General features: G+C 41.9%; 2 protein-coding genes across 3 annotated transcripts; one reads left to right on the top strand and one right to left on the bottom strand.

Annotated features, from left to right (window-relative positions):
• The first annotated feature begins 58,274 nt into the window (after positions 1 to 58,274).
• Veph1 (ventricular zone expressed PH domain containing 1) lies at positions 58,275 to 276,008 on the top strand. 2 transcript variants are annotated; one of them, XM_076868483.2, is made up of 13 exons: positions 58,275 to 58,412; positions 88,795 to 89,010; positions 98,477 to 98,651; positions 125,842 to 126,008; positions 134,880 to 135,089; positions 162,696 to 162,916; positions 182,032 to 182,241; positions 188,704 to 189,101; positions 219,171 to 219,310; positions 222,291 to 222,425; positions 253,913 to 254,030; positions 270,296 to 270,432; positions 275,772 to 276,008. In XM_076868483.2, the coding sequence occupies exons 1-13, from the start codon at positions 58,275 to 58,277 to the stop codon at positions 276,006 to 276,008; spliced, it is 2,502 nt and encodes an 833-aa protein (XP_076724598.2). The 2 variants fall into 2 exon arrangements, with proteins under 2 accessions (XP_076724598.2, XP_076724599.2); XM_076868484.2 differs by lacking the exon at positions 222,291 to 222,425.
• On the bottom strand, positions 113,151 to 118,169 carry Ptx3 (pentraxin 3). The gene is made up of 3 exons (XM_076868761.2): positions 118,040 to 118,169; positions 117,256 to 117,618; positions 113,151 to 113,761 (listed from the first exon to the last, which is right to left on the bottom strand). Exons 1-3 carry the CDS (start codon positions 118,167 to 118,169, stop codon positions 113,151 to 113,153), a joined length of 1,104 nt encoding a protein of 367 aa, XP_076724876.2.
• Positions 276,009 to 288,358: the final 12,350 nt, after the last annotated feature.

Below are 288,358 nucleotides of genomic sequence, written 5' to 3'. Positions count from 1 at the left end.
AACTTCCACTGGAACAGTGCTGTGGAAGTGCCTGCTGTGGTCTGACCGCTTGTCTGCCAACTGTGCTCACCTGTGATTAGGCCCAGCCTCAGCTCCCAGGAGGGAAGGGAGAGATGTCACCCAAGGGCCCCACAGCAGGCTCAGCTACCTCCAGGCAAAACTGATTAAAACCAGAGGAAGATGAGAAATTAAAGGTGGATATGGGTTTATAAAAATTAATGCCTGAGAGCAGACAGGCTCTATTCTACTCTGAGCAAGCTGCTCCATGATGACAGTTGCCAGGAAAAGATAGAAAACCCGGGCAATATTTACAGCTCGCTCTTATTGAACAATTTTTGGCATTTACCTGAAATCCACATTTAACTGGGTGTCCTGAGCTTTATTTGCTAAAATTTGGCACTGACACATGAAGGCTTCCACCCACAGGTAGCACCCAACTTTCACTCTTTGGAAGATGAAGACTCAGAAAGGATTAACCACATAAGCAGCCTGTGAAATTCCTCAGGCCACCTACCCAGCCCAGCAGGGAGACAGGAGAGGTGGCTCCATCCTCTCCTACATGTTTGTAGGCCTCGGACAGCTGCGCAGAGAGGGCCAGCTGACAAACGCCTGCGGCACAGCACTTGGAGAGGCAACTCGGGGCCAAATATAAACCTGATGGTGTCAGTAGTAAGATATCTTGCTGACTTCCCGCCAAGACTCTAGGGCACTCCAGCCTTCATTCACAGCAAACATGGCCAAGAGCTAAAAGAACCTCACAGCAGACCTAAAAATTAGCCTGCCTCTCTCCCTGCCCTTTATTGATATCATGGAGGTTTACATGTGTGTCCTGAGAACATGTTTCCTTGACCTCCTAATGGAGGATGATATTAAACCAGATAATTAGAGAGACTAAATGGATTCATCTCCCATGTTTTAGCTAACATAAATAAGACTAGAGGTTCAAAATTGTTACCAGGTTTATTAGGTCCTAAGCCAGCATTCCTTCCTTTACATTTACTTCTAATCAAATTGCCATCTCCTGGTACAGAGAGTCAAATGAGTGTGAAAGTCTGTTTGACATCCTGTCAAGGCCACCTCTTACATGGAACAGCAGAAGGGGCTTGGGCTCTGGGATCCAAAAGACCTGGACATGTGGTTTGTCATTGTGGAATGGCAGAACCTACCCTGAACCTATTACTGAAGCTCCTGGGATCTCAGTTTCTACACCCATGGAGCAAGTTTTAATCATTATGGTCATGAGACTGTGGTAGAACTGGACATCAACTAAGGCCCCAAAGTCCAAGTGTGTGACCTTGGGCACCACATACACTGCCTAAAAGGTCGTTTTCCAAGAGTTCACACCTCAACCATAAACTCACATCAGTGCTGAGTTGCTCCCCCATTAAGGCTGGGAAGTGTTGGATCATTGTAACTCTCAAAAGGCTTTTCAACATATTTTGAATTTCCAATGCATCTGAGGACCGACTGTATTCTTTATCTTTCTGTAATATTTTATAACCAGATGACCTATCTAAGCATGCATAATATTTTGCAATTTTCCACTGAATCAGTTTTTTCTTCCTTGAATTATTTTCTTGCTATAACTATTCTACAATAGTTATAGTTAGTATTGGACTAGTAATTACGAATAAACTTAGCAAGCATGGAAAATTTTTTCTTTGCAAAACTAAACTGCTTAGACTCCTTTGAAAATTAGCCCCAGGCTCAGAGAAAAGAATGGCCTAATGCAATTATTTCACAAAGATTAAATTTAAATGTTTTCTCTTACCAAAGAAATTCAACATAGGATAGTGAAGAGGTAAGGCACGTATAAACTTTACTGCTATATTTCAAAATGTTTTAGAATGATGCTTCTTTATCACCTTTGTTATAGACATACAGATAGAACATTTGTTCACTATCAAACCAATAATATATAAAGAGAGAGACCCAATCTCTATATTATCCTGAATAACTGGAGTGACTAGAAATGGCACTGCTCTTCCAGTCTTTACTAATATGCAATAATAAAGGAGAGTGAAGTGAGAACAAAGAGACACTTCAGGTGAAATCAACAGTATTGGAGGCCTGTCCTCTTGGTACCTCCTGTACCCCCAATGCCCTTCTCAGCTGGGTAGGAGGTGTGGTGGGCAGGGGTGATGGGTCCTTGCCTCCACACAGCTTGCAGTCTGCTTAGGAGAGTGGACAAGGGAGGTAACAGGGTGCTGCCAGAGCCATCAACATGAGGAATTCATTACTCTGGACTCAGGGTGAGATAAGGGAAGGAGATGTGTGCATGCACTCGTGTGTACACACACACACACACACACACACACACACACACACACTCAGGAAAGCTTCTTCAGCTCTTGACTCCAAACCATACAAATGTAATTCCAGAAACATCACCCAAGTGCCAGGTAAGTGCAAAACTTCTTGCTAGGCCCAGTGAGGGACACACGGATGAATTGGATACATAAATGAAACACCCACTAAATTTAAAATAGGATATACTGAGGCTAAGGCTCTTAGAAAACACAAATGAAGGACATCTCAAGTTGGTGGAGGCCCAAACCATCTCGCCCCCATGAATACACAGCTTCAACAATATGCAGGGCAAGTCTCTTTGCAAGAAATCTGGAGACCAGTGAGCAGTCTTTGTACCCCAGGCAAGTGTAAAACCAGTTACACCAAAACCAGTAGGCAAATCCATGGTGCCCACTGGCCAGAGGCCCTCTCCCTAGCACCATGTCATGTGTAAGAGGAAACTCCCACTCCAGCTTCTCCCCTGGAAAGGAAAGAGAAGACTAAAACAAGTGTCTACCATTCAGAATTCCCGGGCTCTATCTGAGAGACCGAATCCCAGTGCTGACCAGAAAGCACATGGGGTGAGGGCTGCTGAGAACAAAGGTGACCTTTCAAACTAGCATGCACTCACCGTCATTGTCCCTCCTCCACACTCAGCATGAGCAAGAGAAAACTTCAGCTCCTGGTTCTTCCCTGGGAAGAGAAAGAGTTGCAATGTGTGTCTAGTGTTACAGATTTTCAGGGGCTGCCAGGGAGACTAGTTTCTGTCTTGTCTGACTCAGATGTTTGATGGATCCCAGTGTACTCCAGATGACTGAGCCACTGAGAGGGACAAAAGAGCTGGGTGGCTTGTTGTCACTCTAGAAAATCCATGATTCAACAGACAGAGGTCAGAGGTCAAGACAGCTTGCTGGCTACTCCCTTGGCAGGCGAAGAGAAAAGTGGAGCATGTATTCAACGTCCCATCTTTCCCAAGGTCTCCCCAAGAGAGTGCTTTCTGTCTCGCCTGACATGGAGCTCTGATTGGTGATGCTGTGTACGGACGAGAGCTGGGCAGCGTATGGCACTTCTAGACAACCTGCAGAACTGCAGACGAGCAGAAGGAGCATGACATTAGGAGCTCATGATAAAAGAAATTGGAAAGTCCTTTTTAATTGGAAATTTACAAGCCTTGAAATAATCTGATTTTCAAACAGAGTAACTGCTTGTCCCAACAAACACATATGCTTTTTGAAGTCTTAAAGGAACTGTCACATGGCTGAGCATCATGGACAGCATCTAAACAAATATTAAAGAAACACAAAGAGGAAAAGTGACTCCTAATGAGAAAAATAAATCACTCTCTACAGACACTAAAATGGCAGAGACATTGAAATTAATACCTACCCTCCTTTACAGATATCTTCCTATGTTCGAGAAGCTACAAGAAAACATGAATACGGTAAAAGATAAAATAGGAGATTTTTTTAAAGAGATTCAGGTAGAATGTCTATAGATAAAAGAAATTACTGTTTGAACTTAACACCAGATGAGCTATTACAGAGGAGACACTATGGGCTATATAAATTAAAGTACAGAAAGAAAAAAAGGATAAAGCCAAAATGAACAGTGGTTCAGTGTCCTATGGAATAATACTGAGTGGTCCAACATAGGTATAAGAGGGGCGGGGAAGGAGGAGTAGCTGAGGAAAAATGGCTAGAGGTATATTATAATTGATTAAAACTTTGTTCCACACATTCAAGAAGAACATGAAACCTTTACATATGATAAATAAGAAGAAACCATACGTAGCATATTCAGCTCACAGTTTTTTGAAAATGGTAAAAATGACAAAGAGAAAATATTAAAAGCTGTCAGGCAAAAATGAAAGGAAAAGAATACACACTTCACATAGAGAGGAACATTTATAAGAATAACAAGTGACATTATCAGAAACTATGTCAAGTAGAGCCAGGGGAACAATTCTTTTAAGACAAAGGATGATAAAAACCATAAAACAAAAAAGTCCCTTGTCGTCATATAGTTTGATATTAAGTTAAAGCATCAATTAAAAATGGTGAAATGAAGGCATCTAGACCAATGAAAACTGAAATAAATCTTGGCTGGCACAGCTGCTCTACCAGACATGTTAAAGAAGTGCTTTAAGTTATTGTTTCATTAAAAACTATTTAAATATTACTGGCTGTTTAAATAAAAAGACAAACGAGGTAGAGTATAAGCCACATATAGAAATAAAATGTATGACCAATAGTGGCAGAAAGGACAGGGGAGGGGGACAGCTGTGTTCAGTTTACCAAAAAGTGATGCACGTATTATCTGCAAGTAGACCACTGTGATTAACTGGTAACTCTCAGACCCTTGAGCCGGGTTTCTCTGCCTCTCCTCTACCGACATTTCCACTGTGTGAGCCCCACAGTGGAGCCACCTGGGCACTGCAGGTGTTCAGCTCTCACCTGGCTTCTGCCCACTTGCCGCCAATGACACCCTCCCCAAGCTGCGTGTGGTAACTAAGTACGTCTATGGATATTGCGAATGCCCAGAGCAAATGGCCGTGAATCTCCCCACTCAGAACCACTAAGAGCACTGAAAAGATTAAATTCCAGAATGAGCACTGAAAAAAAAAAAAATTAAATACAGCTAATCAACTAATCAGAGGTAACGGTGGAACACCTGACCAACTAATGGACTAGCTAAGGAGCAAGTTGAGGACTGAGAAGAAAACCAAAAATAACAACAAAACTCAATCTAAAAGAAGTCAAAGAAAAGAAAAAACTAAGTAAGATAAAGAGAAAACAATTAGCAAGATGGCGGGCTTGACCCTGACCAGTCCCGGATTCAGGACCCGACCCTCCTCACTCAGTAACTAATGGAACAACTCTGTAGATTCACTCCTCGTGAACTAAGGAGCGCTTTGTGTTCCAGATGAACAGCAGGGAACAGAAGGCACAGACCCCCCTGGAAGTGGAGGGGAAGGAAGAGAGGGGGACAGCTGGTCCATGGGACCAAGTCACAGTTAGACAGGAGAAGTAAGTTCTGTGTGCCATTGCCCAGCAGGGCGACTGCAGCTAGTGATGATGTACTTTTTGTTTTTAAAAGCTAGGAAGGAAGGATTTTGAATGTTTTTACAACACAACAAAAGATAAATGTCGACGAAGGTAGATGTTCTTACCCTAATTTGGACCTTATGCAATTTGTATGTGTGTTGATGCATCGCACGGTAGTCCGTAAATAATAACAAGTTTATGTCTCAGTTTGAAAACCAAGAGGAAAGAAAGAAGGCATGGAGAGTACCATCAGGCAGCTTAACCCTGTTGGTATGTAGACCCTACACCTAACCACAGGGGATACACGCTTTCCAAGTAAACAGACCATTCACCAGAAACCCCGCATTTAATAGGGCATAAACATCTTTTTTTTTTTTTTCTTTTTGCAAATTTTAAAGTACCAAAATAATTCAGGATATGTTTTCTGGTCACAACAAAAATAAATTAGAAAAAAATTACAAAAGATATCTGGGATGTTTCTGGAGACGATGGAGTTGGGAATTACATTTACCATGATGCTGGAAACTACAAAAATGGACACAATGTGTGAAATGATGTCTTTAGGGGCACTGGGCATCAGGCAAGGAAGAAGAGAAACCGTGAGACCAAGAGGGCAAAGCCTGTGACCTCCCAGTGTGACCCCTGGAGGGACAAGGACAGGATAGAGAGAAATCTCCCCAGGAGAAGACATGAGGCTGGGAGATCCAACCTCCAGCCGTACCCCATACTCTGCACAAGAATTAACTCCAAATGGCTCACAGGCCAGTGTATAATATAAAACCACAGAAGACCAGAAAAACATAGGAGAAAATCTTTGTGGCATTGTACTAGGCAAAGGTTTCTTAAGTTATCAAAAACATGATACATAATAGAAAAAATAAGATACGGATAAGTTGGATTTTATTAAAACCAAGAAAACAGACCCTTTGAAAGACTTTCAAGAGAATAAGTTATTGACTGGGAGAAAACATTTGAAAATAGCTTTTACTTAATAAAGGGCTATGGCAAGAATACAAGTCAATAATCATAATTCTAAAACCCAGTTGGAAAACAAGCCAAAAATGTGGACATTTCACTAAAGAAAATACATAAATGGTAAATGAATGTAAAAGGATGTTCAACATCATTCATTACAGAATTGCACATGAAAACTATGCCTATTAGGTTGTCCCAAATTAAAAGGACTGATTAGAGCCAGACTTGGCGTGTTGTGGAGCAGCTGATACTCAGATACTACAAATGGGAGTGAAAAATAGCTCAAACTCTGCAAATAACATGAAGCTTTAAAATATATATAAAGTTAAGCATACACTTACTTTATTGCCTGACAATTCCATTTGTGGCTATTTAGCCATGAAATGAAAATATGAACACGTCAGGAGTTTGACACAGATGTTCATAGCAGCTGTATTCATAATTGTCAAAATTCAGGAATAAAAATTCAATGGACAACTGGGTAAAAAAAAAGAAAAAAGAAAAAGAAAATCGTGGCTGGGTCATACCAGGAAATCTGTTCAGCATGTAAAAAGGAGAAAATCACTGAACAAAATGGACAAACCTCAAAAGCATGTTGAGTAAAAGAAGTCAGCCACAAAAGAACTCATTTGACACATAAGGAGTTCTCAAACAGGGAACACCAATTTATGGAGTGAGAAAGCAGATCGGTGGTCAGTGGGGTGGGTGCTATAGCTGGTGGCGCGTCTGGGAAGGAGCATCGAGGAAATTTGTGGGTGATGGGAGTGCTCTACATCTTGACTGAAGTGGTCATTATGTGGCTGTGCATAAATATCAAATCCTGGATGAATTTTATTGCATGAAAATCATACCTTGGTAAAGTATACATTTTTTTAAAAAATGAGGTGAAACTCACATAACATAAAAGTAACCGTTTTAAAGTCACTGACTTTCAGAATGTTCGTGATGATTGGCAACCACATCCTTTATCAAGTTCCAAAATATTTTCATCTCTCTAAAAAGAAACTCCACGAGCATCAACCAGTTATCTCCTTTCCACACCCTGGCCCCCGATTCTGGCCACTACAGTCTGCTTTCTGTCTCAGTGGATTTGCTTATTCTGGACACTTTATAGAATTGAAGCCATGTTCTGCATGACCTCTGTGTTTGGCCTTTTCCACCTGGTGGCCTTCCAGGCTCCTGCCCCATGTAGCCTGCTTCAGGGTGCCATCCCTTTCAATGGGGGGAAGATGCCCATTAGCTGCATGCACCACACTGCGCTCAGCCTTTCTTCTGCTGATGGACATTCGGATTGTCTCCACATTTGGGGTGTCGCGAATAGAGCTGCTGTGAACCCGTGTGCACAGGGAGTGTTGAAAAAAACTCTTCGGAGCAGTTCTTCAGCATCTACACCCCAGACGGGAATTGCTCAGACCTAACGGTAAGTCTGTTCATTTGTTGGAGGAACCACTGAACTTTTACCAGCGACTAAACCATTTTTTATTCCCTCAGAAATACACAAGTTTCAATTCTCCTAACATCCATGTCAACACTTGTTTTCTTTCTTGCTTGCTATCCTGGTTGCTGTGAAATGCTCTCTCACTGTGATTTTGATTTACATTTCCCTAATGATTAAAGCTGAATATGTTTCCATGTGCTTATTGAACATTAGTATGTTTTCTTTGGAGAAATGTCTGTGACTGGCAAAAAATTTTTCTCCCCATCTGTGGGTTGTCTTTTTTCTTTTTTGATAAAGTCCTTGGATACACAAAGGTCTTTAGTTTTTATAAAGTCCTATTTATTTATTTCTCTCTTCAGTTGCTCGAGTTTCAGGTGTCATATCTAACACTCCATTGCCAACCCAAGGTCCTAAAGTGTGTCCTGGTATTTCCTCCTGAGAAGGTCAAGTCTCTTAGCACTTTCATGGAGGTAACTGGACCATTCTGAACTGCTTTTTGAAGTAGGCCTCCAATTTCATTTTTGCATGTGGTTATCCCAGCACCACTGTTGAAAACACCGTTCTTTCCCCATTAAATGGTCTTGGCCTCCTTGTCAAAAATCAATTAGCCATAGGTGTACTGGTTTAATTCCATTTACCTATATGTCTATCCTTATACCTCTACCATGACACCAATAAAGAAAATTGGTGTCAATTTTCTTTAAACATTTGGTAGAATTCACCAGTGAGGCCATTTGGTACTTGACTGTACCATTTACCTGTATGTCTATCCTTATACCTCTACCATGCCATTTTGAAGACCATAGCTTTGAGGTAAGTTTGGAAGTCAGAAAGATGAGTTATCCCAGTTTATTCTTTTTCAATACTGTCTTGGCTATATGAAGCCCCTTGCAATTCCCTGTGACTTGGAGGATTATCCTTTCCATTTCTGCAAGAAAAGCTGTTGGAATTTTTATAGGACTGTGTTGAATCTGTAGATCACCGTAGGTAGCATTGCCTCTTAACAGTATTAAGTTTTCCAATCCACAAATGGATGTCTTACCATTTATTTAGGTCTTCAGTTTGTTTCATCAGTGCTTTGTAGTTTCACGGCTCTGGTTACATTTATTCCTAAGTCTTTTATTCTTTTAGAATGCTATTGTAAATGAAATTGCTTTATGACTTCCTATTCAGAGTATTCATTGCTAATGTGTAAAAACCCAACTGATTTCTGTGGGTTGATCTTTTATCCCCAAACTTTGAGATTCATTGATGAGCTTTGGTTGTTAGATTCTGTAGGATTTTCTTTATCTAGGATGTGTCATCTGAAAATAGAGGTAGTTTGACTTCTTCCTTTTCAATTTGGATGCTTTTGATTTTTTTTTCTTGCCTAATTGTCCTGGTCAGGGCTCCCAGTACAATTTGAATAATAGTAGGAAACTGGGCATCTTTGCCTTTTTCCTGATCACAGGGGGAAAATTTTCAGTCTTTGCCACTGGGTATGCTAGCTGAGAGTTTATCATAAATTCCCTTCATCAGGTCAGGGAAGTTCCCTCCTGTTTGTAGTTGCCCAAGTCTTTTCATCATGAAACTGTGTTGGATTATGTCAAATCACTTTTATTTTTCATCATTGCAACTGAGATGATTATGTGGCTTTTTTCCTCTGTTCTATTAATATGGTCTAATACATGATTGATTTTCTTATGTGGACTTGCCCTTGCATTCCTATGACAAATCCCCTCGTTACGGTACATAATCCTGTTAATTTGCCTTGGTTACATTTTGCTAGTGTTTTGTGAATGACTGTTGCATTCATATTAAGGATATTGGACTCTGATTTTTTTTCTTGTAGTTTTTTGCCTAGCCTTGGTATCAGAGTAATATAGTCCTCACAGGATAAGTTAATTCCTTCCCCTCTTCCTCCTCCTTGAAAAAATGGTGTCAATTTTCTTTAAACATTTGGTAGAATTCACCAGTGAGGCCATTTGGTACTTGACTGTACTTTACTGGGAGGTTTTTTTAATTTCTAACTCAATTTCTGATCTTTTATAGATCTATTCAAATTTTCCATTTTTTTTCTGAGTCTGTTTTGGTGGACTACATGTTTCCAGGAGTCTGTCCATTTCCTGTAGGTCATCCACTTTGGTAACTTATGATTGTCTACACCTGCCCATATAACCCTTTGTATTTAGTAATGTCTCACTTTCATGTATGATTTTATTTGCCTCATTTTGCCTTTCACTAAAGTTTTGTCCATTTGTAGGATTTTTCAAAGAATTAACGTTTGATTTGGTTGATTCTATTTTTTTCTATTCTGTATTTTTAATGTTATGAATGGCATGAGGGACAGAAAAATTAATTCTATGTCAGGACGTGAGCAGTTATTTTCAAAAGGAATGGGACAGAACTTGGTAAAGAAATCCTTAAAAAAGCTTTAGTTAAAAATTCTCATTTAGACAGATTTGAACTTTCTAGACACTTTGGAATTGTTCTGGAGTAGTATAAAAGCTCACACATCTCACACTGCAGGTGCCAATGTCAGTCCAAAACAACCATAAATGTTGTTAGCCAACGAAGCAAATATCTCCAGCATGTATTGGGTGCTAATGTTTCATTTATGTGGCTCTAACACCATTCTGTTGTTAGAAATTCAAGATGCAAATGTGACATCTGTCTGATGTCACTCATATGTGGGTCGGTCCAGTTTTTTAAATGACATCATCATCTACAAAATTCCAGGTAGGTGCCCCACAGGTTGTGTTACGCTGTTGATGCTTTAGGTTACCTTCTAAAAACACTGCTGGCAGCTGAAGTGCTAAATAGGTTTCTATAAAGAACCCTGAGTCCCCTCCAGAGTACGTGAAGCCACGACATCAAAACTTTCTCAGAGATTTGAAATGAAATCCAGTCTCCACAGATGTCAATCATCCTAGATTGATCAAAGAGCAATGCAAACACCAGTAAATTTACTGAAGTCACCAAAACTTACCAGAGTCATCACTGGAAATTCTGTACCAATTCTCTCTCGTGCTTGAAGAACACAATTTCACTACTCCAGAGCATATGAGGGCAGTGGATTAAACAGGGCCCCTTGAATAAAAGACCCCTGTCAGAAATAACTGCTCACAGTTATTTCTGTGACACTTTCACCCTTGGCTCAGCTTGGGGGATCTATGGGATCAGAATTAGGATGGAGCCCTTAACCGCATCCTTGACCCCTGATAGTGAACTGCAGATGGGGCAGGCTGTTGAGAACACCTCATGCCCACTCTCACCACAGCCTGTATCCACATGGTCAAGCCTCTCCCCACTGCACTCTCTTTTCTCTCTCCTGTTCAATTTCTCTCATTACATCTCTTCCTTGAGAAATTTCATTAACCTAACTTTCTCTGCCTGGCTCGTGAGAGGCAGAGCTGAGTGCAGGCAGGAACCTTGGACCCAGAAGACACTCCTCACACCACTCTGCCACCTTGCTCTCAGCATGCTCTGTCACATGGGGACACCTCTAGCTTTGGATGGAACAATTCTTTTACAGTAAGACTTACCTTAGCTGTTAAAGGACATTTAGCAACCCTGCCCTTGATCACTAAATTCAGGTAGCAAACTGGTACTTGTGACAATCAAGATAACCAAGGTACACAGGGACAGATGATTCCTGTTCTCCTTCCATACGGTAGTAGAGCTGTTCTGTGAAGAGGCTGCCTGGCCAGGCACTGCATTTCCCAGCCCCTGCTGCCTCTGTCGGGTGGGTGGTTATTCACCATGAGCAGGTGTGGTGCATGCAACTTTTTGTTAAAGTGGTTTTAAACTTCCATACCTGCTCATGTCTCCTTTGCTAGCTGGATGTCCGTGCCCAGAACATTCCAGGAAGCCGCACACTGCAAATGAAGGAGCGAGGAGTGGATCCTGGGTCTCCATTAGGGAGAACTGCCTAAAAGAACTTTTCCTACTGGACTGGGATCAACAAAAAGTTCCACTGCACTTGAGCCATTGTATGTTATTGAGTTTGTTAGGACGTTGCCTGAGCTAAACAAGTATGACTCTTGTAACTGAATAATGTCAAGCACCAAGGAAATACCTGGTACACAGTGAACAGTCATTAGACACTGGCTATAATTATAATAATAATTATCATCACATCCCTACATGATTTGGCTTCTGTGGCTCTTGTAGTCAGCATCACATTTGACAATTACTATACAAGATACTATCACTCATACTTTACTTGTTTGGTATACATAGCTTTATTCAGTCAAAAATTATTATCTAGCACCCATTCTATGCCAGGCACTGGAAAAACAGATGAGCAGGGCCTGATCCTTTCCTCCAAGTTTTCATTGAGGGGAAAATTCCACACCTGAGTTGTGTCTGGTGTCATCCACGTTGATCTGCTCAGAACCATTCAAAACTCTACCTGTAAGAATGTAAAGACAGAGGCTTTGGGAAAACAGGGTCACCAGGACAGGAATTCCACTGGCACCGTGCTTGCCCTGGTGTCTCCGTCCTTACTCTTAAATTCAGAAACTGCCCCAAGAGGAAATGTCACTGCTCTAGGTGCATCGAGAATTTCAAAGACTCAGTTCCCAGCAGGTGGAGGCACTCCCTGTCCTCTGGATATCAGGTGCAATCGTGTGTCCTTCCCCAGAAGAACATGCCACCACTGGTCTCTTCTGCAAAAGGATCCAGGGCATTAAACCACAAAGGAGGGAGCAGGCAGGAGGAAGCATGGGTGCAGAAAGTCACCTAGTAGTTGCCTGAGGACTTAGCACATGGACTACACAAGACAAAATGAAGTGGAGACACTGTCACTTCTAATTGTCCCCTGGAAAAGCCTCATCCCCAAATGTCCTTCATCCTTTGTGCTATTTGTTGAAGGTTTGCAAAGCTGACTAAGAGTGTTTTATGCTAATTGGCTTTATCTGACATCCTTTATCATTCGAAATTAATAGACAGCCTTGTAGATCTGAGGTTAATGGAATATCTTCTCCACCTCAGATTTGCAGCTTGGCATTTTCCCCAAAACACCACTTTCATCTTTGCCTAAGTGGCCGTGTGCCTTCTGAGAAAGGCATGCTGTCTAATCCCATCAACCCGTCTGTGAGGCCTTCCAGGAGAAAGCGCTCACTGTCATTGCAGAAGGTCTGCTGGCGAGGCTCCTGAATGCCCAATGGCTCTCACATCCTCTTAGCATGGTAGAGACAGCAGCGATGGGCAAGCACCCACGGCTGGCGAGCAGAGAGCTCCTGTTTCTGCAGCCCTCTGCTGCAAAGCCACCATGCCCAGCACAGGAAGCTCCCTGTGGGCAGAGCCACATTCCACCTGAGGAGCAGAGGCAAAGAGATCTGGGTCCTCTCCTCCTGCCTCCGTCTTCCTGGGAAAACCGGCTGAGGTGACACTCAGGAAGGAGGTGGGAGCCTGTCCGAGGCCGCAGCGGAAGAGAGGTCTCTCAGTACTTCTGGATACCTGTGAGGGACAAGAGCAGCAGAAGAAGGGGGAGCAGAAGGGTGGCTGTTTGGGCCTTCGGGGGAGAGTCCAGAGAACCAAAAAGTTTCTTTATGCTTGCTCCTAAGTCATGGGGAAAGAAGGCACGAGAGAGTGGCAGACGGAAGGCAGGGTCCTTTAGCCAGGCTGGGCAGCTTAGTAAGACCCTGTCTCAAAATAAAAAAATGTAAAGGGTTGGGATGTAGCTCAGTGGTAGCGCACCTGTCTGGTATATGTGAGCCCCTGGGTTCAATCCCGAGACCACAAAGAAGAAAAAGAAGGAGGAGGAAGAAGAGAGAGAGAAAAAAAAAAAAACAGAATAAAATGCAATGCGTATGCAATGCACATGTCTTCCCTGTGTCCTGGTTCACAAGCATTGTCGTCTCCCATCTGCTGCCGACCGCTGCAGGCTTTCTGTGCCTCTGCTACCCCACCACAGCTTGCACATTTTTAGATCTTATTTACCTCTGTATATTATGTACATCTGCATCAAATGTAAACAGAAACAAATAGCTATAACAGAAAGTTACCAAGTGACAGGTTAAACCAGTGCATTCCTCTGTCACACAAAAGAAACCTGGAGGTGGCCCATCCAGAGCTCCCAGGGTGGTTCTGCAGAACCCAGCTCCTATTTTCTCCTCCAGCAATGGAGGCAGGTGGCTTCCCCTTCCATCACCTCCTGGTCTAAAGTCAGCTGCTGAGTTTCAATCATTATGTCCCCACTGTGGGCTGGAAGAAGGGAAAGAGGAAGAAGGGCTGACAATGGTCCTCAGAAGCTGAGTGCAGCTCCTGGAAGGAGCTCTGAAAACTCCCGGTGGTGGCTTCCTCCTGCAGCTGTCTAGCACTACGTCCCATGGCCACACCATGCTGAAAGGTGCCTTCAATTCTGGGAGGCAACTTAGTAGTACTGCAACCTACTTCAAAGAAGTGGCGAATGGCTATAACAACTGACGCCTCGGCAGAGATTCAGACCCCACATGTGCCTGCGAGTGCCCGAGGTCATCCGTGAGAGCAACCATCATGGGCATTGAAACTGCTTCCACGACCGCGTATTATTTTGTCGTGTGACTACTCCACAATTCATTTTCCCAGGCTCCTGTGTGGTTTCCTCTTTGGCTGAGAGGTAGAGTCCACAGAAACAAAGCTTGAACATTCTTGCAAGTCTCCTGGTTCCCAGGAGGTGTTTCTCCAGGGCTCCTAGGAGGAGGGACTTTGGGACACGGTATGCCCTCTCCAGCGCTGCAAGATGTTCCAGCATTTTCTGGGGCGATCACCCCTTGGGCTCTGCTTCCTCATCCACGTCAGGTGTTTGCCTTTGGTGAGTGTGAACTGGCTTCCCCTTGACCTTCTTTGGCACTTTGACTATCAGCATGGGTATTTTGCGGCTGTCTATGTTTCCTCTTCTGTAAACTATCTTTTTGCCCTGACTTGCTTTCCCGTTTGGTCTCTTTTTATATCCTGGATGCAAGTCCTTTGTCACTTGCATGTGTTGAAGACACCCCCTCAGCTGGACCATGGTATCCTCTGGTTAACAGCAATTGAAATCACAGCACCATTAAATGGACCAATCGTATTTACAGTTCATGGTTTTTGTTGTAAAGAACACTTTTTAGCCCCAATTCAAAAGGATGGTATCTTCTAAAGATGTTGAAGTTTTCTTTTCTATTCTAATGTTTAACCTACCTACACATAAATTTTGTTTATTATGTGAGGTGAGGTCACAGTTTCTTTTCATCTGCCTAATCCCAGCACCATGTGCTGGTTTTGACTTTCCCCCTTGGTCTGCAATGCCAGCTGTAAAAATGTACTTTTTCCAAATAGTAACAGAACCTTTTCTGGTTCTTTTTTCTCTCTTTCACTGATTCCTTTGTCTTGCTTGCCCCAATTATTACAGCTTTAAAATAAATTTTGAAGTGGGTGTATTATTAACAGAAGAATAGCCAAGAAAGAAATGGTGGAGGAACCAAAGTTTTCCTGCTTTTCTCTGTGTACCTGACTTTCCATTACGTACCAGACATTTTGAATTTTACCTTTTTGGGTGCTGGATATTTTGGTTTTCCTATAAATATTCTCCAACTTTATTTGAGGCCGTTCAGTCACATTTAAGTAGTTTGAGCTCTCTAATTTCTTTTTTCCCCCTGCCGGGGGCAGAGGGTACCCAAGATTGAACTCAGGGACACTCGACCACTGAGCCACATCCCCAGCCCTACTTTGTATTTTATTTAGAGACAGGGTCTCACTGAATTGCTTAGTGCCTCATTTTTGCTGAGGCTGGCTTTGAACTCAGGATCCTCCGGCCTTGGACTCCCAAGCTGCTGGGACATTGTGCACCACCACGCCCTACCTCTCCTGTTTTTGCTTTTCCAGTTTGTCTGATGGGAGTGGAGCAGTGCTCAGGCAAGGGCTACTTATTTCCTGCTTCTGAGAGAAGACCTCCCAGGTGCTTCTCCAGTGACCAAGGGATCTGGGGTTTTCTCCCTAGTGGTGTGCGCCACCAGGCTTTCTTACCTGCAGTTGTCTCAGGCCTCTCTTTCCTCCATCCAGGCATTTCCTGCAACCTGCATCTGCAGGTGGGTGCTCACCTGGGCACTCCAGGGGCTCTCTGAAGATCTTCCAGGGTACCATCTCTGGGAAGCTCCCTGCTCTCTAGTACATTATCCTGAATGTCCTAGCCTCCCGGTCTCTGGGGACTAGCAGACCCATGTCCTGCATCCACCTGACTCCCCCATGCACCTCTACACCCTAGTGCAGAAACTCTGGCAGCCAGTCTGGGTGAGCACAGGGCTCACCTCCTTTACTGTGTCTCTCAGGGACTACAATCCTCAGCTGTCTTATATCCACTATCATAAATACCAGCATTCCATATTCTTTGTGCATAGTTCTGTTACTTCAGGTATAAGATAAATCTGGTCCCTACTATGCAAGCTGGGCTGGAAGGAATAATCTAGTCAATTCCCATTTTGTCACCATCTATGGAAACTCCAGTGAAGATTTTAATTAGAATTACATTGGATTCATACAATTGACAATATTGTGACATTTAGTCTTCTATTCATAAACATGATACATCTTCAACTTTTCAGGATTTATAGTCTTATATAACTTAATCCATTAAATTAGTCCACACTTTGCTAGATTTGCCATTACTTACATTTATCTGTCCCTACTATTGTAAAAGCTGTTTCTTAAAAATAAATTTAAAAATATATCTCTATTTTTTTTATAATTAGTGTTTTGAAATGTAATTGACTTGTATATGTTGATTTTAAATTTAGCAACCTTGCTAACTCTTTTACAAGCTCTCTATAGAGTTTTTCACTTTTTGGATATAGGTAATTACATCGTCTCTGTACAATTATACTTTCCCCCTTCTTTCCAATCTTTATATTTTCTCTTCCTCCCTTCCTTCTCCCTCCCTCTCTCCCTCCAAATTGACTTTAATCTCCAGTTTAAGGATCAATACTGAATACAAGTGGAGATATTAAGTCCTTGTAAGCTGATTTATAATGTTTTTTTCTAACATCTCTCCACTTTGAAGTTTGCTCTAAGTTTTTGTGATATGCTTTATGGGGCTTTCTTTCCCTTAACTTAAATGTTTATTGAACATTCACAACAAGAAAGGCCTTGTGCTAGGTGCCTTAAAGCAGACAAAGTACAGACATGGTGCCTTCTTCAGGAAGCCAGCAGGATTATCAGGATTATCAGGGCTTTGGGATGTGAACAAGTACCTGTAACACAAAGCAGATTGAAAGGTGCCAAGTAAAATCTACACTCAAGAGTTTAGATGTTGCATCATTTCCCTGAAGGGTACATCTTAAGTAATATCAAGCATCTAAGGTTAAAAAAAAAAAAAAAAAAAAAGCATAGGGGGCTGGGGATGTGGCTCAAGCCGTAGCACGCTCACCTGGCATGCGTGGGGACCGAGTTCGATCCTCAGCACCACATACAAACAAAGATGTTGTGTCTGCCAAAAACTGAAAAATAAATATTAAAAAATTCTCTCTCTCTCTCTCAAAAAAAAAAAAACAAACATATATATACACAACCATATGTATACTTTATATATGCTTAGTATTTCATGTATGCATGTGCATATGGGTATACACTCAGATACACACATACATACTCCTGTATACATATATACCACAACATACATACACATCTATATCTATGCATACACACACACAGGCCAGAGTCAATGAAATCTCTAAAACTGAACACAAAATGGAAAGTGTAGAAGAACACAACTGTAGTTAAGACCTAGACTCAAGAGGACCTGCTGCCCCATGTAAGTTTGGGAAGGGGCGAGGGTAGATGTTGGGGTTTTGGTCGTTGCGCTTGTGTTAGGGCCATCCCAGACCCTGAGGAAACCACACCGTGGGAGGTGTCCGTGCGCTGTCCGTTCTGACCATGGGTTTTCGCGGGGGAGCTGGGAGGCAGGGGCAGGAGGGTCTGGAAGAGGTAGGTGTGAGAGCCATCAGGCTGCAGGGGCCTTGGGGAGAGTGGGACGTGAAGGACCCTACTTAGAAGGGTAAGGCTTGGGCTTCCTTCCTCGCGCACCCTGCCCTTCTGTGAGGCTGCCTGGCGCCCAGCAGCCTGCGGGGACCCAGCCGCAGCGCTGGGCCTCAGTCCCCCTCGTGTAGCCTCTGATGGCCTCTCACGTGTTAGTTCTCGACTGCACAAAAAGGCCACTGTGGTGGGCGCCTCTCCCCTCCTTCAGGGTTTGGTGAGAAGTGTCAAGATGGAATTAAACGCAGGCAGGAAGATTTACATCCGAGGGCCAGCCATTCCCCAGTCCTCGGGAATAGTCCAGACTTTGTATTTGGGGCCCTGAGACATAGCAATAACGCAAGCGGAATCCAAATCATCATTCATATTATTAGCAAACGTTTTTCAGTAATGTTTTGAGTAAGTGCCTAATAAAGTTTAAGAAATAAAAGTAACTCACGTTTATTAAAGAGGAATTACTAGGTTTCCATCCATAAGCTTCAATATCCTGCCTAATGGGTTCCATACCATCTCGCGGAGAAGTCCAGGGAATGAATTACGGCCCAGCGGACCACAGACAATATATGGTTTCCTTTTCGATGTCGTTTCCCCTCCGAGTAACAATGAGCGCCGTCTACACAAGGTCACTTCTGAGCCCAGCCCTGGGTGGTTTCCGCCGCTGCAAGGACCGCAGAGCGCGCGGTCGGACGGTGCCCCCTCGTGGCGGCGCGGGGAAGCGCGCTCCTCGCCCCGCAGACCAGGCGGCCGGCCGGGACAGCGACCTTCAGGAGGAGCGCTGCAGGGAAGGGCACGCCGGGCTCATGGTGCGAGGTTCCAGACCCCTGGTTCATTCAGACACGCAGAAGCCACCCAGCGAGCTTGCGGACGGTGGAGGAGCCTGCCCCAGAGCTGGGCCCGCCAGCTGTTAGTGGCTGCCTGACCCCAGGGGGTCTTGCTACTCTCTCTAGCTGCGACAGGTGCCCAATCCAGCGATGGTCGACATCCATCAGAGGGCGCAGAGCAAAAGAAACAACCTGCGGGAAGTGACGCAGTGCGGTGCCTGCTAAAACGCACTGGGATGGGGCACCTGGCCTTCCAACTTCAAAACTGGTTTCCAGAGGAGATGCGCACACCCCTGAGGTCACCTGGCGAGGTCGTGAGGCTGGACATGCTGAGCCTGGCCAAGGGGCTGGGCTGGAGGAGGAAGCCAGGTTCCATGCGACCCATGGAGGTGTGTGTGTGTGTGTGTGTGTGTGTGTGTGTGTGTACATATTCAGGCACATTCGGATCCACATGACCGACTTGTGTTTCATACTGCTGGGGTGAGGGCAGTCAGGGCAGCAGCTGGGCTGGGGTGGTGAGCTGCAGGGACCCACTCTCTAAGTGACAGGTTATGGCAGAAAGGGCTCAGGGTCCCTGGGACTCAAGAGTTGCTCTCCAGGAGGACAGGAGAGAGCACCCTCAGGGGTCACCTCTTGCCCTTGAGCAGGCGCTCCCAGTAGGTAAACTAGAGACGCAGGGTAATTATGGCAAGTTCTCTCAAATGATTAAAAAAAAAAAATAGTGTTTACCTTCTAATTTCCTCAAATGTGCTGCCAAAAATTCAGGTACTTGAACATTTCAGGAAGCACTGGTATGACCAAGGACCTCAAGCTATCAGGGAGGGAGGTGAGGCCCCTTGTGCCTCTGGTCCCGGGCTTCAGACAGGCCTGCAGTGACGGCTCCCCTCAGAAGGAGGCCTCAAGGACACAGGAGTGTCCAGCTCTGCCCACGCCCCGTTCAGTGGAAGTTGCCCAAAGTGGATTTTAAATGCCACTTTTGTGAAATAGTTATCAGATAAGGAATTCCATTCCAATTAACTAGCACTTGAAGTTAGTTACCTTCCTCTCTCTTTAATCACCCTAAGGAATAAGTTTCTTGACTTTTCTCAAATCACAAAATGACAGCCCAGTGGGCTTTGAAAATGGCAACAAAGTCAGTGTGAAGACTCTAATAGACAAACTTGGGCAGCCCTGGGCTTTCCCACCTACAGGCTGTCCTCTGGCTTCACTGGCTGACTTCTTGCCTGGGCTTCAGGGTCCCTCTCTTCCCAGTCTTCCTGCAAGCCCCACCTCTGGGCCTCCCACACAATCTGTTTTGATAATTTTAATTATCAGGATGATAAACTAATTGTGCTAAGCAATCCAATAATAACTAATAGTGATACAATTAGCTGACACTTCCACAGCCCTTGCCCTGCACAAGTCCTGGTTTTAAAGTATGTGGGTACAACACACCCCACTCACTAGTTTCCTTCTGATGTCCTCCCAAAGTAGTTACTATCCAGTTTTCCTTTCCACAGAAGAGCTAGTTTTAGGATGGTAGAATAATATTCTGCACCAAGGTAAACAAATGACTGTCCTTGGTGGAATTCAGCAGATGCCTGATTTTGTGAATATTTTTGTTAAACAGCTGTGCCCGCTATTTATGGCATCTCTATACTGGAACAGTTGAGTAGCTGTGACAGAGGACACATGGCCAAAGTAGAGTCAATGTTTATTGCTGGCTCTTTGCAAACTCATATAGACAACCTGCCCCAAAGTCTTTGAGAAACACTGAAAAGTCATGTTTAGTGATGCCTCTAATAAAGCAATCCAACTACTCTCAAATGCCACTTTAGCTGGGGATATAGCTCAGTTGATAGAGTGCTTGCCTAGCATGCACAAGACCCTGGGTTCAATCCCTAGCACCACACACACAAAAAAAAATTCAAATGCCACTTTAATTCCTCCTCCTCCTTATTATTATTATTATTAGTAGTAGTAGTAGTAGTAGTAGTTGTTAAAATAATAAAGCAAAATCTGTCTATAATATAAAATCATTTTCCTTGGTAGAGATATTTTAAACCCATCATCTGGCTATTCCCATTTTATAGACTCTAGAGTGAGGTATCTATGGTCATTCCCACCTTTTAAATTACTTTTTTAACATATTCAGAAAATGAGTTCTGGAGTCCCTGGTTTATTTTCCAAGAGTCTCCTGAGCAGGTCAAGTGTGGGGCCTAGACAGGAGCCTGCAACCTGGACCTTCTGTGGACGCCCTGGAGGCCCAGCATTCTGCCTCCGCAATGGTGAGGCCCAGGGAGCTTCTCAATCTGAGGCGTCATTTGGGAGTCACCGTCTTGTGGTCAGGTAATTTATTTTCCAAAGGCACATTTCCTAAGCCCTCAATATCAACAGGATCCAGAAAAGATGGCCAAGTATTGCCAGTACCTTTCCGTCTGGGTGAGGCTGGACTCCCTCCTTGGCTTCTTTGTTTATCTCATTCATGCCTGGTATGTGCACATGCGTATGTGTGCATGCAAGTGTGTATGTATGCACATGTATGGAGTACTCAGTTTTCATGACTCAACCTTAAGCAAATGAGAAGAATGTCTTAAAGTCTAACTAGGACGAATGCTACTCTAATAAATATTGGTTTTGATAATATCCAAGCCCTGGGGTGTAGAATATGAAATTTCCAAATGGTTATTATTCAGATCAATCAGCAAAGAGCACCTCAGCGCCTTGGTGGAGTCACACAGCTCAATTAGCACACATAACATCTACTCCGCAATTGGTGAATGCAACTCACACAGCCCAGGACCCTGCACGAGCAATGCTGTAGTTAAGGATATGTCACCACGGATCAGCAAAATATGCAGTTTGATCAGCTCATCCTGAGAGCAGATCATTAAAATATGCAACCAGATCCCCCAAGTGCATGAAAAATTAACTAACAAGTTTTGTATCTTGATCAGTTTAATGAGCAAGAAGTCGCTGAACAAGAGTGTCAAATTGTACAGTCTGGCAAGGGGGCAGACGACTGTCTGACAGCAGCAGGGAGGGCCAGAGCTAATACTCGTGGTTTTCAAAATACCAATCCTTAAATCAGCGGCAGGAAAAGCTGATTAGTATTAAGATGTCGTCCAGCCTGTGTCCAGCAGGAGTGGCGTGATGCAGAGCCTTCTGATGCAAATGCGACATTGATTCTGCATTTCAGGCTTCACTGGGTCTTAATGGGCTCAGCCATGCGCTGGAAGGCCCTGCCAACGGCGTCACACACATGCGTGGAACTAAGAGGCAGTGGCAGCCTTCTGGAAATATCCAAACCAGCTGACCTTGAAAAATGGGGGTGGGGGGAACTTCTTTCATCAAACTGTATCAGAGATGCCCCATGCCGCTGAGAAAGAAGCTGGACTTTAATAAACAGAGAATGTCCAAGCCCGAGAGTTGGTGGAGAATTTGACTCAAGTAAGTCCAAGTGGCAGATGATCGCCAGGGAGATGTGTGAATTGGATTGTCACAGAAGACTATGGGGCCGGCTGTCTCCCTGCGATTGGCAGGAGGCTGATGGGGAGGGGACCTCTCTCTCTTAACACAGCCACACACGCCCCAGTGACTTGGCCCGTGTATAAACAGGGCCTGAGCACCAGAACATGGATTCTGCTCTGCTACTTTATCTTGGCCGACCGGCTGGCCTTGCAGCTGCAGGAATGCTGGTTTCCCAGGGCATAAATTTACCCCTCTTTGATAGGGAGCTGGGCAACGGAAAGATGGCAGTCCCAAATGAAAGAGAGAAAGCAAATTCAAATAGCAAACCTTCTGCAGACAAAGAGGGAGATTGGCAGTCTGGCAAGTGCTGGGCCAGAACTGTCTGCGGGTTGCCCTTTCACTGAGCATGTTCTTCTAGAACAACCGGAGAGGGAAGGGGAACAGACTTTGTCTTTCTAAAATTGATTAGACTTTTCAGAAGTGTAGCACATGAACCTAACCAGGACAGGTTGGAGCCCAATGTGGTACCTGAACAGCTTGTAAAGATGATGTGATGAATGAATTGACATTCAAAACTGAGGTGAGAGAAGATTTTACACTCACCAAAGTAACAAAAATAAAAGAGTCACACAATATTGTAGCCCAACGATGCTTCACCTGCTGCAGAAGAGACTGCAAAACACTTAGGAAAACAAGCAAGCATTTCCCGGTCAGGTGGAGATGCAGGAATCCTGCCTCACAACTCCATAGCCAGGCCCCCCAGAGACAGGACGGGCAAAGCAGGCTCCATCTAGAACAGCCCAAGAGCAGGCCAGACAGGGACAGAGAAAGGGAAGATGAGGTGGGGGGAAGATATAGAGGAACACTAGCAACTCTAGCCAGCTAGCCACCCCAGTTCTGCATAAGCCACAAAACAGTGCCACAGAGAAACACAAAGTCTCAGAACAATCTGTGCCACATGATCACATTAATGTCAATATTTTTAAAACATATGAATGATTCAGATTAATTATGGGTTATGCAACTATAAAAATAAGCAAGGGAATAGTGATAGGCAAGTAAACTGCATTGTCTGGAAAGGGAGGGAAATTGAACAGGGGAACCTGTAACTGCTGTTAATGTCTCTCTTCAGCTAAGTAGTACATACACAAGTTTTGATTTTATTATTATCCCTTAAATTAAGTGTATATACACACATATTACAAATACACACATATATACATTATAGAACTCACAATTTTAAGAATCAATCCAAGCCAGGCATGGTGATGCACGCCTGTAATTTCAGTGACTCAGGAAGCTGAGGCAGGAAGATCACAAGTTTGAGGTCAGCCTTAGCAACTTAGTGAGGCCCTAAGCAACTTAGTGAGATCCTGTCTCTAAATAAAATATAAAAAGGGCTGGGAATGTGGCTCAGTGGTTAAGCACCCCTGGGTTCAATCCCTGATAACCCCCCAAAAAATAGTCATTAAACAAGTAACAAATATGCAAATGTTGTGCAGGTGCTGTTTGATTGGCAGACTAAGGGCCATTCTGTGCCAGAGTGGCTACAGCATATGCACTGCCCAAGGCTCTGTTAATTCTGTGGGTCACCAGTGCATGCATGAACATGTGGCAGCTGGCACATAATAGCTGTTTATCAAAGTTGGTGAATGAATGGAGGGACGGAGGGAGGGGCAAGAAGAAGCTGGAAGGAAGTAGGAAGAAAGATGAGAAAGAGTGGGGAGGGAAGGAGCCAGCTGCCCTGCATTTGTGAATAATTGATCCTACACCCGAAATAGAGGCCTTGTTGTTTGGAAAGAGTCCAGTGCTGTCTGGAGGAGGGAAAGCTCCATTCTCGTGTAGATTTTTGCCTACTGCCTCTTCATGTCACTAAAGGCCACACTGACAGCTACGGTACACCGCAGAGACCTGCTTGTCAAACATTCACTAGTACGTATTATAGAATTTTTTTTTCTGATAATTACCACCATTTATGTGGAATGACAGAAGCTGTCTGATAGTATTTAATCAAATCCAAAAGTGTAAGAAATGGCCCAGCTCTCTAGGACATAGAAAGGACCCAAAGGGAATGTTTTTGAAAAGTCAGGACTGGAAGAGACGCACAGCTCACAGCCCCTCTCTACCAGTCAGGACCTCGGCTTTGCCTCCTTGGATTTGGGTTGCAGGTAAATGACACGATACGCTGATGCAAACCCGGATCTGCATTTTTTTAAGGTTAATTTTTTAAAAGTCAAATAGAAACAAAATAATCTTCACAAGATAGTTTTACAATAAGAAATGGTGGCTAAAAACAAAAACATGTTTACACATTGCACAGCTTTAAAAAAGTAGAACGTAATGCCATTTTAGGAGCCTTTCCTATATCATCCATTGTCCCGAGGAAATAATCTTGTTTGATCAGTGCCTAGTTTTTATCTATAGTGTTCCATATTTGTGTGTGCTTGTACACAAAATTCTTTTTTGGACACTTTTGAAGTTCATATAAATGCCATCGTTCTGCATGTTCCCACGATGTCTTGGTTTGTTTCACCTGGGGCTGTTTTTGAGATTCGTCCACCTTGAGAATATTCGGACAGGTCTCTCGTTCTTTCATTTTGTCGCTCTGCAGAGTCCTGACGTATGAACATCACATCTCACTGCTTTCTCCTGCAGATGAGTATTGAGTGGTTTCTAGGTGCTGTTATTATGACAGTAACATTTTCTGTATGTGTCTCCTTCAGGACTCCACATGAGAGTGAAAGATTGAGCCAGGGAGCATGCACCTCTGCCATTTCACCAGGTAATGAAGGTGTGTTGCTAGAGCGGTGTTTTAACGTGAATGCCCATCAGCCCTGGCTGAAGGGCCCCACTGCCCCACACTTTCCCAAGTCACTTCTGCGGTGAGCAGTCCTTCTGTCCTCTGAGGTGTGTCCCTCGCCTGGTACTGGGGCTTGAACCCAGGGGTCCTCTGCTACTGAGCTACACCCCAGCCTATTTGTTTCATCAGGAGATAGGGTCTTGCTGAGTTGCCCAGGCTGGCCTCCACTCGGCCTCCCCCCCGGGAAACTAAGATGACTCCCACTCAGTGCCGTGTCCTCTCATGTCAGACTGTGAAGTCACTGTAGCTATCTATGATTGAGTCACGATACAAGCCACACACTTGGATTCACACTCACAGTCAGAGGTTCGTGGCCCATTTGAATTGGGTCATGATTCCCCTGGGTATCTATCAAAAAGTGGGGCTTATAAAGGCAGATAACTATTTTTTCCAATGAGGTGCTGATTGGTAACTGTAAGGGAAAAACCCTGATGTTAGTAGAGGTGAATACTGTGGTGGTCATGATGGGAAATCACCCACGTTATGCAGGGCTCTGCTTTTAACTCTAAGGTACTTGGATAAAAGTGTACTTTCTTTAGGTGACATTTGAATTCAACATCCAAGGGGAAAAGCCTCATAAAAATAACTTACCATTAAATACATCTTACAAAAGAACCATTTAACTTTGCAAAGTATTAATGAAATAAAACACATGGGTTAGATTTCCCCTAAAATACACATTAGAATAAAATGTGCTCCACAAAATGTGCCTTTGCTTTTGCCAAACTAGAACCATCTGAGAATAACCTAAGAGAATTCCTTAAACCATAGCATGTTTCTGGCTTTGTCTACACTTAATTAAGTGCTGCTTTAATAATGAAGCACATTAGGGATGAAGTTGTATCCAGCCCACAAACCATTCTTTAAAACAAAGATAATAATATCAACATGAAAAAAATATTTAATTTCACGGTGTTACCTCCTTACCACATGTTTCTTGTCAACCTTATTAGTCGTTTCCCAAATCCCCATTAGTTAGGAAAGTTACTCATTATTTGTCCTTGAACTTTTTAGGTAGCGATCTTCAGGGGTGGTTCAAGGACAGAGGAGCCAGGTATGATGTTTCCCTGGAAACCCTAAGATGACTCTAAGGAAGGACCACGGTAATGAACGCTGGCAAAACAGAACTAGAAATCAGACATCCTTCAAGGCAAGTTAGGCTTCATTCAGAGTCTTCACAATGTAAACTCTCCAACTTTTACAACCAAGGTTGTATAAGTGGTACCAAAATATTCATAAATTCCACTGGACAGCAAGTGTCATAAAATTCAGTTCAATCATATCAAAAAAACAATGTGCTTTTGAAATAAAAACTTCCCGACTTTAGAATTCCACTTCCAGTAAAAGTGGTCCTGGTTAAAATAGAATGAATGGTTTTGCTGAGGACAATAAAAAGTTATTTTAAGTGTTTTGGGGAAATTGCTTCAAGGTTTCGAAAATGCAAAAAAGATTGTAAGGTATCAGCAAGTCAGATGTGGAGGAAAGAGAGGCCCCGGACGTGAGCCCAGAGAGCTCTGCTGACTCAAAGGGAGCTGACATTCCAAGAAGCTGAGAAGCTAAGCCTCGCCTTCATTTGAGTTCAGGACCTACCAAGAACCCTGCAGGGCTGTATCCCAGAGACAGGGCAAACTGGAGATGGAGCACCTGAGCTCAGCCTCAGTGTATATCAACACCTGAAACTGGGTAGAGACAGCACCAACATCAGTGCCTCCAGGTATCTGCATGAGCAAATTCAGATTCTCCTTCAAGGACATAGCATCCCTAGTCTTAGATTATTCCTACAACACACATTGCAAATACAATGTCCATTTATACACACACACACACACACATATACACACACACACACAAGCAGACAGAAAGACAATAAAATATGAATAAAAGTCAGAAAAAAATAATCAAACCATCAAACAGAAATGAATTCACTGAGTCTCCAGACATGGGAGTTATTAGGCACAGACCTTAAAATAATTGTGCTTACTGTGTTCAAGGAGATGGAAATAGATGCAATTAAATATGTGGCAGAGAATGGGATATATATATATATATATATATATATATATATATATATATATACATATATATACATATATATATTCTTTCTAGAATTTATATAAATATATAAATTTTTTTTCTTTCTAGAATTTACCACATGTTTCTCATCAACCTTATTAGTCCTTTCCCAAATCCCCACTAGTTAGGAAAGCTACTCATTGTAACTTTCAATATATATATATATATATATATATATATATATATATATATAAATTAAAATTCTAGAAAGAAAAAAATAAGACTGAATTTAAAAATTTTAGTGAATGAGATAGTATATTAGTCACAGCTGAAGAGAGAATTAATGAACTAGAAAGCAGATTAGGAAAAAAAATACCCAGATTGAAGCATAGAGAGTTAAGTAATGGAAATTATAAGTGAAATTAACATACACAAATAGTACAATTAAGATTCAATTACAGCACATGTAATTAACCCACAAGGAAAATGAGAAGAGGGAATGGACAAGAATAATAACTAAAGAGATTCGATTCCAAAACTGATCTCAAACCACAAATTTAAGAAGCTTTATTTATCCTGAGCAGTATAAATTAAAATAAATCCATATCTAAGCATCTCATAATATCATTGCTAAAATATCCTGTGGAGGAATACTTTCATTCATACACACACACACACACACACACACACACATATATTCCTACATACACACACACACACACATATATAACACATTATATATATTACACATTATATCCCTCTACACATACACACATACACACATATAACACATTATATATATATATATATATATATACAAAAACATGATATACAGATATATATGTCACATTCTTTGAAAAGTGCTATAAGAATAGTAAAAGAGTATACAATTACTAAACTTATTGAGAAAAAAATTCTAATCAAAATAAAAGCATAAAAGCTGAGAAAAAGAATCCTAAAATAAATGAAACAATGTTGAAACAAATACAAAGATGGTAAACTTAAGCCCAAATATGTAAGTAATGTCATTAAATGAAAATGGTCTGAATTTTCTAAAAGACAACAATGATCAGATTGAGAGAGGGAAAAAAAACCCAACAAACTTCATGATGTAAAAAAGGATCATCTAAAACAACAATTGAAGTTGAAATTAAAAGGATGGAATGAGATAGAATGTGCAAATATTAACCAAAAGAAAGATTGGTGACATCAGGAGGAATAGATACAGCTGGGAGGATAGGGAGACGGGCCCTGGGTCACTTCCTGGGCAGTAGAGCACAAAGAGCACCTGCAGACATTTGCTAAGAAACTTCCAAAAAGGCCATTTTAAGGTCAGGACACACATGACTGGGGTCCATGCCTCTCCAAAGGAGGAAAAATGCCTGATTGATATTTTGATAGGACTGAAGGCGGCATGAACACCGCGTGGACCTGAATGCCTTCCCCAGGGTTGGGCTGGGGCTGATTTCCTTACGCCTCAAGACTATATAAACCCCCAGACAATAGCCACTTTCAGCATCTCTCTCTTGGCACCCCTCGTCTCTTGGCACCCCTCCCTCTCTTGGGACCCTTCCCTCTTTGGGAGCTCTGCCTTCTTTCTATGACTGTAGTAAATCCTTTTGCTTTGCTCTCACCCTGTGTCCATGGATTTCATTCTTCAAATTCATGAGACAAAGAACGCAACCCTACACTCCATGCTATAGTTGTATCATCAAACAATGTTGATTTTAAAAGAAAAACACTGTCATAGGTAAAGGATGTTTCACAGTAATACAACCTTCCAATTCAATTAACTATCTCCAGTTTACCTCAGTACATGATCTGGGTTGAGACAGTCGCATGGCGCAGGGAACTGCCTGAGCAAATACAGATCCTCCTTCTTGGTATTCCTAGCCTTAGATTATGTCTACAATGCACATTGCAAATACAAAGTCCATTCACACACAGAGAACCAAGCAGAGACTCAAGAAAAACTGATTCACAATACATATAATTATGAAATAGGATTTCAAAAATTGACAAAGAGAAATGGCCAATTCTTTTTTGTTGTTTGCTATTTGGCGGTACTGGGGATTGAACTCAGGGGCACTCAACCACTGAGCCACTTCCCCAGCCCTATATTGTATTTTATTTAGAGACAGGGTCTTCCTGAGTTGCTTAGCACCTCACTTTTGCTGAGGCTGGCTGATCTTTCTTTCTTTTTTTTTTTTTTTTTTACGTCAGCCTCCCTGCTGCTGGGATTACAGGCATGAGCAACCACGCCCAGCAGAAATGGCCAATTCTAAAACATCAGGAAATGCCCACAATGAAAGATCAGGACTTAACTTTAAAAATCTCCAAATATTTGGAAATCAAACAACAGACTTCTAGGTCAAAAAGGAAGCCACATGAAAAGAGAAGATATTTTAAACTTAATAATAATGAAAATATATCTGAATTTATGAAGGACAGATAAAGTCATGCCTGTAAGGAATTTGGAGTTTTAAATTCCTGTTCTTACAGCTCTTTCTACTACGAGGAAAGAAGAATGGCTGATAGTCAATAGCCTCCATTTCACACTCAGGAAAGTGGAAGAAGAACCGCAGAGTACATCTAAAGAAAGGAGAAGGGAGTTTTCAAGATGGCGGGCCAGAGGGAGGCAGCTTTCTGTGTTGCTCTGTGATCCAGATCTCACCTAGTCGGAATCCTGGATCTCTGAGAGTGTTAGAGGACCCCTATCCAGCTACTCTCTGGAGAAATCACCAGCATTGTGGCCCCATGTAGCGCTCTGGGCCTCAGTGTTCGAACAGGACCTAAAACCCGAAGTTCTAGCCCACATAAGATTCCATACGTAAGTGCCTTAGCAGAATCACCTCTCAACACATCTGCAGACCGTCAAGACTTTGCTCTGCTCCCATGCAGTTTACTCAGTTGCTACCTACCCACAGCACAAGCCATCGCCCAGCTCCCCCCACATCATCAGACACCCTGGAGATGGAAGCAGACCGACTCCATCTTGGAAAACCTTTCTTGCCATTTTGTGGTGGGCATGGCTATCAGGTGGGATTGCCATTTGAACAGGTACCCGATTTCCAATTCTTCTCCCCTCCCCAATGGCATTAACTCAGCTCAGTGCCCCCCGCCAACACAAGAACAGCTCTGAGGTGGACAAGACTGTAGTGTGAACAGCGGGCCACCCACCTGGTGTAAGCCTGGGGGTGAGAGGTCCCACAGTTGGGAACTGATAAGTGAAAGAGGGAGGGGACTAAAGTCTGGAGCATAACATAGAGAACAGGATCTGGGAAATCTCCAGGCAAGAGAGGGAGATGATACCTGGGGCTCAAGTCAGACGAGTGGTCACAAAAATAGACCCGTGAGGCGCTATTTCCCTGCTGGGACTGGTGGAGCGTCTGGAAGTGAGGAGTGTCACCCATCAGTACAATTTAAACACAGTTGCCTCACAGGTAGCAGACAAAGCCCACTATAGATGTAGAACCCTCCTTTAAGTCAGTAAGAAGAACTCCATATAAATCCATGAAAAGAATATGAATTTGAGCTGGGATTTAAGAGAAGTAATAAATAGCTGGGTATGGTGGCAATACCTATAATCCCATTGACTCAGGAGGATGAGGCAGAAGGATGGCAAGTTCAAGGCTAGCCTCAGCAACATAGTGTGGCCCTTAGCAACTTAGTGAGACCCCGTCTCAAAATAAAAAAAATAAAAAGGGGTGGGGATGTGGCTTGGTTGTGAAGCACCATGGATTCAGTCCCCAGTACCAGAAGAAAAGATAGATAAGATAGATAGATAGGTAGGTAGATAGATAGATAGATAGATAGATAGATAGATAGATAGATAATAAATATATTGAGAATTTAAAATGTTTAATCTCATCACCCATAAGAAAAAGAAAAATTATCACAAAAAAAGATGCCATTTTCATTCGTCAATAGGTCAAAATAAGGTATCTTTTTTAAGGTTGCCAGATATTTTGCAAATATACTCACAAAAGTACTGCTGGGAGCCATCAGCCAAGTAGGTATGACAAATTCCTTGCCAGCTTACTCCCATGCTGTCTAGTGGAAGGACTTCTGAAAGGTGACCTTGCTCAAGGACCAGGGCAGGATCCCTGTTTAGGGTGTTCCCCCTTTAGAATAGGGCGGTTTAGCATAATAGGAGATTAGGGTGTTCCCCCTTTAGAATAGGGCAGTTTAGCATAATAGGAGATTAGGGTGTTCCCCTTTAGAATAGGGCGTATCCTGCTGCTGAGTTCCTCTTGAGTGCTTAGGGTCAGACAGTATATTTTGGGAGACAGAAGCCCATGAGGAGTGAATTTGGGCAGACAGTGGATTTGAGCAGAGAACGTGGATTCCCCCAGAGCGTGTTTGTAGGCGGCCGGTGTGAGTTCGGGAATAAAGAATTGCTGTTTGAATCTACAAGCTGTGTGGAGACTCGTGATTTGTGCCCAGCCAGAGACTGCAGCAAGTACTTTGGTCAGTACTGTCATTTTGAAGTATAAGATGTCAGTATTTAATAAAATCAGAAGCTTGCACAGCCCTCCCTTCTAAGAATGGATCTGGGTAAATTTCTGCCTCTGTGCTCATGGAAGCACTCAGGGATGTGCCTACTGGTGAGTGTTCTACAAACACCCATGTGGCTGTAGCTACATTCCAGCTATGGTTCCAAGCACTTTATAACTACTGCCTCATAGAATACTCTTAGCAACTTCAGTGGGTAGACATCATTAATATCTTCACTTTACAGGTTAAAAAAAATCTAACTAAAAAAAAAAAGGTTGAGAACTTTGCCCAAGGTATGTGACTAGTAAATGATAGATGTGAATCCAGGCAGTCAGCCCCACCCCAGTGTGCTCTTGCCACCCCATCTCATAATGTCTCAGTAAATTCTTCAAACCACTTATTGCTTCATCCATAGTGAAATGGATGAGTAGACTATGCTATGTCCTTAGGATGAAGTGCTATCAGCCATTGAAAGGATATTCATCCATCCTCCACCATTCATCCATCAATCCATCCATCCACACACCATCCATTCATATATAGACATATTATTTGTTTATATATAAGTACTCAAAGCACAGTAACCGTGAATAGAAAAGTAAGATATAGATAGTTGTTATGTACCACATGATGCAATTTATATAAGTTACAAAAACACACACAAAAAAACATGTTTTCATGCACACATGAGTGTAAAACTGAACATTTGATGTTACACACCAGAGCTGGGGATACAGCTCAGTTGGTAGAGTGCTTGCCTTGCATGCACAAGGCCCTGGGTTCAATCCCCAGCACCACAATATGTGTGTGTGTGTGTGTGTGTGTGTGTGTGTGTGTGTTCCCGAACTCATTATGATGTTTGCTTTGGGGTATGTGAATATTGAGTATATTTGTAATTTATTTATTAGAACTGAAGCTGATGTGACAAAGTATTCAGTTATTAACTATAGATTGTGAAAATATTTACATTTCTTAAAAGACTTTCAGATATTTAAAAATGTTTCTTCTTCACCTGGTTGGAATATTCTAATGCTCTAATTGCTCTTCAGGGAAATGTGTTCCAAATCTAAATACATTGGTAGAAATCTAATTTCATGGTGTTTTCAAATCAATTTAACCTTTTTTTTCCATGACTATATTGGGAAGACAAAAATTCAAATCATTTCAGAATTGTTTTCTGTAGCTGAGTATGTCCTAGTAATTACTATATAATTTAGTTTCAGGTTTATTGAGGTTAACATAATTTTTCTATTTAAAAATAAAATATCAGTATAGAAAAATCCATAGGTTGAAGGGAAATTAAAATAGAAGAAGGCACTCCTGTGACCTCATAAGAGTGGTTATCTACCATTAACACCTGGTGATTAGTTGTCTATTTATCTATCATCTATCTATCTATTATCTTTCTGGGTATGGTGGCAATACCTATAATCCCATTGACTCAGGAGGATGAGGCATAAGGATGGCAATCTACCATCTATCTACCATCTGTCAATCTATTATCTGTCATCTATCTGCTTATCAATCTTTCTATCATCTGTTATCTTTCATCTCTATCTATCTATCCATCTATCTATGTATCCATCATTGACCTATTTGGATATTTATCCTTTGAAAATTTTCCCTGTTGCTCATGCATATATAAACATAAATACTATAGAGCTGATCTCCTTTTTTCAGGTAAGAGTTACTTGATTCTCTCTCTTAGTTATGCAGTAAAGAATGAAGAGCTTCCTTAGTCCTTGAGAAATTTATTGTGGAAATTTTTCTGATCTTGCAGAAGCCGCTCTTCACAATATCCCTTGGTGTGCACTCCCACCTGGCAGGAGATGGCTTAGTTTGTATAAAGAACCAAAATATTCAAGTGATGGAGCATGGTTAAAATGAGAGAACTATGGTATGTTTATAAAGTAGAATGTTTTTATTTATTAAAATGATGACATAGATGAATATTATTGATCTGAAAAGGTGTTTGCAATGCAGCTGAAAACAGAAAGCTATAAAATAATGTATACAGTAGGATCCAATTTTGCTTTTTTAAAGCAGATGTAACTAGTAACCTATAAGACCCACTTCACTGTTTGGAGAAACAAATGTGATTGTCTCAGTTTCACTTTTCTAATCAGTGTTCACATCCTCACTGTCCTTAGTAGCAGGAAACACAGTACTTCCCTTTGACATAAAGCACATCCCTACCTGTCCCCAAATTCTCAGCTTAGGAAATGTCAGTGGGAGCAAAAGCTGACCCTCCCACTGCTATCAGCAGTCCCTGAGGCCTGGTCAGCAGCATGCTCTTGTCCAGGCTGCCCTGAGGCTTCTGCCCTCAAGATGCTGCCCCTGCTGTGGGTGATTTGCTGGATCACAAGGTCTCAGCAACTCGGGTCATGGCCACATACTCAGTTGCAGTGGTCATGTCCTGAGGGATGGCATTGTTGGCCAGAGCTGGACCTGAGTTCTTAGGACATGGCCACTGAGCCATCAGGCTAGACTCCTCCGCTGCTCAGGTGACCCTTATTGAAGCCGTTTTGGGCGCTGACCCTAGACTTGTTCCCTTCCTCTGACTTTGGTCTGGGTAGCAGGATTGAGCCTCAGAACCTTTTCAGTTTTCATTATGGTGAGACATTCATGACACCATAATGAACATCCCTATGATCAAGTGCTGGAAGTAGGGTGTCTGGATCAAATGATACGTATTTTTTAAGATTTTGATGAATACACCAAATTGACCTTCAGAGAGGATGTTCTTATACCACTTAGACCAGTGGTATAAGAACATGCCTTTTCTCCATCTTTGCCTCTGCTGGGCATAATTTCTTAACCACTTTGTTAAGGGATATTAAAGTGCACCCTTTGCCAGGTTTTGACATGTGAAGTCACCCCAATCACAGGAATGAGCATGCCCTCACCTTCAAACCCTCAACAGTTTCTTCAGGCCCCTGCACTCTGCTTCATAACGCCAAACACCAGCACCCCAGCACATACAAGTGACCGCTGCTGCTCTGTCTATAACTACAGATTAGTTTGCACTTTTCGTAAGTCTATTTAAACAGGAACATGCAGCAGGACTCTTCTTTTCTTGGCTACTGCCATATTTCCAGATTCATCAGTGTTGATGGATCTGAATACTTCAGTCCTTCACATGACTGGATATTGTGCCATCGTAGAGATAAGCACAAGTTATCTGTTTGTCTGCTCATAGGAAACCGAATCTTCTCTTGTTCTGGATATCACAAATGCAGCTTCTCACATGCACTTGTATGGATACATGTGTTCACTTCTCCTGGCTAAAGAGCTGCGTGTAGGAAGCCTGGATCTGGGTGCATAATTTTTTTAAGAAACGGCGAGGGGGATTCTGAGAGGATGGCAGAGAAGAGAAGGCGACTTGCTCTGTGGCCTGAGACCAAGGTAGCAGATACACAGCTTCTCCGTGAGGTGTGGAAGAGATTTCACTGGGATTTAATAGTAGACACTCAGAGTAGCTTGGAGACTCACTCAGAAGGTTGGATACAAAAAATAAATAAATAAATAAAATAAAGAAGAAAGCTGTGGCCAGTGGCTGCCAGAGCTCCCCTACCACCAGGAGCAAAGGGCGGTGCTTCCGTGCAGAGAAATCTGTGCTCAAAAAGGCCACCTGAACTTCCCTGAGCCAAGAGGTGCAAACTGTGCGGGTCCTTGACATCCACACTTGGGTGGTAAATAAGCACGCACTGTATCCTGACAGGCAGAAGAGAGCTGAGGTGGGAGCCACCATGGGGCAAGTGTGTCCGCCAGGACTTGGAGACCAGAAAACACACACACACACACACACACACACACACACACACAATACCCCAGCAGTGACCTAGCCAGGGACCTGGGCACTCTCTGGCCTAATGTGAGAGAAACAGGCACGCAGTAGACTGTGGAGTGGACTGTAGTGTCACTCAAGTTGCAAGGGAGAAGGGGAGCCTCTGTGCCTGGTGGCCCAAGTGACCAGCCCAGCTGAAGCCAGGATTAGAGCTGGAGGGATGAAAACTCCCAGGAAGGCCGAGCTCGTAGGCTAGAGTGATCTCAGGATCAGCCCCTGCCCCACCACTAGATTTTCTGGGAGGCACCTGAGAACCAAACCCATGGAAGCAATGGGCCACATTGCTTAGGCCTAGGGGCAGGTCAACCAAGTCTCTCTAAAGAAGGCACCTTTCAACCTAGCTTGATTAGATCCGAGGCCTGGATGGACCTCAGCACCACCTGCAGCATCCCCTCTCACAGAAGGCTGCCTAAATGGTACCCCAAGAGTGCAAGCATCTGGTATGAAGGGTCAAAAGGCAAACCGACTGGACATCTTAACATGTCCCACTTCATTAGTGGCTAGAAGGGAAACTGAGTCTTATATCAAACAGCTTCAATCTTAGCCCATTTCAGCAGGTTAACTCGGATGGCACACAATACCAGGAAGGGGTTAGCTTCCTCACCCCTCCCTCTCTCTCTCAGTACTTTGCCCCAGAATAACTGGTCAGAAAGGCGTTGCACAGGGACATTGACCACCCATTGTGGTCGGGTATTTTGACCACTTCAGTGGAGAAGGGCTGTTCAGTCTCACAAAGATGTTGGATTTTTTTTCTTTTTACTTTTTAAAACATTTTTTTAAAACACACACAAACACACAGAGATTTTTTTTAATTATTCTTTTTCTTATTCATTCCATGTGTGTATGAGAGAGTGTGTATGTGAGCATGTGAATTCTGGCTGTCCCAACCCTCTTAGGGACATATATACATACACTTATTTTTCTTGTTTTCTCTTATATTCAGCACTTTTTTTTCAATGTAACTAATTTCCCTGGCATTGTCTAGTGAGGATGAGGGTTCATTGGATTGTATGTCTGAGTTTGATTTTGCGTTACTTTCATGTGTTTGTTTTACTTATTTATCCTTCTCCTGCTATGGGCCTAGTTCTACTGTTCTTTCCCCCTCTCTCCCAGCACTGTGCTTCTTCTGTTTTCCCCTCCCTCTGTATAAACATCCCCTGCTACTGCTTTTCTATTATTTCTGTTCACTTTCCGAAATTGTAAAGTCTTTTCTAACTTCCTAACACATTTCCTTTTCCCCTAATTAACTGTATTTTTACCATCATTTAGAACTAATGGGCCTCCCCCACCATTAAGGCTAATACAGTCATTACTGCTGTGGAGGACATAGCTGACACCTGCCATTTGCTTTAAAGCCAGAGCTAGTTAATGATTAATGTTTCCACTGCTGGCAATTGCTGAACCCACCATTCCTGTTTATTGGTGACAATTAATGTTGAAGATGTCATAGTAGGATCTGGGTATTGACTTTAACACTGTGTACTGTTTGTTGTTTGCAATAGCTGTCACTATTGTTTATTTTTCTCCATTCTTTGAGGTACTTGGAACCTACAGGGTCACTAAAAGTTTACAGGCAGAGATTCTGCTGCAGACCCCAACATTCCCTCCCATTAGTCCTACCCAAGGAAGGAGGAGTCAAAAAAGTCCCAAACCATGAACAAGAATCCAAGGAGGAACAACCAGAGGTTCTACCCATTGGCATTTACTTCAACATCAAAAACAGAGAAGTCCCAAAACAAACAAGATAACTACACACCAAAGGATATGTACAAAAAAAGAGGCAGAGGCATCCACTTCAATTGATGCACAAGACCAAAACCTCTGAAACACGAAAAAACAGGCAAACAAATCTCCCCTAAAATATATGATTCCAACAAAGGAACCCCATGATAGTGAGGTGGATGAAAACCAAAATATTATTAAAAAAACTGATTGTCAAAATGCTCAGTGAACTAAAAGATCTAAGGAAGGAATTAAGAGAGCAATTATAGGAGATGAAATATCATTTTAATAAAGAAATAGAAATAGTGAAAAGAAACCAAGCAGAACTCCTAGAAATGAATAATAAGATCAATCAAATTACAAACTCAATTGAAGACATCAATAATAGACTAGATAGTGTAGAAAATGATACCTCAGCCCTTGAAGACAGAGCTTCAGGCATTGAAGAGGCAATACAATCTTGAATACATAGAAGGCAGTTAAGGGAAAAAAATTATAGAATGTGACCAGAATATACAAGAACTCTGGGACAACTTTAAAAGACTAAACCTGAGAGTCATTGGGATAGAAGAGAACTTGCAGATACAAACTAAAGGCATGAAGAATATTTTCAATGAGATGGTTACAGAAAATTTCTCCCATGTCAAAAAATGAAATAGACATCCACATACAGGATGCTTACAGGACCCCAAATAGACCCAGCCAAATGAGAAGCTTGCTGAGATATATCATAATCAAAATACCTAACATGGAAAACATGGAAAGAATATTAAAATCTGCAAGAGGCAAACATCAGACATTTAGAGGCAAAACAATTAGGCTCACTTTGGATTCCTCTGCCCAGACCCCCAAATCAAGAAGGGCCTGGAATAAGATATTTCAAACACTAAAATAAAACAACTGTCAGACAAGGTTACTATACCCAGCAAAGCTCAGTTTCAAATACAAGGGGGGAAATAAAAATATTCCACAACAAGAATAAACTAAAAAAATTCATGAGCACCAAACCAGCACTATAAAGAATACTCTAGGATAAACTTCCCACAAATGAATTTAAAAAAAAAATTCCAAACCCCACAAACAGAAGAAGTTCAATAGAAGAACAATCCACTAAATGAGAATCAATACAGGATAAAAATATTACAAAAATAAAAAAGAAGAGGAGGAAGAAGAGGAGGAGGAGGAGGAGAAGGAGGGCTGGGTATGGTAGCAAACACCCCTAATCCCAGCAGCTCGAGAATGAGGAAGGAGAATTGTGAGTTCAAGGTCAGCCTCAGCAACTTAGCAAGGACCTAGGCAACTCAGCAAGACCTTGTTCTAAATAAAATATTAAAAAGGGTTGGGGTTGTGGCTCAGAAGTTAAGTACCCCTGGGATCAATCCCCAGTATTAAAAAAAAAAAAGGAAACTAAAACAATACACATACTAATGCTGAATGTTAAAGGTCTCAACTCCCCAATTAAAAGACACAGATTAGCAGAATGGATCAATAAACAAAATCCAACTATATGGTGTTTATAAGAGACCCATCTTACCGGCAAAGACACCCAAAGGCTGAAGGTAAAAGGATGACAAAATATATTTCAGGAATATAGTTGAAGAAAGCATGCAGGAGCAGCTGTTCTCATAGCTGACAAAGCAGGTTTCAAGGAAAAATTAGTCAAAAAAAAAAGTCATTACATCCTATTAAAGGGAAAAATCCAACAAGAAGATGTATCAGTAGTAAACATTTATGCCTCAAATGGTCAATGCATCCAATTACATGGAAAAAATACTCCATGACATTAAATCCCATATAGAGCCCAACACAAGAACAGTGGGGGATTTCAATACACTCTTATCACCAAGAGACAGGTCATTCAAACAAACAAAAACCAACAAAGATATCTCCAACTTAAATGACACCATAAATCAAATGAAACCACAGAATATTCCACTCCCAAACAGCTGATTTTACCTGATTCTCAGCTGTATATGCAATTTTTTTCCAAAATAGATCATATTCTAGGCCACAAAGCAAATCTTAGCAAATATAAAAAAACTGATGTAATCTCATCTATCCTATCAGATCATAATGGAATAAAAGTAAAAATCAACAAGAAAAATAATAAAAAACACATAAATGTATGGATATTGAACAATACTTTCTTAGATGAATAGTGGATCAAATAATAAATGAGAACAGACATTAAGAAATTCATAGAAACAAATGAGAGCAAAGACACAGCATATCACTGTGCTGTTCTAAGAGGGAAATCTATAGCACTTAGTGTCTACATTAAAAAATCAGAGGGCTAGGGCTGTAGCTCAGTGGTAGAGCACTTGCCTAGCATGTGTGAGGCACTGGGTTTGATTCTCAGCACCATATGTAAATAAATAAATGAAATAAAGGTCCATCAACAACTAAAAATATATTAAAAAAACTTAAACGATCCTAAATAAATAAGCTTATGCTATACCTCAAGGCCTTAGAAAAAGATGAACAAATTAACTCCAAAACCATCAGAGGCAATAATTAAGATCAGAAGTAAAATCAATTAAATTGACAGTAAGAAAACAATACACAGGATCAATGTAACAAAGTTGGTTCTTTGAAAAGATAAATAAAATTGGAAAACCTTTATCTAAACTAGCCAAAAAAAAGAGTGAAAAGAAGAAAATCAATAGATCAGAGATGAAAAGGAAGATATCACCAAAGACCCCTCTGAAATCCAGAGGATCATGAGATCCTATTAGATCCTAAAAATTTTGAAAATTTGTACTCCAATAAACTGGAAAATCTAAAACACGTGGACAAATTTCTAGACACATGTGGGCTGCCCAAGTTGAACCAGGAAGATATAAAAATTCTAAATAGACTAATATCAAGTAGTGAAGTTGAAAGAGCAATTAAAAGCCCTTCCCCCAAAAGAAGAAGAAAAGCCCTGGATCCTCAACATAGTCTTTCTCAAACTATTCCACAAAATTGAAGAAGAGAGAACACTCCCAAATACTTTTTATGAAGCTAGTATAACCCTGATACTAAAACTAGACAAAGACCCATCAAGAAAAGAAAAGTACAGACCAATATCTCTGATGAACATAGATGCAAAAATCCTAAATACAATATCAGCAAAAACATTCAAAAGCACATCAAGAAGATAAAACACCATGATCAAGTGGATTTTATTCCAGGCATGCCAGGTTGACTCAACATATGCAAATCAATAAATGTGATTCATCACTTAAACAAAATTAAGAACAAAAAATCACATGATCATCTCTGTAGAGGCAGAAAAGGCCTTTGATAAAATCCAACACCTATTCACGTTAAAAACATTGGAGAAGCTAGGGATTGAAAGAACTTACCTCAGCATCATGAAAGCCAATTATGACAAATCCAAAGCCAATATCATATTAAACGTAGAAAAACTAAAAGCATTTCCCCTAAGTTCAGGAAGAAAACCTTTGACAGCCATCTGTCGGGGGTATGTGGACTACATTGACATTGTAGCCAGCAAGCAGGTAGATCTGGCGTTGGGAACTTCCCATGACAGTCCCACTGGAATAAATTGCCCAAATGCAAGTGAACTCCTCCTCAGCTCTGCTAAGAAGTCCCACATGCACTGAAAATGCTGCAGCCACACAGCCTCTCAGAGATGGGTATGACCTGCCAAGATGCCTATCAACCTGCTGACTGCAAGACACCATGAAGCAAGACTCCACCCCTAAAACCTTATTTCTGCCTTTGATGTATCCCCTTAAATAAGCCACGGGAGCCATTTTTTAATTGTCCAGCTCCAGCTCCTGTGTAGGCTGGGTCCATCAGGATCTCCAAGCTTCCTTTAAAACTATACTTTCTGATTCTGTGTCTTTTGTTCAACACTAATTATTTCTGATTTATCTTCTTTGGTGGCTTATACCCTCCACTGGCAGGAAGAAGGACTTCTTAGCAAGGCTCTGGCTGCCTCCCCATACAAGACAAGGCTGTCCACTCTCACTACTCCTATTTAATATCATACTTGAAACATTAGCCAGAGCAATCAGGGAAGAAAAGAAAATCAAAGAGATACAAAAGGAAAAGAAGTCAAACTATTTCTGCTGACAACATGTTCCTGTATCTAGAAGATTAAAACAAGATAACAAACAAACCAAACCCCCAGAAGACTTCTAGAGCTTATAAATGAATTTAGTGAACTAGCATGATACAAGAGCAACACCCACAAATCAATATCTTTCCTATACTCCAACAGTGATTCAGTTGAGGAAGAAATCAGGAAAACCAACCCATTCACAATAACCTTAAAAAAAAAAAATACTTGGTAATTAATCAAACCAAGGAGGTAAAAGAGCTCTACCATGAAAATATAGAACACTGAAGAAATAAATTGAAGAATTGAAGACCTTAGAAGATGGAAAGACATCTTATGTTCTTGAATAGGCAGAATCAAATATTGTCAAAATGGCCATACTACCAGAAGCAATATACAGATTTGATGAAATCCTCGTCAAAATACCAGTGATATTCTTCACAGAACTAGAAACAACAATTCTTAAATTCATTTTGGAAGAATAAGAAACCCAGAATAGCAAAAGCTATACTAAGAAAAAAAAAAAAGTGAAACAGAAGGCATCCTACTACCTGATCTGAAATTATATTACAGAGCTGTAGTAACAAAAATAGCATGGTATTGGCACCAAAATAGACATGAAGAACAATGGAATAGAATAAAAGACACAAAGAAAATCCACAAACCTATACCTATCTGATATCTGACAAGGGTGCCAAAAATATATCTTGGAGAAATGACAGGCTTTTAAACAATCCATATGTAGAAAAATGAAACTAGACCCCTATTTTCACCCTACACAAAGCTCAAATTGAAGTGGATCAAAGACTTTGGAATTAGACCAGAAATATTACAACTTCTAGAAGAAATCATAGAGTCAACAATCCATCATGTATGTGCTGGCACAGAATTCCTTAACGAGACCCCCAAAACATAATAAATAAAACCAATAATCAATAAGAGGGAGGCTGTTAAACTAAAAGCTTCTGCACAGCTAAGAAAATGATTAAGAGCATGAAGAGAGAGCCTACAGAAGGGGAGAAAATCTTGGCCAGCTACTGCTCCTACAGAGGATCAATATCCAGAATATACAGAGAACTCAAAAAACTTAGCACCCAACACCAAATAACTCAATCAATATTGGGAAAAAGAACTAAAGAGAAACTTCTTAATAGAAAAAACACAAAAGGCCAACAAATGGATTTAAAAATATTTCACATCTCTAGCAATCTGGGAAACGCAAATAAAAACTACACTAAGATTTTATCTCACCCAGTCAGAATGGCAATGATCAAGAATACAAACAACAATAAATGCTGGTGAGGTCGTGGGGGGAAAGAAACACTTGTACATTGTTGGTGGGGCAGCAGACTAGTACAACCTACCTGGAAAGCAGTTTGAAGGTTCCTCAAAAACCTAGGGATAAAACCACCATATGACCCAATTATCCAACGCCTGGGTGTTTTTCCAAAATATCTAAAATCAGCATACTACAGAGACACAACCACATCAATGTTTATAGCAGCACACTTCACAATAGCTAATTTATGGAATCAACCCAGATGCCTGTCAATAAATAAATGGATTAAGAAAATGTGATATATAATCATTGTATATATATATCATTGTATATATATATATATATATATATATATATATATACACACACACACACACACACACACACACACACACACACACAATGAAATAGATGGATGTATTAAGAAAATGTAATATATATATATATATACACACACACACACACACACACACACACACACACCCACAATGGAGTTCTACTCAGCCATTAAAAAGAAAGAAATTAAGGCATTTGCCAGTAAATGGATGGAACTGGAGAACACCAGGCTACATGAAATTAGCCAAATTCAGAAACTCCCGGTTAAAATGTTTTCTCATGTGAGAAAGCTAGAGTAAAATATATAAAATACATAAAGAACCAATCAAATACAAATTAATAGACAAGTGGAAGGAAATCTAGTAGACCAGAGGAAGGAGAAGGGGAGAGGTGTGGGTGGGAAGGAGAAGGAGGTAATGAACCGATATTGATTTCCATGCATATATGAGTTTGTTGGGACGAACCCAACTACTAGGTATAACCACAAAGCTCTAATTTTTTAAAAAAAGGAAACTGCTGAGTAGCTTCTCCAAAGTGCTTGTCCCACTGTGTACCCCAAGGTCTGTGAACAGGGTCCCAGCTGCTCCACAATCTTACCAAGATGCAGTGTGGGCAGCTCGCTTGTTTGTTTAACTTCAAATGTCTTAGTAGGTTTTTGGAGTAGTAGCTCATTCTGATTGTAATTTTTTCCCCAAATGGCTAATGATGTGGAGTACATTTTCCTGTGCTTCCTTTCCATTCATATGTCTTCCATGGTGAAGTGAGAGTTCAGGCGTGTTGCCCACTTTCTGTTAGGTGCTTGTTTTCCTTGTGAGTCGCTGCATTCCTCCTATCCTCTAGCCCAAGTCCCTCTCCCGCTACATGTTCTGCGACTACATTTACGGCGTCTGCACCTTCCTTGCCTTTTCGTGCTCTTCACAGTGTCGAAAGATAGTGTTCACAAACTGTTGGACAAAAGTCATTTTTGATGAAGCTCAATTTATCAACTTTTTAATTTTATGGATCATGTTTTTGGCACCACACATGAAAAACTTTCATTTTACCTAAGAGTAAGAAAATTTTGTGCTTTTTTTTTTTTTTTAAGAAAATTTAGTTTTAGCTTTTATTGTTAGGTCTATGTGGTCTATTTTGAATGAATGGTTGTATCCAGTATGAAATATGAATCCAAGTTCTTTTTTTAGCATCTGGGCATCCAGTTGTCCCAGCACTGTGCCCAAGGGACCATCTTTCTCCACCAAAACATTTTGACACAGACCAGCTATATGTGCAGTGTGGGTCTCTTTCTGGGTCCCATCCTCCTGACACTGGCACTATATGGTCTCATTCTGGTGTCAAGTTAGTGGTATCCTCCAGTGAGTTGTGAACAGTAGACTTCCCAAGTGACTCAGTGCACAGTTCATATCCCTCTTTCTGTAGTATTTGTAGAATTTATCAGTGAAGCCATCTGGGCCTGAAGTTTTCCTCATGAAAATGTTTTAAACTATAATTTAAATTTTCAAATAAATAAATGTGGAGATATCCTATATCCTATATGGTTTCTCCTGACAAATTTTGTCCTTCAAGGAACTTGCCCATTTCAGTTAAGATGTCAAGTTTCATTAACATGACATTTCCATAATATTCCTTATCAACATGCTAATCATACATATTAATGAGGTGCATGCGCTGTGTGTGCATGCACCTCATTAATATGTGTGTGCCGTGTGCATTGGTCATATCCAGCCACCCATGTCCCCTCCCACCAGCACCCTTCTTGGTCCTCAGGAATCACTACTTTATTTTCAGGTTGAGTCCTTCCCCTTCCCCTTTTTACTCCTTCTTTTTTACACATGGAATATTTCTGGGAGCCACAGAACCAAAGAGTTTCCCCCATATTATTAGTTTACTTCCCCATCCTCCAGTCCTTTGTTGTGGTGGTAGTGATGCTGAAGATTGAACCCAGGGCCTTGGGCATGTGAGGCAAGCACTCTACCAACTGAGCTATATCCCCAGCACCCCCTTTCTCCAATTCTGAGGGTTGCCTTCCGTTCCTCTGTGTTGCAACCTGGGCCCTCTACAGGGAGCATTCTCAATGGGTTGGAGCAGCCCCTCAACTGAGCCAAGTTTGGTTCATGAGGCAGCCATGTGCAGAGCCAGTACAGAGCCATGTCTGTGGGGTCCCAGGATGGGAATATGCATGGGGTTCTGATCCTCAGAGCAGTCCAGGTTCAGACTGGATTTGTGAAATCCTTTTCCAAAGCCAGGCTACTGTTCAGATTTCAGCTACTTATCTAGCAGGCCGTAAGAGCTGTGAAACGTTCCAGTCACTAGCATTGCCAGTTCTATACTGATAGAGTTTGCCTGAGCTCTCCTTCACACTTCCCTGCAGAGGGGAAGACAATGCCTTCCCCAGCCGTGGAGCCAGGGTGGCAGGTGCTGGGATATTTTGTTTCTCTTACTGTGCTGTTGTTCCAGGTCTCTGGGTCTTACAAGGTGTCTGTTTTCTCCTGTCGCTGTCCTGTGTTCTCCTATGACTGTCACCTCAAGATGCAGCTGTGCACCTGTTGCTTTGGCCTCTTATTCATTAGAGAAGCAGGTGAGTGTGGGGTGCCTCTGTTTCACCTTCTTGCAGAACCCCCTTTTCTTTTTTTCCTCTCTATTGAATCTTTAGAATCTTTTATTCCTAATATTGGTAATTCGTGTCTCATCTGTGTTTTTCTTATTGGTTTGCTTAGCATTTTTTTCAGTAAAGGGATATGCCGCCTTTCTTCCTCTTTGCTAGTAATGAAAAGACTAGAAATTTTATGTTTTCACCAATTGGACAAGAAAAAAATTGTCTCTCAGCCCAAGGGCTTCTTTGCTATCCATCTCTCTTTCTACATGAGAATTAATTTAATCATAGAATTATTTCCATTGATGTTTTTATAAAGGAATTTCTTCATTAGTGTGTGATTTTTTTAAAAAAACTGAATTCTTCCCTTGTGCCAATAGCGCTTTAGAATTCCTCTGATGAATCAAATCCTGGCTCCTCTGCTTGAGGGTTTGTAAGTGAGTGGGAGTGAATGAGAATCATATAGTAGATGTCCACACGATTACCCTGTGGAGACAAAAGGAGAAATGGCAGCCTGACCTTTCCAGAGAGGAAGGAGAAGAACTTTGGTTGGGGTATGTGTTGGCATGTACAGACAGACCAGGATGCTTCAGAGTGAGGTGCCAGCAGGCGTGATGTGCTTGCAGAAGTGGAGGGAGAATGGGCGGACCCCAGTGTCTGCAGCAGAGGGGTCCAAAGCAAGTGTGTAAGGAGAGGAAGCTGAGGAGGAGAAGGGAAACTGTTCCCTAGAGGGCTCTGCTGATCCCCGAGTGGACTTTGGCTCTGCACCAGGGTGAGACCAAGGGCCATTCCACTTCCGTGGATAGTCAGTTCTGACTTGTATTTTAACAGGATCCTTGGGATGCTCTCTTCAGTCCAGGAGTCATTGTAGTAAGCCAAGCTCTACGCGAGATCATGTTCTGATCGCAGCAAGGGCAGTAAAGAAGGTAAAGGCGTAGGCCCTTGAACGTATCTGAAGGTGGTGACCTCACTGCAGGTTGTAAGTGCTGAGACAAAGATGGAGAGCCACGAAAACCAATTACAAAGATCTTTATGTGCTGAGCAAAGGACTTTAGATTTCATCTTGAGGCCCTGGGGTGCCAGGTATGAATTTTAAGTAAAAGAGGCACACATCAAGTTTTATTTTAAAAAGCTGATTTAGTGGCAGGGTTGAGAATAATGTTGAAGGGGCATGTTGGAGGCAGAGGGAACTGTTGGGAGACTGCTGTCAATATCCAGACAAGAAGAAATGACAAATTAACAGAAAACAGCTATGGCAGTGTGTGGCTTAAAAGAGCACACAGCATTCAATGGATTTCTGAGAGTTACTTTAGGATCTATTGATCCCCAGTCATAAGGAATGTTAAGGACACAGGATGGATAGTTGAACCTGAGAGACTCCCTGCTGTGGATGGGAGAGGGGCAGAGAGGAAGATAGTATGCCCTGGGCTTTCTTGTTGGTGGATGGTGCAGGCCCTTTGCACAGAAGAAGAAGCTAATTCAAGAAAATATAATGAGTTCTAACTTAGGAGTAAAAGATATTACTTCTATTATAAGGCTTTTAATCAAAATATCTCTATTATAATTAAAAAACTTGATAAACCTTAGCTATCCATACCTATCCACTTGTTCTTAAAAAGCTTGACTCTTACAGTTCAAGCCACATGCTGTTTTGCAGAGTTAAAAGGGATGTGTCTGGGTTTCTATGCTGTTATAGGACCGTCTCAGAATTGAGAGTCTGACCACAGCCACTGTGCACCTGAAAGAGCACTATTCATAGATATTATTCATAGAAAATGAGATCTCTCAGAAGTTCTCAATGCCTGTTTGTAATTCGCCCATTTACAGTTACTTAGTATGCACATATTTTTGGTAAAGGAAATACCTTACGCTGAGAGATGATGTTTTTATTTCAAATCCCCCTGAGGGGATAAGGAGTGGGAATTGTGCTGGAGCAGAGTAGGAAAAAAAAAATTAAAAAAAAAAAAAAAACAGAGCATAGCTCTCTAAAACTCATACCAAAAGAAATGGGCTTGTGTATGGAGGGCTGGATTCCAGGACCAGGTTTCTGGAGGCCAAGCAGCACGCCCTCAGGTGTCGGAGATGAAAGGCAGATGTAGGATAGCCACTCGGGCTGGAGGGAAGAACCTGGAGTCCACGCTCAGGCCCTGGGTGACAACCTTGCTTGCCAAGATTGTCCTGCTTCTGCTGGTTGATTGGGGAAGACTGTGGTGGTCAATGAAGTCACCGATGTCACCAATGGTCCAGTGAGTGTCTTGGTCCCCTTGTTCTTGAAGGCATGCTCCCAGGAGGGTCTTCCCCAAACACGGGTTGGACTGATTCTGTCAGGCAAAACCTTTTCAATGGTGAACAGCAGAAAACCCAACCCCAAATCACTTAAATCACTAGGAAATCTATCAGGGTACATGGAAGGGTGGATCTTGCCAGCTTGAGGGGCAGCTGGTTTTAAGGGACTTAAATGAAGTCACCAGGTTTCTTGGAGGTGAAATGGCAGGAGCAGCCTGTGTTCCCCTGTCATAAGGCCAGCAGCAAAGGCTTCCCCAACCTCCGTCCAAGGCCAAATATTCATTTTTATCCTGAGCCTGGAAGGGGACCACACAGCTCCCCTAAATGAGTCACTATTATCAGGGGAATGCAAATCACTCAGATTGTCTAAGACCAATTGAGGCCCCTCCTGTATAGATAGATGTCAACTCTCCCCCAAAGAACATGATCACCTCAGGGGGACTTGGGTACAGTTTTGATTAGCAGCATAAGTGACTGGTGGGTGGTAAGCAGAGGAGAGGGCAGCCCTTGCCGCGTCATCCTGGCCTGTAATTCAGCCAGCAGGTCGTTCCCACAGCAGCAGGCTGCCAGCCACCAGGGCTTACGGATCTTTCTAGTTTTACACCTCATATCTTCCTCTCCCACACTGCGCAGCCCTGATGCACTCGCACGGTCTGACTGGAAGCTCTGGGAGGTGGAGGCTGAGAAATATTTTATTATTTTATGTGCAGGCAAAACCTCAGATCAATAAAGGGAAAAAGTTTGCATCATACCCTTAAGGGGGAGAAGAGCCTCCAGAAGTAACAGCCCTCTGGGCACTGCGATTAATTTACACATCCTGAGGTTTCCAAGGGCATCCATTCCCCTTTAGAGAGAGCTGGAAGGCCTGTTGGGGGTGAGGGTGGGAGTGGGGGGCTGCTTGAAGGAATCCTTGGCAGAGGAGGCCAGCCGGAGGAGCCAGTTCGATAATTGCAAGGTAAAAGCAAGTGAGTTAGCAATTTGGGTGGATGCAGGAAGGAGCTGTGCAGGCTTGGAAAAGTCCCTCTGCTTCTAGAAATGCTTGGCCAGTGTATTCAGGGTCTCACTAGCTGTAGCTGCACCCCGGCCGCTTGGCTTGTCTTATGGTATTTTTTTTTCTATCATATTTGACCTAAACATCTTCTCATTCCACTTTTTCTGTCCCCCCAAACCTTTTCCCTGATGCCCATGAAAAAGTCCCACATCTGATATTAACCTAAAACTTCCTCCATTCCTTAAAGTGAGTTATTTATTAACAGAACCTAAATTACTGGTTGGTAGGCAAATCTTCCAATTCTTTCAAACTGCAAATCTGCTCAGAGAAGCTGCTGCAAATCTACTATAGAAGTGAGTGAAGCTTTGGGCCAGTCATAGGATCTAAACAGAAATTTGGGAGAGGGAGGAGAAGTTGCTTATTCAACCGATTCTGCACGGTGAACCTGTGGGGAGTCAAGGCCTCTGCAGGCTTGACCAGTGCTCAGGGAGGAGCTGGAGGCCAACAGCAGGGCAGGAGGACAGGACAGGACAGCACCCCTCTCAGCTTGGTTCTGGGTCCCAGCTGAAGCGCTTAGCAAGCATTTTGGCTTCTATTTCCAATGGTGGCCAGCATCCTGTGCTGAGAGGTATGGCTGTCTTCTTTCTTGTCCTTTTGTTAGGCAAAAACAAATACTAATTAAGTGACAGAAGCCAGGGAGACAAGGAGTTGGGTTGGGGGAGTGGGGCCAGGGACTTCCAAGGGCAGGCTAATTGTGCAGATAGTACACGTCTGGAAGCTGTGTGTCCAGTCTGTAAGCCAGGCTTCCAGATGCACAGGCTGTGCAGTGTTGTCTTACTGGACAATAGTCTAGCTGCATTTCCACAGTACTTTTGTTTACCTCAAGACACATTTTGTAGTGGACGAAAAGCTGTCTCTGCCCGTGATTTTCTTAGAAAACTAAGTGACTTCATTGCAGTCAGGGGGCTTGATGGAGTCACCATGGCTCATGCTGTTGACATTGGTTTTGCTTTGGTATCACAACTATCTTACAAAGCATAACTGAATATAACCATTGTTTGGTTCTTTTGGATATATATTTAAATTAGTATGATAATCAGCCATGAGTTCAATGTCATTTTACATATATTTTAAAATAAAGAGTAGAAAATACTTAGGATATTATATGAATTGGTCATAAAGTTGTAGACTGCATGACTACATTTAAGGGTAAATAAAGATACATTTTAACATTGAGTATTCCTCATACTTTGAGAGTTTGGCCATGTTTTCTGGAAAAATCAACCCATGGAATTTGAACTAGGATTTTTTTTTTTAAAGCAAGCTTTGTATGTTTCAGAGTAAATATGACCTATCATGTTAACATTTAGAGGTGAAAATGGACATATCATGAAATCATTATGAGAGATCATGGGAATCTTGATTTCAGAAAATTTGTTAGGCTTGAAGATAAATTATTCTCTGTGAAGGAAAATGTTTCCTATTTGTGTCAAAAGTTGCAACATGCATTCAAAATTAAATATAAAATTTTAAGCTCTTGCCTAAATGAATCTCAACTTTCTTTTTGTATGTGCTTGTAATAGTCCTGCTAAAATGTAGACTGCATGTGTTGTAGCAAAGAGGGCTGGGCCCTTCCACACCATTTGCAGTAACCCAGGGTCAGAGGCTTGGGCAGATATGAGGGGTAGCAACCTGCCAGGGCAGAGGAACCCAGGATCCAGGGAACAATGGCCATCTGTAGGGAAATTGAAATATGTGTAGCCCGTTGCCATGGAAACGCCTGTGTTCTCACACTGTGTGAAAAAGATGCTCCTTGTAAAGAATCTGTAATCCTATCTTTCAAGGGAAAATCTAAGAACTTTATCCAAAGTTTCTAGAACTCAAATGGGTCTAAGTTAGTCAATGAGTGTTTTTAATTCCAGTGAATAAAATGAAAATGTTTTGATGCAGAGTGGTTTTGTCCAAAACATAATGTAAACAAATATTGCTATTTTAGAATTTTCTGAAGTGAGAAAACCAGACATATCCTAGTGTGAGTTGGCAGTTAGAGGCTGAATTCCTCAGAATAAATGGGTTTCCTGAGTTAATTATGTTTCTCAAGATCCACTCCCATGCCCCTAGTAAAGCTTTAATTTTTCTACCAGCACTATTGCAACTTGGAGGTATGAAGTCCTCCTGCTCACGTATATTTTCGTACAGGAAGATCTACAGATGCATAACAAACTGTTAATGCATTTATTAGTGCATACTGAGCAGCAGGACACCTTGAGAAGTCATAAGGAAACTGCCGGATGCCCCACCATTCCCTTCTGTCTAACAATCGTGGGGCAAGTGCTAGCTTACATGTAAAGTGGGCATTTGCTTCTCTCAGTTACAAAGAGCCTGAGCTATGTTGTACTCTAGTCTGTTTAGGCTCTGTAAAAGCATTCACTGTTTTGTTCACTATCCTGGGGTAGAATCACAGTAAGACTATCTCTCCAGGGAATGAGATAAAGTTGTCAAAAAATCAACAGGGACACATTCCAGATAATGAGATGTACAGGTGACAAATGAACTATCCCCCCCCACCCCGTTTAAGATTGAGGAATGTACAACTGAAATATAAAAATATCAGAAATGAAAAAGACCTACGCAAAGTACACTGAGAACCCAATTTAGTTAGCAGTGCAGTGGTTCATTAGCTTTTAAAAGCTAGGACATGAGGATGTTTTAACAGATGATGCTATTAAGGACATGGCTGGGGGGTGCTCTATGCCAGGCTCTGGGTTAAACATTCAACACAATCTCATTAAATTCCCAACCACCCAGATCACAATCCTCAAGTGCAAGTAAGGAAGCTGAGGCTCAGAGAGGTTAATTAACCTGTTCAGTGCATGCTGCAGGTAATGGCACAGCTGAGACTAGGGCCCAGGACTGTCCAGCTTTCCACATTCTCATCTCTCTGCTCTTCCTACTGGAGTCTACAGTGTCCCATTCTAGACCCCACACCCTTTAGAAAGTGTATGAACATTAGATGGATAAAACCTAGGGTGTGTGTGTGTGGGGGGGGACTAGTAATCATGAAGAGAAGATGAAGAAGAAAAATCTAAAAAAATCTATAGTCTGTTCCCTTAGAAGAGGAGACTTCAGTAGCACTTGTAAGTTGGAAAATGGCTAAGAAAGAACACACCTTCTTTTGAATGACTAGGTTCTCCTTTTCATAAAGGAATTCTTCATAGGCACTGTACCCTACCTGAGAATTGATCACCAGGTGTCTAGGAAGGTTCATGAGGTTACTGTCCTGGAGCATGTGACCTGGTTCACCTCTGTGGGGTGGCTTTTCTGGGGCACAGTGTCCCACAGTGTGTGATAGGGAAGGTGGATTCACCTAAAGGACACCTGCCTCTATGTTTTGCCACCAGCAATTGATCTGATGGGCAACAGACCTACTCAGGAACAGACAAATAAGAACAGGGAAGAATACGGTTTAAAAATGTGGTTTTGTAATTTGGCTATTGTGGATTGTGCCACGATAAACATGGGCATGCAGGTAGCGCTGTGGCATTCCAATTTCCTCAGGTATATACGGAGGGGCAACGGATAGCTGAGTCATACAGTGGTTCTGTTTTCAAAGAATAAGGGAGGGTTTCGGTGCCCTCTTCTTCTTTGAAGTGCCAATAGATTAGGCAAGATAAACTTTTTTTTTCCCCCTGAGTGTTGCTGCAATGTTCAAGAACGTTAAGTCCAGCATATCTGGTCCGTGTAGATTTTTCACAAAAAACTTCCCAGCAAATGAAGTTGGAATAGTCAGATGCGTGTCTGTGGAGTAAGAATGTTCGCTGCACTAGCAGTTTCCTGCAGCTCAAACTTTCAACAGCCCTGATCTAGAGGCAGAGCGGGACAGTTTCTCCGAGAACTGTGACTCCCGACGAGCACTTGTTTCAGGCACAGCGCGCAGTCTCGGGGGCTCCCTGGGCCGCATGTCCCGGGCGTGGGGCTCTGCGCAGCCACCCACCTGCGCAGGCCGCCTGGCCCTGGCCCCTGCGCTCCCCGCCCCTCTTCCAGGCCAAGGGCAGGTTTTCAGGAACACAGGCGGTTCTGTCTCTGTGAACAACAGCTCTCCTTACAGGGCAGGCTTGAGTCGCCCCTGCGGCGCTCCGCAGGTCCCGCTGGGAGGTGTGGGTCACCTGATCGCTTCGCGTTCCTCGCATTCCTCCGCCTGCTGTGCCCGTCCGCCCGCGGAGCCGCCACGCAGGTGCAGGTGCGCCCCGAGCTGCAGGTAAACCGAGTCCGTGCGACCGTGGGACTCCTGGGGGAGGGTCCCACCAGGCGCAGTCATTCCTCTTTGTCCTGTAGGCTCCTTTCTTCCTAGGGAAAGCTGACTCCAACCAACACCTGCTTAAAAAGGAGCCAGGAACCCAAACTAAATAGTGAACGGTGGGCCTCAGATCAGAATCGCTTAAAGTTTAGGGGGAGAAATTATGCATCAGAGAAATGAAAGATGCAGATTAAAAAGGAACTTTATAAGCCCTCCTCCTTTTCTGTAGCAAGTATGCGACTTGGACACTGACCCACCTAGACTACAGTGTTGGCTGTGTGTGTCTCCTGGGGCACAGGGGCCCTCTCTCCTCATCAGTAATAATACCTCCCTGAACGGCTGATAGGAGAACTAGGAGGAAAGTGTGTAGTGAAGGGTTTGATATTTGAGTGTGCACGCGCAGGTGTGTTTGCATGTGTATATACACGGTGTGTACACGCACGAGAGTCTGTGTCTGCATGCCTCTGGATGATGACATTCATAGGGTTAAGGAGTTTCTCAAAAAATGGGCAGAATTTGATATGGGTCTGCCCACCCTGCTGTTGCTAGAAAGACCCGCAGAAGCAGCCAGACATCTGAGCAAAACATTGGCCAGAACTGCTGAAAAATAAATATCGTGACTCCCAACTCCTCTTTCAGATAAGGGAAGCATGTGGAGTGTTTCTTAAATGAGGGCTGCTGGGAGGGGGACACAGCTCATAACAACCATTGCACATGGTTGTTTATGTGTCTTTACAATTCAGGAGAGGGCTTTGTCCTGGGAGACAAGTGCCTTCAGCCCTAACTCTGCCACTTACTCTCCCCGTGTCTTCAGGCTGTTGGTTGTTTTTCTCTCTGAACTTCAGTTTTCCATCCCATGGAATCTTCAGAATAATTCAGTGACTCAGTACTTGGGAAGCACTCAGAGTAGTGGGGGACACAAGGTAAACATCCTCTGGATATTGGTTGTTGATTGTGTAGGGGCAAAAATGGATCTCTCCAGCCCATAATAAGGGGTCACAGTGGACTCTCTTACACTAAAAGGTTAATAAGGAAAAGCATAGTGAATTGACTTGATCAATTTTATGTGACACAAAAGGCTTTAAATAGAAGATCCAAAGACCCAAGGGTGAGATGTTCATTTTTTAAGCTTAGGTTCAATGAAGTATGGGCAGCCACGTGGAAATCTGATTGGACAGAGGTGTGTGTGATCTAATTTTAATGGACTGAGTGGTGAGACCCAGCAAGGCCTGTCTGTTCATATCCTTCCTGGCCTCTCTATGCAGCATTCCTTCCTCCTGGGTGCCAGGCAGCACCCCTCTGAAATGGGGGTCTTTTTCCCCACATTTTCTATTGAGTGCATTATAGTTGTACATACTGGTGGGATTTGTTATTACATATTCATACATGCACACAATTTAGCAATATAATTTGACCAATATCACTCCCCAGCACGTTACCCCTTTCTCCCTCCTTCCCATCCCTTGGTCCCTTTCCTCTATTGACCTCCCTTTGATTTTTAGGAGATCTACCCCCACCTTTGTTTTCCTTTTCCTCCCTAAATTCTGCATATGAGACAAAACATATGACCCTTAATTTTCTGAGTTTGACTTATTTTGCTTAACATGAAGGTCTCTAGTTTCAACCATTTTCCTGCAAATGCCATAATTTCATTTTGTCTTATGGCTGAATAAAATCCCATTGTGTGTATACATATACCACATTTTCTTTATCCATTTATCCATTGATGAACGCCTAGGCTGGTTTCTAGTTTGACTATTGTGAATTGTGCTGCTATAAACATAAGTATCCATGTATCACTGTAATGTAATTACTTTAATTCTTTAGGATAAATACTGATGAGTGGGATAGCTTGGTCCTATGGTGGTTCCATGCCTAGTCTTTTGAGGAGCCTCCATGCTGATTTCCATAGTGGTTGTACTAATTTACAATCCCACCAACAGTGTAAAGGTGTTCCTTTTTCTCCACATCCTCTCCAGCATTTGTTATTACTTGTATTCTTGATGACTCCATTCTGGCTGATATGAAATGAAATCTCAGTGTAGTTTTGATTTGCATTTCCTTAATTGCTAATGATATTGAACATTTTTTCATTTATTTGTTGGCCATTTGTATTTGTTGTTTTAAGAAGTGTCTGTTGAATTGATTTGCCCACTTATAAACTGCCTACTTAATAACAAAAAAAGTTATTGATTTTTTTTGGTGTTGAGATTTTTTTTTTTTTAGTTCTTGACATATTCTGCATATTAATCCTCTATCAGAAGATTAGCTAGCAAAGAGTTTCTCCCTGGAATGGAGGTCTTTATGATCTACTGTCAGACAGGGTAGGTCAGAGAATTTCTTTATGGCTGATTCCAAGACAGAAAGGCAGAGGAAGATTCAGATTTGTAGGCTTTATGGCTTTGTTTAGAGAAAGGGGTTATAGTTCCTATGTCCAGCCTTGGGCAAGGGAAATGCTAGTTTCTATGCCGTGCTTTGGGGGAGAAAATGGAGAACATGAGAGAGGAGTGCAGGATAAGATCAGAGAGAAACTTTGCTTCTGAGGCTTTCACTAGGGCCTCCACCTTGGTGTATAGTTTTCTGAGCCCCAAGAGTGTCATTATTTTGCAAAGGACTCGTTTGCACTTGATTAGTTCTGATCTTCAAGAAACTGGTGAGAGAGATTAGACATGCATTAGCATCTTGCATATGAGAAAACTGAGACTCATTGAAGGAAAAGCATGTACCACAGGCCCCACAGCCACCGAGTGGCCAAGCGGGACCTGGAATCTCAGTCCTCAGACAAGCTTTGATTTAGTGTGTGCTCAGCACATGGGCATTGAACAGAATCTGAGAAAATCTTACTTAACCTAAAATGTGCTGCTCCATAAAGCCCTTCCTTATCATCTTCCCCTAAAACTGACCTCTCTCTCCCTTGTACTTCTCCAAACTTCTTTCTCTAGTGCCCAGATGGCTTTTCTCTCAGTCATTGCATTTTGTAGAATATGTGGTACTGGCCTCATCCCTCCCAAGCTCCTAGATCTGCGAGTGACTTCAAGCGCAGATCTGCTGGACAGCTTCGTGTTTCTGCTAAGGGTTTTGCATACGGTGGTCACTCCAGAGTAACAGCTGACACAGAAAGCATGAACGTGGCATGCCACTCCTGTGTCACCTAAGTATGGAGAGTGAAGGGTCCTGGGAGAGCTGATGGGTGCCCATCTCCACCAGCATATAAATCTGCTCCTTGTCAGAGCTGCTTCCCCTATACGTGTGGGGCAGCTGGCTCTGCTTCCTGAAATGCCCAATGTGGTCCAACAGGCTGACTGGTTGAGGGAGCTCATTTCCATCTAGTCTATTTTCCTGGATGTCATTTCAGTGAGATTGTCTCTGCAAATGTCTGAGACTGGAAGAAGAATGTGTTCAGGGGAAATCTAGGAAACACTGTCCTGTTTCTCCTCCTCCTCCTCCTCCTCCTCCTCCTCCTCCTCCTCCTCCTCCTTCTTCTTTTGTAGATATTGTAATTCAATTTTCCACATCTGTCAGGTTGCAGGCTACTTTGTGGTACCTTCACTGTGCCCCTCCCCATCCAGAAACCCTCTCCACACCCCCACCCCTTTTCTTCTTCCTGGACCTCCTTTTCTCGCTCTCCAATTGGCCTAAATCCCAGATGGGCAAGGATACAGGAGAGAAGAGGTATTAATTTTCTTGCTTTATGACCCCGCCCTCATTCCTAAATGTAAATGTTGCTCTGAGGACCTTTACTCCCAATAGTGGCCTCACATCTACACGGAGTCAATATATCTTAGTGGTTATGAGGTTGGAGTGGGTACTGGAGTCTGTGGGTCTAAATCCTCATTTGCCACCTTACTATCTGTATGGCCAGAGCAAGTTATTTAACTGCTTTGGGTTCCTCACCAGCAAGCAAGGATGACAAGATATAGGTATCTTGAGGGTTAAATAAGTCAGTATTTGCAAAGCATCTGTACCTGGCATATCAACAAAGGCAGGTGAGCCTTTGGCCTCGTATTTCTAAAGCTGGCAGATAGAGCAAAAATTGCATATAGGCAATAATGCCCCTGAAAGCTCTTAAAAGATGGTCTCAAAAGACCATCAATCAGTTGCACTGTGTGAAATACTGCAGAGAACTTACAGAGTTAAGTATCTCATGGAAGTCTGGCTTATATTTAGAGAACACATTGTATGGAGAGTATGTATCTTGAAACTTGAAAGTTGCCTCCAGTACAGGGATGTGCTCCTACAGTGCCAGCTTGGAGGGAAATCTGAGTCAGCACCTGGGAACCAGGCTTCCTTCTCCCTTTCCACCTACATTCACAGGAACACACTCAGAGTAAAACGCTGGGCAGAATCTTCTATTGCTTTTATTAAGTAACTTATTCCAGACACTTACTATCTGGGCATGTGCCTGCAAGTATGGGTGATTCCACTTTACCCTAGATCCTAGGGAAGACTCCTGTCTTCCCCAACTACTTGGGGACATTGTCCTTCCTCCAAGGTCATTAAAGGATTGCTGAGGTCTCTACCAGTGCAAATGATCTGGGATTTTGTTTGACCTGGAATGAAGCTGGTGAGAAAAGTAAGGTATCTAATGTGTCATTGGCCTCCTCTCTGTGGACTGGCGCTGGGGTGAGAAGTACAGTGGGACTTGATTATTCCAACTGTGGGAACAGAGGGAGGTTGTCTGACCTCTGAGCACCCCCTCTTTGGCCTGCACTGCATTTGCTCCCCGTCGGGCAGTTTTCTGGTTCAGGGTCATGGTAATGCGCAGTGCAGAGTGACCCCACCCTGTCCTTGCAGGCAGAGCCCTTCATCTCACAGGTCTTTGACTGGGGGATGCTCAGGGGTAGTGGGAATCTTGAGGCCACCTTGGAGCAGAGCCTAAGGAGGGCTTCTGTTGCCACAGTCACCAGGCACTCCAGGAAGGAGGACCGCAGGGTGTCTGTGGCCAGGCTCTAGAGGAACAAGCACCCAGCAGCAGGTCTCAAACTCTCTTTCCTTCCACTTCCCCTCTGTTTGATTTCCATGGAAATCTATTTGGGAAACAGCTGGCAAGTGCTGGGCATGCGCACTGTTTCCTTGAGGCATAGAGAGAAGTAGAAGGCTGTAGAAGGGAGAAAAGTGGAGAAAAACGAGTGTGGGTTTTGTGCAACTTTTTAAGATTCAAAGTAAGTTCTGGAGAAACGTAATGATTTCTGACAACTTTCTAAGACAAAAATAAGGAGAAAATGCATTTGAAGACCATTAACCCAGGGTCTGCAACTCTGCCCGTGTCCGAGTTTCTCTCTGCTATGAGTTCTCTGTCTGAGCTCTTGTCATTCTGCCCGTGGTTACGTTGTGTCATTTGTTTTCCTTGCAGAGTGTCCACGAAGACCCCAAAGTCTGGAGTGACATGCCCTCGTGTGGATTATGAAGTCCCTCGGGCCACGTGTTTTCTCTTGCTGACCTCTGCGAGCTGAGTGTATGGCTCAGGGTCTACGGAGGGTCCACTGATCAAACTCCTCATCATGCATCAACTGTTCAGATTGGTTTTGGGACAAAAAGATCTTTCACGAGCCGGGGACCTCTTCTCCTTAGATGACTCTGAGATTGAAGACAGCCTGACAGAAGCTTTGGAGCAGATTAAAATAATTAGCTCATCTTCAGTAAGTAAATTGGCTTGTCGATCAGCTGCCTAAAACGGCCTGTCCTAGAGCCTGGGGACTGGGTATTTCCTTGGGGAAGGAGCTTTGCTGGAGGGAGGTGAAGGACAGTAGCCTTGGTCTCTCTGAACTTTTCCCTATAGTGTCTAAGAAATAGCACTTGGTCCACCTTTGGTCCACTCATGGAGACCAGAGTGGGCATTCTCACAAATGCATTATTTAGGGGCTATTTTTGCATTCTTGAATTGACATGGAGAGGAGAGGTAGCAAGTTCAAGGAAAAAGCAAACAAAGTGGGGTACGTCGTGGGGGCTGGACGATGGGAGGAGGCAGATGACACTTCCTGCCTCCCAGGAGACAAGGATGAATATCCTCTGCTGTCAAGCACGGCTACCCAGAGCTTGATAACTCTGTGTGCCCTGTTGCCTCTATTTTGAATTCTTCCTCTGCTCCATTTTCTACCTTCCACCACCACTTAATTCAGCTCCCCTGCTCCTGATCCCAGGTGTGATCTGACAGATTTAAAACCTCCGTGGAACGTCCCCTTCCCTCTGTATGCCACTCTGCTGTGTCAAGGGTCACCTATTCTGAAAACACTTTCCAGAGAAGGCAGAGGGCAAGTGCCCAGTGCAGTTTGAGGTTGACCTTCTCAGTTGAGCTTGGTCCTCTGTAACACTGATCCCACTCAGAGGCCTGGGCCACCAAGCCTCCAGTCATATCCCCGCAGTGCATAGAGTCCCCAGTTGGCAGATGTGTGTGTGTTTCAGAGATGACAGCTGGTTTCTGTGCAGTAATAAGGAGAAGTGTAACAGGCACACTGGCAGCTAGCATGCACCCTCGGAGCTTGTCAGCGTGTCCTCTTGCTGGCTGCCAGTGGCATGCCAAGGTTCCCCCAGGCCAGTGAAGTCACTTCCCTAAACACTCTTCTTTTCTCAGGTCATGTCTTTGTCAGCAATTTCCTGTCCACATTTTTTTTTTTCCAGGACGTTAATCAATTTAGTCTGACTCAAAACATAAAGTGGTCCTGGTTATATTCCCATTTCTGTGCTGTTCCTGGCCACCCCTCTTCACTCCTCTGGAAACAAGTTGAATGCATAGGCCACTCATTTTTGTCTTTCTAATAAGAAAAGAAACAAAACTCAAAAAGCATCTGAGGTCCCTAAAGCCCATTTCCACCAGAGGTCACTAGTGGCCAATGATTTCTTCTGTTTCTGTCACTAAGTGCTTGGTCTCACAGACATCAAATGCAGGAGTTGAGGACTGGAGAAGTCTGTTATGTGTCCTCACTAGTTCACTGTTAAGCCTGGCAGATCCCTTGTCACCAGGAGCATTATGGGGACATCAAGCCTTCTAGTTAGCATTGCACCCAACCAGCAGGTCTGAGGGCAAGGTGACCACATGTCTTCCTCATCCGCTACCCTCTTTCACATTTGTCTTCTGTTTAGCTGTAGCCATGGCAGGGAGAGCAGAAGAATGGTGACTTCTAGTTTACATACATTAAGTGTGGGGTGACAAATACCACTTGCTCCTATCTTCCTATCCCAATTAATCCACTGAGCCCTCATGCCCACTCTGTAACTACCTACCCCATGAACTGCTTGTATCCTCCCTCCTGACCAGGCCAGGGTCTTTCTTACTGACCTTTCCTAATGACCCTGGATCTCAGTAGTCATGTCTCAGTTCCTCTTCAGAAATGTGGAACAAGAAGGCACCTCCTAGCTTGCCTTCTCTATCTTCCTTCCAGGGCAAAAATTCTTCCTTGGGATTCCTGACAAGCAGATGGCTTCTCCTGCATGTGCAATGGTGAGGACACTGCAGGTTTCTGAAACTTCCTCCTGCCTGGGTTTTCCTCTGGTAAAACAGTCTCTTTCCATTGCATGGAGCCTTGATGGGCCTTCCTCACTGATGGTCCCCTGCCCTGTCCCGACCCACACTTGTCAATCAGAATTAGTTCCCATAATTCTAGGGAAGATGTCAGCAGAGGGTGATTTGTCATGGTGGTGCCCCAAGAGGCAGTCCTGGGTTTTCTGCTCCCTGTGGCTGTGGTCACCTTGCTGCCTGCCTCTTCCCAGGCCAGACACTCCACCTGTTTTATCAGATCTTGGTCTGCCTCTTGTCTTTATTATTATTGTTATTATTACTATTATCATTGTCATTTGTTGAATCTGTCCACACTTTTCCTGTTGCTTTTGATCAAAGAATTCTAACTGGTAAAGACATTGCTCTTCCGCTGTTGAAAGCTCCAACGGCTGGCTGTGCCCATTTCAGCTGGATGAAATCTTGCTCTTTGAAATTTCTACTCATTGTTCTTTATTCTGTTCTCTGCCCCCAACAATTGAGAGTCTAACTCTGTTCCTACAAGGAAACATTTGAACCTTTGAAAATAAGCATCAGGTATCACCTCTGGCTTCTCTCTTTCCAACTTGACATTCTCAGTGACCTCATGTTTTCTGTGACAAAGGAGAGGCCTGTGTCCAGGAAGCTGTGCCACCTGACCCCATAGACCTTGACCCTCAGGTCTGCAGGTTTAAGTTTGTCAGGATACGTGAAATGTAATCCCACTCATTCTCTGCAGATGCAAGACTTGGAAGTCAAATGAGATGCCAATTTGTTCATTGAACTATGAAAATTGTTACTCATATGGGTCAGAATTCTTATCCCAAAAAAAAGAATTCTTATCCAAGACTGCTGCTCAGCCTTTCTCTAGAGAAGGAGCAAAGTTACTAATTATGTTTCTTCCTCCTCTGTTACTTCCACATTCCAACATCTGTCCCTGAGACACACCCCTTCACCTATACAGACACCATGTGCAGGGGGTATCTCAAGCTAGGCTGGTAGCGAGCTAGTTCCACTGTGAAGACTGGACCTTGTTAGTTTAATCCTCCCAGGGTGGTCTTGTGCCAAGCCCATGGAGCACACCCCAAGGTAGCTTCCAGTGCTACTAGGTCCTCCACATCTGGTCACCTCCTTGGAGTGTCCTGATTTGTTGTCATTATTGATCACTATCAGTACTCACTCGGACCAATTGCTTGGAGTACTGGCTGATAAAGTAACATCACACATTGTCTGCATTTATCCTGTAATATGCTAAGATTTTGTGGTTGAATCAAATCTTATAATTAGATAACTTGAAAAAATTTTAAGTGGATTATGTGACCTTTTAAACCTTTACAAACATCTTCCTGTCTGTTGGTCCTCATTCCAACATGTCTGGACTCTTTAAATATCATGATTCTTTCTCCTTAATCCAAGCCTCCTCCTTATGTTCCCAAGTTAACCAGTATCCTGATTGTAATACTCATTCATGCTTGGTTTTATCTCTTTGTTACATATGCATTGTATTTCACGTTTTTAAACTTTATATAAACAGTGCCATAACGCTTAATACAATGCTTTTGAGATTATGCATTCTGGTTCACATAGTTCCATTTGTTTAATGGGCAGAGTATTCCATTGTATGGACATACCACAATTTATATATCCCTCTTTCTTTTGTTTGGCATTTATTATTTAAACAGTGCAGTAAGAAATATTCTTACATTTGTCAATTTTGGCAAATGTGTATTTCTAAGGTACACAGTCCAAAGTGCAGTAACTGGTTCTAGAATTCTGTGTGTTTCCAACTTTACCATTTACACCAAATTGCTTTCCCACATGATTTATACCCCCCCCACCAGCAGTGTATGAGAGTATTGTGGCTTTGAACACTCACCAATGCTCTCTTTTACCAGATTTTGAAATTTCTTTTCAATCTCAGTGAAGCAGCATGGAACTATTGTCTAAGCATTTACCTCCCTTGTTATTAGTGAGGTCTACCATTTTTTCAAACTTTCATTTGTGATTTGCCACTTGGGTTTCCTCTTCAAAGGAGTGGTGTTTATGCTTTTTTGCTTCTTCTGTTGTGGTTTTAAAACATTTTTTTTTATTAACTTGGAGCATCTGGCATATTCTTGCATTAATCCCTTGACCCTTAGGCATCTCTCAGTATACATTTCTTGTTCTAATGTGTAAGCTTGTCTCTTAACTTTGTAATTCATATTTATATCTGGTGGACAATATCCACAAACTTCTGCTTAAAATCAGCTTTAATTTGTTTTTGTTCTTTAATAGTTTTATACTAAGCTTCTCAAGTGTTAGGAATAATCCTGTTGGTATGTTCGTGGAATTTCATTTGTCAGTTGATTAACTTAAAGAAAATCCTTATCCTTGTCAACTGTCTTCTTATCTATAGACATTATATTCCATTCATTTTTCTAAATCTTAAATATCATTAATGATGTTTTACAATTTTTAAGGATCTTAAAAATGTTGTAATCCTTTGTTAAAAGCATTTTATAGTTTTTTTGAAATGATAATTGATAATCTTTTTTAAATTATATTTTTCAACAGTTTTTTCAGGTGATTATTGCTAAGAGCCACAGCCAATTAATATGATGCATGGCATTTTTGATTGAAAGGTGATGCCAGCTAGCCATTGAGATGATATGATTATGTTAAAAATTACATTCATATGGATACCGGACTCCTGCTGTTTACCTCCGCCTGCTGCGGGACTCCTGGAGAGTTCCCATTGGTTGGGAAAGTGCAGTAGGAGGGAATTCCGGGGGAGGAACTTGCTCTGGGGTTCCGGGAGGAGACCGGGGAACGCCGCGTGTGTGGATCGGGAATCTTCCTGGGTGCATACGTGGTATTGGCGGCTATTTCAAAAATAAAGTTTGTTCTTGTTTGAGTGGCTCGTGATCTTGTGCCCAGACAGACTGCGGCAGATTATAACATAAATTCTTGTATAGTGATACAGCAAACTCACCAACTCTCCTGTTAATGCTAACAATTTGTGTACCTACACTCTTCCATTTTTTTTTCAGCCAGTATTTATTAGGTGCCAACTATGTGCCAGATGCTAATACTGGATGTCAGAATGCAAACAAGGAAAATAGACCAAAACAAACAAACAAACAAAAAAACTTTGACATAACCCATAAACCAGGATAGACAGAAAATAAAATCAATAAGAAAAATAGGTAATATATTAGCAGGTGATAATTAAGTGTTGCATAAGAACATTATCTATTTGGTCCTGGGTTTTTCTTGGTTGGTAGGCTTCTAAAGGTGTCTTCTATTTCATTGCTTGAAATTGATCTGTTTAACTTGTGTATATCATCCTGATTCACTTTGTGCAAATCTTATTACTCTAGAAATTTGTCAATGCCTTCAATATTTTCTATTTTATTGGAGTATAAATTTTCAAAATAGTTTCTAATTATCTTCCGTATTTCTGTAGTGTCTGTCATGATATTTCCTTTTTCATCATAAATGTCAGTAATTTGAGTTTTCTCTCTCCTTCTCTTCATTAGCATGGCTGAGGGTTTAACAATTTTTTTCAAAGAACCAACTTTTTGTTTTGTCAATTTTTTCAATTGTTTTTTTTTTGTTTCAATTTCACTGATTTCATTTTGATTTTAATTATTTCCTATATTCTACTGCTTTTGGTGTGAATTTGCTATTCTTTTTCTAGGGCTTTGAGATATAATGTTAGGTCATTTATTTGTTGACTTTTTCTTCTTTTAAGGAATGGATTCCATGTGATGAACTTTCTTCTTAGTATCACCTTCATAGTGTCCCAGAGATTTTGATATGTTGTATCAGTGTTCTCATTCACCTCTAAGAATTTTTTAGTCTCCTCTTTGATGTCTTTTGCAACCCATTGTTTATTCAATAGCATATTATTTAATCTCCAGGTGTTAAAGTAGCTACTATTTTTCATTTTATCACTGATTTTAAATTTCATTTCATTATTATCTGATAGAATACAGAGTAGTATCTCTACTTTTTTGTATTTACTAAGAGTTGCTTTGTGTCATAAGATATTTTAGAGAAGGATCCGTGTGCTGCTGAGAAGAAAGTATATTCACTCATTGATGGATGAAATATTCTATATATGTCTGTTAAGTCTAAGTTATTGATTATATTATTGTGTTCTAGAGTTTCTTTGTTTAGCTTTTGTTTGGAAGATCTGTCCAGTGGTGAAAGAGGTGTGTTAAAAGTCACCCAGAATGATTGTGTTGTGGTCTATTTGACTCTTGAACCAGAAGAGTTTGTTTGATGAATGTAGATGCTCCATTGTTTGGGGCATATATATTTATAATTGTTATGTCTTGTTGGTGAATGGTTCCCTTAGGCAGTATGAAATGTCCTTCTTTATCCCTTTTGATTAACTTTGGCTTAAAGTTTACTTTATTTGATATGAGGATAGAAACACCTGCTTGTTTCTGTGGTCCATGTGAGTGGTATGTTTTTTCCTAACCTTGCACCTTCAGTTTGTAGATGTCTTTTCCTAAGAGATGAGTCTTTAAAGGCAGCATATCGTTGAGTCTTTTTTAAAATCCAGTCTGCCAGTCTATGTCTTTTGATTGGTCAGTTTAGGCCATTAACATTCAGGGTTACTATTGAAACATGATTTGTATTCCCAGTAATTTTTGTTTCTTTGGGGTATTTAACTTGAATTTGTTTCTCTTTTGATTGGTTTCTCCTTTAGTGTAATACCTCCCTTTCCTGATTTTCATTGTTATTTTTCGATTCTCCTCATAGAACTTTTTGCCGAGGATGTTCTATAGTACAGGCTTTCTAGTTGTAAATTCTTTTAACTTTTGTTTATCGTGGAAGGTTTTTGTTTTGTCATCAAATATAAAGCTTAATTTTGCTGGATATAAGATTCTTGGTTGGCATCCATTTTCTTTCAGAGGTTGGTATATGTTGTTCCAGGATCTTCTGGCTTTCAGGGTCTGGATTAAAAAATCTGCAGAGGTCCTAATTAGTTTCTCTCTATATGTAATCTGATTCCTGTCTTGTGGCTTTTAAAATTCTATCCTTATTGTATATGCTAGACATTTTCATTATAATGTGTCTTGGTGTAGATCTATTGTAATTTTATACATTTGCTGTCCTGTGAGCCTCGTGAACTTGATTTTCCAATTCATTCTTCATGCTTGGTAAATTTTCTGATAGTATTTCATTGACAAGATTGTGCATTCCTTTTGTTTGAATCTCTGTGCCTTCCTCTATCCCAATAAATCTTAGATTTGGCCTTTTGATGTTGTCCCATAATTCTTGGATGCTCTGTTCATGGTTTCTTACTATCTTCACTGTGTGATCAACTTTGTTTTCAAGATTGTATATTTTGCCTTCATTATCTGATGTTCTGTCTTCCAAGGGATCTAGTCTGTTTCTATTGCGTTTTTAATTTCGTTTACTGTTTTCTTCATTTCAAGGATTTCTCATTGTGTTTTTTTTCTCCAGAGTCTCAATCTCTTTCTTGAAGTAGTTTTTTGCTACCTATATTTGTTTCCTTATCTCTTTGTTGGAGGGATCAATTTTGCCTACATTTGCTCATTTAGATCATTCTTTAATTCACAGATCTTTTTAATTATGTACATTCTGAACTCCTTCTCTGACATTTCATCAACTTCGCTGTCCGTGGATTCTGTTATTTTTGTAGTATCCTGCTTTGTTTGGGGCACTTTCCTCCCTTGTTTTTTCATGTTGTCTATATGTCTTCCTTTCTTGCAGTGCAAATCTGAGGTATTATAGTTTCTACCGTATAATCTTATAGTGTCCCTGCAGATTACCTGTACCTTACTTGGTGTTGGGCTTTTAGTACCCAGCTGGTATCCCACAATAAATGCTACTGCAACTAAAGGTGGTGGTGGTAATAGTGCAGATAACTCAAGTCAGCAAAGAGCTGTCCCAAGATGGATGCAACCATTTTCAGAGATGAGGATGAAAGGGTGGGCCTTACAATGGCTTGGGGCTGCCTGTTCTGAGATGCAGCTGCCTCTAGGCCCTATCTGTTGTCTCAAGCTGGAGGCTACTTTGTGGGGAGGGCTATAGCAACGGCTATAGGTTCCCAAGATGGAGTTGGGGTAGGCCTGGGTTCCAGTGTGGGTCTGCTGGTAGGCTGGGCAGTCCTGGGACTAACCTTGTCCTTGGTTCTTGTATGGGTCGGCGTGCAGTCCTGGGCTAGGGCCTGGGCCTTGGCTACTGTGCAGGTCAGTGGGGTGGTCCCTTAACATTCTAAATTGTCACCTTTGTTATGTAGAATCTTTTAAATTTGATGCCACCCCATTTATTAATTGTTGGCATTATTTTCTGAGCTTTAGGTGTTCCATTGAGTAAATCATTGCTTGTGACTATTTGTTGAAGTGTTGACCCTATATTTTCTTCTAAGAGTTGCATAGATCCTAACTCTTAAGTCTTTGATCCATTTGGAGTGGACTTTAATGCAGACAAGAGATAAGGATCTAGTCTCATTCTTCTACATGTTAATGAGCCAGTTTTGCCTGCACTATTTATTAAAAGGCCATCTTTGGTCCAGTTTATGTTTCTTGGAGCCTTTGTTAAGGATCAGATGACTGATTTTAGCTGGGCTGGTTTGTCCTTGTGGCTTCTATTCTGTGTATTGGTCCACATGTCTGTTTTTATGCCAGCACCATGAAGGTTTTGTTACTATCCGCTCTGGGGTATAATTTGAAGTCAGGTATTATGATGCCTCCAGCATTGCTTTTGGGGGGTTAGAATTACTCTGGTTTTCTGGATCTTTTATTCTTTCAAATGAGTTGTATGACCATTTTTCCTAACTCTGTGAAGAATGTCATTGCTATTTTAAAGGTGTGCATTTTGCTTTTGGTAGTATAGCCATTTTAACAATTTTAATTCTGCCAATCCATGAACATGGCAGGTCTTTCCATCTTCCTGTTTTTTCTTCAATTTCTATCTTCAGTGTTCTATAGATTTCACTGTAGAAGTCATTCATATCATTGGTTAAATTTATTCCTAGGTATTTTATATCTTTTTCTTTTTTTATATTTTTATAACTTTATTTATTTATTTTGTATGTGATGCTGAGAATCGAACGCAGTGCCTCACCCATGCTAGACAAGTACTCTATCACTGAACTACAGTCCCAGCCCCTATTTTATTTCTTTTTGAGGCTAGTGTAAATGGAATTGTTTTCCTGATTTCTTTCTCTTCAGAGACACATTATTAATGCATAGGAAAAGTATTTATTTTTGTATGTTGATTTTATAATGAGCTTCTTTACAGAAGTTATTAGCTCTAGTAGTCTTTTAGTGGAGCCTTTTGGATATTCTAATTATGAGATCATATTTCTGCAAACACTGATAACTGACTTATTCTGTTCCTATTTTAATCCATTTTATTTCCTTCTCTTGCCTCATTATTCTGGCTAGAATTTCTGGCACTGTATTAAATAGGAGTGGTAAGAATGGATTTCCTTGTCTTGTTTCATATTTTAAAGGAAATGCTTTCAGTTTTTCCTCATTTAGTATAATGTTGGCTTTGGGTTTTTTTAAAATATATAACCTTTATGATATTGAAGTAGGTTCCTTCTATCTCATGAATGTGTATCAAATTTTGTTGAAGACTTTCTCTGTATCTATTGAGATGACTGTGATTTCCATCCTTAATTATATTTGTGTGATGAATTACATTTATTAATTTGCATAGATTAAACCATCCTTACATCCCTGGGATAATACCAACTTGTTCATGATGTACAATGTTCTTAAAATGTTTCTGAATACAATTTGCTAATATTTCATTAAGAATTTTTGCATGTAAGTTCATCAGGGATACTGATGTGCAATTTTATTTCTTTGAGTGTCCTTATCTGTTCTTAGTAAGAGTGTGATATTGGCTTCAAATAATAAATTTGGAAATGTTTCATCACTTTCTATTTCATGAATAATTTGAGCAGTATTTTGGAATTAGTTCTTTAAAAGTATGGTAGAATTTGGCTGAGAATCCATCTGGTCCTAGACTTTTTTCTTTATAGGAATTGGCTTTTTATTTCTGTGTCTATCTCATTGCTAGTTACTGGTTTTTGTAGTGATTTTCTATATTCTTTTGATTCAATTTTAGCAGGTCATATATGTCTAGAAGTGTATCCATTTCTACAAGGCTTTCCCACTTATTGGAATATAAGTTTTCAAAATAGTCCCTTCTAATTCTCTGAATTTCTGTGATGTCTGTGTGATTTCTTCCTTTTCACCAACTTTTTTTTTAAAAAAAAAATCTGGGTCTTCTTTCTTTTTTCTTTTGGTTAGTTTGTCTAAGGGTTTATTAATCTTCTTACCTTTTCAAAGAATGAACTCTTAGTTTCATTGATTCTTTATATTTTAAAAATTCTCCATTTTATTCATTATGGCTCTGATCTTAATTATTTACTTGTATCTACTAGATTTGTAATAGGTTTCTTCTTGATTTTTAAGGATCTTATGAGGCATCACTAGGTTGTTTATTTGGGGTCTTTCTGATTTTCTTAATAGTCACTCATAGCTATTGAAGTTTCCTCTTAATACTGTCTTAATACTGCCTTTATACTGTCCTAGATGTTCTGGTATCACTATTCTCATTTGATGCTGTTATTTTAAAGTTTTCCCCTTATTTAGTCTATCATCCACTCATCATTCAAAAGGGTATTGTTCAATTTCCATGTGTTTATATAATTTCTGTATGTATTTTTGTTGTTGATTTCTAATTTAATTCCATCAGATAAGATACAAGGAATTATATCAATTCTTTTTTGTATTTGCTAAGAGTTGTTTTGTGCCCTAAAATATAATCTATTTCACTGAAGGTTCAATCAACAGCTAAGAGGAAAATGTATTCAGCTGTTTTTGGATTAAACATTCCATATATATCTGTTAAGTCCATTTGATTTATAGTATTTTTCAGGTCTGAAAAGACTTTACTGAGTTGATGTCTGACTTATCTATTGGTGAGAGAGGTTTGCATTATTGTACTGGGGTCTCTCTGCGTCTTTAAGTCCAGTAGTGTCTGCTTTATGTAATTAAGTACACTAATGTTTGGGGCATGTATATTACTACCATTATGTCTTTTGTTGGAATTTTTTTTTTACCACATGAAGGACCTTCTTTGTCTATCTGTTAATTTTGTCTTAAAGTCTGCGTCTTTGGCAATGAGAGTAGCTACTCCTGCTTGTTTTGGGGCTCTATTTACAAAGTATATTCATTTCATCCTTTCAATTTCAGCCTGTGGCTGTTTCATCTGTAAGATGAGTCTCTTGCAAACAACATATAGTAAGGTTTTGTTTTTTAATCCATTCTGCCAGCCTATGTCATTTAATTGAGGAATTGGAACCATTTACATTTAATATTATTATTGAGAGATGTTTGTTTATTTATTTATGCTATTTTTATTTACTTTTAATGTTTAATTTGGTCCCATTTCTCATTTGCTTAGCTCCTCTTCAAATGAGATTTGTCCATTTGTGAACTTTGGGGTTTGTTGTTTAGTTCTTCTTTGCGTAGTATATCTTCAAGTATTTTATGTAGTACTGGCTTAGTGATCATGAATTCTTTTAGTTTCTTCTTGTCTTTGAAGGTTTTAGTTCTTTGATTCTCAAGGATAGCTTTGCTAGATATAGCAATCTTGGTTGATGGTTATTTTCTTCAGGACTTGGAATACATCATTCCAAGCCCTCCTGGAGTTTACTTTGTGCTGAAAACTCAGAAGATACTTTGATGGGCTTGCCTCTAAATGTGGTGGGACATATTTTTATTGAGGATTTTAAAATTCTATTCTGATTTTTCATTATAATGGTTTATCGAGAGGGTTTTTTTTTTTTAATCTTGTTGATACTGGGTTGTGAATGTCTCTTGTATCTTGATGTCCATCTATTCTCAAGGTTTAGAAATTTTTATATTATTTTCCTGAAGAGGTTATCCATTCCATTAGGCTGTGTCTCAAAACTCTCTTATAATGCCAACAATTCTTAAATTTGTTCTCTTAATGTTGTCCTAGAGTTCTTATATATTCTGGTCATGATTATTTATTTTTCTGTATTTAAAACTGTCTTAATGTTCAAGTCTGGCCATTTTTTCCCCCAAGCTCTGACTTTTTGTCTTCAGCACAGTCTACTTTACTGGAGAAACTTTCAGCTAAACATTTTATTTGATTTATTGTGTCTTTCATTTTAAAGTTTTCTGTTAATTTTTTTCAGTGTTTCTGATGATTTCTATTTGGTTCTTTTTCAATATTTTTATCTCCTTAGTGAATTTCTGTATTGGCTTTCTTACTTAATTCAGTTATTTTTCTGTGTTCTCTTAGGATACATTGATCACTTTTATAATGATTCTTTGAATTGAATTTTTTATCTGATATTTCATCCATTTTAATATCTTTGAAGTCAGTTGTTGATCAATTATGAATTTTAGCATATGTTGTATTCTTTTTTTTCATATTTCTTGTATTCCTGTGTTGGGTTTTAAGCATTTGTTGGGTGACTATCTCTTCTACTCTTATAGTGGGTTTTTTAAAGGTGCAGCCTTCTCATACCAAAGTCTCCTAGAGCCATCCAGATTGAGACCCCTTGTAGGTGTGGTATGCCCCATCTTTTTGTTAATTCTGTTTTTGCTGTAGGAGTAGATTTCCATGAGTAGGACCTGTATTCTCTTCCCCCAGATATTTCTACTTGGGGCTTGATCATTAGTTTGAGGTTTTTTCTCTTCTCTTTTTTGTATAAAATTATAGTTGAAGTTTGAATATGGTGAGTTTTTGTGTGAAGTAAGGTGCAAACAATATACAGCATTGAAATAAATGCCTTGTGTCTACTATGATGTCCGCAGTACTAATTACCACAAAAAAACTCCCAGGAATTGTGGGGTCAACAATTGCCAACAACAAAAACAATAAATAGCCATAAACTAGATCTGGCATTTTAAAAATAGCATGTATCAACTATTCCATCCACAGTATAACAACTACAACAACATGAATGGTGTGGCAGGCATCCTATAAACCAAATATTTCTAAAAATGGTAAAAATACACTTCTTTAAGAGAAATGAAAATGTGATATGAAGATAGAAGCAAGTTTGCACTGTTTCAATTGTGAACAAAGAGAGTACAGAAGAGATGTAGCAAGTGATGTTTATAAGCAAGGAGGAGACAAGAGCAGGAGGAAAAGATTAACATTAAACAGAGACATGAGGTGGGAGGGAAAGGGAGAGAAAAGGGAAATTGCATGGAAATAGAAGGAGACCCTCATTGTTATACAAAATTACATATAAGAGGTTGTGAGGGGAATGGGAAAAAAACAAGGAGAGAAATGAATTACAGAGAGGGGATCCAACATGGCGGCCGGCGAGGAAGCAGCACTTTCAATATCTCCACATTAACAGGATCAGAAACACCCATTAAAACAGCTACATTCTACCTACTGAGGATCTTCTAGCAAAATTCCGTTGAAAGGAGACCTGCCGAGAATTAGTAAGTTTATTAGACGTGACAGTTTGCCCCAGACAAGTGAAACTTGACCGGCAGCGCGGGCTCAGAGTCCAATCCCGCGGCCACCGGCCGCTTCTGCAAGCGGCAGGCGGCCCAGAGCAGCGCGGCAGAAGGGTCCCCGCCCGGCCAGCAGACAGCTCCCGCCATCCCGGCTACCCTGGCGGCCCTGCTCTCGCTCGGCGAACAGCCACCCCGCCCGCCTGGTTCTTAGCCACGCGGCTGCAGTCACCCGGCTTTACAAGCGGCCCCCGGCGGCCCTGCTGGGCGAGAAGGGTCCCCGCCCGGCCGGCAGACAGCTCCCGCCATTCCGCTCTTGTTCTGCAAATAGCCACCCTGCTCGCCTGGTTCTTAGACACGAGGCTGCAGCCGCCCGGCTTTACAAGCGCCCCCGGCGGCCCTGCTCGGCGAGAAGGGTCCCTGCCCGGCCGACAGACAGCTTCCGCCATCCCGGCTACCCTGGCGGCCCCGCTCTTGCCCTGCAAACAGCCACCCCGCCCGCCTGGTTCTTAGCCACGAGGCTGCAGCCGCCCGGCTTTACAAGCGCCCCCGGCGGCCCTGCTCAGTGAGAAGGGTCCCTGCCCCGCCGACAGACAGTTTCCGCCATCCCGGCTACCCTGGCGGCCCCGCTCTTGCCCTGCAAACAGCCACCCCGCCCGCCTGGGTCTTAGCCACGCGGCTGCAGCCACCCGGCTTTACAAGCGCCCCCGGCGACCCTACTCGGCGAGAAGGGTCCCCGCCAGGCCGGCAGACAGCTCCAGCCATCCTGCTCTTGCTCTGCAAACAGCCACCCCGCCCGCCTGATTCTTAGCCACGAGGCTGCAGCCGCCCGGCTTTACAAGCGCCCCCGGCGGCCCTGCTCGTCGAGAAGGGTCCCTGCCCGGCCGGCAGACAGCTCCCACCATTCCGGCACTCCTGGCGACCCGCCCGGCTCTTAGCCACGCGGGCGCCGTCTGCCTGGCTCTGTGGGCGCCCCCGGCGGCCCAGCGCAGCCAGAAGGGTCCCCGCCTGGCCCGACAGAAGGCCCGTGCCCTTCCGGCTCTGCTAACGGCCCTGCCCACCCGGGAAAGGGCTCCCCCCCTTGAGAGGACGGGAAGGAAATCTAACCAAGCCTCTATGAATTAGCGAACTGGGATCTAAAACCAGAGATTGTGTCAGACAAGAGACAAGCCAGTTCCACCTCTCCCTTCGGTCACTCCTGCAAGGAGCCAGGGGCCCGCCATAGCAGAGAGGGGAAGTCACCAAAGATCGGCCAAAGAGATTCCTTCGCAGCGGATTCTAAATTAGCAGGAGCGGCGCGGGAGCCGGCCGGAGCTGGCGGGAACCGCGGCAGCGGCACGGGAACCGGCGGGAGCCGAGGCGGCGCTGACGCAGGAGCCGGCCGGAGCCGCGTGGCGCAGGTCTCCCAGCTACCGCTCCCACCAGTGCTGACAACTGAGGTCTCTTGCACCAGATACGGGGGCGTGGCTACCAGAAGGTAAGCAAATTTGCTGGGGGTTCTCAGCCCCAAGCTCTACAAACTTAGGGCCTGAGGGAGGCAAACAAGGAGAGTGTGCCCAGGCACTAATGAAACAGCTGCTCCACGCGTGTGCAAGGTAGGCGGAACTGTGACCACCGACAAAACAGGCCCAGTGGACCGCCAGACACATCGCTCCAGTTGGGGGAGGGGCAGAGCCGCCGGGCGCCTGCAAGGTAGGCAGACCCACTACCCACCAGCAGAACAGGCACAGCAATACACAGAGCGGCAGAGCCACCCCCCGAGCCTACAAGGTAGGCAGACCTGCGACCCACCGGCAGGTCAAGCCCAAAAACCTGCGGAGGGGCACAGCTGCCCCACGTGCCTGCTAGGTAGGCTGAACTGTGACCACCAACAGAACAGGCCCAGCGGCCGGCCAGACACATCGCCCCGCCCCGGTTGGGGGAGGGGCAGAGCCACCGGGCACCTGCAAGGTAGGCAGACCTGCGACTCACCAGCAGATCAGCCCCAGTGACCCGCGGAACGGCAGAGCCACCCCCGCGCCTGCAAGGTAGGCGCACTTGCCACCCACCGGCAGGTCAGGCCCAGCAACTCTCGGAGGGACATAGCTGCTCCACGCGCGTGCAAGGTAGGCGGAACCGTGACCACCGACAAAACAGGCCCAGTGGCCCGCCAGATACATCGCCCCGGTTGGGGGAGGGGCAGAGCCGCCACCAGCGCCTTTTAGGTAGACAGACCTGCAACCGACAGACAGAACAGGCCTAGTGGCCAGCGGAGGGGCAAAGCCGCTGCTCACGCCTGCAAGGTAGGCGGACCTGTGACCACCGAAAGAACAGGCCCATCGAAAGTACAGGTACAGCGGCCTCCTGGCGTGGTAGGCACATTGCCTCAATTGGAGGAGGGGCAGAGCCACCGCCAAAGCCTGCGAGGGAGACTTTGCAGCTATACAAGAGCAATATAAATATATAGGGGGAAAAATCAATAACACAACAGTTTCACCAAGCAGAAAGAAACGCGATCAGTATGAAAAGACAAGGAAAGAAAGGACCACAAGCAATGCAGGTCAACTCAACTTTAGAAGAGGTAATATCTGCAGCAGATGGAATGTCAGATAAAGAATTCAGGATATACATGCTTCAGATGATCTGGAGTCTCAAGGAAGACAGTAGACAGCAAAATCAAACAATGAAAGACCACTTCGACCACTTTGACAATCAATTACATAAACAAATCCAAGAAGCTAAAGATCAATTATACAGGGAGATAGAGGTTATAAAAAACAAACAAACAGAAATCCTGGAAATGCAGGAAACAATAAACCAACTTAAAAACTCAATTGAGAATACTACCAGCAGAGTAGAACACTTAGAAGATAGAACATCAGACAATGAAGACAAAGTATTTCAACTGGAGAAGAACATAGACAGCTCAGCAAAGCTGTTAAGAAACCATGAGCAGAACATTCAAGAAATATGGGATAACATAAAGAGACCCAACTTAAGAGTCATGGGGATACAGGAAGGTATTGAGGTCCAAACCAAAGGAATGAGCAATCTATTCAACGAAATAATACGAGAAAACTTCCCAGACTTGAAGAATGAGACAGAATCCCAAATCCTAGAAGCCTACAGGACGCCGAATGTGCAAAATCATAAGAGATCCACACCTAGACACATTATAATGAAGATGCCCAACATACAGAATAAGGAGAGAATTTTAAAAGCTACAAGAGAAAGGAAGCAGATTACATTTAGGGGTAAACCAATCAGGATAACAGCTGATCTTTCAACACAGACTCTGAAAGCTAGAAGATCCTGGAATAACATATTTCAAACACTGAAAGAAAATGGGTTCCAACCAAGAATTGTGTATCCCGCGAAATTAAGCTTCAGGATGGAAGATGAAATTAAAACCTTCCATGATAAACAAAAGTTAAAAGAATTTGCAGCTAGAAAACCATCTCTTCAAAACATCCTCGGCAAAATATTACAGGAAGAGGAAATGGAAAATATTAATGAAAACCAACAGCGGGAGGTAGTACAGTAAAGGTGGGGGGGAATAATCAAAGAGGAAAACAAACCATGTTTAGTAACATAAATAAACAAATATGGCTGGAAGAACAACCCATATCTCAATAATAACTCTGAATGTTAATGGCTTAAACTCACCAATTAAGAGACACAGGCTAGCAGAATGGATCACTAAACAAGACCCAACAATATGCTGCCTTCAGGAGACGCATTTGATAGGAAAAGACATACATAGACTGAAGGTGAAAGGTTGGGAAAAATCATATCACTCATATGGACTTCGGAAACAAGCAGGAGTGTCCATACTCATATCAAATAAAATAGATTTCAAGCCAAAGTTAATCAAAAGGGATGAAGAGGGACACTACATACTTCTCAAGGGAACCATACACCAACAAGACATAACAATGATAAATATATATGCCCCAAACAATGGTGCAGCTATGTTCATCAAACAAACTCTTCTCAAGTTCAAGAGTCTAATAGACCACCATACAATAATCATGGGAGACTTCAACACACCTCTCTCACCACTGGACAGATCTTCCAAACAAAAGTTGAATAAGGAAACTATAGAGCTCAATAACACAATTAATAACCTAGACTTAATTGACATATATAGAATATACCACCCAACATCAAGCAGTTACACTTTTTTCTCAGCAGCACATGGATCCTTCTCAAAAATAGATCATATATTATGTCACAGGGCAACTCTTAGACAATATAAAGGAGTAGAGATAATACCATGCATCTTATCTGATCATAATGGAATGAAATTGAAAATTAACGATAAAAGAAGTAAGGAAAAATCATGCATCACTTGGAGAATGAACAATAGGTTACTGAATGATCAATGGGTTATAGAAGACATCAAGGAGGAAATTAAAAAATTCTTAGAGATAAATGAAAACACAGACACAACATATCGGAATCTATGGGACACATTGAAAGCAGTTCTAAGAGGAAAATTTATTGCTTGGAGTTCATTCCTTAAAAAAAGAAAAAACCAACAAATAAATGATCTAATACTTCAACTCAAAATCCTAGAAAAAGAAGAGCAAAACAACAGCAAAAGAAGTAGAAGACAAGAAATAATTAAAATCAGAGCTGAAATTAATGAAATCGAAACGAAAGAAACAATTGAAAAAATTGACAAAACTAAAAGTTGGTTCTTTGAAAAAATAAATAAAATCGACAGACCCTTAGCCACGCTAACAAAGAGAAGAAGAGAGAGAACTCAAATTACCAGCATACGGGATGAAAAAGGCAATATCACAACAGACACTTCAGAAATACAGAAGATTATCAGAAATTATTTTGAATCCTTATACTCCAATAAAATAGAAGATAGTGAAGGCATCGATAAATTTCTTAAGTCATATGATTGGCCCAGATTGAGTCAGGAAGATATTGACAACCTAAACAGACCAATATCAATTGAGGAAATAGAAGATACCATCAAAAGACTACCAACTAAGAAAAGCCCAGGACCGGATGGGTATACAGCAGAGTTTTTCAAAACCTTTAAAGAGGAACTAATACCAATACTTTTCAAGCTATTTCAGGAAATAGAAAAAGAGGGAGAACTTCCAAATTCATTCTATGAGGCCAACATCACCCTGATTCCTAAACCAGACAAAGACACTTCAAAGAAAGAAAACTACAGACCAATATCTCTAATGAACCTAGATGCAAAAATCCTCAATAAACTTCTGGCGAACCGGATACAAAAACATATCAAAAAAATTGTGCACCATGATCAGGTAGGATTTATCCCTGGGATGCAAGGTTGGTTCAATATACGGAAATCAATAAATGTTATTCACCACATCAACAGGCTTAAAAATAAGAACCATATGGTCATCTCGATAGATGCGGAAAAAGCATTCGACAAAGTACAGCATCCCTTTATGTTCAAAACTCTAGAAAAACTAGGGATAACAGGAACATACCTCAACATTGTAAAAGCAATCTATGCTAAGCCTCAGGCTAGCATCATTCTGAATGGAGAAAAACTGAAGGCATTCCCTCTAAAATCTGGAACAAGACAGGGATGCCCTCTCTCACCACTTCTGTTCAACATAGTTCTCGAATCACTGGCCAGAGCAATTAGACAGACGAAAGAAATTAAAGGCATAAAAATAGGAAAAGAAGAACTCAAATTATCACTATTTGCAGATGACATGATTCTATACCTAGCAGACCCAAAAGGGTCTACAAAGAAACTATTAGAGCTAATAAATGAATTCAGCAAAGTGGCAGGCTATAAAATCAACACGCATAAATCAAAGGCATTCCTGTATATCAGCGACAAATCCTCTGAAATGGAAATGAGGACAACCACCCCATTCACAATATCCTCAAAGAAAATAAAATACTTGGGAATCAACCTAACAAAAGAGGTGAAAGACTTATACAATGAAAACTACAGAACCCTAAAGAGAGAAATAGAAGAAGATCTTAGAAGATGGAAAAATATACCCTGTTCATGGATAGGTAGAAGTAACATCATCAAAATGGCGATATTACCAAAAGTTCTCTATAGGTTTAATGCAATGCCAATCAAAATCCCAACGGCATTTCTTGTAGAAATAGAGAAAGCAATCATGAAATTCATATGGAAAAATAAAAGACCCAGAATAGCAAAAACAATTCTAAGCAGGAAATGTGAATCAGGCGGTATAGCTATACCAGACTTCAAACTATACTACAGAGCAATAGTAACAAAAACAGCATGGTACTGGTACCAAAACAGGCAGGTGGACCAATGGTACAGAATAGAGGACACAGAAACCAATCCACAAAACTACAACTATCTTATATTTGATAAAGGGGCTAAAAGCATGCAATGGAAGAAGGATAGCATCTTCAACAAATGGTGTTGGGAAAACTGGAAATCCATATGCAACAAAATGAAACTGAATCCCTTTCTCTCGCCATGCACAAAAGTTAACTCAAAGTGGATCAAGGATCTTGATATCAAATCAGAGACATGGCGTCTGATAGAAGAAAAAGTTGGCTATGATCTACATACTGTGGGGTCGGGCTCCAAATTCCTCAATAGGACACCCATAGCACAACAGTTAATAACTAGAATCAACAAATGGGACTTACTCAAACTAAAAAGTTTTTTCTCAGCAAAAGAAACAATAAGAGAGGTAAATAGGGAGCCTACGTCCTGGGAACAAATCTTTACTCCTCACACTTCAGACAGAGCCCTAATATCCAGAATATACAAAGAACTCAAAAAATTAGACAATGAGATAACGAATAACCCAATCAACAAATGGGCCAAGGACCTGAACAGAAATTTCTCAGAGGAGGACATACAATCAATCAACAAGTATATGAAAAAATGCTCACCATCTCTAGCAGTCAGAGAAATGCAAATCAAAACCACCCTAAGATACCATCTCACTCCAGTAAGATTGGCAGCCATTAGGAAGTCAAACAGCAACAAGTGCTGGCGAGGATGTGGGGAAAAGGGTACTCTTGTACATTGCTGGTGGGACTGCAAATTGGTGCGGCCAATTTGGAAAGCAGTATGGAGATTTCTTGGAAAGCTCGGAATGGAACCACCATTTGATCCAGCTATTCCACTACTCGGTCTATTCCCCAAAGACCTAAAAAGAGCACACTATAGGGACACTGCTACATCCATGTTCATAGCAGCACAATTCACAATAGCAAGACTGTGGAACCAACCTAGATGCCCTTCAATAGACGAATGGATAAAAAAAATGTGGCATTTATACACAATGGAGTATTACTCTGCATTAAGAAATGACAAAATCATAGAATTTGGAGGGAAATGGATGGCATTAGAGCAGATTATGCTAAGTGAAGCTAGCCAATCCCTTAAAAACAAATGCCAAATGTCTTCTTTGATATAAGGAGAGTAACTAAGAACAGAGTAGGGACGAAGAGCATGAGAAGAAGATTAACATTAAACAGGGATGAGGGGTGGGAGGGAAAGGGAGAGAGAAGGGAAATTGCATGTAAATGGAAGGAGACCCTCAGGGGTATACAAAATTACATACAAGAGGAAGTGAGGGGAAAGGAGGGAAAATATAAGGGGGAGAAATGAATTACAGTAGAGGGGGTAGAGAGAGAAGAGGGGAGGGGATGGGGGAGGGGGGATAGTAGAGGATAGGAAAGGCACAGAATACAACAAACTCCAGAATGGCAATATGTAAATCAATGGTTGTGCAACTGAAGTGATTCTGCAATCTGTATATGGGGTAAAAATGGGAGCTCATATCCCACTTGAATCAAAGTGTGAAATATGATATATAAAGAACTATGTAATGTTTTGAACAACCTACAATAAAAATTAATTTTAAAAAAAAGTAAATAAAAAAAAAAAAAGAAATGAATTACAGTAGATGGGGTAGAGAGAGAAGATGGGAGGGAGGGGAGGGGGCATAGTAGAGGATAGGAAAGGTAGCAGAATACAACAGTTACTAATATGGCATTATGTAAAAATGTGGATGTGTAACCGATGTGATTCTGCAATCTGTATTTGGGGTAAAAATGGGAGTTCATGACCCACTTGAATCAAATGTATGAAATATGATATAACAAGAGCTTTGTAATGTTTTGAACAACCAATAAAAAAAAGGAAAAAAAAGAAAAAAGAAGTAAAGGGAGAGAAAACAAGAGAATTCGGATTTTGGTGGGAGAATGAACTTGAGAAAGAGAAACAAACAAAAACAAAACAAAATCAAAAAAGACCAAACCCCTAACCCTCAAAAGATAAGGAAAGATAGATATCATTTAAAAATGCTAAAAATTAGAAAAAAACAATTATGTATGTGCATATATCCATGAACCAATCAGCACAGAAATAAACCTCAGAAAATGAAAAAGAAGGAGGAGGAGGAGGAGGAGGAGGAGGAGGAGAAGAAAGATTGAAGATTGTTAATAAAAAATGAAAGAATTATCTCCACTAAGGTGGTCAAAACAATCACTAGGATGGTCATTGCCTATGTCCATCTGTCCTTCTTTCCATTTCTGCTTGAGAGAACAAGTGCTGGTAGGTGTTATCCCCTTACTTTTTATGTTGCTCACATAGCTGCCAGTTGAAGTGGCCCCAAACTGCAGCTGGTGGAAATAGCTCTCAGCTTCTCTTCTCACCTATATAAGGTAGGAAGGAATGGAAAGTATTGTTGATTGGAGCTTTGTCTGGACAGATGAAATCAATGCACTCCCAGGTGGGGCTGTTGCAGAGGTCTAAGTGGAGGGTTCCTGTGGCTGGGGCTTGGGTGTGATCAGGCCTTAGGGACTTTGTTGGGTGGTAGCTGCTCTGGAGAGATTGGATCAACACACTACTAGGACCCAGCAGATGCCAATCTTTGCTGGGAGTCTGGATCTAAGGATCCTCCCAAGAATTCTCATGGGATGGGGAAGTCAACCCTCCACCCTCTCCTGTCCATGAATGCGGCCTTCCCAGCTTAGTCCCTTAGTGTGTTCACGCTTGCCTGCTCAGATTCCTGACCCTCTTCAGCTGGTGGTGTGAGTCAACAGATTCAAAGGAAAAGCAAGCTGGGCTCCCCTTCATATTTCTGACTTGAATCCTCCTGGGTACAATCTTCTCTGTCCCTGTTTCATTCATGTTCTGCTTAGTACACCTTTGGCCACACAGTAGGTGCTTGATGGGGCAGTGTGACAATGTTTGCTATGACCTCTTGGGTTTCTGCAGCAGCAAGCTACAGCATAACCCCCTCAAGATGGCAGACTTTTCCTGTCCCCACATGGACCAGTTGGATTCAGATTGTCCAAATGGAAGAGTAGCTAAGGACACAAGTGCTTTTGTCCTGGGTGGGGTTTGGACATTTGCCAGTGTCCACTGTAGTAGTCCACCTTGACCATCTGAAATCATTGCATTGTATGGTAAGTCCATTTCATATGGACTGTTGGTAATCCCAATTGAAGCAAACAATTTTGAAGCAAAACCGTATCACATATTCAGACCTTGTATAAAGGCTACATTTTTTTTTTTGGTACCATGATCAATTGCCAGACAAAACATAGAAAAGGATACTTTGGGACTGGAAATCAACTGAGTCAAAACCAATCATTTTAGCTGAATATTGTGAGAACAAGTTTGCCTACTTATTTGCTAAGGCAGGGTCTTCTGTTCTCAAATGAAGATCTGTGATGTCTACATGCAGCCCCATGATGCTTAAATTGTTGATTATGATAAATTATTGGGAATCAAATGATGCTCAAGTGATACTTTCTTACTTTTGTAAACCCCATTACTAGACATGCCTTTGCTACTGAGAATTATTGAATAATGGCTACTAAATATTTTTTTGCAAAGTTATCAATCATTCATTCAATGCAGCATAGGCTGCAAAAGAAATGTTTAAAAATGAGAATAAAATGAGAAATTGATGCTAGGCAAATACAAACCAAAAGAAACAGAGATGATGATATTTATATCAGACAGGAAAACATTCATGCTAAAAAGCACTAAATAAAACCAATATGTTAGTCAGCCTTTTTGGTCATTGCGACCAAAAGACCTGACAGTGTATAGAGGAGGAAAAGTTCATTTTGTCTCACAGTTTGAGAGGTTCAGTCCACAGTCGGCTGACTCCTCAGCTCTGGGGCCAAGGTGAGGCAGAACATCATGGCAAAAGGGCTTGAAGGAGGAAAGCAGCTCAGGGCATGGCAACCAGGAGCAGACAGAGAGCACTCCACTTACCATGGACAAAATATAAACCCCAAAGGCATGCCTCCAACGACCCACGTCCTCCAGGGACCCACATCCTCCAGCCATACCCTGCCTGCTTACAGTCACACCCAGTTAGCCCCTATCAGTGGATTAATGCACTGATTAGGTTAAAGTTCTTGTAATCCAATCATTTCACCTTGAAACTTTGTTGCACTGTTTCACACAGGGGCTTTGGAGGAACACCTCATGTCTAGATCATAACTACCTTCAAAGATAATTTTTATGCCAGACAGTTTAGATGACAAGAGTTATGGAATTAATATCTCTGCATCAGAGTATATAACAACAATGTCCACAAGACAAAAACCATAGGAGATACCAGGAAAAATAGATAGGCATGCTAGTTGCAGAATATTTTAATATGCTGTTCTTGGGCCATGATACACTAAGGTTAAAAAAAAATTAAGGTATAGAGAGCTCTTTCCAAATCCTGTTATGGAATTAGAGTAAATGATACAAAAAAATGACAGATATAAGAACCAAATATTTAATTTTTTTTCCTTTTTTATTGGTTTTATTTTTTAAATACATGAGAGCAGAATGCATCACAATTCTTATTACACATGTAGAACAATTTTTCATACCTCTGTTTGTATACAAAGTGTGTTCACATCAATTCATGTCTTTATACATGTACTTTGGATAATGATGTCTATCACTAATATACTTCTAACTCTATGGATCTTCCCAATATGGACATTTCATATAAGTGGAATCATATAATGTGTGGCCTTTTATGTTTGGCTTTTAAAATTAGCTTAATAAGTGAAGCTAGCCAATCCCTTAAAAACAAATGCCAAATGTCTTCTTTGATATAAGGAGAGTAACTAAGAACAGAGTAGGGAAGAAGAGCATGAGAAGAAGATTAACATTAAACAGGGATGAGAGGTGGGAGGGAAAGGGAGAGAGAAGGGAAATTGCATGTAAATGGAAGGAGACCCTCAGGGGTATACAAAATTACATACAAGAGGAAGTGAGGGGAAAGGAGGGAAAATATAAGGGGGAGAAATGAATTACAGTAGAGGGGGTAGAGAGAGAAGAGGGGAGGGGAGGGGGGAGGGGGGATAGTAGAGGATAGAATAGGCAGCAGAATACAACAGACTCCAGAATGGCAATATGTAAATCAATGGTTGTGCAACTGAAGTGATTCTGCAATCTGTATATGGGGTAAAAATGGGAGTTCATATCCCACTTGAATCAAAGTGTGAAATATGATATATCAAGAACTATGTAATGTTTTGAACAACCTACAATAAAAATTAATTAAAAAAAAAAAAGGATAACATTGGAAAATACCATAAAAAAAAATAAAAAAAAATAAAATAAAATAAAATTAGCTTAATATTTTTGATGTGGTAAACATGTTGTAAAATATATCAGTACTTCATTGTATTTTTTGGCTTAATAACTTTCCATTGTATAGATACACTACATTTTATTTATGTTTATATCATTTGCAGGTTGTTTTCAACTTTGACTATTATGAATAATGTTACTATGAATATTTATGTTATGGCATACATGTATAGTTTTAATTCTTTTGGGTATACGTCTAGAAGTGAAATTACTGATTCATATACTAATTCAGTGTTTAACTGGCAAAATATTTGAAGTGATAGGATTTTTTCTTTTTTTTTTCCTAATACAGACATTTGAAATTATTGAGTTCTGCTAAGCACTGCTATAATTATATTTCATAATTAATAAATGTGCTATAGTTTGAATCTCACTACATATGTTAGTAACTTAATTCTCAATTTAACAGTCCTAAAAAGTAATTATGCCATGAGGTCTCTATCATCATGGATGGATTAATGCCATTTTTTGTGGGAATCTTTTTTTTTTTTTTTTTTTTTTGGCGAGGGAGGGGTACCAGGGATTGAACTCAGGGGCACTTGATCACTGAGCCACATCTCTAGCCCTATTTGTGTTTTATTAGAGACAGGGTCTCACTGAGTTGCTTATTGCCTCACTAAATTGTTGAGGCTGGCTTTGAACTCACAATCCTCCTGCCTCTGCCTCCTGAGCTGCTGGGATTACAGGTGTGCGCCACCCAGCCTGGCCCGGGAATCAGTTTCTTATCAAAAGATGAGTTCTGCTCCCTTTTGCGCGCTCTCTCTCTCTCTCTCTCTCTCTCTCTCTCTTTTTCACTTGTATTTGGCCTCTACCATATGACAACATGGCAAAAAGGCCTTCTCTAGATGCCATCCCCTTGCGATTCCCAGACTTCAGAACCTTGCCAGTTCATGGGATTCTGTTATAGCACAAAATGTACTAAGATGTTGTTTTTGCATTTTCATTTAGTTTAAAAATTTTTCAAATTTCAGTTCTTTTTCCCCCCTTTGATCCATAGTTTCTTTACAATAAACTCTTTAGAAGAGTGTTGATTAATTTCTAAGTATTTGTGGATTTTCAAAATTTCTTGTGTTGGTATCCACAAGGATATATATGTGCTTTTTATAATTAAAATACATTTTTTATTATTTCAATTATTTTACATTTATTTGAAACTTGTTTTATAGTCTAACATATTAATTGACCTGAGATATGTTCACCTGTGCTTGAAAAGTTGAGAATTTTATTGTTTGGTGAAGTGTTCAATAGATAGTATTTAGGATCAACTTAATGTTGATTAACTCACTTATAGACTTAATAATTTTGTCTCTAAGTGTTCTACCAATTATTAAGAGTAAGATATTGAAGTATCTATTATTGCAAAATCATCTGTTTATCTTTTTAACTCTTGGGTTTCACTTCATGCATTTTGGGACTGTTCTTTTAGATATGCCTATGTATAATTGCTATATTTATGATTATTAACCTGTTTAGTATTATAAAATGTCCCATTTTGCCTCTAGGAACATTTTTATCTTAAAATCATTTCTGATATTAGGGTAGGCACTCCAAATTATTAATGATTATTGTTTGAGTGATTCATATTTTTGCTTCTGTTCTTTGGATTTACTTATATAATTAAATCCAAAGAGTAAGTTATCTAGTATGTATGTAGTTGCTTTTTATTCTTTACACAATTAGACAATCTCATCCCTTTTGTTAGAGTATTTAATCCATTCACATTTACTTAAATTATTGATCTAATTATTGATCTGCTATTTTTCTATTTTAGTTCTAAATGCCTCATTCCATTTTTATTCTTCATTCCTCCTTTTTTTTTATTGGTTGTTCAAAACATTACAAAGCTCATGATAAATCATCTTTCATACATTTGACTCAATTGGGTTATGAACTCCCATTTTTACCCCAAATACATATTGCAGAATCACATCGGTTACACACTCACCTTTTTACATAATGGCATATTAGTGACTGTTGTATTCTGCTACCTTTCCTATCCCCTACTATCCCCCCTCCCCTCCCCTCCCATCTTCCCTCTCTACCTCTTGTGCTATTGTTCAATTCTCTCCCTTGTTTCCCCCCCTTTCCCCTCACAACCTCGTCTATGTATTTTGTGTAACATTGAGAGGACCAAATATTTATGCAAAATATTTAAATAAATAGTAAAAGCAAAATCCCACTGCACATTAAAAAACTATTCCCAGAATTCAGTAAAACACAGTCCAGTAATGTAAAACTGTTTTTTTTTCATTTTAATTTGATATGTATGACAGTAGAATTCATTAAATTCATATTAGACATATAGAGCACAATTTTTCATATATCTGACTGTATTCAAAGTATATTCCCACCATTCGTGTCTTCATATATGTACTTAGGGAAATGATGTCCATCTCATTCCACCATCTTTTGTATACTACTTTCCTCCCTCCCTCCCTTCCCTCCCATTTGCCCTATCTAGAGTTTGTCTAATCTGCCCATGTTCCCCCCTCCCAACCCCACTATGAATCAGCCTTCTTATATTAGAAAACATTCGGCATTTGCAAAACTAACTGTTTTAAGGAAGTTTGTTTCTAAATTTTGTCATAAAAATGGCTCTGAGGACAAAAATAAAATGATGTATCTAGCAATGGTCAAAAGGTATTTAATCACCAATCTTGATTAAGAAATAAACTCAACAAAATAGAAATGGATTGATACTTCTTTAATATTATAAATTATAATATTAAATCAAATTTATGAACTTTAAAAATAGGAAGAGGGCTGGGGATGTGGCTCAAGCGGTAGCGCGCTCGCCTGGCATGAGTGCGGCCCAGGTTCGATCCTCAGCACCACATACAAACAAAGATGTTGTGTCCGCTGAAAACTAAAAAATAAAATATTAAAATTCTCTCTTTCTCTCTCTCTCTCCCTCTCTCACTCTCTCTTTAAAAAAAATAGGAAGAAAGTGATGCATCTTGTATGATTTAAAACATTTACTGTATTATCTTGGTTCTGGCCATAGAATTTTATATTTTTAAAATTCTAGACTGGGACTGAGGCTGTAGCTCAGTGGTAGAGCGCTTGCCTAGCATATGTGAGTCATTGGTTTGATCCTTAGCACCACATAAAAATAAACAAATAAAATAAAAGCATGCTGTCCATACACATCTACAAAAAGAAAAAAAAAGGATGCAAACAAAAACTGATTAAAAGAAATTCCAGACTAAACCAGTGTTCTCTCTCTAATCACTTTTATGTGAAATAGCTTAGGGAATTCTTGACAACATATTAAGCTGTGAGATATATCAAAGGGACAGACCTCAGCAGGCCTGCAAAATACAAAAATCTTCCTAGAAAACCCAAGAGAATAATTTGAAAATTTATCATAATTAAAAATAGTGGAGCTAAACAGCTGGCTACAAAATAAATACAAAAAGCAAAAGGTTCACTTAATCAGCAACAACTAATTAAAATTCCTGATGAGGGGAAAAACAGATTTTGTTAATAGCAACCACAAAAACACAAAATGTATGTCAGGAATCTGGAGCTGACACAAGGAAGACCCCGAGATCCATGGTGTGGGAGAGCTGAGGATTAGCATAGCCGACTCAAGACAACCCTGAACCTGCACCCCATGCCCGTGAGTCAGTTGCCAGGAGATGAGCCTTTTTGCAATGGGAGTGGCAAGATGAGATGAGCTCCTCAAAGAAAAGGCAGTCTATGTCCTTTCACAAATACCAGAGATGGAAGAGCTAAGTGGATGGTTAGGAGACTAATTTCTAAAATAATAAATGGATCCTTTGTCAGGTTGTTGTTAATCTAGAAAAATAAGGGGTGATTCTTATGAGGACTTTCAATAAGGAAAACTGGAAGCTTTTGTTGTTGTTGCTGTGTTGTGTTGTGCTGTGTTGTTTTAAGCCATTAAAAGGAGCACACAGGAAGGAAAGCTTATGCACAGGCGATTCCTATGTGCTCCACCTCTGGGTAAGGGAACTGGGAATAGGAGCAGGGAACCGGGAAGCTGACTTCTTGCTTTTCACAGCAAACCTTCTCTTGGCCTCCTTTTAATTTCTCTACCATGTCTATTGAATTCATTGTTAACTCCATGAATAATTTAAGCCCCATAAATTTCCAATTGAAAACCAGAAAAGAAAAACAATGAGACTCCCCAAAATTGACAGATCTGACTATCCAAAACCTTAAAACATCAGTAAATTGAAGCACAAAACAAAACTAAGCTGGCAGTAGTGAAACATGCAGGCTTATCCACATCCCAATGTCAAGTGTCAACCTGGCATTCTTCATGGAAGGAGAGATTGCACCAGAGGAGGACCAAAGAGCAAAGCAAATCATGAGGGTAGATGAACCTGGGAACACACGGTTCCCAGAGGTGGAAATGCGAACACCAACAAACAGGTGAAATGTCTCCAGCTGGCTTTGGGTCAGGGAACCCTGGTTAATATAGCAAAGAGATACTGTTTCTCACCAATCAAAAAGTCAAAAATTAGAAATGCTCTGTTCCTGAAAAAGCACAGAAGGAGACTGGGTTCACCCAGGTGACCGAGCACCGAGTAGCAAGACTTTCCCAGAATAGTACATGGACATCTCCTGAGCCTGAAAAGTAATACCATCCTGAGACTCAGAAGTCCAATTTCTGGAGAATCTAGGCTACAAATGATCTGCAAGGAAGAGAGTGATTCATGCAAAGGTGTTTACTATCCCCTTAGTTATAGTAACAATGACGAGAATGTTCAGAGAAGAACCTGTCGTGGACAAAAAGCCCATCATCACCTCCTGCATCAAAAGACCTCAACGCTTGGCGACACCACGATGTTGTCAGCTTTGTGAGTCAGCCACATGCAGTTCACAGACCGATTTTCAAATGAACGCCAACAGCCTTTTTTCCACAGTTCAATGCTCTGGTTAGTGGTAATAACTCGGTAGAGTGTGGAATCTGAAAGATGTGAAATGGGAGTGGGCGCATTTTGGCCAGGGAAAGCTAAACTGGGTCTGGCAGCTACCTGCATGGAAGAGGGAGAAATGACATGATGTCTTCTGTCGTGTCCCCAAAGACAGAGAGTAATGAGGGGAAATTGGAAAGGAATATGGAAAACTTCATAAGTGATCCTGAAATGCCAGGGTAACCCTGCCCTGTGATGGGCTGAGAAACGGAGAGAGCCCAGAGGCTAAGCCCATGCAAGTGCAGGGCTCAGCTTCTCCGCTCTCTCCATCCTGGCCATTGGCCGAGGCCCAGCGGCTCTGCTTCCCCATCCTAGCACATCTGCTCCCTGCCTCTCCCACAGGCCTGCCTCTTTCAAGGCAAAAGGATGATGGCCTCATTGTAGACTGTGGTTTACAGCCTCACCCCTTAGCTGCAGCATGGACTGCCTGTTTCTAAATGACAGTCAGTAGTTAGTCTTTGAAGGATAACTTTCTAGGGTCTTATTCAACATGAAGGTTTTCTTTCCAAACAGGATTACCAAACCAATAACAATGACCAGGCAGTGGTTGAAATCTGTATCACAAGAATCACAACAGCCATCAGAGAGACAGAGTCCATTGAGAAGCACGCCAAGGCCCTCGTGGGGCTCTGGGACTCTTGCCTGGAACACAGCCTGAAACCCTCAGGGAGGGAAGAGGACCCGCCTCATGCGAAAATCGCGTCTGATATCATGAGCTGCATTTTACAGGTACGTCAGTGTTCAATGGATGGTGAGCTGTTTGACACCAGTGGAACGCACAATGTCTAACCAAGAGTCAGTTTTTCTGTACCTTTTAGATACTATAAAAGACACCATAATCCATTAGCAGCTGATCCAACAGGCTGGTGATTAAAAAAACCAAGAAAGGCCTAGCGGGCCCCTGCTACAAGCAAGACCCCCTGTAGGGAACTCTTGTCTACTTGGAGAGATAAGATGTGTGCCAATAAAAAGCTAATAATAAAGCAGTATGTCCAGAGAGATCCAAATGCAGAGCACTGGAAAATTCACAAGGGAACTAACTCGTTCATCCTAGGAGACCAAAGAGGAAGTAGAGACTGAAGGGAGGCCGGGAGCTTAGGCCACATGGGAGGAAAGAGGTAGCTTTAAGAGTATTCCTGCCAAGCACAATGGCAACATGCCTGTAATCCCAGCAACTCAGAAGGCTGAGGCAGGAGGATCGCAAGTTCAGTCAGGCTCAGCAATTTAGTGAGGCGCTAAGCAACTTAATGAGACACTAGGGAGGTGGCTCAGTGGTTAAACACCACTGGGTTCAGACCCTGGTACAAAAAAATAAATTAAAAAAGGATTTCTATATGCACTGTGAATGCTTCATGATGATATCTGCCTGTTCTGATCCTGTTTAATTCCTTTCTCTGATATAAATATGAATTTGGAATTTGGGCTTAGACACAAATCAGTTGTATGACAAAGAAATGTAGGGCATGTCCCAACTTCCTGAGCCATGGTTTCTTCATCCTAAAATGCAGATTAAAGATCATTGTTTAGGACAAATTTTATGAACCAGTGATGTTGGCATGTGTTTCTTAAAAAGGAAGTCTGTGGCCAGGCACATTGGGAATGCTGACTTCAAGTTTTCCACTTTGAGCTGTCAAAATGTTTCATAGCAGATTAAAGACCCTGAAAAGTCCTGCAATTAATAGGAAAAAGCAAAACAAGCTCTTAATTTTGTTTAGTACAGCATTTGCCAACCTGATTGGTCACAGCACCCCTCCTTCTCCTCCTTACCTTCAACACAATGTTGATGAACATCCCTCAGAGCCCACTGACTTCCACTGTGCCCAGGTATGGACATTCTGGTCACACTGAAGTCCTCGGCACCATATAGTGGATAGTATTAGTTTCCCTCCTCCTCCTCCTGAGCCTCCTCCCTTCCTCCTCCTTCTCCTCCTCCTGTCCCCCCTTCCTCTCCTCCTCCTCCTGTTCCTCCCCCTCCTCTACTCCTCCTCCTCCTGCCCTCCTCCTGCTCCCTCTCTTCCCACCCTGCTCTTCCTTTCCCCTCACAGTCGACCATACTTCACTGGCCTACGTTCTACTTACTCTGCTCTGTCCAGGGACTTGTCGACTCACAGACTATACATGCCACCATACCATTTTCCTGGGTAGGAATGGGTGAAAAGGTCATGAGGATTTCAGCAAAATCAATAGAAGATGAATTCTATTTCTACAGAACAGCAAACACCTATCAGATCTGTTCTTCCTTGATTGTCTTGAGTATATCACTGGTGCACATCAGAAACAGATTATTCACTCCAAAGAGCCACTCTGCAGACATTCAGATAGACACGCACGAATCAGTCTTACTTTCCAGCTCCTTCTGCATGTTTAAAATCACTGGTGTAGACTTGAAAGCAGAGCTATCCAACAGAAATCTAATGTAAGACACAAAATGTGTCATTTTAAATTTTCTAGTAGCCACCTGCAGAAGTAAACAAAGAGATGAAATCAATTTGATAACATATTGTTCTTTTTTTTTTAATTTTTTTTTGAAAGAGAGAGAGAGAATTTTAATATTTATTTTTTAGTTTTCAGCGGACACAACATCTTTGTTTGTATGTGGTGCTGAGGATCGAACCCGGGCCGCACACATGCCAGGCAAGCGCACTACCGCTTGAGCCACATCTCCAGCCCAATAACATATTTTTCTTAACCCAATATGTGCAAAGTAATACCATGTTAACATGTAGTCAATGCATCAATTAGTGAATGGTTTGCATTTTAAAATCCTGCCTTATAAATCTGCTTTGTATTTCAGCACCTCTTACTTTGGACTAGTCACATTTCAAGTGCTCATGTGCTTCAAGGGGTTAGTGGCGCCACTGTTAGCATGGGCCTAGAGTCGGGCAGGTTGTCTGGGTGGAGGTCTTGTTGGAAAGGTTTTGAGGAATGAGCAGGAAAGTTACCAGATAGGTGAGCAAGAGGACACTCCAAGCAAGCAAAATGAATACACATGTACTTCAGTAATAAATTTTAAAACCAGCTTGTGCAGAAGTACAGATTTGTGAAATAAGACCCAAGTTGGAGAACTCTTAAGTGGGCTACCCTTCCAAAATGCCCGTAGTTCTAACACAAAGGGGTGTTTTATTCTGGGCAAGGTGTTTTTTGTGTCTCCTGTGTAAAAGGGGGGCATAAAGCAAATGCTTTTGAAAAGTAGAAATGGCCAATTCACTGGTAATCAGACAAATGGGTTTGTAGGATTGTTGAGAGCAGGGTTGTGAGGTATGGGACTGCTGTTTTGGGAAAGAGAAAAGAGAATGACTAAGAAATTGGCTCTTGATTGAGAGGGACAAAAAAGAGGCCAGCCTGCAGGGATGGGGGTGGGGTGGGGGGGTGAGGGGGTGTTGGAGTGACCTTCTTGGGTCCCAGGGGGAGGCAGAAGCACTGTAGAGAAGGCAGGAAGCCCTAAGGGCACGTGTCCTTCAGTGTGTCTCCCAGAATCTCAGCAGGCCGTGGGGGTCTCACAGTGAGGATTCAGCCTCCAGCCAATCTTAAGGGGAATTTTTTGCAGTAAACATTGAAAACATGATTTTTTAGCACTTGTAATTGAGGCTCTTGTGGGAACCAGGGAGAAATTCGGATGACTCATTTTGCTTTGTTTGTTCAGTGAAATAAAACAGATCAACTTTTGAAAGTCAGGGAGTCAGGATTTTTAGCTTGCATGAAATGGAGAATAAAAAAGGAATGATTTCCTCTCTACCCAGATTCCCACTTCCCAAGATACCCATCAGCAATCAGGATCATCCTGTCTAACCAGGCAAGGGCCAGGGCCAGGGCAAAGCCAAGGACAAGGGCCAGGGCCAGGGTAACGGCCAGGGCCAGGGCAAGGGCAAGGGCCTTGCCACTTCCCACACCGTTAACCATTTTGATTTGCTCTTTGCTGACTATTCAATAATTTTAAACTGAATGTGAGCACTTATGGTTTTACACACACACACACACACACACACACACACACACGTACTTTTTGATCTTTCCTTAACCCCAAATGTCTTGTTTTGGCCCACTGTCAACCCTACTTCAGATACCCATGCTCATTCCTCTTTTAATTGATAATCATATTGAATTCCTTCTTTTTTGGGTTCTAAACTTATGAATCTGCTGCACTGACCTTAAAAATATCTTAAAATTCCAGTCACTTTCTCTTCCTCCCTTGATACAAAAGCAGTACATGTGCGTGGCAGGCATGTGAGCTCTGGGTCTGGTCTGGTCTGGTTTCACTTGAGGCTTCTGCTTCTACTAACCCATCCTGTGTTCTCAGACAAGTATCTGTACCTGTCACCTACAAAACAGCTCACCTGCCGTCTCAGGGGACAGGCGGAGGTAGAAGAGCAGAGAGCTTCAGTGCTTGAAGCCTGAGAGTCTTAGGGACCTTGTTCTTATGTAGATGTGAGACTGGCACATTACATTCTCCAAGTCTCTGTTTTGCCATCTGTACGATGGGAGGGCATTGCCTACTTCCCAGGATGCCTAGGGTTATAGGTGACAGGGAGAGTAACATCCTCACATAGTATAGTAGCTTCCTACTAAGTGTTGCATCTTGAAGGACAGAGGCATCTAGAGTCCTGCCAGCTCCATGCCATTAAGGTTCTCATTGGGAGTGGTACATGAGAGGGGTGCCCTTTCCTACAGAAGGCTCTCCATTTGGGTCCAGACAGGACACAGAACCACCTGGTTCAAACTACAGCTTCTCTCCAGCTAAGAGCTTCCTCTGGAAGAAGTTTCCTCGTGGAATCAGCTGCTGTCCCCACAAGGCACACTACTTCTAAGCCATAGCCTAGAGAGGGTTGATGAAGATTAAAATGTGCCTCAGGGATGTTGTGACTATGGACACAGTTGGTGTACGGGAGCAAAACCATAGCAACCAACAGACAGGCCATGATGGAGTCTGAGAGCCGCTGCTGGGCGGGCCCCTGATGTCTAGTTCAGGTTCAGCCTCTTCCTAGCCACACTGCTTAGCCCAGCTGTTCCCAGATGTTGAAGCAGCTCTGCGTCACCTCTTTCCCCATCTCTGCCACCCCTGTGGATGACTGTGTGAAGAGGGGGATCATCCAAGAGGGTTGTTGGAGATGGGGGGGTGGGCTAAGAAAAGTCTCAAGTCCAGTTGGAAAACCAGGAGCCTCTATTTCCCTCCTTTAGAAGGATCCTGGGTCCCTTCTCCTCCATTCCAGGCTTTGGTCATCTCAGCCTGAGTCCCCCAGTCAGTGCTGGGTGAAGACACATGTGCTGCCCCTGGCTGGGTCTACCAGGTGTCTTGGATGACCGAGTGTCTCCTCCAGGGCTCTTGGAGGAGGGACTGCTGTGTCAGTGTAGAAGTTTATTCCAGCTAGTCCCAGCTCTCCCATGGACCCGTGGTGTAAGCTTGGGCAAATGGATCCTTCTGTGCATGCATTTCTTGGTCTATAAAATCCACATGATAGGAGTAGCTGCCTCGTAAGTTTGTTGGAGAAGTAAACAAACAGACAGTAAATAAAGACAGAATGTGTAGGACAGGGAAGCATTGCTTGAGTGTCAACTCTGGCTGATCCCATCATCATCTGCAGGAGACTCTAAAATAGGTCTCAACACTTTGTAAGAGGCTACTGATTTAATTATTTAGTCTAGCCGTTGTTTACTGCTTATTCCCATTCTGTCCAAGTGGTAGGCTCTGTTTATTCGTGGAATTAGTACCAGCACCTAGAATAGTGTGTGGCACATAGTAGGTGCTCAAATAACATCAACTGAATGATCGAGTGAATAAATGGTCTCAGGAAAGGTGCCTGCTCTCTGGCTTCCTACCAGCTACCCTTTTCCCTCACGAGGTGTGAAACCCCAGTCCTCAGATCGTGGTCTAAACTGGAAGGCGACCACCTGGCTCAGGTTCCTAAAACCCGCTGCTTATCACCTGTCAGAAAATCCATTGGGAAGACTTAGGCATGTGACAATTAAATTTTGCATATAACTAAACTGGTAAGAATCTAGCATTTATTTTTTGAGCTCCATCGTTTTTATGGCTCTTTAGTTGAAATCAAGACCTGAGTGTCATTTAGCTGCCACACCTCAGATAACGCCTCTGCTTAGCTTTATTCTGTTCCATCTTAAAACACTGGGAAACATTCCCAAAGTGCATTTTCAGGAGGAAAATCTCCACCCACGGCTCCAGCTGGTGCTGATCTAGTTGAGAGATACGATGCTCAATGCTCGTCGGCGTCCGCAGAACAAAGTCCTCTTGTGTCACCACTGCGGCTGGACTTTGCTGTCCCCATGAGCAAGTCTTTGTGTCCACACTGCCCTTTATTGTGTTCACCCTGAACACAGAACTGAGAAAGAGGAGACTCAGACCAAGCGCTCATCTCTGTACTGAGGGCACGTCTGTCAGGTTCAGCCATCACCAGCTGCCGCTGAACTTGGACACCAACTCCAGGACTTCCTATGCCCCTGAGCCACATCATTCTAGATAAAATAATTTGTGGTTGGACATCTGCTGCTGCAGCAGCTCCTTTTGCTGCCTTTCAAATGAAGCTCAGCCGTGGAAAGAGCTGTTGGTCACCTGTCAGGGGTCCCCTCCTCTTGCTCCCAGCCTCTTGCTCATGCCCTGTTGGTGTCAGCAGTGCTGTGGCTCCTTGATAGGCTAGGAACTGTTGGGGCCCTGTTTGGACCCTGATAGACTTTGCTGTTTATGTGAACTATTTGCTTTTTGCTTAATCTGTCACTGTTTGTGTTACTCAAGAGATTCCCAAATATCAAGTGGGTAGAAAAACAGGAAAAAAAATGAATGTGTTAAAGTTTGCTTTTTAAAACAATGGCATTATGTATTTGGGGAGAGTTTTATACATTTCACTTGGAACCACACATCAGAAACTTTGTTAGCTGGTCATTATTTTTCTCCAGAACATCTAGAGTTGTTCTAAAAAGGACAGCCCAATCTTTCATTGGTGCTGGAAAATGCTCGCTCTTTCTGAGGTTTAAAAACGTCAGTTGCTGGAAACACTCATTTCCATTGATCTCTCCCCATTTCTGTCTGTGTTCACAGGTAGCAGGGAACACTTTCCAATGCCACGATCTTTGGTTTTTCAAGTCACATAGCAGTGAGCTTGAAGATGTGTTCCTCTAGGGGAACTTGTTCTACTGCAAATGGTTTTTTGGCGAAAGACCCGGAATAGATGAAGTAAACTTGGGCATGGAGTTCTTGGTTGGAAAGCACTGAGGACTATGTGATTGTGTTTCACCCTTGAGGCCAGAGCGATGACCCATCACTATGGGGACAAGGGTATGCTGTATTAAAGTTCACCCAACAAAGGCCTCCACGTAATGGACAGACTGGCCGCCTAGAGGAGTGACCCAAATGAGACTGTGGGGTTTGGGAACATCCAGTGCTCAAACTGAAGTGACTTGAATGTAGCCTCAAGGTATAGGATAGGGGCATAATTGAGAAACTGGCCAAGTCAATTACCTTCTGCGGAGTGTGGGAGCACTGGTTTGGCAAGTTTACTCAGCACTGAGGGGTAGGGAGATGCTATGTGGGAGATAGAATGGACTCGATGGATAGAAAGTTACAGTTAGCAAAGGGGGAGATTCTGTTTAGGGCTGGCGTGTTATTAGAATCAGGTTTCACCAGAGTCCTGGATGAAATATTTCTCAGTATCTCTCTGGTCTGGTCTGCCTTTGTGCCCCCCTTTGTGCCTTTGTGTAAACACTCTGGGTCTTGGTCTGGCTCCTGGGTATCCTGAGAAGGAAAAAGCGATGCCCAGGGCTTGACCTCGGGAAGTCTCCCTCTATGGGTGAATCCACTGGATGACTGAGATGCACCAGCTGCATGAAGTTCTTTGGTGTGAGATAGATCAAAGAGTTGGCAGAACCAAACATTCTGTGTGGCCTGACCCAGCATCTGCCCAGGCTTCTGGGGCTGAGAGAAGCCCTCTGGGGGTTGGGGCGGGGGAGAGCAACCAGTCTCTCAGGGAGGCCTCCTGACGCAGCAGTAGTGACCAATCCAGTCAGGCCCACTTTAATTCACTAGAAAAAGAGAAAAGCCATGCTCCTGATACTTGGGTGGTGTTAGGAGATGTGAGATGATCTACTGAGTAGAGCTGCAGTCTAGACACATGATCTGTCACAGAGCCTAGAGTCAGAGGTGGCTTCATGATGGGATACCAAGCTCTGCTGTGAAGGACTCCTTTTCTCTGCCTAGGGATTAGAGGGACCCATGGGTCTGGAAAATGGATGGAAGTACAGGAATGGATTAAAGATTGCCCAGATATATTTTTGTTTCTGGTGACAAGAAGGGAGGCGGAGCTCAAGCACAGGAGATTTAATTGGCTCATTTAGAAAACCACAGGGACAGAACTGGCCTCAGCACAGCCACAGCATCCAGCTGAAAGGCGTGTCCAAGTCTGGCCCAACTTGTCTCTCAGGGACATCCAAATTTCCTTGAGTTTCATAAGGGTCCCCAGCAGTGAGGTCACAGAGGGTGGTCCCTTAGCAACCTACAGTCTTCCTATGCCAAGCAGTTATGCCATGTCTGCTTTGGGGTCTATTTATTAGACACTGTTTGGTTGGAGAGTATGGTGGTAATTGCTTTGCTAGTGAGACCCAGAGAGTTGGGCAACACCTCCATGATCACCCACCAGGATGGGGGTGGACAGACTAGGATCCAGAGGCTTTTCTTCCATAGGTGCCTTCCCCTGCATTACGTCCCAGGGACAATTATCACCTTACATCGACATTGGCTTCATCAGTTATTCAACTCGCCAGGTGTTTATTGAGGACTTCTCACAAACCCAGAATTATGGGAGGAGCTAGAGGACTCCCAAACAACCACTTTTCTGTTGTGATATCATAATATGAACTCCTTTCCCAAACAGAGAGGTGAAGTTGATGATACTAATGTGTGCCGCTCATTTTTAAGAAAACAGCTTATGTCTTCCAAATATTATTCTCTAATCAGGTAATTACATGCCAATAGCAGTATTTTATATGCAAGGGTATTTATGTTCAGTCATCAATCAAGAAGAGAATTTTTTAGGGTACAGAATGCCTTATATTTTTAGTCAAAGGTTCAGAATTTGTTTCTTCCGAATCTCACCTGAAACTTTAGTTTCTTGGTTTGGTTTGGTTGACATATGACATTGTACATCTTTGTAGGGCACAGGGTGATTTTGACACCTGTGCATAACATGCAATGGGTGAATTAGAGCAGGTAGCGTTTCCCTCCCTTTAAACTTTTGGTATTTCTTTGTGTTGTGTCTTTGTGTTGTGTCACCCTCCTCTCGGAGCCTTTATAAGCTGTATAACAAATCACTGGGAACTAAGCCACTTGCTGTGTCGAGCACCATAGGTACTCTTCCCTCCAGAATGTGCTTTGGTTCCCATTCTCTGACAGTCCAGCCTCTAGTGGCCACTATTCCACGCTCTACTTCTATGAAGTCACCTCTTTTAGCCCCCTCTTTCTGTGCCTGATGTATTTTACTTACCAGAATGACCTCCAGTTCCCTCCAAGTCACAGACAACAGGATGCGCCCACTGTTATGGCTGGGTGACATTCCATCGTGCATCTCTGCCGCGACTTCTTTCCTGGTTCCTCCTGGATTGACTGCACAGAGTGGCAGTTTTTAAGTTACAGTCAGAAAGCGACTTCTTCAGTGTTCCCTTGGTTGTATTATTCTCTGATGAATGTTCCTCTCCCAGGAACTCCTGGCTGTCATGGAGATTAATCCCAAGCCCCTTTCTTCCTGGTGCCTCTGTGTGCGGCTCCAACCTCCTGGCTTCCCCACACCCACCCACCCATCCATCTGCAGCTATTTCCATCTCCCCACCCAGGGCACCAAGGGCTCTCACCTGTGCCTCCACAGGGTTCTTCCTGTGTCCATGGCTTCCCTACCCATAACCAGCCGTCTCCTGGGCACCTCTCAGGTCCCAGCCAAGATGTCTCTTCCTCCAGGAAGTGTTATTGACCCTTCTTGATGCCCCTTCTTTGCTCCCTAGGCACCCTGCATTCTGCTTCTTCTGTCAACCGCCTGTCGAATTCTCCCAAAAAAGAGTTCCCAGGTGCCACGTAGGTGGGGCAGGGCCTGCGTTTCCACAGGTGCATTCTGGGAGCTTGGCCCAGGCAATATTTGGGATGGTTAAGTACATGAGTGAACAGTGAGTCGCTGTCATTTGTTGCTTTCTTGTGTTTCCCCAGAATTACAACCGGCCCCCTGTGATGGCACTGGCCATCCCCATTGCCGTGAGGTTCCTCCACAGAGGCAGCAGGGAGCTGCGCAGGAGCCTGTCTAACTACCTGTGTCTGGCTGCCATCGCCAAGGCGGAGCTCCTGGCCGAGCACACCGAGGTGATAGTCAGGAGCATACTTCAAGGTACAGTGTGAAGGCCAAGCTCAGGTGCATGTCCCTGGGGTTGTCTAGAGGTGTCTTCCTAAGTGCTTTGGAGATCTGGAGGTGAGGCCCCTTGGGTCTTCGGCCCTGCCTCTAAGTGACTTGTGACGTGTAAGGTCACTGGGACTGGCTGAGGCTTCTGTCCACCTGATGAGTTGCCTGGACTCTGGACAGTAGTAGGTGCCCCTCCAACCCTGCATAACCCAATCCAGGGGGCTGTTTCCCACCACCCTGGCCGCCTGCTCCAACTCCAGCTCTAGAGGGTGGCTCTGTGTTAGTGGGGCAGGCCCCACTGCTGGCGGTATTGAGAACCTCTTCTTCTCATGGTTTCCAAAAGTAAAAAATGCCCTTGATTAGATGAAATACACCAGAGTGTTTAATGTCTTCTTCAATGTGATCATAACTTGGTAGTGACTTAAAAGTGTATTACATACTGCCACAAAAAAATCAAACCAGGGCCTCTCTCTTAATTGTTCCAACTTTGGAAGTACAGACAAGGTTAAATTACTCCACACAAAATATTCACCTTGTCTTCTCTTTTTCTTTTGACTTCAGATCCCAAACTTTTTTGTAAAATTTGGGATCAGACAACAACAGATAATATATGTGATATGTATTCAAATGCCCCAAGTCTCATAAAAAAAAAAAAAAAAACCCTGTGAAATTTACAAGCTACTTACCTCTTATTTCACGGACACACCCCACACGCCCAGGTGGAGCTTCCACACTGTGAAGTTCTCCCAGTGCAACTGATGAGACAAAAACTAGCAGTCCGGTTCCACCCAGCCTCAGAATTACCAATTAATTAGTCCCTTAGTTCCACCCAGCCCTTAGGATTAACAACAAACTAGTCCTTCAGTTCTGCCTAGCTCTCGGGATGCCAGCTCAGTCCTCCTATTCCCAGCACCAGCTTACTGTAGACCTCCTAAGGAGGGTTCTCTGCACCCCTAGACCTCTGAGTGGGTCCTCCCAGTGTCTGCTGATGCTCAGATATATCTGAGGCAAGCTAAATGGTAAGGTCTCTCTCTCTCGACCGTGTACTCGCCTGTGAAGAGTTGTCATTAATAACCCCAGTCAGGATTTTTATTTCTAATTTCCTTTGGCTATAGAATTTAAATGCTGATTTCACTTTATATGTGATATTGAATTTGCTAAAAGTCCAGAAAAACAATTATACTTTTTCACCTCCTTGGAAACACTATTGGAACAGATTCATAGGACTTGCAAACATTGAAACACACAAGCATTTCAAGACCGTGGTAGTCCAACATGCTACTAACAGATTTATAAAAAAAAATTGAATTATATCTTTACAGCCGCCAAGAATTTAGCTCATCCATTTGAGATTTTTAAAAATATGGTTTCAATGACAAAGAAATCTTTGAAACACAAAGTATACTTTCTAAATTCACTGCAAGCATTTGAAATAAACAAATGATTTGGTTTATTTGATTTGGCACCATGAAAATTACCATGAAATGAATGGTAACTCGAGCTACAAAAGATTGGGACTGTGTGTTTCAGGGTTTAGATTTTCAGGATCAATGTGACTGTAAAAGTCCCCCATGGCCCACATGAGTAGCAACACGGAAGGAATTTTGCTGTCTTTGAGAAGCAGATTTTCTGCTCTTCAAATCTTTGTCTAGTCCTGCCAAACAGCTCTAGGAGGCATGTTGGGATTTCATTCTTCATTACGATAGTTTTTCTTGCCTCTAGACTGTCAACTTTGACCTGTAGTATCCTAATCTTCATATTTCTTCTTCTGAATGGCCATCCACTTGACCAAAATTATTATAATGACGTTAATAATAATAACAATGGCTGAAGTTTACTGCATGCATTCTTTATGACATTAATCCATTTATACCCACTGTATCATGTAATTCCCCCAAGAACCCCAAAACTGAGGTACTATTCTTATCCTATTTTATAGTTGGTAGTATTTTGAGTAGTAAAAGCCCCAGGTATAAATGGTTTGACGAAGGAGAAGAGGAGAAGGAGGAACAACTCCTCTTTGGCACATGACCGAAGAGTCCACTAGTAAGTATATCAGATTTCTCTAGTGGCTCAGTGGTTGTATTGAAGGTCATTGCACAGTTCTGCTCCCTGCGGCTGGGTTTACTTGTGTGTTCCACTGTGGGCCACCACAGCTCCTTGCCCATGACATCACAAATACTGGCTGTACCCCAAACCATCCAGCCTCATGTCTGCTTGCCCTGACATGGGCCACAGGCCATTTCTGAACCAGCCCATCATCACTGCCTGGAGACACTGTACATCCTTGGTCAGGCTTGAGTCACGAGCCAGCCTGACAGCAGAACCACCCAAGTGGGAAGTGTAAAAAGAACGGACCCCAAAAGAAACCCAGGCTATTCAATAAAAGAGAATAAAATTATGGCATTTGCAGGTAAATGGATGGAGTTAGAGAATATCATGCTAAGCGAAGTAAGCCAGTCCTGAGAAACCAAAGGCCGAATCTTTTCTCTGATAGGTGGATGTTAATCCATAATGGGGACAGGGAGCATTCTGCCGCCGGCCAGCACGCTTCATACTAGAGGTTCCAAACATAGAAGTTAACTAGTGAGATCAAAATAAAGACACATAAACTCAATTTACCTTTTTCTTGCCCAGCTCAGAGACGGCCCTTCCCGGCTCCTGCCTCGAGCCACCTGATGTGGTGGCGAGGTTCACACAAGAGGCCAGCAGGAGAGAGGAAGAGAACACCAGAGAGTGGGCTTTTATTGGGGAACAAGAAATTCAGGGGAAAATTCCATCCAATGAAGGTCGAGGGAGACAGCATTCCAAGGTCAGGGTCAGTGATTGGTCTCAGGGTCAATGGTCAGTCACACCCCCACACGGACAGACTCTCGCACCTAAAATGGGTGGGGATAAGCTCTGACACAGCACCTCACACCCAGTCAGGGAGGTGCCCAATCACGTGTGAGAACGGCTTCCCACAAAGCATAGGGTGAGTGGAGGAACTTTGGATAGGGAAAAGGGGAGAAGTGAGGGGAGGGGTATGGGGGTAGGAAAGATGGTGGAATAAGACGGACATAATTCCCCTAGGTATATGTATGACTGCATGAATGATGGGACCCTACTTCGGATACAACCAGAGAAATGAAAAATTGTGCTCCATTTGTGTACAATGAATCAAAGAGCATTCTGCTGTCATGTATAACTGATTAGAACAAATAAATTTAAAAAACAAAAAAGAAAGCCAGGCTGTTGCCAGCAGTAGTGTGAGTACATACAGGATCCCACAACCCCACAAATGCCTACCATTGCACTTTGTAGACTGGCAAGCTGATACTCTGGGAGGTTACAAGGGGGATTGGCCCTGGCCATGTCACACTGCAGCCCACCCTCACAGCTGAATCTCAGTTCCACCCAACACTTGCATTCTTATCTTTCTGAGCAAAACCCAGCTCCCCATAAATATTAGCCAGGATATTGAAGCCAATCATGACTGCCTTCCCTATATTTGAATCCCTTAGGGACAGGGGAACTTGCCATTTCCTATGAGAACACATACCATCTCTGGACAAATCCAAGTGCTCAGCATTTCTTCCTCAGGCTGAAGTAAAAGTTCTCTCTCTGGGACCTCCCACTTTTGGCTTAGGCTATTGTCCTGTTGGGCCATCAACCCCTGTTGCTCTTTATAAACAAGCTTTCAGACGTGAGGACACATGGTGACACCTTGCCATTCCTCCCCTGTACTGGGTTTCCTCCTCCACTGAAACCACTGAAGCTTCTTCCCAGTTCCTTCAACTCAGCAGATGATGAGTTGATTCTGCATCCATTTGCCGGGTGTACCCCAGTCCCTCTGCGTGGCCACCCTCTGGTTCCCTGTTGTCATCATGTGCAATCCATGCTGCCCCTGATGCTCCAGGCTCCATTGTGTGCACGTGAGGACTCAAATGGAGGCCCCCTCCCAGAGGCCATGAATCAGATTCACTTTCTGTCCACCACACAAGCTCACTTTTGACTCCCAGTGAAGTTACTGTCCATTAAGTCTCCACACATACATATAGTTGTTTTAGGGTATTAAACGTGCATACAACTTGATTTAACAAACATGTACATATTTAGACACATTAATCCTTTTATATATATATATACAAATATATATAATATAATGTATATATGTATATATACAGATATATATATGTATATACAGGCATATGTATATATACAAATATATATAATGTGTGTATACGTACCATTGTTTGAGTATATTCATCAGTCTCCACTGCATTCTGTGTGTTTAGCTGGTTTTTTAATCCTCATGCAAGGACTTACTTATCCTTAATTCTTTATTGCTTTTTTTTCTCATGAGATTTCAGCTTATTGCTTTGCCATGTCAAGATCTTATTAGAGAATGTATCTTTCATCTCAATATATCTAACAGTTCTTCCAAGGTTCTTGTCATCTGTATGCACACTGGCACTCTGGTCTCCATTTTGGAGCCTTAGTTAAAGCATGGGTCAGATGGAGCAGGAGAGCCTGGTGGTGTGGCAGTAGTGTCTGCCCCTTAGCTTCAGTTGGTATCATTTCATTGACAATGTTTTTTACAATTTATTGTAATATGTCTGTCCCTGATTTCAAACCAAAGGCTTTATGTATGTTTATAAGTTTTACCCCTGAAGGTAATTATTTCAATAGTTCCAAGTCGATTTTTTTCAGGTTTCATTATTAATGGTTATATAGGTAATGTTTACTTTTACATTAAATGTAAATACAAATTTATTTTATTCAAATTGTTCAGACTCTATTTGTCTGATTTGTATCCTCTGAATTCTCATTGAGACGAAACTATAAAAGGCCTTTTCATAAACTACAAAAGGAGGGTTACAGACATAAACAGAATTATATTGAGTCACACTTGAGTTATATTGGGTCACACATGAATGTTACAAATAAAATACACAATTGCACCAGCATTGTAAAGTCAATGCACAACAAATATTTTCTTAATTTAACAAAATCCCGTCCCATTTAGTTTTGTGGGCAAAGTTTAATAAATATGCAAGAAATAAAAAATTATAATTTTATGTAACTTTTCCAGATAAAAAGAAGTACTTTCTCCAGCTAAATAATGCTTGTATGTCCATGATACTATCAGATAAGAATGGTGTAAGAAAAGGAAATGCAAGTTCATCTTTATCTGAACATAGATGCATAAATCATAAGCTTTTAGCAGCATGACTGTAGCAGTGCTTGGAGCAGGTGATGGTTAGCATTTGCTGAGTGTGTGAGATATCAAAGCCACTGATCTTTTACTCACATAACTCTCCCCCAGTAGTTTATGAGGAGAAACTGCATTATCCCATTTTATAAAATGCACAGTGACCAAGTTGGATCTACCCCAGAAAGGCAAGGATGGCTTAACCTGCAAAATGTAATTCCCTACAGTAAGACTAACAGGGTAATCAGTAGTCAGTAGGAGTGTCTTGAAAAGTTCTGGATCCACTCATGGAAAACAATTACAAACTAGGAATTTTGGAGAACTCCCTTAATGTGATTTAGAGGATATTTATATATTTAATGGTGAAACAGCAGAAGCATTACCTTGAAGCCAGGGATGAGACAAGGATTTTACTACATTGAAGTAGGTGTATTTACTGTGGCACTGTAAACCCTAGACGAGAAAAATAAATGAACATTGGAAGAATCAGAAAGGAAATGGCAAAAAAACATTATCTAAAAATATGATTGTTTGTAGTATAATATATAAATATTCTCTAGTCAATTTTAGATACAATGACAGAAAGTTTAGTGATTCAACTTGTAGAAACCATTTGTTTTTCTACGTGTCAGTAATATACATTGGAAATAAATTAGTTAAAATTATTATTTGAAGTAGAAAAATACATGATCTAGAGGGAAAATGCATGTGACTCTTGAGTAAAAATTATAAAACCTTTTTGAAAGCAATGAAAAGATATTGATCAATATACTTTGCTCATGGATGGGAGAACTTGAGGTAGCAAAGATGTCAACTTTCAATAAATGCAGTGACATTTTAATAAAATACCAACAGAGATTTTTATTAAAGATAACAAGCTTGTTTTAAAATGCACAAAAGAGTAAGTGGAACAGATAGCCAAAACTATTTTGTAGAAGGAGAAGACGGGAGCAGTGGGGGAGGAGGAGGTGGTAATTTCCCTACTTGTGAAGTCATAGTAACTAAGAGGGTGCAGTACTAGTCCTAGAGTAGATAAAAGCCCATGTGTCAATGGGCAGGCCAAAGACAATCCCGTGCACACATGAAAATTGGACATATGGCAGGGAAGACTTTGCAGTGGAGAAAAGTGGACTATTCAATAAATGGTTCTAAGACAGCCATCTGCAGAACAGTACATATGAATTAATTTCAAGTATAATAAAGACCTAAACATAAGAAGGAAAAATTTATCTCTGTTAGTTAAATTCAAAGTATGTTCATAATAAAAGCAAACTAGCAACTTTCTTTTTCTAGCAAAGGGTACCAAGACCCCAAACTAAAATCATACCTTTGATCTTATCAAAGCCAAGGATATCACTTTGGGCAATGAGCTTATTTTCTGCTTAAGCCTTATTGGAGGTAACTTGGTATTTCGTAACATCAGAACCCTTTTAGAGAGTCTGTTGTTTAGTGTTCCTGAGTAATTCTCCACATTCACTTTCTGCCATATGAAGACAGATATCCTTCTGACCAGCACTGGGAAATAAAAGCATGACCAATGTGTAGGCTGCTCTAGTTGCCACATGGCTCACCCAGGAGGCTGACAGTACTATTGTGGTTTTGAGATCGTCTCCAACTCTATGGGGTTTGGAGAGCTCATAGGGAGCGTTTTCCAAATTTTGATTTGGAGCTCTATGATACAAAGCACAGTCTGCCATCAAACTCAGATGCAGTGCTGTCCCTTCCTCTGCATTTCTGGGTCAGTAGCCCCAACCAGGAATCATGACTTTCCATCAACATGCGTTTTACGTGGTCCTCTGGCACAAGGCAAAAGATGACCTCAAATGATTTGAAACCTAAGCAGAAGGTTGGAAAGAAAATATAATATTGTCTCAGTAAGAGTCCAAATTCCTTTCTGTCTTTACTGGCAATAGCCCGCAGAAGACTGTCTAGTTAATTATGATAAATTCACCTCATTTCTTTCCCTGTGTGAGACAGAATTCAAACCACTGATTGGTGAGTCGCTTCAGAAAAATGAAGATAGGAAATTGACTCCCCATTTATTATGGAAGTAATAATATGCTCCAGGTAGGATGGATGAGCATCTATGCTCTGTACAGCACTCAGTCCATAGTTCCTCATGGTGACTAAGCTTCTCCTTCTTATTGTTATCAGCATTGTTGCTGCTGTTCTCTCTCTAGTCATGTATTTGCTATGTACCATCCCATGTTACAATGTTAGAGGCAGAACCCTGTCCATTCATGGAGTTTCATCTTCTCCAGGGAGATGCTAAGCTATTGAACATTCATGATACAATTATTATTAAAAGATCTTCAGTTTCACCATATTTCAGGTTGCTAGGAAAGAGTTTATTGATCAAATATTCTAGGCAACAAGTTGTTCAACTTACTAGGAATATTTAAGATGAATGTTAACACACATGGGGAAATTTTAAATATAATATTGGGAAAGCCAATCGAACGATGAATAAAGGAATAAAGACACATCTTGTAAGAAAAAAGGATTTCTTTGGAGTTGTGAGCCAAGGCCTGGATCTGATGTAAGCCAGAGTTTGCACCTTCATGACTTCACCAGCAGATGCAGCTGTCGAGTACAGGAGGCCTCACAGACAGGAACCCACATGCTGGACCCTGAGACCACTCTGCACAGTATGGCAGGGGAAGCCTCACAGACAGGGCATCCATGTGCTGAACTTGGGCACTGTTTTAGACAGTTTTTGTGTTGCTCTGACTAAAAGACCTGACAAGGACAACTTAGAAAAGGTCAAGTTTGCTTCAGCTCATGGTTTCAGAGTTTCAGTCTGTGGTTAGCTGAGTCCATAGCTATGGGCCTGAGGTGAGGAAGAACATGGCAGAAGGGTGTGGTGGAGGAAAGCAGCTCAGAATATCAGACCCAGGAAGCAGAGAGAGGTCTGCTCACCAGGGACAAAAATCTAAACCCTAAAGGCAAGTTCCTAGTGGCCTACCTCCTCCAGCTGCACCATGCCTGCCTACAGTTACCACTCAGTTAATCCATTCAAGTGGATTCATACACTGATTAGGTTACAGATCTCCTAACCTAATGATTCACCTTTGAACATTCTTGCATTGTCCCACACACGAGCTTTTGGGCAACATCATATATCCAAACAATAACATTCCTCCCCCGGCTCCCACCAAGCTCATATCCATCTCACAATGCAAAATACATTTAGTTCATTTCCAAAAGTCCCCATAATCTTAACAGTTACAGCATTGTCAAAAATTCAAGTCCAAAATCTCATCTGAGTCTCAAGGTAAACTCTTAGCTCTGAATCACCACGAAGATCAATACAAAATTGCATGTTCAATATATAACGGCACAGAGTAAACATTTGCATTCCAAGAGGGGAAAAGAGGGGCATAGAAAGAAGAGATAGGAACAAAGTAAGACCAAAATCCAGCTGGACAAACGAGTCCTGTAGCTTCACGTCCATTATCTGGGGAACATGGCATTATGATACTTTCCTTCAGAAGGGCTTCTGCAATTCTGCCCCATGACCTTGTTGGTTATAGCCCCCATGGCCGCTCTCCTTAGTGTATGAAACAAAATCCAAACCACAGATCGGTGAGTTGCTTTAGAAAAATGGAGATAGGAAATTGACTCCCCATTTATTATGGAAGTAATAATATGTCCCATGTAGGATGGTAGAGGCTTAAATACAGCATCTAATGTGGAATGTCTGTTGAGGGAAACTGCAGGAATCCACTTGTCTCTGTTTAATTCCTGTAGCTTTTCTGGGCAGACATTTCTGGCATCTCTTAAACTTGAGGGTCTTCACTGCAGCTTTGGCTTCCTTGTCATGTCAGGCATCACCCTTTCAGGGTCTGCCTGCAAGGATTCAAACCCTGATGCCCCCTGTCTTGGTTCCCAGGCCTTTTTTTGAAATCTCACTGGAAGCCTCCATGACTCCCTAAGTCTAGCAACCTACATTCCTGCAGAACCAGCACCACACAGTTAATCCCAAGCTCTGCTACCCTCTCAAGAAATAGTCCAGCCTCCTGAGACCATGGCTGGAGTGGCCTCTGAGTGCCTGGGTAGCTAAGTGTGGTGAAACAACTTCCAAGGATCTCCCTGTGCAAGCAGGGTCTCTTCTCAAAGAAATTTTTATTTTTACACCCTTTATTCTGAGATAGGTATGATCTTGCCAATTCCTGAGATGCCCTTATGCCGTCTTTCCTGTTATTTCTGAGTAAAGCACTTAGCCTCTCTTTAGTGGATATACTTCCTTTAACAATCACAACTACCTGAGCCCCAGCTGTACTCACACTTTTCTGGAAAAATTGCAAGAATTTTTAGAATCATTCTGCTTTCTGATTTTGGTTATTACAGCAAACTTGGCTGAAAACCATAAGCAATATTAATGCCACACCCTGAATGCTGTGCTGTCTAGATATTTCCTCCAACCAGATTAATTAGGCCATTGTCTTTAAATTCAGCTTCACAGAAAGTCACAAGAACATGGGCATAATGTAGAGAATTTCTTTGCCAGAATGTAACATGAACTGCCTCTTGTTCAGTTTCCAATAGTGTGCTGCTTCTCCTCTGAAACCTGGTGATCCCAGTCTACTGTCCACAGTCTTGTCGGCATTCTAGTATTATAAGCTCCCACCTGAATCACTGGTTAAGCAAAATGTACAACACTCTAAAGCTTTTCCAGCTTGCATATTTAACCTTTTCAAAATTCCTGCCCCAGCTTCTGAACCACTTGGTCAGGTTAGTCACAGCAACAACCCTACTCCTGGTACCAGTTTCTATTTTAGTAAGTTTTTATGTGACCAAAAGACCTGATAAGAACAACTTCAAGGAGGGAAACTTGGTTTTGGTTTACAATTTCAAAGAGAGGATATACACTGTGGTGAATTCATTTATGTGCATAGCATAAATGAATACAGCACAGTGAATTTCACCTTCATGTATATCTACAAATCACTAATTTTTAAAAAGAAAAAACATTTTTTAAGATATGCATTTCATTTCAAATGTTATTTCATCTTTGAGAGAGGAGAGATATGGGGAGATGTCCAGCATCTCAGGTGTTCTTCCTGACGAAGAGGTGTAAGCCACCTGAGAAATTAAAGTCTAGAATAATTAGTGAAGAATCATAAACAAGTAATCATAAAGATATTTTCAAAAGTGGAGCCCTTGATAGGGTTAGTCCACATGGGTGGAGCTGGACAAAACATGGCAGTTTATATAAGGGGGTCCATTAAAGGCAGAGATAAGGTTTCAAGGGCAGAGTCTTGCTTGTGATGTCTTGCAGCCAGCAGGTTCACTGGCATCTTGGCAGGTCACACCCATCTCCGGTGCTGTGTGGGACGTGGCAGAGTGGCATCGAAATTCACAATGTCTCTGGGAAGTCTTACACAGAGGAAACGTCCACTGGAAGTTCCCAGACACCAGATGTTTCTATTCATTAGGCTGTGATGCTGACAAAGTCCACACTCAGCCCAAGGACGGCTCGCACTAGAGAGAAAGAGAGAGCACACTCTGCTCACCAGAGACAAAATCTAAACCCCAAGGTCATGCCCTGGTGACCTACTTTCTCTAGCCACACCCTGCCTGCCTATAGTTACCCCCACCTAATTCTGTTCAAGTAGATCCAACCACTGATTCATCTCACAATCTGATCTTTCACCTCTGAAGATTCTTTCGTCTTCTCACACATGAGCTTTTGTGGACACTTCATATTCAAATCATAACAGGCACCTTTCTCCACAGTGTGGTTGAGGATGCTTCACAATTTGACTATGAGTCCACTCACCATAATGTAGAAGAATCCTAACATCATTTATTAGTTTGTATATTTGTTTCTTTCTTTATTCATATTTTAATTGGGAACTTGGAAATTATGAAACATAAATAAATGAATACACCACAGTGAATTTCACCTTCATGTATATCTACAAAGCACTAATTTTAAAAAAGGAAAAACGTTTTTAAGATATACATTTCATTTCAAATGTTATTTCATAGTTTTGATAGCACTTTTATGTACAATATCTCCTTGAAAACTCTTTATCAAGGTAGGCAAGTTTTGTTATCTCTAATTTCTTGACCAACTTAAGACTCAAAAAGATTCATCAACATGCCCTATGTCTTGTATTTAATAAGTTAATAGGTAAGGGTGCCAGGTTTGGATGTTGGATTTCTGACCCAAAAGCCACCATGCTTTTTTCTACACTCCAGATTGATCAAACTGAATGCAAAGGTCAGTAATATGAATTTCCACGTTCATGGAATCCAGAAATACATGGGCATACATAATTAAGGTAACTAAGACTTTTAACTTTAGGAGTGCTCTTTCTTTGAGCACTGAAAGAGAAGATGAAAGAATGATCTGAGAATCATCCACAAAACAAATTCTAGGAACATTGGCCTTAGTAACCTTCCCAAAGATGAGCTACTAATGTAAGATTTTACAAGAAATGAAATAGAAATCAATTATAATTTACTTTTATAATTCTATTTCTTTAGTGAATTCAAGTCAATTGAGTGCAAGTTATAAATAGAAAGCTCTAAAATTGTATGATATATGCTTAGTTGTCTAGTGTCTTGAACATATCTTACAAGAATTAATACTTAAAGCCAATGTATAGACAAAGAACACACATCAACTGTTTTATTCACATATTATCTCTGTTGAAGAGTTGTTTCACTAGACACACCTACACATGTGCTAGTGACTGGTATCCCAGTTTCCCAGGGACTCAGGGATTCATGGGACATGGGGACTTTGATAAAGCTGGAACAGCCATAGGAAAACCAGGACAGATGGTCCCCCTCCTAATGGTCTGGTCCTGAAGAATTATTTTACTATGCTATGATAGGGCGATGGTTCCAGTAGCTAACCAGGAATGAAATTGTGTGCCAGTGTGTAAACTAAGCTAGTGAGCTGATATTTCTTTTTAGATTTTTTTTCCTCAGGTTTACAAAATTCTTTACTTCTTTCTTTTGCTGACACCTCTGAATTCTAAATTTATTTAGTACTAGTAGTTAAGAAAATAAAAGTCCTGAGTCCAACTTCCTGAAAATTACAATATATCTTTTGAGTGTAGACTATGGATATTACAGAGAGATTAAGATGTGTAGTCTTTTTAATTTAAAAATTACTGATCAGGATTAGATCTGGTAATACACTAAATGGATTAAGAAGATAAAAGTGTGTTTTTCTCTTATGTAAAGAAGTCAGGGGCAGATAGCCCAGGAGAGGCTAGCTGGCTTCATGATCATAAGAAACCCAGGCTTCTGTATTGTTCTATGAAGGCTCGTGGTCTGAAATGGTTACTGAAATTCCAGCCATCATTACTACATTCCAATCAGACAGAAGGAAGAAGAAGGAAATCATATGTAGCATTTCAAGAATGGTCAGAACCATGGAACCATATCCAGCTACTTACAATGCTGGAAAATGTTGACTTGACTTTAGTGGCCATATGTGCCACTAAAACTAGAATTCTATTACTTAGGAAAAGAGGTAAATTGGGTATAAGAGAACAGACTCGATGCTGTAGCAGTTTCTGTTTTTATGACTCAAGGATTACTTTATTTTCTTCCTTGCCCCAAACATACAGTTACTCTAAGAAGTTAAAAGGCCCTTGCTTTTACTTTTGTTAGCATACGAGTGCACATTTGTCTGGTCCACATCAACTGGGGCTCTTAATAAACAGGTCTGTCTAATCCAGGAGGAAACGTGTAAGGGAGTTGCAGCGGAGCCCAACTCTGCCTGAGTCTGGGTGGGTTTGATTCTCCCTGCTGAGAGCTCAGGTCATACAGACAACAGCAAGACAGGGCCTCAAGTGGCGGGGCCTATGTCAATGATGTGATTTTCCCAGGGTCTGAGACTGGCCTCTCAGCTCATAATTGCGAATAATTTTCTTAGAGACTCATCAGCCTGGTTTTGTGAGTCTCATGAGCGAAATGAAACTGCAATGATATCATGAACATCCTCAAAAATAATTAGATTTGAGGGAGTTTCATTGCCTAAAGGCACAAAGAGTCCAACCCCCGCCCCCTTTCCTGAGAAGATCCAGGAGAAATAGGTAACTTGTCAGAGGACACTCAGCTAGTTATAAAATTACCTCTGGCCTTATTTGCAAATCTACATGCAGGAAATGATCTGCATCTGTTCCGGCCCCATCTTTAGAAGGACACTTGAGGCCTGTGGTTCACCTACTTCAGGAGCAGCTTTTAAACACCAGCTGCTGCATGGGTCCACAGGAAGATACCAGTGCCCCTAGATGGGACCAGGTTGTGCCAACCTCTCCCTTGGGCGCTGGAGTTATTGCTTGGTTCCCAGATTTCTAGTTCTCCCCAGTGACCACAGCTTGCAGGTACCACGCTGTCTCTGGGGAACTCAGATAATGCATGTTTGTTTTGTGTTTAAACAGTGGGAAAATTGTATATGCTCATGGAATCATCAAATTGGAAGAGACCTTGAGATCATGTTTCCTCAATTCCTTGACTTCTCAGGGGAGAAAACTAACCTCCAGCAAGATGAGGACCTTGACTTGGCCAAGATCCTGTCTCTTACTTAGCATTTAGGGGAAACCCAAATTAATTAATAATTGCTATTTACATAATCAGTTGGTCCCTGAAAACTAATTGCCTACTTTAGATGAAAAGGGAAAAGTGAGGTTCTTCAAAGCCTGCCTCACACTTAGAATCAGATGCCAGAAGCTAGTTTTACAAAACATTTTATTTACAGCAGAGCTTTACAAAAATAAAATTAATACAAACCATTTTACAATATAATTTACACAACTATCCTCTTCAAAAAGGGATGTTTGACCATAACACATAAACTACATTCATATTCGTTAAGTCACTTTGTGGTATAAATACGTTTTTATCATAATTTTCTGTAGCAAAAGTACATACCAAGAAGAATGAACAGTGGACAACAAATCCTGTTTTGTAATTCTTCCAATGCAAAATTCGTCTCTGGCCAAAAATAAATTAACCAAAGCAAAGCAGAACAGTCGTCCCTCTGTTCAACATGCACAGTTCTTTTCAATTATCTGGAGTTTATCTGACAGCGACACCGCATTAATCTGAAATCGCGCGGCACCGAGTCTGGTAACAGTACCCCGAAGCCTTCTCCAGTGTCTCCCTTCCGCTGTTTACTCTGGATTGTGCCAAGGTAAATACAGGCCCAAAATGACTCTGGCAGTCGTGGGTCTCAAGTGTTCTCCTTGTGCACCGAACTTCGGAGCCTCCTGGAGGCTGGCGGCTTGTCAGCCAGGATGACCTTGGCTCCAGCGCCAGCACCAGGCCTAGGAGACATACTGCGCCCCTCCATGCGGTTGGACCTCGGTGACGCCCCACCCGACCACATTGCCCCGGCGGCTGCAGGACTCGGGCCCCGCGGCCTCGGCCACCTCCTCCGGGCGCAGCGCGCGGTCCCACACGTTCAAGGCCGTCACTCTGCCCGCGAAGGCCCGGGCCTCGTCGAAGCCGCCGACACAGCAGCCATTCTTCTCCTGGCCCAGCTGCAGCGCGCCGCCCTCGGGGACCACGTGGCCCCTGGCCTTCCCCGCCGCGGCTGCCACCAGCTCGCCATCGGCCCACAGTGACGCGCGCCCGTCTGCGGAAGTCCAGGTGCCGCACAGGTGGGTCCACCTGCCCGGGGAGACCGCGGTGTCGGCCACCAGCGTGTTCTCCTCTCCGCCCACCACAAACGCTGTGGACCCAGGGCTGAGGTACAGCTGGATCTCGTAGGGACTCCTCTTGGTGCCGTAGGAGAACAGCACGGTCTTGTTCAGTACCTCTGTGGCTTTGACCCAGATGCACACACTGAGGGACTCGAGCGTCATGGGTCTCACGGGGTGCACGCTTCCAAAGATCTTCTTGGAACGCATGGGGAATAAAAGCGCCGTTTCGCAGCCTAGAGCAGCAAGAAGTTAGGAATAGGAAAAAAACAAACCTCAGAACTAGGTTGCACTTAGTTATTTTAACACAGGCACGTTAATAACTATAATTGACAACTATGTGCAGTGTTACATTATCACTTAAGGGGCCTCCCGTCTAATCTCTGTAGAGCAAAGAAAATGAAAAGAAAGTCATCTTACTCAATGAAGCATCTGGATAGAGAAGTGAACACGCGGATAGGCCACCCAGTCCAAACCCAGTAATATCGATCTCCCCTCCCACTTAACGTTTTTTTTTTTTTTTTAATCACCATGAGCCAACTTCAGACAATGAGCCTATAATTCCCAGGGGTTCAGAGCTCAACTGACTTTCCTCTTCTTGACTTCTCTAGCCTCCTAAAATAATAAACTCGTGAAACCCAGTGGACCTGCCTCATTATATGTGGCTGTTCTCCACATTTTGTCTTTTCCAACAAAATTGTAGCACAATGATGTTATTGGAGAATACATTTTAATATACCACATGTTCTCAGATGTTTGAAGTTGTGAACTTTTAAAAGTTTTCAGAAAAATAATCTTTGAAAGCCAACAATGTATAATAATGATGACTAATCAGTATTCATTCTGGGCACTAGATACTGTGCTAATCCATTGGTATGTTATTTTAATCCGTCCTCACACCAACCCTAAAAAATAGACTTTTATTCCCATTTTACAGATGAGAAAATGAGGCAAAAAGAACTTGTCTGTGCTTCCATAGTTGATACGTTTTAAAACTGGAATTTTAACTTACGCAGTCTGGTTAGAGAAGCCACACCTTAAACATACTGCTTCCAAATAATAAAATCCTTGGTTTGGGCTAGGAAGCTGGAATTCAATTTATTTTGCTGCTCATGAGTACTATGCAGCTTTTGATGAGTCCCATCATCTCCCCAGGCCTCACTGTTATCTATAAAAAGCCCTTCTATTTCCCAAGTCTATAAGCCACAAGTAGACAGCACTCAAGAAAAACTGGGTAGTCCAAGGAGATGCTTAAAAATTCCTACTTTGTTCACATCCTTATAAATATTAGTTGAGTGGTAATAGAAAAGCTTAAGAGGAATTAATTCTTCCAAGGGTCCTAGTTTGAGAACATATTTCTGCTAAGGAAGACTTCTGAGGAGAGGACTTTCAAACTTGGGGTGAGAGTTCATGAACTCCCACCTCTGTCCTTCTCAAGGCCACAGGAGAACCAGGGAGCTGGGGATGCTACAGGGAAGACCTTCCAGGGTCTTTTGGAAATGATGATATTGAAACTTTAACAGGTGGGCTTTCTGTGTGACAAAGAATTTTTTAAAAAACTAAATTAGAGCCAGACATTCACTTTATAACAAGCTAAAGGTGTGCTCTAAGATGGTTTTGAAAATAGACTCCCAGAACATTTCAACACTAACTGGTGAATAGGAAGAACTTGCAGGAACCAAACACCCATGCAAGGGGTTGTGTAAACTGTGTTCAGCTCCTACAAATGGCTGTGAGCTGGCTTTGTCCTGAAAAGATTAAGCACATGTGGACTTAAACTTTTAGTGATGGTTAAAAGAAAGCCTGAAGTTCATGAAATCATATAAAAGTAACTACAATTCTAATGCACAAAACTGATCCTGCTACTCTGGAAAAATGCAATCTGTTCCCTGAAAAAGTTAATGCCAAGGTTTTAAAAATTAATTTTTAAAATGAAATTACCAAGTCTGAATTTTTTCTAGATGCAGGCATTAATTAAAAAATAAAGTTCATAGAACAAAAGATTACCCTATCCCAGGGCATGGGAGATATTCTGGTCTGTTAAATTTTAGTCAAGTGGTGTTCAAGAGAGTGCCTACTGCAATCTAATTAACTGACTTCCTGTTTAAATAAGCCGAGGAGGTCAGGATCGCATTCCAGAGCATTCCTGGCTGTGTCTGGGAGACCCTGCTTCTCTCTAGGCTGCGCTGCTATATGCCTTCATAGAGTGGAGCTATGTGTTGGCTTTTTTTTGGGGTGGGGGTGGGGGGGCTTCCTTTAGGGGCCAGTGACTGAGGTTCTTTATGCCTCTTTAAAATGTCAGAAACTCTCTCATGAAATGGCTTTTAACTAAGATGTTTTCCTAATTATATTCACAAAGACCAAACAAAATTAAAACCAGCTTCTTAGAAAGCTGACAACAGAAAGATTAGGAATCCCTTAGGATCTGAACTGGCAGGAGACCAGAGGACAAATTAAAGCTTTTGGGTAAAAGTATTATTGAATGTAGTAAGAATTGACATTTAGAATTCACAAGTATATCCCTCTTCTGCTGTAACTAATATGCAAAAGTGAAGAAGAAAATTAGGGCAGCTCTTCTGTTTTTCGGGTACATTTGTGTACACTGGCTTTACGTGGTTTGCAAAGCACAGAAATTTCATGCATTAACATAGAGAAATTATCATTTGTTTCCTCTCACATGAAGGCTGTATTTTATATTCAACTCTATGTTTTGTCTCCTCTGAAGCCCTATTTAATATTTAAGAAAATATGCCCTGTACTGCTAAACAGTCCTCTGATACTTGGCAAAAATCCACATTCTGGCATGGTTTCCAAGAGTTTAAAGGAACCACGTTCTCACACATGCTATAACTCCTTGCCTTATCTGGTAGAAGTTGTTTTATTGGAAATGATGGAAAGGATGGCATTGTTTGGTTGTTTTTGTTTCTGGAGGTTCTTGTAAAAAGTTTGATTTTCTGACATGACACGAATTTTCTAAAACAATCCCAAATGATTATTACGTCACCATTTCTTAGAAATTTTGACTAAGAAAGAGTATTACTTAGCTCCAAGTCTTTTTTTTTTTTCTTTCTTTCTTTGACCAACTTCAAAACGCATTATCTAGGGAACCCAAGTCTGTTGGGAGGTTCATGGATGTCACGGGGTCTGTTCCCATAGGTTGCACCTAGTGGGGACTGCCTTTCTTCGCGGCCCTGATCCTCTGGGTCAGGCAGGACAGCCTGCACCTAACTCTGGCAGGTCTCGCACGCCCTCCTTCTTCCACCGTCCAACCAATTCCACAGACCCTGGGCGCTGGCGGGAGAGGAGGAGCCCTAAGGAACTGCTGACCCTTTGGGAGATCATATTCTGCCAAGTCTCCGGCTGGGAATAGGCAGGGAGGAGGAGCCGGCGGGACCCCTGAAATAGCGCGGGAAACCAGAGCTCCAGCAGAGAGCGGAGCAGGACAAAATTAGAAGACGTGGAAATCCCTAACGGAGGGAAGCTGAGCCGCGCGAGTCACGGTCACAACCGGCCAATGAAGCCCCTGCAGCGCCTGGCGGGATAGGGTGTCAGCGGCCTTTGACTGATGGCCAAGCCCCAGCCTTCCTCTGGGCGGCCCAGGCTGGGGATGATTCTAAGGGCAAGCTCCGCCTCGCGTGCAGCTCTGTGCCCGTGGCCTGGCTTGCAGCAGCAGAGCTCCGCAGCGTTTCTGCTGCAGAGGAGCCGCGTCTCGTACCCGCGCCGTGCTTACCTGCCGGCAGCCAGCGCCCGGCCGCCCAGCCCTGCAGGGCGCGCAGCTCGGCCTGCGTCCGCCGCAGCTCCTCCAGCAGCGCGCCCTGCGCCTCTGCGCCCTCCAGGCGCGCCAGCCTGCGGCCCGCGTCGCGGCTCGCCCGTAGCAGCTCATCCAGCGCGCCCTCCAGCCGGGCCTCCGCGGGGCACGGCCGCGCCAGGCCTCCGGCCAGCCGGCCCAGCTCCGCGCGCAGCCTCGGCAGCTCGCCGCGCAGCAAGTCGTCGGTGGCCTGCAGCAGCATGCCCTCGCGCATCTGCGAGTTCTCCAGCATGATGAACAGCTTGTCCCACTCCGAGTGCTCCCGGCTGCAGTCGCACGGCGTGGCTAGAGCGGAACACACAGGTTACCGCCAGGTCTCCGTTGGGAGTGCTCGGTGAAAGCCGACCTCCCTAGGTGGTCCCCGGGCACAGCCTAGTCCCACCCAGCACCCCGCTTCCTTTTAAGGACCGTAAAACAGCACGTAAATATCTCAAAAATGAAGGAAACCAGTCCCAGAGAGTTTAGGTTGAACTCTAGGAAATTGCCGTTTTTGCAGCTAGAGTTAGCTAAATGTCCAACTCACGATGTATCTGTTGCAGAAAAAACTTTCGAAACCTCCCGCTTTCCTCAAGTATCTCTCCCTTTTGCAAAAGCAAACAATCATCTTTAGCTTGTTCCCTTAGCTACAAAGTACATGTAGCTTATTTAGACCAAAAGGAGCGCGATAGGCAATTGGGATTAGCAGAGAAAGTTGAAAGGAACTTACAGTCCTCAGTGGGATGGAGTTCGTTGAATATTTCGTTGTCCATGTTCACATACATGAGATCATAATCATCCGAGTTCTCGGCCAACGCTGCAGCGCAGACGGCGCAAAGCAAAACCACAGGGAGATGCATTGCGGGAGGAGACCAGTTCTTCCCTGGCTGGCGGGAGGGGAGCAGGCAGGGGCTCCGGTGAGGGAGAGCGGGGAGTGAGAGGGAGAGGCTGAGCCAGAGCTTAATAAACCCGGCGAAGCCTGAATGGGGATGAGTAATGCCGGTGGCACCGCACCGCACCGGAGTTCCCCTGGATTTGGGGGAGGGGGCTGGATGGGAGGGCGAGGGGGACGTGGAAGTTGCGCAATATTAAGCCACAAAGTTTACACTGCAGTCAGATTAATAGGAGGAGGGTCAGAGGGGAAAGAAGGGAGAAACCGGGCTTGACAGTCCCCCTGGATTCGCTGTTGTAACTTGAATTGTGAGCGCTAGGGATGAGGGGGCGGGGGAGAGACGTAACTCATCGGGAATGGAGGTGTGAATGCAAATAATCATTTCGGCATTTGGTGTGAGTTTTTATTATTTCACAACCATTTACAGAAAACTTTTTTTTTTCCACTTGTCCTTTGGACACTTTTCCGCTATGAAAATGGCTCTCTGATTCCAAGATAAACCAACACAAAGAATTTCTCTGACTCTAGAAGCAAAGTTGCTTCTGAGTTATCTTGTCTTTAATCCTTTAGGATTGCAACTATACTTTTACAAATACATTTCAGATAGCAGGCACAGTACAAATGGGTAAGCCTAAAATGGAAAGGAGCTGGGGGAGAGGGTATAAAATGGCTTTAGGCCTGTTTCTTTTCATAACCTAGTATTACATGGACGTTATGTTATTCTGTGAGGCTTAGAGGAAAGGATCATATGATAAAAGTAAATTTAGTAACTCCTTCTGACAAAATATGGAGAACTATGGCAACTGAAAAGTCTCCTGTAAAAACATCTAGCAACAAATTTTAAAAATCTAGAAATGTGTTTACATTATAATAATATTAATAAAAACTTAAAACATTTAGGTGGGTTCCAAAGCCAGATGGTGTTACACTACAGGCCTGTAATCCCAGGGACTCAGGAGGCTGAGGCAGAAGGATCACAAGGTCAAGGTCAGCCTGGGCAATTCAGCAAGACCCTATCTCAAAGAGAAGGGCCGGGGCTGAGGATGTAGCTCAGTGGTAAAGTGCTCAATAAAATAAGAAAACTATCCAGTACCAGAAGGGTAGGGGCAGGGTCAAGGAGGATGGGTCATCAGCCATAAGCAAGTATAGATGACTATGTGGGAACAGAGCTTGGGCAGAGGATGGGTTGTTAGATGTGAGACCTTCCTAGGGCCAGGACCCTCAGAGGTCTACAGATTAGACTTCAGGGGTAAAACCCCACTCTGCCCAAGCATGAGAAAACAGGAATCAAGTGTGGCTCTCTTCCACTGAACCCTACAAGACACCTAAGGGTTGATGACTTTGAGCCTCAAATGTTTGGATTGCAGAGTCATACCATCTGCCACAATAAAAAATGATGCACAATCATGGATATTTCAACATGTGGAGGAATGAACTATCATACCTGAGAAATCAACAGAGCCAAAACAGTAAAACACCTCTCCTAATAACTTCATTTATTTAAAATCTCAGCTCAAAACTAGAAAATAAGTTTAAAATTATTCCAAGAACTAAAAGAAGGAAGTAGGAATATGAGAAGGAATAAGATATTGTCACACTGATTGACGCACACCTGTAATCCCAGCAGATCTGGAGGCTGAGGCAGGAGGATCCTAAGTTCAAAGCCACCTTCAGCAATTTAGTGAGGCCCTAAGCAATTTAGCAAGACCCTGTGTCTAAATAAAAAGTGGCTGGGAAGGTGTGGTTAAGCACCCTTGGGTTCAATTCCCAGTACCAAAAAAAAAGTAAAAGACTAGGTAGGTTTTCTTAATAATTAAATATAACTTCTAAAACTTAATAAACTAATAGAAAATTTTACAAGTGCACGGAATTGATTAAAAGGCAAATTGGTCAAAGCTAAAGAGAGTATTAATGACCTGGAAGACAGACATGAGAAAATAAACCAAAATACACTCATTTTTCTGTTTGGTTTCTAAAATCCTTTCAATGTTTGTTTAGGGGAATGATTTTTTAAAAAGTTAATTTTTTCTTTGCTCAAGACTGTTTGTTGTAATTTTTAGGACAACCTCCAAAACCAAAAAGAAATGGATGTCCAAATACAAAGAATAGGGATAATTAAAAACAAACAAAAACAACCCCAAACCTCTTTGATCTATTTAATAGAACATTAGAGGAAAGAAAGGCTAAGAAAAATCAAGATCCACAAAAAGCACAATAGGATGTGGCTAAAAACAAGTCCAAATAGAACAATAATCACCACAACTGAAACATTTTTTTTCCTTAAGAGACAAAGGTCATCAGATAGGAATATTTTGAAAATTCAATTATATGTCACTGTCACTTCTGATAGAGACCAACATCTAAGACATAAAAGAAATGTTGAAAGTTAAAAAAAATAATAATAAAATGGAAAGGAATGAAGGTAACCTATGAGGCAAAAAGAAAAAAAAAAAAACTGTTTAAAACACCAGTACAGCTGTGTTACTATCAGGTAAAACCAATATCTAGGGTAGTGGCACAATTAAAAACAAGGATAGTCTCAAAGGATAATTAAATTAAATTATGATTAACAAAACACTTCACACTTGGAAGTATCTAGTAACATTTCAGAAAATATATATCACAAATTGACAGAATTATAAAAGAAATTAACAAATCGCTGATCATAGAGGGAGAAGTTAACAAAATTGGTGAATTCATCTGTGGCTATAGGACACAGAAACTTCAACCACATAATTTAGAAGTTGTTGTAATACAGTATACAGTGCCTGACAGTTTGATAGGCAATTTCTACCAAATATGCAAGGGACACATAATCCCCATCTTATTCTAAGTGCTTCTGATAAGAGAGTGTGCAGGAATGTGCTAAATTCATCTCATATGTCTTAGTACTTTTTTTTTTTTTTTTTTTTTTTGTGTGTGTGTGTGTGTGGTGCTGGGGATTGAACCCAGGGCCTTGTGCATGTGAGGCAAGCACTCTATCAACTGAGTTATATCCCTAGCCTTAATAATTATGATATAATTAATATAATTATAATACCAAAAAGAGAATGGACATTATTATAGAGGGATAGTGAGGTGATATCATTTAAAAACATAGATATTGATACTAAATAAAGAATATCCAAACAAACCCAGAAATGTATGCATAAAATACATCATAACTAAGTTGAGTTTATTCTGAGACTGCAAGATGATTAATCTGAGACCATCTATGAGTTTATTACATTAGCTGCTTCAATAAGAATTATATGATCATGTCAATAGATGGGAAAAAGCATTTGATAAAATTCAACCCTCAAATCAAACAAGAAAACAGATGGGAACTTACTTAGACAGATAAAAATACCAAAACCGTTAGGTTCCCATCAATGGGACATAATACCTGAGAAAAATCAACTCAGTAGAGGAAAGATTTATTTCCACTCATGAACTCAGAGGTTTGGGTCCTTGGTCACTGTGCACTGTTGCTTATGGGCCCTCAGTGAGGCAGAACATCATGGCGGGGAGGGTGTGGTAGAGCAAAGCTGCTGACCTCATGGCAGAGAGGAGGCAGAGATAGAGAAAGGGGCAAGGGACACGATATGCCCTTCAAGGACATGCTCCTATGACCTACTTCTCCAACCAGGCCCCACCCCTGAAGCTCCTATCACCTCCCAGTACCACCACAGGCAGACAAACAAGCCTTTAGTACATGGCCTTTGGGGGACATTTTAGATTCAAACCATAACAAAGACCAACACAAACAGATATAAATAGGACTGTATATTATAAAAGTATGTTTCCTTGAAAAGGTATTTGTTAAAAACAGGAATAACATAAGGGTGCTCAGGGATGTGGTTCTACTCACTGGAGAATAAGAGACTCCAGCCAGTGAGATAGGACGTCAGGACGTGAGATGAAAGAACATAAAGATGGAAAGAAAGAACCTCTCATCAATCATCACGCGTTGATTACCCACAAGCAGAAAACCCATAAGACTTAAAAGACATTATTAATAAAAGAATTGAGCGAGCTTTGCTAGATGGAAGAGCAACATACAAAAAAAATCTATTGCTTTCTTAATACTAGCAGATAAATTGAAAATATCCTTTGGTGGAGAAAGCTTCCATTTATAGTAGCAGCAACATATGTAGGATACCTCGGCATCAATTTAATAAAAGATACATAAGGCAGAGCCAATATTACAGCCCTTTCTTGAAAGACATAAAAAATATCTACACAGATGGAAAGATAAATCATATTCTTGAATGGGAAGACTTAGTGTCATGAAGATGTCAATTATACCAGTCTGTATATTCAATATGGAAAAAGAATCCAAGCCTATTTTTGAAGGAAGTTGATAAACTGTTGCTAAAATGTTTATATAAGTCATCCAAGAGGAATTTAAAGAAGCAGAAGGTGAGGAAATTTCCCCTATCATGATTTATTATAAAGTTATTGTAATTAAGAAAATGTGGAATTGATGAGGGGTAGATAAGCCCAGAAACAGACCCAGGCAACTATGCAAAACCTGGCAATCAAAGAAGTTCTGGAGATCAGAAAAGCAATGCTGGCCACTTGGTAAGTGCTGCTGGACATCTGTTCTTACACAAAGAAAAAAATAGAATCAGGTTCCTTCCTCATATGTACAAAAGTAAATTCCAAATAGATTAAAGGTTAAAAAAAAATTAATGCTTTTAGGGGAAAATATTTTTATAAACCTGAAGAAAGTTTTCTCATTAACAACAACAAGAACAACAACAACAAAAAAAACCCCTCATAAACCATGAAGTTAAAAATTGAAAAAAAAACTAATTTAAGATTGCTATTTCAAATTGATAACAAATAATTGTCTCCCAAATAAGTAAAAATTTTTATAAGAATTCATAAGAAAACCACAAATATCCCAATAGAAAGTACACAAAGGATATGAATGGCTAAATCACAGGATAGAAAATGACCAGTAAATACATATAAAAAGGGTGCACAGCCTCACAAACCATTAAGATGAACACCAAAAACATGAGATATGATCTTGCACCCCCATCAGATTAGCAAAAGCCAGGGAAAGCCAGTGGCCATTAAGATCAAATGCTGGGAAGGAAACGGAGCCACAGAAACACCAGTGCTGCTGGTTGGGATGGAAATTTCCATCATCTTGGTAGTAGGCAGAATAATGCCCCCCAAAATGTGCACATTTCATCCCTGTAACCTGTAAACATCTATGTAATATTGCATTTCAGACAGAATTGCTATGTAAGACTATCCAGATTATCCAGGTGGGCTCGATGTAATCGAAGGGGTCCTTAAAAAGTGAAAGAAGGAGCCAGATGGGGTGGCTCATACCTGTAATGCCAGTGGCCCTATAGTCTGAGGCAGTAGAATCAAAAATTCGAAGTCAGCCTCAGTATTTTAGCCAGGCCCTAAGCAATTTAATGAGACCCTGTCTCAAAACAAAAAATAAGAAGGGCTGGGGATATGGTTCAGAGGTTAAATGCCCCTGGGTTCAATCCCTGGTACCAAAAAACAAACAAACAAAAAAACCAGATAAATAAATAAATACACACACACACACATGAACACAGGTATGTGCTCAGTGTCTCAGGATTCACAAGGAACCAAGCCTTGCCTGCAGTTGGTCTTCACCTGGTGAAACTCATGTCAGACATCTGAACTTTATCGTCACTCTAGGCCACTAACTGTGATAATTTCTTACACAACTATAGAAAACTAACACCATGGCTTTACAAAAGAAATTCAGGAACATCTATAAACTGACTTTCCAGGGGCACACCACCATCTTGCTGCTGAATTATGTGGTTCAGGGGACTGTGAACTTCACCTGAGAACATTCTAGAAATTCAGAAATGCTTCCTGATTAAAAAGAACATGTTAATTTGTGAGTAAAATTTATAGGATCTCTATATCTAGCTGTCTTCATCAGTCTGTTCCAGAAAAGGTCTTCTGCATTGATTTTTGTATTATTTAATTAAAATTGAAGTCAGCTGAAATGACTAATCTCGGGATTTCCCCTTCAACACTCCCCGGGCCTTTAGCCAGCACTATACCAAAAGCTATGGCAGTTTCCCGACCTGCAGTCCAGCTGCAGTCCATTCAACATGACCTCACTCATCAGTTGATCAGAGTATATACACAAGTGCATTCTAGGACCTGGTGGGTTCTGTACAGATGATGTACTGCATTAAAACTTCCTGACCCTTTAAAGGGAAGCTCTTAGTAAAAACAAACAGCAAACAAACAAAATAAGTTATTTAAAATCACATTGTTGAAACTAGACTCTGATAAACACAACTTCTTTTAGAGAGACAGAGAGAGAAGGAAGGAAGGAAGGAAGGAAGGAATGGAGGGAGGGAGGGAGGAAGGGAGGAAGGAAGGAAGGAGACTGAGTATTTCTACACACATGTACCGTGGCCATGTTTGAGATTAATTCTATGAAGTGCATATGGAAAAAGCAGCTCTTGTTATTTTTGTATACATTTGGTATTCTGAAAATATACATTGATATTCTGAAAATCCTAGCCATCTTTCCTTAATGCTTGTAACTAAATGTCTCTTATATGTAAGGTTGTTCCCAGTACCTAATGAAGGGCTGTATGTTTCATTTCTGCTGATCTGAGTCTTTCTGGGTAGGCCTCCTATACACAAAGCCAAGTTTAAAGTAAAAGTAAACAGAGCCAAGACAACTCTTGTTCAAGAGAGCCCTAGAAACCAATCCTCCAAGACACTTAAGTACTTGAGAGGATTTTTGAAAAAAAAAAAAAAAATCCATACCATAAAGCGATAAGCAGATGTTTCCCATATGTCGTTTGCAGATCAGTCTCTGCAGCTTATATGACCTTTTCCTCTTGAAATTTTGCCATTTTAAATGCAGTTATCTTGTATGTCTTTGAGGCAAAACACATGTGACAAACAAGCTGAATCCAAACTGCTCTTGAAATCATGCAGAAATTGGGGATTTAAATTTGCAAGGCTACTTTCTAAACTCTCCAGGGCATAGCTTCCAGATCATTCTTCTGACGCACACCTTTGTGGCTCAGGAATGTGGGCACATTCCTCTGCACGCCTTTTTGGTTCAGTTTCACAGAGTTTCCCAGGTTCCCTCCATGACCCTGCTGGCTTTTCACTTCAACATCAAGGATTCTTGATCAGAGCCGTTTCCTTCTCAAGGCTGTGGTCTGTGACTGTCCCTCAGGTGGCATGACTTGGGGAAAATGTTCATAAGGTAATAATGCTGATTATATCACAAGGTGTTTCCTTTTAGGGTATCAGTTTAAATCAAGTTTTAAGTGATTTTTGAGAACAAGATGCTTTGTGATTTTGTGTGTTTGTTTTTATACCAGGGGAGCTTAACCACTGAGCCCCATCCCCAGCCCTATTTATTTGTTTGTTTGTTTTGGAGACAGGTTTATCTAGGGCCTCCAACTTGCTGAGGCTAACTTTGAACTTGCCATCCTCCTGCCTCAGCCTCCCAAGTTGCTGGGATCGCAGGCGTGTGGCGATGCTGTGTGTTTTCAACAGAAGTGGTGGCTGGGGTCTGTACTATTGCGTGTGTGAGTACAGAGGAGTTGCTTTGGCAGTGTGGCATTTCTGTAGTTGGGAGCTGGTGACATCGCCACTCCCTTGTGTCTCCTCCACAGGAAACACCATGTTGCTGAGGGTGTTGCCTGCCGTGTGTGAAGAGCAGCCTCAGCCCATCCACCGACACCTGACAGGGCTCCTGGCCTTGATGCCTCAGCTGGAGCAACCAGAGCAGTACCATCTCCTGCGGCTTCTGCACGTGGCAGCAAGGAGGCGACAAGTGGAGGTAAGAAGTGTGTTCAGACGCCTTGGTCCACACAACCTGCGTGGTTCCGGATGGTGGGACAGGATGTGAGCGCAGTGTTCCCTCACCCATCTCCACAGGAAGGCCTTCACCTCCTTAGGATTTTACGAGCACATGTAAGAATACACACACGTGTATTTAGTGAGGAACTGGCTCGTGCAGTAATGAGGCCAAGCTGTCCCATCTGTTGTCTGAAAGACGTAGACCCAGGAAAGACAGTGACACAGTTCAAGTGCACACTCCTGAGAACTGGAGGACCGATGGTGTCCAGCCCTGTCTGGGGGCAGCAGAACACCAGGGTTCCTGCTCAAGCAACAACAAGGCAGAGCCACTCTCCCTTCCTGCAGCTTTTTGTTCTATTTAGGTCCCCAACCATTGGATGGTGCCCTCCTGCTATGGAAGGGCAATCTGCTTGAGTCAGTCTACCCACTAAAGTGCTGATCATGTCCCAAAATATTTTCACAGGCCTTTCGGAAATAGCGTTTATGCAAATGTCAGAGCACCTGAGACCCAGTCAAGTGGACACATAGTTAACCACCACAGGTAGTAAAAGTCACCAAGTGCAAACTTGTAGCCCATTGTAGGATGACTTTCCCACCAGTCTAACAGGGCTACGTAGGATGCCTGTTTTACCCCTGGAGCTGCTCCTGACCTGGAGGACACCCAGAGAGGAGCTAGAGGGTGCCAGGAAGGAGGAAGTGGAATTGGATTCTGAAGGATTCCAACACGCATGCTTAGCCAAGATGGATGGTGAACCCCAGGCTATATCAAATTACGGTGGCACCTGTGCTCCCTCCCCCTAGAGTGTCAATATGTGGCTCAGGGGCCGGGTGGGTGCAGGCAGTCATTTACCGTGGACAGTATATGGAAGGGATGCTTAGGAAATGACCATGTGAGTATAGGCTGCCAATTCAAAAAGGGCAGAGAAAACCAGGAGAATTAAAAAAAAAAAAATGCACACACACACACACACACACACACAGTAAGAATAAAGAAATGGAAGGTGTGTAAAGAAATAGTAGAAAGGACAGGGTACTGGAGGAAGCTAGGGAAAGTGTTCCAGGGCGCAAGTGGAGGAGTCGGTTTCAGAAAGGATCGAGGATGGAAAGGAAGGTTGAAGGTACAGTGCTGTGTGGGGTGAGGAGTGACCTGGAGGGTCACTGGTCCCATCAGCTACTGGAGCTATGATAAAGCACACCAACTTAGTGGTTTAAAGCAACACGATTTTTATCTTTAGAGCTCCACAGGTCAGGATCAGCAGGGCTGATTCCCTCTGGGGATCTGTTGTCCTTTCTGACTTCCAGATGTGGCTGGTGTTCCGTGGCTTGTGCCTTCAACTCTCATCCCTGCTCTTCTCATCCTGTCTCCATCGCTGTCTCTGGTACCCCCTTCTCCCTCCCTCCTAGGAGGATGCTTTTGGCCACACGGGGGCTGTCCACATACTTCAGGCTAATCTGCCCATCTCAAGATCCTTAACTTTATCCCATGTACAGAGTTCCTTTGGCCACACAAAGTAACACACATGCAAGTTCTGGGGACTGAAACATGGATATCTTTGGGGGACCATTATTCTGCCTACCACAGGAAGAGCCTGGGGACCAGGTGATATGGGGAGAAGGGAGGAGTGACCCAAAGGCCAAATGTGGCTTCACAGACAATGGATGTGCCATTCTATCTGCGCATTGAGAGCAGGAGCAAAGCACACATCGTAGGGGGGTGGGTTCAGTAGAAGTTCCAGAGGGATCTGAGGAGGGGATCATAATTCAACTTGTTTCCCAGGGGTAAAGGCTGGATATGAAGGTAAATGAAGCCAAAAGGAGGCTCACTTAAAGGATGAGGAGGGAAAAGGGCTGGGGGCCACCCACCCAATATGGTGGGATGCAAGAGAGAGAGGACACCCCCCACCACGGTACTCTAGGAGCTTCCATCCAAACGCTGTGCTGCCCAGAGGCCCAGGGAGGGCTTATGAGCCCGGTCCTCACAACCTCCAGAAGGTTGTCCTGGATGAACCCTCAGGCCACTGAGCCTTAACATCCATGCTGCCACACCTGGATGTTTCTTGCTACTCTTTCCTGGCTGTTCCAGTCCTTTAGATGGCAGCCAAAACATGCCGTGACTCTTCTCTGGCTCCTTTCTCCCTCCGTCCTCACCACAGCAGAGTTGTGTAGTGGACTTGTCTGCACTGGCCCCTCTCCTCCGGGCCACCTTGACCTAGGCAGGTGCTTTAGACATGAGAACCTCCTGATCATCCCACATCCCCAGGGCTGGAGAACACCTGGGGTGGACACAGAAGTCCTTTCATGGCTATTTGCTACATGGATGAGTTAGTATGAGTGCCTAAATCTGCAGGGAACTTGATCATTTTCAAGGACTTCTTATTTACATTTTAGTATCTCATTAATTCCTGCAAATAACTCTGTGATGTGTTATTTTCCCCCCTGTTTTTTGTTGGTCAAAATGGGTCCTCTGCAAAATAAACTTGCCCCTCGTCACCTGTGTAGTAAGCATTGAGACAGGTCCAGGACTTTGAGGCCAGACTCTCTGGCTCCAGCTCCCTCCTCTCCTGGCCTGGGGAGGTCACTGAGTCCCTTCCACTTGAGAAACTGCGAGGGGGTTCTCTCAGCGCTGGCCCTGGCCGACAAAGGGCACTGATAGTGGCTGAGCTCATGCCATGTACCAGACCCTGTGTGGGTATTCTGCAGACATTACCTCATCCATTCCCCACAACAAGCTTTTTATTTTACACACGGAAAAGCCGGAGTTTGGAGAGATTACCAACAGCGGTGGAGACAGGGAGTGGCTTGGCGAGGTGGCTTTTCACACATGCCTCAGTCTTATCAGCAGGACCAGTTTTTATCTGGGTGATTCCATGTCTCTCTCCAGTCAGAATAGCCTCCCCAAAACCACCCCCTACAGACAATCTGAGTCTGACGCTAGTGAGGTGACTCCCAGAGCCAGATAGTTGAGGCCCAGTGACAGCATAACCTAGTCTGGTTCCAGCCAATGGAATCTCTCAACACTAAAAGGTTGAGGGGTCAGGCTGCAACGTATGGAGCAAGTGGGTGTTCCAGGGAAGTTGGTAGAAGGCGCAGGGCAGTGACAGTCCGAGGGCAGGCTAGACAAGAGGAGGAGGAGAGCTGAAGGCAAGAGGAGAGGGTGAGTACAGACTTGGGTGGGCATTGTGGGTGCTGAGTGTGAGTCCCAGGACCAGGAGGCCAGGGTTAGGAGGCCCCTGCGGTGACATGTGGAGACTCTGCTGTTCAGCATCCTTAAGGTGCAAGGAGTTGCAAAGAGAAATAATGGCCCTGCTGGTCTCCTGTGGGCCTTCCCTTCACATGCAGGCTGCCCTCACCTGCCCCTTAGCCCTTCTGCAACTCTCTGGGCCTAAGCTGCCACAGGCCATGAGATGCAGAAGTGGCGGGTTCAGCTCCTCTCTTCTCTGTTTTTAATTAGACAGTGGGCAAGGGGACAGGAGGAACTGTGAAGGCAGGACTTGCTGAGAGAAGAAAGAGAGTGAGTGGTAATAATCAGAAACACAGACTGCAGCCAGGCACAGTGGCCACACCTGGAATCCCAGTGACTCAGGAGGCTGAGGCAGGAGGATTCGAGTTCCAGGACATCCTCAGCCACTTAGTGAGGCCCTAAGCAACTTAACAAGACCCTGTCTCAAAACAAAACACACACACACACAAAGAACTGCAGATGTAGCTCAGTGGTCGAGCACCCCTGGGTTCAATGGCAAAAGCCCCAGTATCTAAAAAAGAAAAAGAAAAAAAATGCAGACTGCTGCTCTCAACTTAAATCTAGTTAATTTCACTTCAAGTAAAATAAGCAGCTAAACAGGGAAGGCTTTGACCCCTGTAAGATTGTGATTAAAGTGGAACCTTGATTTCCGAGTAAGACAACTACCGACTCTCAGAGGTAGACGGTGTGGGCCTGTAGATGGGAAATGTGCAGCTTATTTCCTGTTTCCTTTTGGCCCTTCACACCACCCACCCTCTGACAAGAAGAAGACAGCCCTCTAGGTCTGGAGGGTCAATAGTAGACCCTCAAAAGATGTTCTCTACGTAAGCTGTTGGGAGAACTTCAGCACCCCCCCGCCCCATGTTGAACTCTGGGCTGCGGTTGGCTGGGCAGGGGGACCCCATTCTTCTTCCTGGCCTCTGGGCCCTTCTTTTCAAGAAACTATTCTTCCCATGAAGAGAGGCTTCCCTGCTCATGACTTATGGTTGATACCTCCAGAGAGCTCTCGGGATCCATTTCTAGCAAAAGGCTGGGCAGTCAGTTTTCCAAGTGGCCCTGATGAGCATCAGTGCTGTCTGTTCTTGGCCGTCACAGCCCTGCCACAGTCTAGCCAGCAAAAGGAACAGCCTCTAGCAGCATGTGTGTGCACCTCTGTTTTCCTCAGGACGTGAGCCTCTGAAGGGTGGTGCAGCCCTCTGTGGAGTGCCGCTCAGACCCAGAGGAGCTGGGAGGGGGGGGGAGTGGCTCCCTGCAGAGAGAGGCTTCTCACCAAACATTCCTCCTCTGCAAACGCCCAGTCCTGCAGGCTGCCAGCACTCAGGTCAGCCTGGGTGTTTATTTAAAGTGAGAATTCGTTTGTTTTTTTTTTTAATTGTATTTTTTTAATTTTTTTTTCTTTAATTTTTATTGTTGGTTGTTCAAAACATTACATAGTTCTTGACATATCATATTTCATACTTTGATTCAAGTGGGTTATGAACTCCCATTTTTACACGTATACAGATTGCAGCATCATCCATGGAACATCAAGAGGAAGGAGCCATGGAATACATGGACCTCTCTCAAACAGCCCTCAGAGCTAAGCCCCCGTTGTCAATGTCATGTATTTTCATTGTGGCGGGAATAACTCATAAAGGAAAGGGTGGTAATCATTTTGTAGATTTCTTGAGATTAATGAATTTAATGCCAGTCAAACTGATTGAGAGAGAAAGTTTGGCTTCAGGGTTAATTTAAGAGGCAGTGTGCGGGTGCCCACGTGTCTCCCTTTTGCTCTACACACAGGAATTTAAATGTCTTTCACTGCCAATTAAGTTATGGCATGGTCTTCAGAGGACCCTGTCCTTAGGTGCCCATGGCCTGGAGAGATGAATCCACAAAACTTGAACTCAATGACTGAACACTGAGCTCATGAACAGCCTCGTGGGGAAGCACAGAAAAGTGGGCCATGATCACAGCCGTCCAGGCTGGGGCCCCATCCACTGGCTGTGGAGGGCTCTGGTCTGCCCTCCCTCTCATGCCCCATCCCTACCCACTCACTGACTCCAGATGTCACAGTTGGAATCTGGAATGTCCCCCAAAGTCTTGTCCCCACTGCAACAAAGGTTCCAGCTGGGGTTTTGAGGAGTGATTGGATGATGAGGGCTCCAACCTCATTGTGGATCAATAGTTTGATGACATTATTGGAGGTGGTAGAAATTTTAGGAGGTGGGACCTAGTTGGAAGAAATAGGTCACTGGGGACATGCCCTGGCGACTTGTTCCTGGCCCCTTTTCTCTCTTCTCCTCCTTTCCTCTTTCTTCCCACCTCTCCTCCGCCACACCCTTCCACCATGATGCTCTGCCTCACCTCAGGCCCACAGCAGTGAAGGTGCCAAGCATGGCCTGAGACCTCTGAGACCACGAGTCCTAATAAATTTTCCTCCTTCAAGTGGTTCACATCAGGGGTTTTGGTCACATCGAGGCAGTGCTGACTGACACACAGCTGGCCGTAGCCCTGGACAACACAGGTCTGCTTTCATCAGTCATATAGGCCTGGGTGCTCAGGCCTGTCCAGAGGGCCTTCAGAGGAAAAGCCATGCCAGCAATGTGACCTGTATTTCTGAGCGGTGGCTTAGGTGACCTTCATGTGTGAGCCATTTTGTTCGAAAAGACAAAAGTAGGAAGAGAGGGGCAGGGGCAAGGCAGGCAGGGTCAGAGGCTGAGGGCCAGAGCTCCATTCCCTCTGCAGAGCCCCAGATTATACTTCAGACCAAACAGCCCGATGGTTTCACGGCAGGTTTGTCAGTTTTGTGGAGCAGGGAAGCATTTGGGCGTGTGATATGCACCTCTAGTGGGAGTCCAGCCCAGGTCCTGAGGGGGTGGGTGGACCAGAGGGAAGATGAAATTTGGAATTATGAGACATCTGTGTTCAGGCACTGTGGTGCCAGTGCTGTGCAGCGGGGCCTCAGGGAAAGGCAGAACAAGTACCCACTGGTAAACATGCTACATGGCTGTGACCTTGCCGGATCGACCTTGGGCCATGAGAGAGTTTTGAGGTCTCTCAAGGAGTTCATGGGATCAGATTGGGGTTTTAGGATAGTGCCCTGGTGGCGCTGAGGAGGAGAATAGAAGGCAGAGGCTTGGGGCAGGAGGCCAGCTTGGGAGCTCCTTCCACGATTCCTTCCTGAATTGTAGAAGGAGTCCTATGGCCATGCCAGCTGCCTTCTCAGCCATCTATGTCTCAGTGGCGGCTCTGTCTGCAGCAATATGGGGCCTTCTTTGATTCATGCAACCAGCTCCCCATGAGGCAGTATTGAAGACCCAGCCCACGGACGTGCCAGATGTTTGGAAAATGAAGTCCTCCTAATCTAGGAATAATCTCTCTAAAGCCCAAAGCACCATTTTTCTTTCATGTGTGTGATAAACTTCAAAAAGCATCCATCTTTTTTACCACCAACTTAATCAACGTTGGACTATTAGGAATTCAAAGCAAAATAATCAACTTCTGTTTATTGGTAAAATTGTTATTGCTTTTTTATAAAATTCAGAACTTCTCTTCTGTGTCCAGCTGTCTGTCTGTATATGCCCTGTGTGTGTCCCCCTTTCCTTACTTCTTTTCTTTTTTTAAAAAATAAATTCTTTTTTAGTTGTAGGTGAATACAATACCTTTATTTTATTTATTTGTTTTTTTAATGTGGTGCTGAGGCTCAAAGCCAGGGCCTCACATGTGCTAGGAGAGTGCACTCCACTGAGCCACAACCCCAGCCCCCTTCTTCCTTCCTCTTTTTCTCTATGAGGCTACAGACACATCCCACTCTTGTGAGGTTTGTGATATATGGGCTGAAGTTTAAATTTAAAAATGAAGTTAGTGTGGTTAAAAATATGTGTCGCAGAGCCCTCTGTTCCAGGAATAAGTACCTGTGGGGTGAGGGATGGGAAATGGAACTTTTGGGGAGGGGCCAGGAAATGTGTGAGCATTTTCCATTTCTGAAGGCCTCTGTTAGGTATGTTGCCTGACCTGCAGCAGCTGGCTGACACTTGTGCCCTGTGTGCCCAGGTGGTATCTCTGCAGGACACAGGCCCTCCCAGATGCACAGGCAACGTTTAGAGGTCACTTGTGCCCCTCACCAGGAACTCGCCCTCTCCTTTCCTCCCCAAATGCTGGATATGACAGGAATTTTCCAACTACACTCAGGCTCCTAGTTATCCAAGAACTGTCTTTGTCATGTCCCTGTAATGTTACATATGACTCATGACAGCAACTGTGTTTAATTAACATTGCAACACCTCTGGGTGGGAGTGATATTCTATTCAATGCTACCCAGAAAATTAGATTTGCCTTCCTTTGATTTTTTTCCCCCTCAAATATTTACCAACCCATCTTCTGGCCAGGCTGTGCACTGGGCATTGTAACCACTGGCGGAGCTAACTAGTGGTTTAGACCTGTAGTGAGAGGCAGGCATGAGAAGGACCTGGGCAGAGCCTCAGAGGGCACAGCAGAGCTTCTTCAGGGCCCTAGACTGAGAGGGAAGAACTTCTGAGGAAGCAGCAGTTAATCAGAGGCCTCAAGAATGATCAGGAGTTGATCCAGCAAATAGGGACAACAAGCGTTCCAGGTAGAGCTAGCCACAGGGGTAAAACCCCCAAACAAGAGCAAGCACAGCAGTCTGGAAAGTGGCCTTGGCAATTTGATCTGTGATGGGAGCAGGATGCCAGAGGGAGGAATGGCGGGCCAGGAGTTGAGTGAAAAGTGGGGTAGGAATCACTTCAGAAAAGCCATGTTAAGCTTCCTTCTTGACAGCAAGGTCAAGTAGACGGACTCTAAGAAATGAAGGGAGAGCCTGGCACAGTGGTCACACTTGAAATCTCAGCGACTTGGAGGCTGAGGCAGGAGGAGCACAAGTTTCAGGCTAGCCTCAGCAATTTAGCAAGGCCCCAAGCAACTTAGTGAGACTCTGTCTCTATATAAAAAATAAAAAGGGCTGAGGATGTGGCTCAGTAGTTAAGCACCCTGAGTTCAATCCCTGGTACCTAAAAAAGTTTTTAAAAGGGTCACATTTTCTAATATAAATTATTTCATCCTTATATTAATAAAAGCACTGAGAATCAAGAAAGGGCAGTGGTAATATGGTGGAAATCATTTTGCTTTAATAATTTCATCATCTTGTTTCAAAATGGAAAATTGAAGAAAACGTGGAGCTCTTTCCTTCTTCCTTATTTTTATTATTAGCATTTCTAATACTTGAAGGCTTTGAGTAACGTCACCAAGGACCTCTTTCATACTTATATTAAGTCATTCGAACTGCAGCTCCCTGAGTTGTTTCAGGGGATGTAACTTAGCTGGGACACAACACGTCAAAACTAGATTGACAAGTAGCTGGATCTCAGCATTTTATAAACTACTCTCTGCAACACAAGACTCAGATTAAAAGAAGAAGCAAACAATAGGCCTGGAGATTTTATTGTGAATGTTAGATTCTGAAATGTAGAGGTTTGCTTCTATCCCAGCGAGAGTGACAATCCCAGGTGTGCTGAGTTCTGATTTAATACTTGACATACTTGCTTTGGAAGTCGATTCTGCTTTACTGCTTTCCTCGTTTCTTCACTCATCCCTCCTCTCATCTCTCTGTAGGTGGTTCAGAAGTGTGTTCCCTTCCTAATCAGTCATTTGAAGGATGCAACCCACAATGACGTCATCCTAAACATCCTCACAGAGATCTCGGGCTACGAGCCAGCGGCGCTGGACAGCTGCCTTCCGAGGCTGAAGGAGATTGGGGAAAGGTTCCCTTGTCTCATCGGACAGCTGGCCAGGATTTATGGAGCTGTTGGGCTTGTGGATGAAGTAAGTTGGGCTTTTCTCTCCATTTCCCTGAATCCTTCTGGCACTTACACCACTGGAACTCCAGAGCCTCCACTTTGTCCTGGGACTTCTGGGTTCCCATTTCTCTTTCAAACCTTTTAGAGGGACAGTGACCTCTGATTTGAACCTTGTTGGTTATGGGGACAGTTCAGGATGTAAGGACTTCCTTGCCTGGCCATCACCTGAGGAAGAAAGGGGATTAGGATGGAGAGGGCACAAGGACAGACTCAAAACGCTTAACAGCAGTGGCTCATAAAAGGCTTTATTCCATTTCTAGTAGCAGCTCCACTTAACCTGGGGGACCCTCCATAAGTACAGGATGGCGCTCAGAGACCACCTGCTCCCCACAGCCCGTAGCTGTCATGTCAGTGAGGCCTGGCTCAGCATGCTTTGAGCCCTCTGGATGATGTCACTTGGGAGAGTGAAATAAACGTTTGTGGATGTTTAAAAGATCTAGCCTAAATATTTACATAGTGGAATGTTTCAGCGGGGACAAGAGAAGGCCATCAGAGTTTATGGAGATTAAGAGAGGAAGAAAGTTTCTAGAAATTCAGGTTCTGAGAGTGTACATGCACATGTACACACGAAACGTGTCTCTCGGATGCTTTTATATTAGGATTTTGAATTTTTATACCCTTAAGTGCAAATATATCATTGACTGAAGTTTTCATTTAATTCACTTCCACATAATTAGCTATTAGATAAACACGAAATCGTCCAACTTTTAAAAGGAATTTTGTGGTTCATCAAGTTCAATCCCTTGATACTGTATAAGATAAAAAAAATTAGAAACAGAAAGATTATATGACTTACCCACACGTAAACTGAGCCAGTCAGTGATCCAGGTGGAGTCAGCTCTTTGATATCCTTAATATTTCTTTTCAAATGTTGTCTTAAAAATGAATCTTTGGTGCCATTCTGTTTTATTTCTGCTGAGAGTTGTGGGAAACTCATGAGTCCTGGGCTTCCTTCTGATTCAGAATCCCTCTCCAGCCTTCCAGAAGGGGATCACTTGCCCAAGCAGCCCACTCGTGCCATGTGAGATGTCCTGGACTTGCTGCTTAGTGTAATCCCCCCGCTGCTATTGAGATTGTCCTGCACCTAACACCCTCTGCCTTCCGGTGCGCTTGCCCTGCCTGGCACCCTGGGACTTGCTGGTGCCAGGAGGACTTGCTGCTGTATGTTTGGGGGATGCCTCAGCTGTAATCTACTTGACAGACTCTGCTGACCTTGCAGATCTTTGCAAGGACCAAAAATGCAACCTCTGAGATTGAGACCCTAGAACCTTAAAAAAAAAAAAGAAAAAAAAGCACCTCAATAGCAGTTCTTTTAGTCACAAACAATCTATGATTCATTAATATATAGCAATGCCTATTGGAGGGGACTCAGTTCCCATGAAAATTATAATTTAAAAATCTAAAACAACACTACCCACGTGCAGCCCACGACATGCAGTCATGCTGCCATAGGGGTATATCTCAGCAGAGGCTAGCCTGAGACTGTTCTGGTAGTCACATTCGTGTGACACTCAGTGGGTGCAGGGAAGGGCAGAGGGACCAAGTTACCTGAGGATACCTGTTCCCTGGGCATCTTGGGGGAGGGTCCCAGGACCTGAGGAGAACTCTGCAGACTCTCATGTCCTTGTGTAAAATGGCACAGTATTTGCCTAAAGTCCTCACACATCTTCCTGTGTGTTCTACACCCTCTCTATATGACTTATGATACTGACTATAGTATAAATCATCATCCTATATCATTTAGGGAATAATAATAATTTTTGAAAATCTTCACATATTTAGTATAGGCAAAATTTTTTTCCAAATATTTATCCACAGTTGGTCAAATACCATGAATGCAGAACCCACAAACACAGAAGGAGGAGAGTGATTTATATCAGAATACAATCCTGTTTGCTTTTCGCCCTCCAAACAAAATTTTCTGGAAGTTCTGATTGCCTCAACAATCAGCAGAGAACCATTATCCATCAAATAATTGTCAAATATAGCTATATACCAGGATTACATGGGGGAGATTTAAGGTAATGTGTTGGGCCCCATAGAATAGCCACTAAATCAAAATCTCCAGGAAAGGGGCCCAGGAATCTGGATTTACGGGAATATCTGCCGGGCAATTCTGCCATAGCTATTTGTAGATCATTCCTTGGGAACTCCCAACATAGAAGGTTTAAAGAGATAGACTCAGAATCATGCCTTACCCATCACCCATCCTGCCCTCCTCCAGCGAGCTACTATTAATCAATTTAATAATTTTCTAGATGACTGATATAGTAATGTAGACTAGGTTTGATAGAGAATAACAGAAAAAGCCAACAACAGTGAGTTAAATAGAAACAGGCACCCATTTCTCACACACAATATCCAAGCAGCCATCTGTTTCGAGATCCACATTTCAAAAGCACAGCTTCCTGCCTTCTTGTGCTGCTTTCCCTGAGAACACCTAGGGCACATGGCTTCCAACTCATGGTCCAGGAGAGTGCTGTCTCTACCCATAGAATCAGAACCTCAGTGGCAGGAAGGGGACAGGAGGGAGGGACTCTTCCTGACAAATACAACCTTGAGTTCCCACCTCATGGGCTGAGTGTCACATGCACACAAGGGAGGCTGGAACACAGCCTGGACGAAGGAGCTGCATGCCCAGGTTGTGGACAGAAGGGCAGTAGCACTAGTGAAGGACGGGCAGAGGTCTCTGCAGCTGGTCCAGTCATTTAGTTTCTCTGGATCTATTTTCTGTCCTCAAAAACAACAGCATCATCCTGGAATACCTCCCTTCCTCCTGACACTCTTTGATCAAATTAATCCATCTCGTTTAGGACCAGGCTGACAGAATCACCCACAAATGTCAGGGAGCCCCCTTGCTCAGAAATAACACCTGTCTCATTTATTTCTAAGGCCTGCCGTCCTACCATGTGAATGTCCTTTTAAAGCTCAGATGTCCCAAGAATAAATCTAGTTGTCTGAGAAGCTAGTATCTGCTTACCTGAAGTAAAATTTGTTAAACTTTATAAAAAAAAAAAAAAAAAAAATCTGTGGAGCAATATCCCTAAAGAGCAAATTCAACAGGCGAATCATACTTGTGTGAGTGTTTCCATCCAAATTCTTTCAAAAATCAACAGGAAGTTATGGAGGGACATGGAGAGGTGGGCGTGAAGACAGAAGTCCAGTATGGGGTCCCAGACTCCTATGGGAGAGGAATTTCAACAAAGAGAAAGGCAGAAACTCTTCCCTGAAAACCCCACCACCTTCTGTGTGGAGAGCGTGGGTCGTGGGGAGAGAACGGGCCGTGGGAGTACCTGAGGTGCCAGGTGTTTGAGGATTTCATGAGACAGAGAACCTGAGTGAGCTCTGGTCCCAGGAGCACTGGTCTCATTTTCAAATGTACTCAATTTGAATTTTTTCTCTTTGACACTCTAGTAAAAAAGTTTTAGTTGTGTTCAGGGGTTCAAAGTAGCAAGTTATTTCTCTGCTGGGATTTAAAAATTTTAGAAATACAGGAAAGTCTTGCCCAACTGTTGAAATGTATAGTTTGGGGCTCATTGGAGCCTACTTTGAGACCCCTCCTTTGCTGCCTGGTTTCCAGAAAACCCCCTGGTTTGATCATTAGGGAGGTCTGCTTAAAGTATGCAATTGCCAATCCAGAGATGGCTGTGGGGTGGGTGGGGTCGGCCAGAGCCATGCGAGTTACGTTACCCAAGGCCTGTGTCTCATGCTTTGTGCTTGCATGAAGCCAGATGCAAGAACTGCAGGGCTGGCCACTAGGAGCCTGACCAGGCGTGCTTGTCTTTCCAATCAGAGTCCATCTGGGTGGGCAGACTGTTCCCAACAGCTTGATAGCAGCATCATAATTTTCCCATCTGTATTACCCAGCCCAGAAAATTGCATATAAAAAACAAAAGGCAAACTCCTATTTTTCTCTAACCCCCAAATTAACTAAGAGATCTTTTTTGCCCAAGTTTAAACAAAGCTGGGTTTAATGGCTCTGTAGTGTTTGTGTCGCCGTGGGAGACCATGTAATGACTCACAGACCGTCTCCAAGTTTGTGCTTGTACCAAGAACACATCTATTAAATGCAGAGTTCAAATGAAAGGACCACAGGGCAGAGGCCTATGCTTCTGGGGCAGCTGAAGTGTTGCCCTTGAGGTGCACCTTTCTGCCTGGTTAAGGTCATGTTTAGCTCTCTATCACCCCTGGACTTGCCCTGCTCCAGTGCCAGGCTCAGTTGAAGCAAAATCATAAACAAGAAACAGCATTTTTTGGATATGTCCTAGACATAGCAAAACCACATGGGTCCTTTCGTCTTTCTCAAATGAGGATACTTCAACAGATACCTCTTGAACATCAGAAATGACTTCTTTGTAGTTCCTGAGAGTCCTCCCCAAACAACTTATCGGAGACATCTTGCACAGGGGCCAGCATACAGCGCATGCTCAATGAACTTCGACTAACAACAGAACAGCAACATCAATATAATAATCCTCCCTGCTGGAGAGAGCAGCAAGGGACTGCACCATTGCATATTTATAGTTGCCAGTTTTCTTTCTAAAAATACAGGTGCAATCCCACTTCCTCTTGTGAAGTCTTCTGTGGGCTCGCCTACCACCTCCAGGACACTATGGGATGCCTGGGATTGGCCCAACCCCTCCAGTTTCCCCTCTTCCCTGCCTAGGCTACTCCATGCCCTGCCTTCTGTCCCCTGGGCATCTTGCGCCCTTCCCTGACACACTGTACTATCTTCAGGGATAGCCCCGATCAGCTCCGCCTCCTTTCCTTGGAACCTTGCAGGAGTGTGAGTCTTCCCGGTTTCCTGAGGCAAAGTGCGTCACCCTTGCCTCTTCCCCAATGCTGGGTTGCACCCCCATCATGTTTCAGATTCTCTGTGTTATAATTTGTGAATTCCCATCTGTTTTCCTCCATGAGTCTCTGAGCTTCTAGAGGAAAGAAATCTCACCGTATCCATGGAATTCACTTGTGGCTGAAAGAATGGGACAGAACTCAAGGGCACAGTTAACTAAGCACTGGAAGGCTGGACTCTCACTGGAAGCTTTCATTAGATCAAGTCACGGTATAGTTCTTCCAGGGGATGCAATTGAAGAGGAAATCAAAATGTGAATTCTACATCACATATGCATAAGCATTGTGAATCCATAACAGGGACAGGGTGGACAATTCCAGAGCCCAGGCAGCTCACCCTCATATCTAACAGGTGACAGACGACAGAGAGGGGAGCACAGGGTAAATATCCAGGAAGCATGCCAGAGGCCTGGCCATAGAAGATAAGGAAAGATCCTGGCTCCTTGGTAAGTGCCCCAGGTGAAAGACGATTCTGAGTGGACCATGAGAAGAGGTTTCCATGCATGGACTCAAAGGAGGCAGCAGACTGGCTCAAGTGCAGCTCCCAAGAGGAGTGTCCATCATTGGTTATGGCCTAGGGTGTGTCCCCATTCATCATGGCAGCCTGAGCACTGAATGCCACCTAGGGTTGGTCCCGGCACGAATTCATCCCATGAATAAGTTTTACTGGGGGGGGGGGGGGTTGGGGAGTGTCCACACAGCATTCCATGGTGACTGAGAGTGTGGGCGGGAGTCAGCCCACCTGTTTCAATCCTGACTCAGCCACATACCAACTCTGTGGCCTAGGGCAAGTCAATTCACCTCTGTTGACTCAGTTTTCTCAACTATCAAGTGACCTAGCGATATTTACCTCCTAAGTCTGTTCTGAGGGCTTAGTGAGTCAACCTGTGTAGAGCAGTGTCCAACAAACAGTAAGCATCAATTAATGTACTTTATTGCTGTGGCCCAGGCCTTTCATTGCCTGAGAAATATGTGCCCTCAAACTTGAACCTGACAGGCTGAAATTAATGTCCCGTCCTACATACGTCCCAGGTAACTGAACTGAAGCCAGGTTGGTTTGTGCTGGGCTCTCCTCAGGGCCTGGGCTGCGGAAAGCAGACAGCAGCAGGTACCGGGTTCTCCCTTGCCATGTTTTGAGCCCCATGCAGGCCCACAAAGCAGCAGATATAGCAGTGAAGCGGAAATGAGATGCTTTTGAACGCTTTTGCAATGATCTCATAGCGCATGGAGGGGTGCTATGTCTACTTGTTTTTCCTTAGCTGGAGATGGCTAGCCTGCACCTGTGGGGAGTCAAGTGGCATCCCCCAGTCCAGCCGCGCCATCATGGGTGTTAAATCCTGTGCCCTCCCCCTCAATCCTCTAACTGGTTGGAATGTGCTGGCCTGGCCCCAGGACGTGTTAATTACATCCTCTCTGGGCTCAGAGATGTGGACACTTTTCAAATAGAGAAGTGACCCACATTTTGCCCAGGTCGCATTTCTGTGGCATCCGGCAGGCCTACAAAAACACTTTGGGGAGGAAAAGGAAAAGAATGAAAAAGGCAACTGACAAGCAGAGCTCTGTGCATCCTGCGGCTGGAAAACATCCTGTGTAAGGGGAGCTCAGGGGACAGTTCCCACCTTACCTTGCAAATCAAGACTAAAGAATCCAGGGTCACTCCTCAAGGGCAAGGAACTGTGCTTGGACCACTATTTCCCCAAAGACGAGGAATTGAGTTAAGGCTTTAGTAGGCTCAATGGCCAGGGACTCATTTTCTTAGCTGGCTGGCACGTAAAATACTACAAAATTGTCATCAATTGGGGAAGTTATTCTTTTTCTAAAATGAAGATAACTAGTATTTTCTATAACATAAAAATATTCCATGCTAACTATTAATAATACTAACACTTAGCTGGGTGCATTGGTGCACGCCTATAATCCCAGCAGCTTGGGAGGCTGAGACAGGAGAAACATGAGTTCAAAGCCAGCCTCAACAAAAGCGAGGCGCTAAGCAATTCAGTGAGATCCTGTCTCTAAATAAAATACAAACTTTGACTACGGATGTGGCTCAGTGGTTGAGTGCCCTGAGTTCAGTCCCTGGTATCCCCTCAAAAATAAAATAAAATAACAATAATACTAACACTAAATCTCTAACAAAGTGTGAAGAAAACAAAATGACTCCAAGTACATATAAAATGTACTTTCAGATAAGAGTGCCCTTATTCCTGATCCTCCCTCCCTCAATTATATAGGGCTGAGTTGTTGATTCTTTCTGGGTTCGAGACCCAGAGCTGGTAATCAGCACACAAAGAAGAGCAAGATGGGACCCCTGACCTAGAGGAGCTCCAGAGAATGGGGGTGAGGAAGATGTACAGACACTAGAATTTAACTCAGCCCTTGCTATTTCTGAATTGTGAACTGGAACAAGGAAGAAGGCACTAGTCCTGCATGGGGTTGGCGGTGTTATAAGTGGGGCTTGTAGGTAATAGGGGCCTGTTGGGGAAGAAGGGGAGGGGATCTGCAGAAAGCACGTCATTCAGAGGAGCCATCCCCTGGGAAGGTGTTGGGTCTTCTGCAGAGCCTGAGGAATACTTAGAGCATAGCATAAATGGTGGAAGGAGGAGAGAGGTGGGCAGGATGTGGACTGGGGCCAATCATGGAGTCTCACATTCATTAGCAGACAGTTCCTGTTTGCTTCTTTCTCTCTCCTCTCTAAGTGGTCTTGGAAAAAATTTTTTTTCCTTCATAGTACAGATATGTTAATGTGATCCCATGTACCCCAGAGTTCCCCAAAAACCCAAGAGCCTGTGAAAGGACAGTCCCCTCCAACAATTGAAACTGCAGAATAGTAAGTAATGGTTACCAAAGTTTTATGTTGCAACAATTTTCAACAAAGCCTGTAATTATCAACTCTGCTTGGGCCCAGTTGACCCAGTCCACAAAGGGCCCTGCTTCCCCTATGACTGTGAGCTTGGCAATCCCCAGGATGCTGCAGAGTAGGTTGAAGGGTGTTTGCCTGATCAGTCTCTCCTGACATTGAGCCCTAAATGGGAAGCCTGGTCCCTGCACCTTTGTAGAGTAGCCCCCTGGATGGTCTTTTCAGAGGGGACCATCTGGCTTTCTTACAGTGGTGTCAGTGAGGGAAGTTGGCGTGTCCCACCCCCAAAGAGAATAGAAAGTACCTTTAAAAATTAGCGGGTTCCCTTCTGAACCATGAGCCAAAAGTGAATTAACCCAGAGAGGAGACAGCATTGACAGCAGCTGGGGTGAAGAGGGTGAGGTAGTTGCTCATTCCAGCTCAGATCCTGCTGCTGCCTTGAGACAGCAGTCCTAAGCCCTGCCCCCAGCCTGAAGACCTACATCTCTCTGCTATTTCCAACTACCAGCATCTGTCCCTCCCTGCCTCATGGCCTTCCCCAGCTCCTCAAGCTGTTATGCACATGTGAAGAATTACTTCTCCACCCTTTGCCTTTAGCCCCCTGCAACCAGTGTGGGAGTTGGGGCATCAATACCCCTACTCCCTCACCCCTCAAATGAAATAAACTTCCCACTGAATTTCTTAGGGAACAGAAAGTTCTGCTTCCCTCCTTTCCCCTGAAATGGTTCTCTGCTGTTTCCAAATAAATGATTTTTCACTTACCTCATTTCAGGATCTGTCTGTGTCTGGGGAGCCCAACCCAAGACAAAGGCATTTCAGCAGCCGCCCCAGGCCATTGTGACCTGCCCAGGTCTGAACATTCCAGAGTGTACATTTGCAGCAGTGTAGCACGTGTTGGTCTTCTGGGTACATTGGCTTTCCATTTGTTTAGCAAGTGAAGATGCCCACTCCCAGCCAGTGAGCACTCTGAAGAAAGGACCTCCCCAGGTCCCTAGCACTGCCTGTCCAAGGCCCGGGCCATAGCAGGTGGCCCACAGATACTGGCCACTCCATACATAGAGACTGGAACTTGGCTGCACACCCGGGCCTTGCACCAGTAGATGCCCTCTCATGACATGGCAAGTTGTATGTGAGGAGGGACAGGATGACCACAGACACTGGGTTCCAGTCCCTCAGCTGTGGCTACTGGTTTCCAGGTTCTGTTGCTCTGTCCTATGTGGTGCCCAAAGTGTGGTCCTCAGACCAGCAGCATTGTGTGTCACCAAGGACTAGGATGAGAATCTGCAAGGTGACAAGCTCCCTGAGTGGTGTGCAGGCACGTGGACGTGAAGGATGTGGTGCTCCTTGGGATCCAGCCCACGGCCCTTATCTGGAGAGCCAGACGAGGCCACACCTGTGCAACCACGTGCGATGACACGCATTTGGTCTGCAGCCACACTCTCGTAGCTTTCTCTGAAAGATCCATTTGTCTCAAAGCAAATAATCAATACACTTTATAAAGTATCAGCTTTGGTAGTGCTAGGGGTAAATAGGAGCCCAGGAAACATCAATCTTTACTTATTTATAGAGTATATGAGCATTTATCTCACACCTGCTGTGTGCAAGGTACTGCAGGGATAATGAGCTTAATGAATCCACTCTGTTGTTGAGCAGGGCTTTATTGTTATTCTCTTGGAAATGCCCCACCCTGGGCAAGACGTGTTACTTCCTATGGGCACGCTTAGCACCCCTCTCTCCATCCGCCCTGTGGAGGGGTGCTTCTAATCCACAGTTTCACACAGATATCAGAGGGAGTACATACAAGACTCACCTACTGCTCAAGCTTTGATTTTGTAGATTTAAATTTACTTGGTTTATTGTGAGGATCTGGAAGCAATCCCAACACCCTGCAGGGTCCCAAAGAGAAGTGTCACCATGATACAAGGTTCTACTATCTTTGTACTCTCAAAAAATAGGAAGAGAACACGTGAAAGCTGAAGAACCTTGGTGCCAGGCCAGCACTGTGCTGTTTCCTACTGATATTTGCATTTCAGCTTCTTCATTATTAATCATAAATTTTAAGCCTTAATTTATTTTATACTGAGTTAGGAGCTTAGTATTGCTTTGTGGGGTCTGAACTACAGCCCCACAGGAAAAGACATACTTACAGTTGGCTAAGCAGCAGGCGGGGACCATCACACTGAAATGTTCACATTATAGCTCCTGGTGTTGGCCAGAGGGCCTGTGAAAACACGCAGGGAACATGTAAGAAATTACACTGAGAGAAATACCTTGATGTCCACTGGCTTCTTTTAAGAAACAAGTCAATCTAAAGTCAATGAAGACACAGTGGTTATTTGAGATTAGTAAATTGAGCTGAGCAACCCTTAGAGTTTCCTTGCTAACATCTATATTTTCTAAGTGTGACTGATGTTCATTCAAGTCTCTGGGTCAGACTACTCTGTCCACATTCCCCGTGGCCCTTCCTTCCTCCTCTTTCTCCTGCAGTCATTGACCCTGTCTCATCCAGCTTCCCTTTCCTCATGCAAATGCGTCCCAGAGCCCACCCGCAACCAAGTATCACAGTCTGCATGATTTGTAATGATCGGAAATTACTGACTGGCAGTTCTAAGGCCAGGAAGCCCAAGATCAATGGACCTGCATCCAATGAGACCTCTTGTTGCATCATCCCACAGTGGAAAGACAAGAGAGGGTAAGAGATAGACAAAGGGGTCCAAGCCAATCCTTTCAAAAGGAACCCACTCTTGAGAGAAGGGTCCCAATCCAGTCATGAGGGCTGAGCCCCCATAGCCTAATGGTCTCTTGAAGGTCCCCTGTATTAGTACTGTTACCATGGCAGCTACATTTCAGCATGACTTTGGCAGGAGACAGGCATTCACACCACAGAAGCTCCCGGCCATCAGGACTAGTAGATACAGTCATACTGGAGGGGTCGGCAGTTACAAAATTACAAAGCTCCCTGCCTAGTATAAGCTGCCTTCCTCATCTCAGGGAGCAAGATGATCTCAAAGGCAAGACACGTGGACTCCGTCTCCCTCGCAGAGGACATTGATAGGTGGCTGTGGCTGCTTGATTGATTTCACTCACTCATTTATGCATCTTCCTTTCAGAAAACAGTCAAAGCCATTCACAATGAAACACAGTTGCTACAAAACAACCCTGCCAAAAAAACGAAAAAGAAATCCAGGAAGTAAATAAGGGAGAGTTGTAGGGATCAGTGGGAAAGAACTAGGTTTATATTTTGCAAAATGCATTTTCCATTTAATTCTTCCCTACAATACCCAAATATTTCTAACTAATAATTTAGGAATTATATTTCAACTACCATGAGTAAAACATTCTGGCTCATTCTTTTGAAAATAAGTAGGTAAGTTACATCTAATTATGTAATGAGTAAATAATGTCATGTAATAAGTAAATTGTGGAAAGTTCAATTGTAGCTGATATACAGTTCAGCTGAGTTAAATTTTAGCATAGTGCTCCTTTTTCCATGGAACCAAAGACAGGTACTTATTTACTTATTTTTTCCTGCCAAAAGTTTTAAATACAACTATCCTGTACTCTCTCTCTCTCTCTCTCTCTTCCCCGCCCCCTGCCTTCTTTCTGTTTTTCTTCCTCCTCTTCATCTTTTCTTTCTGTTTGGACCAACAACAACATCTTTCCTCAAAATAGTTCCGTGATTGGCCTAGAAGGGCAGTGGTTCCTCTTTTCTCTCACTCACTGATTATAACACGTTTGCTAAACAAATATTGGGTAATTAAAGATGGGCTGCTCTGAGTTCTCTAGAAGTTTTTCAATGCTAAGTCTTCAGTGGTCTTTCAAAAAGTTTCTTTAATTGATGCAAAAGAAATAGTGGGACCATTGTTTGGGATAATCAATGAGAGGTCATTTACATGAAGGGCCCATGCACGGTGGGAGAAGAAATTCTGGCTCAATTTGATTCATTCTGGGTCCCTTGAGCATACACAAAAGATTTACCTTTAAGAGGCTATGTTCCCAAGCTCCTAGTTTTTAGAAAGTAAATCTGAACTATAGAACCTCCAAATCTTTTCTCAATCCACAAAGCGACACCATTTCCAAGTTCAAATTAGATGGGCTTTAAGATGTGTAAGTATTGGGGCGGGGGTCAATGTAATGAAAAGATGCTAGAAAATAAACTCAGCACAAATAGAGAGAGGGATTTGGGTTTTGAAACATCAGCTGCTCACATTGAATGCTCTTTGGCGAAAGGTAATTTTAAATCAGGAAAATTTATTTGACATCAGACCATGTCCAGAGTTTTTCCCTTTAAAAAAGAAATCAATCCAAGGGAAGACACATTGTACTTGGTTTCCTTATTGTTTCAGGTAGCATGGGCATAGAGTTAATTCAGCTTCCATGCTCCGGTTTCCTATTCATATCCTAAATTTCATTCAAACATCTTTTTAAAAAGACATTATAATAAGTTCCCCATTAAGTAAGTCTGAGCCCCAGTTGCTCTAAAAACACAGCACTGTCCCCCCAGAGCTTCCCACACCCGGGGCACTCACATCAGCATCTGCCAAATGCTTAGAACTGAACAAGGTTCAATTCATGTTTAATTTTTGCCATGTTACAAAATTTGAAGTTCATGCAAAACAAAGGATACATCTGTTTCCATCAGCTGTTTCTTACTTTTATTACTGGATATATTTTTTAAAAATTGTTTTGCCCAGACAGCAGTTTTCACTGGCATGATTTATTGCTCTCCAAGTGCCCGTAGAGACTGTTCCCAGGCATGCAAACAGAATCACAAATAATAAAGGGTGGAGGTGTCTTCCTTTCACATTTCCCTAAATGGCCATTTAGGATATGTAAACATGTTGCCATTCTAATGCAATTTATATCATCAATGGGTAGAAAAAAATATGTTCAATTACCCCAACATGACATTGGAAACATTGAGCAGGACCAAGTGATGAGAGAAATAGGCTATTGAGACATCTTAATAATCAGCTCCCAATTGGAGGATTATTTACCTAAGAGAGAGAGTAGCAACGCTTCTGTTAGCTTATTCTCTACTTTGTTACACACACACAAACACACACACACAAAGCATTTTAGTAGTTGACGTCTTGGGACTCTGTTTAAAAACATTTTTTTTCTTCACTTTTGAATAACAAACTAACATTTGATGTCTACCTTATTTTGCAAGCATTTTATATATATTTTATGATAATATTTTAATGTCAGAAGAGCATAAAAATGCAATTTATTAATTGCAGAATTATTTTGGAATTCATAGGTTACTGGACAGTTTGGCCCTTGCTGTCTTGCCTTTTTGGCTTGCCAAAAAGTTGCTTTAATAACAGCAACTTTTTGCAGAATTAAAATTGTTATAATATCATTTTTTTTACTTCCAAAACAGAAATAGATTGAAAAAGACTAAGAAATTGTTGCAAGGAGAAAACAGTTGAAATATCTGTAGTTAATGATCTGGGTATCTGTAGCTAATGATTGAAAACTGAGTTCAGGTCACTAAGAAAACAAGCTTGTATGTTTTGATTCAATCAAGGATTTTTTTTTTTTAAGGGAAACTGGCTTTCTTGGTAAATTGTTGAGATTTTTCATTTCCAGGAAAGTGTATTCTCAGGTTACTATGACACCGATCCCCAGGTACTTATGCTGCATTGGGTTTGGGTTGGGACATTTCTAGGACTAAGTCACAAAGTGAAAGAACTGAGAAAAACGAAGGGACACAGGGCTTCCGAGATGGCTGGGTTTAGTTTTCCTGATAACTCACGGACTTCCCCATTAGGACTTTTGACTTGAGTCATGACAGCTGAATTTGTCTAGCATGTCACTGCCAGGCATCATCCCTGGTTGCTTCATGCTCTGTCCCACTCAGTCCTCACAGCCATTCTGAGGCAGGCACTGCTCAGATGCTGCTTTGAGGCATGGAGGATGAAGTCACCTGTTCTGGTTCTGTGACTGGTCACCATAGCGCCAGATCCAACTCAGGGAGAGCATCTGAGCTGCGCTGTGAGCTGCCACACTGCAGCCGCGCACTTCCTGTCTGCTGTGGCCTCTCAGCTCCCTGAAGGTAGAATTGTTGGGCTGATATTTACTCAAAGAAAATTTTTCACAGGAACCGGCATCTGAGCAGTGGACTCCCACCTCCTTTGCTTCCAGTTCTACTTTGCTGAGGGGAGCTGCATGTGTCCAGTGTGGGTGTGGTTCAGGGAGGCCTTGGTGTGGCTGGGATGGTGCCACCTGTCAGGAGCCACTTGTCAAAAGAAATGAACTTTATTTTTAGAACCACACATGCCAAACAAAACAGCTCCTCAGGAAAACCTTCAGAGCCCAACTGCCACCGCAGGCTTCCCACAAGCCTCTCAACCTCCCCCACTCCTCCTGCTCTTGAGGCCGATTGGCTGGGTCGCATGGGTGGGCGGAGCCAAAAAAGTCCCCCAATGAGCAGCTCCATGGTCTGAAAGGGCGGGGAAACAGCCCAATGAGCATCACTGCAGGGGAGCCAATCAGTTGGCAGCTAGAAGTTGCTGGGGTTGCTGTGAGCCAATCATCAGCTGGCAGCTGGAAGTTTGCTGGCAGCTGGAAGTTTGCTGGGGCCCCTTCGGCTATGGCTGTCAACATCTCCCCCTCTCTGTTTAAACAACAAGCATGTGGTTTAGGGACCGTGCCTGCCTTAGGTTGTCCAAAAGTACATATGGTCCTTACCCGTTACCAGATGAGCTGACCTCAAGGCGTCAGCCTCCTGTCTTAGGTTGGTACCATTGCAATTGGATCTTACCTGTCACTGACTACCGGTCCAGTATACAGCCATACCTGTGGATAGGTCTTTGTATCAGCAGGGGTAGGGGGGTGAGGTTCTTTGCCTCACCTCTGTTGGTCCCCAAATTTTAGCTGAACGACCATGACAAGCAGAAGGGAGGAAGATACATCAAGCCAATTGACGGTTCCTTTTGGAAAAAATTGTACCACCGATGACATCATCAGCAAAAATACCCCAACACTACCACAAGTCACTGCACCAACAGATAGTTCACAGTGCATACAGGTGAGCTCACAATGCATACAAGTGATTCATAGTCCAGGCAAGTTCTGCAAGCAGTTCAGTGATGGCTCCTTTTGGAAAAATTGTATCACCGATGACACCATTAGCATAAATACCCCAACACTACCACAAGTCGCTGCACCAACAGATAGTTCACAATGCATACAAGTGAGTTCACAATGCATACAAGTGATACATAGTCCAGGCAGGTTTTGCAAGCAGTTCAGTGATGGCTATTGCAGAAGCTGTAGATTGGTATTATTTTTGTCTTCACCGGCACTGGGATGAAGATAGGAATTCTGGCAATAATGGCTAAAGAAAAATTATATAACATTCCAGAAGGCACTAAAAGAAAACAATTTTCTTTTCTTTCTTTTTTTTTTTTTTAGAAAAAAAATTTTCTTAACAATGTACGTTATCTTCAACAGAATTATTAAATAAAATGAAAAGGAAAGGTGAAAGTAAACAAACAGATCTGTTAACCTCCTTTTTTGTTCATATATTAAAACAATCCTCAACAGCTGTTTACCTAATTTAAATTAAACCATTTAAATCACGTGAAAAAAAAATTGGATTCATTTTTTCATGAGCGCTCATCATATATGATATATGGACATACATACATTCAAACATATAAAACAAAACACAAGTGTGCACATATAATATAATACATACAACACATAACATAATTAAAGGCCTTATTACTTTTTACAGGTGAAATCTCCATTGCAATGTTTAAAAACTCTATAGTCAAAAAAATAGAACTGATCAGCAAAACATTAACCTAGGTCTGTATGAGCTCAAAAAACAAAATAGAACTTCATGATATGGGAAAGGGCAATAATAAAATAGATATTGAAAAAAGCATCCTGGTTCTGTCACAGATGTAAGAATAGCCAAACTCGAGTTTTGGATATCAGTTGTTATGGATTTGAGCCAAATCATCTTCTTTTTGGTCTGTAGAAATCGCTTTAGTTAATCTTTCTGGAATCCAAATCGGCTGCTGTTCTCCCTGTGGAAACACATAAACAGACCCCCCCGACTCCAGACAATCACTGGGTCAGGACCTTAGTTAATCTCTATGGGATCCAAATTGGCTGCTGTTCTCCCTGTGGAAACACACAAACAGACCCCCAACTCCAGACAATTACTGGGTCAGGACCTTTCCATTGTCCTGTTAGAATATCCTTCCAAAGTACCTTGGGCTTATGTACATTTTTTGGACACATATGCCTTTCTGCAGCACTAAGCCCTGATGAATCCAAATTTTTAAAAGTTTAGAGTAAAAAGGGTTATTTTAAGTTTATCTTTGGGGAATATATACCCCTTCCCAATTCCTTCTTTTGCTTTAATAAGTACATTTTAATAGTTTGATGAGCTCTTTCAACTATGCCTTGCCTCTGTGGATTGTGTGGGATTCCTGTTATATGAGTAATGCCAAATGTTGAGCAAAATTGTTTAAAAGAGGTAGAAGTATAACCAGGGGCATTATCTGTTTTTAACTGTTTTGGAACACACACAGTGGCAAAATTTGGTAAGCAATGAGCTATAACATCTTTAGTTTTTTCTCCAGCATGAAGGGAGCCCATCAAAAATCCAGAAGAAGTATTAACTGTAACATGCGAATATTTTAATTTTCCAAATTCTGGCAAGTGTGTGACATCCATCTGCCAAATATGGTTAGGTATCAATCCTCTAGGATTGACTCCAAGATTAACTTGTGGTAAAAAGGTCACACAATTTTGACATTGTTTTATTATTTGTCTAGCTTGTTCCTTAGTCACTTTAAAATGCTTTTGTAAAGTATTAGCATTGACATGGAACTTTTTATGAAAATTTGTTGCTTCTTCTAGTGTAGAGAAAATATGTATGTCATGTGTAGTTTTATCTGCTAAATCATTGCCCAAACTAAGGGCTCCAGGCAATCCTGTATGTGCCCTGATTCCTATAAAGAACAGATCTTTTCTGTCCCAGATTAGACTTTGTATAGTGGAAAGCAAAGAGAAAACAGTAGAGAAAGGGGAAATCCTACCAGCATCTTCAAGGGATACTATAGCATTAACTATATACTGACTATCGGAAAATAAATTAAATACAGAATCTTTAAACATCACAAAAGCCTGTTATACTGCCTTAAGCTCTACCTTTTGAGCTGATTGTTTGGGTACTAAAAATGTAAAAGTTTGATCAGGTGTAACTATTGCTGCTGTACCATTATTTGACCCATCAGTGAATATATTTGGAGCATTCATGATAGGTGTTTTTCTTGTCATTTTTGGAAAAATTACAGGATGCAATGACCAAAAAGACAATAAAGGATTAAATGGTAAGTGGTTATCAAATGAAACATTAGATTTGCACATGATTATTGCCCAAGTATTTAACTCATTAGCTAACTCATTAATTTGATTCATAGTATATGGAGTAATAATTTTATTGGGAGAAATTCCAAACACTCCCTTTGCTGCTTTTATTCCTTTGAGTATTAATTGTCATACAACCTCAGGATACCTAGTAAGAATAGTGTTAGGAGAATAAGATAAATGTATCCACAATAATGGACCTTCTTGCCAAAATACTCCTGTAGGAATATTTTTTGTTGGTAGTACAACAAATAATAAAGGCAAACTTATATCAATTCTATCCAAATGCATATTTTCCATATATGTTTCAATGATTTTTAATGCCTTTCTTGCTTCAGGCGTTAACATTCGGGGTGAATTTGGATCTGATGGACCTTTTAGGATATCAAATAAAGGTTCTAACTCTCCTGTTGGTATACCTAGATAAGGCCTTATCCAATTTATGTCTCCTAATAACTTTTGAAAGTCATTAAGTGATTTGAGTTGATCTACTCGTATTTGAATTTTGGGTGGATGGACCATGGTTGAGGATAATAGAACTCCTAAATAATTAATTGGAAAATTTAATTGTACTTTATCTATTGCTATCTCTAGATTATAATTTTTTAATAAGTTTGTAAGTGTGGCATAACATTCTAGCAATGTGTTGACACCCAGCTCAGAGAACAGGGCTAGGGTGTTTAGTGACTTCATGGTACTACATTTTCTAAAGAAAGTGACTCTAACCCTACAGTCAGTGAGACTATTTGAAATGTCATTTGAAAGATTAACATCTTATACTCTGCACAAATACAACAAGAGATACCAAAAGCCTTTCTGTACCAGGCGCGGTGGTGCATGCCTGTAAACCCAGTGGCCTGGGAGGCTGAGGCAGGAGGATCTCTAGTTCAAAGCCAGCCTCAGTAACGGTGAGACACTAAGCAACTCAGTGAGACCCTGTCTCTAAGGAAAATACAAAATAGGGCTGGGGATGTGGCTCAGTAGTCGAGTGCCCCTAAGTTTAATCCCAGGTATCTCACCCCTCCAACCACCGCAAAAAAAAAAAAAAAAGAAAAAAATCCTTCTGGTATAATAGAACCAAGAACCACATGCCTTTGGTAGGTAGACTTTTACCTCTTCCAGAGCAAGGCCCACTAGTTAAAAAATAGCTTTTAAAACTGAAAGTTGGTGTCACTGAAGGGCGCACTCTGGGAAAGGGAAGTGGGGAAGGAGGTGCTCACAGATGCCTTCCATGCCGATGAAAATTTTCTGTTTCCATACTTACAGACATTTTAAAATATTCCTTCATATGTAGCACACATGTTCTAAAGTGAAAAAAAATCATTGAAATTTTAAAATATATTTCCTATGTGCCAGATAACATGCCTGACAATGAAGACAATAATCTTTATAATAAAATACTCAGGCTTTATCAAATAACTTATTTTTTCCCTTCATTGATATTTCTGGGATCATCAGATCCTATTGAAATAATGCTTATACTATGATTGGTTGCTGCCAATTTTTAGTTGTGTTTTTATTAGTGCATTGTGATCAGGCATAACATGGGGTTCACTCTGACATGTTGTTCTTGCATATAACCTAGTTTGCTGCATTTTGTTCCCAAATACTTCCATTCTTGATTGCCACCATTTTAAATCAATGGCTCCATGCCAAGTCCTTCGTAGGTATCATTTCCTTATTCCTCACATCATGATAGATTCTGGTAACAGCAGGAGGAGTATTATCATCTCCTATCCCAACAGGCCTGTAAGACAGGGTGGGTCCAAGGTTTGCTGGGAGTGCCACACATCATGAAGGACCCTTGGTGACAAGGCTCTCTCCCTCCCTCTCTGCCATCCTCAGTATATCTGACTTGGCTCCCTGACATTGCCGCTCATGCCTGCACAATGGCCACCCCAGACCCAGGCAGTATGTGCAGATCCAGCAAGACTACTTGAAGAAAAGAGGCACGTCCTATTTCCTTTTGTCTGGGGGGCAGTATTTTCCAGCAATCTCCCACCCCAGAAAGCTTTGCCTCAGGTCCAGTCGTCCAGGATTAGGTCATAAACTCAGCCCCTCCTTCAGAAGTTGGGTAGCTATCATTTTCTCTTTATGGCAGGCTGGGGTTCTACTGGTAAGGCAGATGTGACAGAGTGAGATGCGACTGCAAACAGGTGATCTGAAGTATCCGCCACTGGACTGCTAGCTCCAATTTACTGTCCCGACTGGCAGGACACATCAACGTGGGCAGCGAACCTAGATGGGGAGGAATGAAGGGACAAGAGACACAGAGAGATGACAGCAAGACAGTAGTTCTGATCAAGCTGCAAACTTTTATTGTTCACACAGGGGTATTTATGGGCTGGGGATGGGGAAAGCTCTCTTATCGGCAGTTGCTAGAAGTCTTCACAAGGTGAGATAACGCAGGATGCTTCAGGAAGACAGATGGCCATAGGATGTCTTAGGGAGATAGATGGCTGCAGGGGTGTCTCAGGCAAGATGTCTCCCAAGGGGCTGTTTCTTGTAACTGTCAGGCTATTCTTTGAAGGAGAACTCCCTTTTGGTCCCTGGCAATTTACCAATGCAGAAACTGAGGCCCAAAGTGGTTAAAGAAGATGCTGATAATTATACAACCAATAAAGACCAGGGGTAGAAATCACCCCAAGTTTGTCTCACCATAAAGCTGGCCATGCCAAAAATTAAAATCAAATAAATCCACCTGTGCAGCCACCCTCAAAAAGAAGTAGAGAAGTAAAAAGTGCTATTTTTCTGAAGGGCATCAGGCTTTCCCACTCTTAGTTCCAGAGCTCTGTGCAGGAGTGGTAGGGGGTGATCTTCCATAACAATAAATATTGCCATATACCAGGAAGTACACTGCCACTGTGGGTCCAAAGACGAGTCTGGTGTGGTGCAGACTTTGCAAAGCACAGTGGGAAATGAAGTTCACCTGGCACATAAATTGCAGGTGGGCATGTCAGGGCTACAGTGAGGGTAGGGCCAGAGGCTGAGGGGCACCGGCATGGGGCAACCAACTTTGGCTGGAAGAGTCAGGGAGAACTTCACTAAAGAGGTGGCATTTGAATTAGTTTGCAAAAGTACGCAGGAGTTCTTTTCGGGTTCTCTAGAGAAACAGACCAATAGGACAAGTAGATGTAGCTATTTAGGAGGAGATTTACTATGGCAATTGACTCTTGCTACTATGGAAGCTGAGAAGTCCCACAGCATGGGACAACTGGACAACCAACCTAATTCCAAGGCCTGAGAGCCAGAGAGTGGAGCTGAGGGCTGCTGAGGTTAAGTCTGGGAGTCCAGAGGTTCAAAAACTAAGACCTTCTATATCAAGAGCAAGAGAAGAAGGACAGCTCAGCTCGAAGAGAAAGAAAGAGAATTCTCCCTCCTTCTGTCCTTTTGTTCTATTCACATGGTCCCAACAGATGGGATGATGCTAGCCCACACTGGCAAAGGTGGATCCTTTTTATCCCATTGCTGATTCAAATGCTAACCTTTTCCAGAAGCATCCTCAGAGCCACACCCAGAAAGCATGCTTTACCAGCTATCTGGGCATCCCTTAGCTCAATCAGGTTGACATGTCAAATCAACCATTACAAGGTGCAAGAGGAGGAGGAGGGGAGGAAAGGCTGCTGTAGCCAAAGGCCTGCCCTGCTGGAAAGCATCTGCTCCTAACGGAAGTTGAGTCGTTAATGCAGGTAATGAAGCAAAAAGACCTCAGGGGCCTCCTTTAAGGAGCGGTCACAGATAACAACCAAGACACAGCCAGCTCCAAAACTAAAATGTCTTCAATTCATAGTCTTAATTGTTTTATCCAGAGATATCTGGATCCATTATAAAAGATAAGCAGAAATTTTCTCTTTGACTTTCTCATAATGACGCTTCTCATTCAGGGATGGTGTCTGTCTTAGTCCATTTTGTGTGGCTGTAACAAAATACCTGAGACTGGTTTATTTAGCTCACAGATCTGGAGGCAAGGAAGTTCAAGATGGAGAAGCTGCACCTGGCAAGGGCCTCTTGCTGGGCCAACATGGCAGGTGGCAACACGTGTTGATAGAAATGGGTACAAAGGAGGTCAAATATGTGGGGTGGCCTCGCTTTGTAGCAACTCAGTCCTGCTGCAACCAATCCAGTATTACCAGACCGAACCCACTCTTGAGACCTGCACTAATCCTTTCTGAAGCTTGGGCCCTGTGGACCTAATCACTTCCTACTGGGCCCCGTGTCTTACAGGCTCCATTGCCTCTCAGTACAGTCTCTTTGAAGACCACAGTTCTGGCACATGAATCTTTGTGGGACAAACCACATCCACACTCGAGCAGTTCTGTAATTTTACTGTCTCAAACCAAATGGATCCTTTCTTTTCAAAATGACATTATTCAAGTGTCTTTTTTATTGTCCTTTATTGGGAGAATGAAGAAGGAAAAAGAAAAATATTTCAATATGTTAATGCCACTCACAAATTTCTTATTCTGCTATACAGAGTGAAAGCAAGTGTCTGTACCCCATCTTCAACCTTTGCATCTGAGTTGGGTCACATCACACACAATATGTAATGCAGAGAATTAAAATGTGGGTAGGAAACAGCCAGAGGTCTTGTGATTTGAATATATGGTAGTTTACCAATGAAACATCAGTCTAATTAGTGTAAAGGCAATAATAAAATCTACCCACAGTGGAAAGTAGAAGAGAGATGAACTGGAAGACGTGTAGGAGATGTAAACTCAAAATTTTTACGTGCTCTGAATTAAGCTGATAAATCAGACTGAACTTGTATTTCTCTGGGATGGTTTCAATGGCTTCATAGAAAGTCCCATCTTAACATGTGGAATGTCTTTCCTTTTATAGGAGAACCACAAAGATCTCATATTTGTCCATCAATTGGTCTGCCTACCCACCTATTCATTTATATCTATCTACAATCTATAATCTGTCTGTCTGTCTGTCTGTCTATCTTCTACCTGCCTCAGTGATTTCATATTTGCAAATTCACCTGCTCACTGAGTCGTCTGTAACCTTGAGTCAACACCATGATGCTTCCATGGCCCCTCACAGACAGGAGCAGAGTGGGCAAGGATTTTCCCAGCTACAGATAGACAAGGTGGTGCTATGTGGTGTCCCCCCTGGTGCTGTAGAAAGCCAAATCTTTCTGTGGCCTCAGCACCAATTTCTCATACTGTGTCTTCATTTTCTTGTAGAACCTCACCCTGTGCTTCCCTGAGAAGCAGTGCTTCATTACCCCCTCCTTCAGTGTGACAGTGACAAATAGCTATGTGTGTGACATGTGTGGTATGTATATAAGCACACATGTGCACACTTACACCATTTTTTTCCATGATTAGAGAGATAGGTATATAAAGTGATGTATTCTCAATTCACCTGCCATGAATCTATTACACAGATTTCCCAGAGCTGAAGTAATTTACTATCACCCCACAGTCGTGCTTTGCCCACCCCATGATTGATGAATGCGTTAGTCAGTTTTCCATTGCTATAACAAAATGCCTAACATAATTAGCTTATAAAGAGGAAAGGTTTATTTTGGCTCACAGTTTGTCCATGATCCCTTGGCTTCATTGCCTAGGGCCTGTGGAGAGCCAGTCCGTCATGGCCATGGAGTGCAGCAAAGCAAAACCCTTTACATCATGAGCCAGGAAGCAAAGAGAGAGACTCAGGGGGCTGAAGTCCCATGATAGCCTTTGAGGGCAGACCCCCAAATGACCCCAGGTCCTACCTCCTAATAGTCCCACTACTCCCCCCCACTTAATGACCAAGCCCTTAACACCTAGACCTTTGGGACACAAACCATGGTGATGGGGTTCCTGTGACAAGGGACTTTCAAGACTAAAACCCAGGAAAATCTCAGCTACATGAAAGAGTTTGTCTCTCAAAGCCAAAGAAGAACTAGGGTGAGAGGAGGGGCCAGTGCCCACCCTCCCAGCTCTGGGTGGTGTCATTGGAGAGGGACACTCCTGGAAAACAGCCCTTAAGGAGGTTAGCACCCCGGGCTTCTAAAGGTCCTATGCAGAGCCCAGGTGCCCTGGCCAAGCCCCACTGAGAAAGCGTGTTTGTTTTGTACTTCTAACCACACCTGCTAGTGCCTCTTTGGAGTTAGTGGGAACTTCAAAGAGTTGAGCAGTGAAGAAAGAAAATGTTTAAACAAAGAATAGCAGACACCCAGAAACTAAGACATTTTTTTATTCAGGCAACCAAACGTATTAAAAATACTTTTTATTACTCTTTTATAAACTGATTGAAGACAGAGGAGAGAAAAGTCTGAATTATGGGGACAAAAACACATTTCCTAAAATGAAAAATTCTCAAATTTTCAGAGATTTAGGACGCTACTTGGATTAGTGGTTTCAACCCTTCTGCACATGAGAATTATTAGAGAGATAAAAATTCCTGTGCCTGGACCCCACCCATGTTAGGGCAATTAAACAGGGACCGGGAAGGGATTTCACCATTTAGTCTTACACCCAGGTCTGAGAACCACCCACAGGGGGTGGTGCAGGGAAAGGAAGCAGGAGCCCCCAGCCTCCATGGGAACAAGCACAGTGATCAGTGATCAGTAGGGACCCAGGCAGGAAGAACAGGAGGCCACGGCACGTAGGGCTCTGCTCAGGGCTCATCTCAGCCCCAGAAAGGGAAACACTCGACTGAGCTTTGGCTGTGCCATGCATTGGCTGAATGATTATATTTGCCCCAGTGTTTAAAGACTTTCCTGACGAGATGAGTGGTGATATCAATGAGCAAAGTGCGTTCACATTTGGGAGACAACACCCAACTTGGTGAACCATGATTTTGCCAAATGACCAATGTGGTCAATGTTGGTTAATTTTACAAAAACATGCACAGGAAAAAAAAAATCATCCAAAGTGCAAGATAGTGACTTTTAATGTAAGATGAGGAAAAAAGTTAATTAATGTTGTACATAGCAACTAACCTTCAAGAAAACTACCACTAATTGAGTTTAGTTGTGATACTTGCAAAAAAATGAATAGGTATATCACTGCTCTAATTTCTTGTAAGGGAAAATGTTATTTTTCTTGAAATATGTCATGTGTTTAACATGCACTAGGTTTCTTGTCTGATAATTCTTTTAATTTTTCAATTAGAGTTTCATGTATGGTAAGTATCAGTGGATATAACCCTGATAACCCTTTTGGAGACTTCAATAAGTTTCAAGAAGGTAAAAGGGTCCTGAAACCAGAAGGCTTAAAAACTGGTGACCTATATTTTGTGTTGCCAGAGTATTTATGATGCTTATATAAGTAAATCACACATATACATAAAAAGGACTGCAAAACTGTGATGATGAAGGAGACACAGCACACAAGAGTGGACTGATTTGTGTATGAGTAGATTTAGGTTTGTGGGAAGGGCTGGTGGCATGCCAGCCGGGGTACAGCTTCAGAGACAGAAAGGGCATCTGTGACCTGGCAAGTTAGCCTTCTATCTGAGCCTGATTCCAAAATGGCAGTGATGGTAGTGCTTTGTACTAGAGTTGCAGGAGTAGCTATCTTAAAAGCTTATAGAATGAGCTTGGCCCTTGGACACACTGCTCTCTGTGGGTCAGTTGTTATAATTTTAATAGTGAGTAAGGCATATACATCAGTAGGGAGAGAGTCTGGCCACAGTGAAAGCATGCAGGTGCTGCCTGACCTCTGGGGACAACTGAAAGCAGAAGAACGCAGCCCTGGCCCCAGATACCACAGGCCTTGGGGGAGGGAAAGGAATGGGAATCTCCTAAACCCCTTCTTGCCCTAACACCACACTTTTTAATCCCAAACCACACCTTTGCCCCTGTGAGGGGTGTGAATATGCTCCAAGCTCTCAGAACAGACAATATGAGGTTGGCTTGCCTGCCTAGATATATTTTTTTCTTGTTCCTACAGTCTGATTCATGTTCCCTGCAGCTCCATTTGGCTGCCAGAGAGGATCATTCAAAATTATGTTGATTTCAGCAAATAAGCAGCCGCCCTCACCTTGAGGGAGGAACCACTGATTTTATAGTGAGAAAGACTCTCAATGAAATTAAAGGAATATATATATATATTTGGATCAACAAAATGAAATGATGGTGGAATGTCTATTAAAAATACGAAAGAAGTATCTGATTCCAAAGCTGAGGAAGTTACCTAAAATGTGATATCACATTCTCAGTAGGATGAACAGCAAATAAAATGTCACTTCTCCTGTGTCCCTACCTCCTTTTACCTCCCTGTTTCAGCAGGATTTTTGCAATTGTTTTGCAAAAACTTACAGGGAATATTGGGCTTCAATTCTCAAACTTTGATGGGCTCCATGTCACCTCTCTGGGTGTTCCTGATGAACACTGGTTAACCCTAACTCCCCTTGTGTCCCCTCCAGCTTTGCTTGTCTTTGAGGCCCTCTTCTCCAGCCAGCATGCTCTGTATTTCACAAAGGTGTTTAGCCTATTCTCTGTCTGCTCCATTCGGACAGTGGACTTTTTGTTCTTGTTCTTCAGTGCTGTTTTCCTAACTTCTAGAATGGGCCTGATATATGACAGAGACCCCCATATCCCACTTTTACATTTAAACAGAAAATAGAAAAAGTCCCTGGGATGTGTTGCATACCGTGACTTCACATGGTATGCAAAAAACTGTCTTGCAAAAATCTATTAGACCTGAGAGCATTCAAGGATCATCCTGCAAAACCTGACAACTATGTGAGCTCAAGTATGAAACAGGCTGTCAGGAACTTATTCCAAGGACCTTTATTTTTCAGTTACCTAATGCTGTTGTCCTTTAGTAAACAGATTTCTATTCAGCTAGCTGCCCAGCTTGTGAAAGCACAAACCTTTGTATCACACACCAATACGGGATATTGTGCCCTAACAGGGCTCAAAAAATAATTTTAAAAGATTGATTGGCAGATATATCTCACTTCCCCTAGAGCTGTGCACCTGTGCGATCATACATGAAATCTTTGAAAATCAACTTAATCAATTTGTCCCGCAGTAAATATTTCTTGGAAAGCGCAGAATTCCTTGGCAGCTGCTGAACTTCTTTTGAAGGTCACATTTTGTCACATAAGGCTTTCTTAAATCAGTGAACTGAGACAGACACACATTGGGTGTTGAATCTCTGGGCCCACTTCTGTGCCAGGCTGATGACTGCTGAATGAGAAGCGGTCTCTTTAGGAGACTGGACAGGCACAGCAGCCCAAGTTACTGGTGAAAGGAGGCACCTCAAACCCCTCAAGGCCAGGACAGCTTGCTCACCCATCTCACCCAGCGCCCAGCCCAGGCAGGTCACAGGCCTGCAGCGTCTGGCTGGTGAGTAAAGCAAGAGGAAGCCAGGGATCACATGCAATCAGTCACTGAACAAGGTACTACAGTGAGAACACTGACACCAGGGGTCACTAGGGACACTTAGGGAGGAGGTGGGACAGGAGGTCTACTCTGAAGGAAATTAAAACTTTAAATGCAAGAACAAAAGGTAAAAGGAAATTGCAAATGGAAGAGTGATTTAGACCTGTGCACCCATCCATTAGAAGGATTTTGAGTCTCAACCTCCAAAATATATTTATTTATAGTTATGTATGTTCCGATTCACCAACATTTTGAATTTTAAAAATATACACAAAGACTGAGATTTTAAAAGTGAACTGAAAGATAAAAATAAGCCATCCTTTGAATCATTTTTATTTACTTATTAATGATATATCATTTCTGTTAAACACAGACTACATTTCAAATTATCTTTTTGATAATTTTGAATTATTCTGGCTAAATTCTTGTCATGTGGAAACAGATCACGTTGGCTGATGAGTTTGAAAAGATGTGTCTCCTAATTGGCGTTTTTGTTTGCTTTGCTTTTCACCTGTGTTATTAGAATTGCCTTTGTTTCTTTGAAGGAAACTTATTTCAGTTACTTGTGGGAGTTACTCAGTTAAAGACAGATAAGATAATCCACTCATCCAATCAAGCATTTAAGAACTGTAGGAGGCTGAAAGACACTTACATAAACAGATGGGTGATAACACACTGTGGAAGGAGGCAGACCTTGCCCAATAGGGGTGTGTGGCCGACTCCTGACTCATGGGTAGATGAGAGTGCCAGGGTCAAGGTTCATCTTGAGACCACTATCAGTGCCTTCCCCATGCAGGTGGAATAGCCATTCACATGCTGGGAGGGGTAGATGTGTGGGGTCAGATCCTTAATGAGCTTGAGAGGTTTGACCTGGTGAGGGAGGCTAAGAAGAATATTTGCATATTTTTTAAGAAAAGAGCAACTGGGGCAAAGTTTTATTTTTTAAAAAAGAATTTTTCCTGGAAATCAGCAGGGGAAAGGTGAAATCTCCAAGAAACTGATTCAGAGGACCTGTGAATAGAATTTATTTAGCTGTAGCTAGTTCCTTCCGATGGCGTTCTGTAGAATTGTCACCTGCTGTCCATGAGATTCCAATTTGCTTTTAAATTAGAAGCTCCCTTCCTCATTGCTCTTGGCAGGAGAGAGCCAGGAGCTGCCTGCTGTACCTGGTGAACCAGCTGACCAGCACAGAGCATTCGTCCCACCATGTCCTGCTGTTGGAGATCAGGCGCATCACTGAGGCCTTCTCCGGCATCCTGGGTCCTCAGAGCAGAGACATCTTCCGCATGAGCAACAGCTTCGCCACCATTGCTGGACTCCTTTCCCAACAGCTAGAAACCTCCAGGGCCAGGAGTGGCAGGTGAGTGGGCTCCTGAATGTCCATCCCATGGGTTCCAGGGACCCCTGAGGGGGAGCTTAGAGGGAGGCACTTTCTTTTGGATTTCTGAGGCTTCCAAGGAAAGCCAAGCCCAGGTCTCAGGAGAGTCACTTCTAAGTAGATTAGGGCACTGGCCAGATTTTTCCTATCTTTGGAAACCAAATATAACAAAAAGATTTTAAGAGGTTTTCAAAATACAGTAAAGGAATAAGAATGTACTACAAATAATAATGTCATGTAGCCCCCTCACTTATTTATTCAACAAACATTCTATAATGACCTACTTTGTAGCAGAAACGAAACATACATAAAGAGACAGAGCTTGTTGCTTATGCCCACCACATTCACTGTCTGGTAGAGGAAATAAATATTTAAATAACTATAGGATGCAACTAGAGAGAATTGGAAGATTGTGCTAATTTAGGTGGGTTCAAAGAATGTGGGGAGCATTGAGATGTGGGAAGCACTGATTGCTGCGTGGAAGGAAGAGGGGTGGAAGTTGAGCTCAGGAAAGGTTTCCAGAGAGGTAAAATTTTGAACTGAGTCTTGAACGACAATCAGATTGTATAAGGATATCTTTTGGGTAGCATGTGAGAAAGCATGGAACTTTCTAGAAACAGGCATCATTTCTGTATGCCTGAGGTGTATGTTACAAGAAAAGCAACATTTGGAGATGCTGATGAAGAGGCAAGCAGGGACCAGAGGATGGTGGGCTGGACGTTACTTCCCAAGAAACTTGAATTTTTATCATGTTGGCAATGAGGAGTTATTGTGGGGTTTAATGTATGGCAGGATATGGTGAGAATTCATTTCAGGAAGCTCACTCTAGCCTCATACAGAGAAAATCTCAGGAAGAAGAAGAAGACAGGAATCAGATCAAATGAGGGAAGGACAGGAAAGTGTCCAGGGGTGCTGGCCAAGAAAAAATTATTGATGATGGTGGTGAATAAGCTGTTAGTGACATGGCGGGGCTGGAGACAGGCTCCCTGGTGTTTAGAGTGAAAGTTAATATGATGCCCAGAACCAGCCCTTTCAAGATTGCCTTTGAAAAAGTAAGGAAGATCTTGTACAGAAGAGGAAGTAGTTTTATATTGTTATGCTAAACTTTGAAGAAAGAAAGATTTGAAAATAACAAATATGCTATTTCATTAGATCCTCATGACCACCTTACAAAGCAAGAAGGGCAGATATCATTATTCCTATTTCATAGAAGAAGAAACAGGGTTCAGGGATAAGTTAAACATCTTCTCAATGTTACATACTGACTAGCTGACGGAGAGACTTCAGATGCTGTGCACTGGGAAGGTATTCAGTACTGGAGCAGAGGCAAGGTCCCTCTGAGACTAGTACCAAATATGTGAGGTTCTGGAATAATGAATAAAGCATTTCTAGCATGAAACAAGGATTTCAAAACCATGAGAAGCATTTTCACAAAATAGTGCATGTTTAGTCAAAATAATGCAGTTTATAGCCACATGGTAAAGAACCTGGAAATCCTAAGTGACACAAGATGCCATTTCTGCCCTCCAAGGGTTCACAAAATAAACAGAATCAGGGCAGAAGTGCATGTAGCAGGGTGTGGAGCAAGAGAGATGTGCTCACTCACCAGCAGCTGGGAAATTGGAGTATGTTTCACACCCCACCCCACCCCCAGGAAAAAGAAGAAGAAGAAAGTGAAAACTAAGTTCATTTTCTATTTCTTGAGTATCTTCCAGGTGCCAGGCATTTCTTTAGGCACTAGGCTAAGCTGTGCAGGATGAATGAGAATTCCCTGGATAAGGGGAGAAATGGTGCTACAAGTACAGAGCATAGCCCATGCCAAAACACGATGGCTTCAAGAGAACCAAGTAGAAGTGGGAGAAGAGCAACTTGGACTCTGGTGTTCCTCCCTGGTTCCCCAACAGCCAAAGTCATGAGTTTCCAGGAAACACAGGAGCTCTGGAGTCTCTCACATCCCTCATCATCGAAAAGCATCATTGGAGAGGGATCCAAGATGGCAGGCTGCATTTCCAGTGGTTTGACTCAAATTCAAGCAGTAGGAGTTCTGCTTCTTAGCAGGGTGGGGAAAAGGGGAATTCACTGAAACTCAATGTTGGACAGTCAGAGTCTCACAGATACTCAGAAAGTTGGGTTCATTGAACAAAGAACAAGAAAGAGTTCACTGGAGCCAAGCCAGCTGAGACAGCAGTAGCAGTTCCCGTTCACTGCAGAGGGGAGAGAAAACCCAAACAGAGAAACACAACAGACAAATCTGGAAGGGGAAAACCTATAGAACAGAAAAGCAGCCTGAATGTAGCTGATCCAGAGACTATACAGCAAATTGGCATTTGAAAAGTGCTCTGTTTCTCAGCTGGCAGTGGAGAGCTGAGGTGTGAGCTATCTTGAGGAAACCATGCTGCAGCTTGCTGTTATTGGAGCCTGTGACATCATAGCAAATAATTGCAATACTGTCCTGGCAAGAACCTAGGGTGTACCTAGCAGAATGTGAGCAAAAAAAGACACAGCTATTGTACCTAGGGGGTTCAAGTCAGGGATACTGAAAGGAGTGCAATCATAAGAGACAAAGAAAGTCACTTCATATAATCCAACCAGAAAACATGACAGTAGTAAATATTTATGCCCCAAATGTTAGTGCACCTAATTACATAAAATATACACTACTTGAATTTAAGGTTCAGATAGAACCCAGCACAGAATAATGGGTGATCTCATCACACCTCTCTCACCAATAAATAGATAATTCAGACATAAATTCAGTTAAGACTCCTAAAAACTAAGAAGTTTATAAATCAAATGGACTTAATAGACATCTATAAAATATTTCATCCACTGACTGATGAATTCATTTTCTTCTCATCTGTTCATGAAACCTTCTCCAACATAGAATATATTTTAGGTCAGAAAGAAATTCTTATCAAATACAAAAAAAAAGATATAATAAACATATAATTCCATGCATCTTATCTGATCATAATAGGATGAAATTAGGAATCATCATCAACAACAAAAAACTACAGAAACTATAACAAATGGAGATTAAATGATAGGCTTTTGAATGATGAGTGGGTGATAGAAGAAATCAGGTGATAATTAAAAATTAATAGAATCAAATGAGAAGAAAGATACAATATACCAGAACCTCTGGGACAATAGTAAGTCAGTTCTACAAGGAAAGTTCAATAGCTACATGGCCCACATAAGAAAATCAGATCCCAAAGAAATGACTTAATGAAGTATCTCAGTACCCTTGAAAAACAAAAACAAACAAATTACAAAAACAGTAGAAGGAAAGAAATAAGATCAGAATTGATATCAATAAAATAGAGAATAAAAAATATGAAGGATCAATAAAATGAAGAATTTGGTTCTTTGAAAAGGTGAACAAGTTTGATAAACCACTGGACAAACTAACCAAAGCAAGAGAAGACCCAAATTGATAAAAACAGGAGAAATCACCACAGAAAGACATCACAGAAATCCAGAGATCATTTGGGTCTATTTTGAAAACAATAAATTAGAAAATCTAGAAGAAATGGGCACATTTCTAGACACATATAACCTGCTAATATTGAATCAAATGGACATAGAAAACCTAAACAGACCCATAACTGGCAATGAGATGGAGACAGTAATAGAAAGCACTTCCAACAAAGAAAAGCCCAGGACCAGACAGATTCTCAGCAGAGCTCACCAGACATTTAAAGAAGAGTTAATGCCGATACTTCTCAAATTATTCTATGAAATAGGAAGGAATGAAACACTTCCAAATTCATTCTATGAAGCCGGTATCAAGAACACATCAAGGAAAGAAAACTACATCCCAATATCCCTGTTGAACTGAAATGCAAAAATTCTTAATAAGACAATAGCAAATCATGTTTAACAACATATTAAGAAAAGTGTAAGTCATGACCAAGTTGGTTTTATCCCAGTTGTTTTATCCCAGATGTTTAACCTATGCAAATCAATAAAGGCAATTCACCACATAAATAGAGTTAAGGACAAAAATCACAAGTCATCTCAATAAATGCAGATAAAACCTTCAACAAAATTTAGTATCTTTTCATGATAAAGAAGAAGGAGGAGGAGGAGGAGTAGAAGAAGGAGGAGGAGGAGGAGAAGGAGGAGGAGGAGGAGGAGGAGGAGGAGGAGGAGGAGGAGGAGGAGGAGAAGGAGGAGGAGGAGGAGGAGGAGGAGAAACAACAACAACTAGGGATAGAAGGAAACTACCTCAACATCATAAAGGGTCTAACAAACCCAAAGACAAAATCATAGTGAATGAGAAAAAATTAAAGTATTTCTTTTAAAGAAGGAACAAGACAAGGATTTTTCTCTTACCACTTCTTTTCAATATAGTACTAGATTTCTATCCAGAGCAATTAGGCACAAAAGGAAATAGAAAGAATAAAAGTGGGAAAGAAAAGAGTCAAATTATCACTGCTTTTAGATGATATGATTCTATATTAGAAGATCCAAAAAGAGCCACCAGAAGACTACTAATAAACAAATTCAGCAAAGTAGCAGGTTATGAAATCAACATACAATAACACTAGTAATGAATCTTCAGGGGAAAAAAAAGACCCATTCACAACATCCTCAAAAAATATAGTATAAAATGAGGTACTTAGAAATAAATCTAATCATGGAGGTAAAAGGCCTCTGCAGTGAAAACTTAGAACACTGCAGAAAGAAATTAGAGAAAATAAAAGAATATGGAAAGGCCTCCCATGTTCGTGGACAGGAAGAATTAATATTGTTAAAATGGCCATACTATCAAAAGCAATACACAGATTCAATACAATCTTCATCAAAAGACTGATGACACTCTTCACAGAACAAGGGGGAAAAACAGTCTTAAAATTCATTGGGAAAAATAAAAGACTCAGAATAGCCAAAACACTTCTAGGCCAAAAAAGCAATGTCAGAGGCATCACTTCAAATTCTACTAAAGAGCTATAGAAACAAAAACTGCTGCAGACACATGGACCAGTGGTACAGAATAGAAGAAACAGAGACAAACCACACAAATGTAGTCATCTGATCCTTAGCAAAGTTTACAAACGTACTTTGGATAAAATACAGCCTCTTTAACAAACAAATGGTTCTGGCACAACTGGTTCTCCATATGTAGAAGAATGAGACTAGACCCTTATCTCTCACCCTGCACAAAAATAAACTCAAACTGCATCAAAGACCTTGGAATTAGACCAGAAACTATGCAACTGCTAGTAGAAAACATAGGGTCAACTCCAGCACACAGGCACAGGGAACAACTTTCTCAATAGAACCTATAGGAAATAATGCCAAGAGTTAACAAGTAGGATGGCATCAAATTGAAAATCTTCTGAACAGCAAAGGAAACAATTGGAAATGTGAAGAAAGAATCCACAAAATGGGATAAAATCTTCACTAGCTATTCTTCTGATAGAGGATTAATATCCAGAATATAAAAAGAACTCAAAAACACCACCAAAAATCCAAATTACCTAATTAATAAATGGGCAAATGAACTAAACAGACACTTCTCAAGAAGAAATACATTTAGCCAACAAATATATGGAAAAAATGTCAACATCATTAGCAATTAGGGAACTGCTAATCACAACTACCCTGAGATTTTTATCTCACTCTGCTCAGAATGACAGCCATCAAGAATGCAAACCATAATAAATCCTGGAGAGGACGTGAAGAAAAAGGAACACTTTTTCACTGTTGATAGCACTGTAAATTAATATAATCACTATGTCAAATCAATATGGAACTTCCTCCAAAGAATAGGAATGGAACCATTCTATGACCCAGGTATCCCATTCCTCAGTATTTGTCCTAAAGAACTGAAGTCAGCTTGCTACAGTGATCCACACACACCCGTTGTGCTGTTTATAGCAGCACAATTCAAACAGTGAAACTATGGAACCAACCATTCATCCAATCAATGAAAATGAGACACACACACACACACACACACACACACACACACACACACAATGGAGTTTTATTCAGCCGTAAAGAAGAGTCAAATTATGTCATAGGAACATAAATGGGGCTTGAGAATATTATGTTAAGGAAAATAAGCCAAACTCAGAAAGTCGAGGTTAGTTTGTTTTCTCCCATATGTGGAAACTAGTGAGGACAAAAGAAAGTTGGGAGAGCATGTCTCATGAAAATCAAAGGGAGATCAGCAGAGTAGAGGGAAGGGACTGTGGGAGACAGGAGAGGAGGAACTGGGAAGTGTGGGTGAACAATATTGGCCAAATTACATTGTTACATCGTACCCATGTGTGACTCTATATCCAGAAATCCCACCATTATGTATAATTATAATACAGCAACAGGATACATTGAAAAAATACAAGGTTTGAGTATGTGACCCAGACTAAGGAAGAATAATTTGTTTCAATGTGACTGAAGCAAGTCCCTCGAGGCAATCAGGGTAGGCTGGGAGAATAAACTGAAAATTAGGTCAGAAGCAGATTATCACAGTTTATGTGCTGTGGTCAGAAGCAAGGGGCTCGCTCTCTAGGCCACGTGGAGGCTTGGAAAGATTCTAATCCAGGCAATGCTGACAGCTCCGGCCACAGTAATTAGCAGATAGGACACATTTAATAAGTACTTCTTGACCAAAGAAACCGGTGACTGGGGAGTGAGTCCCACTGGGGAGCACACAGTGGACCTGGCTGGAGCAGCAGGCCACGAGGCAGATGCCAGGATGCCGGGGCTGCAGCCTCCACAGGCCCCGAGGGAGGCCTGGGCAGAGTTGGTGGCGGGAGCCTCAGAAGTCAGGCAGGTCACTGCCGTGAGAAAGCACCGCATCCTGAGGAAGCCATCACCCAGGGAGGTAGTGAAGCCAAGGGGAGCAAAAGGGAGCAAAACCCAGAGGTCTCAGAAGAGGATGCCCCAGAGGAGGGGAGCCATGTGGGCAGGGCCTGGCTGCCCCGGAGCACTGCGTGTTGTCTGAAAAAAAGGCTGCAGTCGGTCATCGCCATTGGCCAGGAGAAGACAAGCTGCCCTGTCTCCTTCTCTCAACAGCATAGTCTGGATGGAGCATGTATAAATTTATCGTCACCTGATTCCATGTATAGATGCCCATATGCTGGGGTTTCTCCATCTTGGTGCCATCAATACTCAGACTAGATAATCCGTGGTGGTGGGGCTGCCCTCTGCATTGTGGGACATCTACCAGCAGCGCTGACCTCTACCCATTAGATGCTGGTAGCAGCAGCCACTCTCAGTTGTGACATTGCCAAATGTCCTCTAGGAGAAAAACCATCCCCAAGTGAAGAACTACTTCTGTCTATACCTACACCATTAAAAAATGACATTTTCACAGATCCACAATGTACCTAGTAACAAGCTAAGCATGCCAGTGTCCGAGAGTCTGTATCAACCACAAAGGCCCTGATGCGCTTGCTGAACTGTGGTGCCATCTGCGCAGCTGGGGGAGGGGGGCATGTATTGTGTGCACAGTCCAATGGGCCTTCCTCCTTCCACCAGCTGGCACCAGTCAGGGAGGGCTCCAGCTCATATCCTGACCACTGGGCCATCTGTTCTCACAAACACAAGACTCTGAATGGGCAACACATATCTCTTAGATTAGATTATGTGTGTGTGTGTGTGTAAAAGGCTTATACAAATAAAAAATAAGTAAGATAAGGATGTGACATTAGGCTACTGTCAGGAAAATTGATCCTTAGTAGCCCCAATCAGCAGCAGTCGATTTTCTCATGAAAAGAATGTAGGAGATAAGTAGATAAAAGCAAAACATTTCACTATCAGAATTTGAGTCTGCATGTATGAGATCACATTTAAGTTCTCCTTCCTTTGCTATTTTTTGGAGAGTGGGGGGAGAAAGAGCAAAATTAAATGTGAAGAGATAAAAAGGTCACCGCCAGGGTCACCTCAGCCTCTCCATTTAGAGCTCTTCTCCAGGCAGCGCTCACTGTCAATCTCCTTCTGATGGATTGTAATTATTCTGTGGGAACCTCGAAATGCCAGTGTGGACAGCCAGCCTTTTGTGTCAACTGCTCATCCTCTCTGGGATGGTTGCTAAGGCTTCTGTCCCGACATCTCTTCCCTGAAAAGCCTTCATTGTGACCACGTAACTCCAGTCACTTTAATCTGTGCCCCCAAAGCAGAAAGGTCTAAGCTTTTGTCTCAAGCATACAGCACAATCTGAGCCTTACAATTAAAGGGAAAATGAATAAGTAAAGAGAGCCAGAAAGAAAATTAAAGATGATAAAATTCAAAACAGATGTCATCTAATTTACAAATCTGACACACAGCTCAGCAGGCCAGATTTTGGACTTCAGGCCAAAACTACAAGACTATCAAAAGAAAAACAATTAGCATCCTAGAGAGAATGAAAACCGAAACCGAAGAGACTTCCTTGTGCCAAATGATCCTGAATAAACTAACTGAGGGGGTTTTATAAGATGTGCCAGGTGAGAGCATTTGCCTTTCCTCTGTTCTCTGCTGTAAAAGAATCTGTATATCTAAATAAAACCAACAGAGGCCAAAGGACAGGATGTTGTCAAGGGAAGCATTTACAATTTGAAATTAATTCAGGAGAATTAAAAGGGGGACAACAGCAAATGTGACTTGATAAGAAGGTGCTGGGACAGGAAGAGATTTGCTCCTTTTGAAACTGGGAAAGCCCTATTTTTTGCCTGCTGGGCAGGACTTAGCCATTCTTAATCACTGGGCTGGTCTTCTGCCAGGATCCCTGGAAGCTGGGGAAGGAGAGGGTGAGCTCCTGGCAGTGGTGTGACTGGTGGTTACTCAGTCAAGTGACCGTTCGCTAGAAGACACCTTTTCCAAATGGATGTGGGGCCAGGGATGCTGCTCTAATCGGGCACCCTCAGAAGGGGGCACTGTGCCTCAGGTCTCTCAGGAGGAGGTCAGGACCAGGCCCCACATGGGATAGGAACTTTGAGGAATTGAAATTGTGGAAAGAAAGCAGAGTTAGGGAAATAAAATAGAAGAATCCAGAAAAGACAGGGAGAGAGGAGGAACTACAGAGGAGAAGAGGAAAGGTCCCTGAATGTAGCCCCCAGGCCCAGTCCTGGTGCCAGGGCGAGGGCAGGGGTGACAACTTCCTCGTATCTAGTTTTCAGACCCTGGACAAAGACATAGAGGGGGAAAAAAATTCCTTACAAGAAAATCTTAAGATAAACCTTTCACTGGTTTAGGTTGGATTAGGTGGGTGATAGGTCTTCTGCAGTTTTAGTGGTAAGGCAGATCATGATGGTGGGATTGTTTCTGAGAATCATGCCTGAAAAGAAAAAAGAATGGAAGATAAATCTAGAGTCAGAACCAATATGGTAGACGTAAAACTGACTTCTGTACAATGGAAGGAGATGACACAGGGAAGGAAAGAAACCAAACAGAGGGTGGGGGGAGAAGGAAGGGAAACGGAACAAGATTAAAATGTGCATGTGAGAATGACCTCGGGAATCTTTCCTCCTTGGAGAGCTCCATAGTTTTGATCTTTCCCAAATTGCATGCAATGAACATCAAAAATGGATCCCATGGAGAGCCAGGGATTTGATTCAATGTGTGGTCCTACTGTGTGGTTTATAAAAACCCTTTCTTAGAAAAGTGATGTGAGACCTTTGTAACCCATCATTCCAGGATTTCCCTCTTGACATCCTAGAAATCACATTAGAACCCAACCTACCTTGACACAGTCCCCAAGACACAGCTACAGAGCTGGAGAGTGGTGGTTCTTCCCTGCGGCCAGGACAGAAATCAAGAGGACAGTAGACCACCTTGTCTTCAGCTTTGCAAAGAAGATTGCTGTAGGTCTGACTGAACTCAAAGCAGCCTCCACCCCAAGGCAGATCCTGTGGAAGGGACCTCGCCCACATTCTTCCTAACCCTCACAATGATAGTCCTTGAACACCCTTCAAGATTATAGAGGCTTTGCATTAAAGCAAAGCAAAGTAACTGGTAGAAAGGCAGGCACAGTAATGTTCTCTGCCCAAGCCCCACTCGCTTTCTATGCCCGTGGCAATTTCTGGAGACTCAATGGCTAAATATCCAGGCATGAATTCCTTCCATTTCTTCCTTGAGCCTGGTCCACTGGACCTCAAATTTTCACATGCATGAGAGTCACAGTGTTCACAGAGCTTCGTGTACACTCAAGAGTGGCCTTTGCCTATTCCTACCAAAAAAGGATCCTGCTAACCTTTTCCATTACCTTCTAGAAGGCCCTCTTCACCCCTGTCTTCCCATGGGAGGCTGCGACTCTCCACAGCTCCAGTGGGTACCACTTGCCCTGAGGCCTCCCCACCCCCATTCTTGCCTCTGGTTCTCCTTCCCTCTGGACCTGCTTCTGCAATCCCACCCGAAGCACTGACTATCTTTGTGCTCTCTACTCTCTCTGCACTTGGAGAGCTAGTCTTCAGAGGATATGCAGTCTCTAAAGTGCTTATAAGAACTGACACTCTTATAGGCAAGATGTAGTTATACAAAGAGCCCGTTGAGGGTGTGAGAGTGAGTGTCGGCTCAGGGAATATGTGCAGGTAGCTCGGAATCATTGTTTACAGCATGTGATGCTCTGGTCAACAGTGCCCCCTCTTAGGAAAATATTGAATGTCATTTGGTCCCACCGAGGTAACTTTTCAGAATGATATCAGAGTTTTAATAAGAAACCAGTATATCCTCTCAATCTAGAGAGGTGGTCACTTGTATGAAAAGAAAACACTGACCAGAGAGAAAACTCTGGCAGCAGAGAGGCTGTTGTCAGTGCCCAGATCATGGGGAAGGGTGAGCCAGCTCTGGTGCCTGCTTCTTCCCCAAGAGATTAAGAGTGACATGTGGTACAACTTACGTTCCATCTGTTGTCCTTCCTTAACAGCATTCAGGGTGATGGGAGGTCTTGAGAGGTATTTCAGGAATTCCTTGATCAGGACCATGTGAGTGGGAGACATCATTATCAGCTTTGGAGACAGCGGAGCCCCAGGAGCCCCGAGGGGCAGCCAGCGACAGGAGGGAGGGGTGGCCCTGTGGAGTGCAGTGTATTGCGGCTTCCCCAGAGCTGTAGGCCCCTTGTACAGAGTGCAGCAGTTTCCAAGGCACAGGACAATCCAGAAAAGGAACACAGGCTTCGTCAGGCTCTCATGGCCATCTATCATAGTGACCACATTCATGTCATTTCCTGAGTTTTGAACATCCCTTCAGTCTGATCTAAAAGAAGGTGCCAAAATTCATTTTCTAATCAACATGAAGGTGTTCCACAGGTTGTTGCTCGGACATAGTAGGGTGCAAGGATTCTATCACCATTCCCGTAATATGTGCTTCTTATTCTTGAGGTAGATTAAGATGCAGCCTGAGAGACACACCTTCTGAGAGGCAATGTGGGCGAGATCCCTGGAGCTCTGGGACCCTTGCTTTTGATGCTGGGTTGACTAGTGACCCCCAGGCAGTTGCTCCACACCTCTGTGCCTGTTTTCTCATCTGTGAATGGAATAGTAATAGGCCTGCCTTGCTTGATTGTGTGAGAAGTAATTTGTGTGCAGTAGAACCCCTTATCTGCAGTAGATATGTTCCAAGACCCCCAGTGCAGGCCTAAAACACCAGATAGGACTTACACTATTTTTATTATTATATTCATATCTATGATAAACTTTAATTAATAAATTAGGCACAGTAGAAAATTAACAATAATTAATAATAAAATAGAACAATTCTTAACAGTGTACTGTAACAAAAGTTGTATGAATGTGGTTTCTCTATCTCCTCCTCTTAGAATATTTTATTTTACTTTTTCATGTAAAAGAAGTCCTTTATGGCAAATCAAAATTACCAACATCACTCTTTGGCTTATTCAAATTGCCATCATCACTACTCTTTGTGCTTTGGAATCATTGTTAGGTGAAAACAGGGTTATTTAAACCCAAGAGCTGAGATACACAATGATTGGTCTGGTAATCAGACAGCTACTAAGTAACCAACAGGCGAGTAGTATATATAACATGGACACGTTGGACACGGGATGATTCCTGCCCTGTGTGGAATGGAACAGGATAGTGCACGATTTTTTCATGCTGCTCAGAATCATGCTCCTTTTAATACTTATGGATAGTTTGTTTCTGGAATTTTACATTTAACATCTTCATCACTGAAGATGAAAGGAATACTAGTGCACTGGATTTAGAACATTGCCTGGGCACAGAAAGCCCACAGTAAATATTAACTATGGACATTAGTTCTCTTTTCAAGGTGGATATTATAATAAATGAGTATACTTAGGCCAGAACTATCCATAGCTCAGTGCCCTTCTGAAACCAACGTTTTACCAGGCTGTGACTACATTATTACAGAAATTGGAAACAAGAGAATAAGAGCTTAGAACTTTTATACAGAATGATGTTGCCACAATACCCAAGTATATGACCAGTACACATTCCATATCTTGTTCTATTCATCTCTGGAAATTTATTTTTACTGGTTTTTACAAAAATATTGGTCTTTGAAATATGAAAATTTTAAAAAATTAATTGTTTACCACAGGCATTAGATCCTACACTCAGTTTAGCCTGGACAAATCTAGAATGCTCTCCTATCTAACATTTCACTCCAAACTTTGTCTTGAGATCTAAAGGAAAGAGGTATAATAAATAAAAGGTGAGGAACAAACCCCATCTCAGCCATGCATAAAGTGTTGGAGGCAAGAGTTCCTAATATTCTTCATATTTATCAGAAGGCAAAGGTGGTTTTTTATGAAGACAGTCAACAGCATTTTCTACAGGTAAATGCTGAGTTCTGGGTGGACTGGGAATAGGATCACAGGGTTTCCTGTGGGCTCTCTTCCCCACTCGGGCCCTGGTGTGTTTGTGACAACTTATATCCCTCCATTTCTGGGTCCCGGTTTCTACCTCCTGAAAGTGGCATAGGGGTCATATGGGAGGCGAACACTGTGAGAAGGAGTGTCTAAAAGGAAAGGGACTATTTCCCTTTCCTCTGGTGTCTCATGCGGAGACCGATGATGCTCTGATTGTTGTCTCCTCACTGCCAGCCCCTCACCTGCCCCTGTTCCCTGGCAATGGAGTGAGTGGGCCTTGACCAAGAAGCATGTAGCCTGTGCAGTTCCCACCTCGACTCAAGGTGTGTGGCTACATCACCACCCACGTTTTCATAGTTTACAAAATGCTTTTGCAACTTGTCTCATACCCTGATAGCCTTTTGTTAGAATGGGACAGCCTTCTGTAAGGGCTGCCACTCACCCAAGTGCTCATTGTAGACTCAGGGATCTTGGCTAAAGATTTGGGTGCACCTGCTAAAGCCTTGGGTGCATTTATCAGTAGCAAAAATTTAGAAAGGTACCTTTTCCTGGGGATTTATAGAAGCCCTGAAGCCCACCAACTCCAAATAATGCCCATTTGTTGTAAGTCACCTCTCCCCAGAGTTCCTGAAATTCTCGCAGCCTTACCTCTGGAAGGGGATATGCCTCTGCCCTGCTGCACTTCAGATTGATCTTCCCTTGTCTGAATCGGTGCTTCTGGAGCTTAAATGTGCCCCTGGACACCTGGGGATTGTGCTGAAATGCACATGTGATTGATTCGTAGGCCTGGGGTGGAGCCGAGATTCTGTGTTTCCAATGAGGGCACAGCGGTTCTGCTGCTGCCAGCCTGGTGATCCCACTTGGCACAGCAGGGCTGTGGGCTTTGCACTTTTTCTCATGTCCCTTTCCCTCCCGTGTTGGTTAGATGACTGAAGAGTAAGCACTGATCCTCTGCATTAGAGGTGCAACTTCCTTGTATTGAGGCTCATGCTTCTAATTTCAGGAAATCCTCTCTCCATGTCTGCAGTTGCTCAGACTCATAGTTCAAGTTCAGAGATCCTTTGAAGCAACCATTTCTTTATCCTTCCTCTTGTCCCATGCATGGAGGCTCCCTCTCCTTCAGTACCACGCTCCTGGTCCTGGGTAGGAAAAGCTTCTCTTCCGGGTGGGAGACAACCTGCACAGCCCCCTTCTGTGTACCAAATGTCCACAGTAAGTGCAGTCACCCCGGGCTTTATCACTTGAATTTTTCACACCCATTCTATCAGGCTATCCTGTCAAATCCATTATCTTATATAATGGTTTCAGCAACCTGGTGATGTGGTATCATTTATCCCCTTTATATATGACAAGAAGTGAGTCTTAAGAGTCATAAAGAGATTTGCCACATGGCTAACAAGCAGGAAACATGGCCCTCTGTGACCATGATCAGTCCATTTTCCCACAATTCTCTTCTTTTGAAATATTTTTGGAAAATCTATGCACATGAAATAAACTGTGCAGACATTTCTTTTCAGTGAAGTTCTGCCATAGACATGATCCCATGTAACTGGGCACCTGCCACTGAGCAGGTCAGGGAAAGAGCAGAGCAGCCAGAACCCGGACTTAGCATTGTCCCTTCCCTGTGTGTCCAGCATGCCTGTTCCTGCAGCTCTATGCATTGCAGTACCACAACAGATTATAGGACCAGGGAGCTGGAGGATCTTCTCTGTCACTCTTAGGATGACCGATAACCCAAGAAACTGCTGAAGAGCAAGGAAAATAGCATCCTAAGAATTTAGGCCTGCAGTGTGGATTCGGTCCATTGTGTTCTCCTACTTCTCTAACAAGCTCAGCTCTGCAGGAGTGCACATCCTGGACATGGATCATAAGCCAAGATTGTCGAACATTAACTAATATTATTTTTCTTTGATTAAAGGAGCCAGGAAGAGAGGCTGCCAATCTCTCCACCCCTGCCAGCTTTTTAGTCTCATCTCTCTGCTTAGTGAGAGCAGCAAGCTGCCCAAGGGCCAATTTGTTTCTTAGGGGAGTCGAAGCTCACACAAGAGGGAGGTAATTAGGCCTCCCCCTGGGCATCCCTAGAGGTACTTTTAAAAACTTTACTTTGGCAAGAGAGACTGAAAACTGTTCAGACTGGAAATCATCGGAGCCTCTTGTAATGTGGCGTGTTGAGTTAAGGCCAAGTTAATATTTAGGGGATTATAGAATGCTGGCAACGATTTCTGTAAAATTACTTCTGGAGTTAAAAGTGACAAATGGAAAAGAAATAACAACCCCCTGCATGAGCCCCACCTTCAGGCCCTGGGCTCCCAAGCCAGTACCCGCAGGGCAGGGATCCAGCAACATAGGCACCTTCACGTCCAGTTTTGCGCTGCATGTTTGTTTAGCTCCAAGGAAGGCCTTTGTTTTTTTGAAGAAATTCTCCTTTCCTTTATTTTTATATTAAATATTAAAAGGGAGAAGGAAGGAGTTGGAAATGTTTATTATGAGCCCAATTCTTTTATCCAACATTTCCTGACCTTCCAACCTACTGGCATCAAAATGTGTCCTACCTCCCTGCTGCAAAGCCTGGGCCAGGCCCTAGTGGATCAAGGGCCTATGGCAGAAAGTCCTCCTCAGCCATCTTGCCTGGGCCACTCTTCAGTACCACCCCTGTTCCTGGCCTCTGGGCACCTCATACTCTGCATGACCACCGCAGACGGTGTGTGTAGGAGAGCCCTGTGCCAGCCCTGCCCAAAGGCACCCAGCTCCAGGCAGAGGTCCCTCCTCCCACTGTACAGCTCTTTCTCCTTTTTCTTATTTGCTCCCTTGAAGATTCCTCTCCCCTCCTCCTACTTCTCTCATTTTATATTTACCAGAATATAGTGTGCTGCCCTTCATCCCAGATAGGCCAAGAAAGGTGGCCCAAGCCTTCAGGCATCTGGTAGACCCCAGGAGGCAGGGCATCTGGTAGACCTCAGCAAATGTGGCTTCAGATGCCTTACTCCACAAACACTCAGGTGGCTAGCTGTGTGTGGCAAGCACTGTGCAGAGAATAGTGGACACAATGAGTAGCACAGGGCTCTGCCCACCAGGCCCCAAGGGTTCTCTTCAGTATGGCACTACCAGATTTAATAAATATATAGAGAGCACACCTGAATTTCAGATAAAGAATAAATAATTTTTTAGAATATTTTAGTAAAGTATAATGATTTTAGTATAGTATATTTTAGTATGTTTTAAAATATTAATGAATATTAATAAACCATAAAACGCATATATACATATAAATATGATAAAAGTATTAAGATACATGTATTTTTATTTTACAAAAATAAATATAAATAAATAGATACAGTAATACATACAATAAATATTTTAAGATGAAGAAATACATTTAAGCATATTTGTTCTTTGCCTGATGCCCAGAGGTGACTATGTGTTTTGTATTTCACTCTAGCTGTACCCTGGAGGCAACCCCCTGTCCCTCAAGGGGTCAGTGTGTGCCTAGAGATAACCTATAACTTCTCTGGTGCCCCAAATCTGCTCAGGAGGAAGCTAACAGGCAATTGAGGATGAAGGGAGGCTGCTCCCAGCTACTAGCATCTGACTAGCATAGGCTCCAGCCCTTGGTAACCAGCACCTGATAAGAAGAGATGCAGGCAGGGAAGGGGACCTGCCACAGTCCGGCTGCAGCAAAATATCCGGGGGGTGACGAATGACTTGTGTACGTTGATGCAGCAGGAATGGAAGCCGTTTATTGTAGGATCTGAGCGATATTTATACATTTTACACAGCTTATCTAATTAGCATAAAATAGATACAGCAGTCAACCAATAAGGAATCTCCACACTTAATGGCTCGCTTTTGTTACTTCACAAACCACTCCCTCTGGCATTTGGCCAGGCGCCATCCAAACTTGTTTACAGACTTTAACATTTCTCTGGCAAAATAACAGGTGCCAATCTGACTTGTTTACAGACCTTAACAGGGACCCAGTGACATTCTCCCCAAAGCCTCATGCAGGCATTTTCCAGGGTCATCCGTTCCCTCCTAGGTATGGAGTCACACCTGTTGGGGACCACTGATGTTTTCTGCTCATGTTAACACATGACTTACGAAATTCTCGAGGGTCTGATGTCATAAAAACAGCCAACAACAGTGTTAAAATCCGTCCCAGGCATGTTGTGCGCCTCATGCTGACCCAGCATTTGATCTTCTCAGCAGCCTCTGGGTCAAGTACAGGTGACCATTACCCCATTTCACAGGTGGTGAAATTGTTATGAATAAAAAGCACTAGAGATTGAACCCAAGGCCTCATGCGTGCCAAGCATGTGCTCTATCCCAAGTTACATCCTCAGTGCAGAAACTTTTTAAGAATTGTTAAAAGATTATAAAATTAAATTATATTGGGACATTTACTATAATCATACAAAATTTGAAATTTTTTGGAAGACAATGAAATTATTATAACTGTTGTTATAGCCAGAGCTTTATGGATAAAGAAAAAGATCATAAATTCATGAGAAATTATTGCTCTAAAAATTTATGTGTTTTGAAATGAAATATAGTATGTTAAATCATGTATATTATTATACCACATATCATATAATGCTTAATATCTGACATAGAACCATTAAGATATACTGTGTGCTTTACAAATTTTTCAGTTTTAATGATCACAGCTAAGGAAACTCTTTTCATTTTGAAATAACTTCCTAGGAACCAGAAAAATATATTTGGTGACTATTTATGAACTTACATATACAAAAAATAAATAACTTGCTCCCAAATTTCTTAAGAGGATTCATTGAACTTTTAAAAATCAGCCTAGGTAATCACCATGGTTTGTACCATACCATCCACAGATGGCACTGCCTTGGTTTCATTTGCAGTAGGAGTAGAGGTCCAGCTCCTGGAAGCCTCTGGGCAGAAGCTCTCAGAACTTTCCATCTGCCATGTGTCTTCTGCTTTAGCTTTCCCTAGTCAGCAGTGCTGTTAAAAAAAAAAAAAAAAAAAAGTTTCTTTCTCACCTCACAAATACTATGCCAGGTGTACTTTGCCTTTTAGGAAAAAAGAAATAACCATATTTGAAAAAGCTAGGATGTCTCCATAATTCTGGGGTCCTTTTTTCTCAACATCTAGGAAAAGTACTAGAGAATCAAATAAATGCAAACAGACAAACCAAGAAGACTTCGGGCCATCTTGCTGAATGCATTGCTAGGGTTTATTATGTGAAAAAATTAAACAAATGTCTGGTCTTTGTCTCGGGATCACTACTCCTAAGATGCCTGGACTCTCTGGAGCAATGCTTCTGGTGTGCCCTGAAAGCACTGGTGGCTGCAGCCCTGGGCACTTCTACAAAGGCCAGGCAGGACTTCAGGTGGGCACTGTCAGCCCACCTCTGGGCTCTGCATATGTGGTGTCAGAGGTGTGGAGAACAAAGGCTGCTGACTTGACCTTTGCTCTTGTAAGGAAAGATTGAACTCATGTGTTCTGATTGACAGTTGATCCTTCAATAAAACTTGAAACAGCTCCAGGCCGCAGCTCCAGGCAGGCTCAATGTTAAGATACAGGTAAAAGGGTTGGTGTTGCTCAGAGCAGCAGAGAGCAGAGACTTGTTTCTGTAGCTAGTTTGCAGGCTCTTTCTGTCCAGCTAAGGTGTGTTTAGCCCTCAGAGGGCTCCAAGTCACACATGTGTGACCCCGCTTCAAGGAGGCAATTTTAATGACTCACAGAGTGGTTTATGAACTCTGCTGTAAGATGCATTTGGAACTGTTAATGTCATCATGGGTAAATCTCCATTTCTTCACATCATAAAATCCAGAGAGACTTTTCTAGCTTAGAAGGTGAAAGAGTTACATTACTTTCCAGAAGATTAACAAAGCTGTGAGTTTAAGGAGCCTAGATGAAATTTTCTCATTCTACCAATTTTAGTACAAACATGTTGGCACATGGGAATTTCCCCGGCAATTCCTGGCATGACTTTCATACAAAAGCCTTACTTTTGGATAATTTCTATTCATGGGAGATGCCCATTAAAAAAAAAAAAAAAACTGCTTTTTGTTCTCTGAATCCTTCAAGAAGCATTTCTAATACAGAGTTGACACCATCACTGATGTTTCTAAACTTCCTGAAGAATAAGCTCTCTAGAAGCAATTTCAAAGACCTAGAACCATAATAGGAATTTAATAAATATTTGATAAATGACTAATGAAAAAAAATCATCCAGCAAAGTTTTCAGTTCTGAATAAGAGGCCGTTAAACAAAGGGGATCACTGTTGGGAAGGGCACAGCTGACCAACATCTAATGCAATGGTTTCTGTTCCTTTAGCAGAAACACCAGCACTGAAAATGGGTTCCCTGAGAAACCCAGAGAAGCCAAGCTCATGGGACCTGGAAGCGAAGACCAGGACAAACTCCAAGTTAAAATCCAGGCTTTTGAAGACAAAAAGCTTGCTGAAGGTAGTGCCCCTGGCTCCATCAGAAGACACAGTTTGGGCCAAGTTTCTAAGGAAGAAAGAAAAAACATCAGATTTAATAGGTAAAAATTTCATTTGGTTAGTTTCTAAGTGCACACCTCATGTTTGGTATGGGTTAGCTCTTTATGCTGTTCTGGGTACTTTTATGTCTCTTTGACCTATAGCCACACAAAGTTCTGTCCTCTCACGAATGCATATTATCCACAGTGGCCTCAGTATTCAGGAGGCTCACTATTTTAATTGAGCAAAATCAATGGAAGAAAAAACCTATGGTTTGTTTATTTTTATAGTTGAATTTTTAAATTAATTTTTTAAATTTATATATGATAGCGGAATGCATTACAATTCTTATTACACATATAGAGCACAAATTTATTATATCTCAGGTTGAGTACAAAGTATATTCAAACCAATTCATGTCTTCATACATGTACATTGGATAATGATGTCCATCACATTCCACCATCATTTCTAACCCCATGCCTCCTCCCTTCCCCTCCCACCCCTCTATCCTATCTAGAGTTCATCTATTCCTCTCATGCTCCCCCTCCCTACCCCACTATGAATCAGCCTCCTTATATCAGAGAAAACATTCCGCATTTGGTTTTTTAGGATTGGCTAACTTCACTTAGCATTATCTTCTCTACCTTCATCCATTTACCAGCAAATGCCATGATTTTCTTCTCTTTTACTGCTGAGTAATATCCCATTGTGTATATATGCCACATTTTTTATCCATTCATCTACTGAAGGGCATCTAGGTTGGTCCCACAGTTTAGCTATTGTGAATTGTGCTGCTATAAACATTGATGTGGCTGTGTCCCTGTAGTATGCTGTTTTTAAGTTCTTTGGGTATAGACCAGGGAGAGGAATAGCTGGATCAAATGGTGGTTCTGTTCCCAATTTTCCAAGGAATCTCCATAGAAAATGCCATTCTGACTGGTGTGAGATGAAATTTTAGAGTGGTTTTGATTTGCATTTCTCTAATTGCTAGTGATGATGAACATTTTTTTCATATATTTGTTGATTGATTGTATATCATCTTCTGAGAAATGTCTGTTCAGGTCCTAGGCCCATTTATTGATTGGGTTATTTATTTTTTGGTTTTTGGGAGGTTTTTTAGTGTTTAGCTTTTTGAGTTTTTTATATACCCTAAAGATTAATGCTCTATCTGATGTGTGAGGGGTAAAAATTTGCTCCCAAGACGTAGGCTCTCCTTTCACCTCACAGATTGTTTCTTTTACTGAGAAGAAACTTTTTAGTTTGAATCCATCCTATTTATTGATTCTTGATTTTAATTTTTGTGCAGAAGAGTCTTTAAGGAAGTTGGGGCCTAATCCCACATGATGGAGATTAGGGCCTTCTTTTTCTTCTATTAGATACAGGGTCTCTGGTTTTATTTCTAGATCCTTGATCTATTTTGAGTTTTGTGCATGGTGAGAGACAGGGGTTTAATTTCTCTTTGTTGCATATGGATTTCCTGTTTTCCAAGCACCATTTGTTAAAGAGGCTATCTTTTTCTCCTATGCATGTTTTTGACACCTTTGTCTAATATAAGATAATTGCAATTTTGTGGGTTACTCTGTGTCCTCTATTCTGTACCATTGGTCTACCAGTCTGCTTTGGTGCCAACACCATGATGTTTTTATTACTATTGCTCTGTAGTATAGTTTAAGGTCTGGTATAGTGATGCCACCTGCTTCACTCTTCATGCTAAGGATTGCTTTAGCTATCCTTTTCTATTTCTATGAGGAATGTCATTGGGATTTTGATCAGAATTGCATTAAATCTGTATAGTGCTTTTGGTAGTTTGGTCATTTTGATGATATTATTTCTGCCTATCCAAGAGCAAGGTAGATCTTTCCATCTTTTAAGTCTTCTTTGATTTCTTTCTTTAGGGTTCTGTAGTTTTCATTATATAGATCTTTGACCTCTTTTATTAAGTTGATTCCCAAGTATTTTATTTATTCATTTATTTATTTATTATTATTCTTTATTTTTGCAGCTATTGTAAATGGGGTAGTTTTCCTCATTTCCCTATCTGAGGATTTGTCACTAATATACAGAAATATTTATTTATTATTATTCTTTATTTTTGCAGCTATTGTAAATGGGGTAGTTTTCCTCATTTCCCTATCTGAGGATTTGTCACTAATATACAGAAATGCATTTGATTTATGGGTATTAATTTTATATCCTGCTACATTGCTGAATTCATTGCTAATTCTAGAAGTTTTCTGGTGGAACTTTTTGGGTCTTCTAGGTATAGAACCATATCATCAGCAAATAGTGCCAATTTGAGTTCTTCTCTTCCTATACGTATCCCTTTAATTTCTTTTTGTCTGTCTAATTGCTCTGGCCAGTGTTTCAAGAACTATGATAAATAGAAGTGGTGAAAGAGTGCATCCCTGTCTTGTTCCAGTTTTTTTTATAGGGAATGCCTTTAATTTTTCTCCATTTAGAATGATGTTGGCCTGGGACTTAGCATAGGTAGCCTTTATGATGTTGAGGTATGTTCCTGTTACCCCTAGTTTTTCTAGTGTTTTGGACATGAAGGGGTGCTGTATTTTGTCAAATGCTTTTTCTGCGTCTATTGAGATGATCATATAATTCTTATCTTTAAGTCTACTGATGTGATGAATTACATTTATTGATTTCCATATGTTGAACCAAAGCGCATCCCTGGGATGAATCCCACTTGATCATGGTGCATGATCTTTTTGATATGTTTTTGTATTCTATTTGCCAGAATTTTATTGAGAATTTTTGCATCTATATTCATTAGAGATATTGGTCTGAAGTTTTCTTTCTTTGATGTATCTTTGCCTGGTTTTGGAATCAGAGTGATATTGGCCTCTTAGAATTAAGTTCTGCCTCTTTTTCTATTTCCTGAAATAAATTGAAGAGAATTGATATTAGTTCTTCTTTAAACATCTTGTAGAACTCAGCTGTGTATCCATCTGGTCCTGGGCTTTTCTTAGTTGGTAGGCTTCTGATGATGTCTTTTATTTCTTTGCTTGAAATTGATCTGTTTAAATTGTGTATATCATCCTGGTTCAATTTGGGCATATCATATGACTCTAGAAATTTGTCAGTGCCTTCAATATTTTCTATTGGAGTACAGTTTTCAAAATAATTTCTAATTATCTTCTGTATTTCTGTAGTGTCTGTCTTGATATTTCCTTTTTCATCCTGTATGATACTAATTTGAGTTTTCTCTTTCTCTTCATTAGCATGACTAAGGGTTTGTCAATTTTATTTATTTTTTCAAAGAATCAACTTTTTGTTTTATCAATTTTTTTCAATTTCATTGATCTCAGCTCTGATTTTAATTATTTTCTTTCTTCTACTGCTTTTGGTGTAGATTTGTTCTTCTTTTTCTAGGGCTTTGAGATGTAATGTTAAGTCATTTATTTGTTGACTTTTTCTGCTTTTAAGGAATGAACTCCATCCAATGAACTTTCCTCTTAGAACTACCTTCATAGTTTCCCAGAGATTTTGATAAATTGTATCTGGTTTCTATTTCACCTCTAAAAATTTTTTAATCTCTTCCTTGATGTCTTCTGCAAACCCTTGTTCATTCAGTAGCATATTATTTAGTCTCCAAGTGTTAGAGTAGCTTTTTAAAAAATATTTTTTAGTTGAAGTTGGACACAGTATCTTTATTTATTTTTATGTGGTGCTGAGAATCAAACTCAGTGCCTCATACATGTAAGGCAGGTGCTGTACCATTGAGTTACAGCCCCAGCCCTAGAGTAGCTTTTATTTCTTATTTTATCATTGATTTCTAATTTTATTCCATTTTCATCTGATAGGATGCAGGGTAGTATCTCTACTTTTTGTATTTGCTAAGAGTTACTTTGTGGCATAGTATATGGTCCGTTTTAGAGAAGGATCCATGTGCTGCTGAGAAGAAAGTGTATTTGCTCATTGAAGGATGAAATATTCTATATATGTCAGTTAAGTCTAAGTTATTGATTGTATTATTGTGTTCTACAGTTTCTTTGTTCAGCTTTTGTTTGGAAGATCTATCCAGTAGTGAAAGAGGTGTGTTAAAGTCACTCAAAATTATTGTGTTGTGGTCTATTTGACTCTTGAACTTGAGAAGAGTTTGTTTATTGAATGTAGATGTTCCATTGTTTGGGGTATATATATTTATAATTGTTAAGTATTATTGGTGTATGTTTCCCTTGCACAGTATATAGTGTCCTTCTTTATCCTTTTTGATTAATTTTAGCTTGAAGTCTACTTTATTTGATATAAGGATGGAAATCTCTGCTTGCTTCCACAGTCCATGTGAGTGGTATGATTTTTCCCTTCAGTCTATGGATGTCTTTTCCTATGAGATGAGTCTCTTTGAGACAAAATATTGTTGTCTTTTTTTTTTTTTTTTTTTGGTCCAATCTGCTAATCTATGCTTTTTGATTGGTGAGTTTAGGCCATTAGCATTTAGAGTTATTATTGAGACATGATTTGTATTCCCAGCCATTTCTGTTTATTTTTGGTATTTAACTGACTTGGGTTCTTCTATGATTAGATTTTTTAGTGTAATCCCTCCCTCTGCTGATTCTCATCATTGTTTTTCATTTCCTTTTCATGGAATATTTTGCTGAGGATGTTCTGTAGTGCAGACTTTTTAGTTGTAAATTCTTTTATCTTTTGTTTATCATGGAAGGTTTTTATTTCATCATCAAATCTAAAGCTTAATTTTGCTGGATATAAGATTCTTGGTTGGCATCCATTTTCTTTCAGAGCTTGGTATATGTTGTTCCATGATCTCCTGGCCTTGAGAGTCTGGATTGAAAAATCTGCTGAGATATGAATTGGTCTCCCCCTCTATGTGATCTGATTCCCCTCTCTTGCAGATTTTAAGATTCTATCCTTATTCTGTATGCTAGGCGTTTTCATTATAATGTGCCTTGGTGTAGATCTGTTGTAATTTTGTATATTGGTGTCCTGTAAGTTTCTTGTATTTGGTTTTTCCAATTCATTCTTCATGGTTGGGAAATTTTATGCTATTATCTCATTGAAGAGATTGTACATTCCTTTGGTTTGAATCTCTGTGCCTTCCTCTATCCCAATAACTCTGGATTTGGTCTTTTGATGCTGTCCCATACTTATTGGATGTTCTGTTCATGGTTTCTAACTATCTTCACTGTGTGATCAACTTTATTTTCTAGATTATATACTTTGTATTCACTCTCTGACATTCTTTCTTTCAAGTGTTCTAGTCTGTTGGTTATGCTTTCTATTGAGTTTTTTATTTGATTTTTTTGTATCCTTCATTTCAAGGATTTCTGTTGTTGTTATTGTTTTTTGTTTTTTGTTTTTTTTAGTGTCTTTCTCTCTCTTGAAGTAATCTTTTGCTACCTGTATTTGCTCCCTTATTTCATTGTTGGAATGATCAATTTTTGCCTGTATTTGCTCATTTAGGTCATTCTTTAATTCACAGATCATTTTAATTATGAACCTTCTGAACTCCTTCTCTGACATTTCATCAACTTCGCTGTCCATGGGTTCTGTTATTGTAGTATCCTGGTTTGTTTGGGGCACTTTCTTCCCTTATTTTTTTATGTAGTCTATATTTCTTCCTTTCTTGTAGCATGGATCTGAGATATTACAGTTTCTACTCTATATTCTTGTAGTACCCATGCAGATTGTCTGAACTTCACCTTGATGTTGGCTTCCAGGTCCTGCTAGTGTCCCTCAGTGTATGCTACTGCTACTAAAGGTGGTGGCAGCAATAGCCGAGGTAACTCGAGATAATAATCGAGGTGCCCCAAGATGGAAGTCATGTCTTACAGAGATGGGGCTGAAAGGGTGGGCCTCACACTCCCTTTGGGATGCTTTCTCTGAAATGCAACTGCTTCCAGGCCCTGTCTATTGTCAAAATGTTAGGGGCTACTCTGTGGGGAAGGCTATGGCACTGACCACAGTGTCCCAAGATGGAAGTGAATTAGGCTTGGGCTACCAGTTGTGTATGTGGGGAGGGGGGACGAACTTGGACCTACCCCGGATCTGGGTCCCATGCAAGTCAGTGAGGGCAGATCTGGTCCAGGTCTGACCTCCTGCGGTAGTCTGCTGGTCAGAAGAGGCAGGCCTGTGCTGGAGGCTGGGCTCTGGCGGGTGTCTGCTGGTGATGGGGTGGACCCGGGCCTACTGTGCCTATGGTTTATCTTCTTAAAACACTTTTAAATATAGATTTGCCACACTGAGAACAGCTGTCAGTGGCTTCTCTTGATTTCTGGTGAAAAATCAAAAGTGACAGTAGAGTTGAATAAAAGCATGAAAGTCCACCATTTTCCACCCACTTTTGTCATGAAATTGATTTTTAAACCTTAGTGTTTGGAGCTAGCTTAGATTTTCAGAGGCGAAATTAATTATATAACATGATGCCTGTGGTTTTCCAAGCCTGTTCACTGTCCACACTCCAGAGGGCGCTACTTTTTGCCCCAGAATTGTTCTATTCCTTGCTGGAGAGTGGCAACTCAACTTCTTTCACCATTTTAACTTTTATATCCTAGATCAAAAAGCTTGGCTTTCCACACTGTGCTCACCAGGGGTGTGAGTTCAGATGACGGGGAAGGAGAGGAGCCTGCAGGGATTCCCGGCAGCCTTTCCCTTTCAGAAATAGCCCCCTTCAGCCAAGGAAGTGACAGGTCGCCCCTGAAGATGGACACTGTCGGGTCACAGCCAAGAAATTCCTCAGCTTCACACCCAAGTATTTTACACATAGCACCTGAGGATTTGTCAGAAATGGTTAAGGAGGATTTCCAGGAGGAGACTTCGGAGACAACCAGGAGTCCTATGGAATACCAAGACAAGCTCTACCTGCACATGAAGGAGAACCTGGGTAAAGTAAAGGCCTACGCCACGGAAATTGCAAGAAAGATTCCAGTCCCTGACCAGTGCACCATCGAAGGTGAGTGCTCTGAACTGCCCAAACCTCATAAAGGCCAGGAGTCACTGGAAAGCAGACAGAAACCTCCAATCGCACAAATTGCCAGAGCCTTTTATGGGTTTTCTGCAAAATTAATCATTTGGAAAACTCCTTTCATTGTTTTAATTACTTTTTTCCCATCTTGTTGATTCCCATTTGAACCTACATAGATATGCCTTTTTGCATCTTTGTGATATGTTGTGTGTGGCTTCCTGTCCCCAGCGTACAGAAAAACCCTATGAAAGAGTCTATGGCCTTAAAGCAGGCTCTGGGTAGGGCCGGGCTGCAAAATCCCACATTGTGGGTGCAGGGAAGCTGCGTATAGCCCTGAGCGTGAGCTCCAGATTTTCCTTGCATTTCTTTCATTCATCTACTACTCAAGACACTGAATAGAAACCATCCTCCTGAGCTCTTGGAGATCAGAGTGAAGATGGTTAAAGGGGATCTCAGGGTAAGGGCTTGTGAGTGGGTGTGAGTTGGCCAGGAATCACAGGGCAGAGTAGACTGGGACCTGGGGCCATACCTCCCTCAGAAGCACAATGAATAACTCCACTGTGGTTCATTCTGTTCTGCAGATGATCTGTGTATCTAACACACACTCTGGGGATAATAGAGCGAGGTGCATTTCCATTGACTAGTTATGTGTTGAAGTTCAACTTAAAGTGTGAAAGTTTTTCTACAGTGAATTTTAAACCACAGAAGGTGGAAGAAACCTTTCAGAGTTACTGCAAGCTCTGGGTGATCAAAAGCACCCTTTCCTATGGCCTTGAATCATTTGAGGAGTTAAAATTAGTCTTAAAAGTCAACTAAGTGACTTGGATTTTTTTTTTTTCCAAAATATTGAGCGAATCCATCCTCTTAGAAAGGGAAAAGTGGAATGTTTTCTTTTGATGGTGATGTTTTCCTTCAGGGATGACCTGGAACTGAGTGTGTATTGTTTCAAGTTGATAGTTTGGAATTCATTCATGCTTCTGCAATTTCCTGGGAAATTCCTTGCACAGGGATATGTGTGAGGGATGGAAGATTTATATGACTCACTGCTAATATATCCACTAAGAAAGGACCCTGCTGATTGCAGGGGACAGGTTGTTATTGTTTCAGAGATTGTGTAAACCACTCAGCAGTCACCAGCAGCCATCTGGCTGATACAGTTTTGCTGGCTGTTCTAAGATCATTTGATACAACAATATTGCATTTCCATCCTTAAAAAATTACAGAACAAAAAATCAGGCTTAGAAATGTTTATGCTAAACAATAGAAAAGAAACCTACTTAACCTTTTTTTCATGACTTATGCAAAGGAATCAAGAAACAAAATGAAAAAAGTATAAAAACCACTTCTACAACATTTAAAGTTAAACCAATAGCCAGCAGAAAATGATAACACAGAAGAATAATTTTGAATCTGGGTTCCTAAGCCCATTCCATAAAAATGTAGGGAAAAAAAACTTCTAAAGAAATTCGTTGGGCATTAGTTTGATTCATATGAAAAAACTGATATTTGACTTTTTGATCTATAAAAACTTCAATTGTGTATGTTTCAACCTAATACTTCAGTAATAAATGATGTTGAAAGACTAGGAACCTCATGGGTCTCCATAGCAGAATTCAGTATGATGTGGACCAAGGCCACAAATAGCTTTCTTAACCCCAGTCAGCCATCTGTTATTGCCTGATATTGATCGAGCTGGGGACAGACAGTGGGTCAGTGCAAATCCATCATCATGCTTGGAGAGGATGTCAAGCCCCAGGCCTCAGCAATAGCATTTGGGGGTATGAAAGAGCCTGTGTTTCCCAGGTCAGAACCCCAGTTCTGAGCCTGGGGAGGCTGTGGGTGCAGGTCACCAACCACTGAGAGTCAGGTGTTCATAAGCAAACCATGGTCTAATGATATATTTACACACGAGACCGGAAGAATTGAGTTCATCTGTCATTGCCATTTGAATTATTAGTATTCACTTATGTGAACAAAATATTTTCTAAAAAATCCACATGATATTAAAACAAGTCTTTGAAAATCTGGCCCATTGCTGGAGTTCTATAAAGAGTGATATAAAATCTTATAAGAACCCATCCATGTTACTTTGGTTTGCTTTGAAGTATTTCTTGATGGGGTGAAAATACATCCCATCTGTTCAGGGGATCAACAAGCCTCACTTGCATAAGCTAACTTTTAAGCTAGGAAGCTGGTCCTTGTTCTAATCCAATCATGTGAACTGATTTTTTCTTAAAATAAGATACAATTTGTTAAAAATATCAAGAACTGTTTTCATGCTTAATTACAAATGAAGCTCCCATTTTGAAAATTTGTGTGTGGTTGAGTCCTCGTCAGTTCTGGGATGGCAAAGGGGCATTGCCCACCTGGTCCCTGCATCCTGTGGTACAGCTGGTCTGATCTGGGGATGTCCCCCAGATGACATCTGGGAATGTCCACTTAATGGTTCCAGAGAGGTTTATTTTTTTAATGTATTAATTTAATCACAGAATTAAGATCAGTTCTCTGTGAAGAAAGTTACAAAATTTGAAGCCAGAGAAGAATTTGACAGCTTTCTCACAGAATTTTAGAGGGGAAAAATAGCCAATAAAAAGAAGTTATAATTTCCCCAGAGCCCCGTTTCATTGAGGCGATCCACTGGGCCCTTTTTGAATGACACTCAATTGGGGAAATTTTTTCCAGATAAGTCTTCTTGGTGCTTTGGAGCTTTTCTCAGATTAGATTACTCCCTAGTTCCCATTTCTCTGAAGAGCAGGTTTTAGTTAAAGGGGGTAAGATATCATGGTGCAGAGTTTTCTTTGCTTATTTGTTCAAAGACAATCAAACTTTATTTTCAATTTTAAGAAGGTACTTTTGAAAGTATAATTAATGGGTAATAAAGTTATCTGATGTCTTGTATTGGAACTCTGTGACGTGTTAAGTTGTGGATTTAAATGCATTCCATCCTTATCAGTTGTTTGTGGTCAAGTGCCTGACCCTGCACCTACTCTTGCCTGAGACCCCAGAGGGCAGTAATCTGATATTAACTCATTAGAGGAATTTATAGAGTTCTTTTCAAAAGGATCTGGAGAATTCTATTAGCCATGGCAACTGGATGTCTCTCACAGGCCACTGCAGATGCCTGGCACCTGAATAGGTGTGGTAGGAAAAAGCAGAGAGGAAAGCTCATCATAAGTCACCTGATACGTACCTACCAGTGAGCTGAACACCTAGGACACATCCCAGAATCGAGCTGGTGAGCACAGGTACATTTGGGCACCCTGTGTGAAAATCCAGGAGGAGCTGTTCTCCTCCAGTTCATGCAAGGAGGCATCAACACCTTGAAATAGACAGTTCTTCTAAAGCAGTATCTGCCTTGACTATGCCTCTGCTTCCTAAAGGGATCTTGCTAACAGAGGGTGAGAGGCCAAAGGAAATACATAAATGGAGCAGAAGCATAAAGGGGTGTGTTCTAAGATGTCTCACCCTGAAGATAGCCACACTGAAAGAAGGAGAAGGAGGGGCTTGCCAGAACAGGGTGGATTGCCAAGCCGTACTTCATATTCTTAGCACTCTTCTAAATGCATTAAAATTAAAGGTCTTGTGGTGAGACACTCTCCTATCTGGAGTCAGTATTTTTGTCCACTGTAGGAAGCTTACACAGATTGTCGTCAGTCATTCCTTGTTCTTGTCGGCTGCACAGTACACTATGATCCCCAGCCAATGAGGCCTCTATTGCCACAGGCTGTGGCCCAGTGAAGTGAAGTGTTCATTTCCTTCCATGATGAGATGCAGCACAGGCCCCAGGGAACCAAAATGGCCACGGTCTCTGCTCCCAGCACCGGGAAGCTGAGGCAGAAGAATCCCAAGTTCAAGAACAGTCTGGGGAGGTAGCTCAGTGGTTAAGTGCTCCTGGGTTCAATCCCTGGTACAAAAGGGGGAAAAAAAAGCAGTTGCAAAAGCTGGTATCTCAGAAGCTGAGCATGTGGTTCCATTTCTCAATTATAAGCTTAAGTAGAAATGACTTTTCACAGATGATCACTTAAGTTTTGATGTTTGAAAAAACACTAATCTAGGAAGTGATTTCTCCCCTGCATTGGTAGTGACAGTAGCAGGTGACTGTGTCCCCCCCAAAGACTGGGGTCTCAAGGCCCAAGGGCCTTGTCTTCAGTTTCTCTGGCACCCACACACACAGGCCCTGGCAGGGGTGGACAGGCAAGGCTCTACCTGCTCCCCGAAGGGCCCTGCCTCCTCAAAACTAAGGACTTGGTGAGTGAAGGCTCCTTTTGATATCCTCTAGGTGTGCTTTGGAGACCTATTTGTGATGATGGATTGTGTCATGCTCATTTACATGCTGAGAATCTGGTGTGATCCAGGCACTGTGCTGTGGGCCAGGGAGGTGGCTGTCCACAAAGTAGCATGATCTCTGCTTTCATGGAGCTGACCCTGTGGAACAAGGCATGAGTCACCACAGCACAAGATGCGTAGTTACAAAGATCAGTTATCCACAGGGCCGGGGTGCGGTTCCATGAGGGCACATCCCATGGAATCTGACCTACACATGGCAGTCAGGGAGAACAGACCTTCCCCAGAGCAGGGGTATGAATCATAGGGAGAGGTGTAGGGCAGAGCCCTGGGTCAGAGAAGAGCCTTGCACAGGTCCCATAAACAGGAAGGGCTCAGCGCATCCAGGAACTGAAAGCTGGCCCCCAAGGAGCACTTGAAACTCATTCTGTGGGATGAGAAGAACCAAGAATAAGAGAAGAAAATGCACAGCACAGTGTCAAATAGTGGAGGAGTTACAAAAGAGAACAGCCAGGGACAGAGGGATGGCGGGGGTGGGACAGCTGGCCAGGCGAGTAGCTGGGGAAGGGCTCTCCACCAAGACAATCTGGCAGTGAGGACCAGGATGAGAAGGGCAAGAAGGAATGGCAGGTACAAAGTCATGAGGCATGGCAATGAACCTTACCGAGGTGGCTGGGCTGGAGACAGTGAGAAGTATCCTGTCCTGTCCATTTCCAAGAAAAGCTCTCGGCAGTGCTGGGGGCCCAACCTGCTCACCAGGGGTGGAAGTCTTCCTACAGATATAGCTCCAACTAGAGAGAGAACATACAGAGAAAGAAACCAAGAGTTTGGTTCTAGACACAGATTCTGAGATAACCATTCTTCTTTTTAAAAAAAGAAATATATATTAGTTTTAGGTGGACACAATATCTTTATTTTATTTTTATGTAGTGCTGAGAATAGAACCCAGTGCCTCACGCATGCTAGGCGGGCTACCACTTGAGCCACATCCCCAGCCCACCATTCTCCTTTTGAAGTAATAAACTTGATTTTTATTTAGATTCAGAGCAAAACTGACTGCAAAGCACAGAGAATTCCCATTTACACCCCTCCCCCATACAGACAAGCGCCCCACCATCAATCTCCCCACACAACGGACATTTGTCCAGCCAACAAAACTGCATCAGCACATCACTGTCACTCCAAGTCCACAGGCTACCTTGGGGTTCTCACTCGCCATCGTACTTCCTTTGAGTTTGGTCAAAGTGTCATGACGCATGTTCACTGCTGTAGTACATAGAATGGTATCACTGCCTAGAAATCTCTGTGTTCCACCTCCCGACTGACTACTCAGAGCCATCACTCATTCATTTTCCAAGGACTTTTGAGAGTCTAGACGTGCCAGCACCCTTCTAGGTACTCGGGGAAACTCGAGTGATGAAAACAGACTCTTCACCCTGCTTCAGGGTGGGGAGAGACATAGAATGAATATGCAGGTAGATGTTAGAAAGTATTAGGTGCTATGCTCAAAGAAAAAGCCAGCGAAGAAGAGAGTGTAGGGGTGTGTGTGTGTGTGTGTGTGTGTGTGTGTGTGAGAGAGAGAGAGAGAGAGAGAGAGAGAGAGAGAGAGAGATTTGAACCAAGGAGAGTTCTAGAAGGACACACATTAAACTACTACCATTGTTTTTCTGCAAAAAAAAAAAAAAAAAAATCAGGCTGGGGTGCCGGGGAGGAGAAGGAGAGAGGGAAGGGGAAACTAGGAAACTTGTACACTTTAATGTCTACATTTTCTGCAAGGTTTAGAATTGCCTAATGGGAATAATTGGCTTCGGTCATAGAGATTCCAGCAATCTGAACCCAGGTGGTAACTCCACACTCCCCAGCATCCTGTCTAAATTGGATTCCAGACCCAGCTCTGCTGTAGGGCAATTCTGACTCCTTGAACGGTTACTTCATCTCCTTGGGCCACCACCTCCTCACCTTTCTCCCAAGAGTATTAAGGGTCTGTGGGTTTTCAAGCTGTGCTCCTTTCAAAGCCCCTGGGGGCCTTTCAAAGGAGCTCCAGGTGGCCCTTCTCCCTCCTTCTCCTGCCTGCTGCATAAGCAGCTCTGATCTAGCTGGCTCCTCCATGGACCTTCTGCATAGGTACTTACTCCAAGAATCCACAGGGCTTTTAAACTTTTTAAGACCTTGTGTTTTGAATGCAATTAATTCTAAATATCACATGCCAGAGCTGGCATAAATATCAAAGTATTGTTACTTGGCCAAATTTTTCATCAGCCTCAAGCAACTTTACTGCTAATTTTATATCTCTAGTATAAAAATTTCTAAAACATATACATATACACAACCCACCCCTGCAAACGTTTCTTTCCTGTTAGTTTCCTGTCCTTCCACAGACATTTGCATCCATCATTTTGCTCCCATTGGGAGGAAACTGATGGGAGTATTCAATATCTTAGAGGCTTGTCTCACTATTTCCTTAGGTTCATTAATTAATAGGTATCAAACTGCAAATAACCAGCCCTGACAAGCAAATTAATGCATGTGTCTACCCTCACTCTTTCTATTCTAATAGTTTTGTTTACCTTGCTCAAAAGAAACCAATCTCATTTCAAACAGTGTATGAGGTGGCATACAAAATATATAACAAAATAAAATCAATGTGAGGGGAAAATAAACAGGGAAATGAAATGAATCCAGTAGTTGAATTATTTTTCAGAAATTTATTCCTGAAAATTCTCACAGTTTAGAAATGTGATTTGCAAACTTACTTCTGAGCACCCCAGTGGTCATAATAAAGAGGGAAATTATATCAGTTATGGAATTAATACTTAGGGTGCACTAATTGTCCAGGGGAGGGTGGAAAGAAAGTGATTTTGCTAAGCCAGTTTATTAAAAGAAGTGTTTATATGAGGCAACAAATATCTAACTATTACATAAAACAACAGAGCAATGATTTTAAACCAGGGACAGTCCCCCACTGCTGCAGTCTAGCTGGGCACAAAATAACTGAGCTGCCACGAGGCACTTGTAGGTTCAAAACAGGAACTCCTTTATTGCCCGAACTCCCTCTAACACCCCCACACGGCCCTTCCAGGAACCCCACCAACCGGAAATCCCTCCTCCTGAACTTCCCCAACCAACACGAACTCCCCAGGCATCCCCAGAACTCCAAAGTAGCGGGGCGCCCTAGGCAGACAGCAGGGGTCTAATATACAGTTGAATACACAGCTTAACATAACCATCATCATCTCAATGGCTCGCTGGCACCTCTCAACCACTCCCTCTGGCAAAAATGCCATACATCATTCCTACTCCGCTGTGGCTCTCAGCACCCCACCACCACCACCACCAGTTTGGTAATGTCTCAGGGTCAGAGGATGTCTGGCATCTTAGTGAAACCAGTGATGCTGCTAAATATCTTATAGTGCATAGAACTGTCCTCCCTAAACAAGGAATTATCCAGTTCAATCCCTGGTACCACCCACCCCAAAAAAATCTCAAAATATCTTGAATATCAACTATATCTTCAGTGGCGTTTAGTTAAGTGTGTAAATGAGGTAAAAACGTGGATTGCATTTCCCTTAAAATGTACAAACAATTAAAATAGAGTGAGCACGTGTTGTAGGTGAAGCATGTTCCCCAGACTCCAAACACTGAATGCGGTTAGAGTTCAGTGACGGGGTCAGCTCTCTCACTGGTGTGGCTGGTTGAGCCTCTTGCCCTTCCTCTTTATGGGCTCTGACATCCTTGTACTCTGGATTGTCTTTTGTCTACTGAATCTGCATGATTTTTTTTAATGGGTTCATTTATAAATAACCTTGACTATACTTAAATATAATGTAAATGTGAAAATTAAGTCTAATCCTACATCCCTGTCATATCTTTCTATTTAATTTTTATTTTATGTTCACATCAGTTCATAAATACAATTACACCATGGGGTTTTTTTTTTTATTTGCTAATTTGCTTGTGTTTTTGTTTTTGTTTTTTTGACAAAATATTTAAACTTGTACCAATAGGTGAATCTACTCAACTATTAAAAGAATCAAGACCAACATAGATATCTTTTTTATTCTTACAGTATTGATATTGTACAGCTGCTCAGTAATTCAAATGTCAAACGTACATCGAACACTTAGAATCTTTGTTATTATTTTTTGGAATTTCTTCATGTTTGACTTTGAATTCCTTGACCTAATGTATATTTTGAATTTATGTGCAACAGCGAGAAGAATTACTCTATTTCTTTAAGTTATTCAGTATCCATAAAAATAAAAGGGTCTAATTGAGAATTTAAACCACTAAAATATGAGGAAATTCCCAAAGCAAAAAATTTAAATAGTGTATTGTCATTATGTCTGAATACTTTAATATAAATAATGCCCTAATGGAGAAGGAGACCCACCTAAATTCAAAACTGACTTTTTAAACATTTGGGGCTTCAGAGATTCCCAAATGCTCTTAGTCAAGCATTACTATTATTAATCTTTGAACTCAAGCACATTTTTTAAGGAAATGTCATCCATGTGTTTCGAATTCACTTTTGCTTTATCAGTCCAGCTGGGAAGGCTCTCCTGACCCCCAGGAAGTGTCCTACTAATAACACAGACATCAGGGAACTGACGCACTGGGGCTAAGAAGAGACTGTGCCAAGACTGATGGGCCTGCTCACTTCTGAAGGAAAAAGAATCTTTTCCAGTTTTGATCACAGTCCTTTCCATCCTTCTCAGAGATCAGAAAACAACAACAATAATAAAAATAACTTGCCGTGAAATGAGCTGTTGTGGGCAAGATTCATGCAAGGACACTGGACTCCTTCCTGTCAGAAATACTGGCTTAAGAATATCACTGCAATACAATATGAAGGGTGAAGCATAATAAGCCAGTTTCAGAGTTGAGAAAAATCCCCCTCTCTTTTCAAATTCAAATTGTACACCCCATCACCTGAGATCGTTTCTGTGGCAGTGCATTCTTTGAATCTCCAATGGTCATCTCTTCCCCCAGACAGAAGGGGCTGACAGTCTCCAGAGGATGAGGGTCCAGAGACACAGGAGAGTAAGGGGGTGGGTCCTGTGAAGGTGAGGTCCTGGTGAATGGCCAATATCCATGGGAGTCCCAGCTGCCTCTTCCTGCTCTCCCAAGGCAGGGTCCAGCCCTTGTCCCCAGCCCTGGAGCTGGATAGAATGCAAACTTTGGAACAAGGCACAGACGGGTGCAGGCCTGAATCCAGGCTGGGTCAGGCCTTACGCCAGTATAGGCCTCCCAGGTTGCAAATCACTGCCTTCACAAACGAATGACCTTCCCCAGACACCTACAGAAGAGGCTTCCTGGAGCCTCCCACTACCTGTACGGGGTTCCCAAGCAGAAGCAAGCAAGCACGCAGGGTCTGCTCAGTTCCTGGGGACTTGACCAGGCCCAAGATGGATGTGAAGAGATCTGTTGGCCCTCAGGCAGGATTCAAGCTGTCACATTTAGGTTTCCAGCAGCCTCAGCTTCTGGGATTCTATCCCAACCCAGCTGTCTAACACCTACCCCTTGCATGCCTTGAGGGATACCTGCTGAGTGTCAGAGTCCCCCAGGGCCCAGCCACAGGAGACTTCCTGACTACAGAACCTACCATGTGAGTGGGCGTGCCACAGCTGTCAGGGTGGGGTCTAGACCTCCTCCCTCTTCAGGGCCTGGGGCTGGGCAGAGAGCAATGCTCTTGCCTGAGTTCAATGCAGAAAGAGGGAAGGAGCCCTAGCCGATGATGTGCCTGTCACTGATGTGCAGCTTTGGGCTTGCCATGGAATTGGTCTCTCTGTGGGCTCTGACGTTGCAGGAGACCTTTCCCTTGTGGTTAAGGCAATAGCCTGTGTAATCAGGAAAGGAAAAGTTAACTGCCTTGTGACGCACCAGGAAAGTGTGGGCATCCACAGAGCTGCCACAGAGAGACTGTATCGCAAGCTCAGCATGGAAAACAAAATGAAAACCAGGAATATGAGGATATTAACCATTTGGGGGGAATATGTGCACGTACTCTTCTAATATTTCATATATTGAAGAAAACAAGATTCCTGGAAACTGAAGACAACTCAGCCATTTCTGAATAGATGAGCTTCATGATGGTTATTCATAGAAGTGGGAGACAGTGCAAGAGAGAGGCTGTAGGGTAGAGTGCAGGGCTCCAGCAGCCAGGCTGGGGGCAGAGGCCTCTGCTCAGGGTGCTCCCCTGCATCCCAGTAGCCTCTTCTGCAAGACAGTGAATGCACTCATACCTGAGAAGTCAATGCGGGAAGCACCAGAAAATACTGCTTCTAAAATCTCTCAGGGCTTTTACCCCTAAATTCAACCAATGCTCAGGTCCCAAGCCCTACCCCTCACTCGTTACACATGGTTTTTTATCTGTAGGAAAACATCAGGGAGGGGCGCTGTGTGACCTGTCCCCCTCTTTGCTGACCCACATCTAAGAAAGCTTGAGGTAGTGCAGGGGACTTGATAACGACTTTTCCAGGACAGTGCTGTGTGATGTGCTTCTCCAGAATGGGAGATAAATTGCCAATTTTTCTACAACCAATGATTTTTCATGTACAGTTCTTAGTATTCTGAGTATTTTGACCTATGAGCCTGGCCTCACCTGAAATCATTTTATGAATGAAATAAATGAAATTGATTTCATATCCCTAGAAGTCTACCCACTGGGATAATAACTGTCACAGGTTAATGGAATCTATTATAGCAGTGTAGCCCAAGTCTGATCCATTTTCTGGTGGAAACAAAATCCTAGTGAAGGGATTTTCTTTTTACAATTATGAAAGTATATCTGTTTACTGGAAAATAGATAAAGAGCTAAAGAAAATCATCTTTAATTCCACCATCTAACTACTGTTAGAAATCTTAGGTATGTCCTTCTAGGATTTTTTTCCATGGTGGAAAATACTTCAGCAGTACGGTGAAGAACTGCTTTTCAAAGATGTTTAATGTTCAATCTTGGTGGTGAAAATTTCCATTTGGAAAACTTGGAATAATTAGAAAGCACAACGTAAAGACCTAAGTCAGCAATGAGCAATGTAGCTGCCTTTGCAACTTTAGCAGGGTGATCTTTGCAGTGGAACACTGTATCAAAGCACCAGAAACAAAAGCCTTGCTCAATGACATTTCCTTGACTTAATCTGCGAAGAAGTCAGATTTCTCTCATGCATATATTTATCTCCCTGCTAGAGAGGATACAACTTCACATCTAGATTGGTATCTCTTACCCATAGCATTCTCTTTGACACTGGAACTAAATAATTTAAAACCTTCAATGCTATTGAAATAAGTTTGAAATACAGAAAAGTGTTTATATGATACCTTATAATATTATTCATCATTATCGGCATGCATTGTAGACCAGGTTTGGCAGTCTTCTTATCTGTAAAAGGCCAGGTAGTATATATTTTGGGCAGAGAAAGGACATGAGAATTCCAGTGAGTTTGGCTGATTGAACTCACATATCTAACTCACTGTCACCAAAGTAGCACTTAAATAGTAATAAAGGAGTTGAAAGACATAAGGTTAGGAGAACAGAGGAGAGGACACTAGACAAAGAGCCAACACAGACAGAGTAAAGCAGATGCCCTGAATATTGAATGAAAGAATACATAAATAATTTATTTAATCCTAATAAAACAGCTTGTAGTGTAGCCGTAACTGTCCTCATTTTATAAATGAGAAAATACTTTTGGAAAGTCCATTCCTTATGCAAGGTGATGTAGCCAGTAGGTGGCTGAGGAAGGACTTGACCCTGGACACAGCACCGGCCACCACCTGTCCAACACTGCCTTTGTGGACGCATCCTCGCCCACCACCATGCCTCTGCCCAGGCAGTTGTGCCCCAGGCTGCATTCTTCTAGGCCCGCCACTCCACTCATCAAGACTGGATCAAGCTGACCTCCTCTGCTGGCTCCCAGTGTAAGGATCCAGCGAAACATCGGAGAAAGAGACCACCAAGTGACCCACTCATGCAATAGCAAAAGGGGTTTATTGAGGATCCAGCGCGCTGGGGCTCCGTGCTCACTCAAGAAGGGAGAGCAGCCCAGAGCCCAGAGCTGAAGTTAAGCAGTGCTTAAGTACACTTTTTGAGGAGGGCGGGGGCTTTGCATACATCAGAACAAATCATCATGAGGCACGGGAAAATTGAACAACAACTCTGAGACATGATTAGCACATTCATTGGCGGGACCAGGTTGGGGGGGGTGATTGATCACTCCTAAGTGGGGTACACATTCAAACTGATTGGTTCAGGCCCTGTATGCCTACATGACAAGCTACACAAGGTCCCAGGTTATTAAACAACCAGAGAGTCAGTGGGAATATTTACTGGGCAGTTCGGGTATTGTCCTAACAGCTACAGGAATTTCAGGTTTTTGGGGTAGCAGAGGAACTTAACAATACCTGGTCCTTTACTTTTTAACTCAGGCCTTGCAGCTTAGAAACTTTACAATGCCCGGTCTTTTACACTTTAACTTTTACACTTTAACTTCAATTTCTTTTACCCTTACACCAGGACTCTTTATTTAGCACTTGACCTTGCACTACTCTTTTTTCTTCTATTCCTGTATTTCTAATACCTCTTTTTTAAATCATAAGACTCTCATGAGTCTTTTGATGGTCTCAGAACCCAGCCAAATGCCCCATTTTTGGTAAATCTCTCAAGTATTTGCTAACAGAGATGATGCTATTAGACCTTTCCCGGGTGCAGAAAAACAACTGTCATCAGGCCTTCTCCAGTTCAAGGACCCCACGTGGTTACAGCAGCTGCAGCACTCAGAGGGAACCTGTGACGTGTTTCAGGGATTTGAGCTCCGAGAGTGCAGTCGACTCCCCACAATACCATCCTCAGAAGTTGCCTCGGACCCGGCTGAATCGACCGTTCCTTGTGCACTCAGATTGACTTCCAAGTTCATGGCCTACCCCTACCCCTACTGACCCACGAGTAGTTGCTTTCTATGCAATGACACCTCATTGAGCAGCCTTGAGTGAAACAAGATGCCTCCTCGATTTCTAGTGTCAGCCACATGATTATGAAATCAACTGAAGGTAGTGGCTGGACATCCCGGGGAAGCCCTGCTTGGTCAGGACTTGCTGAAGAAGATCAGCCTGATCTAGAGCTTCAAAGGGTTTGAGGCAGTAGCTACGCACGACGTGGGGCCCCTGTGCACTCTGAACCCACCCACCCGACATAACCCTGCTGGAAAAGACACGCCCCTCTCCCTAGAGTGTTCCCCTGGGGCCATTGGGGGGCAGCCAGGCCAGAAGATCTGAATTCAAAACTGCTGCCAAATGGAGAGAGCATTGCGATGGATGAGTCACATGTAGATCATCTTAGGCTCGTCCTTCCTTCCTCAGAGAAAAAATGTAAACATTCCATTTTAGTGGAATTTAATAACAAAATTTCCTAAAATTCTCTGTCCCCCAATGTGGTTACCGTTATGCATTTTGCAGAATTGCAAAGTAATTGGTAGCACAGGGAATGGTACCTGCAGGGGACACAACTGGCCTGCCTTATTTGCCTCTGTACAACTTTGGTAAATCTCTGCTGGTAGAGCCAAACGTTCATTTGTAACATATGGCCTTCCACCGACTCAGAGTGACCACAAAGAGATTCTGTATCATTGCCAGAAATCAACCACATTAGCACTGTGCAAAAAAAAGTGTGCATTTGATTTAAAATTCACATAAATTCCAAAATCACTTTCATGTCTACTAACTGTGCTAGTTTCTATGAAAATATCCCAGATTTATTTCTGATTGTGCTGATATTGACTCCTTTGTATCCTTACTGTGTGGACATCCAGCTTGTATTTGGTGAGCATCAAGGAATATCTGATGGAAATGTTGAATTCTTCCCAGTGATCTTCCCCCAAGGGTTTTGTGATAGGATAAGTACAATATCAACTCCTCTTCCAAGAGTGGGGTCAGACTTACTTTTTTTCCAGAGGCTACCAAAGATTCACTAGAGAAGCGAAAACAGCAAAATATATTATTTAAAGAGAAGTTCAATTTTAAGTAAGTTTCCCAATTTGTATTTTCAATATACCTACTTTGGGGGATTATGGGCTAAATTCCTGGTAGTATTAGAAACAACATTGAAATTAATATAAAAATACAAACAATGTTGCCACAATCACCCTTTTCTGTAATTACAGAAATTATCCTGATTTGAGTACACTTTGTAAGGGCTGTTTCACATCTGGAGACTAGGAAAGTGACTTCAGATGTCATTGTTCAGATTTACACCCCCTTCACAATTAATATGACAGCTTTATTTTTAAATTTGGACATTTAAAGAATAAGGCAATAATTATTTGAAAATATATGGCCATTCCTCAACAAGTTACACATGGAATTGGCATATGACCCAGCAATTCCATTCTTAAGTATATAATTACCCCCAAAGAACTGAAAACAAATGTTCAAACAAAAAAACACATACATAAATGTTCCTAGTAGGGCTAGTCACAATAACCCAAAGTGGAAACAACTTACATGTCCATCTATGGATAACGATATGTAGTATGTCCATACAATGGAATACTAGTCATCCACGAAAAGCAATTAATTGCTGATCCATGCTACCACATGGATGAACCTTGAAAACATTACGCCACATGAAAGGAGCCAGACACAAAAGGGCAATTATTATGATTCCACTTATATGAAATATCCAGAATAGGCAAATGTACAGGGACAAAATGCAGATTTGTGATTATCAGCCCCAAAGTACAAAAAGTGGAAAGTGAAATATAAAAAACAAAAATTGCCAAAGATGGCATAACTAGCAGGCAGAAGAATGCAACTTGAACCCGGCTGCTAGCAACAAGGCCCATGCCACTGCCTGCTGGGCTGCAAGGTGAGCTGGCCCTGTCTCTGAGTGGAAGGCAGATGTGCAAGGGCAATGCCCTCAACCTCTCAGAACAGTGTTGACAGCTTCAGTTCTTAAAGATCAGACTGCTTTTATGCAAATCTGCAAAGTACACACATTCCTATCTCCTTTCTTGTCTCTGCCTAATTACCATTGAATATACACATGCCACCAAAGGACTGCTGGAGTGTGCTCAGGTCCCACCCAGGGCAATTCACTGTGCCACCCTGGGCGGGTGCCTGTGGTCAGAGGTGTCCTGTGGCCCTCTGCACTTGTGTTCTTTTGGAACAAGAGTCACCCAGTCTCTCAGCTCTGTCTCTGCCTCCCTGTCCTACGGTTCCAGGGCTCGACCCAGTAAGCGAGGTGAGGTTGGTTGAATCATAAGTTGGGGAGGAAGCAGGGGGGAGGAATATGCAAAGCCCAAGAGTATTGGTAAAAAGTGATGGGTGGGAACAGAAGGCCAGTCTCCCCCATAGGCACACTGGTCCTGAGTCACACTATCCTGGGAGTGCGGCTCACCTGCATTGGGTGCCCAGAGTCCTGTACTTCTAGGCTGCAGAGGGCACCCTTGGCGCTGTGACCTGTGGGAATGACACCTGTCCCAGACACTGGCTGTACACAGTGGCCCTGTAGGTGGGGCCCAGGGTCCTATCTAAAGAGATGGAGTTCACAGCTCAGCAAGAACACTTGGACGGAGCAGGGTTTGGCCACACAACTATGCTGATGTTCCCAGGAGGTCCGCCTGGTGGACGCAGGGAGATCCACAGAGAGGGCGGGGCAGTCTCCAGTGGGAGGCACCAGCAGGGCACCAGCAGCAGCTAGGCAGGAGTCAGAGCTGGTTCCCACTCAGCAGGGACCTGACAAATGCTACCAGTGGGGAGAGTGAGGAAGCAGCTTCTCCTGCACATGTCTCTCTCACCTCCGTCCACATCCAGCCCAGCCACTTCCAGCCCAGTCCACCCGTGGCCTCAGAGCTCCTGGCTGACCACAAGGCTGCTTCACCTGATTCTGGATGTGGCTGAGGCAAAGCCTGCCATGGGAGATTGTGGTTCTTTAAAGGTGACCAGGGCTGGGCACAGTGGCACACGCCTGTAATCCTAGCAGCTCGGGAGGCAGAGGTAGGAAGATCACAAGTTCAAAGCCAACCTCAGCAATGGCCAGGCTTGAAGCAACTGAGACCCTGTCTCTAAGTAAAGTACAAACTAGGGCTGGGGGGGTGGCTCAGTGGATGAGGGCCCCTGAGTTCAATCCCTAGTACCAAAAAAAAAGTGACCAGGGCCAGCATAACAAGAGCGGGTTCCATGGTCCCTATATTTGGAGCACGTGGACACTTTGGTCTCCTCCTAGTGCTCCTGGAATCTAGCACTTCAGCTCCGTGCTTATCACTGTGCTTATCACTTATCATCAAATTCCTGGGGAAGACTCTGCACAGCTACCAATCGCTGCCACCTCTCTCAACCCAGGAGTTCAGCACAGGACTCACCATAACGAGTTCTGTCCTTACAGAGCTTTCCAGCAGAGCCTTAGCCTTGGTTGTGGGGAGGACTGGCAGCCCACAGTTTCTGCAGAGCGCCTCCTTTTGGCAAGAAGCTATTTTACAGTGTGGGAGGTTTAAGTATTTCAACACTTTTCCATCAGACTCTGGGTTATAAATGCTACCTTTTTTTTTTTTTTTTTTTTTTTTTTTGAAGAGAATTAATTCTTTCTTTCTAACAGTAACCCAAACACTTATTCATTTTCATGACACAATGGCTGTTGATTAGGCAGTTTTGCTGATGTGAGCTGGGCTTGCTTGTCCATCTGCAGTCAGCAGGCAATTAGGCTGGGGCCTCCCTGGTCTAGGACAACTCTGAACGGCACCCTTTTGACTGGCCCCCAGACTCCACTTCATGGTGAAGCAGGAAAATTTACAATAGAGGCTTTGCTAAATGTATTAAATTTTACTAAATTTCAAAATGAAACCATTATGACCTAAAGACATAAGGAAAGTTGAACTGTGAGTCTTTGTGCTTTCAAGTATTTCAAATCTCAAGATTTTAAAGAAAAGAACAACTTTCTGTGCAGATCCATCATCGCAATCTCACACCCTAACTTTATGGTTTTGAACTAGTACTTGGCATCAGATTTGTCCTGAAAGGCAAATTTCTGAGATGATGGAGTCTTTGAGGGGAAGGCACCCTACAGCCTCTGCTGAGTGAAGGTTGTCTTCTCACCCCAAAGTTTGTGCTGCTCCCTGGACCACTAGGAAATAGCCACTAAGCCAGGAATAATTCAAGTCTATTAACTTTCACTTTAGTTCTTCAATAGATCTTTCTATCTCCTTCTATAGAACAAAATATATATATACCAGCTCTTTCAGATTTACAACTAAAGGGCTGAGTTTCTGGAAGCTGAATAACACTGCTACTCTAGCTTATGTTATGTTTTCTCTGGGCAGCAGTAAGAAATGAAGGTATAAATAATTAACTAGAAACAGTAAAGCACCAAGTCTGCTTAATGTTAATTATCATGATGAATGTCATCTCACTAGAATTAGGTCACACAAGAATGAAGCATTACACATAAATGCATCCCCCCCCCAAAAGTAATGGGTGGACCTCAGACTTTAAGATACATTGACCTCTGTCATGTGAACATTCATTTATAGAAAAATGAATTCATTTATAGAAAAAAAAATTTGCAATTGCTTTAGATGTTCTGGCTTCCAAGGCTAACCAGACTGAGGGGGGAACTTATTTCTTGATTTACTTCCTTGATGCCTGATGCCTTCGCTCCAGAGGGTTCCTACCTGAAACAACAGTCCCACAGACGGGATGTTGAGGTCCATCACCTGGGCTTTCTTCGAGAGCAGTGTAAGCAAGGATGTGAGGAATGCACCTTGTAACTCATTCAGCAACAACTATAAAAATCAAAGCGGCCGTTATAACCAAAAAAAAATGATCAGCAAATTTGTAAAGATGGTGAAAAATGAAAACCATACATAATTGATAAGACTTAAATAATGTAAAACATTTAGCTGTAGTTTAAATCTCCCTTTGGCTCAGACTATTCACCGCTGTTTTAGCTAAGCATAAGCCTTTATGGGTTGCAGAGCAGAGCAGGCACTGGGTCCCACAGCCTGGGTTCATCTTAATGGCCATTGGTCAACCACCCAACCCTGGGGAAATGACATCTTTGACCTCAGATGGCTCCTGGAAACTGGCAGTGTGTCCATCATTCTTGTGGGAATTAAGTGACAATATACTTATAGAGACATACATAAAGTAGAGCCCAGTGCACAAAAATCCAATCAATGGGCAGCTATTTTCCCCTTATTCTTTTGCGCACACACACACACACACACACACACACACACACACCTTCCTTTTACTCTTTTACTTATGATTCTTTGAATACAACAAGACATCAAGGCTTTCCTTGGGGCTTTCCTGCCACATTTCTGTCTCATGAGCCCCCAAAGCCTCCCCTGAGCATAGCTGACAGTATGAAATTCTGGAAGATCCCAGGGATCAAGCAGTGGCCCAGGCACTGTCACAAGATCTTCCTTCTCTCTAGGTCCTCTGGTCACACCCCTAGAGCAGTCTCGGCTCTATAGAATTTTATTTCAGCCTGTACTTCAGCATTAACTCTGTAGTAAATACTTTTTTAAAAGAAGCAAGGAGGTAAGGGTTTCTGGACATGAAGCACCTGGATTTCAAGAGTCATCCTGCCGTTCCTTTTCTCTGGCTAAAGCAGCATGTGACAATACTGAACCACTTCCACCAGGCTAAGGGGACATTTGTGCTTTTTCCATATATAATAGCAGTGGAGGTGCTGGACTTAATAAGAAAAGCAGACATTATTAAACACTTGCTCTGTGTCAAGGACGTGTCTTCTGAGAGCCTCGTGTGAATTAACTCGTTTCTTGCTCATGTTGGCTAGGTGACCGGCACATCCCAGTGTGCCTGGCACCCTCCCGACTCCTAATGCTGGAAGGCTTGAGTCCCAGAAACCACCAGGATGGCTGGCCTCCCTGAGCACCCTCAAAAATAGGTGCCATTGGTCCAACTGAGTCATAGAGAAGTTGTGTCACTGCCTGAAGACAGGTGGCTAAGAGTATGAAGGTCTGGCCACTTCACCACCTGAGAACAGGACTGGCCTTTGGAAAAGGGGTCAGGGATGCCAGTCCTAAGGGTCCCTCTCTCAGGGCAGAAACTGGTCATGGGCACCCCGGGCTCTCCATTGCCTGGTGTGAGGTAGGTTGTGGCGAGTCCCACTCTGATGACACTGCGTGCCACCGTGGGTGATTTCAGCCCTTACATGCAAAGTGTCTAATGACCTTTGTCTTCTGACTCCCCACCCCCCCTGACTCTTACAAGCATGCCTAAAACTCCCCAATTTTTTATTAGGACAAGATTTCTTTCTCCTTCAAAGTCTCTTGTTTACTGTCATTTTTATGCTACCCAACTACTTTCTCACTTATTGTAAGATTGCAAGATTTTTTATGTTACATCTCAGATTTATAGAGGAAATGTCCCATTGTTTTGTCTAGAGTTGAGTAGGGTCGTTGACAGTGACCAACCACTGGCTACTGGGAGGAGATATTAATTTAGAGTCCCTCCTGCAGGATCTCCCGCCTGATCATTTGAATGGTACTTTCAGAAGAAAACCTTTCATTAAATGAAAGTGCACTTCCTCTCAGTCCCCCATGCCTGTCTCCCTGAGGTGGCACTAGGACCCTGCTTCCTCATGGTGGATGGCAAGTGACAGTGCTGGGGTAATAGCAAAGAGTGTCTTGTACCTAAAGAATAATGTCCTTTGTTTTCTGCGTCACCTTTTCTACACCAGCAGGCACAGCTAAGTCCAGGATGCTGCCACTCACCCCCTGGGCTGGCCATAGGTCTACCTGGCCATCTGACCCACCTTAGCTCCCACTCTTGGCCCCTCTGAATCCTGGTTTAGACAATTCTCTCTGCAGACCAGTGGGCAGAGCCACACCTACCTTCTCACTATCATGATTTCTCAGAAGAGCTCTCGAAGAAAAGTTTCAGCCACTCCAGCTCCTGGTTACTCCGGAACAGGGGCGAGGGTGGTGCCTGAAAGCTGAACCTCAGGGGATCCTTCTACTGGGCTCATGAGCAGTGCTTTTAGTTAGGTTGGCTGCCCTGCATTGGTGCTGAGGGCTACCAGGGAGTGGATGTCCTCTCAAAGGGCCATCTTTGCCCCTGGTGTTCCCATAACGAAACTGGCATACTCCCAGGCCCAAGATGATAGATGGGTAAAGTTGAGACCCACTTGTGATGTCCTTCTCCCTGCCAGTGCCCTGACAGAATTTCTCTTTTGCTTCTGCATTATATCCTCCTCCCTGCCAATCAAAGAACTGACCTGGCTGTCCCTCTTCAAACCAGCCCTATAATGCCAGGCCTCCAGAGGTTGGCAGACTACAGGGCAGAAAAGAGATTTGGAAAATCCTTCCTCAAGAATAGTCCACTTTGGGTAGTTAAAAGATGGACTCTACCCTTCCTCCTTCTTTGTTCTCTAACACCTGCCCATGGTCACTCCCATGCACACGAGGTGAGGGTTCAGGTGGACTAGAACAAAGGCTATGAGCTCAGGCAGAAGAGTAAAACACTCAGCCATTACCTCTTACTGAGATGGCCTCTAAATTACTTAACAAATTTCGAACAAATTTTCATTGTATATGTTTTTTCCTTTTGAAATTATACAGATAAAACTACAAGAAAGAATTAACACAAAAGTAAATTGTGAGTCACTCAATGACAGGGATAAGTTCTGAGGAAAATGTGATGTAAAAACATCACAAAGTGACTGACAGGAAATTCGTGTGATGGCCTGTTGTTCCCAAGGCCATGACGAACAAGCAACATGAAATCAGATCAAACACAGGAGACAGACTGCAGCGAGAGATGCAGGACACAGGAGATGTGTCCGCTGTCCACGTTGAATATTCTGAAGTAGGAGGGAACTCTATGATAGTGATAAAAAGTATGGAAATGCTTAAGAGAGGAGTGAACTGCTCGCTGCCATTAGCCAGCATGATGCACTGTACACTGGATGCTGCCCACTTGCTCAACTGGCAGCGGAGCAGCTGTGCTCCTACCAGTACCACCAAAAACATGGCACTAAGACATTATGATGGCTGTGGGTCAGTGGGCAAGAGGAGCTTTTTGGCTCCCTTTTAATATTATGGGACTGGGACCACCGTTGTATGTGGTCTGGCACTAACTGCAGTGACGTTCTGCAGTGCCTAACCACACACAACGTAAAACTGCACCCTCTCCGCCCCGTTCCTGCTTCCCATCCAGAAGGGACCTCCTCCATGGCTGGTGTCCAGCTTCACAGGCCTTCCTTCCATCACTCATCTAAAAATATGTGCTTGCACGCCGTACGTAATATTGTATTATTTTCCCAACAGGTCAAGAGCAGGATTTTATCCACCAGTGGTTTGTACATTTCTGAATATATGATTACCAAATGTGTGTCATGGTATGCCGATGACTTTATATCATTGTCCAGATGATTCTAAGCAAAGGCAACAGTGTGCTTGTGTGAAAATTGGCAGGAATTTCTGCACAAGGGGGAGAATGAGCAGAGCGCTTTTACTGTGGGTGGGAGATTAAAGAAATGGCGAGTGTCCAGTGGAAGGAGAAAGCCTGCTCCAGCAGATGCTGCTGCCATCCCTCCTGTCTTGAGCACCCAGAGCCAGCCCCGCAGACCCAACCAAAAGTCCCACCTTGCTGTGGACAGTTATCACGCATGTTTCTTCACCAGCTCAAATCTTGGGCTTTGGAGGTAGCACATTCATCCCACACTGAACACAAGTAGCGAATTGTCACACTGTTCCCCCAAAACATGTACAATGATTATGTGTCTATTACAAAGAAAAGAGGTGGACTGGTGATGTGGCTCAGTGGTAGAGCATTTGCCTAGTGTGCAGCAAGGTCCTGGATTCCTGAACATAACAAGAAAAAAAAAAAGCACAGAAAAAAAATTTATTCTCATATGACTTTTTCTCATAAAACTAAACTCAGAGTTTTCACATGATCCAACAATCCCACTTCTGGGTACACACCAAAAAATTTAAATCAGAGCCTCAAGGAATATTTGTATACTCATGTCCAAAGCAGCATCATTCACAATTGACAAAAGGTATAAACAACCCCAGTGTCCATGGACAAATGAATAAGTGAAACATAGTACATGTGATGGAAAGGTATTCATCCTTAAAAAGAAATGAAATTCTGGAACATGCTATCACATGCATGAAGCTTGACGACACTATGCTAAGTGAAATAGGCCAGGCATGTGTGCAAGAATCCATTGACATCAAGAACCTGGAACAGTGAGTCAGAAAATGGAATTGTGTTCTTCAGGGGCCGACAGGAGGGAGGATGGGCAAGGTGTTGTTTAATGGGAACAGGGTTTTATTTGGGAAAAATGAAAGCATTATGTAGAGGGGTGGTAGTTGGTTGCATAACAATGAGAAAGTAGCTAATATTAGTGAACTACATACATAACAAACATTAAAAGGATACTTTTACTTTTTATGTTTTTCATAATTTAACACAATTTTAAAATCCTTAGCTTCATGGAGATTATAATCCTGGAGAAAGAGAATAAAACAAATACAAAAATAAAAGTTTTTTAATAGATCAGTTTTGTTTTTTTATTCTAGATCAGCTTTTAGTTGGCCCCACTTTACAGATAAGAAACCAGAGGATAGAGAGGAAAAGTACACAGTTCACCCACTAAGACCCTGACTGTCGGACTCCAGGGGCAGTGATCTTTCCATCAACTTCTGCTTCCTTTGGGGGATTCTTCCATTGTCTCTATTTCATCTGACCCAATCAAAACATGTACTGGGTTCAAATTCTAGCCAAACTGCTTCCTAGAAGGCTCTATGGAGATAGCAGAGCCTACTCAGGAGGGTTAAATGTAATTTGTTCCACTTCCACGTTGGTGCAGAGCAAGGAGTCTGTGGAAACTAGCTCCCTCCCTGGTCCCTCAAAATGCCTTCCCTGCGTTTGTTTATATATAAGCCATGAGTACTTTCAGCCTAGCAATGTCAGCAAACATATTCCTGTGCTTAAGTTTTTGTAAATCATTCTAGAAATAAAGTTTAGATATGAAGAAGACTGCCTCATTTACAATCCTGGGAAACAAGCCAGCGACACATGCATGACCCTTCTGTAGCTGGGAGGGAACTCTAAAATGTACATTGAATAAAGCATTCAACATAAAAGCTAACTCATTCTTTTTTCCAAAAGCAAAGCCAACTCTAATATATTTCTACTAGCTCTTTAAAAAAAAAAAAATCAAAGCCATGTTTCATTTTTATTCTTAAAAGTCCCTTACCTCTAAACAAAACTACATAATGGCATAGATCACATCTAAGTGACCACTCTAGGCAATGGGTTGGCAGGGTCTAGTCTCCCAAGAAGAATCCAAAATAGGAATTAAGAAAAATGGACACCACCATGGATGGATAGCAGAGCAGCGCCGGCCCTCCTCTCCCTAATTCCACAGCTCCCTGCCCCTGAGGAGCCTGGTCATTTTGACTGTTCCCTAAGGGTTCGAACCCTCGCCTACTCCCTCTTGTCATTTTTGAGGATTAAAGAAAGATTGTTTCCATTTTGCACAGGCCTTATAAGGACTTCTCTTTATAGATTTGCCAAATATCTTTGGTTTTATGAAAGAATTTGTCCTTTTCCTAGGTTAGAAGTTGTGTTTAAAAATAATAATGGCATAGAAATTGATGCCTTTGGCTATATTTCTAGGGATGGACATCTTATGTTGGATTGCCCATCCTGTCCCTAGAGAAGTTGTCCCACAGTTCAGCTGGAGAAGCAGATGCGAGTGACCCAGGCAAGTGACTTTGAAGGAGGAGGTGTATACAAACTCAGGCCTTGCATTTCAGTGAACATGGGTCCAAATTGTGGCTCTTCATCTTACTAATGAAGTCATTGACTCTCACCCTCTTAATGATGATAATTAATAGTTATGAAAAATAAATGATAATTAAAATGTCTAAAAATGAAATTGCTACAAAAGTAGATACTAACAGCTTGTTCTAATATTTTTAAGTGATTTCGCACAATGTACCGACACAAACTAAAATCTGATTTTCATTTTTTATTATTATTTTTCTTGATTTAGAATTTTCATTAAACTTTTAAATACTATTACAGATTATAATAATAACTTCTTTCTGAAACTTCATGATACCATTTAATACGATTTGTAACTCTAAAATGATCCCCAAAATGTTAGCTGATATGTTTTCTAAAATTCTAAATTCTTAAACATTTTATAAACTATAAAACAAAAAATTTCTTTACAAAGATGCACAATTCCTGGTATCTGGAATATTGCTAAAATTTTCCAAGTGGCTAAACTAAGGCAGAATGTTCACACTAACCAATATTTATGACTTTAATCCTACGTAGATGACAATGTAGACCATTTAGCTAAAATTGTAGATAAAATGAACTTTGTAATATTACTATTATAATTTTTCCTGATTTCCGTGGGAACACCCTGTTGGTCTCATCTTTGTGATTCAGAAGAAAACAGGAACCATGTGATCAAGTGTCACTGTTGTACTTTGAGGTCAGCCTGGAATACTAAACTTTTATTGAACATGTCTGTGTGCCAGGCACCATGGTAGGTGGAATACACAAAGATAGAGAAAAGAGAAAGGGGAGGGATACAGGAAGGAAGGAGAAAGAGAAACAGAGAGAGAGATGGGTCAGAGATAAAAACACCAGCTGAGCAGGAGCAGGCTGCTTGCTGCTAGGTGGAAGTTCTCAGGTAAGCAAAGGGAGGGAGCTAGAAGAGTGACATGGTTGTGATTACCAGTGTAGGTGCACATTTAGCTTCACATGGTCACATATGGAGGTGCTCATACACTGGGGCTGTTACACACACCACCTCCACACTCTGCCAGCAGAAAGGTCAAGGAGCAGCTACACCCCAGAGCAACAAGCAGTTTACCACCATAAAAAAAAAAAAAAAAGAGAGAGAGAGAGAGAGATCCTGGGTAAAAGGCTGATTTTAGGACTGAAGTGGAAAATACATAAAATGAGCCTGGAGCATATTTTAGTAGGAGAGAATATGGGAATTCTCACCAAAACACAGACACACACACACACACACACACACACACAATTATGGGGGGTCATAGGAACCAACTGAAAGAATCCTCAGTGGCCAAAATAGAAACATTTGGCCAACAAAAAATAGATTATTACTGAATTATAACCCAGGGTATGAAATAATATCCACGGCATACTAATGATCAAATCTATTTATCAAAAGACTAAAAAAAATAATCAAGTGTACAATTAATCGAAGAGCATTCTGCTGTCATGTATAAATGATTAGAACAAAAAAACAATCGAATAAATGGTTTGAATGAAATAAGTGGGGGAAGAATAAACAAACCTTCTATGCAGACGAATTCCAAAGAGTTTATGCAACTATTTCACCCTCGAGGAGGAGAAGCTGAGTCCCTGGTCCTTGAGCATGGGCTATCCGTAGCCAACTCCTCCCCAAGAGCACACCAAGGGGGTACAAAATAAGTGGATTTATGGCAGAGAAACCTCAAAACCACCATGTTGGTGAGGTGCTCCAGTCAACCCTAATGGGCAAAAGCCAGCTGATCCTACACAGCCCTCACCTGGGATAATGGCACTTGGCCTCTGTGCTCTTCCCCTTGAACCCTGAAGTCACAATGTAAGCATGAGAAAAACGGACACATCCCAAAGGGACGTCGCACCAAGTACCCAGCAAGAGCATTTCTCAAAACTGTGGAAGTCATCAAAAACAAGGAAGGTCTAAGAAATGGTCACCGTCAAAAAGTGGCCAAAGCTCACCTGATAAATACACACCAGGGAGTACCCAGGATGGGATTCTGGAGCAGGAAAACAAAGGTGAAAACAAAGGGAAGCCGAGCAAACCTTGGAGCTTAGCTTATAATAATGCACTGATATTGTTCCATTTCTCCCAACAGATGTGCCATTCTAAACTCAAATATTAGTTGGAGGGAAACAGAGTATAGTATGTGTGGATTTCCCTGCTACATTCCCAGTGTTCCTGCATATCAGAAGTATCTAAAATAAGTTTATTCAATAATAGTGACAGAAAAATTTTATAAGGTGTAGTGACACCATGTAGCAATGAAGAAATATGAACGGCACTTTGGGTAATGAGGGGCAGGAGACTGAATGAATTCCAAAGTGAGTTTTGAAGATTTCAGCTCCCCAAAACTAAGCACTCTTGTCTTTGGGTACCATGTCTTTAAATTTATCCATCTGTGTGAAGTATGCATTTTGAGCATTGCAGCATACATTGTATTTAACAATTATTAATGATCATATCAACTTCAGTCGTTATAAAACTTTTTATTTTTAGAAAAAGAAGCTTCATTCTATCAAAATTAAAGAAATAACAATCATCTGGGCATGTGGTACAGGCCTGTAATCCCAGCAACTCGGGAGGCTGAGGCAAGAGGATCATATGTTAAAGGCTAGCCTCAGCGTCTTAGCAAGGCCCTAAGCAACTTAACAAGAACCTATCTCAAAATAAAAAATGAAAAAGACTAGGGATGTGGTTCAGTGGTTAAGCACTGCCAGGTTGAATCCCCAGTATCAAAAAAAAAAAAAAAAAGAACGAAAGAGAGAGAGGAAGAAGAAGGAGGAGGAGGAGGAGGAGAGGAGAAAGAAAGAAAAGAAATAAAAACAATCATGTTTGGTGGAATATGGAAGCATTCTGCATTTAGAAAAGCATGACCTCCTCTTTCTTCAACCTTAAGTCTAGAAAAATCAGTAACCATTCAGGCAACCCCCTGCAACTAAAAAACATTTAATGATCCAGATATACCAAGCATACTCCCTGGAAGTTTCCTGAACATTTATGGCACATGTGATTTTTTTTCAGGGTCGAGGTTTCCTACATTTAAAGTGTTTTTTCTAAGTTCAAAATGCATTTTTTCAAGGTCCACCTCAGACATCTTCTCCCTGCTCCCCATTCAGAAAGCCTTACTCATTTTTCTGAGCAACCATAGTTACATGGGCCCCTACTATCTGATGCCATCTATCTACAGGTGTCTCCCATTTGGATATTAGCTTTTTTCTTTCTTTCTTTCTTTTTTTTTTTTTTAATTGTACCAGGGATTGAACCAGTGGCACTTAACCATGAAACCACATCCCTAGTCCTTTTTATTTTTCATTTTGAGACAGGGTCTTCCTGAGTTGCTGAGGCTGGCTTTGAATTTGTGATTCTCCTTCCTCAGCCTTCTGAGTTGCTGGGATTACCTGACAGGCATTCATTCACCACATGCCTGGCAAATAAATCTTTCTTCCTTTTTTTTTTTTTTTTTAATTTGGATGGAACCCAGAGCCTTGAGCATGCTAGGCAAATGTTTTACCACTGGGTTGTTTCTCCATCCCTGGTTATCAGCTTCTTAATAGCAAGGTGGACATCTTGGCCCCGATTGCTCTCAGTTCAGAATCTGACATTCATTCATTCATCCATTTATGACATGCCCACCATTTGGTTCCATGGAATGAACTGCAGGGGGGAAATTACAGACAAAGGTTAACAACTGAATCTTAATATTGTGGAAAATTTTTTCAAGCTAGGAAAGCTCTGAGAAAAAATGAGAAGGATATTGATATAGACCAGATGTACTGAAAGCATTAACAGAGGACTTATACCACAAGACTGATTTATTTTAAAAGCCAGTGTATATGTTCCTAAGTGAGGGTTTCTCTCTTCTACCACTTTGACCATTTTCTGTGATCTGAGACCCCTACTGCTTGTGTATAAAAGGGGTGAGTGACATAAATCAATCAATGTTTATTTTCAAATAAAACACAAATGAGCAGTAAGAATTTAGGGTAAGGGAAAAGACACTGTTTTGTGGCAAATGCCTGAGGTACAACTTATAACCTTCATGGTTAGTACATGGATTCTTAAAAGAGAATTTGCTTCCTTTTGAAACTTTCTGTTGAAGCAAAATAACATTGCTATCTCAGTGTAGACATCATACCTAGACTTATGTCAAATACCATTTTTGTGTGTGCTCTTGCAAAATATTTGTTTTCCTGTTTCTTTAGCACAGATTAATTTAAATTCAATTTTTCAAATCATTAGTGCCAATTTTTTAAAAACTACCATTGTACAAGTCAGCTTTTCACCACATAACAAAATGCCTGAGACAACCAACTTCAATATGTTGTCTTAGGGAGTAAGTGATTCTGTGACCCTTACTGAGATCCCATCAATGCTGAAGAAACTCTAGTCCATGACCACTTTAAAGGGTAGAGCATAATGTATTAATTTTCAAAACATTCATTTGAAACTCAGATTAGTTCTGAAACAATAGATTCCCCATGAGCTATCCACAGGACTATACAATCTACAAGAACCCAGTGCAGTAGACCTAAAGCATCCCAACGTGCCATCAGCTCACTGAGTTCAAATCCTGGCCCCACCACAGGATCAGCTCTGAGCAACTTCTTCTGGGTCCCTGGGCATCCCTCATCATTCATCCAACTAGACACCACTTAGTTTCATTCCTACTCATCCTCAGAGTGTCAAGGTTACAGTGTCAAGGTTACAGTGTTTACAGTGAGCAAGACAGGCTCGGTGGCTGACTTTCTAGTGGGTGAATTTACAATAGAAATAACAACAGCCATTATGTATGGTTGTAAATATCAAATGGAAGCAAGCATGTGAGGTATGTGGGAGTCACTCAGTGATGGCTGTGGTTATCCAGTCCTCAACACAGTGCCCACACACACGGTCTCAGCCTAAGTGTACTCCATCCATTCATTATTCATTATCCACAGTCTTTACATATGGCTCCTCACCTCCACTGTTCTACAAACATCCACCATTTCTTATCCCTCAAGGATGAGCTCATTAGGCCTCCTTGCTGAAGAGCTTCAAGATGAGATGATTTTTAAACCAGACTAGGCTCGTCCATGAAGGCCACATCTCTGGCAAGAGTTATACTGGAAGCTCTCTGTGGATTCCGCGCAGACACAGCTCATGGCCTCCCGCCCACATCTGCGCAGGTGATGGGAATGGGGACCCCCTCGGTGGAATGGGCTGGCTGAGAAATAAAAGCTAGGAGAAATAAAACAGTGAAAAAAACACAGAACACAGACAGTAGTTTCAAAAGCGGGAGCAGGACGGGCAAGCTGATCAGACGGATGGAGCCTCTAGACAAAATGGGGCCCACACCTGCTTTATTTATATTGGGAAACATCAAAGAGATTCTATAGAATATTCTTCTCCCAAAAAGGTTAAAGGTGAACTCTTCAGTTCCTAACGGGTTACACCCATCTCCAGAGCTACTATGAGGAGCCTTCCTAGCAGAGCAGAGGGAAAGGTTACGTGCCTTGGGCAATCTATTGCCCATGGAAAGTTCCCGATGCCAGGCCTATCTCTCCTTGGATACCATGCTGAGAGAATCGTATACCACGGAGATTGTATATTTCACAGATGGCTTCCCACAATGGCCCACACCCACTGCCTAGAAAATGCCTGAGCTTCCTGCAGCCGCCATATTCTTCCCCGGTTGTCACTTGGAGGTGTCCAGTCAGATGAGCATGACGTGGTATCTCCCTCTTTGTTGGTGAGAGGGTTTTCTTCCTTGGAAGTTGCTCAGAAATTCTTCACATATTGTTAATTAAATTAAGAGAAAGGTGAGTTTAAGACACCTTCCTTTCAGTCTACCTTCCATGAAATAGGCCCACTCCAAATGCACAGTTGTTTGGAGTGATTATCTCAGTCTGAAAACTGAAGAGTCGCTTCTAAATGTGTTTACATGTTGAAGCATGAAAGGCGACCCTGGGCAGAAAGGAGTGTGTGATGCTACATGTGTTTGTTTCTAGACACTGTGAGGAGTTGTGTGGCAAAGCTGTTCTTCACCTGTTCCCTCAAGGGTCATTACTGCCTGTACAGCAAGTCCAGCTTCATCCTCATCAGCCAAGAGCCTCAGCCATGGATCCAGATCATGCTTCTGTTTCAGCAGGTGTGTGCAATTCATGTTCATTGGGCTCTTTAACAAGCAGGTAGGATATGAGCTCTTGTCATCCCATTGAATTATTTATTCTTTGTCCAGAGTTAATATGTAAATAACAGCAACGCATCATCATTTCTTTTTCTCTGTTTTAAGATAGTTTACTTATAAAGGAACCTGGATTATAAATCAGAAGGCCAAAGCTACTACTAAAACAGGGATCAAACATGGGGTCATTTAACCACTGAGCAACATCCCCAGCCCTTTTTATTTTTTATTTTGAGATGGGGTATCCTTGAGTTGCTTAGGACCTTGATAAGTTGCTGAGGCTGGCTTTGAACTTGCAATCCTCCTGTCTCAACCTCTCAAGTTGCTGGGATTATAGGCGTTGCCCCTGCACCGGACCAAAGCTATTCTTATCTTGAATATCCTTAGCTTTACAATAGAAGAATGCCACAGAAAATACTCTTTTAAACAACAGCAACAATAAAAACATCTTAGTTGGGGAAATAGCTTATCTTTTGTAGAGCTAGCCTTGGTTTCCCCAATTTTCTAAACTCTAGTTGATTTTAGTGTAAGTGCATTCTTTCTGACATTATCACACAGGAATGCCACTTTTTTCTATCGAATACATGTATATAGATGAAATTACCTAAAGAGAATCTTTGAACTTAACAGTGAAGAATGTCATGCAAAAATGTCGAAGTACCTTAGATGCACAGAAAATGCAAACATAGACTATAAAATGTTTGTAATAAAAGAGATCTCAGATATCATCTTTACAGATAAGAAAACTCAAGAACACAGCTCAGATCATCAGCGATCTTCTCATTTTTGCACATGTGTTGAAAACTAACATGGGAAGATGCAGGTAAGAGAATACAGAGCAGGCAGAGTCAGGAAAAAAGAGAGTACAGACATTAAATAGGGTTGAAACTTAAGCCAAGTGATAAGATAGTTTTTCACTTCAGTTAATAAAATATTTCTCTAACTCTGACAAAACTCACCAACCAGATAGTCATATTTCTTTATAAAGTCAAGATTATTGAGAAAAATGGATTTTCATGCTGAATACATTGTAATTACCATATAACTATGGTTGGATGTGGCTCAGATATGCCATTTTCCCCTGTGTTAGTCTTAAGAACACTTTTACAGAACACTCAGATTTTGATGTGAACCACATTGTATGTGAACATAAAATAACATTGATTCTTCTTCCTATTCCTGAAATAATGATCATAGTTTTCTTCTACTTAGATTTTTCAAATAGTTTTCATAAGCGGCTCTGTATCTGGTTTCATTGGCTTTGTTCTTAACAGTTGTCAGTTTTCTAAGAACAAATCAAGAAAATCTGATTTTTTTTTTTGCCCCTTCAGCCTTATTTTATTGACCTACTCTGATCCTTTTTTTTCTTTAAGCACAATGACTAAAAAAGCATCTTTTTATAATTTTCCTTTGTGTTCATTTTACAATAATGACTCCTTTCTTTTTCCACACCTTTGATCTTATGTAATCTTCTGGGAAAATTATGGCTTTAGGGTAAGTGAAAAATAAGACTTTCACTGGGTAATTACCAACCCAGCCCCATTGGTGGGTGCTGAGCCAGACTCTCGCTTTTCTGACAACCTTGCACAGTCACGAATGCTTCATTAGATCAGGTCCAGCACGTCTCTAGACGAGACATCCATCCTGCATAACCTTCTGTTAGCATCAAGAAATCCACAAATGTTTCCACATGAGAAGCTGAATAATCAGGAACTTCTTAATTCTGCCAACCCTTTACTTGGGGTTTAATATCCTCTTCCTTTTCCTGCTCAGTACCAGCTCATTTTCATGATGATAATGAGATTTTTTCTGGGGGAAAAAATGTGTATTAATCCTTATTCACTAAATAGAAGCTTTGCACACACCTTAAAGTTTCATTGTGCAACATCTGGACAATCAATGACATAGCCAATAAGACCTTACAAGCAATTCTCCTTATCATACCCTACATCATTCGTATGGAATAATATTTATACTATTTTGTGTGAGTAAATGATATTTTATACTCTTTATTGACATTCCACATATTTTTTTTAAATCACCCCCTTGAATTGAAAGGCCTCTCACATTCACAGGTATGGCAGCACAACACGTAAATGGGTATTAGACACCTTGTTGATTAGTAAATATATAAACAATTTTATTTTTTTTTAAAGAGAGAGAGAGAGAGTTTTAATATTTATTTTTTAGTTTTCGGTGAACACAACATCTTTGTTTGTATGTGGTGCTGAGGATAGAACCCGGGCCACACGCATGCCAGGCGAATGCGCTACTGTTTGAGCCACATCCCCAGCCCCTAAACAAGTTTAACTCTTCCTTTGAAGAGCTTATTTTCACTGGATTGAATGAAGTACATGTAAATATAATTCTCTTTACTTTAACAACATGTTGCCCAATTCTTAAAGAAATTATCTTAAAGTTTGAAGAATATCTGCCCATGATTCACTTAGGATTAAAAGTGGTTTTGTTTCCCACATGCACCGGCTCAAACTGCTCATATTTACATAATTATGTTATAAATTCTTGGTTGTTTTTTATTCTTCATAATCTACTCTATACAAACAGACTTGATATTTGTACCGTAGTTTTGATTTTAGGCCTTAATTCACAGATCTTTGATAAAATAAATTTGAATATTTGCATTAGCCACTTTTTAAAGATAAACATTATAAGAATTATGTTACTTAGTTGAGGCATATTTGTGCAGATCAATATCAAGTGCCTTGAAAATTCTATTAAATAATTTATATGTTCTGTTAAAAAAAAAAAAAAGAAAAGAAAAAGGCCTGAAATCTATGTTCATTCTCCAAGATGGAGTTCCTCATTATCCATTTAAATCTAAACAGTGGTAAGTTCTGGCCAAGCCTACACAGGACTTGGAACCCATGGAACGTCACTGTTGGGCCCAGAGGTAATGCTGTCTCTTCCCTTCACACCCACTCAGAGCCTGTTTCCTGAGCCCCTGTCCATACAGAGCCGCTCCGTGCAGTTCCTCAGAGCACTGTGGGAGAAGACCCAGGCAGGAGCCACCCACAGCTTCGAAACAGCCATGACAGAGTCCACATTTCCCCAGCAGAAGGTAAATGCTTCTCTCCCTGGGTGTGATGTTTAAAAGCAGGATTCAAGATGGCCTTCAGTTTGCCTTTCTCTTAACCATTCAGTTGTTTCCTCCTTTCCTTTCCCCTCTCTTATTATCAGAAAACATGCATTAAGGAATGACTTTCAGGTTGTGCCACACTGGACTCACACAGTGGCATCCTAGACAAGGCCTCTGCCCTTGTGGGCCCAGTTGACATGGCTCAGCCCACTCACACCACACAAAAACTGCCCACCCCCCACCCCCCACCCCCCACCCCCCATGGAATCGAGGCATTTTATGGAAGCAGACTGTGGGCTCAAGGACTGAAAAGGAAAGAGCCCAGGAAACTGGGCTGGAGGGTCTTTGGTGCTTCCATTCCTTCCATCTTTACCATCTCTCATTCCTTTGTCGTTGGCCATCACCACAGAACAAGAAAACAAGGGTAAACCAGGCAGGAAGAGACAGCAGTTAGGGTGGGGAAGCTTTTTGGAGACAGGCACTGTGGCGGGAGATACAAAACCTTCCAGGAGCATGGAAGCAGGGCATGGCCCTCAGACACAGCCAGCTGAGACCTGAGCAGACCGTTGAGCTGGGGAAGACCCCTGTAGAGAACCAGACCCAGCCCCTTGCTAGGGGGAACCTAGCCATGGAGGACACTGGTGTGCTCAGAGTTTCCTCTGAGAAAAGTCAGGACCAAGGCACCACAGGCAATGATGAGAGGAAGCCTTTCTAGAATAAGAAGGCAGCTTAGGAAACCAGACTTTTCTCAGGAAATGAAGGCGCCAAGGTTGGAATGTTTGTGTCCCTTCAAAATTCCAAATTTGGGAACTTAAACCCAACTTCATAATCTATGGCAGTATTAAGCGTGGAACATTTGAAAATTGTTCAAGTCAGGAAGGTGAAACCCTCGTGGGTGGGATTAATGGCTTTGTAGGAATGCTAGGAGAAACCAGCTAGGCCCTTTTGCCCTTCTGCCTTCAACCAGGTAAGGAAGCAGCATCCAAAGCACTGTATTGGAAATGGATACCAAGCTCTCACCAGATACCCGTCCAGTCTGTGCCCTAGTACTGGACCTTCCAGCCTCCAGAACTATGAAAAAATGAATTTTTTTTCTTTTGGTTAAAAAGACTAAGATAGAAGGTCTGAACTGAAGATGGAAGTTGTAGAAAAAGAATGACTAGAAGAGCTATTAAGAAAGTCAAATCTACAAGACATGGTATCTGATAACGAAAAAGGAAGGATCCAGGGACCAGATGCATCATTTGGCCAAAGAGGTGATGGCACTGCCCTGAAAGAAAGACCACAAAGGAAGCTGGTGGAGGTATGGAAAACACAAGGCCTTCTGGTTGTATGAGTCAGCCCCCTAACACTTGAGAAAATGCCTGAGATAAACAAACTTATAGGGAGGAAAGGTTTATTTTGGCTCATGATTTCAGGGGTTTCAGTTCATGGTCAGTAGGCCTTGGTGCTTCAGGCCAGTGATGAGGTTATACCTCATGGTGGGAGCATGAAGAGAAAGAAACTTCACCTTGAGGTAGCAGGGAGGTAAAGAAAGAGAGGTGGGGGCTGAGTTCCCCATACTCCCCCAAGGTCCTATCCCCATGATCTAACTTCCTTCCATCCACTAAGCTCCACCTCCTGAAGGTCCCACCACCTCCCAGTAGCACTATAGGCTGATGACCAAGCCTTCAACACAGGGTCTCTGGGTGACATTTCAGATCTGAACTCGAGCACTGGTTTACCCATTTTGGTTGAAATGACAGTGTGGGTCTCACAAAGACCCAGACAGGAGATGTGGCCTCGGGAGCCATGAGTACCAGTTGTTGCCTTGCATTAGACTGGACCCCTCTAGGGGAGCATGTTTGTGAATGGAGGATGGCATTGGGCTCTCCTGGCAGATACTGCCAGCTTCTCTCTTTAAGCTCTTTCCAGACTCAGAGATTCTGGTTACCCTAATTTTGCTTTCAAGAAAGCCAATAATAAATAGTGGGTGCCTAGTGGGAAAGCCAGAGGCTCTGAGAGTATACAATCAGGGTCTCTGTCCTAATTCTACTTTTCTTCTTGTGGTTGATACATAAAAATTGTACATATAGGTGGAATACTGTGGCATTTCAAAGCATGTGAACATTGTGTAATGTTCAAATCATGGCAAGCATATCTATCTCTTCAAATATTATTGCCACTATCTATAGTCATCTAACTCTGCAATGGAACACCAGAACCTATATCTCTTATCTAACTATAACTTGGGTATAACTATAACTTGGTACCAGTTGACCAACCTTCCTCTCCCTCTTCCCCCCCCCCCATTTTATTATTGAGAAGGGAAACAACCACGCCAATATTCAATTAGAAATTAGCAAGTTAATTAATCAAAACCTGTTATATTGTGATTCAAACTCAACATCTCGTAAGTGGTGAATGATTGCAGCAGGATGTGAAATGGATATGATTAATCAGATGTTTATTTATAAGGGTCTGTAAGACACTGAAGACAAAGCAGGCTGTTACATTGCTAATTTTTTGGCTTTGGTTTAAGAATTTGACATTCGGAGTTCAAGATACAGGAAATGCCACGATGGCATCAGCATAAAGTAAGATGGAATTCTTCCCACATTTCATTCAAATTTTCAATTGTTGCATCATGTTTAAAGACAATGTTTCAAATTCTCATAAATTTTTCATTGTGAGCTGCATTTTAACTAGAGGCAACCAGTAAATTAAAACTTGGCTGGCTGCTTCAAGTCCTAAGAGATTAAACTAAAAATCTTGGCAAACAGTTTTGTACTTGCTTACAAGTGTGCTTATTCATATTTCTTTTATTTCACACAGATAAATATTCCTCTAGGGGAAAATTAACTGTAAACCAAATTTTTGAAATATTTGAAGTTTCAACATTTGTTTTATTCATGAGTAATAGAAAAACTTGATATCTGGAATGTACATTATGGGGTAAACTTATCTGCCCAGGAATTTCTCAATCCAGTTGACTTTCTCCTATCTTTCCTGAAGCATTCTGCATACTAGATTCAAAATAGCTGTGAGGATTGCGTAGAGTTTGCTCTATTTTCACAGTGTATGCTGACATTTGCACCCCCCTTATTTGGTAGTGGTGGACATATGTGCATCTGCTGCTCTGATGGAGTTGGTCATGTGACTTGCTTCAACTACAGACTGTGAGAGGGTTGTGCACTGTTCCAGGCAGCTTCCAAAGGCAGTGTGCCAGTCTTTGTTCCTCTTTTTTCCACCATAGTGACTGGGAAGGCCAGTATAGATGTTAGAGTCCAGGGAGGGGACACTGCCTGGAATTCTGAGCCTCATGTGGAGGTCTGTGCTCTGAGAGCCAGATCTTCCCATCACACCCTTTGCCTGAGCAAGAAACAATCTTTGCTTTGTTATAAACTGAAGCTTTGCCATTAATTATGACAGCATAACCTACAGTTCTTGATTCATACACTTATCAGAGTAACTAAGCATGTAGCTCTGAAGTCAGATTACCTGGGTTTAAAATCTGACCCTGCCACTAACCAGTACTGTGGCCTTTGTCTCTGTGACCCAGTTTTATTATCTGAACAATGGATATTTTACTAGTGCCCCAGTAGTTACCTCATAGAACTGCTTTGAGGATTGAATGAGTTAACACATGTACAGCTCTTAGAAAAGTGACCATACACTTTAATCTTCCAATAAATCTTTCTAATATTTTAATTCCTAGATAGTGCTTTTCTGTCATTCTCTAAAATAATACAAATTAAAATCTGTCTTAGATACACTAAGAGGTTCAGAGTGGAGATAGAAAGATAACCTGAAGAATAAGCTCATAAGTTATTAAACTTTTCTAATTTGATTAGACCAACATTATCAGATAACATTCTCCAAGTTTCGAACATGAATTTTCATTATAAAACTCAATCAAATTATCATTTGCAAACTATCAGTTTCATATAGGAATTGAAGTGTGGACATTCTTATATATAAGAAAAATTTAATAATAGTACAATACATAAGTTCAAGGGTTCAATAAAACCTTATCATCCCTAGGTACTTAAATGGCCTTTGATAAAATCCTACACCACTTTTAATAATCACACAGTTTGCATAAAAATTTTATTAATGTCTGTTTCCCTAATTAAACTTTTTTTTCATGAGAATACATGCATATAATTGTACACCCAACACCAAGAGCATCATCAGGCACATGAGAGGCAATAGTGATATGCACTGACTGAATCAAATGAAAGAACATGGCTACTTACTATGCTTAGTGGTGAACAGGGAAGATGTTTCACTTCATTCTGTATTTAAAAATTCAAATGAGTTTTTTAAAACTTAAAAAGGAGAATAGATATCAAAATCCTAGGGGCAATTTATACATATAGAAAAACTTAGAGATCTTTTGCTATAATTAGAAATTAAACTCCCTCAACAGTTAACCTATTACAGAGGGTCCTAGCCAAGGTAGGACAATAAAAATGCTGATAAAAGCAATTATTGAAAGAGAAGAAATTAGGGAGAGAAATACAAAAAAAAGGTATCAAGAGAAAGAAATTATTTGTGGATTGTAAGATATTTGTATAGAAAAAAATAAAGAGAACCTAATATTTAGAATTTGTGCAGAAGATTCTGAAGTTATTTGATAAAAGATGAATGTCTAAAATCAATAATAATCCACACAAGTAATAACTAATAATCCACAAGTAATAACTAATTAGAAGATACAGTAAAAAGATGCCACTTACCATAGCTATAAAATCTATAGAGGACATATGTGATTAAGTATAAGATGGGAAGCTCTTTAATAAAGAAATTTTTGTACAGAATGGAAAATAAGACTTGGTCTCATTTTTTCTACAAATGGGTAAAGTGTTTTCTGAGCACCACTTAAAAAGCTGCCTTTTCTTCAATGTAAGTTTGGGGCACTTTTGTCAAGGATCAGATGACTCTCTGAGTGAGTTTGTCTCTGAGTCTTCTACTCTGTACCATTGGTCTATTTGTCTATTTCTGTGCCAGTACTATGCAGCTTTTGTTACTATAATTTGGTCAGCATTGCTCTTTTAGCTTAGAATTTCTTTTGCTATTCTGGGTCTTTTATTCTTCCAAATGAATTCTAAGACTGTTTTTTCTAGCTCTGTGAAGAATGTCATTGTAATTTTGGTGGGAATTGCATTGAGTGTATACATTGCCTTTGGTAGTATGGCCATTCTAACATTATTAATTCCACTTCTCCATGAACATGGAGCTCTTTCCATTTTCTTGTATATTATTAAATATCTTTCTTCAGTGTTCTAAGCTTTCATTTTAGAGATCTTTTGCCTTCTTGGCTAGATTTATTCCTGGGTATTTTTTTTCCTTTTTCTTTTGAGGTTATTGTTAAATGGGATTGTCTTCATGATCTTTCTCTGCAGATTTACTATTGATGTATATAAAATCTATCAATTATTATATATTGATCTTGTAACCTGCTACTTTTCTGAATTTGTTCATCAGCTCTAGAAGTTTACTGGTGAAGTTCTTTTGGTTTCTAAATATAGGCTCATGTCATCATCAAACAAAGATAATTTGACTTATTCTTTTCCTATTTTTATGCCTTTTATTTCCTTCTTTTTTCTAATTTATCTGGCTAGAGTATCAAGAACTATATTGAATAGGATGGGGAGAGTGTCTTGTTCTGGATTTTAAAGGAAATGCTTTCAGTTTTTCCCCATTACCTCTGATGTTGACTTTGGATTTGCTGTATACAGCTATTACAATGTTGAGTTAAGTTCTTCTATCCCAAGTTTCCTCAATGTTTTTTATCATGAATGGGTGCTGAATTTTGTTGAAGGCTTTCTCTGCATCTATTGAGATAACCATGATTCTTGCCCTTAATTTTATTTGTGCAGTGAATTACATTTATTGATTTGTATATATTAAGCTATTTTTACAATTTGGTCATGATATACAATCTTCTTAATATGTTGTTGAATATGATCTGCTAATATTTTATTAAGAATTTTTGCAACTAAAGTCATCGGGGATATTGGTTTGTAGTTCTCTTTTCTTGATGTATCCTCATCTGGTTTTGGTATCAAGATGATACTGGCTTCATAGAATGCACTTGAAAATGTTCCATCCCTTTCTATTTCTTGGAATAATTTGAGAAGTACTGGCATTACTTCTTTTTTAAATGTCTGGTAGAATTTGACTGAGAATCCGTCTGCTCCTGAGCTTTTCCTTTTTTGGAAGACTTTCTATTGCTCCTTCTATCTCATTGCTAGTTATTGGTCTGTTTAGGTCTTCTATGTCATCTTGACTCAATTTTGGCAGGTCATATATGTCTAAAAATGTATCATTTCTTCTAAGTTTTCTAATTTATTGAAGTAAAATTTTTCAAAATAGTCCCTAAAGAGGCTCCAAATTTCTGTGATGTCTGTGGTAATTTTTCCTTTTTTATCTGTAATTTTATAAATTTGGGTCTTCTCTCAAATGAGAGAAGAAAAGCTTTTGGTTAGTTTGGATAATAGTTTATTAATCTTTTTTATATTTTCATAAAACAAATATGTTGTTTCATTGATCTTTTACATTTTTCATGCTCTTATTTTATTGATTTCAGGTCTAAACTCAATTATTTCCTTCCTTCTACTGAATTGGTTTGTTTCTGTTTCTCAAGGGCCTTGAGATGTATCATTAGGCTACTTATTTGGGGTCTTTCTGGTTTTCTTATGTAGGCACTCATAGTTATAAACTTCCCTCTTAAAACTTTCACAACGACCAAGTTTTGCTTGTGTTGTATCACTATTCTCATTTGATTTTGAGAATTTTAAAATTTCTCTCCTGAATTTATCTATCACCCATTAATCATTCAAAAGTATATTGCTCAATCTCCATCTGTGGGGTTTTTTTGGAGTGTATTTCTAATTTAACTACATTATGATCAAATAAGATGCAAGAAATTATATTCTTTTTTATATACTTACTAAGAGTTTATTTGTAATCTAAAGTGTATTCTATTTTGAAAGAGTTTCCAATAGCAGTTGAGAAGAAAGCGTATTCAGCTATTGCTGGATGAAATGTTTACAGATGTCTGTTAAAGACCTTTTGATTTTTTTTTTTTAGGTTTGAAGAATCTTTGCTGAGTTTATGTCTGGATTAGTTGTGAGAGAAGTGTGTGGAAATCACACAGTATTATTGTACTGGGGCTATCCGAGGCTTTAATTTAAGTAGTGTCTGTTTTATGTAAATAGATGCACCAATATGTGGGACATAAATATTTACTATTATCATTTCTTGTGGAATTATTCCCTTTACAGTTGAAGTGTCCTTCTTTGTCTCTTCTGATTAATTTTCACTTGAAGACTGCTTGTTGGGATATGAGAATAGTAGGTGCCCCTACTTGTTTGGGGGCCCCATTTGCACTGTGTATCAACTTCCATCCTTTCACTTTCAGCCTGTGACTATCCTCGCCTGTAAGGTGAGTCTCTTGGAAACAACACATAGCTGGGTCTTATTGTTTTAATCCATTCTCCCAGCCTATGTCTTTTAATTGGAGAATTGAGGCCATTTATTAATATTTATTAATTCATGTCATTTTGATTTATTTATAATGTTTGCTTTGGTTATGATCCTTATTGTTCAGCTACTCTTCAAATAAGATTTGTCCACTTGTGAACTCTGGGATTTGTTTTTGACTGTTCAGTGTAGTATTTCTTTAAGTGTTTCTATAGTGCTGGCTTAGAATGCTTGAGTTTTTTTAGTTTCTGCTTTTCTTGGAAGGTTTTTATTTCTGCTTCAACTCTGAAGCATAGCTTTGCTCTTTTCTGGTATGCTTATTTACTTTGAGGGGGTGGAAAACATCATTTCAAACTCTCCTGGATTTTACTGTTTGCACTGAAAAATCAGAAGTAATTTTCATTGTTTTATCTCTAAATATAACCTGATATTTTTCTCTTAAAGTGTTTAAACTTCTATCCTTGTTCTGTGTGTTAAGCATTATAATTAAATATGTCATAAAGAGATTCTTTTCCATTTTTATATTTGGCTTTATGAAAGCCTACTGTAATTGAAGTTCATCTCATTCTCAAGGTTTGGAAATTTTTCTGTTATTATTTCCCAAAAGAAGTTATCCATGACATTAGCCTGCATCTCACAATCCTCTTCAATTCCAATGAGTCTTAAATTTTTTCTCTTAATATTGTCCCAGAGTTCTTATACATTCTGGACATTATTATTTATTTTATTTATTTTGTTATTTATTTTCTTTAATACAATCTGAATGTTTATGGCCAGCCACTTTGTCTTCCAGCTCTTGATATTCTGTCTTCAGCATGATCTACTCTATTAAATTTTCAAATGAAATTTTTATTTGATTGATTATGTCTTTTTTTTCCCCAAGATTTCTGTTTGGCTCTTTTTCAATATATGTATATCCTTATTGAATTTTCATTCATATTGTGTACTGACTTCCTTAATTCATCCAGTTGTTTTTCTGTGTTTTCTTGAAATTCATTGATTATTTTTATATCCAGTCTTTTAAATTATTTATCTACTTTAATATCTTTGGAGGCAGTTTCTGATGAATTAAAAACTTTGAGAACCATCATGTTACCTTGTGTTTTCCTATTTCTTATATTCCTGTGTTGGGTTTTTATGCATCTATTGGGATTCACCATATGTATATGTCTTTAGGACACAGCCTTCTCTTGCCAAAGTGTTCTAGAATAATCTAGATTGAGATTAAGACTCCTTATAGTTGTGATGCCCACGGCCTTTGTGTTTATTCTGTTTTTGCTATAGGAGTGGATGTCCAGTAGTGCACTGGACCTGAGAACCACCCCTAATTGTTCCTGCTTGGGATTTGGTTGTTATTTGGGGTATTTTGTCTCTTCCCTTTTTTTGTATTAAAGGACCACAGATGTTTGAGTGTCACTAATTTGTGTGTGGAGCAAAGTACACTGTCTCTTGACTGGCTTCAGTTCAGTAGCAGAGTCTTTATCTTGTGAACTTGTGGTGTCCCAGTATATCCCCAGCACCTCACAAAAAAATGTGGAAACAAAAATAGCAACAACAGAAGCAAACAACATATATCATTGAAATAAATATCAAGTACCTATTATATCATCTACAACACTAATCATCTCTCTCTCTCTCTCTCTCTCTCTCTCACACACACACACACACACACACACACACACACACACACACATACATACAAAAGGAATGGTGGGGTCAATAGTTGCCAAAAGCAAAAACAATAAATAGCCATGAATTAGATCTGTCATTAAAGTAAGCTATAAGTGTCAACAATGACATGCATTGTGCTAACAACTACAACTATATGAATGGTGGGGGCAGGAGTTACATAAACCAAATAATCCTAAAAGATGATGAAAAATACATTTATTTACAAATATGAAGAAATGGTCAACATTCCTAGCAATCAGAGAAATGCAAATCAAAACTACACTGAGATTACATCTTATTCTAGTCAGAATGTCAATTATTAAGAATACAAAAAAAATAATAAATACTAGTGAGGATGTGGGTAGAAAGGCACACCCATGCATTGTTCATAAGAATAAAAATTAATATGACCACTCTGGAAAGCAATATGGAGATTCCTCAAAAAACTAGGAATATAACCAACATATGATACAGCTATCCCAGTTCTCAATATTTATCTATAAAAACTAAAATCAGCATACTATAGCGGTACAGCCACATCAGTGTGTATAGTAGCACAACTTGCAATAGCCAAACTATGGAACTAGCCCAGTCACCCATCAATAAATAAATGGATTAAGCAAATCTAGTATATATACACAATGTAGATTTACTGAGCCATAAATGGATGGAACTGGAGAACATCATGCTAAGTGAAATAAGCCAGACTCAGAAATTCAAGGGGTCAATGTTTTCTCTCAAATTCAGAAGTTAGAACAATTTAAGTGGGGAAAAGTGGAGTCAGATATCATAAAGATAGAGTGAAGATCAAGGGAGTAGAAGAAGGAGATTGAGAAGGAGGGATGGAAAAGGAGAGGAAAAGTGAAATGAATCTGACAAAATTACACTATGTGCATATATGAATATACCACAGTGACGTCATAGCACCAATTAAAAATAAATAAGTAAATGAGTGGAAGGTAGACCAGAAGAATACAGGAAGGTGCATAGGGGGAGGAAAGAGGGGAGTGAGTGGAGGGAAAGGGACTGAAACAGAGTAAATTAAATTCCATGCATGTATGATCGTGTCAAAATGAACTCAACTATTATGTACAACTATAATGCACTAATAAACAAAAAAAAATTAAATACTGTTCATTAAGAGATAAGAAAATGTGACAGCAAGTAGAAAAAAGTTTAGAATATTCTAAATGTGGACACGGAGAAAGAAGAAGAGATGTAGCAAGTAATGGCTACAAAGAGAGAAATTTGTTTTAAAAAAAAAGTAATGGGAGAAAAAGAGAACAAGAGAATTTGGCTGTTAGAAGGAGAGGAAAGGAAAGAATGAGCAATAAGAGAAACAAACAAAAACAAAATAAACATACCGAAATCCTTACCTCCCCATGATAAGAAAAATACAACCACCATTAAAAAAAATACTAAAAATTAGAAAAAAAAACAAATACATATGTATATATATACCCATGAACAAATTAACACAGCACAAATTTTTAAAAATGAGAGAGAGAAAAAGAAAATGAAAGAGGAGAAGGAAAAAATTATTTTTAATGAAAAATAAAATAGTTCCCTTCACTGAGGTAGTCAAAACTGTCAGGATGGTCACTTTCTCTGCTCAACTGTCCTTTCATTTCTTCTTGGGCAAGAGAAAGAGAAACACAAAGGTGAGGGAACACAAGGACCCTTCCTCTTTTCGTGTTCTCACTAACTGCCAGCTGGAGTAGCCTAAAACTGAAGCTGGTTGAAAAACTGAAATTCCCACTCACCAGGGTCAGGTAAGAATGGACAGTACTGCCAACTGGAGTTTTATCTGGTCAGATCAGATCAATTCATTCCCAGGGCGGGACTGCCACATAGTTCTAAGTGGGAAGTTCCAGCAAATAGGGCTTAGCTCTAACTGGTCCTCAAGGACTTTGTTGGTTGCTATCTGCTCTGGAGAGATTGGATCACCACACCCCTAAGATTCTGCAGTTGCCAATATCTCCTGAGAGTTTGGATCTCAGGATCCTCCGAGACTCTACTCATGGGTCAGAGAAGCCAGTCCTCCACATGTCTCACACACTCACTGCCCACAAACACAGCCTTCCCAGGCTTAATTCCTGAGAGTAATCATACCCACCCTCTTCAATTTCCCTGAACCTCCTTGGCTGGTCACGTGAGCCACTAGCCGGCTCATTGGCTTGGAATTCAAGCAGCAGCAAATCTGTTCCTAGTGAGGTGGGTGAAAGAGGAAATTCACCAAAATTCAATACGGGACAGTCGAGTCTCTTAGAGACTCAGAAATTCAGGTGCATTGAACCAAGAACAATAAAGATTACACTGGAGCCCATCTAGTTGTGGCGGTGGCAGTGGTGCCACTTCACCACAGAGAGGAGAAATAAAACACAGAGAAACGAATACAACAGATGAATTTGACACAGAAACACCTATAGAACAGAAAGGCAGCCTGAATGTAGCTGACCCGGAGCTGTACACTGAGCTGGTGTCTGAAAAGTGCTGTGTTTCTCAACTGGGCAAGTGGAGAGCTGAAGCAAGAGCTGCCTCCAGGAGGGGACACTGTATGTAGCTTGCTGCTGTGGAACGCTGGGGCCACCTTGGGGAGGCCACACTGTATGTATCTTGCTACTGTGGGATCCTGGGGCCACCTTAGGGAGGATATACTGAATGTAGCTTACTGCTGTGGGACCCTGGGGCCACCTCGGGGAGGACACACTGTATGTAGCTTGCTGCTGTGGGACCCTGGGAGATCCCAGCAAACATTGCCAGACTGTCCCTGCAAGCTCCTACCATATGGCCTAGGGCATACCCAGCAGAACGTGAGGGAAGGCACAGAGAAAGTTGTGCCCAAGGGGATTCTAGAAAGCAGTTCACCAGTGCAGATCAAGAGTCTTGCTATAACCTATCCTCTAATACAGTGGTTACATTTCTAGGACATCGTTCTAAAGAAATATCCAGAAGCATGTACAAAATTCAAGACACACACCCATAAAGTTAGAATTGTGGAATAATTTGTAAATAGCCTAAATGTCTAAAAATGAAAGAATAAGATCATACATATGCCAAATAATATCAAAAACATAAAAATCATGTTTATAAGAAGTGTTTAATAACATGAGACATAATTATGGTAAGCACCACATTTCAGGATGCAAAATAATTTATAGGAAGAATATAACTAAGCCAGGCATGGTGGGGCATGCCTGTGACCAGCAACTCAAGAAGTGAGATAGGAGGATCACAAATCCAAGGCCAGCCTAGGCAATTTAACAAGACCCTTGTCAACTTAGTGAAATCCTGGCTCAAAATTTTTTTTTTTTTTAAATTTAAGGGCTGGGGATGTAACTCAGTGGTAAAGCATCCCTAGGTTCAATCCCTGGTTCAAAAACACACACACACACACAAAGGATATGATTTAGGGGATTATTCATTAAAACAACCAAAAGGAATGTACAAAAATTTTAACAATTGCTAACTTCACTTGATGAGATTACCACTTCCTAAATTTTCTCTAGGTATTTCTTTAACAGCAAGAAAAATATTGCTTTAAGTTTTATTGCTTGATGTAAGTAAACATTAATAAGAAGTTTAACTTAAAGAAATTTTCATTCTAAGATAATCAATTTCCATCATAAAACAGGGATTTCAGAAAGAGGATGGAAAACTAATTGATATTTTGAAGAAATGAGAGGACCCATGGAACAAAGAGTACTATGAACAATGCCTCTCCAGGGTCAATTGTGCTGCCCAGCACTTCACATGGAGTGGAGTTCTTACTATTAGAGGACCAGAGAGTTGGAGGATTATTGCTGGGCCAGAATCCGAGAAAGGGCCTTTATTGACACACATGCTCCAGTTCCCAAAGCACAGGGAAATTCCATACGCCATTGAAATTAGGTCTCACAATTATGCCCCTTATGGAAACAAAAAAATTAAATTTACTGCTGAAATAAGATGTGCCCCATCTGGCTACCATTTGGAGATTTGTTTTCAGGCCACATTGCTACAAACACACTTGACAGTTCCCAGGGTGATGGCCAGGGTGTTGAAGCATAAATAAAATTAAAGTGCTGATTCTGGGTGGAACAAAAGGAGGCCCTCTGATGCTCCCAAAGGCTTAGATGTAGTGTTTTCAGTTAAGGTGTTAATGTGCTTGAATAAATAAATGCACAAGTATGTAAATAAAGACTGGGTTTCTTATGTATAAGAATAATGATTTAAGTCTTATGAGAAATTTAAGTCCACAAGTGTAATGCAGATGACAACTATGGTAGATAGAAAGAACAGTGTGCATCAGCATGTGCAAGAGGTTAGCTATGCTAAACCCCTTTCAGAGCAAACTAGTGGGAAATGTGAGGATTTCAGAAGCCTAGTTTGGCTTCTCTAAGCTAGAGACCAGGAACATCTGATAGGCAGTATCTCCAAAGCAAAGAGGTGAAGAGGTAAAAGGAACATCAAGGAAAGAAAACTACAGACCTTTATCTCTGGTGAAGATAGATGAAAAAATTCTTAATAAAATATTAACAAAGCACATTCAAGACCACTTTAAGAAGATAGTACAACACGATCATGTGGATTTCATCCCAGGGATGCAAGGTTGGTTCAACATGTGCAAATCAATACATGTAATTCACCTCATAAATAGAATTAAGGACAAGAATCGTATGATCATTTCAATAGACACAGAAAAGGCTTTTGACAAATTCCATCACTCATTTATGTTGAAAACAATGGAGAAACTAGGGATAGAGAGAACTTAACCTCAATGTTACAAAGGCTATATACAATAAACCCAAAGCCAACATATAATAAACCAATATTTTCAGAGAAAAACCGAAAATATTTCCTCTAAAATCAGGAAAAAGACAAAGATGTTCACTCTCACAAATGCTATACAACATAGTTCTTGAAACTCTAGCCAGAGGGTCAGGCAAAAGATGGAAATAAAAGGAATATAAATAGGAAAAGAAGAAGTCAAATTATCTCTGATGATGACATGATCCTTTATTCAGAAGACTCCACCACCACCACCATCAACACACCAAAAAAAAAAAAAAAAGAAAGAAAATAACCACCACCAGAGGACTTCTAGAGCTAATAAGTTCAGCAAAGTGGCAGAATACAAAGTGAACATTCATAAATCAATAGATTTTCTAGACTTGAATAGTGAATTTGCAGAGAAAGAAATTAGGAAAACTATCCCATTCACAATAACATCAAAAACCAAAATAAGATATTTGGAAATAAATCTAACCAAGGAGGTGAAAGAGCTCTATAATGAAAACTATAGAACACTGAAGACCTTAGAAGATGGAGAAACCTCCCATGTTCATGGATAGGCTTCCCCCTCGCTTTGCTCCAGCAAGTTCAACCAATGAACATAGAAGGGACAGCTGTGGAGTAAAGTAAGACAGTAGAGGGGGAGAAAGGAGGGACAGGAGAAGGGAGAAATGCATATACGATTAACCAAATTGTTCTATGTACTTATATGAATGTACCACAGTGAATCCCACCTTTATGTTTATCTATAAAGCACCAATTTTTAGAAAACAATAATAAATAGAGGAAGTCCAGTAGAATAGAGGAAGGGAAACAGGAGGAGGAGGAGGGGAAAGAAAGGGGAAGTACTAGGGACTGAATGGAGCAAACTCTATCCCATGTATCATGTGTAATTATGTCAAAGTAAGACCCACTATTATGTATAATTATAATACACTAATAAGAAACATTTAAATTTTTAAAGATTAAAAAAAGAAGGAGAAGGGAATACCCAAAGAAACTCATGGAGGAGTTGAGCCAGTGGCTCAGGGACGAACTAATTTGCAGCCACAAAGCAGGAAGACAGGGGGAGGTGGAATGTGGACACTAATGCAAATGTCTGGCACACTCCTCTGAGGGAGCTGGTTGGGAAGGGAAGGGACATTAAAATTACAGAGCCAGAGTATTTAAAAAAAAAACATAAATAAAATAGTTCTATGTAGGAGGAATGACATGAGCAATAACAGAAGAGAATACACACACACACACACACACACACACACACACACATATATCACAGTGAAATCCAAGTTCATTCATTCAGAGATGCTTTTTGCAAAGACCTATTCTAGGCAGAGAGTACAGATGATAATCATGGTCCCTGCCCGGATGTAGGCAAGCAACATGTTAGCAAATGAACACACAGTTCTACATAGATTCTGTAAAAATGAAAATGCCTGAATAAAGTGAGCATTTGTTGAATGGTCAGGGAAGTCTTCTCTAAGCAGATGTCAAATAAATTCTCCTAATGAAGAGAAATTTGCACAAAGGCCTAAAACCAAACAACAACAACAAAGGAAACATCAGGAAAAGCCTTAGAGTATTAGAGCATGCTCATCCAAATTTAAATCACACATCCCATCAGAAAAATATTTTTGAGCAAGCACATTCAATATGTATACACTTATGCACTTTTGAACTACGTGTCGATATTATTTTGCATCCTTGTTATTCATTATAAAACATTCAAAACCAGAAATTTTAAAGGATGAGATGGAGAATAATGAAAAGTGAGCCTGTGTGATATCATTGGCCATCAGGGAAATGCAAGTTCAAAGTGTAATGAGATAGCTGCTCACCTCAGTTAAAACGGCTACTGTCAAAAGGATGAAACTAACAAATGATGCTGAAAATATGGAGAAAAGGGGACTCTGAGACAGCATTGGTGGGATGTAGATTATGGAGAGGAGAATAAAGATGTATCTAACATAAGATCCAGCTCTCCCACTTGTGGGTATATATATATCCAAACGAAATGAAATCAGCACGCCTAAGAGATGACCTTGTTTATTGTGGTACTATTCACAATGGCTAAGATACGAAATCAACCGAGGTGTCCAAAATGTGGCACACATACACAACGGCCCTTTATTCAGCCATTAAGGAGAATGAAATCTGACATTTGCAGCAAAATGGAGGGAATTGAAGGAAAATGAAAAAGCCAGACACAGAAAGACAAATCACATGTTCTCTAGTGATTACTAAAGGCCGAGAAGAGGAGGCAGGAGGGAGCATAGGAAGGATGGATGATGGGCACCAAAACACAGCTCCGTAGATGGAATGAGCCCCAGCTCCACAGTACAGAGGGATGACTGGCCCATCGCATACTTCAGAAAGATCTAGAAGAAAGCCGTTCAATGCCTCTAAACATGAAGAAACAATCAGGAGGCTAATTACTCTAATTTGATCACTGCATCCTATATGCATGTGCAAACATATCATATTGTACCCCATTAATATATATAATGAAGACATGTTAATCAAAAATGCCTTTAAAAAATAAATAAAAGTTGTTATTTTCTTCTTTCTACATCACAATAAATTGTCTTGCCCACCTTGAAAGCACAATTTCCTTCCACGGCATTCCAAGAAATAAAAGGATTAGGTAGGAGTTGGTGAGCAAAGGAAGGGTGGACACTTCAGAGAGGGGTGAACACCAGAGAGGGAGGGTGGACACTGGAGAGTGAGCCTGAGCCTTGTAGACCACAGCAAGGAGCCTGGGTTTTATTGTAGCCTGTGGAAAACCCTCATGGCTGCTGCAACAAGCTGTCATATGCTGGTGGCTTATAGCAACACACATTCATTTCTCACCATTCCAGAGGCTAGGAAATCCAAGATCAAGGCAGATTCAGTGTCCAGTGAGGGCCAACTGTGTGGCTCATAGACCTTCTAACAGTGTTCTCCCCTGGCAGAAGGGGCAAGGTGGCTTTCTGGTGCCTGTGTTACAAGTGAACTAATGCAGACTGACAAGGCAGTTCCCAGAAAGGTGACTGCACTCCAACCACATCCATTAGATTTGATGGTAGAAAGATAAGTGACTTCTTTCTCTCCCCCTCCTCTCTCTCTCTCTCTCTATGGCTTCTCAACTTTATCAGTGAAATAAGATATGAGATCATCAGCCGAAAGTGGTGTCTAGGGAAGGGGTAGAACTCAGGAGATCTGAAGAAAGGGGTCAGAAATGTAAGTCTTTGTGAAAGAGCCACATGCTTCCTAGTGACACACTCCCCAGCTTCTCAGGCAGCAGGCAGCACCATTTGGAGCCTGAGCTATGGATTCTGGATAAGACAGAAGCCTGGTGTTCTCCAGCCATGAGTAGGAGCTGAGATGGAGCTCAGCCAGGCTTGGGTCCTTGGTGTGAGTGGTTTCACATGGTGAAATGTCTCCAGATAGGGGAGATGTCTTTGAGAAGATGGAGGGTAAAGATGCGGCCAAGAAGGAAGCATCTACCCACAGGAAAGCCAACTTGGGAAACAGAAACATGGTCTTTGAAGCCCAGAAAAAGACATGGTTATGTTCTGAGAGAAGAAGATGGTGGATTTGTGCTGAGTTTCTTTTCCTGAGAGCCTTCTGCTTGTCCTCCTTCTGGCTTCCTCCCCTTGCAAGCAGCAGCACAAGCCCATGCATCCTGCAGTGGGCCCAGGTTAGGGAGACAGACCACAGCCACAGAGGCCCATGTACACCTTGCTCTGAGCATAGGGCTTGCGATGCTAGGTGATGCCAGGAGACTTGTAACTTAGCTTGAATTTTTATCACAGTCTTTGCAATGTTGGTAGACTCCTCTGCCATAGCCTCAAGATGTTTCTTCTGGTCACATGACTGACAAAGGAAGAGAGGTTTGAAGTGACAAGTTCTTGAGAGGAATAACTTGGCCCTTAGAAACTTCTACAGCGTGGCTTTTATTGATGGCCTGGGACCACAGAGTTTGGGAGTCCAGCCAAATGACAAACACTGCCTCCTTCAACACTATCCCTGCCTTCATGAGGATGTATTTGTTTCCCTCAGCAAACATATATCAGGGACCCTCGTTTAAACTCTTCCACGCACATGGTCCATTCTGTTAAGTGCACATGATTTTCTAAACACTTGAACCTGACTGAAATGACCGTTCTATTCATCATTTTAAAATAGACTTCTTTTACTTGGTCTGTTGTTTTATAGCCCTTGTTTTTGAATACTCTTATCCCCCTTGGAAAATTATCATGCTTACACTAGGCTAATAGATACTATTCATACCCCCCTAACCACTGTCCACGTATACAATCCTTATGTTGTACATATGCTTTTTAAAAAAATTTTTAAATTGGCAGAGGAGTATTTTCTCAGCTCAGTTGAAACCCTGGTTTATCACCTGTATTGTATTTCCTCCGTGTTCATGAGCCAGACTATCCTATAATGAAGCATGTCAATTTTACTACTGTCATGAACATTCCTACACAGTCAGCCAGATGTTCTGCATCAGTCAAGGAAATTAAAAGAGAGTGAGAGAGAGAGAATGTTTTAGAAAATAGTTAACAAAATAACTCTATTCCTAGGGGGACCAAAGTATGCATTCCCTCTGGAATGTCTCTTCTGATCCAATAGTGGTTTAGGCTGTTTTAAACAGCACACGAGTGAAATCTTTGTCCCCCTTGCTGCTATCATGGATATTGGGTGAGTGCCAACAAATACTGGGCACGAAGCTGCTAGAATAAACAGCACCGCTTTTCATGCATCATCGAAGAATGGCAGTTAGAAATGGGCTGGGCTTGATCCTGCCTCTGCCACTTGCTTACCCCCTCTCTTACCTAATACCCCTGTGCCTGGCTCCTTTACCTGCAAAATGCAGAAAATCACAGGACCTACTTTCACAGAGAGGTTAAATTCATGCAAAATGCTTGGAACAGTGACTGCCTTCTAGTAAAAACTCAATAAAGTAAGTCCCTCAGAAGAAAATGAATGGCTCCCCTCAGCCATGTCCCCATAACCTCCCATGTCAGTAATGCAGCCAATATACTGCAGAATCATTTGATTTCAGTGTCTCTGTGCCTTCCATAATCTGTGGGGTCAAGGAGTTCCTATTCATGTTTGTACCTCAACACTGCCATGGCCTAAGGCGAAGCAGCTACTCAATAAATACTTGTAAATATACATTCTCAGTCGTGACAAAAGTTTCAGCTTTTGGGAATGACTTTTATTTTCACAAATAACCCCAAATTTATCTGGGCCCAAGTGTATTATTAAAATAGACTATTCAAACTGAATATAGGTTCCCACATTAAAAACTGGGTTCATGAAAGTAATGAAACCTGGTTCTTATATTTGCTTATATTGTGGCAAATGTACTCCCCAAAAATTTCAACTGAGACCTCTAGACTTCTAAAAAGGTTTTGAGCAGAGGTTGTGTCACTTAAATGTGAGTAAGCATTCAAGATTAATACTCATTTTAAAACATAAATTCTAGTCTTTACCTTAAAAATCATAGCAATTTAGGTATCTCAATACTGGATATATAGAGGACAATTGTTTGCTTTATTTATGCTTTAGAATTCTTGAAAGTTCCATGGGGATTGGCAGACTTTGGGTTCTAAGAACACATTGCCCTCTTCCCTTAGGGACAAACAGGAATAGGGAATAATCCCCATTTTATTTGACTTCTGTACACAAATATTTCCTAGAATCTACTTCTTTTCAATACGTTTTTCCATTTTGATACTAGGTTCAATATTATTTGGGGCTTCTATTGAATACCAGTCCTAAAAAAAAGCTCATTTTTTAAAAACCTCTCTGTTAAATGAAAGTCTATAAAACCACTTGATGCCTCATTCCAGGGGCTAGTAATTCCTTCTGCCAATAGACAGTCCTCTTTGTAACAAATCTAAATTCATCATGCCATATGTAAGCCCCTTTTCTGTGCTCTGTGGCCAGCATTAGATTACTACCCACTCAAGCCCTGGTTTCTCTAAGTAGTTCCCAGACCTCAGTGCCTGCAAGAGTCTCTGGGGAGCTCATTTAAAATACCAGTTTCTGTTTTTATGCCAGTATTGTGCTGTTTTTTGTTATTATGGCTCTGTCTGTAATTCAAAATCAAGTATTGTGATGCCTACAGCATTGCTCTTTTTGCTCAGGATTGCTTTCCATTCTGGGTCTTTTGCTTATCCATGTGAATTTTAGGAGTGTTGTTTCTAATTCTGTAAAACGTATCATTGGCATTTTGTGGTGATTGCACTGAATCTGTAGATCACTTTTGACAATATGGTCACTTTAACATTATTAATTCTGCCTTTCCATGAACATGGGAGGCTTCCCACTTTCTAGTATCTATTTTGATCTCTTTCTTCAGTATTTTATAATTTTTATTGTAGAAGTCTTTTACCTCCTTGCTTTGGTTTATTCCAAGATTTTTATGAAGCTATTGTAAATGGAACTATTTTCCTAATTTCTTTCTCTGCAGATTCATTATTTGTGTATATAGAAAAGCTAGAAATTTTTGTACATTGATTTTGCATCCTCCTACTTGACAAGGGTGCCAAAAAACATGGTAGAGAAAAGACAGCCTCCTTAACAAGTGGTGCTGAGAAAACTGGATATCCATATGCAGAAGAATTAAACTAAATCCCTATCTCTCACCCTGCACAAAAGCCAACTCAAAATTTATCAATGATCTAAGTATAAGACCATAAACTTTGCAACTATTAGGGAAAACACTTTAACATATAGGTGCAGACAAAAACTTCCTGAATAGAGCTCCTATAACTCAGGAAAGAAGAGCATGAATCAATAAATGGGACAGCATCAAATTTAAAAAGCTTCTGCACAGCAAAAAAAAAAAAAAAAAAAAAAAACAATTGAGAATGTGAAGAGAGAACCTACAGAATGGGATAAAATTTTTGCCAGCTGCTGCTCTTTTGACAGAGGCTTAATATCCAGAATAAGAAACTAAAAAAATCTCAACACTAAAAAAAATAACCCAAACAATAAATGGGCAAATTAACTGAACAAACACTTCTCAAAAGAAGAAATACAAATGGTTAACAACTGTGTGGAAAAATTGTTTAACATTTTTATACATCAGGGAAATGCAAATCAAAAACCACACTGAAATCCCATCTCACTTCAGTCAGAATGGCAGCCATCAAGTACACAAACATCAATAAATGCTGGTGAGAAAACAGGGGGAAAGGAACTCTTAAACACTGTTGGTAGGAATATAAGTTAGTAGAGCCACTGTGGAAATCTCTATGGAGGATCCTTTAAAATCTACAAAAAGAGCTACCATATGATCCAACTCTACACTTCTTGTATTTATCCAAAAGATCTAAAGTCAATATACTTTAATAAACATGTGCCCATGTTTATCACAGGGCAATTCACAGTAGCCAGGATATGGAACCAGCCTCAGTGTCCATCAACAGACAAAAGGATAAAAGAGTGTGATAACCACGAGTTTTACTCAGCCATAAAGAAGAATGAAATTGTCATTTGCAGGAAAATGAATGGAACTGGAGATCATAATTTTGAGCAAAATAAGTGAAACTCAGAAAGAAAAGTATCATATGATTTCTCTCCTTTGTGGAACCTGAAAGGGGGCCGGGGGGAGGGTATCATGAAAGCAGAAGAGAGACGATTAGGGTAGAGAAGGAGACCAGGGGGCGGAGGGCTTTGGGAATGAAATTGACCAAGTTACACTTCGATGCATATAGGAATAGGCCACAGCGAGTGTACGCATCACAATGAGTATAATACGTATCAATTAAAAACCGCCAGTTCCCGAGGCTCCTGCAAGTCCTGCAAATAGTACTTGCTGGGACGGGTTTGCAACTCTACATCTTTGACAAGTGATCCTGGTAGTTCTAGGGCAGAAGGTCCCGTAGCCATCTCTTAAAAAGCACCAGAAAAGAGAGAAAGGTGCCTGGAGCCCACTGACTTGGCTCAAGCCCCATCTGCACCACCAACACGCTCTGCAGGTTCGCCTCAGCGCTTCTCCTGGTGCCCCCACTCACTGGGCTGTTAGGGAGGCGAAAGCAGATGGTGCAAACACCCACAAAGTGGGCGCTGGGGAACCTCGCGGCCGTGCTTCATTGCGCTCTTCTGGATCCAAGCGTCTGTGGCTCACTCTGAGTTCTTCTCTGTGCTGCTCAGTAAGAACCAAATGCCAAGGTCTGTGGCTCCCAGAACCGGGCCCCTCATTACCACCCCACGTGGGCGCCTAATTACTCCCTCCCTGAACCCTTTCATTTCGGCGTCTCATTAGAGCCGCGCAGGCCACCCGGTTATTTCCATCCCTTCACCAACATCTCTTTTTTCTGCACCTCTTTTCAGTCCTCACATCTTTTTGTGCCCGTTTCTTTATTCATCATATCAAATCCTTCCTTTCATGCCGTCATTATCCCCTCCTCCCTCCCGGTTCAGCACACCCCTCCATCTGTGCGCCTCGGTGCCGTCCCATCGGCCTCATTACTCTCTCAGCCTGCTCACGGAGCAGGAGCAGCTCCTCCATCCGGGCATCCTACTGAAGGTTTTCTCTCCGCTTCTTGTCATAACCTGCCCTTTCCACCCTCCCGTTTATGAATCACATTACACCCCCAGCGCCTTTGTCCATTGCACTCATCCATTTATGCATCTCGTTACACCATGGCCCATGCACATTTCTGTTGCGTTTCTATTTGTCCGTCTCATTATGGCCCCATCAAGCATGTGCATGTCATTACTTCCCTTTGAAATGCTCGCGGTGCAGTACACCCTTCTGTTTGCATCTCATTACCTCCCAGGTTTGACAACAGCCTAACAAAAAGAGACAGAGAAGCATGTCCCTTTCTTTTAGAAAACTAAATATGTTTCTCAGGCACCTAACACCTAACACAGTGTTTCTTCAACAAGTCATCCATTTCAGAAACGTTGACATACATTTATCAAGCTAAAAGGCAAAAGACATTGTATTTTATAAGCTTAAAAAGGGGCTTCTTGGCTTACTTTTTCAAGTCATCCTCACTTTCGCCACATTTTATTATTTCTCTAGTTTACAAAGTAGCATAATTATCCATGAATTGATGATGGTGGCTACAACTTGCTGGAGTTTAGGGAGCACAGTCATTTTGCAGTTTCAGAAACACATTGGAAACTGAGCTCTTTTTCCCAAGAAGTGCTAATGAATGGCAACAGCAAGGACCAAACTCCCATCTGGCTCCAAAACCCACAATTGGCAGGGGAAAAAAATCTTATTTTTAAGTGTCACCTCTGTCATTTAACCAATTCTGTAATGTTCCCTAATTTAGAACTTGGTATCAGCATGCTTTAAATTTGTTTTGTTTTCTAAAACAAAATAGAGCATATTTCAAACTCTATTTCACACCTATTTCTTTCTCCATGGTTGAAGAGCTAGGGTAAAGAACTTTACCATGGAGCCCTCTGACAAAGATAGGTGCAAAAATCACAAGAAAGAGGTGGTCCTCGAGATGCTCCAGCCACCATGACCAGCCTCCCCCTGGAGACATCAAGAGACCCTTCTATGGATGCCCTGAAGGGTGCCACACAAGCCCCATTCACCTAGCCCCACTCACCTAGCCTGTCTTCCTCAGTCTCTGCTCTCTGCCTCACTTTTACTCTTTCTTAAATTATGAAATAGCACATAAATTCAGAGAGTGTAGAAATATGAAACCCATTTCCATCACAAGTTAGAAGGTGAGTTTCCATTTCTTCCATATTGGCTTCAACTATCTCCCTTTACAAAAAGAAACTGAGGCAAACACTCTCCTGAGGTTTGTGTGTTCAATTTCCATGAGTGTTTTTGGATTATTGTTCTAAAATTTTACTGATCTATTTTCATGTTGCATGTATCTTTAGCAATGTGCTTTCTGCCCTAAACATTATATTTTTAAAGTATACAGATATATCTGTATACATGTAGAGTTTACTTATTCATTTTAGCGTCTGTGAAATTTTCCACTGTGTAAGTAGACCATAGTGATCCATTTCTCTGCTGAGGGGCAGTTAAGTTACTGACCACATCTGCCTCTCTCACTGTTCTCTCACCAGCACTTAGAGTGCAGCTCAGTCTGTTGAATGGCTAGGGGGATTCTAATATAATGACTAATATAATGGCTAATATTCCAACATCATGGGGAGCCATGCTTTCTCTCCAAATCCAAGACAAAGTCCATTTTCTCCTCTTCCACTACTTCAAGTAGAAAACACAGCAACAAAATGATAGTTCTTAAAACAAGACTAGATTCTGACCAAATGTTGACATGTGTTAGAGGATTAAAATAACTGCACCTAACAATGCTGGTCTGATTCCCAGTAGCTGGAATATTTCAGAAAAGGACAATGAAGACAAAGAAAGTTACAATGACTTCTATAGAAGCCCGGTTAGTTTTTCCCATGATTTAACAAGCAATCATTTAAGAAGTCACTAGAGACTCTCACAAGCCCCCGATGCAAAAGTTGGTCTGTAAAAGTTTGGCCTAATTCAGACATGAGGAAAGATCTGAGATGATAATTCCTCTAGAAAATTCAGAGCTTAGAAAGTCTTACTGTTGTGATGTGGAAAAAGAAATTGTGCTGTGCTGGTGGGAATATAAACTGGGTATTCATTCTGGAAGGCATCTGGAAGGACCTAGTAAAGTTAAAGATACACATAAGATTAATTTTTAACATTTCGTGCAAACAATGTTTCTGGGGCAAAGTAGATTAATACTTTCTTACAGCAAATAAGCTTGCCAGTTCTCTTTGCCTCTGTGCTTAGCCTAGAAGCAGTCTCCACACACTAGGAACCCTGAGGTTCTTATTAGAGACTTCACATAGAGGAGGGAGAGCCCCCTTCCTCCTCACCTACTGGAAGGAGGGTTGGGGGAACCTTAGCTCCAGGGAAGGGCTCTGGCTCTTACTTTCACCCTTTGGAAGATGAATGATTCTCTCCAGGAAGAAGATAAGACCAATGTCTCCACCTTGCCCACCAGGACACCTCCAGGACTCAGGGCCTCATCTTGACATGCACACATGCCTCTGGGAAAATAAACCTCTCAAGGTTGTCTCTCGCTTTCCTGCCAGACATAAATTCACTACTACACTTTGCTCTTTCAGCCCAGCTCCCAGGTTTCAGTAAAATTTATCCAGAAAGCCCTAACTGCATAGAAACACAAAAGTACCTTCTCTACAGTCCCACACTGATACCCTGTGACCCAGCAATTTCACTGTGGAGTGACCACCCTGGAAACCCTCACTCACTAGAGGGTGACACGTGACGATGTGCCTTGTTGCACAGTTGGAGTGGAAGCAAAGGTGGAGGCCCTGTGGTGGCCACAGTCAAGGAAATGGCTGGATGAGGTGGGGTGGATGTGAGCGTGCACTAGGACTCACTCACAGCACCAGTGAACTCTTGAGGGAAACAAGAAACAGAGCGAGGCCCAGGGCCTGATGTCCTGTGTAAAAACAAAAAACAATACCTGACACTGATCTTTTTCAAGAACACATGCCTGTTCCAAGACATCAAACCAAAAGGAGAGCAACCATGCAGATGGCCCAATGCACAATGGTTTCACAATTTTTCGACTTGAAGATGTCATGAAAGCAGTACACATTCAATAGATGCCCTTCTTCAAATGTCATCTCTAGTGGTTGTGGGTGATGCTCGTGGGTTGCTGAGCAGTCCCAGTGGCCCCAAGACCAGGGTGAACATCCACAGGGGACACATATGACTCTGCTGTGAACTGCTGCTTATGTTCAGGGGGTTGGGTGTTTAAAATGTATCTTTAGCTTGTGATGCTTTATCAATTTACCATGGCTCATGAACAAGTAACCCCATAGTAAGTCGAGGATCATTTGCCTAAAGAGGAGGTGGGAATGAGTGGTATCAGGGCACAGGGGAAAAATTAAAAGGACAACAGAAAGACCTTGTCCCCAGCCTCCTGGTTTCCAAGGGAGAAGAGGTAGATCATTCCAAAAAGCCATTCTGTATCCACACCCTCTGGTCTAGTGCCACACAGTAGCTGCTCGCTGCATATCTGTAGATGGAAATCACCAGTTAGAAAAATCATGTCAATCCTCTGTTTCCCAATATGAAAGGAGGACATATAAACACTCATCCTAATTACCAAAAATTCTAATGCTGACACCACTGTAAAAATGCCAGTTTTCTTGACATTTTGACTATTTTCAAAGACTTCTGCCCTGGATTTCATACTGATAAAAATATTTTGCTAGTTTTAATGGGCTTAAGTTTAAAATAAGTTGGATTTCTTGAAAACAAATTAATTGTGGGTATATCAAATATGGACAAATCTTGTTAGATAACATCACTCAGGTTGCCACTGTATTTTCTAATAGAGCCATACTCTTGATTTGCTTTCCTATATTTAACTTCTTGTGTGTTATCTGCCAACATTCTCTTAGGAGAGTGTAAAAATTTGACTTTTTGAACCACATCAAATATTCAATTGTACCCTCCTGTATTTGTTAGTTCTTACATGAAAGTATCATTCAGAACTTCTGTTTGATGTGAGTCAAATATGAGTGCTTTCTTCCAGCCTCTGGGAGCCAGGTCCATGGTCAGAACTGCCAGGAAGGGATTCAGTTCCCAGGTCTAGAAGGATAGAAAGAACAGCAAGTCTGGTGGTGATCTACAGTTGGACAGATGGGGATTATACAGTCATGTACACCTAGAGCTCCTTACTCATCCAGGATAGAAAAAAGTAAGAGTCTATGGCACATGGCACATATGTGACATCCATGTTGAAGACTGAAACATATTGATTCCCATGTCCTTGCTGGCTCCTGTGCTGCCCCTGCTTAGCGTCTGCCTCCTGCCTGTTGCCCCCTCCTTCCATAGCCTCTCAAATTTCAAACTAAGCCCAACAGTCATCATATCTCTCCTCTTCCTTCCATATTGCACAATTTGGAATAATAACATCTCTAATTTTTTAAGAATAAAAATGGTGCTCTTGTGACGAGACCATATATTGTATTTTGTCTTATGAAACCAAATATCATGGGAAAGTATGAGCATATGCACATGGAAGCTGAAAAATGCCCTCAAATACCACCTGATAGACATGGTCACCATCCACACCTCTCCTCCACAGGACTGGGGGGAATTTCCCTCAGTACATCAGAACCACTTGGGGAGCTAGTATAACATGCAGGTGCCACTGGGTGTGATGGCGCATGCCTGTAATCCCAGCAGTTTGGGAGGCTGAGACAGGAGGATGGCTTGAGTCCAGGAGTTTGAGAACAAACTAGGCAATGTAGCAAAACCCTATCTCTTAAGAAAAATCAAAAATAAATATTTTGAAAAACTTAATGGTCATCATCGAATAGAAATGAAAATAGAAACCCTAATTGCCATAATTGGTATAGAGATGAGATCTACAGGCCTCAATCAGTAAGAGTTCATAACACTTTGTTGAATACCTCTATTGGCAAAATGCTATTCTAGTTTCAGAAGTTACAAAATAAGGTAGAAATCAGTTTCCATGCCAAGCAGATATAATCTAGTCGAGGGCCGTGAGTCCAACTAGAAGCAGCTTCACAACCATCACCACATTCAGATGAAAGCCTACTCCAGCCCTGCTCTGTGGGAAAACTGCACCAACCCAAGGGCCCTCTCCCTTCCTTGGAGTGCAGGACAGTGCCTCTTTGGCTCTGTATCATCTTTTCTGACACCAGGTGCAATAAGTACTAAGTGTTATCAACTGAATTCAACACTATTTTTCAGAAGTTGAAGTGTGTAAGAAGATTAAATTATAGAACAGATGTGCTTCAAAGTCTCTTTTGTCAAGTTATCCATTCAATACACCAAGTTGCCTACAAGACACTATGTCTATACCATGCAGAACAATATGCATTTGAGTTGCCACTGTGTCCCCTGGATTCCATACAATTAAAGTGTGTGCACTAGAAATAACTACAAAGACAGAGAGTCCTTGTTGTTATGTGGAAATGCTAGGGTTTTGGTTTTGGATTTGCACTTCTTAAGGTATGCATGAACTGTGTCTGGAATTGGTGCAACTGTTACCCAGAGGCACGCGGAGCTCAGGAGGAAAGCCTGTGTTTTCCATGTTGTCCAAATAGCTTTAGGCCAGTGGGAATGTGCCAGAACCCACTGTTCTTGCAGATGCCTGCTTTTTGCTGATCTCTGGAGTCCCCCAGGCAGCATGTGGGCCACGCTGAGAGACCCAGAGGCCACTGCACACTTTCTTAGGAGTCACTGTGGGGATTCACACTGTCGTGTCAGCAGAACAATGTTGAAAATATCCCCTCCTCTTTCCAAGTTGACTGGTTCATTTCTCCCCTAAGAAGCTCTGCAAGAGACTTATGTAGTTTTCCAAATTCCTGTTCTTGTTAATGACTTTCTTCTACAATTGGAGGAAAAAACTCATCTAACCAACCATTCACTTTAAAACATCATTTTCTCTTCAGTGACTTTTTATCTTTTTTGAATTAAGTGATGTTTGTCAGGAAAATCCTTCTTAGGGCATGTTTCCTAAAATGATTATATATCTTTTTTTTTTTTTTGGGGGGGGGGGGGGGTACCAGGGATTGAATTCAGGAACACTTTATTGCTGAGCCACATCCCCAGACATTTTTTATGTTTTATTTAGGAACAGGGTCTCACTAAGTTGCTGAGGCTGGCTCAGAACTCACGATCCTCTTGCCTCAGCCTCCCCAGCCACTGGGATTATAGGCATGTGCCACACTGTACCTAACAGGACTTGATTTATTACTGGCTATCAAAAGCTGGCCATAGTTCCCTGAAGCTTATAACATGGTAACTTGCTTTTTCAGAGCCAGCAGGAGTCTCCCCATGCATGAGTGGGCTAGCAGGACCACAACCATGCTTGGGTATGTGTGTGTGATAGTGTGATAGACGACAGCCCATCACCTTTGCTTATTCTTGGTTAGGAGCAAGTGGCAGAACCTGCCAACACAGAGGGGAGGGGATCATACAGATGGAGGAATCCCAGGAGGTGGAAATTACTGGGGAGTCACCCAAGGGTCCCTCTGCCATAATCCCATCAGAACTGAAGTACTCAGAGGATGACCTAGAGTTGGAGGTGAATTTTTTTATCACTCTTCAGGAGTCTAGTTGTCTTAAAGGACATTTGTAATTCTCTAACTCAATTTTAGTCCTCTTATCTTTAAATATCAAGAAATAGAAGGGCCATGTAACAATTCTTGGGCAAGGCCCAGGAAAGCTACAGGACCCAGAAGTGTGAGAAAAACAAATGGTGCTCAAAATGTACTCAAGTACATTTAAGTAGTCGAAACCCCCAAACTCAGCTATCACTGGTTTTTCCTTTGCTTGTTGTGTGATTTGTCTTACTTTGATCTTCCACAAATATTTGAAATTGCACATATTTCTCCTGTCTCTGTTTAACGTTGGCTCTTGTTGCCGACCTCAGTAGTTCAGAGGATTACCATTCATCTTCGTCCCTCAGTTCCCTTTGTAGAACACCTGAATCCTCTGAAGAGTTAAGCCTGCTTTGGGCTTCAGAACTTGAATGCGGGGACGTAGCTTACCATCTGTCTTAAACTTTGTAAGTAACTTTTTGCCAAGACAAATGTGGATTATAGGCAACAACCTGGGACTTTCCTGGTCTCAGAACAGGAAAAATAAAAGAACCCCAAAGTATTATTTTAAGTACTTTGTTTGCTAGTAGTGTTTGTGGTGAATGAAAAATTGATCCTTAATTGTGTGAGAAACAGAGAAGCGATATGCATGCCAATGGCCAAGCACAGACTTCAGAGAGTTAGCAGTTTTGAAACTGATATTTATGAACATCTGCTTTTTCCCCATAAATTTTAATATGGATTTCATCCTTTGAAACCTACAAAACTCCCAGGTGCTTCTTTAGTCTTTATCTTGTGGAACATTCTTTTATTTAAAAAAAAAAAAAGGAAAGAAAGTCTCCTTTTTTCCAGTGAACACACTCTAAATCGCTCTTGTTAAAACGACATTCCTATATATATACAGTGCCTGTCGGAATGCCTGTAATAACTATGAAATATTAGCAACCCCAAATACTCAGCACATTGAGCCTCCAAAATGTCCAGTCCCAGAACACAAGCAGTAGCAGCCTTCACAGAGAATTCTGGAAAAGACCCATTCCAGTCCCAGCCTGCCTCCCACTACTCTGTCATTCACTTGGGGCTTGCCATGTGACAAGCTCTCCAGGTGCTAAGGTCACGGTGGCCAACACAATAGACGAAATCCCTGTCCTCCTCGTGCTTACATTCTAGTAAGTGAGAACATTCTCTGAGAAGAATTCCTCTTACATTCCATAATGCCTCTCCTATAGTTCACTGGGAAATGGCCCTGGGCCTGCAAACCAGTGATATTACTCCATTCCTGGTGCCAGACTAGAGTTGGAGGATGAAACTGGGAACCAATAGGCACGTTCTGCTCTCAAGGATTTCATGGTCTGGTGCTCTTCTCACCTGTGTCAAGAACCCAGAGGTGGAAATCAGGAGCTTTGGACAGAATCCAGGTAGCTATTCTCTACTTAGACCAGGACAAGCAAATATCATGTACATTGCCCAGCTCTGGGGAAACGAATAATTGTTACCATAGATGGTGGAGAGGAGGAGAATGCGGGCCACAGGGGAGGAGGAGAAAGCCCAGCTCAAGTCAAGACAAACACACAAGTGCACTGGGCTCATGCACAGCCAGGGAGAACATCAATGTCCCTCTGAGGAGGAGCAAACTTTGAAGCATGCAGCCCTGGTCACGGCGGGAAAAAGAGACAAGTATCTCATAATAGCAAGGCCTCAGGAAGACATTAGAGCAATTTAATTTGGTTAGGCTAATAGTTCTCCATCCATTACAGTCTAATGGAAATTCTCCTATGCCTCTTCAACAGGAGCACATTGGCAGGGCGCCACAGAGCCCCAAAACAGGATGATCCTCTGGTGCATCAAATTCTACTCCACCATTCAGAGCAAAACCGTTAACTGATTTATGATAAATAACAAGACATAATTTTCCATTAAAACCAATTGAGTGATCTTATGGAATAGAATGCAAATTTACATATGCTTTTAAGATAAGCCATGAGACTGAGAGAGTGCTGGGGCCCAGGGCTGAGGGTTAGGTCCATCCCCAGATTTTCCATCAGCCCCTGCAAAGGCAGTCTTATGAAAACAATATTTATGGAAATACTATTGGTGCACTATTTTATATAAAATGTAAATAAAAAAGAAGTCGTTCAACAACATTTCCATCAACAACACTGCCACTTGGATGTCCCTCCTTTTTAGAAATTCTGGAGCTGCTCCTGGATGCAGAGAATTCTGGGCCACTCCAGGTTCTGACACCCAGCCCCCAGGCCTGTTCCCTCTCTGCACCTGAGAGCTCTCCCATGGGGGAGTCTGAGCTGATTGTTCCATCCACCACTGGCCAACAGCAGCCTTGCCAATGCCCCTCTTGGTCCCTAGCACAGAGACTGAGCATTGGCTGTGCTGATTGCATGTCCCCTTTCCCTGTCTCAGGATGCCGTGTAGCAGCAGGTCACCTGTATTCTTTGTGCTCTGTGTTCCTGCAACAGGACCTGGACCAGGTTCAGCTCCATCTGGAGGAGGTGCGGTTCTTTGACGTGTTTGGCTTCAGTGAAGCGGCTGGAGCGTGGCAGTGCTTCATGTGCAACAACCCCGAACGAGCCAGCGGTGAGAGGCCCCACCTGCACCCAGAACCCTGGGCCCCTCTGGCTCGCTGGGTCTACTGGCCCTGCTGCCTGGTTGGCTTTCTTCCGCCTAAACATCCCAAATTGTAAGAATGCAGTTGTGCCTGATCCCTGCTTCATGCTGAGAAAAGCATCTCACCAAAGTGACCTTGAGGAAAGGGAAGATGTTGGGAGGAGAGAAGCGCAGACCAGAAGTGAGCACCAGAAACAATGCCTTACCCCTCTGTGGTTTTGAGAGCAGCATCAAGCTAGGGCCGGGACCAGAGCTGGGGCCGGGGCTGGGGCTGAGTGGTAAAGTGCTTGTCTAGCTAGTGTTAAGGCCCTGGGTTCCATCCCCAGTGCAGGGAGGAAGGAGAGGAAGGGAGGAAGAAAGGGGGGAGGGAAGAGAGGAAGGGAAGAAAGGGAGGGGGGAGGAAGTGTCAGCCATTTCTCCATGAAAGCATCCTTCATTTCAACCCACAGTCCTGAGGGTTAGAGAAAAACAAGCACCTGTGGGGGTGTGTTCCAGAGACTCATAGAAGTACAACCCAGTGAATGTGCACACAGCTTATCTAGAGTGACCCCTTCCAGGGAAGCTTGTCGACTGACTGTGTAAACAGCAGAATATTGAAAGAGTGAGGGATTATTTGGAATAACCCATGTCTGGTTATTTACCCTTCCCCTGGGTAAAAAACCAGACATGGGTTATTGTTTTCTGCTGCCCAAGGAATTTGGTCTACTGACCTTTCATAAAAATAATAATCATTAGTGAATATGATCAAAATATGATTAGTGAATTATGTGCTACACAACATCATTTCATCAACACTCACAATATCTTACGAGGTAAGTACTGATGCTATCTGTGGGGAAACTGAGGCACAGAGAGGTTGGCAACTGTCCGTGGTCACACAGGATTTGAACTCAGTCTGAATCCAGAACCCATGCTCTTAAGCATTTTGCCATTCTCCCTCCTGGTTAAACTTGACCCGATGTGACCACTGGAAAGAGGTTGATCATAAGCCTATGCTAAAAAATCTTGCTGTCCTTGGAAGTGGAACACTTCATGACTAATTTCCCTTCTAAGAGGAGAGTTCACAATGCTGGCACAGTTCAGGAACTGCAATTGAGACCAAGGGAGCAACATTGAAATGCCGCAGAACACGAGGACACTCAATACACAAGCCACCCCCCAGAAAGCTACTGGTTATGCCACCTGTACAGGTCCTTTAACTGCAGAATTCTGTGCATCTTGAAGATTACCCTTTGTGGCAAGTTTATTCTCTTGTCACTGCCAAGATATTGAGGCTGAATCAGAAAAGTGCGTTCATATGGCCAGATGGATACATAAGGCGCTCACGGAGAGGCACCAATTAAAATGCATTACCCCATGGAAAAGGTACAGATGAAGAGCAGCAGCGAGGACGCCAGCCCCTGTGAGGCACAGATTGCTGGCTGATTGCAGACACTGGATCCAGCCCATGCCACAGTGAACACCCCAATTTTTTAAAAAGTTAATTCAAGCAAGTAAGGAATTTGGGAATTGAATGCCTCCTTTAAAAACTTTCTAATCAGACCCTATTTCACATGTGAAAAAAGAGCATGAAAGAAACTTTCTCTGAGACACGGTAAAGTGAAGTGCCATTGTAGGTGGCCGGAGAGCCCCAAGAGGGCTTCCTCCAAGGAAGCTTAGTCCTTGGTCAACAAGTATTTAATCGCATCTGGCTAAGGGAGGCCTCAGAAAAAGGGCTGAAACTTGGAAGCACAAAGCTCTCCTGTAGTGTGTGTTTTCTCAAGTTCACGGCCATGCTCTGGAAAAGCACACTTCACACATTTGCTCTTCCTTATCTCTTATCAATTTCTCTCCACTAAATAGAGACTGAGAACATATAGCAATAAAAATTCAAACAAGGCCAAATATTTTAAAACAGAACATATTGAATCAAAATGTTTGGCCCTGAAAACTTGAGTGTATATGGATTTCTTTGCTCATTTCCTTTTGCTACATGAAAGGGTCTTTGAGTTGGAGAGAAATCCTATTTTAAGCTGTTATTTTCACTAAAAAGCCTAGACCCCCTGAAGAGTGTATATAGGCTGTTGATTTCATCTCTTATTTTTTTCTAAGCATGTAAATCATATATTTAATTTAAGTGAAAGTTCTAACATGAGGCTGCTGCCAAGCATACTCATGGAGGTAGTATTAAGCATCCACATTCTGCTTAAGTTCCAAGTTTAAAGATGCTGAGGCCATAGGAGTGAACCTCTTGTTACTGGCCATGCACAGCCAGCTCAGTACTTGTGCCCCACTTTCCATTAACACAGCACATGCTTGTTGCACTGGTTAGGTGTCTTCTACAGACTCACCCTTGGGATAGGAATATGAATAAGGTACCACATCTCTGCCCTGAAAGGGATTTTAATTCAGCCAGATCCGAAGATGGACATGAGAAAATCTAGCATAATCTTTTGTGAGTTGTCATCATGGAATAAATATTTGTTGAGTGAGTGAACAGATGTATAATATTTAGAAATGGCAAAGTCGAACATGTCTTGAATGTTCACATGTGATGCTTCAGGATTGTGATTCTGGGTGAACTATGCCAAATACAGCACCACCCACATGCCAGGCATTCTGAACCTGGAGAGTGGAGGTCAGTGCTATTTCCTCCTTGAGAGAAGGAGCCACATGAAACCAAAGGGCTGCTCCCCTGCCTGTCTTGGTGCCTGATTCTGTTGTGTCCACGATGCAGGTGCACGGCTCTGGGCTCCACTAGTATCTCTACCAGGGCTAGGGCCCCTGCCAGCCTTGGGGAGAAGCAGTCTAAGGAAGTAGGATCAGACTCTAATTCAAAAGCCTGAATCAACTGGATTTATGGTATTCTTTAAGGGGACCAACCAATGACAGAATAATTGTTCTCACATACTCAGTTTTCCAATATTTTTCAAAATGCTGGCCAGCACTTCCTTAATGAGGAGAATATTTGATGCAATTAGGCATCTAGACATCAGGAAAGACGTCCAGAAATGTAAAATGTTTCTTACAACATGTAGACTAAGCCATGGCGTCCTCCAGAAAGCACATGGGTCAACCCACATGTCCCCTCTATGGGTAAATTCTCACCACCTCCCCACTGACTTCTACACCAACACATGGAAATTCCCTGGAGTTTAATATTTAATGATCAATATTTTTATTCAATTAAGTGTATATTAAGCCAGAGGAAACAAAATGCTAGAGTTATCATAGAGGTCCAGGAATGATTATAATTGCTAGCATTTATCATTCTAACGACTATATACTAGGTTTTACATACATTTTTGTAATTTTTGTGACCATTATTGACTCTGTTTTACAAATGAGAAAACCCAAATTAAGCAATTTCCCCAAGGTCACGTATCTACCCAGTTGTAGAACCAAGATTTTAATCCAGACAGGCTGATTCCAGAACCCACAATGTCAACCTCTAAGGCAAGTCCAAGTTAAAGGCATAAAAGTTAAGAAATTGCAATAATATTTATTCCTTAATGTTACAATATATTGAGAGAACTCAGAGAATGTCTAATATTTTAGAAATCGTCTTCCCCTGGGTGATATTTTATAAGAAGAGCAAGAACTTTGGTATGGTAGTGTGGGGGAGATTATTACATGCACTAAATGAGTATTGCAGAAACTGTTTTCAGTTTCTCCAATTATTGATTCAGTTTTGATAACCACTTTTTTAAAGTACAGAGTAGAAATTTTAAAAATCGCAGAAATAACTCCATAATCCTGGAAGACTTACTGGTGAGGTTTATGCAGAGATTGAGCAAGTGGATTTAACAGAACAGCACTTGTTTCTGGAAAACCATACAGTCCCCTTGCCAGCTGCCCCCGTGTCCTGGAACTGCACAGGGTGTGTAACGGTAAGAGTTAGTCAGTGGACTGCCCTGGGACACATCTGGCTCTCTATTCGGTCCCATGTTTTAAAAGTAGGAGGAAGAACTAGGTCATGACTTTCACTCTTGCTTCTCAAGACACGTGGGATGCCTTTGTTCTTACGTCCCACAGAAAACAGTCTAGAGTTTTGGCAGTCATGTTCCCCTCTATAAATCTGGGCTGTCCCCAGCGGGATCACTCTGAATCACTAGATATTGAGAATTTGAAAGTGATTGTCAGTGGGAGGTCTCCTCCAGTTCTAAAAGAAAATGGGCAAATTCTTTTCAGACGACCTTCTATCATGATTCCTCTACAGAACTGAGTTCAAATATTTCCGGTATAAGAATGTGGTGTTAATTATATCACATGGGCAAACAGAGATGCTTTTGGAATGAAATCAGTATGAAACAAGTCTCCTCTGTAAGGAGACTTTCTTCAGACAGTAGAAATGACTGGTACCTACAGCCACGGCTCTCCTTTGACTGATCTCCTCTCGCTGGCAACTGGACTTTCTGCTTCAAATGTCCACGACAAAATGGGCCGAACGAGATCCGAGAACCCAACTCCTAATGCCACCAATAGCCTTAAGAGTCCATCAATATCCAACTTCGCCATTTAGTTTCAATGCCAACTTTCATAGTCTTTTAAAAGTTATGAAAGGAACCCCATTTGGGATGTATGCGACCGTTCGGTTTGTCTTTGGTCTTTCCTCCTGCCACGCGGGCTAAAACAGTCCTTTGTGCTAAATGTTGCTAGAGTGCCAAAAATGGGGCCAGGCCTGTCACACATAATTGTGTGTGTCCACATCTGCATTCTGTCAGAACTACTGAAGATATGCTGATCACATAAGACAGCCCCAACTTGTTCAAAGATACTTTGGCATATCCATGACAAATCAAATCCATACTTAATTAACCAACTCAGATATGAAACTTTTCTCCTTTCCCCCATCCTCCACTCCATCTTTCTGCTCTAGGTTTCTGTGTCCTGGGCCTTCCTCTCCCTGTTAAATCTCCCACATGCTCTCATTCTCTCACTCACTTGCTCTCTCACATGCACACACACACACACTCACACACACACACACACACACACACACACCTGCACACACACACACACACACACACACACTCCCAGAGCAAAAGAAACTCCTCTCCCCTCTGTCCTTCCTGTCCCCTGCCCACTTCTGCACTGTGCAGGGCATGCTGTCTGCCCTTAGTCTCCTACGAGACAGTAACCATAAGAGGAAGAGCCACGTACTCATCTTTGTATGGCCTGGCACACGGTAGTGCTTAATAAGCACTCGGCAAATGGATGATGAATTTGTTAATCATGTCAGTGATAAGACAACTATGGGAAAAACAGAATTTGTTTTGAAATGCTGTCTTAAAGTCTAACTTAAGGAAATTTAACACTCTATCAAAAATTTTTATAAGCTAACAAAAAGTGTGCATACCTGTAATTCCAGTAGCTCAGGAGGCTAAGGCAGGAGGATAGTGAGTTCAAAACCAGCTTCAGCAATTTAGGGACAGCCTAAGCAATTTAATGAGATCCTGTCTCTAAATAAAATACACAAAGGGCTGAAGATGTTGCTCAGTGGTTAAGCGCCCCTGGCTTCAATCCCTGATTATCCCTGCCCCCCAAAAAAGTGTGCACTGTGTTGTGCTCCTGTGGTCCGAACTGTAAGGGAGGCTGAGGCAGGAAAATCACTTAAGCCCAGGAGTTTAAGACCAGCCTGGACAAAATGGTGAGAGCCCAACTCAGAAACAAAGAAAAAAGGAACCTAATCGAACAGAAGCTTTGAAATAGAACTTTCAGAAAATAAGCCTTTTGTAGGAAGAAAAGTTGCTGTGTACAAGACTTCAGAAGGTTAGGCAAGCCCAACTGCTGTGTCGTATTCAAATGCCTCCTACACACGTGTGCACAGAGCCTGTTACAGACTTGCTGGTAACTGGTGAGCCTGGGTGGGAGACAAGCCAAGGCCAGTGACCCAGCACCCTCTAGGTGAACCTCCCTGTTTCAGCTGATACCACTTTCCAACTCCATCTGCCTTTGCATGTTGGTCAACAGTCTCATCCTGATGAAGGAGAAAGCACGTGGTAAGTCTCGTTTTCCACGAGGCACTAGTCACACTGATTATCCACAAACGAATCACCAGCACAGAAATGTGTCCTCGGGAAGTGCTTCCCTGAAGCAGTGGATTTGAGCTGTAATCGGAGGGCTAAGGTCTAGTTAAGCAGGTGAAGAGGGCAGAAGGAGGGTCCAGGAGAAAGCACAGACACAGAAGCCTGGTGGCTGGAAATGGCAGAATGGGGAGGACTTCTCCCCAGCAAAGTGGAGCACAGGGTCCAGCCCAAGCTGAGCGGCAGAGACCAGTCCATGTATGACCCTGAAAGGGCGGTCACTGAGCTAAGTGCATGGGAAGCTATGTGAGATATCAGGCAACAGATGTCACCATCGATTTAAAGAGATCATCCTGGCCACTGTGTGAGAGGCAGACTGGAAGGGGCCGGAGTCGTTCTATGAGGGGCTATTGCTGTTATTTTAGGTAAGAGGTGAGGATACCTCATACTAGGGCTGTGGAGAGAGGCACACAGACTGGAGAACAACTGAGAAAATAGATCCTCAATATTGCAGGGGTGGACTGGACAGGGTGACAGGACAGTGGGGCTCAGCCTGATGCAGCTGACTGAATAGGGTTTTGTTTACCGAGCTTAGGGAATCCTGGAAGAAAAACAAGCATGGGGGCGGGGAAGTAGTGAATTTTAATTTAAATGAACTCAGTTTGAGGGGCCTGACATTGTGTAGATGGTGGGAGGTGAAAACCTAGAGTTCAGAGAAGCAGCCTTTGTGTGTTTGGAAATGTTTCTCAGAAGTGGTCACTGATCTGTAGAACCAGCAAAGCCTGGTGAGGGAGAGTTCAGAATGGAGAAGAGAAAATTCCTCCAGGAAACAACTGAACAGGAGGCTGAACTGAACTGAGAAGGAGTATCTAGAGGGCTGGAGGAGCAGGAAGTGCTGTGTCCCACAAACTGAAAGATGAGAAGGTTTTAAGGAGGAGTCAGTGAACAGGATTGAATGCTGCTCAGAGGCCAGTATCATGAGGACTGACGGTGTGCACTGATGGGTGACCTGTAGCCATCAGAGATCACAGAGAGGTAATGGATTAGAGGCTACTTCAGGGGAGAAGGAGGCAAAGGAGTGGAGAGAAAGACAGTTCTGACAGAAGGAGGAGGTGAGAAATAAGGCAGTCGGTGGAGACAAAGCAGAGGTGAAGCCCCTGAGTGTGGTGAGGAGTCCATGGGAGGCTTCTCTTGGGTAGGAGAAATTGAGGAAGTGGGGAGATGATGATCTTTACCATTAGATTCTGAGAAGATGAGGGGTGAAATCCTAGGCAAGATAAGACCACCCTCTTGAGATGTTTGGTGACTTCGTTCTATGTGTTTGCTAAAAAGCGCCACTGAATCTTTTCAACAGGTGAATTTGTAAGTGAAAACAAAGCTTCATTCCTAAAATATTTATAAGTAAGTTAAAAATTATGATTATTCTGAAAACTGATATCCAGAGCTCTTTTGAATATACTCAATGGTTTTTCAGGGAAGCCTCTGTAACCCTGGCTAATACTCCCCACGGTAACATTGGTTACAGCTGCCATCCTGTTGCTCATGGGTGAGCCTCTGATGGATGCTTATTTCTTCCACTGAACAGTAAGTTCTATGAAGTGGTCCCTCCTCATGCACCCATTCTCAGTTTCTAGAACACAAAAGATGCTCAGTAAATATTTACCAAATACATGAATCACCAAAGTTTGTATCTTAGAAGATTTTAAATAGTAAAATTTTTCTTAGTCAAGTATTAGCAAAAAAAAAAGAAAGAAAAAAAATGTTGATGAACTCACAGCAGATTCATTTTAGGAGAAAAAGGGTAGTAGACTTTCATACAATGATATTTAAAGTGTCTCTTTCCTGCAAAATATATTTATTGTGTAAACAATCTTCCAAGACAAGTTCTTTCAAAGGTACTGTGATAAGTAGATCATCTTATTTAACACAATGCATGAAGTATTTATAGATATATATTAAAAATGTACATATGTGTGTTCACATGCACATGCATATGTAAATACATATGCATGGGTGTGTATGTAAGACTTCTCACTGAAGCTCCTAAGGCAGGACTTGTAAACTCCTACTCACTGCCAAAAGGTTTGGGGCCAAGTGCTGAAGACGGCAGATGGAATTTGTGTTAGGAACTCCACAAAGGCCCTGCAGGTAACTCCGTAAAGTGTTCTAGAATCCCAGGACTGCAGAGACAGCTGGGACAATGGTTAACATGTGCTCAACTTGCACAACCCAAATTCTCCTGGTCACCAAGGCATGAGCAGATCCGATCTCTTTTTCCCAGCACCCATCAAGCTCTGTAATGTCAATGCACGGGCAGATGCTCAGTGTTTCAAACCATCCAAAGTCCTATGGCCAGGCGTAACAGTGGTATCTGTCCATGAGATCTTATTAAGTGAAACCAACATGGGATATGTGAAACTCATATTAAAATTTTATCCTAAAATGAATGATCCTCTATCTCTCTTCAGTTCTACCTTCCTGATCTTCTCCCATTAGTTATCACTTGGTAATTTTAGGCCAATCTTCTTTGGGTCATAAAGGCACAAAGAGGACCACACATGCCCCTCAGAACTATGAAACAGGTCATCTTCTTGGAAGCACCCTTAGAATTTTGTCTCACTGATAAGACAATAAAATCGAATTACGCAAACATTGATCTGAGCCTTTTCTCTAGAATCTTCTCAGCTGAAGGAAGCCATGGCTATGAATATGATCTTGCACTTCTGTGCTATCCTTTTATTTCATGGAAAGGCCACACAAATTTATTTCTGCTGTTGGTTTTTTAGTTTTACTCTTCTGTATGTTAGAGGACCTGCCACTGTCATCTCTCACGAAGATGCTAACAGTCTCCTAGAAGTTCTTGGACTACAAAGACTCACCTGGGGACCTTGTTAAAGACTCAGGAGAGACCATTTCATAGAACTTACTATTCAGTGGAAGAAACAGTCAATTAAAAATAGGCCCCTCACCCCACCCCGAATTTGGATTCAGTGGCCTTGGGATAATGCTTGGAAGTGTGCCTTTAACAAGTCAGTGGATAATTGTGACAGAGGTGGTTCTCAGAGGACAGCTTGGGAAACAGCTTTGGTGGCGTATAAAGTGGTAGTTCTGCTCAGTACTCAGCTTGTGGTCAGAGAAGCCCTGAAAGCATGCTGTTTGATTTAACCATTGAGCAAGTGGAACACACCCGCACCCTCTAAGGGATGCTGTAGAGCCTACCTTCTTTGTCCTGTTTGGTCCCCAAAGGATCTTGTGGGGCCTTACAAAATCCGTCCTCTCATGCCTCCTTGGTCACACTGCTGACGAGGAAACATGGCCTCTAAAATCCCATGGGGTAATTATAAGAAACACAACAGCTCTTGTGGTCCTCGGTGACTTCAAAAGCCACAGACATGTGGTCTACTAGATATGGCTCCCTGGCCTCTGTGCTCACACGCACCTCTGTAAGCCCACCCTCTGCTTTATTAGAACTGGCGTGTGCGCGCACAGACATGCAAAATCAGTAAAACCAGGGAAAGGGATGGGAGTAAATTTGAGACTCTCAATGCATACAAAGAAATCCCCTGTGGACTGGGTAGGAGCCGTCATTCCCAGAGGCAGTGATTTCAAAAGGTGGTGTATTACATATTTTTCCTCATCTCTAACTTAAAAAGTAAGCATTTGGGGTTTATGTGTTTTCTTCCAAAATATGACTACCTTTAACAATCAAGAAAGACTATTTAAATTTCAAGTATAAATTAAACTCATGAGAGTTGCAAGTATAGGGTACACAATGCAATGTTTTGGAGACAAAATTGGTAAATGCCAAAAAAGTACACAAGATAAGGAATTTGAGTCTGGCTGGAGAGTACTGTCTCCTGTTACTTTTCTAGCTTAGCACAAGGACCAGGGGTGGCCCAGAAACAAAAGGGAGCAACCACACACAACGTGAAAAACACTCCCAGGGCACCCAATCCATTATGGAGTTGACCCGAGAATGGCAGTCCTAATGAGCAAGTGAATCAGTTTCTCCAAAGCTCTAATTCACCTTCATTTTGTGATCCTGAAGTGCCTCTCACACCTGCATTTTCATTAAAGGTACAAGTTCAAAGCATCAGGCTTTGAACCTTAAAAGGACTCCCTTTCTCACTCTTTGTTCCCTATCCCTAACACTTTTTTATAGGTCCCATTACACTCTTAATTAGAGGAAGGAAGGAGTTTCCTATCCTAAAGCAACGAGGATGTGCTATTTCTAAAACCATCTACACATCATCACAATAAAAGGATGATGATAATCATTTTTGTTTAGCATAATTATGATGTTGGTAGCTGCTGGTTATTGATCCTTACTATGATCAGGTCTTGGTTAAGCAAGGCCACTGTGAACCTTCATGCCACTTTTACATACCTTTATTTGTGGTAGATGTAGGGCACTCAGGGGTGTATGGCTTGACTAGTGAATTCGGGTTGGATTTCAGCTCCCCTCACCACCTTGGCCAAGTGCCCTTGTGCAGTCAACAACCTGCATGGCCATTCATGTCAACATTACCCTGTTGGTAAGCATAACAACTCTAGAGGGGAGAAACCTGAAGCTCACTTAGGTTAAATAACTTACCCCAAACCAGCCAGCTTCAGAAAGGACAGCATCCTTGCCCCACAAATGATAGGCCAATTCAGAGAAAGTCAGCACAGTCCTATGTGATCTAGTACATAAGGAGTAAATATATGACATTCAGCACACCATATTTAGTTAAAATTAGTTAAAACATTCAGAACTGCTGTGTAATTAAAAATAAGATGTACACTTTAAATTATTAAATTCTTGTGCTAAAATGAAAGGGGTCATATGCCTTCAAATGTTGTCTTTCATTATATTACAAAGCAGGTCCCTGGGACTGGCCTCTCCTTGAATCTCACACTTCCTCTCTTGCTCTTCTCCTCCCGCCTTGGTCCCCAGCTCCCACCTGGATTCTGCTCACACAGGTTGAGTCTCGGTTCCCCGAATGCATCTCAACCCTCTCCCCAAGCTTTGTTTCTCTGCTGGCTTGGTTTGGTTTGGTTTTGATCAACCTTCCTGCTCTTGTCCCTGGGAATTCAGTTCAAGACAACTTCTGCTCCAGGATGCTTCCCCGCTTCCTCTGCCCCAGTTTATCCTAACTGTCCTCTGACATGCTCCCATGAAACCCTGTGCCCACCTCTGTCCTGTACCCGCCTCTGTGCTGGGACTGACTCCGCACCAGCCTCCCTCCTGCCTTCTTCTATCTCAGAGACAGACTGCCCTGTTTGTCCTTGCGTCCCCCTTCCCCGGCATGCGCCTGCGTCGAACCTTCAATTAAATCATTTGAAATGAAACAGTGAGGAGAATTAGTGAATGGCCAAAGGTGTTGATAAAAAGTGGAACTCGGTGTTCCCTGACAAGGATTAACTGTTGAGCCATCTCATTAACCGGGAGGCAGCTACGCAGCCCTTCATTTCCTTCTAAGGCATCAAAAGATGTTTCTCTCTATTTTGCTCCTTCCCGCGCTTCCTCCAGAACAGGCAGTCCCCAGCTGTCTAGTGCACAGGCTACGGCGGGATGGGGTACAAACTACCTGTGAATAAGCACATCCTAAATACCAATTCCGACTTCTGGCCCCTTACAGTTCAACACCAGCAGGTGTCGCCATGGAGGAGTGAGGCCAGGGGTTTCAGGCAGCTCTGCTTGGCCCCTGGAGCTCACTGGGTCCTCCAGTCTGGGCCACAGCTCCCACCAGGGACAGGTCTCCCTTGGGGTCCTAATAGTCCTCTCCCTTTTCCTCTTCAGGCAGAGGGGTGTTGGGCCTGCAAGGCCACTGGCCCCAGAGTGCTATGATACCTGTCCACACCTTGCCCACACCTGTGTAAACTGTCCCTTTATTAACTGCCTAAGCTACCCAGCTGGAGGCCACCTGCTTCCTGCAGGGACCTGCATCGTACACTACTGACCCCAGCTGGGGGCCATGAGGCCTTCTGAGAACTGGATGGGATCAAGGGCTCCAGGCCCCTCACTTGTCCTTTCTAGTCGGGCTTCAGAGGAACATCCCAAAAAAGTCCACATGGGGCTCCCGTGACTGACACCCAGTCTCTTTCCTGATTTACACCTTGGAAACTGTGGCTGGACTTGTCCCCTCACCCACAACCGTGGCTTCCCCCAGAGCCTTGGGAGCTGCCTCTGGCCCCTGCATTCTTAGGTTCTCCTGCATGTTTTCCCTTACACGCCTCCTCCGCACCCATCTTCCCCTTCTTTACCGGTGGCCGGCTCTTCCCAACCAGAAATGGAACATCCTCTCTTGGGGTAACACTTAGCTTCTACTTCTCCAGTGGCACTAGCCAAGCTGGACTCTGAGCTGTGCAGTTGGTAAAATGCTTTACCTGCCCACCAGTTATTAAAGTCAAGCTCCCCGCGAGCCAGGTTTTATAACCCCTCGGATCTGACCACCGTGTCTTAGGGCTTTTCTGGGCTCAGATGTGTGGGTGAGGGATGGCTGAGGGGCTGACAGGTGAGAATTTGTCATCTTATTCTTCCTACGGTGGGGTGTGCGGCTTTAAGGAGTCTATTATTATCTCACTTTTACTCATCAACTTCACCTTGAGTAGCACCTTCAAAATTCATTTTTTGTCAATAAATATTATCAACTCTTCATGCACACAAGGGTTACAATTGATGTATAAATATTTGTATTAGCATTCTGGAAAACATTTAAATTGACAAATGTAGTAACAGAGTTCCAACTGCACTAGAAAATTCATTTCAATATCCCATGTCTTTTTCAGCCAGTTGATAGTTAAAGAAAGGAATAGACCCCAGATGGCGGGAAATTTTTTTCTGGAGGTGAGGTGTTTGGAATGAAACTATGTATTTACTAGAAAGTAGGAGAGGGCTTGAATATCCTATATGTGTTACATTGTAAACAAGATTGTTTTAGATACATGATCTTGCCCTCCTTGAATCATTCCACATCTTATTTTCCAAGTGGAATATGATAATCCTTAGAAAAAAAATAATTTTCTTTTTTTACTTTAGCTGTGCAGAAGCTGTGGTATCTTATGAGAACTATTGCTTACAAGGACATGCTATAGGTGATAAACTCTTTAAAATAACACTGCCCGGTCGTGCATGTGCTGGACATAATAGAAAAAAAAATACAGGTATAGGAGAACAATTAGGAAAATTTTTAAGTCAGTCTCTCTCTCTCTCTCTCTCTTTCCCTCTCTCTCTCTCTCTCTCTCTCTCTCTCTCTCTCTCTCTCTCTCCTTTTGAAACTATTTTAAAATTAATCTTACAGCTACAAATAAATAGCCTGGCTTTTACTGAATCTTCTCAAGCTGACAGATACCTAAATTTGGGTCCCGACATTCAGCTACTTCAAGGGTCAGCTGACACGTCCTTCCTAAGACCCCTCCCTGGACTTTTTCTCTTAGTGCAATGAACGCAGCAGCATATTTCTGAGGTCCTTTGCCCCTCAGTCCCTGGCAAGCCTCCTATTCGGTCTTGAGACAGGTAGTGTGGGCATGACACCCAGCTCACCCCACGCCTCTAAGGATCCTTCAACAATCTGACCAAGTGCTTCTTATAAACTCTGTCATGTACAGTGCGCAAGTGAAGCATCTGGATCTACCTTGAGGAGAAACAGAAGTGAATCCCCTGCACCAGACCCAGAGGTGAATCCCCTACACCAGACCCAGAGTGTGCTCAGATATTACCAAAGTCAGTCACGACTCCAAATCATCTTAGGTGTCTTAACTATTTCAAATATTCCCATGGGTAAATAGGAGACACTGAGAAACAAGAAATGTACCCTTATTAAATGATGTTGCATTAAATTGCCTTACCATTAAAACCGTGACAAGAAAGCAGTGTGAATAAAGACTTGAGTAAAACCTTTACTGAAATGGGGGAGGGGGTGGGCTACTTGCTTTGCCATTGACCCCAAGTCCTCACACATACCTCTTTACTTTGTTTTTTGACCTCTCAGCTTCCCTTTGAGCAGAGAGGGGCTGCTGTTATTTCAAGTCTAAACCTTCGGAGTTCATATTCAAAATCCTTGAACATTACAATTAGACTATTTTTTCTAATTTGAAAACATGGCAAATGTTTTCATGGTGTTTTAAAAAACATGTTTGTTTGTTTTAATTTTTAACCTTATTCTTGCCATGGGATTTTTTGGTAGTGATGGTTTTCATTTTTTTTTTTTTTTTTAATTTTTGTTGTTGTTTTTCTCTTGAATCTTGAAACTTTCTTCCTCCAGCAGCTCACATTGGGACTCTATTGTATGATGTGAATAAACACCTACTGAACCCCCAGTCTAGACAGACCCCCAGGATGCTCCTGCTGTTTCCTGACTCCTAAAGATATGCATTCTACCCTCCCTGGTCTACCTTGATCATAGACATTATCACTACCTATTAATATACTTGATATATATTTCCCATTGTTACCCTTAATTGGAAGTTGACAAGAGAACAGCCAGTTGAATAGTCATGAGACAAGGAGAAAAAGTCAAACTATCCCTAATAGAACTTTGCTGATGAAAACTGAACTTTTCATTATTCTTATCCCAAAAGTGTTCTGTTAGGATAGACAATCCACCTGTCTGAGGTCGTTATTTGGCCTACATTAGGAAAAATATATATGATAGTGTAAAAGACAGAGTTGTTCTCATGTGGTCAAAAAGGCACCATCCAGAGTTTTTCCAAAGCAGTGAAACAAATTTCATTACTTTCAAAGTGCTATGAAAACTAAGCAGATGTGTATGTAAGTAAATGTCTCCCTGCTCTGAATGCAGCTTTTACTGTCTGTCCCCACTGAAACTACGGGATTTCACATAAATTTAATGAGTTAATCTTATGTCATTGGTTAAAGGAATGAAATTCTTTGGTATCTCAGCTTCTGACACTGTAGTGGATCTTCTGATTCCGTGATTGTGCGTAATCGAACTCTGCATCAATGCAAAGATGCATTCAGGAAACAGACTCCCTCACTGGGCCAGGTGCTGAGTTAGACACTGGTGACTGAGCAAGCCCCTGCACCTATGGAGCTTCAGCTGAATGGGGCACAAACCATTAATCAGATAAACGCCAGTGGCCATCACAAATGCAGACAATTGATAAGAAGAAATATGCTATGAGAGCATGTATGCCAGAAGCTGTTCCAGCCTAGGTGTGGGAAAGGTGTCTTGAAGGAAGCATTTCAAACAGAGAGAAGCCGTCAGTTGTTGACTAAGGGAAAATGGAAGTACAGAGAGGAGAATGTTTAAGTGTTTCAGAGACTGGAAATATGGACAAGAGATTTGGGAATGTTTGCCTTACAGCTTAGTGTAATGGCTTTAAAAAACTTGTCTTTTGGAGTATTGCATTGACTTTTGCTGCCAAATATTTAAATACGCTTGGTTTATGATTATTTATTAAGCTATATTTCTGAGCAATTCATGTGTCATAAAGCATGGAAACTTTCATTTTATTATCTATTATTGGAAAAATCAATAGTAGGAAATGAGCTTATGGCATCTTAACTATTTGGGGCCAACATTTCACACTTGTTATATACTGATTTGGTATATAACCAAATGACCTAAGGAATAAAATGACATGAAACAAAAAGGTCAAGAAGTGCAAGGAGTTGTGTGTCTGCTGAACCCAGATCCCCTGGGCCAGAGGCTCCTTTGTGAGCTAATTCCCTTATTTTTTTAATTTATTTTTTTATTTGTTCTAATCAGTTATACATGACAGCATAATGCTCTTTGATTCATTGTACACAAATGGAGCACAATTTTTCACTTCTCTGGTTGTACACAAAGTAGGGTCACACAAGTAGGTTTGTGCAATCATGTATGCACCTAGGGTAATGGTATCTATCTCACTGCACTATCTTTCCCATCCCCAATCCCCCTTGCCTCTCCTCCCTCCCCTTTGGCCCATCCGAAGTTCCTCCACTCATCCCATGCACCCCCCTCATTATTGATTAGCATCCACTTATCAGAGAAAACATTCGACCTTTGGTTTTTTTTGGCAGAGCTCATTTCTTTTGAAGATCTCAGTACATTTTCATTATTCTGTCAGAATTGTGCATCCTTTTAGGGATAAAGGAGGAAACGTTAACCAAATTCACAATTTATTACCCCATTTTTCAGGTACGCTTACTGAGTTCTGGTTCATTGTACAGTTCTGACTCTTGATCACTTGCCAAATCAATAATGGAAAATGAATGGCTTGATCGCTCTGTTACCTCAACAGTTATAAACCAAGATGGGCAGCCTCTCATCGAAGGGAAACTGAAGGAGAAGCAAGTCAGATGGAAGTTCATCAAAAGGTGGAAAACTCGTTACTTTACACTGGCCGGAAATCAACTTCTGTTTCAAAAAGGAAAGTCGGTAAGTTCTTCCATCAACTCTCATGTTTGCATTTTTAAAGTCTTGACCTCCACCTGCTGATTAGTTAAACTTTCAATAATTTATAATCCTACATACAGTATTATTTTGTTGCAGATGTCCTTTTTTTCTTTTTTTAATATTTATTTTTTTAGTTGTAGGTGGATACAATATCTTTATTTCATTTTTATGTGGTGCTGAGGTTTGAACCTGGTGCCTCAAGTGTGCTAGGCAAGCACTCTACCACTGAGCTACAACCCCAGCCCCCAGATGTCCCTTTTTCTACTCCAATCCCTATATTAGTTGGCTCACAGTCCCCCTTCAGTTTACTATGGATGCTTTTTTTTTTTTTTTTTTTTTTTAGTTGACTTAAGCTTTAGAAATTTAACTAAAGAGCAATTGACTCAAACATGGTGCTGTAAATTTTCTTATGTACCACCTACAAAAATGTATGGCTTATGATATTGACTCTGGTTTTTAAAATAGCTATAGGTTATATGTGGAGTTGGAGAGCCAAGGAAGGGGAATGGTAGGCAGGAAGGAAGAAATAAAAGTTGATTTAAGTATCTTCTTTTATATTAACAAAGTTTAATTTTTATGTTATTTATTTATTTACTTATTTATTTATTTTTGGTGCTGGAGATTGAACCCAGAGGCACTTATCCCCAGCCCCCACCTCCCCCCTTTTTTTTCAGTGGTGCTAGGGATTGAACCCAGGGCCTTGTGCATCTGAGGCAAGCACTCTACCAACTGAACTATATCCCCAGTCCATCTCCATCCCTTTTTATTTTTTAATTTGAGACAGTCTTGCTAAGTTACTGAGGCTGGCTTTGAACTTGCGATGCTCTTACATCAGCCTCTTGAGTCACCGGGATTACAGGCCTGCTCCACCATGCCCAGCTAACAAAGTTCAATTTTGATTAGGAAAAAGATTACTATCTTTCATTCACTTGACATTCAGTTTATGAATAGAATAGAATTCTAACAGAATTAATAAATATTAATGTAATTTAAAATCTGAGACAGGATGCTCAGTAAATAACCTGGATTCTATACTTTGAGAGTCCTCTGAAATAGTATCCTATCTCAGTCAAGAGGTACAGGTATCCTCTTTCTTTTTTGACAGTTTCATTCATTATTAAACTCTAGTCATTCAGAATTGGAGCATGGAATCTTGAACTACTTCTTTGGCTGTTTTGAAACCTAATCGTAATTGCAACTATTCAGTATCTGCCATGTGCCCCACTGCACAGCCTCACACATCCTCAGAACAATGCTCCAAGGCCAACACTACTTTTACAGTCACATTGCCAATGAGGACTATGAGGCTCCAAGGGGCTGGCTTGCCCAAGGGCAGCACTGATAGAGTGAGGGAGGGTGACACTGGAGTTCAGCTCAGGCTGTGGCACCAGAGAATGTTCTAAATGAGGGTACACACTGCTTCCCATGCACACTTAAAACATGCAGCCAGGGATGTATTATTAGTCAGCAGCCTCCAAAGACATAGAACAACGACATCGAGAGACACACAGAGGGGATTTACTGTAGAAATTGCTCATGTAATTATGGAGACTGAGATGTTCCACAAGATGTATTTGCAAGTTAGAGCACCAGAAAACTGACAGTATAACTCAGCCCAAGACCTAAGGCCTGGGAAGCAAGGGAGCAATGGTATAATCCCAGATTGAGGCCAGGGGCCTAGAACTGGGGGTGGAAGCCAGAGAGAGATGGCTTAAGTACCAGTGTCCAAAACATCTGAGAGCAGGAACTCAGGAGATGGATGTCTCAGCTCAAGAAGAGGGAGAAAACTAGCCCTCCCTCACTTCTTTTGTTTTTGGATTGGATTAGATAATGCCCACCCATATTGGTGAGGGTAAGTCTCCTTTACTCATTCAAATCTCTTCTGGAAACACCCCCACAGACGTACTCAGAAATCATATTTCAACAACTAGCTGGGTATCCACTAGCCCAGTCAAGTGGACACATACACTTAACCACCACAGAAACCAAAAGATGCCTAATTAATTAATGAAAGATGTTAAATTAGTTAAAAATCACAATTCACTCTGGGTATATGCATCATATATTTATAGTTCTCATTACAACTTTATTTGAAAATTTTACCCAATAGAAATTAAATATGGTGCATCACAAATTTCGATCTATGTTCTTTTAATTAATAAGACTTTTTGATAGGTTTTTAAAATATTTTTGCAACACTTTTAACTCACATTACTTCCTTAATCTGTATTGTAACATACAAAGGTGAGTTTTTCTGTGACTAAAGATCTTTTTAAAATTAAAGTATAATGGCAACTTAAACAAATTTTGGAGGTTTGAAGAAAAATCCTTTTTAGCTAGGTTCACATTGAAGCATTTTTAAAGTACTTAAAATGATCATCTGAATTTCATGCATTTGTTCAAGAAATCAGGAATAGAAGTGGAGATGTAATGATTTCAGAGTTAGTCTATAAGGATTTTTTTCTAGAACACAAACAATGACATATACTTTTAAACTCAGGACTCTGTTTTGGTGGGGGGGTTTGTTTTGTTTTTGTTTTTAAGCAGGGACTGAATCTGAGGGAACTCAACCACTAAGCACTGAGCTGCATCCTACTTTTTATTTTATGACTTCCCCCCTCCTCCAAGACAAGTCTCACTAAGTGCTTAGGGCCTCGCTAAATTGCTGAGGCTGGATTTGAACTTGCAATCCTACCCCAGCCTCCCAAGCCACTGGGATAACAAGTATGTACACAGTGCCTGGCTTAACTCAGACTTTTAAGTAAAGTTTAAAGAATAAGTATTTTTATTTAAGGTTTTGGGATTGGTTTGATCTGGGATTATTGTGTTATTTTGTTTTGTTTTGTTTTGCTTTGTTTTGTTTTGTTTAGTCCAGGTAGTAAATTTGTAGATCTTATGTTAAACTAAAAAAGAAGAAGAAGAAGAAAAGAATAAGCTATTTTACAATCAGTAACTTGTTTGACATCTTGTCAGGGGATAATGGTTTGGTATTCCAAAAATCTGACAGAACATGTGGCTCAAATTGTAGGAAATAATGTGATACAGCATCAAGACCACAGCAAAATACCTCTAATCTCCAGGGATACAACCTGCCAGTGGTCATCAGCTGAAACTTCAGCCACATCATTAAAAAAGTCATTCTTTTATGAGGGAAATGTGTGTTTTTAAATTAAAACTGAGGCTGAAAGACCATAGTGCAATTTTTTTACTTTTGCATCCTTAGGGTCTTGATTTCCACCAACCAGTTCAGCTACAGTGTCCTTTGACTTTCTGTTTATTCCTATTTTAATTGATTCACTGTTCCTCCTTAGGTTACTATGGTAATTTTTTAATTTCCTCATCAGTTCCCCCATGTATCAATTTCTCTACCTCAGACTAATTGGAAGAAATATAATTTTATTACTTTAATTTAAACTAAATTCAACTAACAAAGTATTGTCTAGAGTATGCATCTTCAGACTTTCTCCTACAAATACCCTAAAGTGATTTTGAAAAATTTGTGCAATACCTTGCAGCATTTTCAGTTGCATCAACACCTTCATCATAAGTTTTAGCAGATGCACAGACTGTAATTTCCATTGTATTATAAATATCGACACTTAAAAATAAAATGACCCTACAGGGTGTGTAATCCCAACAACTTGGGAGGCTAAAGCAGGAGGATGGAGAGTTCAAAGCCAGCCTCAGCAATGGCCAGGCACTACACAACTCAGTGACCCTGTCTCTAAATAAAATACAAAATGGGCCTGGGGATGAGGTTCAATGGTTGAGGGCCCCTGAGTTCAATCCCCAGTCCTTGAAAATAAAAAATTTTTTTTAAAATTCCTCTCTCTCCTATAAATATACTTATTAGAATAAAATACCACAACACTTTGGTATCTGACATCATCCATTAATTTTTAAAAACAATATAAATTTTTTATAGAGATATTTACATTGCTTCTTTTTTTTGAAATAATATTTCTGTTGTATTTCCCCACAGAATTTACCCCAATTGCCCTATAATTTTCACTATAATGAAACTATATATATAAATTGAAATTTAATTGTTTTAACTCCTTGAGATCATCAGTCTCTAGATATTAATATATTCTGATTAAGTTAGTTTTCTTACAATTTACATCAGTTATGAAAATTCATAAGTCTAAAACCAAATTTAATAAGCAATTATTAGACATTAGAAAGGAAAAATGTTACGTCTTGATGAAGTGGGTGGAGAGTGGCTGTTTGGTTGACAGCTATTTCCCGGCCACCAATATGTTAAATTGATTTTTTTGTGTGGCGCCTGAGATTTGTCCAAGTGGAACACCACACCATAAGGAGGCTGTGAGGGCTGGGAATGGTGTCTTTTCATGGCAAAGTGAAAGAAGGGTACTTGGAAAAGGGGTGTGGAGAGGAGAATGGACAAGATTCTCAACCACTGATAACTCACCAGTAGACAAAATGTATTCAGGAAGCTTGAAGACCTAAAATTGCTTTCCAGAAATATTTAATTGCCTTCAGACAATTGTGCTAGCCCAGTGTGAGGATCCTGGAGTTGCAGAGAACCTTAAGCCTCTGTTTCATTAAAGACAAATGCTGCTTCATTCAATATTCTTTCATCTAGTGTATATAGGCAATTCATGTTTCCAAAAGTTTGGAGGAGGTTTGGAAAAGTTTGATCTACTCAAACATTGGACCCCTGTTTGTTTATTCCATTACAGTCTCATCCAGCCCTTCCTCAGAGGAAGCACAAAGAAAACTTCAATGTCGTGCCTGCTAAACTCTCTGAAATTCAGAGTTAGTAGAACTCCAAATTGGACTGCTGTTTTCAATAGAAAATGACAGAAAATCAAAGTACTCTCCCCCCTCCCACATGATAATGACATTCTATAGATTGCTATCTTGTGTCAACTTATGATACTACAACAAAGTCCCAATTTCCTACTCCCTTGGTTTTCTACTGGCTCTTCGAGGCCTTCACATCCCAAATAGCAAAGGTCTTGGGTCACAGGAAGTGAAAGGGTCAGCCGTCCTTTAAAAAATCCCCTGGCAGCCAGGCACTGTGATGCTCACCTGTAATCCCAGCAGCTCAGGAGCCGGAGGCAGGAGGATGGTGAGTTCAAAGCCAGCCTCAGCAATGTAGCAAGGCACTAAGCAACTCAGGGAAACCCTGTCTTTAAATAAAATATTTTTAGAAGCTGGGGATGTGGCTCAGTTGTAAAGCACCCCTAGATTCAACTCCTGGTACCAAAAAATAAATAAAACAAAACGCCCTGGAAGCCAGAGGCTTAGCCTACAGCAGGAGCCAGCTCATCTTCTCTCCTCCCTATGCATTTCAGAAAGATGATCCCGAAGATGCCCCATTAGAGCTCAGCAAGGTACAGAGTGTGAAAGCCGTGGCCAAGAAACGCAGGGACCGCTCTCTCCCTCGGGCTTTTGAAATCTTCACAGACAAAAAAACCTACGTTTTCAAGGCCAAGGATGAGAAGAATGCAGAAGAGTGGCTGCAGTGCCTCAGTGTGGCAGTTGCCCAGGCCAAAGAGAGGGAAAACAGAGAAGTGACCACGTATCTGTAGGGACTTCCACTCCAGCCTCCCAGGAGCATGCCCTGTGGGCCTTGCTAGGGCAAGGAAAAGAGAGAAATGCACCAGGTCAGCCTGTGTCCTGCTGAATGCCGTGGGGTAGTCGTCCCTAAGAAGAAGCGCCTGCAGGGGCAGAGTTCTCAGTAGGCATCACACCCTAAGCCTGCTGTCAGGACTTCTGTCCGAAGCCAGGAGCAGCAGGAACCACAGAGCACCCCCTCGGGGCTGTGGGCTAGGAAGGCAGAGTCCCCAGTGCAGGAACTCCTGTAGAAATGCCTTTGAAACTATGAAAACAACTTCCAGTGAGGCTGAACTACCTGAGGAAGATTGGTGCTTCCATGAAAACCAGTCTGCCAAAGGTATTAAGAGGAAAAAAAGCTATTAGAAAAAATGATAAAAAAATATTATTAAAATAATAAAAATAGCTTTTTTTTTAATTAGGAAAAGTGGAAGTAATGTACACTGAAGAAAATCATTCAACTTACTACAGACACCTAATCACATTTATCGTCTCTGTATGAAGGAGGCTAAACATGGTAAAAACGGATCTCAAAGTAAGCCACTTATGAAAGTAAATGTCTGTCTTTCAGAATTACTTATTTAATTATCCCTCGGTTCTTTAATCTAAAGTTTAGAGACGTGGGCCCATCTCCTGCCCAAGGCAGTCAGATAAGATGAAGAAAGCATAGAAAACTATTTTCTCCATCTTTCAACTATGTGCCATCTCCAGTGAACTCAAAGATGTTAAATTAAAGTTCTGTACTTTTCTTTGTTGTATTTAGCCTGGCAGCATCTCCAAATGACAAACATTTATTGGTTTTCACATATATGCTTTTTTTCTTTTTAATTAAGCGGTGGAAGGCAGAATTCTAGGATGACTTCCAGTGCCCCGTGCCCTGGTATAACACTCCACCACTTGAGAGCGTGGGTGGGACCTGAAACTGGTTTCTAATAAAAAAAAAAAAAAAAAATGACAAAAGCAATGGAATATTCTCTCCCAAGATAATGTCATATTATGGCAAAAGTGAAGAGAGTTTTGCAGACGTAATTAAGGTCCTTAATAAGCTGGTTTTGAGTGAATCAAACAGGTTATTTTCCTGGGCAGGCTTGACTGAGTCAGGTTAAGTTCCTTAAGACAGAGTGAGCCCATCCACAGCCTTCTTCTTGGCCTTGAATAAGCATGCTGCCGTGAGTCCAACTGCTGCAAGGAAATAAAGTTTACCATCAAACACTTGATCTTTGAAGAAGACTCTTAGCCTGAGAAGAGAGCCTAGCGCCAGGTCACCACCTCAACTGCAGCTTCATGGGATACTCAGCAGAGGACTAAGCCATGCTTGGACTCCTGGCCCACAACAACTTTAAGATGACAAATGTGTGCTGCTTTAAACAGCTAATCTGTGGTGATTTGTTATGCAGTGATAATTAATACTTCTAGAAGCTCATTTGGAATATACAGAGGATAACTCTCTTTATTTGAAATTTATTTATTATGTAATCTAGAAGCCTGGAGAAAGATTATAGTCAGTACCCTGACTCTACTGCTAATTCACCAGAATGGGAAACACAAAAGTAATCATGTTTGGGGCTGAGGTTGTGGCTCAGGGGTAGAGCGCTTGCCTAGCATGTGTGAGGCACTGGAACCAATCCCCCGCACCATATAAAATTAAAAAAAAATAAAATAAAGGTATTGTGTCCATCTACAACTAAAAAAAAATTTAAAGTAATCATGTTTGAGGAAAGAAACTTAATTTAAACTTGTAAAGTTTTAATATATTGTAAGATATAGAAGTTATTATGCATTGGAAATAGAGTTCTAGAGGTCAAATTCTGGCTTTACTGGGTATACAGGTAGTTGCTAAAGATGTAGAACTAAATGAAATTATGCAAGGAGAATAAAAAAGAAATAATAATTAATAAGGACCCCTTGGGACACCAGCATTTAAGCAAAGGCAGGCTGGATTCACTGGCTAGCATTCAGAGATGATGTAGGCCAGGGCACAGAGAGCCACAGAAGCCCAATTAATGATTTCCTGAAGAAGGGAGGGACCAACAATATGAAATGCTGAAGAATAGTCACTCAAGATAAAACTAGACTTTCTTAGGAAGCAATTGATATCATTGGGAAAAATAATGTCACCATTGGGCGCGGTGGCAGACACCTGTAATCCCAGCAGCTTGGGAGGCTGAGGCAGGAGGATCATGAGTTCAAAGCCAGCCTCAGCAACAGAGAGGCGCTAAGCAACTCAGTGAGACCCTGTCTCTAAATAAAACACACAGTAAGGCTGGGGATGTGGCTCAGTGGCCAAGTGTCCCTGAGTTCAATCCCTGATACCCACTCCACCAAAAAAAGAACAATGTCCCTGGAGTGAAGTGAAGAATTGCTGGGAGCCAGGAATTTAAAGTTACAATTGAACTAATCTTTCAAAACAGTGGTCTAAGATACTAAGACACTAGGGAAACACAGAAAGTGCTGTTGTGTTTGACTTGAAACCCAGAATGCCTCCCTCACTGTTTCCCAGTGGTGGTAGGAGATGAGCTAGACCAAAAGAACTGTTAGGAACCTTTTGGGCAAGAAAGGAGCAAAGGATCAGTAGAGGGAACGATTCTATGAAGGTAACAGAGAAAGAAAAACATGTTCCATTTGCAAAGTGGCCAGTCCCTAAGATGATAAAGGACCATTCAAAGATTTTAAGCAGGTTTGCATTTAGAAGTATGTCCCTGGGCTGGGGATATAGCTCAGTTGGGAGTGTAGAGTGTAAAGTGCTTGCTTTGCATGCACATGGCCCTGTGTTCAATACCCAGCACCACACACACACAAAAAAAAAAAAAAAAATGGAAGAAAAAGATAACTCTGACAGTTGTATGAAAATGGATTGTATGGCTATTAAAATTTGTATCAGGGAGACCACTTTTTTCAATGAACGTGGAGGCTTTGAGGTAGAGGCTCGGGAGTGGTGTCACAGCAGAGGAGGTAGAAATGGTGCTGTAGTTTGGATGTGGTTTTGAGTGTGTCCCTCAAGGGCTCATAGTTGGGTCTTGGTCCTCCGTGGGCAGTGTTGAGAGGTGGTGTGGAGCCTCCAAGAAATCGGGCCTAGTGGGAAGTAATTAGATCATGGAGAGCAGTGCCTTGGAAAAAGATGATATAGTTCTCTGGAAACCCTAGTTAGTTCTGTAGAAAGGGCTATTATAAAAAAAAAAAAAAAAAAAAAAAAGTCTGACACTTCTCCAGCATTCTGGCTTCCTGTCTTGCTATGTGATTAGTTCCTCTTACCACTGAGATGCCATCTGCCACCAGGTCCTGATTAAGGTCAAGCCAAGGCCAGTGCCCCATGCCCTTGAACCTCCTAAACTATGCACTAAATAAACTTCTTTTCTTTACAAAGTTCCCAGCCTCACATATTTCATTATAGTAAAGGACAAGGGACTCCTACAAATGGAGAGTCAGGGAAATTAAATTGGTAAAAATGGATGGGACAGGTGATGGGATGGAGCTGTAGTCATAGGAATGGAAAGGAGTCTTCTCACTCCTGAGGGCTTGCTTGTGAAGCTGGGTGGTTGGTAGTGGCACTCACTCATAGAAAATTCAGAAGCAACAGTTGGAGAGACATAAAGCAGATGGTAGATTGAATTTTTTTTCTTCCTTTTTTTACTTTTCTTATGTTTCTTTCTAAAAGAGACTGATGTTTTTCATTAAACTTGTTTTAACTGGTACACAAATCTTGTACATATTAATGGGGCATCCTGTAATGTTTTGATCCATGTATAAATTGAATAATCAGGTTAAATGTATCCATCAATTTAAACATTTATCACTAATTCATTGCAAAACATTCAAAACTCTTTCTTCTAGTTTATTTTTGTTGGGTTTTTTTTTTTTTTTTTGAGATATGCAGTGCAAAAATCATTATCTATAGTCACCTTACTGTGCAATTGCACATCAGAACTTCTTACTCTTAGGTAACTGCAACATAATACCCATTGGTCAACCTTTCCCCATAAATTTAGTTTTGATGTGTACATTTAGAGTATAGACAGGGGACTCACCTTGGACTAGGGGGACATCTCCTACATGAAGTTGGGAGAGATGAGGGTGAGAAAGGGTATAGTTGCAAATGATTCTCTAAATGTTGTTTTTAAATCTACCCACTCTGAAGAGTTAGTGAATAACCCCAGCTATTCTAATAAATTATGAAACCTAGTTACAGACAAATAGTCACAAAGTGGGATGGGTCTGCATTAGATAGTAACAATTTGGATACCAACAACGTGCTCAAACCTTGCATGGTGAGGGTTGTGGTCAACGGTGGCCATGTGCTGCCCCTTCCCTCAATGAATATATGGTCTAAGAAAGAGGAGGGTGGTTCTGCCAGTTTAATTGGGAGGAAGAATTACTTCTACTACTTATCACAAAGTCCTGGTGATTTAGTTAACCGTGCTCTACTTTAGAACATAACTCTCAGTGCCCTCGAACAGATCTAAAAAGAAGTAAATGTGTGAAGTATAAATAACAATTTCACTTCATGATGCAGACATTCCAAATGCAAGCAAATTCTCCTGGGCTCAAACCAGCCTTCCCCAAGAGAGCTGCCATTGCTGACCTGCTCTAAACAAAACCACTTTTCTAAAAATGTTTAAACCTCAAAAAAAAATGTTGGTATGAATAAAATGATATTTGTGGAAGGAAGTTCAAGTGGTTTCATTTTTATTTCATTTTGATTCTTTTCCTCTCCCAGATAGCCTTGGTAAACCTGATAAGTATTTCATCCAGTTATTTCTTGAGAACTTAGAGTTCAGTGAAAATAAATGCTCAATACTTTTCTAATATTGAGATTTCTAGAAAATACTTGGTTTCAAAGCTGAGGAGCATTTACTGGGTCATCTTCAATTCACCTCCTTTCAACAGGCACATTGAGGCCTATTTTCAGTGCTGACTTATTCTCAGGCATAAATAAAAATCATACAAGTAAGGAGGCATTTCCCACTTTAGGAAAGAATTCAAGGTGTATTACAGAGAAGTCGACACCATGGCCTAAATGCCCTGATTTTTTTTTAGGTGGAAAACCAGGAATAATCTAAGATCTTATTCCATAATAAAGCCAGTGTGTAGAGCCCTTAGCACCACTTCTCCTCAAAGACGTCCTGAGCGACAGATGGGTTGGAACACCAGGAAGATGGCTCTGAGGCAGTACAATCGGGAAACTGGCACGGGCTTGGGTGTGGACATGAGATTCTAAAACTAGATCATTAACCTGAGCAAGTTATCCATCTTTCATCTCTAGAATGGGCTTAACAATATCTACAGAGCAGAACTAGTGAGAGATACGTGTCATGTGAAAGCATAGAGCAGAGAATCTTTAACTTAGTGGGTGCTTGAAAGAGTCTCTCCACTTTCTTTCTTTTTTTTTTTTTTTGTATCCAGGACTAAACACAGGGGTGCTTAACCACTGAGCAACATCTCCAGCCATCCCCCAAACTTTTTTTTTTTTTTAAATAAGGTCTCATTAAATTGCTGAGGCTAGCCTCAAACTTGTAATCCTCCTACCTAAGCCTCCCAAATTGCTGGGAATATAGGTGGGCACCACCATGCCCAGCTCCATATATATGGAGCTATATATGCCTTTCAATCAATAAAATAATTAGAACTCACTTTAGTACAGAGAATCTGGAGAAGTTATAAAAATACTCATATATATATATATATATATATATATATATATATATATATATATATATATATATATATATATAGAAGGATTTGGCAGTTATTCCCAACTTTAGTTACATAGTTGGTATGAGATAAGTAACTATTTTGTGTCAATTTCAGCAAGAAAATGAAACATGTCTTTATCTCCCAGTGAGTGTCTTCCTTAGGTAAAACATTTGGTTGTTACTTTGCAAGACCATTTGGAACTCTGGTCCTTCCTCCAATGGTGGCTCATTGGCTTGCTAATATCACATTTAATCTCTGCTTCTTGTTTCAAAATCAAATAGCTTTTGATTTTGTTTCAAAATCAAATCATACTGCAACTCATTTAAGATCTACTAAACAGCAATTAACACATACAATGTAAACCATCCACATAACTTAATGGAAGTGATTTTAAAAGGTAAATGGTTAAAAATCCATCTATATGCAATCATTTTCAAAAGTATGAGATCAGCCATTCCTGTGCTGCTTGCCCTCTCTTACAAAAGGAATAAGCACACAGACCATGCTTCTGGTGCCTATATATCCCCTTCCTGGGCTCTCCTTCATCCAAACCCCTTCCCTGTTAGGAAAGCTGGATAGGGAATGGGCCAGGGTGGCAGAGGTGGTACATCCTTCTGTTACCAGGTTTTGCAAGGCCCTTCAGTCATGTACTTGGCACAACATCAACTGGCTCTGGTGGAAGACTTCACTCCCAGAGACTGCCAGGAGAACCCAGTCTTGGCACACACATTCCATATTGGTATTTTTCTCATTCCCACTCCAGCCCCAGTACATATTGAATTTGTTTATTTCCAAGACATTTGGGGGGGGGGTGGAGTACGAGGAGGAAAAGCTAGAAATCCTGGGACTTTTTTGCTCAATTGTCTATAAAATGATAATCAGACACATTGTGTTTACATAGCTCCTTTACATCTTTTTGGACAAAACTTTTTTTTTCTTTTTTTGTGCTAGGGATTGAACCTAGGAGCACTTTAACCACTGGGCTACATCCCCAGCTATATATATATATATAAAATTTTATTTAGAGACAGGGTTTGGCTGAGTTACTTAGGGCCTCTCTAAGTTGCTGAGGCTGGCTTTGAACTCAGGATCCTCCTGCCTCAGCCTCCCAAGCTGCTGGGATTACAGGCATGGGCCACTATGCCCAGCTAGACAAAACTTTTTAAATCTTACATCAAATAAAAAACTAATTTCTCTGCCTTTCAATCAATAAAACAATTAGAACTCACTTTAGTACAGAGAATCTGGAGAAGTTATAAAAATACTCAAACAATGTAAAAATTATGAATTAATCAAATAATAGCAGACTCATTCATTCATTCACAGGAATCACGGTGCTCCAGAACAAAGGAGGTTAGCAACTATAAATTCTAATTTTTATTTTCTTTTTTTTTATTCTTTTGGAATTCTTTGTTACCTTATTTTTTTTACTTGTTAACCAGTCCACTCATGTTAGTAGAATATCCATAGTACACATCACACACATACACTTTGACACAGGTATTATGATACAATAATTGTTTTCACATGCATTTTGTAGACATCAATCTTACTGTTCATTATCTCCTATTAGATTTATGTCTCTAATCTCTCTATTTCCTCTTGGCTGGAATTTCACGTAATCAGAAGAAACTCTATGTGTGTTGCTCAGTGCTTAGCAGAGATTCACTTTCTACACACCAGATTTCCTTTGGGAATATTCTATTTCCTCTTAATTCAGAGCTATTATAATATGGAGGAAATTATCTAAATGTCTTTCTCTCACAAGAGAAAAACAATGATTCTGTTTGCCAGGCTAGCTCATAAACCCAAAGATCAGAATGAGTCCCATCTTTTTAATTTAGCAAAACCGGCTTTTGGAAAATTCTATCCTGGAAAATTATAATGCTGAGGGTATGTGCATCTTAAGAGCTGATTTGAGGGCTGGAGTTATGGTTCAGTGGTAGAACGCTTGCCTAGCACACGAGAGGTACTGGGTTCAATCCCTGGCGCCACATAAAAAATAAAACAAAGGTATTGTGTTCATCTACAACTAAAAAAGAGCTGATTTGAGAGTATTTTAACCAGGACTCAATCATCTAGTTCATAGAGGAATATCTCATGATTTTCTGTGGGAATTCTGTGTTTGGTATTGGAGTCTACAAACTTTGTGATTGTGACATGCTTGGTGACTAGGAAGCTTCTGTGCAGACACAGAATGCCTGGCTGCTAGGAGATACCTAGCTAGTGGGAAACTCCTATGCAAAAGCACAGGGTCCCTGGCTGCCATAGCATTGTCCTTCATAAGCTTACTCTGCTGCCCAGACCTGGGGTGCCCAGGCTCCTCCCTCCGAGGTTATAAGACAACTCTGCAGGCCCTCTCGAGTCTCCATGGTGATGCCCTGGAGAATGGGGGCCCCTGTTTGTTCTAACCTGGACCTTATCTCAGTTAGCTAGCACTCAGGGTTAAAGAAATACTAATCAGAATGTAGTCATGGTAACGGGAGGTAGGTGTTCCTTGAGTTAATAAACTCCCAGGCAGGGAGGGGCCGACACTTCACTTCCACACTTCTTCTTCACCACTTCACTCCTCTCCTCTCCACTCTTCCTGTCTGTCTGCTTCTGCTTTGGGTGTCTGTGTCTGTTCTTTGTGTGCCTCCTCGCAGGGATTCCTCCAAGTTTTGGGCCTCACTACATAATGTTGCCTCCTGAAATCCTACCATTGCATCACCCTCAGGTGGATACAAATCAGATTCTGCCACAGCCAGGGCTGCCACAGTCAGGCTCCAGTGCAAGAAGTCACTGGCAGAATGCAAGGCAGCCGAGCGAACTAGGCCAAGCTCTTCTAAGAAATTTACCATTCACTCAACACAGGCCAGGCTGTTGGAGTTGGAAGAATCATAGCTTGCTGAGTCCCACCTCCTCCTCCTGTGATGGCGCCCTCTTGTCTTCATGGCAAGTATTGTTTCCAGCTACTCAAGTCCTTCTAGGGACAGAACCCATTATTTTATCCTCAGTCCACATCTTTTTAAAATGTTTTTTGATTATAAAAACAATATTATAGAAAATTCAGAAAACACACAAAAACTATTAACTTATAATAGAAATTACTCATAATCAATCAGAGAACCCAGAAATACTCAACTGTTGAACGGTTCAAATATGGTTCTTATTGGGTTATTCAGCATTTATATGTGCTTTCTAGAAAATTCTGCCTTTCCATAATTTCTCCCTTCAATCCTGGTTCTCTGTCCTGTAGCCACACAGGGTTTCTGCTCCACTTCACCGAGGCATTCATTTAACAAGCTGAACATTCAGCATATGCCAGTCACTGGAACTCAAGAATGATTAATAAATTGTCTATGTCATTAAGAAACTTAGCAAATGAATGCTACAGTCTGAATGTTTGTGTCCTCCCATCCTATACCCTGCCCCCCACCAAAAAAATATGTTAAAACCTAAACCCTAATGTGGAGGCATGAAGAGGCAGGGCCTTTGGCTGATTAGGTTCTGAGAGGTTACCCTCATGGATGGGATGAATGCCTTTATAAAAACAGACCCAGGAGCTTGCTGGCCCCTTCTGCCACGTGAGACACAGCAGAAAGCTGCCATCTACGGGGAAGATATACGGGCGCTTTGATCTTGGAGTTTTCAACCTCCAGTGAGAAATATATGACTGTTTTATGTTAAAAAGCCTAAGATATTTTGTTGTAGAAACCCAAACAGAGACCATAGTATATTTTATTTAGTAAGTAAATTAATACATAAAGGACTTCTGTTGTGTATTAGTAATGCTAAAGTGATCAATCTCCATGAAATGTATATTCTAATAGAAGAAAAAGACGTTGAAGTCTTAATTTAGTATGGAATTGCCTTGTGACCTTCTCTACAAAGAAGCTGATAATGAGGTTGTGAAGCAAGATGTCTGACCTCATTAGGAGGAATCGGGGTCAGCTTCCTGGAGGAAGAAGCAGTGCCTGAGAACTAAAACATGAACAGGAATTACTACTGAAGGCAGAAAGAGAAGAGAATGTGCGAAGACACTGGGAAGAAAAGGCACAGAGCACATTAGGGGAACTCAAACAGCCATAATGACTGATGAGGGAAGGCTGAGAGGTGGGCAAGCTATGTAAGTTATGCAGGCCCTGAGGGTTAGCAGGTTTAAAAGAGGGAGGGAACGATTCGGTCTGCATTTTTATAAGATTACTCTAGCTGCTGCAGCATGGAAAATAAATTGTTGGGAATGCAAGAATAAAAACTAGGAAAGACAGAAGAATGCTATGACATTATTCCAGGCAAGAGAGATAATGAGAGTGTGAAGGACGTGGCAGCACTGGAAATGTGAGTAAAGAGGGGTTAGAGAGATGTTTTAGCAACAATTATTACAGGCCTCGCTGACTGATTGGAACCAACCCCAAGCATCCTGGCGTCAGTGGATCAGTGACAGCACCGTTTCTGACAAAGAATATTGAGAAAGTCCACGGTGAGAGGCAGACTCGTCTATGAGGGAGGCAGACATGTAAAGCGATCACCCCTGGGATGCTTGGCACTACAGAGACAGAGAAGTCAGCAAAGCCTCCACTGAAAAGGCAATAATGGGCTGGGTCTTAAAGAAGAGACGGATTTTTTTTCTATTTTAGACCTCTCCTTTCACACTCTCTTAGTGAAAGAAATGACATATGCAAAGACCAGGATCAAAGATGAGATAACAGAAGTGGGCAAAGATGAGAACTAGGGTCATCTCCTTGAATTATGTATTTAATTTATGCTCTTGTTCCAAAAATTAATCACTATTTTTAAAAATATATGCTAGATTTGTTCAAACGTGGTGGGCACTGAGGCAGGCATTACCAAGACCCCCTTCCGTGGAGGATGCAGTGCTCCAGTTGCCGGGAGTGCTGATGGAGACAGCCTCCACCTGGCATTGCCTTCAGGGTGATAGTCTCAGCTGCAGGAGCCATCTGACCGAAGTCATGCCAATGGATTATACAATGCATGTGACTTCAGTGTTCCCTCGGTAGAAAGGCTGCTCAGAGCTTCCGGAATTGGGCGTGACCCACTGGGAACTGGTCAGCCCACCTCCTACCTTATTTGGTGAAGAACATTCTGTAGAAAGCCTTTGAAGTTCCCCGATAGAAATAAAGCAAATGCAGACTCCCACGCTCTCTTTCAAGCATGGAAGCTGGACCCCTAAGACGTAGAGCCGCTCTGTCCCCACTTTTCAAAATTACTTCTAAGTCGTGTGGGTTTTGTGTTTTTGTCTTTTTGGGGTTTTTTGTTTGTTTGTTTGTTTTTTCCCACCTTCTCTTCTTAGCTTTATTTCACAGCCAGCCCACTTCACGCAGAGGAACCCCAAATTCCATCACCTGCCCAGGACATGGGCGAGATCCTACTTCTTTTTAAACCTCTAAAAACCCTACTTTCTCCAAGTATTATCTCTGTTGCATGTTGCTGAAATTCAAATGCTTACAATGTAGAGTTACTTCCCTCCTATTTCCTTTCAACATCCCCTTTCTGAAGCAATATATTCCTCCTGCCTAGCTTGAATGAAGGGACAGGAAGAGGAGGAGAGGTGGAAAAAAATGAGTAAAGAGAAATTTTTTTAAAACATATTGATTAATAAATTATCTTTTTTGGTTTTTTATATTTTGGGGTCTTGTTTCCTTATTTTGCACTGGAGATTAAACTCAGGGGTGCTTTGCTACTGAGCTATATCCCCAGCTTTTAACTTTTTATTTAAGATAGGGTCTCACTATGTGGCTAAGGACCTAACTAAGTTGGTGAGACTGGCCTGGAATTTGTAAACCTCCTGATTCAGTTTTCCATGTCACTGGGATTACAGGTGTGTACTATCATGCCCAGCAATTATTATCCTTTTAAAAAAATATCATTCCTCAGTGAAAACCAGCAGGATAACACTAGTATATAGAACAAATAAAAGTAATTGGAGCAGCAACTCAAAATTATGAGGCCCAAACAGACAGCATCTGGGAAGTTCCAAGTCAGGAATGTATTTTAAACTGGAGGGATGAAGAGACTGTTCAAATTTCAAACATCCTTTCCCTAGGCTCATTCAAGTCGAACCAGAATTCTCCATTATTTATTTATATAATGTTTACATATTTAGGATATCTGCTTCTAAGAGCAAAACAAGGCTTCATAAAGATGTCTGTTTGGTAAATAAAATTCCCTGAAAAAAATGTGAAGTTGTCCCTCAAAAAAATGGCAAAGTTCTTATGGAAATTATGTTTATTTTAGGCTCTGCCACCACTAACTAAGCTGAAACCCAGCCAGTCTGTTTTACATCTTAAACCACTAGAAAGAACAGGCCTGGGAGGGATGTGTGGAAGTTCAGAGGCTCTGGAGGTTATAGTGACAGAGAGGAGCAAAGGATATACACACTTCAGTGTCAAAGTTCAAGAGGGCATGGCGGCCCCTAAAGATGGCACTGAAATAGCAGATACGCACAGAGTTCTGTCAGCCGAGAATGCCAAAAACATGGAGAAACCTCACAGATGGCCTGACATGCAGCCCCAGTGGGAAAGGACACAGGGAGATTTGAGATGTTTCCTGTAACTGAAAATGGATGATTTAGAGGTCATCTTAAACCATCTGAACAATGCGTTTTGGTCATCATTATATCTAAGGCAAACAG

Source organism: Callospermophilus lateralis, chromosome 10 (assembly GCF_048772815.1).
Source record: "Callospermophilus lateralis isolate mCalLat2 chromosome 10, mCalLat2.hap1, whole genome shotgun sequence".
Lineage (NCBI taxonomy): Eukaryota > Metazoa > Chordata > Mammalia > Rodentia > Sciuridae > Callospermophilus > Callospermophilus lateralis.
The sequence above is the reverse complement of the archived record's forward strand: the minus strand, read 5'-3'. Positions and strand labels throughout refer to the sequence as shown.

Excerpts from the sequence above, each read along its gene's own strand:
- Ptx3 (XM_076868761.2), bottom strand. The coding sequence starts at position 118,169 with ATGCATCTCCCTGTGGTTTTGCTTTGCGCCGTCTGCGCTGCAGCGTTG. Across the intron at positions 117,619-118,039 it reads ACTCCATCCCACTGAGGACT|CCACGCCGTGCGACTGCAGC; the intron begins GTAAGTTCCTTT and ends GTTCCGCTCTAG. Across the intron at positions 113,762-117,255 it reads CGGGCGCTGGCTGCCGGCAG|GCTGCGAAACGGCGCTTTTA; the intron begins GTAAGCACGGCG and ends TTGCTGCTCTAG.
- Veph1 (XM_076868483.2), top strand. The coding sequence starts at position 58,275 with ATGCATCAACTGTTCAGATTGGTTTTGGGACAAAAAGATCTTTCACGA. Across the intron at positions 189,102-219,170 it reads TGACCAGTGCACCATCGAAG|ACACTGTGAGGAGTTGTGTG; the intron begins GTGAGTGCTCTG and ends GTTTGTTTCTAG. Across the intron at positions 254,031-270,295 it reads CAACCCCGAACGAGCCAGCG|TTATAAACCAAGATGGGCAG; the intron begins GTGAGAGGCCCC and ends TTACCTCAACAG.